At 45.2% G+C, this 227,366-nt stretch overlaps 12 protein-coding genes and 1 long non-coding RNA gene across 27 annotated transcripts in view; 6 read left to right on the forward strand and 7 right to left on the reverse strand.

The window, feature by feature from the left end:
• Window positions 1-1,351: 1,351 nt before the first annotated feature.
• mlphb (melanophilin b) lies at window positions 1,352-31,092 on the forward strand. The gene is made up of 16 exons (XM_037487671.2): window positions 1,352-1,423; window positions 3,305-3,474; window positions 7,480-7,701; window positions 8,944-9,083; window positions 12,115-12,156; window positions 15,551-15,603; window positions 16,907-16,999; window positions 17,510-17,621; window positions 18,127-18,356; window positions 23,801-23,881; window positions 25,121-25,420; window positions 27,300-27,449; window positions 27,546-27,614; window positions 28,209-28,257; window positions 28,703-28,797; window positions 29,950-31,092. Exons 3-16 carry the CDS (start codon window positions 7,694-7,696, stop codon window positions 29,974-29,976), a joined length of 1,449 nt encoding a protein of 482 aa, XP_037343568.2. The 5' UTR covers window positions 1,352-1,423; window positions 3,305-3,474; window positions 7,480-7,693; the 3' UTR covers window positions 29,977-31,092.
• A 5,879-nt stretch (window positions 31,093-36,971) lies between these two features.
• On the forward strand, window positions 36,972-70,548 carry lrrfip1a (leucine rich repeat (in FLII) interacting protein 1a). Of its 10 annotated transcripts, XM_037487702.2 has the most exons (28): window positions 36,972-37,841; window positions 50,671-50,757; window positions 54,861-54,878; window positions 55,025-55,096; window positions 55,929-55,970; window positions 56,202-56,252; window positions 56,427-56,462; window positions 57,147-57,194; window positions 57,272-57,313; window positions 57,402-57,458; window positions 57,714-57,773; window positions 58,184-58,249; window positions 58,673-58,735; window positions 59,148-59,225; window positions 59,589-59,687; window positions 60,043-60,069; window positions 60,305-60,430; window positions 60,928-60,999; window positions 61,794-61,964; window positions 62,157-62,249; window positions 62,475-62,567; window positions 62,751-62,843; window positions 63,053-63,197; window positions 67,745-67,794; window positions 69,263-69,383; window positions 69,486-69,565; window positions 69,646-69,750; window positions 69,852-70,548. In XM_037487702.2, the coding sequence occupies exons 1-28, from the start codon at window positions 37,752-37,754 to the stop codon at window positions 69,957-69,959; spliced, it is 2,193 nt and encodes a 730-aa protein (XP_037343599.1). In that variant the 5' UTR covers window positions 36,972-37,751; the 3' UTR covers window positions 69,960-70,548. The 10 variants fall into 10 exon arrangements, with proteins under 10 accessions (XP_037343599.1, XP_037343589.2, XP_037343593.2 ...); XM_037487692.2 differs by lacking the exons at window positions 67,745-67,794; window positions 69,263-69,383; window positions 69,486-69,565; window positions 69,646-69,750; window positions 69,852-70,548 and adding an exon at window positions 64,154-67,533 and having other exon boundaries at window positions 36,976-37,841; XM_037487693.2 differs by lacking the exons at window positions 60,928-60,999; window positions 67,745-67,794; window positions 69,263-69,383; ... (1 more) ...; window positions 69,646-69,750; window positions 69,852-70,548 and adding an exon at window positions 64,154-67,532 and having other exon boundaries at window positions 36,977-37,841.
• A 1,180-nt stretch (window positions 70,549-71,728) lies between these two features.
• LOC119228329 (cytochrome P450 2J2-like) lies at window positions 71,729-77,085 on the reverse strand. The gene is made up of 9 exons (XM_037487703.2): window positions 76,778-77,085; window positions 75,665-75,827; window positions 75,341-75,490; window positions 75,095-75,255; window positions 74,833-75,009; window positions 73,954-74,095; window positions 73,686-73,873; window positions 73,447-73,588; window positions 71,729-73,113 (listed from the first exon to the last, which is right to left on the reverse strand). The coding sequence occupies exons 1-9, from the start codon at window positions 76,958-76,960 to the stop codon at window positions 72,938-72,940; spliced, it is 1,482 nt and encodes a 493-aa protein (XP_037343600.2). The 5' UTR covers window positions 76,961-77,085; the 3' UTR covers window positions 71,729-72,937.
• Window positions 77,086-82,707: 5,622 nt separating this feature from the next.
• Window positions 82,708-86,362, reverse strand: tyw5 (tRNA-yW synthesizing protein 5). Its single transcript, XM_037489225.2, has 8 exons — window positions 86,189-86,362; window positions 85,590-85,744; window positions 85,438-85,507; window positions 85,067-85,111; window positions 84,778-84,915; window positions 84,408-84,495; window positions 84,119-84,235; window positions 82,708-83,967 (listed from the first exon to the last, which is right to left on the reverse strand). Exons 1-8 carry the CDS (start codon window positions 86,267-86,269, stop codon window positions 83,612-83,614), a joined length of 1,050 nt encoding a protein of 349 aa, XP_037345122.1. The 5' UTR covers window positions 86,270-86,362; the 3' UTR covers window positions 82,708-83,611.
• A 162-nt stretch (window positions 86,363-86,524) lies between these two features.
• Window positions 86,525-90,221, forward strand: maip1 (matrix AAA peptidase interacting protein 1). Its single transcript, XM_037489228.2, has 5 exons — window positions 86,525-86,878; window positions 87,025-87,096; window positions 89,060-89,186; window positions 89,487-89,637; window positions 89,736-90,221. The coding sequence occupies exons 1-5, from the start codon at window positions 86,564-86,566 to the stop codon at window positions 89,812-89,814; spliced, it is 744 nt and encodes a 247-aa protein (XP_037345125.2). The 5' UTR covers window positions 86,525-86,563; the 3' UTR covers window positions 89,815-90,221.
• A 490-nt stretch (window positions 90,222-90,711) lies between these two features.
• pgap1 (post-GPI attachment to proteins inositol deacylase 1) lies at window positions 90,712-107,281 on the forward strand. The gene is made up of 26 exons (XM_037488754.2): window positions 90,712-91,020; window positions 92,076-92,229; window positions 95,343-95,518; window positions 95,773-95,944; window positions 96,455-96,615; window positions 96,760-96,812; window positions 96,909-96,975; window positions 97,112-97,211; window positions 97,406-97,464; window positions 97,559-97,642; window positions 98,076-98,125; window positions 98,258-98,309; window positions 98,388-98,465; window positions 99,863-99,938; window positions 100,008-100,081; window positions 100,171-100,222; window positions 100,722-100,788; window positions 100,873-100,978; window positions 101,087-101,125; window positions 101,208-101,392; window positions 101,523-101,753; window positions 101,837-101,972; window positions 102,068-102,118; window positions 102,258-102,469; window positions 102,971-103,075; window positions 103,163-107,281. Exons 1-26 carry the CDS (start codon window positions 90,889-90,891, stop codon window positions 103,299-103,301), a joined length of 2,811 nt encoding a protein of 936 aa, XP_037344651.2. The 5' UTR covers window positions 90,712-90,888; the 3' UTR covers window positions 103,302-107,281.
• Window positions 107,282-107,923: 642 nt separating this feature from the next.
• On the forward strand, window positions 107,924-134,053 carry hecw2a (HECT, C2 and WW domain containing E3 ubiquitin protein ligase 2a). Of its 3 annotated transcripts, XM_037489354.2 has the most exons (32): window positions 107,924-108,120; window positions 108,616-109,357; window positions 114,011-114,075; window positions 114,159-114,699; window positions 117,254-117,361; window positions 117,477-117,571; window positions 117,963-118,029; window positions 118,908-119,077; window positions 119,258-119,397; window positions 119,495-119,595; window positions 119,682-120,529; window positions 120,909-121,203; window positions 121,346-121,438; window positions 122,237-122,387; window positions 123,146-123,252; window positions 123,490-123,614; window positions 123,944-124,129; window positions 124,285-124,419; window positions 125,440-125,560; window positions 125,662-125,758; window positions 125,990-126,073; window positions 126,207-126,289; window positions 127,278-127,398; window positions 128,070-128,183; window positions 128,652-128,804; window positions 129,370-129,468; window positions 130,126-130,255; window positions 130,337-130,483; window positions 131,588-131,702; window positions 132,363-132,448; window positions 132,795-132,907; window positions 133,705-134,053. In XM_037489354.2, the coding sequence occupies exons 4-32, from the start codon at window positions 114,321-114,323 to the stop codon at window positions 133,814-133,816; spliced, it is 4,575 nt and encodes a 1,524-aa protein (XP_037345251.2). In that variant the 5' UTR covers window positions 107,924-108,120; window positions 108,616-109,357; window positions 114,011-114,075; window positions 114,159-114,320; the 3' UTR covers window positions 133,817-134,053. The 3 variants fall into 3 exon arrangements, with proteins under 3 accessions (XP_037345251.2, XP_062421089.1, XP_062421088.1); XM_062565105.1 differs by having other exon boundaries at window positions 114,011-114,699; window positions 125,440-125,533; XM_062565104.1 differs by having other exon boundaries at window positions 107,925-108,120; window positions 114,011-114,699; window positions 125,458-125,560.
• Window positions 134,054-137,388: 3,335 nt separating this feature from the next.
• On the forward strand, window positions 137,389-145,528 carry stk17b (serine/threonine kinase 17b (apoptosis-inducing)). Its single transcript, XM_037489359.2, has 7 exons — window positions 137,389-138,013; window positions 139,891-140,103; window positions 140,641-140,779; window positions 141,332-141,458; window positions 141,747-141,795; window positions 142,060-142,239; window positions 142,834-145,528. Exons 1-7 carry the CDS (start codon window positions 137,892-137,894, stop codon window positions 143,066-143,068), a joined length of 1,065 nt encoding a protein of 354 aa, XP_037345256.2. The 5' UTR covers window positions 137,389-137,891; the 3' UTR covers window positions 143,069-145,528.
• A 612-nt stretch (window positions 145,529-146,140) lies between these two features.
• On the reverse strand, window positions 146,141-150,845 carry c10h2orf69 (chromosome 10 C2orf69 homolog). Its single transcript, XM_037489360.2, has 3 exons — window positions 149,688-150,845; window positions 147,869-148,107; window positions 146,141-146,932 (listed from the first exon to the last, which is right to left on the reverse strand). The coding sequence occupies exons 1-3, from the start codon at window positions 149,889-149,891 to the stop codon at window positions 146,473-146,475; spliced, it is 903 nt and encodes a 300-aa protein (XP_037345257.2). The 5' UTR covers window positions 149,892-150,845; the 3' UTR covers window positions 146,141-146,472.
• Window positions 150,846-154,025: 3,180 nt separating this feature from the next.
• LOC134132813 (uncharacterized) lies at window positions 154,026-156,713 on the reverse strand. The gene is made up of 3 exons (XR_009956992.1): window positions 156,555-156,713; window positions 155,180-155,269; window positions 154,026-154,652 (listed from the first exon to the last, which is right to left on the reverse strand). It is a non-coding gene; the product is annotated as an uncharacterized LOC134132813 (long non-coding RNA).
• Window positions 156,714-157,381: 668 nt separating this feature from the next.
• On the reverse strand, window positions 157,382-162,362 carry atp6ap2 (ATPase H+ transporting accessory protein 2). The gene is made up of 9 exons (XM_037488746.2): window positions 162,217-162,362; window positions 160,403-160,533; window positions 160,069-160,197; window positions 159,862-159,957; window positions 159,632-159,769; window positions 159,258-159,311; window positions 159,017-159,166; window positions 158,793-158,912; window positions 157,382-158,247 (listed from the first exon to the last, which is right to left on the reverse strand). Exons 1-9 carry the CDS (start codon window positions 162,290-162,292, stop codon window positions 158,053-158,055), a joined length of 1,089 nt encoding a protein of 362 aa, XP_037344643.1. The 5' UTR covers window positions 162,293-162,362; the 3' UTR covers window positions 157,382-158,052.
• Window positions 162,363-171,720: 9,358 nt separating this feature from the next.
• On the reverse strand, window positions 171,721-202,757 carry bcor (BCL6 corepressor). 2 transcript variants are annotated; one of them, XM_037488073.2, is made up of 14 exons: window positions 201,808-202,757; window positions 192,512-192,593; window positions 189,130-192,303; window positions 187,654-187,710; window positions 186,967-187,126; window positions 185,581-185,898; window positions 184,215-184,511; window positions 182,577-182,884; window positions 181,022-181,315; window positions 175,806-175,972; window positions 175,291-175,436; window positions 173,234-173,311; window positions 172,951-173,104; window positions 171,721-172,856 (listed from the first exon to the last, which is right to left on the reverse strand). In XM_037488073.2, the coding sequence occupies exons 2-14, from the start codon at window positions 192,512-192,514 to the stop codon at window positions 172,526-172,528; spliced, it is 5,487 nt and encodes a 1,828-aa protein (XP_037343970.2). In that variant the 5' UTR covers window positions 192,515-192,593; window positions 201,808-202,757; the 3' UTR covers window positions 171,721-172,525. The 2 variants fall into 2 exon arrangements, with proteins under 2 accessions (XP_037343970.2, XP_037343971.2); XM_037488074.2 differs by lacking the exon at window positions 187,654-187,710 and having other exon boundaries at window positions 201,808-202,756.
• A 7,445-nt stretch (window positions 202,758-210,202) lies between these two features.
• si:dkey-100n23.5 overlaps window positions 210,203-227,366 on the reverse strand; it is a 43,051-nt gene continuing 25,887 nt past the window's right edge. For 2 of the 3 annotated variants that reach the window (XM_037488750.2, XM_037488749.2), the window contains 2 exons: window positions 218,884-219,031; window positions 210,562-210,728 (listed from right to left, as the gene is read on the reverse strand). In XM_037488750.2, the coding sequence (XP_037344647.2) occupies window positions 210,703-210,728; window positions 218,884-219,031 (174 nt within the window). In that variant the 3' untranslated portion in view covers window positions 210,562-210,702. Of the gene's footprint in view, window positions 210,729-218,883; window positions 219,032-227,366 lie in introns of all 3 variants that reach the window. The other variant, XM_037488748.2, reaches the window with a different exon arrangement.

Raw genomic sequence — 227,366 nt, forward strand, 5'->3', positions numbered from 1 at the left:
AAATGAAATTATGTTCAAGCAAGACACTGCCGTGAATAATAGCTCAGCCCGTTGTGGCTAAATAAAAATAACCACTATATAGATTCACTCACCAAAATGTAATTAACTTATAAAAAAAAGTGTGAAAAAGCTTGGTGTGACTAATCTGTTTCCACAGACTTTGTTCCTGTATGTGTAGACTGCTCCACAAGGCGATATGGCCTGGTGGTTGAGCAAACAAGAAAACTAGACTGTTGAACGGGTCACATGGCTCATATTAAAAGGAGGAAATGGGACTATGTGTTTATGGAGAGGAGAATGAGATCATTGAATGAAATGAAAACAGGTATCATATGAGTTCTTAAAAAGTCAGTAAGTAAAAAGTTTCCTTCTATGAGGACCATCCTTACTAACTCCGATTTCACTTAAGATCACAGTAATTATAATGATCTTGACACATATGAAGAATTGTAATAGAGTTGTAATATCATGTGTGAATGTTTGAACCTGATTCCCTGTCAGAGGGAAGGTTGACCCACCCACTCTGCAAATAGCAATCTCACGTACAATGTACCTGTCTTAAACCAACATTGCAGCAATTATTAACAAAAACGCATTCCTAAGCTGCTGCTGTATGATAACACATTATAGGACCTCCCAATGGTTTTCCTAAAATACAGGCATGTTGCTATTAATAAAGAAGGGTCACTTGTTGGTTAAATGCTCTGATGTTTGTGTCACGGTTTGGTCTCTCTTCCTGTTTTAGTTTGAAGTTTCATGTTCCTTGTGGTCCTGGGTTAACTTCACTTCCTGCCTTGTCCTGTGATTGCCTGAGTGTTTCCACCTGTGTCCAATCACCTGCACCTCCCTTGTGTATTTAAGCCCTGTGTGCCTATTGTCCCTTGTCGCGTCATTGTCTATGTTACTCGTCGGTGGTGCACGTCCTTTGACTTCTGTTCCGAATAAAGAGCACCTTTGGAAGAATCCTGCATCTGAGTCCTGCCTTCCGCCTGCACCTCCACCCATTGTGACAGTTTGCCTCTCCCCCATGTCATAGTGTAGGATCCATGACATGTGACTTGGGACCTGAGCCCAACTGGCCTTTACATAATCTCCTTATTACTGCTCTGTGAAATCCCAGAAATGATAAACTGATTTATTTTCCTTTTAAAATAGTTTCCTAATATTAATACAAATCAAGAATAGCAGTCACAATACATTTGACACCGCTAATTTGCGGGGCCAAGGGAGGGAGGGGGGGGCAAAGCACACAGCCAGACCTTTTGAAGTGAAGTTGAGTAAGGCGGCGAGGAGACAGCTTTCTTCCTCCTGGTTAACTAGACATGTGATCAGCATTGCTGTCCGCTATTTAGTTTGCCCTGTAGTCACTCTGATCCGCCCTCCGGAGCAAATACTACCCGCAGGCTGCGCTGTCAACACCAAGGTAGGACATATTCATATACATTGATCTTCAAATGATGTTAATATCTCACAGACATTATTGATATTAATCCGGTTGGTGGTTCTTTAGTGAGATTTAGGCTATTTATGCTGTCACTGTAGAGCAGTGGGCTCATTGCATCTCGGACCAAACTCAAGTCCAAACAGGTTCCAACGAGTAGTAATTTATGTAATTATAGTTTTGAAGAAATACAACTTTTAGAATTTAGTTAGCTTGAAAAAACTCTTACATTTAAAAAAAACAAGTGGTTTGGAGTGGAATAAAGGAAGATGAATGTGTTTGGTCCGCTTGCTGATGGAACTGTCTCAGGTTTGTGTGTCTCTGCACCTCTGAAAACCTTCCTTTTTCCAAACACAACGAGTCCTTCAAAAAAGAAACTGCTTGAGTTGTGGGACATCCACTGGTAATTTAATGCAGGGACAATTATTATTATTATCATAAGACAAAACACTTTACAAATGATTGAGGGATGAAATACTGCAACAATATTTCAAGGTAAAACCAAAGTGACACAAGTGCATATTTGCATTGGTCCTTGATTCAACAGATTAAGATACATGGTTGCTCACACCCGCTTAGCAAATACACGGACAGTGATCTCACTGTGGGAAAGTTATAAGCACTGTTCTATTTATGTGAAATGGTACAATGTTCCACTATTAGACTGGTTTTTGTGTTACATTTACTTGCTTGTTTTTAACAATAGTGCCCAATTGCATGAGCATAAATTACATTAGATTCTTGAGTCATCTAAAATGTTCTGATACGGCTGCTTATGATAGCTATGTAAACAAGCGCATTATGTGATGCTCCTCAGCAGTCTTTTTCCGATTACATGTGATGTTATTCAATGCAATTTGGTGGTACAGCTTGTGTGTGTGTGTGTGTGTGTGTGTGTGTGATTGGATGTGTGGTTTCACCAAGCTTGAGTTCTTGGTGGAACCAAAACCTTATGAAACTGGACCAAGTGAAATATTTTAAGCTGCTCCATTTAAGAGATTTGATTCCAATTCCTTTAGCAATGTCACGGTTGAACTGTGTCAAACCTTCCCAAAATCTCCAGACAGACTCCTGTGGCAGAGAGTTTAAGCTCCTCTTAATCTGAACCTGCACTCCACACTGGCAGTTCCCTTGGCACATGACTGAATGATTTGCAAACACCAGAAAAGATCTCATACAGACAAGTATCCTAAGACCAAACCACGACCAAAAAAGCTTTTTTAAGTGCGTAAAATGACTTAATATTTAAGTTGTTTTGCTGAAGCGACCACCTGCAATTGTTCAATAATTAGTTTTTTTATAAGAATATGGATTTTTTCCCACAGTTTAGTCACATCAGGAAATAATTTCTTCCAGTTGAGACATGACACGTAATTCTCAACCTATCCATTGAAGGTGCAATGCTACAGACAAGAAAGGGGCAGTATACCCATGTACACTTTCACAGTTCATTTTTTGGATTCAATTTATGTGGTAGTAACTAGAACTAGAACAACTCTTTTGTTGATTCATGATTTTCCTGTTTCTGCCACTTTAGATTGAATCCATGTCCAAACATGTTGGACTAAGGACTGACTGGGGCCCTTTTTGAGTGTGAATGTGTGATTTGATCATTTGTCACAGATTTGTATTGTGAACGGTACAAACCTGACAACCTGCATACCACTAGTTTGGCTAGTTTGAACTTCAGCAACAAATGTCGCATTAAATGTTGGCTGGTGCAGTTGATGAGTTCAAAAAAGAGAATGTAAATTACACTAATTTAAGTCACCTGGTGTTTTCACCGCACTTCATCTTAAATATTACCGTTGAAATCTTCACCTTGTAGCTCACAATTCTTTGCATTTTCCTTTTATTTCCCAGCATAAGACAGCTTGCCAGCTCCCAGGCATCAGCGTCGCTGCGATGCTCCTTACTACGACAAAAGGCAGGAAGTTGGATCTCTCCAAACTCACGGATGAGGAGGCCAAGCATGTTTGGGAAGTTGTGCAGAGAGATTTTGACTTGAGGAAGAAGGAGGAGAACCGACTTGGGTATGTTAAAAAAGAGATCATGTGTACTTGTTTTTTTTCTATTCAATGCACATCTGTTTCATAATCAACCAACAAAAGTCCTGCTTTTGATGCTGGTGGCTTTCAGAATTCGTGTTACTGTGGATTTGCTTTTATGATTCAATGTCATGCCGCATACAAGCATTATCTTTGGGGCATGCATTATATAAGACAAGATACTATTGATACATTACTTAGAATTCTAAATATCCTAAGTTTGAATTAAGTTTTACTTTTATGCTGCCCATATTATGCAAAATATGTTTACTGTATAAAATTGTACTTAATGCTGATCTAAAAATGTTATAGTTTTACGTCATATATTTCAGCTGGGACACATGTGGGCAGCGTTTAATATGTGGTTCTAGTGGCGCTGGGTTTAACAAAGTAGGCAACCTTTTGGTTCTTTGGCTGTTCACCTTGTGGCCATTTAATGATTCAGAAAGTCCAACACAGTAGCCATTGGTGAGCTCAGGCGGATATTGTCTCCACTGTCTGCGCAACGATGGCAGCCAGTATTACCCAATCAGAGGAAAATACAGGAAAAAACCCCATCCCATATTGATTCAAAGCGAGACGCACTATTTTATTCTCAAATACAGGACGATTCCGTATTGTAAGGGACAGGTGGCAACCCTAGCCTACTAGTCTCTTTTGTTTGCTACTGAGATAGTTTTGTTAAGATGGTGAGGCAAACAAAAGGGAGACATGAGCGGAGGGAAATACAGTTGGCTGCAATCTACACTGCAGGATTCCACCAAATCCTACACACTAACTCTTAAAGCTTTTTCAGAAGAATTTGACTGAACTTTTGTACCATGCAGATATATTCATTACTTACTTTTATAACACGTGTAGATGAAATCCAGCGTTCTGATTGGTTGAGAGTGAGTCACGAGGGGTACATTATTGAACGATAATGTACAGTTGCTGTTCACATTGACCCGAGCGTTCCCCATCACTGCGCACTCAAAGTAACAGGTTAGATTTTGCGCGACCGTTAGCTTACATTTTAGCTTTTAGCTTGGTGGCCGTTAAAAATAACAGAATCCCCGCACGTGATGGTTTCGAGGTAATGTGAGCTTTCGCAACCGGACAATTAAGGTGGACGTCATGAGCGATGTGAATGAATGAGATGGTGCAGTTTACCTGCACGTATAGGGACTATTTTTCCTCTCGACTGATGAATAGCGATACAAAACGTTTGGTGGCTGCTACTATTTTGTGGTGAAAGGCAACTATTTACCTACCATTTATAATTTCGCTGGTAACTGTGTTATAAAAGCAATAAGGTACTTAAGGCAGTACCATATCTTCAATAATGTGACAGCTCGAACTGTTACATTATTGGATGATAAATGAGCCTCTTGTACCTTATTGCTTTATTAAACTCCTCATTCCTAAAACACATTCTTAAAATATTCATGTGAGAAAATTCCAAGAGGTTCTTCTACAAGATGAAGTGTTGCTTTAAATGAAAACTAATTAAAGGGTGGAATATTTTTTTCTTTCCAATTGGAATATAATTACTCTGTTGTTTCTGAAATGAGTAGAAATGTCAATGTAAAGTGTAGCACTAAATAACTCCTTACAGCCCATAATCAGTGAGAACTCAACCACTCTGTTAACCAAAAGAAAACAACCCCAGCTCTTTTCTCTTTTTTACACCGATTGAAGCAAGGCGATCTGTTTAGTAGTTTTGTGTATAATATGAGGCTTCAACAAAACCAGTACTCATTTAGGTTGAGGCCACTTAACCTGAGACCCTTGAGCAAACAAAGGTTTTGACTGGACCACGTCACCAGTTGATGGTCTTACATGCTGCTTCCTGACAGACAGGGAGTCTGTGATCCAATTGCAGGTGAAGTCCTGCTGCAGAGAGGGGATGATGGTGTTGAATGCAGAGCTGAAGTCCACAAGGAGAATGAAATGATGGGCCATGTTGACTGCGTCATCCACAGACTTGTTGTCTCTGCTTTCCGGGGGGATCTTCAATTTAAATATCTTATTGACGTCCGTCTCTAGAATAGAGAGAGACGTTGGTGTGATGGAGGATGTGGGGGGTCGTTGGGAGCTCTCTCTATGCCGTGTGTTTTTGTGCTGAGAGAGAGCAACTGTGGGCTGTGAGGGCTGTGGATTGATTCAGGGATGCTCCTTGGATTTTCAAAGGGACATTAGAAGGTGGGCTTTGGGCTTGGAGCTGGTGATCTGTCTGAGGCCTCTCTAAACCGAGTCGTTAGCAGAGAAATGCTGTTGGAGCCTCTCTGAGTACAGTCGTCTGACGTCCCTGACTACTGGTAGCAGTCTGGAAAGTAGTCCGGTGCATACAGTCCAGGCACGCCCTGGAGATTCTAGCCTTAGCCTTACTGGTCCACTTCTTTGATTTCCTGACGACAGGCTTACAGAGTTTTCATTTCAGTCTGTAATCAGATGGACTAAAGCATAGTCGGGGTGTCCCAGTGCAGCATGAGGATCGGCGTGATAGGTCCAGCTTATATCTCTGCACGGCTAAATTCTTAGAGTTAGTTTTATTCTTTTGCTTCCTTTCTTCCTTTTATTAGGCAAAAGTGTTGAAGTGCAGAGTTGAAATCACACAGCAAAAAGTTGCTTCAACTCTTATAGAGTCAATTGTACGAAAGAGCCCCTGAGCAATACACCAAACCCTGAATTGCTCCCTGTTCTAAAATGTAAACTCCATGTGTTAAAAATGCAACATATTGATACTGTGGAGTGTGGATCCCATGGGACATTTTAAAAAGTACTAAAATTCACTCCAATAGTGTTAATTTGAGTCGTTCCATTTTACTGTGTGGTGGGGTATTCAACCAACTGCTTGTTTTTGGGGAGTTCATGGCTGAGTTTTTGTTGTTAAAGTCCCCAAGGACAACAACTAACAGTGTGTTGGTATATTCCTCACGCAGCATCTGGTTGATGAGCGTCCACTGTGCGTCCTGCACGTTTGCATGCCGAGGAATGTAAACACTAATCAGTGTGAATGAAGCAAACTCACGGGGGGAGTTGAAGGGTTCACAGTTCATAATAAAGCATTCCAGAGGAGATCACTGACACGTTCTTGCACCACCTGGTGTTGATTTAATAAAACTGAAAAAAGATTCCTCCACCTGGAGGAAACATGAAATCTTCTTGTAACAGCACGCTATCCTGTGCAACTTCTGTGGGGTTCAGAAATGGCCTCGTGCTCCCAGTATTGATAATGACTCTAGCCAAAGCCAACACTAGTGGAAAACCAGTTGGACAGATCAAGAAGGAGAAACTTCAATTGTCCTCCACGTGCAAAACTAGTCTAGCTTTGAGGGTTGTCCCCTTGCTGCCCTTCTAGTGCACCTGTTTATTCCATCAACACTGAAAGTGCAGCTGAAAGTGATTAACAACCCCCTCTGCTACTTAACTGACCAGATTCTTATCAGAGAAGCATTGTTGAATTCATGCCATAAAACATTGTTTTATCAGAGTATGGCAGAAGAATTGTGCGCACACACTATCAGGACACATTGTTTCCTTTCTGCTTTGTCTTTGTTGAAGCCTCTCTCTGTCTAGCTCGGCCATTTCTGCTCATCGCTTCTGCTCATCTCTTCTATTGAGCAGAGGAGGGGGGGGGGGGGCAAACTTTAATGCTGTGTGTTTAGCAACAAAAATGCAACGTATTTAAGACCATGGCGTGTTTCCTAAACCCAAGTGGTTTCGTTGCCTGAACCTTATTATGAGACGTGGAATGTCTATAAAAAGATGTGTCGGATTGTAACTTGGCAAAATGGAGCCATGCAAGCGCAAGAAGTCCTAATCCAAAGAAAAGACACTTTGTGAGGCTGTGTGGAGCCCTGAAGCAAAATGGTGCGTTCTCTTGCATGCAGAATTCTGTAATATGGACTACAATGAATTAAACTGTAGCTCAAGAATGCATTTGTCATTTTACTTCGAGAAACATTTCATTGTAAGTCAGTGACAGCTTGGGCTTTGTCTTTTTAGGGATTTAAAGACTCAAATTTAAAAAGAAGACACCAAGAGGGAGTTGCTGGGCAACCAGAATAGTCTGGTTGAGTCCCACTGTATTCGATGTCTCCAGCCCTTCAAGTTCCTGGTCAACAGTAAGCGCCAATGTCTTGACTGCAAGCTCTTCGTCTGCAAGTCCTGCAGTCTGTTCAACAAAAAGGAGCTTGGCTGGGTGTGTGATCCCTGTCGCATGGCCAGGTAGGAAATAATAACAAATAATCATTGATTAAAAGATTGATTTCCAAATCAACAAATACAATTTCCATTGATTATATTGGTTTCTGGATCGCTTATCTAGGTTTTTAAAGGTTTGCACAAATGTTTTCTTAATCATTAACAATATACTTGATTGGGTACATACATTTTATTAATTGTAATCATAAGCTATTACAATGCAGTCTGCAGAATGCAGAATTTCCTTAAAGCTACTCAAATGTTGATCAAGCTGTTGTGAACAGTCAAGTTCATTGAAAACTGGAGAATCCTTTTTCTCAAAAAAGTACATTTTTCCAGTGAAAGGCCAGTACATTCAATATGAAACATATACAATATATATATATATATATATATATATAGATCCTATCCTAATGTATCCTAATATAAATAGACTAGGCATATATGAATATAAATACATATGAATAATTATTGTTCTATATTCCAGTTGTTTTACTATAAAAATGCATTGTCTCATATTAGGATTTTAATCTATTTCATTGGCCTATCCACTTATATATTTATGGATGGGTTGAAAGATTGATTGATTTAAATGGATTTCGACAGAAACATGCAGAACTTGTGTTTTAGTCTGTGGCGCTGTAGTTCTACCTATTGAGCTGCTGCCTTGTCCATGTCTTTAGAACTGGTTATTTCCCCTGACATGACATTAACCATACATGAATTTTTTTAGGCTTTGAGTCAAATGAAAATTACAATACCCCTTTACCCTTTACATCATGCTGTTTGTTATTATACATCTGGGGGTCTGACACAAAGCTGCTGATGAGTCAGCTATGAAGCGTGTTGAGAGCAAAAAACAGACCGGATTGAGCAGTTACTGGTACTCTATACTTTAAAGTTCTACTGTAGTGGTTTTTAAATGGAAACACAAGAAGAACTTCATCAATAAGCTTTTCAGCAGCTAGTGGACAAAAACCTTGGTCGGGCATGGCAGCTCTTCTGAGATCTAAATCTTTGTAGTTATGGTTAATGTGGCTTGAGTTATACTGGTATTTTGGAGCCCTCTTCAGCTCCATATGTAGCCATTATGCTCTTATTTGCACAAAAGGCGGGAACTGGCTACTCTTCCTCCGAGGTCTGGAAAAGATCATGTTATACATACATATGAACATACGGTATACTGTACATACATTAATGCAATCTTAAAGTAAGGAAATAGTATCAATTTTGCTTTACCAAGTTACCAAGTGCTTTTTTTAACAGGGTTCTCAAGATTGGCACCCTGGATTGGTACCACGAAAACGTCCGTGCCCGCTTTAAGCGATTCGGCAGTGCCAAGGTGATGCGTTCACTCTTCAAGAGGCTGAGCGGGGAACACAGCTGGTCACAGAATGATCTAGAAGGTGAGTCTTTCATGCTGAGATAGATTTGCGACTAGTTTTCCATACAGGAAGTATACAAAGTGTTAACCAATATGCTTGGGAAAGGTTTTCAGGTGTGGAACGTTCTAATTGATGATTGACTTGTGAAAATCAATATGTAGTGAGTGAGTCACACAACCCTTCACTTTACAAACACTGTCACTCTCGACTCTGTTGAGATTGAAGCTGTTCAGGGGTCAACAGTCACAACTATAGGTATTCCGTGCTAGTGAGAATTTCTGCCGGAATGTCAAGCAGTGCAAATCAAAGGTGGTAAAATGTCAGGTCTCAAGTTAAAATGACCTTCAAGAGGCGACCTAAACCAATTCCATCCGTTCCACTAATTTCTCTACAGGCCCTACGGGTGAATTGCAGGCCCAATCTACCCCCTTATGCACTTACGGACTTGGAGGCGCGCTGCCGTTAACTCCCCTGCAGAGTGTGTGAGGCTCTTTGACAGACATTATGATCCTTTTTGTAAGCCAGCATTGGATGTTGACTTTGCGTTGTCTCAATTTTATATACCGTATTTTCTGCACTATAAGGCGCACTTAAAAGCCTTTAATTTTCTCCAACAACTACAGTGCGCCTTATAATCCCAAGCGCCTTATATACAATTGGTTTATTGGTTGATCCCTACTGGTTAACGAGGATCCATTGGAGGGCAAGTCTGGTGCCAGCAGCCGCGGTAATTCCAGCTCTAATAGTGTACCGTGTTTTCGCGACTATAAGGCGCGCTTAAAATCCTTTTTTTTCCTCAAAAGACGACAGTACGCCTTATAATCCGGAGCTCCTTATATATGGATCAATTGGTTGATCCATACTGGTTAACGAGGATCCATCGGAGGGAAAGTCTGGTGCCAGCAGCCGCGGTAATTCCAGCTCCAATAGCGTATATTAAAGCTGCTGTACTTAAAAAGCTCGTAGTTGGATGTCGGGATCGGGCTGACGGTCCGCCGCGAGGCGCCACCGTCTGTTCCAGCGCGGCCTCTTGGCGCAAGATGCACGAAACCATTTGCCAAGAATGTTTTCATTAATCAAGAACGAAAGTTGGAGGTTCAGAGATATTGTTAGTATCCACATTAACGTTTGAACAACGTTACCATGGGAGTGAAGAGTTTTCAGAACGCTTAAGAACGTTTGATTTAGCACAGCCCGATCTAGTGGGTGCATAACGCAGCCCCAGTCAAACGTTTTACTGCAGTATCTTCTATTCAATGCGCCTTATAATCCGGTGCGCTCTATATATGAAAATAGTTCTAAAATAGGCGATTCATTGAAGGTGCGCCTTATAATCCAGTGCGCCTAATCGCAAAAATACAGTATATTTTAAGTAAAGTGCTGTGCTATCCATATTCCACCCTTTCAAACCCTTAAAGTCTCTCAATCTCAATCACTTACAAATTCAGGCCCAGAGGGTTCAGGGCATAGGTAATAAACTCCGAATCAAAGGTTTCAATGAGATTAAACAGCTGCATTCTGCCCTGTAGGCCTACTTCAAGTCGTTTTCTAAGTGAAACTCCCATTATCACTCCGAACAACAAATAGCAGGCTCTTAAGGGTTAATGCCAGAAGAAACTATTGGACTAAATGCCGTAACCTCTGTAGTAAATCAGAATCAGATTAGAAAATTAGACAGTGCTCCTAAACATCACAAAGAAAACTGAACTATGGAATGTCTTCTTATAGCCATCATCCTAAGACAGCACCCGGCTGCCAAGACCCTTCATTTTTGCCACATTGAGTCACAAGAATAAATTTCCTTTGTTTCCACACATTAAGCCGTCATCAACAGGCTGCCAAATGTGCAGTCTTAATCTTGTCCATCATCCCTGTTTTCCCTGACTCTTCACAGCTGTGCCGAGCACTGTTACAGACTTGTCTTAACCGACCGGATGCTCAGGACATCTACATTCCCTGCTGTACCTCTGGAGAGAACGGTTCAGTTCCTGCAGCTGGCTGTTGAAATTATTTTTATTCAAGCTTTTAGTGGTTATTTTGAATCTCCTTTTGAAGCTATACCCACACTGCATCTTAGGCCCAGGGCATAAGATGGAGTGAAACGCAAAACGCATACAACTTGGTTTTTCACAATCAGTGGTGCTGAAAATCCAATTGCACAGGGAAAAGAAATCCATTTAGTTATAAAATAAGTGCCCTTAAAGCAGACCGTATATCAGTTTTATGCATTATAAAAGGTCTCCAAGTGAGATCACAGCATCGAGAAATCAATGAATCATGAGGATACTGCAAGGACTCCTGGTACCGATTACGCTGAGTCACCCTGGAGGATTTGGGGGCGGTTACAGAACGAGCTGGTTTGCTGGCTTCGCCCAGCAGGCATCGTGATCATCCAGTCACGTGTCTCCCATCTGGCGCCTGGAACGAAGCAACCGGCAGAGAGAGGGACAGAGAGAGGGGAGAGGGAGGGAGACTATAACTTTGGTTTGTCATATCTTAGTACAGTGAATCCAGTTGTGCGTTGCAGTTATGAAATGCAGCCATAAATATGCATGTTAAATAATGCATTGTGCTCAAAATAACTAGCCGCTTGTCACATGCAGACATTTATGTGACCACCTGGATTCAATTCAGCATGCATGACTGTACTCCAGAACACACACAGACATTAGTTTCCTTTCTCTTGACTGTATGTGCTGCTGGGGTCCATTGGGCTCCCCAAGCTCGGAGGGTGTCATCGTGCAAGTACGGTATCATTGTGCAAATATTCAACACTGGTGCTCACAACAGAGTCTTGTTCAGATTTGTTAAGAAAAAGAGCATAACTCAATTATTTGGTTGACTGGAGCTCCTCAGTTTAAATGGTGCTACCGCTGCTTCTGATTACCATTTTATGTGGAAAGTAGGCTAAGAACAACCTGAATTATCCCCATTTGCTGAGCTATTTATTCTAGTGACTTAATTGCAAAATTGCAAACCTCACCTCGTTCATTTCAGTTGTAATTAAACCAACTGAATAAGGATGCCTTCTTTTGTATTGTCTGTTTTCCAGAGCATCATGAATATGATACATACAGCATACCGGATGTCCACAGTAAGTAGACAACATCTAAATAATATAAAACAGTCAAATATTGTTAAGACATTTATCTTGGATTTTGCAGATATTGCCAATGCCACAGCTTTAGAAAGGTCAGAACAATTGGTTTGGAAGGGCCATCATGATGCATCTGAACTAATGATATTAAACTAGATAAAACGTTAATGCCCCGACAGTGGCCAATAGCTTTGGTTTTACACTTAATTTCATTGTATTTATTTTTAAAATAAATTAAATACATTTAGAGTTTAGATTTATATTGATTCGATTCGCAGAAATTCCAAATTGGAATTATTTCCCTAATTGCACTAAAATAACGTAACATAATAATGTAACATAATAATGTAACCTAGAATAATATGTTTACTAGCGTCACTAGATCCAACCACCATTAGTTAACTTTCTTAGAAAATTGATCAATGTGACATAACAATGTGGATACTGTCAATAAATAACACTACTTACTTTGGGTCAGTAATTCCAAATTTACCTTTCAGCTTCACACAGGACTCCTGTATTAAAGTCACTTACTGTGCCTGGATGACATTTAGATATTCAATGTATTTGCGATTTGCAGACACATACACGATTGGCCTGTACATCCAGTGGTTATGGACCAAAGTGGTAGATCATCGGACTGGGCTGAATAAGCCGTCCCTCGAGATATTGGAACCAAGACATTTGCACGAGGGAGACCTGTTCCCACCCCGGTATTAGTCAAACCCAAGTCAGGCGTTTTCAGTCACACACAGTACTATTCACATAATCTGTTAGTTGGTCTGTTGAAATGTGGTTAGTTGCAGGTTTGTTTAAGGTGGCTCCTTTCTCTTTTATAAATTGATGTTTTACAAAATGACCACCAACAGGTCAAACATTTATTTTCTTTCCCTCCGGCCCCCGCAGGGGCTTAATCCAGCTAAGTCTTTAAATCCTCTCTAGAATCATGTGACTGTTTGATATTTAATAGTCTGGTTTCAAAAGGTTTGTTCTGAACATACATAATAGTCATTCAGGATTATTTTAATTAAAACAGTCCAAAATATCTTTCATCTTGCATGTTTGATGTGTGGGACCAAGCAAAACAGGTCTTTCCTCTAAGGTGTTGGGGCACTGCACATTTTAGAGAGAGACCCGCAGCACAATGAGGCGGAAGCGCCTGACTGCACAGGAGGCTTGTGAGCTAAATCGGATCTATGTTGCGAAAAATAATGACCAGGAGGACAATGATGAACATGAGGAGAAGTAAAAATGAACTGCTGAGAACCACATGCTACTCTTCCTCTGAAGAAACCCCACCATCACCTGCTGTAAAATGGAAGAAGGGTCAGAAGTGAAGGAAAATGGTGAACATGATGATGAGGTAGAATCTAAACTGAAATGAGTCAGAAGTGGAAGACCACCCTTATTGATGATGAGGAAAAAATCAACTGATAAAGAACCTCAGGAAGAAGAACCAGCTGCGATAGAAGAATATTTCATTGATCCAGACTTCCATCCCTCCTCATGACGGGTGACACATGTTGACACAAGAAAGAGACAAGCCACCGTTTTAATGACACAAAGTCCACTTTCAAGCTGTTCCTTCCGAAGCCTGTTGTAGAGGTGGTGCAGAACATGACCGACAAGGATGACATATGTATGGTGGACAAGAGAACAAGTGGACACATAAGAAGACCAACTTGCTGCCATTTGAGACATGTGGGAGTCTCTCCTTCCGTGATGTGTGATCCAGGCACTGACGTGACTGTGCATCCGCAGCCTGGTCCCCAACGAGGCCGCTGGAAGGGTAGTATGGGATGAAAATATGGGCATACCCTGGCAAACCAGTCAATATTGACCCCCAAGGAGTGATCATGTGCTGCCATGCAAAAAATGTGATGTTACTGATGTTACTAAACCTTCCCACACACCACCCTGTGATAAGTCAAATAGTCCAAATAATAGGATGTCCAAAAACATAAAGGAAAAAAATGGTTTTAGTCAGGGAGAAGTAACACTGTTTGGATGTAACTTTTAATGGAACCTATTATTTAACCTAATCGTTGTAGGCATTGCTGCTCTCAGCAGTTGTATAAAGGTACTTGCAGCCGTCTCACAGAGGCCCTCAAGAACCTACATTTGTAAATGTAGTGTTTTCAGTGCCAGGCCGAACCTGCAGCTCATCAGGTTATCGGCGCCTCTCTCCGCCCACAGTACCGCACATTGCGACCATTTAAACGTGCATGTGAATGGACGTCCTTCTCTCTTTCTATGAAGGATCAGTAAAAACTCAAATTCAGTGACAACAAAGTTGATGTGTTATTTTGGCAAAAATGGTGGGGGAAATGTATGTATTGACTAGTGTGCCGTAGCAAAGCGTGAAGTTCTTGCTATGATGGAATGGAATGTGAACGATGAGTCGGAGATGCGATGTCATCTTACATTTCGTCCAGTAACTGTAAAATTGCATGACTGCTTTATCTGTAACGTGTATTGATTTTGTGAACTCAACTGAAAAAGTGTGATCCAAAAACATGTGAGCAAAAAACATTTCAGCTTATCTCCTCGACCTATGCTGCCGTCTGGCTCGAATTACTGCTGCTATTTAACCAGAAAGCCATATGCCTCTTTTTAGCTTCAGCGACAGGCGGTCTGCGCTTTCACCCCAGTGCAGCATGTTTGTAGGTACCAACCTGCTTTTAAGCACACGTTACCAAACTAATACGCCTAAAAGCACAAAAGGCCCAAAGACTCTTTCAGCCAGGTAATGGTGAACAAAAGGGTTCATTTAAATATTTTGTCAGCATAAAATACAAACCGCTGACCACCGTTAACCTTCTTCCTGGGCGCACTTGGTCCACAGCCCGCCAAATTCGTCCTTCTCCTGTCCCCGTCCCCTTCTCTCCCTCTGGCTCCAGACTACTACTGCTTTAAGGGCTCAAGCATCCATTAATCAAGTTCCAACTTGAATGTTCTTCTGGGCTTTCATCCTGAATAATGGCCCAATAATTAACTTTCAAACGGATTCCCGTGGCGAAAGTCTCTCTCTTTTCTCTTTCTTGCGTCCGAGAGGAAACTATTATGTAGAAATGCAACTCAGTCATGAATGATCTGGTAAAGAGGTGAAAAACACACTTTTCTTACCTCAGTCGGCCTCTTTTTGTAGTACTTGCTGAGCAAATTTAAAAGGAAAATGCATTTGCTTTGCTGCACAATGAACCGTTTGCATATTACTGTAAAGACAAGTTCATTGGGTTAGGATTAGCGGCTACAAAAATAGCCGATTGTTATTTTTGCACACCATCTTTTCATGAATCCTCCCCTGCAATGTTTATTATTCCTTGTCTATCAGTCATTCTAAAAAGCTTTTGCTTAACACTAACGTGTCTGACTTCTTCTTTATCAACAGACGAAGACAAGGAGCACAGTATAGAAGCAACGGATTCACAAAACTACAAGGGGGTACGGATACTCTTTTTTTTTAAATATGTTTAGGACAACGTGTGATTCTCTTCCATGTGCTTCCATGAAGATTTGTTTGCTTTTCGAAAACATTGAATTAATAGGCATCTTGGAGCTATTTTGGAAGTACTTGGGTTTTAGTGTCTGTGGCCAGCAGAGAGCATTCCAGTGGCATGCGTCATGAAACAAGAAGCAGATATGTGTTGTCAGTACAGCAGAACATGGGCTGTTCGGGTGCTTCTCTCTGCTACTTTACGTTGAGGCGTGGAGGGACACAAACCTCTGCATGTTGGGAATGACTCTTCTTACTTGTTTAAGATAAACAAAAAGCTCAACGGAAAACCCCCAATTTGTTGCTGATGACTCCTTCCTCCGCTGGGAAGCAGGGGGATTTTCTGCACGACTTATCTAGGCCGGGCCTTGTTAACAGCCGGGACGCCTCGACAGCTTGTGTCAACTAAGGTTCGCCATGGTCCAACTGGCACTGGCAGCGGTGTATTGTGGGTAAATACCAGGCTGTTGTACATAATTGTGTACATAAAAGAGTCGGGGCAGGGTTGGAAGAGCCTCTGGATCGAGTCCACAGGTTGTAAAAAAAGGAATTCACATTAAAACCAAGTTGACTATTGTTTATACAACAGTCTCTGTGTAATGAGGCAGCTGCGATTTGTATATGTTGAATCTCTACAGCAACTGCTGGGAAGAAAAAGCAACAAAATGTTCACTGCAACAAGGCGATGTGGCTCTTGAGAGTACTGTAAAAATAGCAACTCAGGTTGTTTAACAACAGTCGCTGTTCGGAAGGACTCATTTGTCCTATTTGGACAACCTTCACCGTAATCCGAACTAGAAAAGCCTTCAATGGTTCATCTGCATGTTTCATTTGTTGTGTACTTTGTAATATCCCATTGGTGCTGCCAGGATTAGAAAATGCAAGTAGACAGATGTGTTGCGGATTTTTTTTTCATTGTGACATAGACTTTTATTCATCTAGGTAATAAGAGGAATTAATTAGGACTTTTTTATCTTCCTATGGAGTCTTTTTCCTTTTTTAAATAGCCATTCATGTTTTTTTCAATGTAAAGAAATGGGGTCGGAATGGAATGGAATGTTTGTCATGTATCTAATCAAATTTTTATATGACCATGTGACTATATGACTAAAATATGGTAACTAGTTTAGAATAAGAACATCTTCAATTGTTCCTCCCCTTGGATCTACACCTTTTCCTCTTGATCACCTTTCTTCCCTCTCTGCTATCTTCTCTCTGTTGGTGCTGGGTTTCCCTTTCTGCTCTCCTTAGAGGAAAAAGACCAAAAGGCGGTTAACCGTGGACCCGTTTGACTTTGAAATGGGCTGCCACTACTTGGTCAAATCGCGAGGACAGACAAAGCAGGTAGAAGCTGGACGGCCACCAACAGCTCCCCGAAACTAAACTGTCATTGTCTGTTTCTTCTTTAGCTTGTTTCTGTTGTTTTTTTTTCTCCAGTTCTATAGTCAGCAAATTAACAGAATGCTCTGAGCTCTATGAGGGATTTTGACGGCGCCTCTGCACAAAAAGCAGCGGCCCAAGATTCCTCATAGAAAACATCTCTTTCTGCAGCAGCAGGGTTCAGAGCGTTTGCACCTGGAACTCCATAGGAACTTTAATTTGCCTGCAGAATATGAATGAGAGCATGTGCCACTATTAACCATTTGAATGGGAACCAAATTCCCCAACATTGGGGATTCTCTTATAATAATATAGCTTGCAATAACAACACATTTTCTTGAATTTCCCCCATTCTTTTTGCCATCGACAACCCTTATACCTTTTTCCACCTTCTTCCTCTTGTAATAAGTTTCTAACTGATCCGGAAACAGCAACATTAGCTGATCTTTGACCGTTCTCTGTCTTCATTCAAAGGCACCCGTTTCCCAAGGCATCCTGTACATGGATGTAGGTGAAAGGGAGTCAACGCTCACTGAGGCCAATGTGCCGTCTGTTTTCCATCGGATTCTCAAGGAGCAACGTAAAGGTCTGGATCTGGGAGTGGCTGCACAAAAAGGACAGGACAAAACACATCTTGGGTCACCACATCCCACACCATAGTGTTAGGGACAATGTTTTAAATGGATTTTAAATGGAAATACCAGGTGCTAACTGTCTTCTTATAGAGCTCTGTAGAGCTACTTACTTCTCTAAACATGAAATTTGGCCTTGTTTCCTCGGTTTATGTTATCTGTGTATTTCATGTTAGCCCCATTCCTCCCATTTTTTACAGATCAAATCATTTTAAGCAAGCTGCTTTCAAACTAACTAACAAAAGTATTGTATTTAACTGAAGTGGCATCATCAGCAGGGACCAGTTGATGACAGTACTGTTACAACACTCATGGTGACCAATCAAAATGTGTGGCCTCTTTTGAGCTTCATATATTGTGTGGCCTCAATTAAATATTAATAATTTACTACAATAAAGTTCATTTTGAGGCCATCAGATTGTTGACTTGCTGCTCCTTTTGTTTCCTGATTTCTTCCAGACAACCTTGACAGCCAAACTATTCCATCTCGCTCCACGTCCCGGCTCAGCTGCTCCTCCTGTGGCAGTGGGAGTGCCTGGTGTCCCGAGGGAGGCAGCAGCTACCTGCCCGGCCCGGACGACTCGGAGGAGGACGACCACTGCCAGGTCTACCCTCCCTACCAGTCTCACCTGAGGCAGCGCAGCCATACCTCCCAGGAGAGCCTGACTTCAGCCAACCCCGTACCACAGGTCTTTACTAGCAGTCACATTAATATCCCACACTAAATTCCTCAACGTTTATACATTCGTAAATCCAGTTTCCTAAAAGCAGCCTATCAATGATGCATTCAGTCATGAAACATTTCGCCTCCAAACATAATAGGAAACATTAGCTGCAATAAACCATAACAATAAGATGCAATAGTGGGGATTCTGGCCCAACCAATTCTTTGCCCACCCTACCTGGGCACGTATTGACACACACACAAACACTGGACACAGACTAGACAGGTGATGTGACCAAGTTTTTATTGCATTGGGAGTTATCAAAGGAAAAGGTGGATGTCTAAGGGTGGGCAGCAAGACAGACAAGCAGTAGAACTGGCAGGCAGGTGAGGAGCCGGGAGCACAACGAGAACAACATTAGAGATGGGAAACCGGGAGGAAGCAAAATGACTACGGTAAGGGTTTAAGTTTAGCCTGAAATGCGAGTGAACAAGGGAACAAGGAAAACTTCCTAAAAAATCATAGTTCACAATGTCTGACCTCCTTACATAATCTATTGCCATCACTGCACAGATATTCTCTTTGATATCAATTGACTTAACCAATGTACAGTATATGCAATCCAAATTGCTTTGATTCATTACAAAAGCTCAGCATGACTTATTTTATTCTCTTTGGCACGTTGGTCTAAAGGTTATTTCAGACCAAAAAAACCTTTTTTGTAACAAGTTGGTAAAAAACATCTGTATCGTCATCCTGAGGAATGTTTAAATAGTACCACCGCAGTATATGCAACTGAAAGGTAGACAGTGGATGAGCTGACTGGACTTTTAGATACTATAAGATTTGGCCAAAAACGTGTGTACAATCTGTACAATAGAGGAAATTCGAGCGCGACTCTCGTGTTGCTTTCATAGACACACACAGACGAGTTGATCGGGCTGACATGTTGAGTTGAGAAAGGCAGAGGACTGCTAGATCAGAGGGAGGTTAAATGCGTTACAGCGGTGTCTGTGATGTACGACTCTGTCACTGGAAAGGCTCACGATAACTTGCTGTTCTGAGTAGATCACAAACAGACTTTGTTCCCCATTAGTTAGGCTGACTTTAAAGTCAGACATCACTTATTCTGCATGTTTCCTTGTGTGTCCTACATTGTCCTTGATTTACACCAACTGTAGAACTTTAAGGGGAAATTTGACACCTTCTATGTGGATGTTCAATCAGTTCCCGCTGTGTGCTGTGTTGGCCCAGATAGCTGAAGTGTCCTGCTAGTGACGCCATGCCTACTGGGCCTACATGAACCAGAATGCAATGCATGGGAGTGACAACCTCCCAATGTTACTAAAGTTATTTTTCCACCTAAACACAAATAAACAGCCAGGCACGTTCTGAATTGTTTTGTTTCTCTCTTTCCATTTCTCCAACTATCAGCTACTCCGGTTGAGATGGAAATCCATAATTCACAGAGTATGGTGGAAGAAGTCAGCGCTGTTTTCCCCTTGTGTCTCACTGGCTCACTGAGAGGCCAGCTGGTTTTGGTTGTCTGTTCCACTTCCAGTTTCCAGCACATCTTGATCTCAATGGTCATGGATAGGAACCAGTGTTGATTTTGGCAGCTATTTTTTTTATTACGTCTGCATGTTAGTTTTAGTCACATTTAATTCATTTTAGTCTAGTTTTAGTCGACAAAAACTAATTACATTTTAGTCTAGTTTTAGTCACATTTAATAGCCATATTAAACTCCTTTTCGTCCCTTCTCAGGCCCAGACCCCCTGTGTTGTGTCTACAACTGCATAATAGTCTAGCTTGCAGTACTTAGGTTGTCCATGAGATATCCCTTCTAGGATCGGTCCATAGCAGGGGTGGGCAAACTCGCGGGCCACAATGGGTTCTAAAATTTAACAGAGGGGCCGGGCCAACAACAAATGGATGAAGTGTTTGTGTGAGCTAATATGAATGACATGTGAAAAATCATTACATGAAAGGCTTTGGCTTTTATCAAGTAGCAAAGCATTTATTTGCATGGATATTTAACAAATTTACAAGGGTGTAAAACTCTGCCGACTTCATGAGAACCAGGGACCTAAAGGCAACACTTTGTTGTCCTTTGTCTGTTTACTCGCAATGATTTTGACATGGCCAACGGAAACGGCATGGTCCTTTATTGTTTCCACTGTGAAATTGCTTGTCCCAATAAAAGAGACCCCCTAACGTCCAACAATTGGTGCAATACATTTATTTTTTGGGCTGGATCATGAACCAGCGATTCTCAACTGGACACCCACTTTTTAATGAACAGTTTCTTTCTCTTTCTTTTCTCATTATTTTTTGGTTTCTTATATCTGTCCTCCGGGTTTTCCTCTACCTGCTCTGTGCCGCCACATCCCTCACCTGCACCGAGCAGTTCCATCAAAAGCCTCCACCTGTCACGTGTGCTCGCGCGTTCATTGTTGCTTACGGACGTACCCAGTGAGCATAAGACGTAATTTCAACGTTGAAATATGGTTGAAATCGGGTTGAAATGAGGTCTGAACGTCTAAGACCTCATTTCAACGTCTTTTCAACCGACCGAAACCGGCGTGTGAACTGGTTGAAGTGCGCGTGTCTCTAAGCGCTGACTTCCGTCACCAGAAAACGGAGCAGCCAGGTCCGCAAGAACATCTCTGCTGGCTGACCAGGTCCGAGCTGTTAAACGGGTCTTCATCTCCACGCACCTCGGTCTCTGGAGTCCCGCGGCTTTAGCACGCTAACAGTTAGCTAAACTGAGACAAAACCAGCTAAACCAGGCAAACAGAGTTCACTGTCTCCATTTGTTGTCAACTAAAAGGTGCTCACACTAGATTCTTCATTACAGGTAGCCGGTGTTTGCTCTCAGCAGTTGAGATTCAAGAGGGTCACATCCTCCTCGCATCAGCCTTCAATTCAATTCATTTTATTTTGTATAGCCCAAAATCGCAAATTACAAATTTGCCTCAGAGGGCTTTACAGTCTTTACACATGCAACATCCTCTGTCCCGAAACCCTCACATCGGCACAGGAAAAACTCCCCAAAATATGAAAAAACCCTTCAATGGGGAAAAAAGGGAAGAAACCTTAGGGAGAACGTCAGAGGAGGGATCCCTCTCCCGGGATGAACAGACTGCAATGGATGTCATGTGTACAGAATCAACAATTTAAAAGATGTACAATACATTCAATTTCTCTAACAGAAATGATACGAGTAATTACAAGTAGCAGAACAGGTGTACGGCAGGACCACCGTAGGGACAACCACCATCAGATAGAACCACCATCCACAGAGGCTTCTGTGGGGAGGGAGAGCAGAAAGATGTTGGTTTATGATGACAGTAATATGAATCATATTTAAAGTAATGATGGCAGCAGCAGGTGTCAGCAGAGCCATGCCACGAGTCAGAACCGGGGTCCGCATGAAACTATGATCCACGGAGACCTGCTAGGCGAGAAAGCACAAAAAACTCCCGGAAAGAAGCTTAATTAGTGATGTATATTAATAAAACATGGATGATTGTGGAAGGAGAGAGTGAGAGTGAGAGAGGGAGAGAGGGGCTCGGTGTGTCCTAAGAAGTCCCCCGGCAGTCTAAGCCTAGAGCAGCTTAACTAAGGGCTGGTCCAGGCTAACCTGAGCCAGCCCTAACTATAAGCAATATCAAAGAGGAACGTTTTAAGCTTTATCTTAAATGAACTGACCGAGTCTGCCCCCCGGACTGAAAGTGGAAGCTGGTTCCACAAAAGAGGAGCTTGATAACTGAAGGCTCTGGCCCCCATCCTACTTTTTAAAACTCTAGGAACTACAAGTAGCCCAGCATCTACAGAGCGTAGATGCCTTGTAGGGCAATACAGTGTAACAAGCTCAGACGGTGCCTCACCAGCATGTGCCTTGTAGGTAAGGAGAAGTACCTTAAATTCTATTCTTGATTTAACAGGAAGCCAGTGCAGAGAAGTTAATACAGGAGTTATATGATCCCATTTCTTAGTTCCTGTTAATACACGTGCTGCAGCATTCTGAATCAGCTGGAGAGGTTTAAGCGATTTACAAGAGCAGCCTGATAACAAAGAATTACAGTAATCCAGTCTAGAAGTAACAAATGCATGAACTAGTTTTTCTGCATCACTTTGAGACAGGAAGTTCCTGATTTTCGATATATTACGTAGATGAAAAAAGGCAATCTTTGAAGTCTTCTTTATATGAGAGTTGAAGGACATATCCTGGTCGAAGAGAACTCCAAGATTTCTGACGGTGCTGTTGGATACCAGAGCAATTCCATCCATAGAGACTGTATCACGTGACAGCTGACTTCGAAGGCGCTCTGGGCCTTCAGCTGAATACAACCAAAACACTGTGAAATTGACAGTAATCCGTGTCCTCAACATCAACAAACCGGATACTGCCAATAATAGACAACTGAAACATGTCCCTGCCAGACATGAAAAGCAGCCATGGTATTTCACATTGGCTTTAGACCAGTGTACATAAGACACCAGAGACCTGCCATGCATACAAAGGCCACTTCCTGTTTGTTGGATCCTCTTTTAGAGCGATGAAATTCAAGTGAGGTTTCTAACTTGAATATGTTTGTGGGACAAAACAGTGGAATTACTCACCTCAGTACCAGGCCGACATAGAAAATTGATGAGCGTTCAAGTTTAAAGTCAGAAATCTGGGAATTTATTTAGAAGTATGACTTCAGAATTCTTAGAATGAATTCAAAATCAAATCAAATTAAAAAAAGAAATATTATCTTAAAGTCAGAATTCTGAGAATAAAAGCAAAGTTCTGTTCAGAGGCCTTTCAAAATAAAAGCATTTTTCAGCCATCTGTCTCACACGTGCCTGGAGGAACACACAGGGTTTCCCCAGCGCAGTCTGAATGCACCGCTAGGATCCGGTGGTTACGTTCATAATAATCAGGGGATTACACATTGACTTCAAAAACCCAGGGTCTCCTGGCTGTCTGCCTAACTTCCTGATTTGAATGTGATGTTTCTGAACCCAGGAACCTCATTGGGGAAAAATAGGTATTATGAATAGTGAACCAATATCTGAAGGAAATCCACTTATGTCAACATTTACTCTATCTCTCTACCTCTGGACTGCTGTGGCTTTGTCCAAGTCATTTTAGAGCTGACCCTCTCAATTACAGTGAGATCAGATTTGGGGAGGCTCAGACCTCAGACTTTGATGATGCTTGATTTGTTCAGTTTGGGTAAAATTGATACCATATGGCACATTGTTTCTCAGAGCGTGGTTTCAACAGCATCTTGTAAACTGTTACGTTGTTTTACAGAGACTATAAATTCATGTGTGTTGAATTTTCTCACGTTCGCCGATGATTTTCTCCGCAGCAATCGTTCCTCTACGCCTTTGAAGTTGTGCTGCTGACGTTCTATTTGTGTTTTGTACTCATCTGTGCGTAGCCTCCATGACTCTCCTTGTCTTTCACCAGATCACCGACCTGAACAGACGCATGTCGGCCATCGAGACCCTTTTGAACCACCTGGAACTGAACACCTCAACATACCAAGAGGTAAATCCATTAGAATAGCTCATCACATTCTCCCAATCACCATCACAATCATCATCAAACCTCAGCCCCGCTGGGTTGCAGTAGTGGCCTTCTTGAATTAGACGAGGAAGAGAATCAGATTTTTAAAGCTGAAAAGGAACATTAGCAGAGCAACATAGTCTGTGACTGGTCCTCCACTGGTCTCATTACATCACAAGCACAAGTACAAGGTAACACACCAACAGTAGAGTGAGTGGCAAACATTCAGTTGTATTAAATACACATGAAATATGAACCCTCAAGAAACTTCATGTGGATTTGGTGTCTGCATTTAATTGGGCCGAGCTGTGAAGTCCACACGGATATACTAATCACATAGTGATCATATCTATATCTATATACTATATAGATAGTGACATCTTGGCTGCCAATTAGTGGCTATCCTGCTCCAAATGAAAGCAATATTTGAGAGATTCATGCTTCTCTCATGTGGCACACACAGCTTAGATCAATCAGCATTCCGCACATTGTTTGCGGAATGGTTTTGTCAAAGCAGACTAGCACACAACGTGTCTGAGTTAATGTCGAGCCGATGAATGTAGGAACAGAATAGTTTCATGCATCCATGTACTCATACATTCATCTTCTAGGCCTGCGAGATCCAGTTTGAGACCACAGGTCTGTCAGTGGAATGGTGGGGCGGCCTTGGCCAACATGCATTGTTTAGAAAGCAGGGCAACAGTTTAAATTAAGAACTCCAGGATTCAAGTCAGAAATCTTAGACTAATGTTAGCCTGAATTCTATTTGATCCATTTATCTGTCTTCAACACCCACTAGTGCCTTTTTAAGATTCCACAGTGTCATGATGGGAGGGGAGACCCTTGGTCTATATGCATTGTGCACAAAGTCAACCGTTTATCACACGTGCAGATTACCGTAGATCTGCGAATATGGCCAGGAATCTCATTCTGTTAGTATGAATGTACGTGTTTTTCTCTGTCTGGAGAGCCATCCATCAGATCTACATCACACTTGGAAGGTTGTTATGCTGGGGAACGAACCAATAATATGAATGATCTTTTTACAATTAGCAAGCTGGGGCGGACTGTCAGGGCTCTCAGGGGAGTCGAGCGTGTCCTTCGCAGCCGGCCAGTGTACCTTTTGCTTCTCGGTGGATATACTGACGTTCTAAACTGTTCTTTCTCAACCAAGCACACATTCTAAATCAAACAAAGCCACACATGTCTCTGCTCCTACAGACCAGCCAGGCTCCGACTCCAAACAGCAGCTCTCCTCCACCTCAGTGTGAGGAGGTGGACTTAGAGGAGCAGCAACTGAGACAGAGGTTGCACGAGATGACGGACAACATCAGTGACCACGGCCTAAGCTCTGACGAAGACGAGCCGGGTGGGCAACCCTCCTCCCAGGAGATCCAAGCATGGGGGAGCCAAGAGGGGCACGCCACGCCCAGCAAAATACCGACTAGGCCCACATCCAGAACAAGCATTGTTCCCGGCAGACTTAAGGAGGAGCAGCCTCAGCTGACCGAGTCTCAGAAGGTACAGACAGCTGTGGTGGATTCATGAGCAGAGCGAAATAATAGTTTGTTTTCACAACACGGGCGTTTGATCGTTCATCAGAACCAATCACACTGCACATCTGGATTGTTGTACATTCCGTTCCCAGAGAAAAGGATCCCCAGCTCATAAAACGCCATCTCTGCAGGAATCCATTTGATACACACACTAGTCATGAATCAAGTAACTGAGCTTCCTCCATCTTCTTTGAAACTCTGCTGTAGAAACATGACTCCTACTTAGCTGCTGTGCTAAGCTTCCCGAATGGTTTTCTCGCCCATTTATTTATTTTAAAAGCTAAAGGTGCCTCCGGTGCGTAATGATTACTGCAGGTCTGTTCAAACTGCATGCACCCTCTCATAAGAATTGAAGCAGGAGAACACTCAGTTATGACCTGATGAACTTGAGCATGGTTTTTGCTGTTTAGCTTCCAGTTTGACTGAAGGTCAACCTGTGACCTCACAGTGTCGGGGGGGCGGTACACAGGAAAGGCAGACTCAATGATTAACAAACTGATAAAGACGACAAGGGACACACATGGATTGAATACACTGATTGGACACTGCAGGAAACAATCAGGGACACGGCAGACAATCACAGAGAAATTACACCAGGGCAGGAAGTGTAGTGAACTAGGGACAGAAGAGGCAGGGAAGTACAAAATAAAACAGGAAACAAACCCGCACCATAACACACAGTAGCCCTTGTGTTGTGTTTATCATCCAACAAAGCTTTGCTGCTTATATAGCAAATAAGAACATTATCATCAAGTAGGATTCCATAGTGGTGATGCTCTACGCTTGTTAACCTCACAGTGGGTGTTCACCACTGGGATTGAGGAGTTCAGTTCCAACCTTACATAGCTGCCATTTGAGGAGTTACATTCTAGTAACTACAGGACACACTGCTTCTAAGAGAAGCTATTTAAATAGCAAATACCAATAGCATTATCTGATACACCTGATTTTGAAGTTTTTCTGTTATGATTTTATATATATATATAGTGAGGTCTCGAGAGGTTGGGATCCTGAGGGGAGGCGTGGGTGCCCGAAAATAAAGACGACAACCAATGATTCATAAACTTAAAGACTTCTGATATAAACACGTAAACGGAAATCCGACAACAAATCGTTGCCACCAAAAATCAACATCAATATCTTTTGTCACAATTCTCGTTCCCCCTCCCCCCAACTTCCCGTCAGCCTCTCCTTTTCTGCTCTTCAAGAACCCAGAGCTTTCGTCGGGGCAGTCAGCTTCATTCCCCTCAGCTGGGCGGCCGCCTTGGACCAGGCTGCCTTGCTGCCTCTGGGACCATTGGAACCATTGGGTGGGAATGTACCTCCCATTAAGGACCCGTTCCTCTCAGGACATCACAAAATATATACAGAAAGCACAAATTCAAAAAGGCAATGGTTAATAGAGAGTTGTTCCCCATAAACTGACATGAATTCTAATAATACCCACAATAATCTAACTGATATCTATATATGTATATGCCCCAATGAATTTTAGCACAAAAGCTAAAAAAAAATATCTTTCACACTGTGTTCAATTTTTCCAGCTGTCAAAGGACATTCTAAAATTTGACTTGAAAATGTGTGGTCTAAATCAATGGCTTGAATTCAATTACTGAACGTTCAAAAAGAGTTTGTTCAGGGGTTCGCTGCTGGCCAAACACATATTAGTACCGACCTGGAGTCAGACGGGACCCTTTGTTGCACGTCATTCTGTTCCCTTGATAATGTTAATATTTAAAAAGCATAAAATTGCCCAAATCCCCCCAAAGAAATTCCTGATTATGATTATTAGTAATGTGAAAAATGAATTTGTATTTTATTTTTTCCTCACATTTGTCTTGTAGACAAACCATTCCTCGGACAGCCTGGAGAGGAAGTGCCCCCCCCTGGAGGACGGGTCAAAGGCAGGCTTCAAAGGCTCTACGGCCTTACTGGTCGAGCTGGAGGACAAGGTAGCTCAGGCAGCTGCCAGCGTGCAGAGCGCTCAGAGTGAGGTAAGCTGGAAGCAGACGCTGGTTTAACTGCATGAGATCTGCTTCTGCAGGACGGACAGATGTGTCAGGGTCACTCGTACTCTTTTTGCTCCACAGGTCTCCTACATAGAGAACAGGATTGCTGCCCTGAACGCTGCTGGCATGCCTGTGGATAAGAAAAGAAAGGTGATGACGTCACATTTCCTTTGAGTGCATGGCAGAGTTTTAGAGTCAAAGCGGGTTAATATGAACAAAATACTTTTGATACTTTTCTAAAGGCAGCTTTAATCCAACTGGTTGACTTTATATCGGGTGGTTTGAGATGAGCCACAGTACAAATGCTTCATGGGAAATGACTTGCTAGAGAATTGAGCTGACTCAAGGGAGCTGCACTCTGCAATCATGATGGAGTGTAACCTATGCATTTATCTAGTAGGCCTGCATATCTTACATTAACATGTTAACACATTTGTGCATTCTCCATCAAGGCAAGCTGAGCAACTGAGAGTACTGATTTGTCTTCAAAGGGGCACATTCATTTGTAGTGTTTTGCCATCACCGCTGCATTGTCTGCACTTGATCTTTATCTAATTCTTATAGTTATTGTATCTTTGAACCTCTATCTAGAGCCCTTGTTGAATATTTCCTTGAGAATTTGTGTGTGCTGTAAATTAAATATAAAAGTTATCAGTCACGAAACGGCACGATAACGTTTTACCGATAGTAGCACAGACCTAACGGCCTTGAGTTTTTCCCATATATTCTTTTTATTTCCTTCAGTCTGCAATACCGATCCAAGCGAGAAGACTCTCCTACAACTTTCCCACAAGTAAGAATTAACACTTCTGCCCTGGGACGTCATCCCCCGAGCCTTCAGCCTGACTCACAACATCCTAACCTTGTTAAACTCAGAACACTGTGTCCTACTGCACTACAGATCTTATTTTCCCAGCTACTTGACCGATACTGGACTTCTCTGCAGGCATGGTTCCCACAGGCTTATGGAGCTATAAATGGGACGTTTCTGGCAAAATAGTGGTTATGCAATGTTTGTTAAGCTCACAGTAGATGTTTGTCACCGGGAACATCTGAAAAGGAGAATTTTGGACTCAAGACTTGCGGTTAAGAGATAACAGACGGTTTCTAATTCACTTTCCCAATAAGGTCGTAGCTAGTACCATCGGTCATTTTATTTTTTAACAAAATTAAAAATCTCAAAGCACAATCTGATGTTTTTAAACAAGATGTGCAATGCAGCTGCTCTGTGTTTGCAGGCCAGGTGGACAGGTTTGTGAGAAACTCCTTCTACAGGGGCTCCCTGACACAGAGGAACCCAGTGGCTAAGGCCCAGACCAAGGCCCCCTGTGCGGTACGACCCCACGATCAGGCGCTGGGTGCATCGAAGAGTTCACTTCCAACATCACATAGCTACCATTGGAGAAAAACCTCTCTATGGTATATCTCTATTAAATATATATATCTATATTTTCTGCCCGACATTTTGGGCAAAACACTATTTCTGAGAAAGAGAGAAGATTGCACTCATCTGTCAGTGTTTTCGCTACCATTCAAAAGCCCCATCAAACTGTTGTTTTTGTACTTAGTGCGCTTTAGAGGTCATTTGCTCAATTTGGACCTAGCTAGACTAACTGTGCTATGCTAAGATAACTGACAAAGTTACTTGATTTTCTGGTTTTCCTCCAAATGGATCTATTGTTGGAAAGGAACTCTTCACTGGGCGGTGACCTTTCTCCTGGTGGATCATCTACTGGTTGATTTCCAGTCAAGTTTTGTGGTGGTTTTAAATAATTGAATTTAGTTTCAATTTTTCTTTTCTGTTTCAATCAAACAAAGTTTGAGCATTTGTGATTATTGCGTTATTGAGAATGTATGATTAAAGTCCCAACTAACTATATTCTGATTCTGAATCCATCTACTATTACATTGTATCATTTCCTTGATTCTTCATATTAGATAAAGACTGTACACCCGTCTTGTTTGACACAAATTATAATAGATCCCGTAAAAAGAACTGAGTTTATTAAATTAGGGAGAGAGAAACACACATGTCTGTTGTCTGTGATCCATTAGAAGCATTATAAGTTACTGCTTCGACTGCTAATCTGAAAGGCGCTTCAAGTTAACTACCAATATAATACTTCTCAGGTGTATCTTGTTATAAAGAGAATTATAAATTATATATATAATTCATCTTTAACTATGTACCGGACATGTTTAACAATGCATTGACCTTTATTAATGTGCATGCAATATGCAAAGATAAACCCAAGCAGGGCTCCAATCAGCAGCAGTCTTGGGCCGCTATGGATGACAGTAGCTGGAGCTTTCATTTCCCACCATCTGTTTGGACCTACTTGTGCTATTGTACTTTTGTTTCTGTCTCCGTTGCTATGAGTGATTTCAACACCAATGAATCAGTTAACCCAATCATGGTATGACATGATTGTGTACTCTCTAATTAGAGCTCATCATTTGTTTCTGTGTGTCCCTCTGATTGCAGAAACCAGTAATGATGCAGGACTCATGAGGAGGAGGCTGAGCATCATGTGACCGCGTTTGTTGTTTTAACAGTTCATCATGGACTGTAATCAATAGAAATTCCTCTTCAAACATCAGACATTTATATTCAAAACTGTTTAATTGTGATATTGTTTTACTGTTCATGCTATATTTAATGGAAATACACATGACACACGCCAATGTTGCAAGACCTGCGACGTTAGGTGTACTTGATGATTTGTCTCCATTAATATGCACGTTAATGCATTCACCCTACTTTGCAAAAGTCTTCACATTTTCCTGTTTTAATATGAAATCTTAGTTATTAGACTAGAAATGAAAACATTTCTAGATTAATGACATTTAAAATAATGCTACTTGTAGTAAAACCTTTGCAATAACAAATTAAAATCAGTTTGAAATGTATTTTTTATGTTTTGTTTCATCACAGTTGCTCGGCTACTATCACTAGAAGAAAGATAAATATTTTAATATAATAGGTCTGTATCATGTGTTTATTTAAATAGCAATTTATATGAATATAATAAATATAAACATGGATGCACGGTCCTTGTGTGTATTGTCGCACAATATCAAAATGATATTTATGGTAAATCTGAGAAGTCTATGATCTTTTCAATCTATTTTTTTATGCCAATGAAAGCTTTGAAGATGTTTTTCTACCCAGTCAGTCATTTATATTGAGAGAATGGTTTGGATTATTTCGAGGTGCTTTGTATAGTCAGCAGATGCTACACTATGGAGTAGTGGAGCGTGAAGCGAGCAAGTGCTGCCTGCTGTAGAGGGGCAATAAGGCAATAAGGTTAGACCACTTTACTTCTCTGGGAGACCCACACAAACTGAAGCCACTCTCTGTGCCCTGTTCAAAGCCATCTGGCTACTCACAAAAACCACCACGTCCACTCTCAGAACTCAGGGATTCTGGCCTACCGCTGCCTTGATCAGTTGCTTAGTTAATGGTACTGTGTGGCGAAGCCCATCAGACCCTTTAAAACACTAAAGTCACACAATAATAAACTAAGCAATACATGCGGCCGTAGACCAGAATCTCCTACCTAAAAGTACTACTTTTGTCAATGGAAACTTGTGGAGAGAACATCGATATTGGATTCAGTGCCCATCATAACACGTCAATTTGAAAATGATTTTATAATTAATTAAAATATTTACAAAAGTAAACTGACACTGTCATCTGATCCTTTTCTTTCTGTGAACGTAGAATGTGATCACGTGACATCAACCAGCGCTATCTGCAGCTGGACTTGGTCCATTGCTTTTAAGATAAGATCGTTTATTGCCTTGGCAATAGTTCTGCACACCGCTACAATCCAAAACATACAGCAAGGAAGATGTTGTTCATGCCCTGAGAGATATTAAAATAAGCATTATAAAGGAGCATACTTTAGGCAGTGATGGTTGTTCCTCAACTTAACAGCCCTGATGGTTCCCTGAATCCACACATGGGTGTGCACTCCTAATACTTTCAAGGTCCTTGCTCTTTCCATTCCAGAGAGGCTATTTTACACCAAGATATTCACAACCACACCATGGCTTTAATTACTTTGCTCCTCTTAACATCCTGTTTTGCTGTTTGAAGTCCTTGAGAACACAGGGAGTGAATTGCAAAACGTCGCAGCAACGGTTGGGTGTTGGTAGTAGACAGAAAAACGTGTTTCTTAGCATGAACAACGCTGGGCCTCTTACTGAGCAAAGAACAGAGCGCCATCTACTGCCCAGAAGGGTGAACTGCTTTGACAGAATAAGGTTGTATCGGTACTACAGTCAGAGTTTGACTAACGGATGAGAATTTCAGTAAATGGATCAGTATCTAACACCCACATTACATGTCATTTAGCTGACTCTTTCATCCAAAGCAATTACATTGCATTTTTAACCCATGATTATAACACAAATTACTGCTTTAAAATAAATGACAGCATCCAAAGCTCCATTGAATCCAAAATACCCTCCCGGTTCAGTTACTAGTGCAAAATAGTGCATGTTATAGTTTTTGAGAGACGAAACATTTGTTTAAAAGTTTTGCTGTGGATATTCATGCCATTCAATAAATCCACAATACTTAAAGGAATTCACGCCACAAAACGTCATTCCTCAAATATTTTGAATCAAGAATGCATTCGTTTTTTTGCATCCTTCAAACTTCTCTCTCTCTTTTCAAGTCAGTCTTTCCTCAGATTTGTTGTGCTAAACTGAGAACAATGAATCAATTGCTTGCTGTAACACCAACTATAGTGGTTTGCAGAACATCTGAAAAATCTGAAACAGCAGTACAAGGTTTTCATTCACAAGATGTATGCACGCACGATGGCCAAATGATGTCGCATTTCATGGACTCAGCAGGAGATGTTTCTTTGTTTCTGTAATAATTCGATCCAAACACCAAGTCTTCAGGGAGCTTGGTTTCAATCAGCACAATAGAGCTTTTTTTCATTGACGATTATCCCTTAAGTTGTTAGCACCATTACAAATAACTTAACAGTAAAAGGTCCACATTTGGAGCCGCCTTGCAGGGAAAAACGCTGTGTGTGTGTGTGAAGGAAACCTGAAAGAAGTTTGTTTAAAGTTTATCAACATACTGCCGAGGGGAGAATTCACTTTGTATGGAAGCTTCAACAGTCCAAATGTAAACAGAAATACCATTTTATCTTGTGTTGTTCAGAATATCTATAAAAGGTATTATTGTGGCATGAACAGTAGGAGGTTGCTTGAATTGATCATCAAAACATCTTTACAATACATTCCTCATTAAATTGAAGGTTAAAATGTTGGCTTGTATAGCTCCCATTTACCAACGTAGTGAAACAAAGACGTAATTTACTATCAAAGACACTGACACATTGCGACAAACAAAGCCCTCATGGGGATGGTTGTAACACACTGTGGGGTTGATTGTCACAATGTTATTTCAAAGAAGGGAGAACTACAGTTGAAAGTTGAATTGATAAGTTGACAAATACATCATTTAATACTTCTTAACACAAAATGATTGTGGTGGTAGGTTCCTCCGGTGGTCGGTGGTAGGTGATAGGATCCTTTATCAGAACGGTACAAGCCGATCTCAGTTGGGTATTTAGCGGCATGCAAAGTCTATGTAACGTTAAATGAGTATCTTCATGACCATGGGTTTGCCCTAAATGTTTTTTTCTTTATTGATGACCTGGCACAACACAGCAACTTGCAAGTAGCGCATCGTCTTAAATAAAGTGATATATGTCTTGATACGAGGCTTTAGAAATTAACACAAAGGGATTCTGTATTTGCTCATAATGTCTGAAACGACCGAAGTTAACCTGAGTTAACCGACTGAAGGCAGCGGACAGAGAGCACCAGCGGACCAACTACCCCCCCAGCCTCCAATTGGGCCGCGAGCACCATCTAGAGCTGCAAAATAATGTCAGTTTGTAGCTACAAATGAAATAGATCAGAGATATTAAAGTTGGGCCCTGAGGTCAAAAAGGTTACGAACCCCTGCTTTAGAGAAGACTGTGTACGCAAGCTCTTATTGCCAATTCCAGACAATTCCATCCCAACATTTGAGAAAAGGGCGCCCTCTAGTGGTGAGATATAATGTGACAACCAACCCCATTCTCCAACCATGCCAACCTCCTCTCTATGACCTGATTCACTAAAAGTCAATGTGAGGAACTTATAAAACAGACTGTTTAATAGTGGTAGTTCTAAATCACCATGTGCAAACAAACCCCCCAGAAAGATGACTTTCTAATTCCTAAATGGCATATAAGTATCAAAAGTTCAAATGAAATGAAATCATGCTAGTTCATTAGAAACCCGTTCCGACTCTGGGGGGCCTCCAGCAGTGATTAGCCCATCGCTGCTCCTTCTGTGACAACACGCTGCTGGGGACACAGGCCATATTAGAGAGAAGGGGGGCCCTGAAGAACCAGAAAGGACCGAAAAATATGGGTTATGCGAGGATACTGTATCCCACAGGAAGTCCTTTTTTAACATGTCACGTCAACAACAAAGAAAGGGACACAGTAATAGTGGAAAGCTCCCTTAACCCCATTCTTTTCAACTTTTTTTGCCAACGAGAAGCCAGATGTGGTAGGAATTTTAATTAGGGGGACTGTTTCATAGAGTGCATGACAGCGTGTGCCCTCTTGGTTTTGTTCATCCATCCATCTTCAAACCATTGAAGTGAAACCTATCCTTCACACAGATCCGTGGGGGCCAGAGTGTATCCCAGCTAACAGACAGGTAAACCCTGTCAATCGCAGGGCTACCATTCACACTCACATCCACACAACTAAAGGCAATTTAGAATAACCAATCAACTTAGTCAGCAGAGCATATGTGTAGACTGTGGGAGGAAGCCAGAATACCCGGAGAGAACCCACACAGAGTTGGGCAGAGTTGAACCTAGGATCTTCTTGCTGTGAGGCGACCACACCACCCTGTTGTTCATACCCGGAGAAAACATTTCAGAGACATTTTTCATATTTTGAATCTGATACGTCAAAAACATTTCGTTTTTTGTTTTTCCTTTGTCAGTTTTGATCGATGCATGGCTTGTTTAAGTGGGGAATGTCTTTTTCATAAATGACCATTAAAGAAATGTTCAATACGAATCTGAAAACATATGAAGGAATTGTGTGTAAATAATTGTTGTGTGTGTCATTGTGCTTGTAATGGACTTAATAAATGCCTGAACTTTTTTTTTAAATTTGTGTTTTTAGTCGAGGTATAGTCTGATGAGGTGTGTCTTTAGTTTGAAGTAGGGCCGGGACTCGATTAAAAATATTAATCTAATTAATTAGAGGCTTTGTAATTAATTAATCGAAATTAATCACATTTTAATTGCATAAATATTTGACCTGAGAACAGTGAGAAGTAATTTTTTTCACATGGATTTTTATTTTTGTTGAACCAATTCCAGCAGACAAGTGTAGCAATAGCATATTTAGAAATATAGTACTTTCAGAAATTCAGGTAGCCTATAGGTAAGTAGACTTTCTGTAAAATATGTTTTTTTAAGTAGACCAATGCATTCAAGTACATTCAGAACATTGGTTATTTTTTCAGACGTGGACTTAGTAAACCAGTCATCTGGTGCAGTGTGGGTTGGGTGTGGGTCCTTGTACTCGGGTCGGGCTAACGTCCACGCTAGCTGCTAATTGTTTTGCGTTGAGGTGATACTTGAGGCTCGATGCGAATTCCTTGTTGCATAGCTTGCACACAACCATGCTCTTATCGACGCTTCCATCCGTGTGTTTATTATAATAAGATTTCCCATTCACGGGGCCACCCGACATGGTCTCGTCAGGTTCATGTTCACTGTGGTTTGTTGTTGTCTGAAGTCATGAGCGCTAGTTGGTGCTCCAGTATAATCGGTCCTCCGAAACTCATTTTTTGTCTAATTAATTAATCTTAATTCACATTGTAATTAATTAATCGTAATTAACGCGCTAAAGTCCTGGCCCTAGTTTGAAGATGTAAAGGCTCCCTGCGGTCCTGATGTCATCAGGGAGCTCATTCCACCATTTAGGAGCAAGGACAGCAAAGAGTCGTGATCATGCCGAGTGTGGGTTGGGAGTGTCCTGGATGTAGACTTTACATTACATTTTTTCAGAAGTTGAGATGTTTTTAAGGTAGGATGTGTTTTAAGTGAGGAAAATGTTGGTATTTCTCCAATTTGCTGTTGTTTTCACTTCCTTTCTCCTCAGCTATTTCACGCAGCTGCAACATATCAGAAACAAACACAAGCTATGCTATACATACAGCTCAAACTTTTAATGAAGAATATCCCTCAAATCACTGCAAATATCATGCTTTTGATATACATTTTCTCTTACAACATTACTAAGTTCGGTATGATGAAGTTACTATTGTATGTCCAAATGCCCCCTTCACATGTGTTCACGTAGGCCACACAGTTTCTGCAGACTGCAGTGATGCTCTCTTTGCAGTACACCGTATCAGCACAAGAGGGTGTTATTGCGACACCACAGACCAGTGGTAATAACAAAGGTCCAGTCTCACAGCCTATTAAACTGTCCATGTTAATATATGCAAGAAAATTATTTATGACTATCACGCCCATTTTTTAGGCTGGGGGATTGGCAAGTAAAAAATATATGCATTTAAATACGTTTTTTGTGCGGAAAGATATCCAACCCAATTAGCAATTCGAAAATGGTATAATACAAACTATTCAATTTCATAATCCATCGGGCAGGTTTACATTGTTCTATCAATAGAAATATGAAAAAACATAATCTAAGTTATAAATATAAGTTATACTTAAATACGAGGAAAGTTTTGATGAGTATCAAAATATGCATTGGAAATGTTATAGAACTTCCAAATGACCGTGATTTATTTTTAACTTTAAATTCCTTCTTATCCTTTATTTTTAAATTGTTCATTCTATATTGCCCTAGCCCAGAGCCTTCTATTTTATACCTTATCAAATTATAAATTGAACAAGCCATTTTCGCGTTGTCTTTATCTGTCTTGTTGTCCATTGTCTTACTGTCTGATGTTATGCACCAACCACAAAGTCAAATTCCTTGTATGTTAACATATTTTGGTAATAAATGTTTCCTGATTCCTGACAAAGATACTGTATATTAAATATCAACTGAACATCTACTCTTCCAGACTCACTCCACTGAACCATTACATCCAGAGTATGAAATGTGGTCTGAGCCCTTTCAAACTGATGCTTTTATCTCTTTAAGAAACGCCAACGTTTTAAGAGCTCGCTGGTCATCATCAAAAATAGCACCGGGGGTGTGAGAGAGTGCGATCGCCCATGTAGGAGCTGAGGTTTCTGGCTGAAACTCAAGCCGAGAAAACGTTTGGAGTCGCCGTCCAGAGGTTGATGCTGCGTTCACGTGCTCTTCGTAAACGCGGAATATGCTATAATTAGGGTTTAAAAGAGTGTGATCAACGGTTTTATTTGGAAAATAATGCTGAGATTTTTGGCTGCGCTAACAATTTTTTCAATCAAAAATTAAAAACAGAGCAACAGAATGTGCATTAGCAATTATTTACTCGGCAGAATATGCCGAGGGTCCCGGAATCGTGCAAGAAAATAGATCTGGTTAAGTGGGAAAATGTATTTAAGTTTATTAAAGAATGCAACTACCTGTTTAGCGTATAATCAATGCAGGTCATTGAGGTAGCTACCATCGAATGTTGCTTTACTAAATGACCAGCGTTGGCAACGCGAGTCTTAATATCCGACATCACGTAAAGGCATCTTGACTGAGCATAGTCTTTGAAGTTGGACAGTGTGACAGTTCCAGTGTCTCGCCGTCAATTCGTCTGGAAGAACGTTTAAAAGCCTTACACGTGGTATTAGTTAGTTAAGCCACGGGTCATGTTTTACTCCCCCCCTCCGTCGGTGAGGGACGTATGTGAGGCCGCAGTGTGACGGACAGGGCGAGGGGGACCGGAGACGCGTCACTAGTAGACGCTCAGGAGGCGCACGTGGGCCAGATGCCGTCACAGTTTGAAGGCGACCTCCGCGCCGCGCCAGGAACACAGGAAGAAGAAGAAGAAGAAGAAGCGAGCGCTACTACGCGGATGTAAGACGATGTTCCGCGCTGTGCGCCACCACACGCGCCCCGCTTATTATCTCTCCTCCTCCGCTTTGATGTTTTAGCGACACGCGAGAGCCGCCAGCCAAGCCCCGTTCGCCCACCGCTCTCCGCGGACTATTCGGTGCGCGTTTTTGAGCCACGAGTTAAGACTTTTTTTTTAGGGGACAGTGAGCGAAGGAGTGTTTGAGGAAACATGGGGACTCAGGGAACAGGACGGAAAAGGTCCACCAAGAAGGAGAAGTCGACGGCCGAGGACGATGCCCTCAATCTCATAGCGAGAGAGGTGAGTGGAATGAGTCTTTTCGGAAGACTAAAGAACCGAGGCCGAAACTTTCAGGCTCACCGAAGAGTTATTACAGTTAGTGGCGGGTTTTTTTTAGCTGTTGGTTACTTACTTTTTATTCAGACTTGACCCCACCGGATGAAAAAAGTAGAGCTCAGAGCTCAGAGCGCACGGTCTCCAGTGACCAAAATAGTTTCCAACGGTCTGTTAAAATCGAACTATCTATAGCCTCAGCTTTCAACGTTAAATCGCTATTTCATCCCATACAGTGTGACACATGAACTTACATTTTCCCGGTGACATGGTTACCACCACTTTACTGCTTGAATGGAAAAGGGAATAAACCCCACGAGCTGAAGATGATTGGTGGGACAATGACACAATTTACACCAGCTCATTAAAAATGTTTTATATTTTAAACCTGGAACGTTCACATGTTTCAGAATGAGGATCCACCACAACAATTCAATTTAACAAATGGGATGGGTCATTTAACCAAACGAGTGTATGGGTCATTTAACCAAACGAGTGTATTCTTCACTGTGCTGTAAGAAATGAGCCCTTCATATGCCAACCCACAGCAAGTGGTGGTGCTGGCCCTCACTAATGGAGCACCCAACGTCTGCCGCAGTCATGTTGTGACACGTTTACTCTGTTCTGTGTCTCTAATCTCTACTGCTACGCTCCAGCGTCGGATGAATGAATGTTGTGGGGTTAGTCTAATAATCTTGTGTCGTCGGGATGTAAGCCACCCTCCTTTTGAAGTTGGACACGCTCCACGCTTTCGTCTGGGCCCTAGGTGTGTGAAACACTGGCGGCAAATCAATATTTGGGTTTTTAATGTTGTGCACAGAGAGCAAAGCCAAGTCCCACAGGTGACACATTTCCCCGTCATTCATCACAGAGGTGTGGGACAATATGTGTGTTGTCCTGGACAGACCATTTAAACACTCACCTATATACAAGAAGCTGAGTATACATGATGTTAAATTGGTCCGCACGTTTTGTTCACATGCTAAAGTAGACATCCTGGCCAGCCTGTTTGTCGTCATTTTTTTCTAATGCTCGAATATGTAAGTTAAAGCAATAGACCACATATTTTTAATCAGAATCCCACATTAGAGGACCGAATTGTTGAATGCAGCGATCCATGTCATCGCCGCAAAAGTGCTGGTGAATGACCTCCAGAGAAGAATGGGAAGCCTGCTGTCATGGTGCATTTTTGTTTGAGGCCGTTCTATCTGTGAGATGCTGATGGATGAACAGGTCTCCCATTTCTGCCCTTCATCATGCATTTACATGTTAATCAACATGGCCACCCGGCTAGATTACAGCGAGGGGACGAACGCAGCCGTCAGGCGTCAGGGTGGCTTCCTTCTGTTTTTAAGAGGAAGTTGGCTCTGTGCTAACCCAAACCGGATGTTTCAGCAAATTGACATGCCGCTCTTAACTGACACACACACACACACACACACACACACTGTTGTAGTCACTTCTCAGCCCTCATGACTGTGCTCAAATCCTACCGAGGTTTAGCGGTTTTAAATGTTATCTTTTCTTGACTGCTAAGCCGGCTGTTTACACAGCAGCACTAGAGTTTCTGAGGTTTTCACATTCCTGGAACTGGCCATCGTTCCTCGTTGTAGTCTATTTGCAGTCGAAGTAGGCTGAAGTTTAAGGAGAAGAGTTTGACAGAGCTCATGCACAGTTGGTCAGTCTGCAGATGAACAATATCCAAACAGGAGATTATTGTCTCCCTTGCCTGCATTGGGTCCCGTCTGACAATTAAATCTCCCGATTGTGGCCAGGGTTGTGTCACAGCCGCACAGCAAACAGAAAGTCAGTGCCTTTTAGTAGCAGAGGGGTCAAGTCCCTCACTGGCAGTCCTCTGACAAGAGGGTATGTTGGCCCTGATGAGCTGGCCCGTTTAAGAGTTTTAAAAATAGACTCTCCTGAAAGACCAGCTGTTACTGCACCCTAGTTTTAGATATGGTTCAGTGGGTGGGGGTTGGGTATGAAAAAAAAAGGGGGGGGGGGGGTCGTGGCTCACCAACTGGTTGTCCCAGCAGTACGGAAACAGCACGTCGCAGGAGAGCAGAAGGTTGGGCAGTTGGTAGTTTCGAAGCTGCTGTTCCAGATTGTGGATGTGATCCATGACCATCACTTTCTGCAACATTTACCTACTCTTACTTCCATCAGCATCACATGGATCAGACATTCTGTCAATACTGTAAAGTGGACCGAGACCACACAGTAGGAGAGAATGTGCACAGACTGTCAAAGCTTGAGGGATTCTGCTCTTTAGGGGAGTTGTTTCCCTGCCCGTGTCGAACAGTTGTAAACATGAATTAGTTGTATGAAGTTATCATACTGCAGCTGACCTTTACTGCTCTGAATTATTACAGGGCTTTGTTGGATCCTCTGTTCTGGCCCCTGTCTGTTATTTCTTTACTGCACAGCGCTGCTATAAATATCAGACCCCTGTTGTGGACGTAGTTCTGATAGCATGGAGACTTTTTTTTCTTTGCAGAAGCATATGTTGTCAATTTCAATCTGACAAATTAGGTCCATGCGCGAGCACAAATCAAACCGTTGAAAGCAAAAGTGCAAATAATTATTTTAATTTGCTCTCTCGTCAAACTTGAACCTGATCTCCTACAAGTCTGTTAACTGCTCACTCACGAGTCATTTATCTTTTTGACATTAAGTGGGGGGACCCAGTCACCATCGTATGTTTAAATCTAATTGGACTAAACTTCCTAGAAGGCAGGATAAAGCTGTTTTTGCGATCGGCCGATAATTACAGAAAACCCGCAATAGTGCAGAGATCGAAAAGTGGCAGGTTCATTTTTCGGTCGCCCCCCCCTGATGTATTAATAGGGGAAATATTGGTTACAAATGTAGTAACCTCAACGGCACTTTGTAAAGTGAATCTTTCCAGTTCATGTTCAGTTGAGTTTTATTCTTTAAAAAATGTAATTTATAGAGATTCATCAATGGTAATTTTCTTTAAAAAAAAATGAAAAAACGTGAATTTGGAGTGGGAATTCATGGTCCTGAAAATAGACTATTTTTAGACTATTGATAGAGTGTAAAAATGAACAATGCAAAGTTGATTTACCAAATGTTCAGTTCATCTCTGTAAGCTGTCACAACACTAATGAGAGAGCAATAACCTGACCAAACTGGTGTGGGAGTTTTATTTACAGGAGGACCACCCTGTCACTGGAAATGATTGTTTCCAGGCAGCAAGTTGACATCAATTTAAAGGGTTTATAGGGTTAATACAGGGTTTATTATGATTGGGTACTCTGAAAATAGGAATAAATGAAAAACAACCTTTTTATAAGTTGTAGTTGACTTGAACATCACAGTCCTGTAATTGACGTGAGACAACCTGAGTTTCAAAGATTTGTGTATCGTTGTGTGAACCTGGCTGAGTTTGTTAGCATGGTTGGCTCTTTAATGCTGTTTAATTTAACTCGACAGAATCCTTGATGAATATTGACCTTTGGTTTAAGAGTTGTCTTTTGAAATGTGGCCCTTATTATGTTGGAAAGTGAATACACGTGTTAACATAGCTTCAGATTGTATACAGTGAGATCATATTTCATTCATCTCGTAAACCCAACGTGGTCCACGTGTGGTTTATCACTACACAGCCATGTAGGAGGGCCAAGCCTCCCTAAGACACGGAACTTTATTTTACATGGCTTCCAACACATAACAGAACATGGCCGTCTGAAGATGTCTGCGAGGGTCACTGGAACGCAAGCTCATATTTCTATTGCACAAGTGTAAAGGGCTAGGTGCATGTACTGCGTGGGCATCTACAAGTGCACCTGCTGTTTTGGTTCGTATATGTGCATCAATGCAAAAGAGCTGAGTGAAGTGTAATCTAGATCGTGTGGTGATCAGTCACATTGGTAGTACCACTTTGCTCCTCTGAATGGCCCTCCACCCGTGCTCTGTAACATTACAAGAAGATGCCATTGGTGAAATACATTGGATGCAATGGGGCTGCCAACAGTCGTACTGAATATGATGTCTGTTATAATCCGCAAAAGAAAATAATTGACATCACCTTCATACACTGTGAAAATGTTTAATCTATCGCTAGTGCAATGTTAATTTCTCTGAATTACAATCCCAAGTGAATGTCTATTCTAAATGCTTTGTCCTTGGTTAACATTAAAAAAAGAAGAAAGCCACCTGAATTCTTCTGGTGACATACAAAGTACATACTATATAATACTTGTCCAGATATTTCAGTTGGTATGGGGCTGATATCTGTATCGGTGCATCTGTTAGCTGATCTTCCTAGACCTTACTGGGTCTGGTGTGATGGTCAGGTTACAGTGACAGACACACACACCTCTCTGAAATGTAGAGGCTCGTAGGGGTGTGACATGGAAGACCTTTCCAAATGTTTTATCTTTTAATGTGGACCCGTTTGACAATGATATTACCAACTGGGTTTGACCCTTCTCACAGATACAGAGAATTAGTCAGTTTGCTTCATAGGTATTAAAAGAACAAGTGGGTGGCATTTAATTACTGTATAGCAGAAGTAAACAAATGGACTGACCATAGTGGTACATTTAAATAATTTGAAAATGTCATCATAACCTCCCTAGAAACTACATTAAGTGTGTAATGTACAAATACATCCTTGAGCTGCAGACTGTCTGGGGTTTTGAAAAATCAATTGCATATGACTCGCTGACCATCAGCTGAATAATGATCCTAACGGATCTTTCATGTTTCTGTTGATGGTCTTTTTTGTTTTGTTTTGTTTAATCGGTCTGCCCACACGGGGGATGAAGTCGGCAGGTTGAGTTTTTAGCGTGGATTATTCTGGGGCTTGGAGCCAAGGAAGGGGAAGCCCACCACACAATCCTTTTCTCCTCTCCCAGTCATTCACGTTGCCACAGATAAGTTCATCTTTATTGCTTGAGACGAGCACACATCTACTGTGTTCAGATGTTTTATATGTGCTTCACCATTAAACTTTAAGTTCCTTCCATTTGCACTTATCCAGTTAACCATTATGCCATGCCATTCAAGTACTTGAATAGTAATGGTCCCAAAAAATGACACGTATATTTCCAGATATGGGTATTTACACACAAACCGTCGGTTTCATTTGGGCTTGGCTCATCTGACTAACGACTCCTTTAAAGGAAGTACAGTCTCTGCACTGTGGCTTCCTCTTGATGACATCACCACATGCACAGCCTGTTCAGATTGTTATCACAAATTCTTTCCTGTTTATTCATCCAGGGAGATTTTTTTCTTCTACAGTTTAGGGAAAAGTGGGGGGAGGGGGATTAAGTGCAGGTATTACAATTGATCCAATCAGGTACACTAAGGGTGGGGTGCCCTCATGAGGTTTGATAATGATGGGGCGGCACCACTCCTGCAAGGGGATGTTAATAAGACAGATGATCGAACCATTTAAAAGATAAGTTATAATTTAATTCATAAGGAAATACATAAACAGCCTCTTGGAACATTTAACTACATTTGCATTCCATGGGAGACACAACTTTAATAGGGGGGACCAGGCTAGCTCTTGGTTTCTCAAACAGAATATATGGTTGTGATATTTAGTATGAGATTATTGTATTTTGGGATGCATGTTTACAAGTTTTGCGGTTTGCAAAGGCTTATTATATCTGCTCACTGGTCCCAATGGATTTCTGACTAAATGCCAAAAATAAGGTCTTTGATTAACAGACGTGAGATATTTTAACATTTTCTTTACTATAAAAACTAACATGCTCACGCTTATGCAAACTTGGTATAGTTTGTCCAGGATAGTTTTACGTCGGCTTCTTCTTTGTTCAGAGGGCAGATGTCTGTGAGAAATGAGATGGGAAGTGCTAGCACCGGGTGTCCGCTGTAGGAAACCGAAGAGGCGTGGTGTGAGAAAAGCTGAAGTAGTCGCTGCAGTACTCGACGAGCGCCCAGCACACCCTCCCTTTGCTCAACCTCGTCAGTTTGCCTGTGAGCAAGACATGTGAATATTGCTTAGAGGCAAGGAAGTAAAAGCATAATTCATTTTTAAGTTTGGGACCCCATGTATGTAGGACTAACAAATAAATGATCCGTTCCCACAGAAATGTCTTCCTGCAACTCCTGTTGTTCACTGCGCTCACAAAGCTGCATTGTGTCACTTCCTGTGCGGTATTGCAGTCTGCCATTAACTGTTTTCAGGCTACACCAAGGGTCCTGTCTCTCCTACAAAGAAAATGAGGGCCCCCACAGTGTGCTACCAATTTGAATCATGCAAGTGGCATCAACCATAATCTCTGAAAAGAAGACCCTCTGGCAGCTTACGTCACAGGTACAGCACAGTGTTGGCAAGAGGAGACACAAAGGACCGACTTGAACCAAAAAAAGTGGGCCTAAGTTGGACATCCAACATGTCTTTATGCCGTTATGTTTTGTTGTATGCAATATGAAATCTGGCACCCATCTAAAACTGTTTCCGATGAAGATAAATTGATGCTCATAGTTGAGCTTAGCCTTCTGCTAACCTCTACTTCAGCATGCTTACATAGAAGGCTAAGCTATTTGTAGCTAATAGGCTACACAATTGGAGACAGCTCAATGTGGGGCTTATGTTCTACATCCCGTGCAGCATAAACACTGAGGAGTATTTGACTTCAGACAATTATTCTGCCTGCACCCACACAAATATCATGTTTACTAAAACAGTAGTCTACACAGTGCACTACAGTCACAATGCATTTTCTACTTTTCTATAATGCATGGCCTTGATTAGGAATAATATTCAGACTCCACAAAACAACAAACTACTGTTTCCCCGACACTGTAATGTGGTTTTTATGGGTCCATTGCACTTCACCTTTAAACCCTTTCTGGCGTTCTATTTTTAGAGATCCCCAAAGCCCACTGTTTGTTTTATTCCTGCTTGATTCCACCCTCACAGGAGCGAACTAGTTTGTTGGCAGTGCTCAGAGCCCTACAGCTGTTCCACATGTTTGTAGAGTAGCTGAAGTCTGCTGCTGGCTGTGTGAGATGAGAAGAGTTGCCAAGCAGCAGAACATTTCCAGTACATTTCTGGAAAGTTTCCATGGGAAGTTAAGCTCAACCTTCTTTTTTTCAACAAAAGCAAACAACAGGTTACTGAAATGTAGTTGAGAAAAAGACTATGCCAGCCTAGCTCAGCTGGACCCTGGGTGCAGCTGGTTGGGAACATCGTCTGCCAGAGACGGATACACGAGACGTTGTTTGGCATAACCGAGCAGATTGATTACTTGGTAAACTGAAGCCATTTTCATTTTAATACCAAGTTTATATGTGTACAGTAAGCCTCCAATCGGCACCGCCCCTCAAAGAGATTTTATTTGTATTGGCTATGTTTGCATGTCTGAATTAAGCTCGTCACATATGACGAGCTAAATTTGGTTAAATGTATTCCTGTTAATTCTGTATATTCCCATGGAAAGTTTCCAACTTTAAATATTCCTGTAAATTTGCAACCGTAGAGCTGAGGCAAACAGGAGTTTCTCCTTGGGTGGCGAGTAAGGGACGGAGGGTTTCATGAGCATGCAGGGCTGCAGGACGAGTATTTTTTTGAGGGCATTTAAAAAAAATCAGATTCAGCTTTATTTGTCATGTACTCATATTATTTGACTCATTTGTATGTTCTTTCAATTGTACATACACAGTACATGTTAATATGATTTTGACGCACACTCATCCCTTGGAAAGGATCATTATCATATATCAGATCTAAAACTATATAAAGCCTCCTAAATGGATAGCCACACAGTAGGCCATTTTACTGTTATCCACAGAATGCCGTAGTTAGACAGAAAACATCAAAGTCCATTGTGATTCATTACTATGTTCGTAGCAGGAGCCTTTTGCTTTTCAGTGAGAAGCCAGTTGTAGCCCATTCCTCACAATCAGGAGTGTCTGGAATGTTCCTGACACGCAGCATATGAGCTACTCTAGAAGGTTGTCATCAGATGCCTTCTGTATCGTTGTAGTACATGCATTCTTGTTTTCATACACAATATAATACATGGCAAATGTTACTGAATTTGGCCTACAAGCCAATTGAATGATTTGACAAAATGATCCCATCTAAATGCTACTAGTTTCATTTTTTGGAGCTTTCAACAATCTTCATCATTGGATGAGTTTGCTGTAAAACAAATACTTTCATTTCATCAATTCAGAACCTCTTGACATTATTTCCTTTTAGAGAAAGTGGCCCGCACTGCCCGTGTGTGTACGGTTTCTAAAAAGGAGGGAAGACTAAATGTGGATCAGTTTCTCCTCCTCTTCCACATTCCACTGGTTCTCTTTCCAGAGTCTTTTCCTTACCCGCTCGATGCTTCCTGTCTGCTGCTGGAAAGCGAGCACACAGTTCACATAGTTAAACTTCTCCATTTGCATGAGTTAAGTAGATTTTCAGCGCTGGTGTACTTTTCTCTCTTCAAGGGTTTGGAAACAAAGGCCTAATTTGAATGAGACGCTGTTTAGTTGACTCATGTCTGTGGCTGAGCCACCCTTTTAAGCAACATTGGGGTGGTTTATACGGTTTTGCAAAGTGTAAACAATCTATTTTCCCCCCAGTTAGACATCACAACCTTTAAGGGGATAACTGGCCGACTTGTTGCATCCACTTAGTAGTCCTTTGTACTCGGTGAAACTGCGTCCTGTGTGGTGCCTGTCAGCGCTGCCTGTCCTTTCAAATACCCGTCCATTTTGGTTGCTGTAGGCTGCCGCTCGGGGCGTGGGAAGACGTTAGTGGCACCAGTCTGGCAGTTAGTTCTGGAGGGATGCCGTCACAAGTAATGAGTATACACAAGGGTTCAGGTTGACATATGCCAGGCCAATAGGTGTGTCTTATGTGGTCACACACCGTATATGTAGGGCTGAAAAACACTATGTGGTATGTGTTGAATCAATCCGTCATTTTGACTTGATAAAATAGCTGTTGCTTGATAAGTTAGCCAGACCAGGCTACAAGTAAGGAGGAGATGCAGGGTGTTGCAAAGCGCACCTAAATTAGCCTTCTCCTCCAGTCGTCACTTTTCGTTTATTGTCAGCCTTTAACATTTCAAAGGCAATGCCCCAGTATTGGGAGAGGATCAGTTTTGGTACTGAACTAGCTCATTTGCTCTCAGGAGGGCTGTCCCCCCTGCTATATTAGAGCACATTTGACAGAAACAAAGAGCATATAGGTCATTATAAATAGCTGCCGAGGAGGAAGGCTGATGTGGGATCTATCTTTTGGCCCATCTAGATGCACCTACAGTACACACTCTGAGGAACATGTGTGGACTTCTCGCATCATCCAGGATTCTACTCTACTTCTAGTGGCTCAAATAGTGTTGTGTTATTATATCTGCAAGAATACAAACCGCCAGCCACTAGTTTATGGAGCATGATGTTTGCCCAGTAATTCTGCTTAGTTGGTTTTGAGGTGTGTAGTAAACCCGGTGGGTGGAGCCAGCTCGCCTGGCGTCTGGTAAGTGAGGAACGCAGTCATGCACAGGTGATCATGACTTATTTCTTGCTCAGCAAACCCGCTTCAATGTAAAACGGATTGTCCATCCCAAAATCTAATCTAATGTGTGGTGACTGGTGATTAGAGGCGTCCGTTTCAGTTACTTCCTTTTGATAGTCAAACAGCCTTTAACCAGTAACTCCCAGGTTAATTTGAAGGCCCGTTCCATTGACATATCAAAAACTTCATCCACATGTTTAGGTTTGGTCGTGTAAATGTTATCCCTTTTAATCTGTATTTTCTGTTCGCTCTGCTGGAATATATTGTCACATTTTGATCAGGTCATGCGTGGCTCCTGTAAACAGCCGGTGTCCTCTGATATTGGTTCTAAATGTTTTTGTTGGTGGTCAATGTAAAGGCTGATCAGAGGATTCAATCAGATGCAAAAAGAAACCTGTTCAATGCTGAATGCTCTCTTTGGGTCGCCCTGAGAGCGATATTTGACATAACTTGACCTAGTTCAAATAGGTTTAACTGCTGTTAAAAACCTACATTGTATCCCGTAGCATTATTATAAGTAATGTCACAGCTTCAACAGAGGCTTCATATATACGACTTAAGTGTGCTAAATTAGTAATAAACTTAGTTATTTGTTCCAATGCGCTTGCTTTTAATCTGTATTGCGGTTAGGCCGGTCTCACTGCATCCGCACATTTTCAGTGTCAAGGAAGTTGTCATTAACAGGAAAGTCTAACTTGGTGTGATATGATTGTCTGCATGCACCAGCATTGTGTTGTTTTGTATGTGGTAGTGCAGCACCCACCCATGTTGCCTACATTTAGAACAGCTTTTGACATATCAGCCAGATATTTTCAGCCCAAACTGATGAAATCGGGTAACCATGTCTTTCTTTTCTTTTTTCTCTTATCGAAATGAAATTAACAGAAGGTCTTGTACAAGTTTAATCATTTAATGACATTTGGTGGTTAAGGTTGTTGACCCCATGCTAGATAGCTGGAGTAAAGCTGTAGAATCAATGCTCCGTCCTGCTGAGAGCAAAGGTGTGTGTGTGTGTGTGTGTGTGTGTGTGTGTGTGTGTGTGTGTGTGTGTGTGTGTGTGTGTGTGTGTGTGTGTGTGTGTGTGTGTGTGTGTGTGTGTGTGTGTGTGTGTGTGTGTGTGTGTGTGTGTGTGTGTGTGTGCACAGAGCAATTTGGGACAAATCTTAATTAGATGAAGTCAGTTTTTACCGGGGCAGCATTCTGTTTCAAATGGATATCTTGGTACCCGTTCAGGAGGAGCTTGGCGCCCAAGCTGTCTGTACTGATGCTACTACTTGACCTGGATGTAGGGGGTGGGGCATCACAGGTGACAGCTTAATTACCTTGTTCAAATGTGCTATGCAAAAAAACTTTCTTTGCTGTAGTTCCACTTATTAAACCAAAAGGAAAAATTACTACTTGACAAATGCATTGGATGTCTTTTGGGGAGTCTTGGCAACAGTCTCCCAACCAGCTAAGTGGTGAAGGTGATTACAATCTCTTGCTAGGTTCTGGGCAAATGTATCTGGCACAGGGTGTTTTGAATCTGTGCAGGGTACATGAAATCTCAAGACTATCAAGATTATCTGGATGAAATGTGCTGCCCAGTGAACTTCCAAAACACACACACAAAAGAAGGGCTGAGAGCAAATCATGCGCCCTTCCAACCTGAGACCGCTGGAGCAGTTTGCTCACAAGAGCCACAGGTGCAGAAGTCTCATTGAGTTACCGAAAACGCCAGACAAATATATATTTTTACTATTCTGTTAAACCAAAATTAAAAAGCAATTTCTTGATTTTCACTAGTTCTCAGTTCCAAGTTCTTTCAGTGACCATTGTGCCTTTTTGTCCATGTGTGTACGTATTCATGTGGTCGCCTCCTTGAGATCGCTTTAGTTACTGGAACCCCAAATTGTTTTACTGTATTTTTTTTTTGCCCAGTGAGACTAGGATGATACACAGTCTGTGTAGCACACACTTACCGTAACACCTTCAGCTATTAAAACCGTTCAGATATTAAAATGTTCAGCTCCTTTCAGACATTCCTGCTATGTCTTTTCAGCTTTTAAGCTCTTATGATTGAATTTATATAAATCATAAACTTTTTTTAACATGGTTTCCAATGGAGTTAACTTTTTCTGCTTTGCCAATCATTCAGCTAGAAACACCATTTAAACTTTAAAATGTTGACAAACGTCTAACCCATTTTATTAAAAATACAGCTTGTTGATATCATGATACTTTTTTCATAATCACTTATGTTTCATTAGTTTTTGGGTCCCTTTCTGATTTTTTTTTGAGTCTTTCAAATAGTACTACAATGACTACTAATATTGCTAGTACTTCTAGTATTTCAAATGGCATTAATACTAAAATGACTTTTACTACTACTACTAATATCACTAGTACTTCTAGTAATGCTACTAGTATTTCAACCCCCAATGGAGGACATTCTTACTGTAATGTTTGATGAGGCCCATCAATTAATAACTTCTTAGTTTTCTTAGCTTAGGGCGACTGTGGGTGATGGGGGGGGAGCGCGGCCGTCTTCCAATCAGAGGGTTGGCAGTTTGATCCTAGGCCCGACTAACCTGCATGTCCATGTGCCCTTGAGAAAGACACTTAACCCCAGCATTGCTCCTCTAGCTTTGACTACAGTGTGTGAATGTTAGTCACTGATGGGCAGGTGCCACTGTGTATGGTAGGTCCTGTCATTAGTGTATGAATGCGTGTAAATAAATGTATTTCCGGTGATTTTAAAAAACTTTCTGTGTATCATCCTTTTGTGTAAATATCGCATGTTTCTAAATTTAGGTGGTGCGGCTTATATTCAGGTGCGCTTTATAGTCCGAAAATTACGGTACACAGCATACGCACTCTCTGAGAGGTCCTTTTTAAGGAGAAGGCTTCGCTGTTAAAGGGAGCAGAGGGAATGCCTTGAAATAAGGAAATGTGAATTCACACTAACATTTCCACATTGTCATGAGTGCATGTCTGCATGGCTCTCTTAGATTCCCACCAGGCTGTATACTTCTAAATACAGTCAAAGGACACTGTATACTCTACATACTGGTAGTCCAGTCCCCTGTCACATACTGCAGTCTTTTTTTAAAGTATTCTTTTTCCCTGCCGTTACCCACACATTATTAGGAACTCTGTCGAGGGACTGGGCCTCCACTCATATGCGTGTTCATCATTTATGAATGTGTACCACTTTAGTCCAGCTGAATTGGCTGCCATCTCACTTGTCTTTTTTTTCTTTACTCTCTCCTATTTTTTCCTCTTTCTGCTGCTCAGGCCGAGGCCAGGCTTGCAGCCAAGAGGGCAGCCAGGGCAGAGGCCAGAGAGATCCGCATGAAGGAGCTGGAGCGACAGCAGAAGGAGGTACGAGTCCACACACGCTCTCATGTTTCAAATTGTACCTACAAAGGTGGTCCTACATGTGTCCCTTCTATAAAGCTCAGCATTGGTGGCAGGTCAGCTATTCATCTCCCACTTATACGTTGATGTTTGTCTCACCAGGTGCTGCGGTCCCATAGCTTTATTCTCCGTGACCCCACAATACTAAAAGGATTCTTGCAGTCCTGTTGCTTGTTTGTTGTTTCCAGTTCAGACCTAAAGCGTTTCCTGCCAGCAATGCTTTATGCTTAAATCCCAGAAGGGGTGAGGGAGGTTAGGGGACAGAGGTGTAAACAGACTGCTGTAACTGTTGCACTGAGGAGAACTGCCAGGGATTTTCTAAGTTAATAAGCAACAAAATGGAGAGGAACACATTATGTGCACATTGCCTTAGAGAATTTGCAGCCCATTGGCCCAGGGATTTATTCTTTGAGGCCATCTGAACATGTGACATTACTGGCATGCTGGTGATAGTTTGTTACTAGTGCAGCGTGTCGTTCCAAACCTGTGTTCTTGTTTTCAGCCACTCAACAACACATTCAACATTCCTATGTCGTGCTCCATTGCTGAGCAAATATTAAACTGGTAAAGAGCTACTTTCTTTATCGTGTAGTTTCCCACTGTAACGTTAATCACGGTCAGCCAGAGCAATGTGATGAATGTCCACAAAGCGGCTCACTAATTCCTCTCTCAGAAGGGTTTAAACCGTTTGCATCTCAAGCCAAATCTGTAGAAAACTACTTTCATGGAAACTTCTGGAGGTTGTGGAGATGAAAAACCAAAAGCAGAATGTCACTCCTTAATGTGGTTTAACCATAATGTGTCAATAAACACAGAACAATTATTCACATTATCTGTAAACCACACAAACATCTGGTAGAAAAGTTTGAAACTTAGACAAAACTATGGTTAAATCCCCTCCACTCAAATAATCAGCGCTCACCTGTCACCAGTCAGCTAAAAACAAAGAATGCAAATCCAGTCATGAAGACGTCCTACAAATGAGATGATCAACTATCTCCAGAACAATTTTACAAAAGAGTTGTTGCTTCTGATTATAGCGAACCCTTTTCCCAATGAGGCCCACTGAGATAATCGGCATTTCCGAGCAATTATTCCGCAGTAGAAACACTGATGTGAAGCAACAACGGTAACAATCTGTGTGCGCACACAGAAACACACAGGCCATTCGCATTGTTAAGCTGAGCGTGTTTGTGTGTCCCTTAAACCCCTTAGCCGAGTTCTAAAGTAGCTTAGCGTGAGAGTGTTCCTCCGTCCAGCCCGGTGGAGCGGCTGTTGTCGCCTTGGTGCTGACATGAGCGATGGGCCACCGCTCTCATAGCCACCTCAGGGACGTTTTTCTAGCCTATTGAAGACGGGACTTGACGTGGGATAATTGGCCCCCGTAGCAGCAAACAAGACGCTGTTGTTAGCCTCCTCTGGTCCGAGCTCAGATCTGTGCATTCGGTCCGTTGTAATCCCTCCTATATGACCGGCCACGGTGTTCCCTGCTGACTGCCGGAGGATGCAACCTTTCCTGGCTCCCTGAGGGCAGCAGGACGGCCGGACGTCGGCTTGCGGGGAGGGGGCTGAGGGCCGCCCTCATCGGGCGCCCGAGAACCCCCCCGATTAGGAAGGGGAACTCGGTGAGTTGAGCAGAACTGGTGCAAATGTGCAACCGATTGTGTAACTTGCGGCTCGCGCTAATTGGTTGTCCAGACTCGTAATTGGAGATAAGTAAACAAGATCCCGCTGGTCCGTTGCTGATCTGCTCTGCACTATACATAGATCTTTATTTTCTTATCTTGCTTTTCTGGCATCTTTTTGTATGCAAAAGGTCAAAACAGAGAGTGAGATATTCAGAGCTCATGTAGCACAGGATGTTGTAATGTATTCCTCTATGTCAAATAATAAGGCCCATGGTGTGTTTATTCTTCTCTCTAATGATGAGGGGAAAATGAACAGGGATGTTTTGTGCAGAAATAATGGGAAATTGGAGCATTACTTTATTCATGCACATGTGACACATACCCGTAAGACAAGTAGCTCAGACTGCTGCTATGCACAGATTTGACGGTGTGTGAAAAATTCATACTGGATGGAAATGTTATACTGGTTGAAACGGAATATTGCATAGTCCTAGTGAGACCCTTCAGCCTGACCTCTATGCTCCATGTCCCCTGCTTATAAGGGGGGGGTGACTTTGTTTCCATGACTGGACCACGGTGGCCCGTTCTTTGAGTCTGCTGCCGCGCTGGCTGTGAAGTGTCATCTCGACCAATGCTGTGCATTCAGACTCCCATTGATCTGCTGGGACTGCTCAGGTTGCTGATGTGATGCCATGCATGCAGAGGTCAGCCGAGAGTCACATGCTGGGCACGCATACAAGGGAGACCGTGGTATAAAAGTGGATGGGGAAAAAAAGATCTATTTCACATGGGGAAAAAAGGAACTGTGCATATTTTATGACACACTGTTATTTAATGTAATTTACCTAACCTGGACCCGTTCTATGACTTGAATCTGGTGACCCAGTGATGACCTGGCCTTCCTGCCCTGGTTCCTCAGACATATCTGTTAACAGTAATATCAGAGGATACACAAGTACCGATGAGGGAAACTATGCGGGTGGTGAGTTCGGAATAAGATACATGAACCATCAACCTGATGCCTCGTGAAAAGATACAGGGTTTGGCTCTGATCGTGAGAAGCTCTACTTTTATTAACCACTCAACAGTGTTCAAGAACTCTATGGCTGAAGGATTATCAGGACCGCAGAAGTGTTCCCACAATCAGAACTTCATCATGGCCCTGCACGGTATGGCCAAAAATCCATATCACGGTATTAAGAAACATTCTGACGGTATCCCGGTATATCACGGTATTGCTTTTTCAAGTAAAAACATTAATTCATTGACCCCGAAAACTGTTCGCTGCTCGCTGGCCAACTTGCTCGCAACTGGCCGGCGAGTTAGCGTGTTATGGCTGCAAACGGCCTACCCGAACAGCTGTTCACGCTGGGCAACTTGCTGGCGAGTTAGCTTGTTTTGGCTGCTAGTGTTGCCACCAGAGGCTCGACAGTCTTTGCAATAAATCATTTTCTGATCTAACGTAACTTGGACTGATCTAACGGACTCGGATTTATCAAAACAAAAGACCCTCCAAACAGACACAGCTCTTCTCTTGGGCATACATTGTGTTGTTCCTCCTCTATCGCTCTTTTCCGTGTTTTCATGTAACAACAGTTGTTATTTCTTGTTGTGAGCTGTACCCAGCATGCAGTTCGGTGGGGACATTTTTTATAAATGTACAATTATTAGTATTACAAAATGTTTGTGTCACAAGCTGTTGTGTCGTGGTGTTTTACCCCGTTAAAGAGAGTTTGTTGTGGGTTATTCATTGTTGTTATAACCATGACTCACTCTCAACACACGTAAGACAACTAGCTCAGACCGCCAGGGCGCTCTGTGATGACGTGCAAAAATAAAATCTGCCGCATGCCAAAAAGCAACTTCAGTTGTTATGGCGTAACACCGGTATGAACGGTATGGGAGAAATCATACCGTAAGTAGATCTTATACCGGTACACCTCAAGGCCGTGCTGCACTTTATGGTTTAATACAGTGAGAAGTAACGCTATTCCATTGATTGTCAGAAACTCACAGCACAGCGTGGTCACGTGATTCCTTCAGGATCCATAAACAGAAATCTAGTGGCAAAGGTGTATGTTGATTGTTGTTCCATGTTAATTCCGCAGCTGATCTTCATGTCTTCTGTACCTGCGTGTAGATGCCATTGTCACAAGACTTGTTTATTTCATGATCGTGGGAACATATTTTGGCCCACTGACGCTGACCTAAAAGAACCATGGTAATACTCTGCAAGGGAGCCTCACAGGTCTTCCACTGTGAGCAGAGGCAGGTACCTCCCATTCATGAGACCTGCCTCTGTACATTCTCTCTGTCTCTGATCTGTCCCAAGGCCCATTCTGACATGTCTGTCTGTCTCATTCCTGATCCTGGTTTCTCTCCTTTTTCCTGTTCTCATGATCCCCTCCCATCTTCCTCTTCCACCTCTCATCGGCGTAGATCTTTCAGGTGCAGAAGGTAGGCCTCCGGCTGCTGGTTTCCACCTCTGACATCATTTGATTTCTGCATGGTCATGCTAGTACATCCCTGCTTTGAAATTTGCCAAAGAAAGTAATAGAAGTTCGTTTACCTCTGTTTTCTCTTTTTCACCTCCTGTCCCATAGAAATATTATGGCTTGGACACCAAATTAGACGACCGCACAGACAGCAAATGGGGAGATATTGAACAGTGGATGGTACAGTGTCTGTGCTCTGATGACGGCACTAGAAACACTAAACCCTGTGCATGTGTTTCTGTGGTACTCATTCTCCCTCTGTGGAGGCTTTTGCACTGTGCAGTCTGCGTTTGAATTCCACATAATTCCTGTTGAGCCTTTTTAGAAAATAACAGATTATAAGGAATCAAAGCTTGGCCATTAACGATAATCCACTTATTGTAAGGAGAGGGGTGGGCCATGGCTTTGAATCAGCCTGGCCATCTGCCCTTTTGGTGTGGCACTGCATGGGATTTACTGTGTTGAATTCCCCACTTAGGTCACTTTTTTTGGACTTGTCCCAGACCGGCTGGATACGAGTGTACTCATATGTACGTAGTGTGTGTGGCTTTTCATTGGACTAACTGCAGTGTTTTAAGTAATTCCTTTAATGCTCGTCCATCTGTTTCTGGGTGTCTGCTAGATTACTAGCTCTGAGTGGTGTTTTAAAGAACCTGCATGTCTGGATGAAAGTGATCTGGATTTGTTTATTGCAGGAATTGTACAAATGTATTTAAATTAAGCCAAAGGTCAGTCCTATAACCTGGTTTCCAGACGTCGTATCATCTGATGATGATGAGTTTCCCAGAATGATTTCTGAAAACTAATGAAATATCATGATCCTAATATGAAACAAACTAATCGTTTATGACTAAGTTTATGAATCTTATTGGCGGGAATGGAAACATGTCATGTTGCTGAGATCCGTGAAAAGACTGACCGTAAAGGTCATTCAGGCCTCTAGCGCCCTCATCCATCCATCTCATTGATCTCTCTCTCTCTCCTCCTCCTCCCCCTCCCCACCGTCATCCAGGAGGACAGTGAGAGGTACTCACGTTCTTCGCGGATACAAACGGTTTGTAGCCCTCAGTCTGCCTGCATCTCCTCTGTAGCCTGGTCCTCCCACGCCGGGAAAATGTCAAATGAATGTTTGTACTGTAGTGTTCCGGTCAATAGATATATTAATCATAATGACCATTCATAACAAGCAGAAGAAACGGACTACGGTTTATTTTCCACGTCATGTCGCTCACACACAGTGTTTCATAAACCCCTAACCATCCGTTTCAATCTGTCTCTCCCACAGCTCTCAGACGACGATGAGCGGGTGTCTGTGGGAAGCCGGGGCAGCGTCAGGGTCAGTATCACTCAAACAGCACATTCCCTCAATGGCTATCGCACACCTTTTTGCTTCATGAATATCAAAGACCGACCTTGTGGCTGTGTTTGATAGCTTGACAAAGTGCTATCAGTTTGGGTGGCACGTGATGATGATGATGATGATGATGATGATGATTCTCCTCTTGCACAGTCTGATCTCGATGCAGTTGGGGCTTATGGTGGAGGGGTAAGAGTTGAAAACTTGCTGTGACTAACAGTTTTTTTTGAGAAAACATGGAGTAAATCTGCCTGTCTTTGTTTCTCTTTGTAACACAAAGCATGCAAGAAGGAAATTTGAGTTTGATATTCTCTCCATTGGCTGTCAATTTTTTTATGGATTCTATATTCTTCTATAATTTGAAATTGTAGACATCCAATTTAGTGAGCTGATGCAATGAGGAATATGCCGGAATGGGCTGTGATTGTTGACTAACTCCCTACGTTGGTAATCCCATCAAGGGATTATGTTCGCTCATGTGCACTCGGGAGCCTTGACTACCTTGGAGTCAGTTACATTTGGTTTTGACAAGAAGAACACTGTGTGCCATAGAGCCGCCATGCTCCAACCAAAACACAGCACGCTTTATTTTTGGATGTTCACTGCTTTTTTTGTGCTGTGCAATGTGAAAAAATAGCTCATATTAATCATTCTAATCAGGGTAGGACATCCAGGATGTTTGGCTCAGACCGTTTAATCGTTGAATCAGTTTATTTGATTTTATAGCTTGATGGGGGAGTGGGGCGGTATGAGGGACGCCTCCTAACACAAACTGCCCCTTTGCATTGGCTGTGTGATGTGTTCCTACTGACGCTAACTCATGAAAACGTGGTTACTGTGTATGTACCGTCAGTGTTCTTTCTCTCACACAAGGACTCAATAAAGAAGTCAAAGAAAAAGAAGAAACATAAGCACAAAGATGTATGTAATACTTCCTCCTGTGATACACAAGTGTCCTGAAGCGAGGTGTGTTTGTGACCGCTGTTCTTTGTTCTCAGAGGAGCGGCTGTGATGACGACTACAGCGTCGTCTCCAGCAGGGTCAGTAGCTGTGTGTTGCATGCGGCCTGTTGTAGCGCGTTTCTGGGCCCACTGTCACTCATCAGCCTCCTCTCTCTCATGCTCTCAGAGCTCGAGACTCAGTGATGAAAGCAGAGCGTCTCGCTCCTCCAGGCTCGATCTCACGGTGCGTGTTGCCCCCCACAGAGTAGCTGACCCTTGGATACCTGGCACCTTTGATGCTGTTGGTTGTTGTGTGTGGCATCATTTACATGTGGAAGGAAAGCTGCTGAACAGAAGACATGGCATATAATTGTCCCAAAACATACGTTTTCAAACCACTACCAGCCTGCCAAGTGTGAATCCGTTGAATCCAGGTGGCGTTGAAACCATGTGCCGTCAGAGTGGTGTTTGATATTATCACCTGTGCCCCCCACCCCAGAGCTCCAGACTGAGTGATGACACCCGGGTGTCTCGTGCCTCCAGACTAGACCTGCAGCCGGTGGGTGGCATTGCACCGCAGACTATCGTCAACTATATCATAAGAGATAAAACGCTTGAATCATGTTCCTTTAGGGCTTTCAACCAGTGATGGTGTTAAAATATAACATTGATAGAGGCATGTGGTGTGTTCTTAACAGTTCCTAAACACGCTCTTCTGTGTTTCTCTCAAGGAGACATGGACGTGCATGTATGTATTTTATAGCTCTATGATGTCTGGTACTACTGATCCCAGTACTGTAATATTTCTTTTAAACATTACATTTTAATCTTTAGCCTTTTGCCGAGCATGCTGATTTCTGTCTGTATACAAAAGAAGCTGCACTCATGACCTCCAGAGGTGAATGTCAGGTGCAAGTTGGGCGTCCTTCTCTTTGCTCCTTACTTGTGTTTCCTCTTTCCTCGTTTCAGGCCTCTTATGCTTCCTCAGACTTGTACAGCTTCAATGGTCTATCCTCTTCCAGAAATGGCTACCAGGTCTGTACACAGCCAAAGACCAGAGACTATAAACACTGTTGCTGCTAGTTGACCTTTGACCTCTCTGTGAACAGGAACACAAGGACAAATGATTACACAGTGTGAAATGATCCTTCAATGTCAGGTTTCCCAAGTTAATCTAAGCTAAAGCAGCTCCTTACTCCAGACTCCCTCCTCTGCTCTCAGCCCTGCAGGTCACTCAGTCAGCTCTATCGCAGGGTTGGTTCCATTCATTTCCCCCTCAGCTTCCACCCACCCTAACTTCCACGTCTTCTCAAGCTACACCACTTGTAGATCTACCTTTCTAACTTCACTCAGCATTCACGTCTCAGTAGGCCTTGTTTGTGAATGAAACCAAAGACCGATGAGGAGAAAAGTTGTGTGTGTCCGTGTGCTGATGCACTGTTTGTGTGACCTGTGCAGAGCTCCTTATATGAAGACGGCCTCGGCGGCGGGTCACAACGAGTCTCTGGCTCCAGCTCTCGTGTAAGACTCTCCTGGAGTTGTTGGTTTGATGCATGTAAAGTCAGTGAGTGGAAATAAGCACACGGGTCCTTTGCAATGTTTGCTTTAAATTTTCATTTGAGTGTCTTTTGCATGGAATTTGCTTTGGACTTAAATGTAATTGATTTAAATCTGTCATTGTGTGCGTCGTCTACAAGGACATTTCAGCAGGTTGTGATCGGGGCATCGGTCGCCTCCAGCATGCTTTTGCTGCTGTTGGTGTAAGAATGAGGATGGTACTGAAGCATTTTATTCTGGAAGCATTTTAAACCCAAAGGGATTGCACCAAGCAGATCAAATGGAAGGATACATTTTGAAAAAGTTGCATGGACGTGCTTGTTTGCGTGTTGCCTCCAGCTGCAGCCAGAACCGTGACGGTGTGTTTCCTCTGCAGACTTTACAGTACTCTAGTTATCGCAGCTCTGGCTCCAGAGCCTCGTCAAGGGCCGGTTCGGCCCGCACCAGCCCAGTGGTGAGCTCACCCACCCAGACACCCTGCTAGCAACCCTGGGGTTTAGAGGGAGATAAGGCTTTGTAACCATATGTGTGAACCCAGTGTACAACATTTTGTGTGTGCGTGTCAAAAGGATGATTACATGATGATTTCTTGGCATGGTTTGTAGAATTGGATGTGGAAAAAACTTGTGTATAAAACACAGTATTTTGTGTGTAACCCTTTTTTTCAGTTTTGAAAACAGCACTATAGTGTGTGTCGACAGAGATGAGTTATATAATTCATTCTCTAATGATCTCTGATGGGAAAGAACATGAGAAACAAGCTTAGATGTTTTTTGTTTCTCTGTTGCTCTGCATCGCCCCCTGGTGGTTGGCGCAGGAACACAGCGGCTCCGTTGCCAGTTTTCTGAGGAGCTCGGCCGGTAGCGGCGGTCTCCCCCAGGACCTGGACGATGTTACTATTCCTGACTTTCCCCATGTGAGTGGCTTTGCCGCCGCAGGAGGTCACTTCCTGTTTGGTTACCTGTTGCCTTCCTTTCTGTGCACTTGACCCTGCAGGAAGGGCTGATCGTACCCTGTGTTTGTGTCAGAGGTCAACTCCTGGGTGTGTGGTTACAAGCTGTAGATGTGTCTGTTTTTAACACATGATCGGTTTGATGGTGCGCTTTTTGTTTTGGGGATATTTGACTCTTTGCCTACGGTTTATTTGCATTATGTTGTTTATTCTAACACCTTTGTGCCCGTTGTGAGGATTTTGGGATTTCCCTTCCTCCCTCAGCTCGTCTCCTCGGTCACCATCTGTTTGCTCTAACTTATTTTCTTTGTCTTAACAGGTGGAGGACAGAGATTATCTTGAGAAGGTGAGTGGATCACATCACTGCATGCTGTGTATGTAAAGGGACATCATATAGATTCTGATCAATACATATTTATTCCTTCATCACTTCTTAATGCGAGAACATTTTTTTTGTATTTTTTTCCTTGTGAAAAAATAGTTTTGGCCGTTGATATCATTTGTTTGTGAATGTTGTTCAGCTGTTTTTCACCAACAGCAGAATGCAAAAAGCCATTTGTGTAATGAATTCTCTTCTTCAGGGGTCGCGAGCAGCTTCTGCCTTGACTGCAGCGACCCTCACCTCGGTAGGCGGGACATCCTCGCGGAGAGGAAGTGGCGAGACGGCCATTACTATAGATGCAGAGACTTCTATACGGGAAATCAAGGTAATAGTTAAAATACTGTATGTGTAAGATCTGGTTGTATCTAAAGTAAGGTAAAGAGTTTGCTTTGTCTCATCTGGGCGACCGTAGAAACAGTGTCCTCTGAAGGGCTCATTATACCTAAGACACAGCCATTCCTACTTTAAGAGTATTCATAATATGCCATTCATAATAGATCCCCACAAAAGCTACACACTGGGCTCTTTATCAAATTGAAGTATTTACACATTAAAACAATCCTAAGAACAGTAGAAAAGCAGTCACTTCTCCACAGAGCTTCCTTTTCCCACGACACATGAGGGTCACTGGATGTCCCTCTAGTCCTCTTAAGGCTCACAAGAGGAAAGGAGTGGATGTAGCAGAAGGACTGAAATGCTGTTGTGCTAATTTTCATTCCTTCTACAAACGCTGAGTGGCTTTTCTCCTCGCTGTCTAATCTGTGAATCATCACCTCTTCTGATGGCGTCACTGTTTGCTTACTGCCGCTGACTCTTCACCAGGAGATTCACGAACTGAAGGATCAGATTCAAGATGTGGAATCCAAGTACACACAGAACCTAAAAGAAGTCAAGGTATATAAGCGCAAAAGACCAGAGTCACTGTTCACTAATAGGTTTGCTGTCCCTAACTTCCTCCTCTGATGATTCAACCCTTGTTGTGGTTCAGATATGCAGTGAAATATCAAGGCAAATTGTTATTCGGGCAATAAACCAACAGACACAATAGAGAGAGCTGACACTCTCCATTAACTATTTTAGAACCAGGAATGCTGCTCCAGAAGAGGTACAAATCCAAAACACATTGACGCTAATATAACCGCAGTAAGGCAGCTCGATCAGTGGTTATGAATCCACTCAGCCCGAAACCCCTGGAGGCCAACAAGAAAAGACGCTGATGGTCTGTTATTTATATGATAAAGGATGTGGTATGCGTATTCCACATGTTTGGTGTGTCTAAAAAGACGAGCGAGCGAGACGAATGCGTACACCAAGCAGAGGAGCAGAACAGCTGGTTGACCTCTGCCGAGGAATTGCCCTCAGGGATCAGACCCCCTTATGGAAGGAGATTTAACTTGATTCCTTTTTTGAGGCTCAAATGCTGGGCTGCTGTCAGGCATTCTCACTTTTTTGAATTTTTCTGGGCTTAAGTTTTCTAACTTGGCAAACTGTTAAAGACGAGTCTGCATGTTGCATTGTGTGTGGGTGTGGGGGTGGGGGTGTGAGAGAGCCTACACTTAACATATAGACTTAACATGGTACACAGCTGTGCAGGTAGATGATTGCATGGTCTGGAATTGTCTGCCAGCTGCACCCACCTGTTACACCAAAGCTGATGTTCTTCTGTTGTCTTTGTGCCATGACATCAGGATGCTTTAGGAGAAGTTGAGGAGAAGTACCGTAAGGCCATGGTGTCCAATGCCCAGCTGGATAACGAGAAGAACAACCTGATGTACCAGGTGGACACGCTGAAGGACTCGCTCATGGAGCTGGAGGAGCTGCTGTGTGAGTCCCGCCGAGGGTACGAGGACAAAGTCAAGGTACAACAAACCACGTGTGGCTCAGTTCTGTCCTTGTAGGTTTATTATTCAGGCCTGCTTCATATTTAGTTAGGGTTACATAATGTTTCAATGAGGACAGCGTCCTCGGTAGCATCGCTGTGATGTTTGGGAATGGGGTGTGTAATGAGTTGGCTGTTTCTATTGAATATAAATAATTGTTGTTCCTCACAGGAATACGAGCGAGAGAAACACAGCCACGCTTTGCTTCAGTTCCAGTTCACTGAAATGAAAGAGACGCTAAAACAAAGTGAAGAGCTGCTAAATGTGAGTATTTGTCCCTTAGTGTGAAGGTACAGAAATGGCGCTTCCCATTGGCTCAGAAGGCCGATGTGATTAAAAGTAAAAGGCCTTCTTTTGACTGCGTCAGTCACCTAGAAAGGCCGCGTTGCTCTGCTTTCTTTTTGCTCACACTCTGTACATGCATGCACTGCTTTTCTCTTTCCTACTCTTTCTACATCTCAACCTTGCTTTCCTTCTGCTGCTGTTTAGGACATCCGTCAGCTGCGTATCAAGCAGGAAGGTTTTGTTAGAGAAATCTCTGACCTGCAGGAGACGGTGGAGTGGAAGGATAAGAAGATTGGGGTACGGCCTCTGAGCCCTAGGCTGCCAGTTTTGTGCTTTTGGTTGATCTTCAGCATTCACTTTTAACCACGTGGAATCAGAACTTCCTTTGCACGAAACTGAATGCCAGCTTTTTTTCTTCCCCTTCTTCTCTCTGGTCCATTTTCCTCTTCCGTCTGTTTGGCACCACGCTGCTCTGCTCAGGCCTTAGAGCGACAGAAAGAATATACGGACGCTATTCGCATTGAGCGAGATGAGCTCAGGGAAGAGACGGTGAAGCTGAAAGACATTCTGAAGGTACTCAGTCAGGGTCCTGTGTGTGTACTTTTGGGTGGTAAAGTTTTGAATATTGTCACGGTAACTAAAGCTATAAAGAGAACCATATTGTGCATTATTGGAAATATATATGCAAATATATTTGGTATGTGTCTGCTTTATTTACATACAGTGTTTCCATTGTGGCTTATGGTGACGGTGTGTGTTTGTCTCTTACCTGCTCTTTCTAGAAACATGGAATAGTACTGGGTCCTGATCTCAACATCAATGGAGAGCTGGGGGAGGCAGAGGTGGCGGAGTCCCCCGGTGTAGACCCTGTCACCCAACCGGCTGCAGACTCTCAGAGCACCCCGACGGAGGGCCACAGCATGCTCGGTAAACCTTAAACTGTCTCAAGGCCTTCAGTCCAAAATGCTTTACAGTAATGATGGAACAGAAATATTATGCAATCCACATATAAAGCCAGTAGATATTCTCTGACAATGGATATCTGATCCAAGTGGTTGATTTAAAATTTCTGAATTAACTCTTCAGTTCCCACTGTTGTGCTCGTGGATGTCAAGTCTCTAACTGTCACATTTCTATTTCTGTCTGAAAGGATAAGTCTGGTGATGTTCTGCATTTGTCTGAAGAATGAAAGTTTATTCCTGAGTTTGAGCCAAAAATCTTGTGCTGCCGACCAGACGAGAGCCACAGACTAGTTACAACGGAAAAGAGCTTTCGTTTGAAATTTGTCAAAAATAAAATCTAGAGAGACGCCAGCCTTATCCTTTCAGAAAGCATCTATCTAACCTCTTAATTTACTTTTGAGACTTACATGCTCTGCATGCTTCTGAACCCCTGGGGGCTTCCTTCTCACCTCCTTCACCCTTGTTATCATTATCAATGTTTTGGCTTTTGATTTGGTTCTCTTGCACCTTTTCATCATTTAAGCTAACTCGTACCTCACACCAACAGGGTTTATGTTATAAAGCATTTGATAATGATTTAGATGCAAATACTATATGTAAGGAATGTCTCCTATACATAGAATACCATAATGTATACATCTCTAAAGCAGCTGGATTCTTCTTGTGTTGATCGATGTGCTGGGAATCAAGAACGTACATTTGGCGTTCTTCCTGCCTTTCTTCTTCTTCTTCTTCTTCTTGTGCCTCTCCTGGTCATCTTGGCTCTGTGCTTCTCTTCCTGACAACTGCAGCAATCAGGTGTTCTGCCTTACCTTGACTTCTGCTGATGCACTTCCTCGTGAAGATTACAGTTTTGAAAATCATTTCTTGAGTCATCACCTTTTGTCCCTCCATCACTGAGTACTCTTCATGATCTCTCAGGCAACACAGAGGAGACTCCGTTGAGAAGTAGCAGAGAGGAAGAGGCGGCTCCAGAGCAGCATCGACTAATGTTTGACGAAGTAAAACTGCATCACGTGAGCTGTGATGCACTCTGTACTGCTGCTGGTGTGTCCACTCTGGAAACATCTGGAGAAGAACCAGCAACATGCTTCGAGGAGATACAGGACACAGATACAGGAGAACAAAATGTTGCCAAAGGTGCCCTCGTCGAGGACTTGAATGTTATTGATCGATCAATCACAGAAGCCAAAGATAGAATCATTTGCAGCCCTCAGCTTCAAGAGATTGTAAAAAGTTCTGAGGGAAATGTTCCAATAACCAAAATACCCAAAGGGGGAGATGTAAGGGAGATGGAACCCGAAGTCCAAAGTGTTAACTCAAATTGTGATGACCTCAGAGAGTCCTGTGAAAACCTTATTAAGGAACAACACAACAAACCGGAAGATGGAGGCAGCGACCTGCAAAGTACAAAATCATGTCCTCAGCAAATAGTTGATGTTTTGACAGAAAGTTTACGCGATGAGGGCAACCAGACCGTGTCAAACACTGAACACCAGCAAGAGCCCGAGGAGGCAGAAGAGGCAGAGAACGACGAGGCGGAGGAGATGCCGGGTAAATGTCAGCCTCAGGGCGCCGCTGCTTCAGGGAAGAAGAAGAAAAGGAAGCGGCGAGGTAAAAAGAAAGGAACTCACGAGGATAAGAACCAAGCGAATGAAGGATCTGATCCAGAAAAGGGCAAAAAAGAAATTCACAACAAATTGGGTGCAAAGAATAATGGGCCACCAGCAGAACCCGGACTCCACGGCTCTGCTAGTGGATCCCTCGGTGAGCCAAGGGTGGATAAAGAACCCAGGGACCCCAATTTTACCAATGAATCGCTGACGGAAGCAGCAGTCGAACCTGTTACAGATGAGCAAGACCACCAGCACGAGGTGGAAACGAAACCTCCAGCAACTCCCGAAGAAGAAATGATGGATAATGTTACAGACAAACACAGCTGGGGACTAAATCTGGAAACTGAAACTGTAAAAGACGTAGAGGCAGTGGCTCTCGCTAAACCTATTTCTCCCAATAAAACTCTCAATGACTGCAGAAAGGATGAGCGAGATGAGGAACAAACTGTGGAACCTGACAAAGTAGAGGAGCTGGGAGCTAGATCTGTAAGTCCGGTTCCAGAGACCAACCTCAGCACTTCTGATCTCACTGTCACCGCTAAAGGCGCTGAGAGCACAGATGGCTCGTCCACTGTCATCCACGGTGAGTCTCATGTTGTTCAAAGTGTAGAGGATCAAGTTGGTTCTGTCGATGCGATGCAATCTGATTGTGCCACTAAAAACCCAAAGAACGCCTTTGAAACCAGCTGTAAGGACAACGAAGAATTGCATGTCCTAAGCAATGAGGACATTGCTGCGGATCCATCTGAACCCACAAGGCACCCTGAGAGTAAGGAGAAGGCGTCCCAGTCCCAGTCCTCCCCTGATGTCTCCGCCGACAACTCGTCTGGCTCAACGCCGCCGGCAGCACAGAACTCGTGCAACGCTGACGCTTTGGTCCAGGTTTCTTGTGGCGGTCCGGAGGAGGCTCCTAATGGGGGAGATTCAGAGCTAAAAGCAGACAGAACCAAAGAGGAGGAGCTGGACAGACGCTTGATCCCTGAAGATTTAGTCGAGCCAGACCACTCGCCTACTGAAAGTGGGGACTGTTGTGACAGCGCATCATTAACAGAAAACCCTGATGGCTTGGACTCTGTGAAGAGTCTGGTAGAGACAGTTGGAGCAGTGCAGGCTGAACTGGGTCACGGAAGCCAGGACGAGTCCGCTGCCAAAGTATCCTCTGAGACCGAAAAGATCAATACCACAGACGCATTGCAAACGTCCGACTCTCCCAGAGGAGCCACGGAGATCTGTTTGTCATCGGAGCAGGACCACCAAGCTGATCCAGAATGTGGAAACCAAATGAGCTCAAATGATCCGCACAGCGAGAGTCCGCAATCACATGAACCCAGCAAAGACGAGCCCGAGGATGAAGATGTCTCTCAACCCACCCTGCGGGATACCGATGAAGAGGATGAAGGCCATTCTTTTGATTTCGACGACATGGACTCTGCCGTAGCAACAAGTCTCCTGGGAAACCCCAGTCTGGAAGAAGTGGAAGAGGGAGTTGAAGTCATGCCGGACGAAGGCAACGATGGTAGTTCGACAGGTGCGGATGGCGCAGACGAGCCAGCGGAAGGCCCGCGCGATGGGGGCCACCGGGGAGACACCGGACCTTCAGACAACCCAAACTCCCGTGAGGACGCCTCGTCTCAGCAGGCGGAACGCATGGAACTCGTGTCTGAAAAGCAGACTGAGATTTTAGAGGAAGCAGATGAGCACATTCCAGAGGAAGGAGAGGTGTGTGTTGTTGCAGAGGACATCGACCAAGTGGCGTCTCTGCCCGTAGAGGAAGGACTAGATGCCGCTAAGCATGAAGATCTCCCTCAGAGAGCACAAGGGGACAGCAGTAAGGAGCCCCAGCAGGCAGGGAAAGAGATGAAGAGGACCAGCAAGAGAGGCAAGGGCAAGGGCAAAGAGGACTGTAAGATGTCTTAGTGTAGAGAGGGTATGTAGTAGGGATATAGATCACTTCATCAGTCTTCGCTTGGTCCTGTAATATACCCCTTTCAAAATAAATATATGTTTGTCAATCATTTTGAATTGAGTGTGTGTGAGCCGTCTAAAGGACAGATGTCAGAACCGCTACCAGAGCATAACCTGCACGGTGATGGTGGATCTCACTACTGGACAATATCCTGCTATGTCATGTGACATGGGTTGTTATTATTGCACATTCATCACGCTGCTGCTGCTGGTGATGAGTCTTGGAGGGACAGCATCGCATTACTTTTCCTCTCGCTACAATCTACGACTTGTTCATTCCACAGGTGTATAATTAAAACAACGTTTATGTTAATTATTCATTTGTTGGTTAGCAACTAGCTTTTACATGTTGCACCTGTAATTCTGATGATTAAAATGTAATTAAAAAGTGCTTGGAGGCCCTGATCTGTTCTCAGGAGTGATACCGTGTTTGAATGCTATTTCCATGGACAATAATGGGATGTGATACGTGCATTTTAATTTTAATTTTGTTGCAAAAATGCCAATAAATGCCCTGCTGTTAACACCTTGAAAAGTTGATCTAAATGCATTTTTTGTTGGAATGAACAGTGCATAATGTCTCCATGTAGGTCTCATGTGTTGTTGTACCTCAGAGTGGTCGCGTAGTGGAAATGTGCTCTTGCATTGACACTCTACTCCACAATTTGTGCATGCTAACAACCCCTAACCCCCCCCCACCCCTCCCCCCTCCTCCACACACACACTCCACTCCATCCCTCCCCCATGGAAGCCTGCGCTGTTGCATGCATCAACCTCCCCCGAGCACTCCCATCATCTCCTTGGTTCCTCCCACCCCTGGTATGTGAACTACTTTATACTCAAAGACGGATGGCAGCAGCGGTGATCATTTTCTAGAATGTTTTTGTGATCCACGACGTTCCATTTCTCTAACGTGTGTTTTATCTCTCAGAGATTCGGCTGAGGAAGCTGGTGGACGAGCGGGAAAAAATGATCGAGCAGGTGTGTTCTTGATTTTTCATTTTTAAATCGTAACTTGTGTAAATAGCGACTTCTCGCAATGTGATATCTTTCCACTTGTGTATATGGGTTTGTCCCGTTACTATAAACATAAAGGAGCCTACGAGTCACCTCAGTGCAGGGGCTGGAGGCGGTGGTTATAAAGGAGAGGAATTCTACATATAGGTGTATATTTATGTTATAAGTGAACAAATGGAGACAATCAGGGAAAGTGAGAAAAAGAACATTAGTCATGAGAACGTCTGCTGAATAACTATCGACAAATGGGAGCTTTCCTTTTTCACTTCTGTCTATTTCAAACAGAACATACTGTGTTTAGCGCACTAGGAGCAACTCCTATGAGTATCAAGACACTAAAGTCTTTAGGAAGACACCACACAAGGGTTGACCACCTGGTCTAAATGCATTTAATGCACAAAAATGCTTTAGCAGTAGTGACCAAGAAAACCAAATGATAACATTTGTTTAGGAACAGAGGGAATGCCAATGTCAATCTTCTTCTGTGCTATTGAGTCCTGTTCCTTGACCAGCATGGACATGAGTAGGGTTGGGTATCGTTTGAATTTGAACGATTCCGATTCCTGGTTTTGATTCCGGTTCCCAGGGATTCTCGATTCAGATTCTTTTAAGAGGCAGGGTCAAAAAAGTTTAAGTTTAAGATATTTTAAATGAGCTAGCTGAAGGAAATAGTCTGACCTTCTCCATCAATGTTAATTCTATGAACTTTTATTAACTTTACTATGAATTTCTAACAGGGCTGTTTTCAAACTATTATTAATATATTTTAACAGGGGTACACTTTCCTCAAGAGAGCTTTATTTTTGAAACCTCACAAAAACATTTACACACTAACGCTTGGAGCCAGAGGAAGAGGCAGCGGACTCTCCCAAACCCAAATCAGGGACACTTTCGCTGACGGGGGGGTGCTAACGGTCGACAGGGGGGTGCTAGCACAATCTTTTTTTTCTTTGCAGCGCCAGCCTCACTGCTCATTTGAACAGATAGGACAGATCCGCTCGGGCCACCCGGCACCCGCGCGCACACTAGTCTGATGCGTCACAAATTCACAACAAGCGGGACGCTATCCATGTTCGATCGCGCTGTTACGCCAACACTTCCGGTGGACGCTTCTTCGTTGGTGTTCAGCGGTTTCTACTTCCGGTCGGCGCCGGCCGACTGAGAATCGAAACTAGGAATCGAATTTAAAACTTTTGAACGATACCGGGTAAATCGCAAAGCTAGTCCCGATTCTCGATACCCAACCCTAGACATGAGCACACCGTAGTTCATTTAGAATTACAACCTAAATACTCACTGGAGCAGCCGCTGTGTATCAATCCAACACTGCAAATAGTCAGGTTCCTAAGTTCTTCCTTTTGATTGCTGTTTGCTGAAGACCTGCATCAGCAGCATGGTATTGGTCATTTTATTGAGCCGATGTGTCCTGCAGGTGAAGAAGCTGAAGTCCCAGCTGGATCTGAAGACGCAGAGGAACGGCACAGACAACACTCTGAGCCCGGACAGAGAGGTCCTTGAGAATGGCAACGATCCCAACTTGATAGAACTGCAAAGTGAGTGAACAGATGCATGAGAACTATTACATATAAACACTATACTGTATGTATATAGCTCGTTGCAATTACATTTGATTTGCTTTTGCTAAAACGTTCCAGGAGACTCGAGCAGGCAAATAAGTGACTTTAAGTTCAAGCTTGTGAAGACGGAGCAGGAAGTGACCGCTTTGGAACAAAATGTAAGCTGAGAACCATCCTGATTCATAGTAGCTTTTCTCACCTAAGGAGTGGTTTTTGATGTATTTTTGGGGGTTTCCAGGTGACCCGACTCGAGGGTCAGGTGTCGCGCTACAAGTCTGCAGCAGAGAATGCGGAGAAGGTGGAGGACGAGCTGAAGGCGGAGAAACGGAAATTACAGAGAGAGGTAGAGTTTACTTCCGCCGTAACGACAGAAAGACGAGCCGGACCTTTGAGAAGGCTCTGTTCTAATTTACCTCCCCCCCCCTCTCTTGTGTGATCCAACAGCTGCGATCAGCACTGGACAAGGTCGATGAACTCGAGTCAAACAACAGTCACCTCTCTAAAAGACTGGAGAAGATTAAGTCTAGTCGCGGCATGGCACAGACACCATAGAGATGTCACCTCACTTCCTGGAAAAGACTTGTGCTGCGTTTCTGGCTCCTCTTCCTTCTGCCTCATAGCCAACCCTATGAAAAAGAACAAAAAAATATCCCAAATCCTATTTACATGTAGAATAGAGAACAACAACAAGCAATGTGCCATTTCTGTCTGTCTTTGTAGCGTTGAAGCGCCCACCTCCGTACATGGAGTTGGGGGGGGTCGCTTTGTGGGTTCAACCCCGGCACTGCTCCGCTGGAAGGGGGACCCTGGACTTCCATCAAGAGTCAACATATCCACCTGTCTAGCTCACATGGAGGACAGTGAGACTGAAAGGCGGATCCCGGTGGGGGGGGCACTACCGAGCCGCGTCCACGACCCAAGAACTGTAATCAATGCTTTGTGTTGGTCCTGAGGGTTCAAGGCCAAACGTTTTTTCTAATGGGTTTCAAAATCATTGAACCCAGCCCCCCCCCCCCCCCCCCCCCCAACAGGGACTCTGAGCTGCTTCGCTGTTTACAAAGCTTTGATATGTTTGTAACAACTTCAACTGTCATCTTTTGTGCAATAAAAGCTCCAGCCATATTGGTATGCGCGAACACATGCTGCTTAAATGTTTCCTTTTGAACATGGTTCCCTGAGCTCGATCCTCCTGACGTGTTGCCGCTGGGGGCGGAGCCTGGCGGTTCGTTCTCCAGCTTTTAGAACTTTGGTAGCTTTGAACACTTAAGACCACAGCTTCTGATTTCTTTATTCAGTCCATAATGGGGAAGAACCTACGTCTGAAATCAGTTTAAAAATAATCCTTTGAATGAAACTGCTCATTTTGGATATACTCTACACTAGTATGACCTTCTCATCTCAGTATTAGAACAATATGTTCACTGTCCACACTGAAAAAATTCTGCTAACGGTCCTTGAGGATCATTTGTAGGTTTCCCGTTTTTGAGCAAGTCTAGATTTATTTGTCATCATAATAATCAAATAACCGTTTGAGGTCCAAACCCAGCAGGAAATGGAGAAGTCCCGTAGCTAAAGAGTGTTGAACCAGCTCGGCAAACAAGACTTTAGTCATTGAATAAATAACGGAACTGATTGATTATCTAGTAATATTACGTCAAGTAATATGACGGCAATTACTCGTGAACAACAACCCTCTGGGCTCAGACTTGTGATAACGTGACTGCAAAGCCTCCGCTGTGTTTCAGGAACTCTTCCCCCAGAGAGCAACGTCCCAGAGTGCAGTGCAGCTTGTGACCTTTTGTTTTATTACATATAACATGTAGTTTAGAGGTGGAGAAGTGTCATTGATTCATTTATTTGAAAGGTTACTACATTTATTGATTTAAGAACAAAACCTCCATAATACAAACTTTCTCAAAAGTTATTATTTGCATAAACCAAGTTAATTACAAAGTGAAAGTTTCCTGGATTAAAGAATCCAAACAAATGTTATCTAGATGCTTAAGAGGAAGATACAGACATTCAACAGAAAAGGGTTTTTTATTTACTTGTAGCTAATTGAATGAGGCTGAACTTAAATGGGTTAGTCATAAACTGTAGAAATAATTGGATCTTCACTAATAGATGCTGGAATCTATTGAACGTTTCTTGGGAGGTGTGATGGAAATCATGCCTAACTCATGTGGAGCTAATACATAAACCATTATTGTCTAATGGGTAATCCTGATGAATGACTTACACACTATCAGCTCGGTTGGTTCAACAGTTTACTAATGCCATACGCTAATGACATTTAGAGCAAAGTTTCATCAACACTGGAGCAGTTTAAGAATGTTCTAGAACATCCATCTTTTCTTTTATTGATTCAATGAGAACATCTAAATTCTAAGTGAGATGTTGACTAGTACAGCAAACCTTTCTGTAGCATACCCCTCCCGACAGATGGTCTGACGCTTTACTGATTGATTGTACAAGCTTTTACCCTTTCGGGCGGGTACTAATACCTTCAAAATAAAAGCATCCAACTCCAAACATGCACAAAATCAAACAAAGAGGTAACAAAGGAAGTACACACAAAATGGGTTGGTTACACTTTCAATGTATAGGTTAACTGTCATTAGTAGCCCGCTGTATTTATTTTCGGACTGTCTATATTTGGACAGATAATGAGACCATGAATCCGACATGCCAAAAGCCCCTTTCCCCCCCATGTGAGAAGGACTCTGACTGTGTAGTTTAGTCTCTTTCTAGTCTTTTTTGGTCTGATGCTGGTTGTTTCTCTTCATAGTCGTTTTGTGTTGTGATGTTGAGTATGTTGCTGGTTGCTATGCAACTCTTTGATGTTTTGTAGGAGTCCAGTAGGCCTGTAGAGTAATTGATCCACTGGGCTTGAAAAAAGGATTAAGTCCAGTTGTCTTTGACTTTAAACTTGCAGATATTCTACGACTGAATTTCCAGTGACATGGTGACACTATAATTTGGGATAATCTGATAAAATCTAGTTTCAATGTGAGGCAGATATGTGATCATTGATTGTCTTGTGTGTGGTCTAACAACATATCAAATGCTCGGCTCCCTTTTTCCCTTCGCCTTGCCGGAGGTGAAAAGTCCAAAGAATCTACTGGCTCGAGTTTAAAATCCATTATTACAGGGTGAAATACGGTCTAAAAAGTATAGTATTTTACAATATAGTGAATTGCCTTTCCCACAGTGGATTCTGACCTCAAAGCATAGGTCTCCAGAGATTCTGTCTGTCCCCAATTTCCCTGTGCGTGTCAATCATTTTAAAGCCGTATGTGATTGGCTGCATGTTCAAACGTAACTCCTCCCCCCGATTATAAATGTGTTTAATTCATATTGCATACTAATATAATTACTAACTAATATCTAATAACGCACAAATCACAATTATAACACTAGTCATGATCACATGTGTTATCATTTCTTCTGCTTACATTCAACAAAAGCCTTGTCTCAGAGAGAACGTGGCGATGTGTGACACTGCGGGCAGAAGTAACGGTGGGAGCGATTTAGCGAGGCAGAGCCAGGATCCGGAACTTTTCAGGGGAATAGGTGAAGCCCATCACTCCCTCCAGGCTGGGCATTTCTCCAGGAACAGGAGAGAAGGTGAAGCGTTGGAGGAGAGCCGTAAAGAAAAGGAACAGCTCCATCCTGGCCAGATGTTCTCCTACACACGCACGTTTACCTAAAAGGAACCATCTTCAGGTTAAACCGCTTAAACTTCAAACCGCTGAGTGTCGGCAGCGGTAGTAAATTCCATCAAAGTCTTAAATGAAGCAAAATCAGTTTGCCCCATGCTTTATATTCGCATTAACAGTGCATTTTCTTTACAGCCTGACTTAACTTTTAACTTCTGTCGATATCATTCTTGCTTTCAAAATCCTGTGTGTGTGTTTTTTTATTTCTGAAGATCATTTTGCTGAACGTATTATAACTGTTTGCGTTGCCACACAGCTTATTTTCACCCATTATCCGCAAAAGCCAATGGAAAAATTCCACTGGCTTTTAGTGTGCAAACCTGCAGAAAACGGTAGAAAGGCCTCTCTTCTGCGGAACCGGCCCTCTGAATCCAAGAAATGCTCAGGATTGAAGGTGCCAGGAGTCGCCCACTCGTTCTTATCAAAGAGCACGGATCCGAGAGCTGTCGTCACACTTGTGCCCTGGAAAGAAAGAAAAAAAGCTTGAGAAGTTCCTGTCGGTCATGTGTAAATAAGTGGTCATTTATAGCTGGGTGAGTCTGGTAAATAAATCTTTTACTTTGGGTATTAAATATCCTCCCAATGTAGCGTCTTTAGTGGCCATTTTGGGGAATCCCATAGGAACAATGTTCCCCATCCTTTGAATCTCGTGGATGACGGCGTCTGTAAAGGGCATGTTGGGTCGGTCGGCCGCGCTGGGCTGACGAGACTCTCCGATCACTCTGTCGATCTCTGCCTGGACTTTCTCTGCGTAAGGAAGCATAGCCACGGACATTATGCAAGCAAGACTAGTGTTGATGAGAATACTCTGTGATTAAGTATCTGACCTTGTATCTCTGGGTAGTGCATCATGTAGACGAGGGCCCAGCGTAAAGTGGTGGCACTTGATTCGGTCCCAGCCTCAATCAGGTCGAGAGTGCAAACCAGCAGGGTTTCGATGTTAAAGCCCGCCTGGGGATCCTGCTTTTTCTGGAAAAGTCAGATCATGTACTGTGCTGTCAAATGCTCTGCCAAAATGTTAAAAGAAACTAATCTCTGAGAGGACTTTGGTCTTTTACAACTCAAAGAAACGATAAAAATGGGGCAAAAATAGGCTATAAATGCAGATATTCATTAATTGACTGCAGCACCCCCTAGTCTTCAAAAAATATAGAAAGATTTGGGTAGGTTTAGGGGTGCAATTCATACATATAACATACATTTGTGAGGGCAGGTCAAGTCATTTGGAAGATATGTGTCTTGCCATATTAGTTCATTGGTCCATATCTTCTCAAAACAGTGAGATATCAACAAGATTGTTATGATTCGGGGGGGGGGGGATATTAAACCAATAATGAACCACACAAGATTTTGTGAGAATCTGACAGCGTTTAGTATAAATGGGCAAAAATGTGTTTTTGACAAAATTCAAAATTGAATTAGTTTAATTTAAATACCATGATTGATTTTTGTAGAGCATGTTCAAGAACAAATCAATCGGGCTTATTGGCTTATTGAACTAAGAAAAATAGCTGCTGAGTCAGGCAGAATCTTGGGTTTTGTTCCTTCAACATGTTCCAATTGTGAGACTGGAGACAACCACAGCGTCACTAGATCTAACCGGTGCAGCTGCATGTATAGTTTCATATCACCACCTGGTGATTATTAACCATCTGCCAGGATACCAGGTAGCTTAAAAAAAAGACTCATAGAAATCAGTCTCTCACCTTTTCCATCTCTGCCAGGTATACGTCGATGAAATCCCGGGGGTCTTCGGGGTTCCACTCTTCCCGGTGCTTGTCTACTTGCTTTTCCAGAAAAGCCATGATCTCCTTGTAGTTTCTGTGGAGAGTCTGGTGAGGTCCCGGCAGGTGCTCCAGCAAGCCGGGGAACACATCATACAGCTGTGGATGGGGCGAACTTTCACGTCAATTTAACAGTCTCCTTTGTGATCCACAACAGGATAGTCGAGACAGATCAGGGAGCTACCTGAGCTAGAGGAGAGCCGGCGAGCAGGACGGCCTCGTTGTCCAGCTCCAGAACCTTACGGAAGCTCTGATCGCTGTATTCAAAGCGCTGTCCGAAGAGCACCGAGGAGATGATGTTGCCCACTGCGGTCGTTATGGTGTATTGGGGGTTGAACGGTGCTTCTGGGAATGCGACGAATGACACTCAGGGGATGACGAACATTGTCTGATCTAAAGCATGTGTACTAATAGATGAATCATTACTTGCTTTGTTCCTCTTTAAAAGCTTCACACAAGAAGCTGCTTTCAACCTGAATGTATTTTTCCAGCGACCTCTGACCCTCTCCGAAGTAACGCAGGTGAGTGTTGGCAAACCTCCTCTGCTGCTTCCAGAGGTAACCATTGCTCATAGCTATACCTGTGGGAACATTATCTCAAACCATAGTAAAGGCAAGCACTGAACAGGTTGTTGAAGTCAATCGTAAGCTTAAACAATCAAAGTCAACTTTTGAGCTATGATATTTCTTGTTGTTGTTTTACCCCAGAACGACATGCTCTGTCCCACACAGTCACTCGTTTTGTGTTTACTCACCAATCCCCTTGAAGGTTTTGTGGAAGAGAGGAATAACAGGTCGATCAACGAAGCTGTCCATCTTGTTGACGAGAGCCTCTTTGACCATCTTGTGGCCAGAGACGAACACCATCCTCGCGCTGCCTTTCCTCAAGCTGAACACTGGACCGTACTGCTGAGCAAGCTGCATCCAAAGGGACGGATCACTTTTCAAGACTTTTCAACGTTTCACAAAGACATGGGTCTTCTTGCAATTTGCGAACAGATCATTGGATAGAAGTCCTTGAGGAGATGAGATGATTGCATAAACACTAAGGGGGCATGACACTGAGACCACTGATGGGAAATGAGTCCCTCACCTCTTGATGCTCATCGCACTGCTGTCTCATGATGTTTTACAACTGATAAATCAGCACCAATTTTCAATGTACTGGCCCCCAGTTTTCCTCAAATGTTTTGATTGGTGATCCAAAGAGTTGTTGCATAGTCTTTAAATTAGTAACAGACAGAAAGCACTTTGAAGATGCAACCATTTCTTAGTGTTGTGTATTTATTGTGATCCTTTTTGCCCCTCAGATATTAACTGTTAGGGGGAAATGGTTTTCGTGCACACTGCGTGTTCTCTTGGTTTCTCTGTGACCTCTTCAGTTCACGATGGCTCAGTGTTACCACAGCTGGAAGCACTGTTTATCTGTCTGTTAAACACTCACTGCTCACCGTCACACTGAGAGGGAGGCGGGGGAGTCCAAGTCTGAATTCCTATAACATGCTTTTTGCTCATCTTTCCCTGGACGGTGTTGTCCCTCGGTCTGGGCAATGTGGAGCTCTGATGTGTATTAACAGCTTCTCTTTACACTACGAAGCTTGTCAGATCTTCCTGCTACTCTGAGGGGCCGAAGGAAGACTGTCCCTTTCAGCTGAATTGAGTCATTGAACTGTGGCTATAGCTTGTGTTTGATGATTTTGTGTAACTATTATTTTTCTATATGCTCGTCTGTAATAAATACTTAATCACTTCGGATACCTTGGTTTCTCACAAGGGAATTACCCACTAATTTCCACCACGATAATATTGGACCCTTTCTTACTCCACTCTGGAAGAACAAATTGCATGTATTTACATGTGCACCTCACCTTCTCTATTGTTTTGAAGTCAACTCCTGTGAAGATGTTTCCTAGAAAAGGCAGCGCCCACGGTCCTGGTGGAAAGCTGTGTGGTCTCCAGTTTCTGACGACATCCGTCACAAGTAACGTGGCTAAAGTCAACAGCAACCAGCTGGTAAAGTCCATACAATCAAAAAGCGCTTGAAAAATCATGATAACGGTTTGAAAAGTCCTCCTTCTAAAATCCTGTTTGCTTCCACGAGTGAGCGGGTGGTAAGTCTTATGTGTTCTGAGAGAGGAAGGGAGGATCTAAGTGAAAGAGGCCTAAAAGGGGCATGTTACATAATGCTCTCACACACCCTCTGAGAGGAAAACAAGGCCAAAGGTTCTATACACGTGCACTGTGGGATAAGTATCGTATTCCGCCCTTTTACTTTCCGGGCGTAAAGAAATTACATTATAGAATGTAGACATTGTAGATGAGTCTCGATTTCTGCTGCGACATTCGGATGGTAGGGTCAGAATTTGGCGTCTACAACATGAAAGCATGGATCCATCCTGCCTTGTATCAACGGTTCAGGCTGGTGGTGGTGGTGTCATGGTGTGGGGAATATTTTCTTGGCACTCTTTGGGCCCCTTGGTACCAATTGAGCATCGTTGCAACGCCACAGCCTACCTGAGTATTGTTGCTGACCATGTCCATCCCTTTATGACCACAATGTACCCAACTTCTGATGGCTACTTTCAGCAGGATAATGCGCCATGTCATAAAGCTGGAATCATCTCAGACTGGTTTCTTGAACATGACAATGAGTTCGCTGTACTCAAATGGCCTCCACAATCACCAGATCTCATTCCAATAGAGCATCATTGGGATGTGGTGGAACGGGAGATTCGCATCATGGATGTGCAGCCGACAAATCTGCGGCAACTGTGTGATGCCATCATGTCAATATGGACCAAACTCCCTGAGGAATGCATCCAGCACCTTGTTGAATCTATGCCACGAAGAATTGAGGCAGTTCTGAAGGCAAAAGGGGGTCCAACCCGGTACTAGCACCTAATAAAGTGGCCGGTGAGTGTATAGAATGTTACACTATAGAATGTTTCAGTGTAGAATGTTAGTGTATAATGTTGAATTTAATGTTACGTCATAGAATGTTACAGTGTAGACCTAACGTCGGCCAGACCGGTCGATGGTGGAGGGGGGTGTGGCGGCACTCACGGTCCGACTGGCGAATGGTACGGAGGGGGGGTGGGGTGGAGGTGGCGGAGGGTGGGGGGGGCGCAGGGCTGACGCTACGCAAAAGGGGGGAGTGGCCACTGACTTCCGAGCCAATGTAGCTCGGATTTCGAAGGCCTCTCAGTCAATATCAGTTGGCGGTGCTATCAAGTATTACATTTCGGTTGATTACCGGTACATGTCATTCAATACAATGAGAGCTGTGTCATAGCTTGTATTATTCTAGTGATTATAGTTTCAAAATTAGTGGTTTTACAATAAACTCCTTACTTTATTGAATACATATTTCCAGAATCATGGTTGTATTCTGGTGTACACTAAACGCATTTCGATTATAGATAATTTATGAACCTGGTCATCAATTTATTTCTAATATCCTACAAATGTCACAGTATATAATGTTACAGTGCAGAATATTAGTGTATATTCTTACATATTTTACATTTTAAAATGTCAGTGTATAGAATGTAACTAATAGTGTGTAGAATGTTAGGTTTTAGAATTTTACATTGTATGTTGATAGTTTATAGAAGTTTACAGTATGTTACAGTGCAGATTTTTAGTGTATATCATAGTGTATATGATGTTACAAAAAGAATGTTAGTGTAGATTGTTACACTGTAGAATGATTCTACAGTGTAACAATCCACTCTACATTCTATACACTAACATTCTACTAGAATGTTAGTGTATAGAATGTAGAGTGTATAAGATGTTACAGTGTAGAATGTTAGTGTATAGAATGAAGAGTGTATAAGATGTTACAGTGTAGAATGTTAGTGTATAGAATGTAGAGTGTATAAGATGTTACAGTGTAGAATGTTAGTGTATAGAATGTAGAGTGTATAAGATGTTACAGTGTAGAATGTTAGTGCATAGAATAAAGAGTGTATGAGATGTTACAGTGTAGAATGTTAGTGTATAGAATGTAGAGTGTATAAGATGTTACAGTGTAGAATGTTAGTGTATAGAATGAAGAGTGTATAAGATGTTACAGTGTAGAATGTTAGTGTATAGAATGTAGAGTGTATAAGATGTTACAGTGTAGAATGTTAGTGTATAGAATGTAGAGTGTATAAGATGTTACAGTGTAGAATGTTAGTGTATAGAATGTAGAGTGTATAAGATGTTACAGTGTAGAATGTTAGTGTATAGAATCTAGAGTGTATAAGATGTTACAGTGTAGAATGTTAGTGCATAGAATAAAGAGTGTATAAGATGTTACAGTGTAGAATGTTAGTGTATAGAATGTAGAGTGTATAAGATGTTATAGTGTAGAATGTTAGTGTATAGAATGTAGAGTGTATAAGATGTTACAGTGTAGAATGTTAGTGTATAGAATGTAGAGTGTATAAGATGTTATAGTGTAGAATGTTAGTGTATAGAATGTAGAGTGTATAAGATGTTACAGTGTAGAATGTTAGTGTATAGAATGTAGAGTGTATAAGATGTTACAGTGTAGAATGTTAGTGTATAGAATGTAGAGTGTATAAGATGTTACAGTGTAGAATGTTAGTGTATAGAATGTAGAGTGTATAAGATGTTACAGTGTAGAATGTTAGTGTATAGAATGTAGAGTGTATAAGATGTTACAGTGTAGAATGTTAGTGTATAGAATGTAGAGTGTATAAGATGTTACAGTGTAGAATGTTAGTGTATAGAATGTAGAGTGTATAAGATGTTATAGTGTAGAATGTTAGTGTATAGAATGTAGAGTGTATAAGATGTTACAGTGTAGAATGTTAGTCTATAGAATGTAGAGTGTATAAGATGTTACAGTGTAGAATGTTAGTGTATAGAATGTAGAGTGTATAAGATGTTACAGTGTAGAATGTTAGTGTATAGAATGTAGAGTGTATAAGATGTTACAGTGTAGAATGTTAGTGTATAGAATGTAGAGTGTATAAGATGTTACAGTGTAGAATGTTAGTGCATAGAATAAAGAGTGTATAAGATGTTACAGTGTAGAATGTTAGTGTATAGAATGTAGAGTGTATAAGATGTTACAGTGTAGAATGTTAGTGTATAGAATGTAGAGTGTATAAGATGTTACAGTGTAGAATGTTAGTGTATAGAATGTAGAGTGTATAAGATGTTACAGTGTAGAATGTTAGTGTACAGTATAGAATGTAGAGTGCATAAGATGTTACAGTGTAGAATGTTAGTGTATAGAATGTAGAGTGTATAGGATGTTACAGTGTAAAATGTTAGTATATAGAATGTAGAGTGTATAAGATGTTACAGTGTAGAATGTTAGTGTACAGTATAGAATGTAGAGTGCATAAGATGTTACAGTGTAGAATGTTAGTGTATATAATGTAGAGTGTATAAGATGTTACAGTGTAGAATGTTAGTGTATAGAATGTAGAGTGTATATGATGTTACAGTGTAGAATGTTAGTGTATAGAATGAAGAGTGTATAAGATGTTACAGTATAGAATGTTAGTGTATAGAATGTAGAGTGTATAAGATGTTACAGTGTAGAATGTACAGTGTATAATATGTTACAGTGTAGAATGTTAGTGTATAGAATGTAGAGTGTATAAGATGTTACAGTGTAGAATGTTAGTGTATAGAATGTAGAGTGTATAAGATGTTACAGTGTAGAATGTTAGTGTATAGAATGTAGAGTGTATAAGATGTTATAGTGTAGAATGTTAGTGTATAGAATGTAGAGTGTATAAGATGTTACAGTGTAGAATGTTAGTGTATAGAATGTAGAGTGTATAAGATGTTACAGTGTAGAATGTTAGTGTACAGTATAGAATGTAGAGTGCATAAGATGTTACAGTGTAGAATGTTAGTGTATAGAATGTAGAGTGTATAAGATGTTACAGTGTAGAATGTTAGTGTATAGAATGTAGAGTGTATAAGATGTTACAGTGTAGAATGTTAGTGTATAGAATGTAGAGTGTATAAGATGTTATAGTGTAGAATGTTAGTGTATAGAATGTAGAGTGTATAATATGTTACAGTGTAGAATGTTAGTGTATAGAATGTAGAGTGTATAAGATGTTACAGTGTAGAATGTTAGTGTATAGAATGTAGAGTGTATAAGATGTTACAGTGTAGAATGTTAGTGTATAGAATGTAGAGTGTATAAGATGTTACAGTGTAGAATGTTAGTGTATAGAATGTAGAGTGTATAAGATGTTACAGTGTAGAATGTTAGTGCATAGAATAAAGAGTGTATAAGATGTTACAGTGTAGAATGTTAGTGTATAGAATGTAGAGTGTATAAGATGTTACAGTGTAGAATGTTAGTATATAGAATGTAGAGTGTATAAGATGTTACAGTGTAGAATGTTAGTGTATAGAATGTAGAGTGTATATGATGTTACAGTGTAGAATGTTAGTGTATAGAATGTAGAGTGTATAAGATGTTACAGTGTAGAATGTTAGTGTATATAATGTAGAGTGTATAAGATGTTACAGTGTAGAATGTTAGTGTATAGAATGTAGAGTGTATAAGATGTTACAGTGTAGAATGTTAGTGTATAGAATGTAGAGTGTATAAGATGTTACAGTGTAGAATGTTAGTGTACAGTATAGAATGTAGAGTGCATAAGATGTTACAGTGTAGAATGTTAGTGTATAGAATGTAGAGTGTATAGGATGTTACAGTGTAAAATGTTAGTATATAGAATGTAGAGTGTATAAGATGTTACAGTGTAGAATGTTAGTGTACAGTATAGAATGTAGAGTGCATAAGATGTTACAGTGTAGAATGTTAGTGTATATAATGTAGAGTGTATAAGATGTTACAGTGTAGAATGTTAGTGTATAGAATGTAGAGTGTATATGATGTTACAGTGTAGAATGTTAGTGTATAGAATGAAGAGTGTATAAGATGTTACAGTATAGAATGTTAGTGTATAGAATGTAGAGTGTATAAGATGTTACAGTGTAGAATGTACAGTGTATAATATGTTACAGTGTAGAATGTTAGTGTATAGAATGTAGAGTGTATAAGATGTTACAGTGTAGAATGTTAGTATATAGAATGTAGAGTGTATAAGATGTTACAGTGTAGAATGTTAGTGTATAGAATGTAGAGTGTATATGATGTTACAGTGTAGAATGTTAGTGTATAGAATGTAGAGTGTATAAGATGTTACAGTGTAGAATGTTAGTGTATATAATGTAGAGTGTATAAGATGTTACAGTGTAGAATGTTAGTGTATAGAATGTAGAGTGTATAAGATGTTACAGTGTAGAATGTTAGTGTATAGAATGTAGAGTGTATAAGATGTTAGTGTAGAATGTTAGTGTATAGAATGAAGAGTGTATATGATGTTACAGTGTAGAATGTTAGTGAATAGAATGTAGAGTGTATAAGATGTTACAGTGTAGAATGTTGGTGTATAGAATGTAGACTGTATAGGATGTTACAGTCGGCTGGCTGATGGGGAAGGGGAGGCGTGTGACCGGCCAGTAAGTAGTAGCGGTGACCGACAATAGCGCTGCCATCAGCGCAAGATGAGTCTCATCTGTCAGAAGGAGGAAAACGTCACAAGCATCCCGCACATTCTTGGTCTTTACTGGAGTCAACATGGGTTGCTTTGGAATGAAATTGAATGTGGTCCGTTAGTAAGCATGGATCGCTAATTAACATAACATAATTAGCATAACCTATTGGACACCCCTGGTATATAATGTTACAGTATTGATATCACTTGGCTCAGATGGGGCAACAAAAAGGGAGGCCACAAACAAACATTTTCCAGATTCTGTTTTATTGTTGGTCTGGGTGAGCCTGGTGCAGCAGGCCCTGCTGAGATAAACACTCCCGAAGCGCTGTGTCCCGATCCGAGTGATTGGTGTTTGAGCTTCACCCACAGGTAAACCCCTGGCAGAGCAGGAACACAGCCAGCTGAGTAGGAGGGTCGCCACAGTATAGTAGAGTCATTTATTCTATATTATCGTACAGTATTTAAACAGGAGCTGCTCTCTCAGCGAGAATACAGAGGAAGGAACCACAGAGCATCTTCACACCTAAAAGAGCTTCATCCTATCTTAGTGTTGTCAATCAGCAAATGTAACATTCTCCTGGCTTTTGAGCATCTAGAACATCTCTCCCAATGAATCGTCTCTGGAGCAGCACGAAAGACCTCATAATATTTTGTCAGGGACAAAACAGGGATAGGGGTAGGAATAATGTATAGATTTTCTCTTTCCTGGAAGTTGTCCCCATTCAGGAGCCAACTTTTGGTTCTGACTGGTGGCAGTGTTTCTCCCACTATTAATTTAGCGGCACCCTGCCCCCCCTGAGAATTTCTCAAGAGTGGAGGTAATTTAAAGATATCTTTCCTATAGAACATGTTTCAGAACCTGTCCTTATATTAAACAAACTCCTCCCTTTGCAGAGAGAAGTCTAGTTCTATAGAAGTAGAGAAGGACATTTTTTATTTATTCCCTCAGTAAGCATTGTAAACATGACTTTATGGTCTCAATCTCTAGTTTCATGTCTATACAGCATGATTTTCATTCATTAAATGACGGTCCATCTAGAGTCAGACAGACCATAAAGTATTTTTATTAAAGCATTACTTCTTATAAAGCCTATGACCTCTTATTGATGTCTTTTGTCATCCAAACATCCACTTGCTCCAGAAGTCAAACTAAGCATGACATGAGTGCCACGCTGATGTTTTATTGGTTGATTTCTCTATAACCTCATCTGGGTTTGGCGAATTGGCTGCAGAGTCCTGTGTAATCGTGCTGGACGGACCGTCACAGTACGTCCGCTTTTGGACGCGTTGGACCATCCGGCGTCCGTAAAAGTCCCGATAATCTTCTGGCAGCTGGTCCAGAGTGTGCAGCGCCTTCTCTAGCGCCTGAAGGGCCCGAGTCGCGGCGACGGGATCTTTGTTACCGTACGGGTCCTTTCGGTCGTAGCTGTCGGCAGGAAGGTGGCGCCAGAACACATTGACGCCAACTCCAAACTGCAGGGCCAGCGTGTTGTGGAACCACAGCGCTGAGGAGAGGGGAAACCAAGTTAGGGAGGTGTTCACAGTGTTTCGGACATTAGGCCTCCACCAGGATTTGTGAGCCACATTTCCCATGATAAGAATGACTGGGTGACAGAATCTACTGTACATGGTAGGTGGAACGGCAGCTTTATTTACCAGGTATGAAGAGCAGATCCCCGGGTTCCAGCACACAGTCATATCTTTTTGCTTTCACAAACTCAGGAAACTGATTCAGGTCTGGGCATTCGATGTCCAGTACCTCAGATTTATCCCCTGATGGGTGGAATTAAAATAAAAAGCTGCACTTTTGAGTGGTTAATATTTTATAAACCATGACACACACAAAAAGACATTCCTCCAGTTGAATGACATTAATATTAGAGGTGAATTTGAAAGAGGAATAGTGGATTGAAACAACAGATTTTGAGCAATCAAACCAACTTGCCTGACAGGTAGAGGTGCAATGCATCTTGGGGGCTATAAAGAGCCACTCTCTTCCTCCCTGTCACCTGAGCCAGCAGGTTGTCCATCACCTGAAGAAACAAGCAACAAATACTAGAAGAGGAAGAGCTTACTGACAGCTTCGACTATACCTCTTTTCAGAGGGAGGTTAAAGTACCACATCAGCAATTATATCCATACTGTATTATATCTACATATAGATATACATATAAACGTGTGTATATATTTATAATCTATAAAATATATCTTTTCAACCCAGTATGGTTAGCGACTTGCCAAATGATACAGACAGGCAACAAATGCGAAGGCGCCAGAAGGAAGACGAGCAGAGGGACTACTTGCGGGACACTCACGTCATAGTGCGTCCACAGCTGCAGACCACACGAGCTGATGCGGAAGACACTGGAGAAGAACTGATGGGGTTCAAAGTACTGTGGGATGTGAAAATCTTGCGCCAAGTCCGGGAACTGTTTGCTCAGATCAGCCGGCTCCTGTGAGAGACATTTATTTTTTTGGTAAATATCTTTTGAAGAGTCAGACTGAAGACCTTTTGTTTCTATGCAATATAAATAAAAAACAAATGTCTAAACTTTGAGGGAACAAAACTTAATGCTGCATGTCAAATTTCAGAAGTCTTCATACCTTTCGAACGTCCTCTCCCAGGGATCGAAGGTAATAGCTCTCATCCTTATATAAGATCAAAGAAAGTAATTAAAAGACACAACATACTGTTGAAAAAATATTTTAAAAATGTGTGTGTCAGCCATTCACCGGGCAAATACATTGATATTAACTAAATACTTGCATAGGCAGGTAAATAAATAAACACGCATAAACTGCGGCCCTAATACTGTGGGGCGCCGTTTGTAAAATGTCGCACGTTCTAAAATCCTGCGCAGTTTTGGTACATTTAGCAATATCATATGAAAAAAAGCATGACATTATTCATGTCACTTTTTCAAACATTTAGAGAGAAATTCATGTAAATGCACACATTTTTTAATGATATTTACCTCACACAAGAAGAAGTCAGAGTGCTTCCTTTCAGATGCCCTTTTCACAAACTCTTTGAATGGCAGAGTCCTGTAAATGAAGAGCTGGAGCTGAGCATCATGGGTAGAGAGAGAGAGAGAAAGAAAAAGAGAGAGAAAGAGAGAGAGCTCACTTGTATGCAAAGTTTTTGTGGAGGAAGTCCATCTGTGGTTGAGTGGACACGTGGATCTTCACCTCCTTGTCTCCACCTCTCTCTCCCAGATACTCCACCGTCCACTTCTCCAGACATGGTCCCAGACACAAGCCTCTCAGGACGGCTGGTCTGCGCTGGGAACAACATTCACTATTATTCATAACTATATTATGTCAAACAACCTTGTGTTACTGTTAAACATTATCCTTGGAAAAGTTAATGCATGTATTTACATGAATTTCTCTCTAAATGTTTGAAAAAGTGACATGAATATTGTCATGCTTTTTTTCATATGATATTGCTAAATGTACCAAAACTGTGGAGGATTTTAGAACGTGCGACATTTTACAAACGGCGCCCCATAGTATTAGGGCCGCAGTTTATGCGTGTTTATTTATTTACCTGCCTATGCAAGTATTTAGTTAATATCAATGTATTTGCTCGGTGAATGGCTGCAACGATTACACAAATAATAGGTGACAGCATCACCGTGAGACATGCTCCGAGGCGTTGCCTGGTGACCACCGCTCAGACAAGAGTCTGACTAAACGTTTAAGTCCCGTGTTCCTGCATCTTACCTCCGGGTAGATATCTCGCAGAAACACGTCCTTATCTACTTCTGTAAATATCCGAACAGGTATTTTCTCCTGAAGCTCCATTCCACATGATATACGTTAGAATATCACGAGCTGCTGAAAGTAAACAGCTCGTAAGTTGACGGGTGTTTCATTGGTAATATTCCGTGTAGAAACAAGATATCACTAAATAAAAGTCGGCTATACAAAAAAGAGAACGGAACGTTAGTTAAAGAATAATGTCCATGATTTCTGGATACACCAATTAATCATATTCTCATAATGGTGTTAGATTTATATCTGTATTTTTTATGTTTTCTGTTTGTTCCTCGCCGGAAGTTACAAGCACAAGGACCAGGAAGCTTTGGAGGGGCGAAAATGGCGCTGCCCATGTTAAGAGGTTGTCACAGATTTCCATCAACGTTAAGCTTTACTCGTCTGTGTTTGAATGACAGTGTCATCCTGAACCGGACCGGTAAACGACCGCTACCTTCTCCGTGCCTGGCCGCTGTGGTAGAAGCGGTCCGCCCGTACAGCTCCAACCGCGGCGGACAGAACCAAAACCAGAAGGTGGTGGTCCTGGGCATCCCCAATCCGTTTATCTGGTTCCGCACCAGAATCTACTACTTTCTGATTCGGGCTTACTTTGATAACGAGTTCAACGTTGAAGAGTTCGCGGTTGGAGCGAAGCAGGTGAATACGGACCGGGGGACGAATGGTGGTAAAGTTTTGTGCGCTGCGTACACCTTCTCTGACACTTCTAGCATTCAGTAAACGGGATTTAGTGGCCATTACGACTTCAACACACAACTGTAACGTGCCTGTGTTGACCCCTGCAGGCCTTCACCCATGTCTCCGGACTGCTGTCTCAGTGTCACTTTGAAGCTTTGGAAGGGCTGGTGGCTACGGACGTAAGTACGGGAAGCCAGCAAGTGCACCCTTTTATTTAAATATAATATACCAACAAACCAATACACTGTTTAGTATTTAGAAGAAACATTGCATATGACAAAATGGATATTAGGTGTGACCAGTGATGCCAGTGTTGTCGGCTGCTGCTGAATGTAACGTATAAAGTAACTTGTAATCTAATTTATTTGATAGTAAAGAGTAACAAAACGCAAAAGCTATTTGAATATTACAATTGGTTCAAAGGGATTGTGAGGAAGTGTTTTGCTCTGTAAATGTATTACGTCATCAAGACTACAATCCCTGGCCTCACGTTGCCTCACATTGAAACAAGTCCAATGAGTTCCATCCAGGGATTTTTAGACTGTACTCATCGCTCCTTGTGAACTACTGGAGTGCTTTTAATTAGAGTCCTCGCTTTGACTAGTCGTATATATCAAAATGGTGCTGATAACTAATCTGGCAGATTTTTAACTTCCAAATGACTTGGCCTGCCCTCACCAAAATTATAGCATGTGTGAAGCCCTAAACACACACTAATAGTTTCATAATTTTTGACGAATAGGGGGCGCTGTAATTAATGGTTGAAAATCTGCCTTTTTGGTCTGTTTTTGGCCTTTTCTCATGATTTCTTACAGTTGTAAAAGACCAAACTCCTCCCAGGGATTAAATCCGATTCTTCTCAAATCCACGCAGTGTGCTCTTCAGACCTTGGGCTCTAAAAGTTGCATTTTGCCGGAAGAAATATTAAACTGTGCATAGGAGGCAATTAAAAAAAACCACCTTTTAAAAGATTTCGAAGGAAGTTGGGTCATGTATGGCTTTTATTTTGGGATGGAACATCAGAATGTCCTGGTTATCCATAAGTGTCACCTTGGGCATGTCTACTATTAACCTGAACTGGAATGGTCATGAAAGTATTGATATAGTGTATAGTGTATTCTTTTAAACCTAATCTGAAAATGACCAAATGTAGTCTGGTGATTGAGATATTGAAGGAAAATGGCTATTGTATGGTATTTTGAGAGGCTTTAATTTTGGACTGGTAATTCAGAATGTCTTGGTTATCACCAAGTCACACCCTGGGGATGTGTACTCTCTACCTGAAATGGAATTACTGTGTAACTAGTTACGGCCGCAGACCCACCTACTGGTAACGAAAAGCCACATTTTCTAGTTATTTTCATCTCTTTCATTGAATAGGTCCCATATAAAAAGTGAAATGGTACCAACACCTCAATAGTTCCATGTTGGGATCATATGCTCAATGGGGTTCTCAAGATGATGGGCAGTTTTGGGTTCAGGGTCCATTTTGGTCACATCTAACCATAGCACCTTCTTCCACATGGTTGCAGTGTCTCCCACATGACTGGTGTTAAAACTCCAAACTGTATTTCTTATGCAGCTCATTCAGAGTTACATTGGCCTCCTGGTTGCTGCTCTATTAAAGACATCACAATCTACTCAGAAAGAATGTCACCTTTGACGATGTTCATGACTAAATGAAAACTTAAATCATGGCAAAGAAGAAAAGAGAACCAATGGAAGAGTGGTTTCAACTCGAGACATACTTCATCTAAACTGCTCCATATTTCTCACTTCTCATGACATCCTTACCTTCTATACATCCATATTATAATCCAAGTCTGGTGGAAATGTGAACTAACACCACTGACTTGCGAACGCCGCAGGCGTCCTCGACCGCATTTCTAACCATCTGGCCAGTGCCCCAACGTGCAAGGAGTAGCGAGGACCCGTCCAATCTTAATTTAATATTCTAGTTAACAGATGGATCTGGTCATGATGGCTTGCAAGTAGTAATAACAGTAACCAACTTAATTATATATTTCCACCAAACATAACCCTAAAAAACCTGTGACAAAGGACAGTGTTCTAAGATTCTGGTATATAACTGGTGTAACCCCTATGCTCAAGTTGAACTTTACCACGTTTCCGTCTATGCAGTTGATTATAAAGCTGAAGGAAAAATGCAACGCGCTGCCATCGAGCCACAAGAAAGCTCTCTCTGCAGACGCCGATGACATCATGTACACAACCCCTGGAGACGTGGGGATCTACTATGATGATGATGGTCAGCATGCCATCTTAACCTCCCAGATTGTGTGTGTGTGTGTGTGTGTGTGTTTGAAATAACCTTTGTTGTTGTTTATTGTCGCCCAGCCATTTAAGTAAATCGCTGAGTCTTGCCGTAGAAACCAATGGCCAGCTTCCAGACATACATAAATAAAGCCACTTTACTGTGGACAAAATGAAGAAACCTTGTGAAGGCCTAAAGATCTGTTTTGCAGGACTGAACAGCCAGATATTGTGTGTTTGAAATGAACCCATTGCTGGTCCAGTGTTATTAAGTGTCAGTACTTTTCTTTTCCAGGGAGAAAATTTGTCAGCATTCTGATGCGTTTCTGGTATCTGACAAACGCACGTCTTCCTGAAGACACCCTGGAGGGAACTCGCGTCTTTCAGGTGGCCATAAGTGGAGAGGGAGAGGCAGACACAAAGAGACTCCTCAGTGCAAACTATGAGTGAGCATATCATTTCTGTCTGGAGGGCTTTTTAAATATAACTATGCTGCTGTGTGAATTAGGGTATTCGTATTGATCGGTCTTTTCTTCTCTGACAGATTCCAAAGGGAGTTCACTAAGGGGGTGCCTCCAGAATGGACCATTACAAAGATTGAGCACTCCAAGCTTTTGGATTGAGTTGGTTTTGATTAGTGGCAGTTGTGCAACTGGAAATGAATCAAAGACATGAAATCGTCCTCGCCCTGCCTATTTGCTTTTATTAAATTGAGTTTCACTAAAGCAGCTCAAGATAATCCACGGGGGGAAATGTGATGCGTCGCCTTACTGGGAAGTCAGAAGAAATCCAGAGGAAAACACCTGGATTCACACAAGAAAAGACTTGAGGCAACCCATTGATAGCATAAAGACCACAGACATCAGTGATTCTTAGGATATTCTTCTAAATCCCTGGTACCCCCTCAAAGGAAATGTGATCAGTACTAGACTACAGCAGGTTGTGACCTCTAGAACTTCTTATTTTAACTACCATGTAACTTCACATGGGCGTGCCCAGCACCCCTTCTATGAAACACTCATCTTGCTTTTTATTTTTTTAAAGACCCAACTATTGTCTGGTATTTTATTTTCAAGTAAAGAAAAAAACACAGAATCTATTGTTTCTGTGTAGGCCTGTGTGGTATAAGAGGTTACAATGTTTCACACAAATAAATAATTTGTCACTTTTTTTTATCTCACTCAACCTGCTCCAGTAATCTCTCTCTGAAAGACATGCTATATATGTACTGTGTTTGCATACATATGTTTGCAAGGATTAAGGCAGCTGCAGCAGACCCTGTTTTATTAAAGATATGCAAAAATTGCAGTTTTTCGATTCATCACTCTTCTTTTATAAGTGAAATCAAGAAATGTGTCTAAAGACATAGACGCGTGAATTATTACCCTATAGCCATTTGAAAATAAAAACAAGCTTAAAATCCAATTTTAAAAAGTCAATGAAAGAAAAAGAAAAAAGCATGAAAGAAAACCAAATTAGCCGTCTTACGTGTGACACTATCTGCTCTCCCATTGGCCGAATACTGTGCCAATCACCATCCATGCGTGTGCGCTCTGTGGTTCCTGTTGTGACGGTTCAGCCGGTGAGGATGACAGCCCGTGAGGTGTCGTACCGGGGCCAGGAGTTCGAAGAATGACAACGGACGAATGGAGAACGAACACCTGTGATATCTAAAGGCCCAGAGTCCCGACTGAACCATGAAACTCGCCGCTGTGGCCTTTTACGGATTCGCTCTGGGGCTTCTAGCGGTTGGCCTGCGAGAGTTGCTGACTGGCTTCGAGGAGAACCGATGCAGTATGACCTACATGTTCGAGTACCCGGAGTACCGGGTGAGTAACCGGGCAAAGGGCGTCAATCACTTCATGTCAACCACGAATTAAAGCTAACACCAACTGCCAACGCTGCCATATTTACAGCGTATGTGCAGAATACAGAAATACAGCACGGTTGGTTGTCTCGTTCACTTTAACAACGCTAAGAGAAATAGTGTCTCCAACTGAACCGACATTATAACGTTATACTGCCATATGTTATGCTAACCAACGCTAGTTATTTAATGCTGCTAACGTTAGCTAACAGCTGGTACTTGTTGGCGTGGGAGTGTTGCTGCCTCTCAGCCGGGCTCATGTATTTCTTCGATGGCTTCAACACAGGCGCCAATTGAGTGTGCGCGCGCGCGCGCTCTCGATACTAAGATCAGCCTTAATTAGCAGCTGCTGATCTTCGAAGCCTCTAATCCGACGAGCAGTTTTTACAGCAGTTACGGAAGCATACGCCACAATACAGGTGGAGGTAGCTGAAGGTACACCTTCCATTAGTAATGTCTGTAAGCTCACACGTGATCATCTGACCGGAAGTGGAGGACAGCTGGGGCAATATAGGCATCAACCTCACTTTTACGTTTGGTTAGGAAGAATAAAGAGATCACCATGTGTCTATCTTTGTTTATGTAGTTAATTTACATAGTGTCTTCGGTCAGGGCATTGTTAGTCTGATGTTAAAGCCACAGTTGTGATGGTACTGATATAACAGTGACAAAACAGATTTTAAATCAGTTATTTTGGTCCATTACACTGTCAAGTACCGTAAGTTGCATCCAACACTTCCAAAACACTAACACTAAAACACACATTTTCAAATTGAGTATGGTAATGTATTGTCAATTTCGCAATAACATATTTGAAATGGCTTTGAGAATGAAAACGCACACTTTCTCCTGGTCAACTACCGATCAGTGAGGGAGGGGGGTGTTTCCTCCCAGCTGGAGAGTAAGATGTACGCTGAGACAGTTTCTTGATGTCTTCACTGCTGTGATAAAAAGGTGAATGAGCTTTCACCGAATGGGACTTCCCCTCCTGATCTTATGTCTGTGTTTGCCTCACAGCGCGTTGCTCTGCCTCGTCGGGTGGCCAGGCTGTACCCAGCATACGGCCTCTACCTGTACGGGGAGGGTCTGTATGCCCAGGAGACCCGCGCCCTCAAACTCACCGGTGCCCCTGTGCTCTTCCTGCCTGGAAACGCAGGCAGCCACAAACAAGGTAAGTGCACGCTACGAACGGAGGGTTAAGCAACCGGACTCTCGCTGACCTGCATGCAGGCTGGATTGTCCTCCGCAATTTAAAATGCAATCTTGACTGCACAAAGATGTCTGGTTTTGTAGAAGCTTATGAGAAAGGCATGACTTCCTACTTGATTTATTTCCACAGTAAACATACGTTTAAGGTTTCAATCCTCTTCATTACAGCACGATGTTCATTTAGTAAACTATGGTCCAGCTAGAATCAAAAGACCATTAAGCAGGGTATTTGTAAGGGCGGGCCTACCTTGTTATTGTCAGGACTCTTCTGCTACCAAAGCCATATATGGCCTTAGTGCAACATTTTTCCGCAGTTCTAATGTGATCACCTTTGTTCACTGGCTGCAAAAAGATGTTTACGGCTAAACCAAAGACCCAGAGGCTTTACAACAACAAAGTCTCTGTTAAAAGCACATCAGTGAGCCTCACTGTTTATCCCATTGACGAGTTCTTTCATTTGCGCGTACACATACACATACCAAATATATATATATATAATTTGGGAAGAAAGGAGATTTAAGTGACTTTGAAAGTGGCATGGTTGTTGGTGCAAGACGGGCTGGTCGGAGTACGTCACAATTACTGGTCTGATGAGCTTTAAGTGAATCCCAAATGCACCATTTTGCGGCTGTAAATACTCACCAAAGTATGGAGCCAAATCTATACCAAAGCTTTGATCATTTGAAAAGGAGTTTGAGTTGTGATCTTTAACATTCTACGGGGTAGAAAAAAATAAGTGAAGTAAAAGTATTTTGTGGTTGAATATCATTTTGATTCAGTTCTTAAATTGTTTTGAACAAAAAATGTTTTTTCATTCTTCACTTATATTCCTTCCTCACCCTACATATTTTTTTCATTTCGATGAGTTTATGTATTTTATATGTATTATTTATATATATATATATATATATATATATACATAAACGCGTTAATCTATGCAATTAATGTGGCCGTGATTAATGCAACAAAATATTTTAACGTAGTTAACAAACATTTGTTTACTTCCGGACTGGAAGTTGACTGCGGAAACGAAACGGCCGCTGGCTGCAGTCAGTTACATCAAGATGGAGAAAGCTTTTCAGAGGCGCAACATACACCAGAGAACTGTGCAGAGGAATTACTCCCCGTGTCAAACATAAGGGGTTAAGTGGCAAACGGACCACTTAAAACACTAGGCTAAGCTAGCTGTTAGGCTACTTCTATCTCACCATCTAACATTACCCTGTGCAGCACAGCAGGAATGCTCACTAGTTCTCGCTGTCCCACCCGTTGGAATTCTGCCGCCAAGATTATCAAATGTGTATAGTTTTGTACACAACAACTAAAATACACGCTTTTAAAGTGATTACTCATAACTTTTCAGTTTTAGTCTAGTAGAAAAACAAACTCATTAAAAACAACATTGTAACAACAACAACAACAACATTGATCAATCAAGATTAGTGAATTTCAAAATGTGCGATTGATTAGTTTTTCCTTCACAGCCCTAATCTTTTTTTACAGCGGGCGTGGCATCAACATAAAAGACTGTGTTATTACACCTGGAAGTACAAATGTATGTGTGTCTGTCCCGGCTTTTCTACATTCTTTGTGTGCTTGAATGAGGAGTCCTGAGGTCTTATCTACGAAGGGCCTATCTGCACGTATTCTCCTGGCCCAAAGTCATTGAGCCCTGACCACAACAAGCTTTTACTGCAATGAATGAGCATCCACACAACTCAACAACTCTGTTTGAAAGGTTGTGTTTCATCTGGACTGATAATACGAAAGCAGTTGGAGGTTGATACAACTGAAGTGAATATGTTGTATAGAAAGTGTTGATTCATAGTTCTCACAGTGCCTACGTTTCCTGAAGGCATCGTGGTTGAAGGAAAGTTTTCAGCCTTTGTTAAGTTGTCACTCATGATTACTCACCCATAAAGACTGCAGCTGAAAAATAAAAGACATCAAATATAAAAAATATGTAAGTGAAGAATGAAAATTAATATTTTGTTCAAGACAATTTAAGAACTAAATCAAAATTATAACTGACTGAAGCACTGAAGTACTTTTCATTCACTATTTTAAATACATTGTATGTTAATGACCAAAACTCAACTTTTGAAATAATCAAAACCTGTGGCCTCGATTTGGCTCCATGCCAAAGCACCACATTTTTGTTAATCCTCCGCAGTAAATAGTCCATCTGACTCTGATGTAATGTTTGCTAAAAACGTGTCAGCTATTTCAAAAATGACCACAGCTGTAAAAAAAAATTAAGTTTACATTTGTTATCCCATATCCCCTAAGTAGCACTGTGTGCCTCCAACCACTATATTTATTATTACATTACATTGCATGTCATTTAGCTGACAATTTTATCCAAAGCGACTATTTAAAAATATACACTTTTGTAAATACTTGGTATCAAACCTTCACCCTTTTAGGTGGTATTATATCATCTCTAAATCATAACTGCAGTAAAGCTCTAAATGATACAAATCTTCAAGGATGAATCCTGCCTCCCTGTTCTTGCTATCAGTGTGTAGGAGGAGAACACCTGCGCCTTTCTTTGTGTGAATACGAACACATTGTGCTGTTACACTCAGGCTCTCTGTTCTTCTTCTTCTACCCTTCTTTTTGTTGGCTCACGTTTGCACTCCTCCATCCGGTGTATTTTTAACAGCTGATGTTCGACAGGCTTCCTTAACTTTACCGCTTTCAAACGGCTCGATGAGGTACCACTGAGTCAGATCTGGTTGTTGCTGACATGTCTCACAGGAAAATGGGACACACTGTCAATTGAAAGATTTCTATTTTTGCCTTAAGTTTTGTATTTTTTAGGTGATGCAAAGCTCAACACGTGATGATCAAAAATTGATAATAGTTTTTAAATTGTTTGCATTAACGAGAATTGCATTGGTCATTAGCACTATGTCAGTTAGCAGAGTAGCATCAATGCTAAGCATATACAGTGGTGATTAGTGTAGGAGCAATGCCTAACATCTGTATGATTTTACATCTGGTTCTTAATGCAGTCTGTAGAAAGCCCGCAGCCTAAACACACTGTCAAAATGTCTTCCTCTCTTCATAAAGCTCGCTCCCTGGGCTCGGTGGCTTTGAGGAAGGCTGAAAACGTTGAGGACGGTCTCCACTTCAACGTGTTCACTGTGGACTTCAACGAGGAGCTGGTGGCCCTCTATGGCGGCAGTCTGCTCAGGCAGACCCACTTCCTGCATGAGAGCATTAAGGCCATCCTGAGGCTCTACAAGGTCAGACCTTAGATATCAGCTACATTTAAACTTTAAGGCATATCATCAATCCCTCTTCTTCTTCTTGCATCAGTAAAGAAGCGGACCTGGCAGCCATAGCTAATTATAGCTAATTTTGCCAATGTTGCCAATAGCGATTGAAATGTAGTCCGTAGAAAATATCCATGTTTCTAAAACTCTTCTTTCCAGCGATTCCATAACCCCCAGTGTTGGGTTCCTTGCTAATCTCTCTTCTCATTCCCCCTGCTGCCCAGCACCTGAAGTCCCCCCCTCAGAGTGTGGTGCTGGTTGGTCACTCCATGGGCGGAGTGCTGGCCCGGGCGCTCTTCACTTTGCCCCGCTTCAACACCAATCTGGTCGGCCTCATTGTTACCCAGGCCTCCCCCCACCTGGCTCCGGTGCTGGCCCTGGACCCGTACCTGCTGGGTAAGGAGAGCTCCCGTGGTGTTATCTCAAATAGTACATCATCACTCTATCACTCATCATCACTGTGAATTCCGATTACTTAATCTAAAGTTATAATAGCTAACTTTTCTGCATCAAGATGTCTGAAACCTATGTTATGAATGAATAATGAAGTTGAGTACTTTCATTCTTTCTGTTTCCAACAAACCAGTGTCTTAAAAAGGACTGTTTTTAAGCCACATTTTAAGGTCTTAGTTGTTTTTAACTATATATTTCAACCAGACGATGGTTGTCACGTCATCGTGGAAACAAGATTTATACGTGAAACTGCTCACTGTTAGTCACAGCTTGTATTTGTGTGTGAGTGGAGGAGATCTTTACAGGTAGTGTTAGGGTGTTATTGGGGCGAAGATAAACACTCCCATGATCCCTCTTCAGTTAATCTTTTATTGATTTTCTGATTAAGGGACTTCCACCAGCAGAAAGTGCCACATTGTGTGTTTAACTTATCTTTGTCCCTGCTCCATGTAGATTTCTACTCTGCAGTCAGACAGAAGTGGGTGAACCAGGCAAAAAAGCTCAGGAACGTCACAGTTCTGTCTGTTGGGGGCGGTTACCGTGACTACCAAGTCCGCTCCGGCCTGACATCCCTGCCTTGTACCCCAGGAGACCCCAATAAGCTGTCCCTAGTGGTAATTATTGTTTATAATTATTGAAATGATGAGCTTCACCTACATTTCAATAAATGTAAAGTTTATTTTTACATTATTCCTGAAACTCCTACGTGCAAGCAGGGCCAGTGTTTGATCATGCACTGTCTTATTGTTTTTGTCAAGGCAACTGCTGTTCCCAGGACTTGGGTGTCCACTGACCATCTGTCCATCGTTTGGTAAAAGACACGGCATTATGTTCTGGCACACAGTTTTTCTTCAGAACTACTTATAGGTTACAGATTATCAATGCAGTGTACGTGACTGTTTTCCAGGTGCAAAGAGCTTGTTCTCGCTACTGTTCGGGCCTTCTTTGACCTCATCGATCCTGAAACCAGACAGGTCAGAAAAACAAACGTTGATACGTATAACGTCTCCAGTGTTTCCGCTACCACTAAATAGCCTGAGGGAAACTTATGGAAAACACTGCACCTATGATAAGCTCAAGCAGCTTCCATGTTAACCGTTGTCTTATTAGTTCACAGTTAACCCGGAGAAGAAAATGGCTGTACTAAAACATCACTTCGTCAGACACCCTGTCCGGATGCTGGGAGAAACTGAAGACATCTCCATCTCAGGTCAGAGAGAAATACTGGAATAAACAGACATCATACTAGTGTCTTTCATTTCTCTTCCTGTCCATGTGCTTTGGAAGCCATATCTTCACATTTGTGTTAATTGTATTGCATTATATTTTAATGACTATAAAGCGAATGAATGCCGTTTTGATCAAGTGACACTTTGTCCTTTTTTAATATTCTTTTTTTTTCAGATTTTCCTGATGAATGGAGTGAAGTTAACACACTGCGCCTGGCTTACAGCACACCGAAGGTGCGTCTCAATATATCAAATGGGTCATTTCTATATTTAAGAAGGCAAAGCCCTGAAATAGACAGTTGTCTTCAGTGTAGCGCTTTGTCTACAGGAAGGACAGGTCAAGTACTTTCGGTTTGCCCTGTCGAGTCGCAGGAAAGCCTACAGCCATTTCTACTGCCGGAGCAACAACATGGTGAGATCCCTCTCATTTTGAAGGGAAAGTTGGGCACTTTTTGTACGTCTCTGTCTAGCTCTGTAGAGCTATTGATCAAACGTGGTTTTGGTGTGAGTGGCTTAGTGTTGGAGATATCGGCTGTAGAGATGTTTGTCTTCTCCAGTCTAATGGGTCTGGATGGCACATCGCTGGTAAAGTGCATTTTCCACATGTTAAGTCATAAATGCCTGAGTAAACTATTTAGATCATTAGAAATGCATCACTAGTATTCGTCTTTTGTTGTTTGCCTTGAAGCTTCTGTAGTTCAGATTTTTGTTCAGATGTGATGCATGATTGAAGTAAAATGAAGCACCAATTTGTGATTGAAGTGCAAAAGTGTTTAGTAAAGCATGAAACCAAAGTCATCTTTACTCTCGTCAAAGTTCCATCCTGATTTGTCGATCCTCTCCAGGAGATGACAAGCTGGGTGTACGGCTGCGTGCACAAGAACAGCTCTTCATGGTAAGAATATGATGAAAGTGAACCTCTTTACCCGCCACCTATCTGCTCTAGCCACATCTCCACACTTGCTGTATGCATTTTGTTGTTGTATTACAGTAGTGACAAATGTATTTCTATTGCCCTGCTTTCCAGTGTGCATGCAGAGGATCTGTCTACGGAAACTGAGCTTCTGCCCCCCTACAAGGTATCGGTTCTCTGAAGCCGCGTCCTGTCCAGTCTGAGCTGCTGTCAGTTGCTCATAAGTGTCTTTGATTCTCCTCAGATCCTGATTCTGAGTCTGAGTGATTTGGCTTCATTTACTCATCTCGTTGTTTCTGCCTCCAACCTCAACGGCAAGCAGGTACATACAGAGATGCAAAGATAATACCTGTTTGTCCTTTGTCTGTCCATCTCACTTTTAAAGGAAGGAAGTAAGTTACGGAACAAACACACACACCTGTCCAATAGGCTAAATGCTAACAACAGCATGCCAACACACAGTGTTGGTGACATGTTTCATTACACACAAGTGATCGGTCTTGCACAAAGAGTTTGCGGAGCTAAGCCAGGAGAAACGCTTTTACTTAATTGTAGTCAAACTATTTCAAGGTAAATATAGCCAAAAAAAACTACAAACACTAAAACTTCAAAAACAAGTGAAAGTAGGATCCTGAAATCTAATGAAAGTGTAAGTGGAGGGCAATGCATAAGTGCCTCATCACTCAACACTTGTATTTCTTTAAATGTGCCTGCTAGCAGTTGGCTTCATGGAATTCATCATCCAACGAGATCTTGCTGGCAACAATAATTCTCAACTCATTCAGAAAAAGTAGATAAAAACAAGCCCAAAGAGTATCTAATTGATACGAATGAATAGTTATTAGGATATTTGTACTGTATGTGCTTGTGTATCATACGTATGTGTATATATGTATTTGTAGATGACCATATAGAACTAGGAGTTGTAATCTCTGTGTGTGTGTGTGGATCTGTATGTATTATTTATAATCAGAAATTCGATCAATGGAAGGAGTAAAACGATTTTAGATCCAGAAGTTTATAAACTGTAATACACAAACCGTACGGCATGTAAAGCTTTCCAGATGTTTTCTGCATCGCAACACTGTACAAACATGAACAGTCAGCGAGATAGTGTGAGAAAGTGCTCAGTTGCAGCGTGTGGTTTTCATCATGTACGGCTCAAGAAGGTCTTCTTTTACATTACATTATTACATTACATGACATTTAGCTGACTCTTTTATCCAAAGTGACTTCCAATATGTGCATTTTAACCATAACGATACAAAATCAAAGAACTAAGTGCAGTTTAAAATGAATTATTCCTTGTCGGCAGCATCAATAGCGCTCGTGCAGGAAGTAATTATGATGGATGACGGATCGTTTGTGATCTGAAAGAACTTGCAGGGAACCGAAGGGTTGGTGGTTCGAACCCTGCCTGCTCCAAGTCAGATGTCGAAGTGTCCTTGAGCAAGACACCTAACCCTCAACCGCTCTCCGGGCGGGCTCATTTTACCCATCCCATACAGTGGGATGGGTAAAATGCTGATTGAAAATGCAGAAATGGTGATTTTGCCAAAACTTGCTTTGCCAAAACTTGCTTTGTGGAACCGAAAAACCTGATCCATGTCATGTTATCCTGAAAATGATCCGGCTAACTCAGTCATGTTTAAGAAACAAGGCCCAGACGAGGATATTTTAATGTATACAATGACATTACAACCTTTGTCCTGTCCACAGTTCACGGTGGAATGCGAGTGGCAGAGACAAGAGTCTCAGACTCTGTCCGTCCCAGTGCCACATGTCCTGTCCTTCGGTGAGTAGTGTGTTGATGTGGGTTCACTTATGAAGAGATGTACCTTTTCAGTGACTGTTGATTTTCCAGGTTTCACCGTCAGCGACGTTTCTCTCAACTCGTCTGGACTTCTTCACACCATCAAGCTGCAGCACTTTCATCAGGTAGCTTTCATGATTTCGTTTGCGCATGCTCGATAAAGTGTCTCTGTCCCTACAGGGTCACTAAACTTTGAACACATCTGTTTCTTCAGGTCTATCAGGCTTTCCGAATTACTGTTGCAAGCCAGTGCAAAGTAAATAAAGGTATGTTTACATGTTACACAAGGGCAGGCTGCTGAAGGAGAGAAAAGGGCAAATCCGATCTAAAATGTTTTGTGTGCTGTATCTATAAAGCAGGGCAAAAGCCTTTGTTTTCATCAGTAAAAACAAGTTTAAATAGTTAAAAAAAGTTAAAAATATAGACTGTTTAGTTTGTTGTTAAAATGCTAATTTTGACCACCAGAGGCTGAACAGCTCCACCTACGTTCTAGGTAGCACTAACAGTAGTATTTTTTTTCTATGAGTTTACATGCACTCTAAACCTGAGGTTTATGTAAAGTGTATGGTGCAAAGTTGTATCAATAAAATTCACCTAAGAGAAAACATGCATGTTTTTAGTCATTTAAGCTCCCAAAATGTGATTAAATGAAAAAGCCTTACAAAACCGTAGTTTCACTTGTGAGACGTCAGACACAGGAGAGCTCTTCCACAGAAGACGTGCACACATGAAAAGTGACAGTGATACTCGTGTTTCTGTCTGCAGATCGACTGCCCAATGTGTACAGAATCCACGTGCCGTGGTTTGGAGAGGACTCTTTAACCACAGTCAGGTCAGTTGTGTCTCTGTCTGTTCTGAGAGATTTGCATGTCATCTTCATGCTTTCTGTCATGCCTCCATGTGATCTCTCTGCCAGTGTGCCATCAGTGACCGAATTCTCAGGGATGCTCCACACAAGTCGTCCGGACAACTCCTCAGGTGTCCTCCTTCAGCTCCACACTGCTCCCAACTGCCAGTATAAGGTACAGCTATGAAGTGCTGGACTGAGCCCCAGCCTACAGACAATTCGCCATGCCATCAATTAGAAGTTAGAAGTATGACACTAATCTAACAAGCTGTGTTCACCTTAGGTGTCAGTGAGGACTTCACTACCCCGGGTGCTGGGACAGGTACAGATTTCTTGTCTAATTCTGTTTTGTGTGGGATTGAAAATGGTGTATTGTTTTTCTGATCGGCTCTCTAATCCAACAGATACTTCGGTTCTGTGGTCCCATGGTGCCGGTGTACACAGCTGTAACTCTGCTCCAGGCCTGTGGGGGGCAGCTGTCCTCCATCCTGAATAGGAGGCGAGCTGCAGACATGAGCCTGGTGGTCGCCAAAGGCCTGCAGCCGCACAAAGTCAATCTGCCTGTCTATCTTGTGCACATCTTACTTGGGTAGGCTTTGTAAGATTGATGTTTTAATTAATGAGAACAGTCAATCTTGACTTTGGAGACAAGTAATATGAGCAAAAGAAAACAAGGTCCTATGTTTTATAAATAATAATAAATTCCTTTCTCCCCTCAGCTGCAGCTGGTTTCAAGAGGTCTGGTCATTTCTTTACTTCCCCCCTATGGATGCCCTCCCTCCAACCCAGCCTGATGTTGGATCTCCTGAAGGCGTGCCTCCAGTGGAAGAATGGCCCTTCCTTCTGTCCCCCTTACTTTACATCTTGGGAGCAACCGTGGCATACTGGGGCAGCACACTCCTCCGTTTCATCATGCGCCTGATATCAGTAATATTAGCTCCACTGCACAGGTATGGTTGAACATGTGTGTTGATACATGTGAGTGTGTAATACAGACAGTGTGATGTCACTGTAAACCTCCTTCTCGATGCAGGCCATCTGTCACTAGAGACTGTGGCACCCTGCAACTCCGGACCCAGCTCCTCGTCACTCTGTGTCTGATAGTTATGGGAGGGGTGTCCTGTGGGGCGCTGGCTATCTTTGCTGCCTTTCTGCTCCACTTTTACCGGGTGAGTGTTGGCACATGGGTCATAGAGATGAAGCCTGTTTCAATGTCTCACAGAGTGACATTGACCAAAGACATCTGTTCTGTTTGCTGTTTCAGTTACTGCGGCTGCAGATGACTGAAAGGTCCTTGAGTCACATGCTGAATCTGGTAAGATATACACATTGACCCAAATACACCAGCCAGCAATAGGTGGATATTGTGGTTGCTTGTGATTTGAATGCAGAGCCTGGGTATCCGAATCCTATACAATTTGGGAAGTAAATCAGTTTTTCCTCCATGTTTCCAGGCCCCCGAGAAGCACAAGATAGCTGAGAACGGCACAGTCGATTCAGAATCTCTGCGCAAGTCTAAAGAATGCAATGGTGCCCCCCTGCTGTCTGAGTGTGCTCTGCAGGAGGTCAGGGACGATTTGCAGCTCCATCTCTGCCTGTCGGCGCTATCCACACTCCCAGTGATGCTCATCGCACCCTCACTCATCCACTGGATCCGCAACCTGAGGTACAATATGAAATGGCTTTGTGTAACACTTAAGGGGGGGCATCATTGGTAATTACGCATTTCTCTTCACAAGGATTTCTTTAACTCATTGAAAGTTGAAAATAGTTATGTATATGTTTTACATGGACGTTTTTGTCTCCTAGGATCAATGTTTTTAAAGTGAGATACAAGGTTTTGGAGGGTTATACCTATGGTTTCTAACACTCCACCCTTATTGTTCTGTTTACTGACATATCCATGGCGCTGTCCCTGGTGCTAATGTAGCAGATTGCTTTGTGATTGGCCCTTTGCTACGCTTCACCCCTCATACACCGACTGGCTGATCGTAGCGTAGCATCTACTTAGCTCCCAGACGTGCTGACACCATTCAGCTCTGCTCTAGAGTCTTGTACAAATGTTTTTGGTGTCTTTTATTTAGGCTGCTGTATTGCATTTAGAATGAATGACATTGTTGATAACAAACAATAACAAAAAGATGGTGTTCATTGGGATCCTCTGCAGGTATTCCACCCAGCTAGATCCTGACCCTTGCTGGCCAAGCAGTGTGCCTCTGATCATTGTGTACATCCTGCTGATAAACTGCAACACCTTAAAAATCAGCAACAGGTAGGAGCCCTTCTTGGTCAGCTGCACTGTTCGTTTGTTGAGGTGAATTCTGCCGCAGCATGCAAACCTTCTTACCAACTCTTTCAGCAAACTCCTGCCTCTGATGTCCTGCCTCCCCCTCCCCTTGTCCATCGCCATGGTGACCTTCTCTCCGCTGCACCTCTACAGAGTCACCCACTTCCTATTGGCGGCACTCGTCCCTGTAGCCTTGTGCTGCATGCTCTGACGGTATCTGTCCCATTCCAGTCTGCCCCTCTACCATAACAAGCCTTTCTCTAAATTACAGCCTGATGCGCTGAACCGGCTCGAGAGAGCTTTGTTCGAGGAGGACGTGCTCTATCCTGCTGCCATGGAGTAGAGCCATAAACATACATAGCTTGGGGAACTGTGTGCTCAATGTTGGCACTAAAAGCTCCTCGGCAATTACACTACGTTTTCAAATGAGAGGATGTAACGGCCTTGGAACGTTTGGTGTGAATATGGCTCTGAAGGATTGACCTGAAACCAAGTTTGCCTTTCTCTGTATATTTATAGCTCTGCCTTCAAGGAGCAACAACTCCACAACCAATGAAGCTACTGATACTATAGATTCTTACCAGTGTGTTGAAATGTGCTCTTTTTCTTGTGGTTCCAATTGTCTCCGGTTGCATTGTTCACTGCGGTCACTTTGCTGTTAACCCTTCACTCCCTACTGCTTAGACGGGACAAGATAACACACTTTATCTTTACTTTTTGACTGTTAAAGCACACAAAACAGTGGCTTCGGTGCATGTGAAGGATCTAATCCGTTACGCATCTTTCACAAGAACAAAGTTAGGATCTACTCCATGTTCTCTAAGATACTGTTGTGTAGCTAAACACAGTTTCTGTAGGGGTGGTCAGGCTGCACGATGTATTCATTTCAGGGTGGCAGATAAATCTGTCTTGTTGCTTTTTTTTTTTTTCAGTCTCATTGACTGAAGAAAATTGAATAGTTGACATGCCATACACAACGTTCACATTTGAATCTATATCAACATTCAAATGCTTTCTTTTTTTAGCATGTCAATCTACTCTGTTTACACAAGGTATGTCTGCACAGTTCCAGTTATAGATTTATTTCAGTTGTACAATCCAAACTTTTCCAACAATGACAAATATAGATCGTTTCCAGAAAAAACACTGCCGTGATCTAATGAAATCTTTTTCAAAAAAGCTATTTCACTGCCGTCAAATCTGCTGCAAACAAAAGCACCTGTATTATAAACCTTCGGCCTATTTGCTCTTTCGTTCCCTGACTCAGCGAAAGGCTTCTCTAAAATAAGCGCCTAATAGTTTTCTGGTCAGAAATAAGAGTGATTGGGGTTTTTTCCACGTTTGTAAGAAATGAGCCAAGAAATGAAAGCAAATATGAGATAATTAGGAAATTTTGCGGTTTTTGCATTGGCAAAAGGCTCGTCAAAAAACTCTTAATGGCTCTAAATATAAACATTTTGATCCAACAGAAGCATTTTAAACGGCATGAAGAAGCTCTGGGGTGTCCTTCCACACTCTGAGAGGTCTGAGAGGCGCTTTAGGCCCCAGCGTTATACCAGTGACACCTGTCATGAAGATTTTTATAGGTTTAAAATGGCCTATTAGTTCTGCCTTCTTTCTGGCTGGTCTTATTCCTTTTTTTATTGTGGCACCCCACCCATTTGCTGGGTAAAATTAATTTATACGTCTCATGGGGATGTATGTGTTCATTATATGTACATATCTATAAACCCTTTTTTTTAATAGATCATGGTTTACAGCATATTATTTAACTAAGGATATTAAAGTAGAATGGACATGACACATTTAGAATTCTTTCTGTATTGATTTCAATTTTTGTGTTGCGTATGTGTTGTTCCCCAGCCAATTAATCACTTGTGCTCAAGTAACCTATTTGTACATCGTATTGCTAGATGGTCTAATTGCTAAATGATTAATTGTGGTTCAATCCCCCCCCCTCCCCCACATGACCGTGGCCAAAGTGGAGGAATGCACAAGTGTTGACTGGTAAAAAGGCAATGAGGTGATTGGGCTCGCAAGGTTCAAAAAGCAGATTACGTATTTTCTCTGGGCCTGGGATTTATGGTCAGTGAGGATTATGGGATGTCTGTAGTGCTGCAGCACATCCAAACTTCGATTTGAGATTTAAACAGCCGCTTCAAGCTCCATATTGGGACTGGAGTTGCTGCTTTGTCGGTTAATAAGTATCCTGTATGTAATGGTTCCTGGTCCTAATGGCAGGTGTACAGGTGAGTACTGTAATGGATACCAACACCTTACTCTTTGTAAGTTTTTGAGTTTTTCATCACACATCACAGAACTACTGGGCTGGGTGTCATTTTGAAAGTTTTGAAATAAGAAAAAATACTTGAATGCTTTTTTTAAGCTTGTCCCACTATAATGTGGGACAAGCTTAAAAAAAGCATTCAAGTATTTTTTCAAGACCTTCAAGAATAAATTAGAGGACCAGTTTGGAGCTGTTCCTTATTTCTCATGTCAACAAAAGCCAACAGTACACAAAGCCTTTTGCTTCCGACTGATGATGTTGCAAAAAAAATGAATGCCCACAAATGTATTATGTCTTTGTTCAGTAATGCCCTGAAACAGCTGGCCACTGTAGTGTTTATTGAATGTTACTTGAATGGGAGTTAATAGTGGATAATCAATGGTTGGTTTAGGTCTTATGGGATTTGTTGACAGGAAAATATCAGACCAGAGGACAGGTGTTCTATGGGGAGGAGGAGGTCTCATTCGGTATATTTTTGCTTCAGGCCGGCGTAACGATTGCTGTGCGTCTGCGTGTGTGGTTTCAGCATGTAAGCCTAACCGTTTCTTTCTGCCGATGACTCGAGAAGCCGGTTAACTCTTGCGGGTGCTCTCACTGCTTAGTTGTGGACTTTCATAACGTTCCATTTACATTTTTTACAAAACATGCAAGTTAAAAAGAAACTACAAGTGGCAGATGAGAGATTGATGTATCACAACTGAACCTCAGCTTTGTTTCTCCTCGACGCCATGTGCTTTAATAACTGCCTCTCGTCCTCCTGCTGTTGCTCACACCCCCTCATGGCAGTGAAGCAGCTGCTGTGCCTTTCTGCTTCCTTGTGCTTATGCAGCAGTGCGTCTCACACCCGCCCTTCAGTCCTCAGCACCAGTCTCTCTGCCCGTATGTCTGGCTCTGTCCCAGCGATGTCACACCAGTGCAAACACTGAAGAAGAGTTGATAAAGGAAGCGTGCAGCGAACAGCTGCTGCTCCCTGAATGTACTGGCATTGCATGTGTTCACGTGCGTTTCACTAGTCGCTTGTGATGTAAGTGATCAGCTTCGCTGTGCACGTGTCCGTTTGGTGCCGTTGTAGTGTTTGAGGTGCACATCGGGCCTTGTGAAGTGGTGGTACGTGTGACTTTGTTGAAGAAAGGTTTTCAAATTTTTTGTATGAATTGAAATGGTTTTATCGGTGTTCACTGTGATCATGTCCTAGTTGCAGAACGACACATGAGGTTGTGTTTTTTTGTCTCACATTTAAGTAATGAGGCCTTTAGATTCAATCAGAATGAAGATAAATCTTTAACGATTCAGGATTCTTTAGGAATCAAAGTCTAAGCACTCCATATTAAATACTGCCATTTTTTTACAGCGCCATGTTGAAGTGCAGCTGTGAGAAATGTGTCCATACATTAACTATTAATTTGTGTTCCATTGTAAATTATGGATGCTAACCAAAACTGAAGTCTCTGAAACTATAAAATGATTTTTTTTCATTGTCTCTGTGGTGATATGGAAGTAAACATTTTTTTAAATGTTCCTACTCTTTATAAGTGCTTTACAGTCTGGTAACCCCATCAGCTTTTCTTTATTCTGCTTTTGCCTCGAGTGACTTTAAAAACCTGTAACCTCCACCTGGCTGCTCCTTGTGCTGAAATAAATAGCCTTCCGACCTTTGTGAAGATACTACAACAAGCTGCCAGGTGATCGAATAAAAAATGCACCATACCCGAGGGGTTGTTTTTCTATTTTCTTGTGGGGCTTTGGTGTGGAAGAGTATTTTATCCTCAGGTTCAGGCATTATTGTGTCAAAATTGATTGCTTTGATGTTTTTATATTTCTCACATTTTTATCTGTCATTGTAAATGTGATACCTGTGCACTTTTGGCACTATTGTTGTTGCAATAAAAAGAGAAATGACGAGTTGTCTATTTTTTTTTTACACACGCAAACAACTGTTGAATTGCATCAAGGCGCAGTTGCAGACTCCAAAAAGCTGTCAGAAGTGGGATTCGAACCCACGCCTCCAGGGGAGACTGCGACCTGAACGCAGCGCCTTAGACCGCTCGGCCATCCTGACTTCCGGTGGGTGTTTGTACAAGCCACTAATAACGCTGATACAGTTTGATCAATTAATTGTATTAAACTACACACAGCTGGAAGTAACCTTCTGATCATTTATAGTCACCTAGTGTCAGCCCGTAACACTTTATTAGCGCTAGTCAAGTACTATTAATTTACCGTTTCTCCGTCCTTCTGCTCCCTGGTGGTCAAAACATGCTCACTGCAGCTGTAAGCCACTTAAATATGGCCGTAGTATTTCAGGCCATAGGAATTTAACTTTAATTGATATTGGATCACCATAGCACTTATGCTAACCTCTCTACACAGCAGAGCCCTTGTCCTCTTTAAAGCACCACTTTACTGCTCTTCATCTTCACCCAGTGAGCTTCCTCTCCTTCATTTGTGTCAATGCCTCGTGGCGTACTTCCTGCACCTCTGCAAACCGGCCACCGGGGGACGCAGTGCTCCAGGAACACGGGTATACAGCTTACAATAGCCGTAGGAGGGTAGTAGCAAACGGGGCTGAATGGAAATAGTCTCTTTATTTTGTTTATTCAGAAGCCTCGTTTCACTACGTAGAAACGCACAGACTCCCTGGGCTCCTACTGCGCGACAAATGGGAGACAGGCTAATAGAAGGTATCGTTCACCTGCGTAGCTCTACTGGGAAATTAAGGGGCGGCATATCTGCGGTGGAAGAGGTAAGCCCACTCTGATCCTTCAAAGTAAAAGCCGTTATACCACAAAGTACAAATACTTAAAGCCGTGCTTCCCACGTGTTGCCCCGAGCAAACCATCGTCTGCAGTCATTATGCAAGAGGGATACATCCCCAAATCCTTGCACACCTATGAATGACGCAGTAATGCAGAAGCATTTTCATTTTGGGGATTGTGGATGTGATAATTTTTAAGCACTCAGTGTAGCCTAATGTTAAGTATTTCTAACAATGCCTCATATTGAATATACTTCGATCATCGATATGTTGCTAAACTCATGTTTTTTAGCTCACAATTTAGTACAATAAGAATATACTATTTACATAAATTGTTCTACAAGTTGACAGCCCTCTCTTTTTTTGTCTGTCTCTTATTTTCTCTCTCTACCTCTGTCTCTTTCTCTCCATCTGTTTCTCTCCTCTCTCTCTCTCTCTCTCTCTCTCTCTCTCTCTCTCTCTCTCTCTCTCTCTCTCTATCAGGAACTAGAGTAACCTCCCACTCCGAAATTTCCCACATTAATATGCAGCGCGTGTGTGTCCACATGCACGTTATCAACAGGGGAAATAACTACTCCAGCACGACAATCCTCTGAACAAATCCCTCCGCGCCCCCCTCGCAACATTACGCCGTCCCCCGGTAGCTATACGTCTGTTTCTCCTTCATTTGCGACTGCCAGCGGTTACATGCGCTGCACCGTCACATTTGTTGTGTGCGTGTGTGCGCGCGTGTGCGCGTTAATGTGCTGGTGGGCACAGGCGGTGGGAGGACGTCGGCACTGACTGCAGCGCATTGCGATGCGGAGAGGGCGAGTAAGGATGCGGTGCCTGCATGAGCTGCACGCCTGAAGCCCGCTGCAGCTGTGCGCGCGGCCACCTCCTGTGCGGCCACAGTGCGGGGAGGTGCCGCTGGAGTTCATGCGCACACCTCCGGACGGAGAGGGCCGAGGTGTTTCTGCAGCGACGCAGCTTTTTCAGAGGGATACCGTCTCGATACGTGACTCCGAGCCCACAGCCTCTCCCTGGCTCGGGATCTTAGAGAGAGGGGGAAGGAGGAGGGGTTGGTGGGGAGGGGGGGGGTCTAACGCGGCACCCCGCCCGTCCCGCCTCATTTGGACTGCAGGGATAACGACCTAAACGGTGATATCTCCGCGCAGGACCCGCTGAGCAGGTGTTGGTGGCGCGGCGCTGGTTTCTCCTCGCATCCCGCACCTCTGCGCCAAAGGTAAGCCTCTGCCGCCCAGTGCGCCGGCCGTGGATGCAGGGACCGTGTAGGTGTGCATGGCTGCCAGGAGCGATGGTGATAATGATGATGATGATGAAGCCCAGAGCAGCTGAACCTGTCATTTAAAAACCGCAGCGCCCTATAATCATTAGCGTGTTTTGCACCAAGAAGGGATCATTTGTGGGGAGAGGTGTGTGTGTGTGTGTGGGGGGGGGGGGGTGTATCATTCATGATTCTTGGGAAAGCGATACATGAAAAGAGAATGACGTAGGGAATTCCCACAGTAATCCAACAGCGCGCGATGACACCTGCACATTCCGACATGGCCCGCTCAGGCGTGTGCGCAAAGCCGCCGCGCGCGGCCTCGGCGGCGCAGCACGGATCGGGACGATTAAAGTTGGGAACGAGTTGTTGTGTAACGTGGTTTTGCTGACGTGCGGCGGGGGGGGGTACCTTCACGTCTCTTGGAGCCCTGAGATGTTGATGGCCCGGTGCGGCCTGTGTTTACACATGAACGGGTGGCGTGTAAGCCCCGCTGGCTTCATCCGTGATGGAATATGTCATCATTCAGATTGGCTGCTATAATCCGCCATATGGGCCTGCAGTGTTTTAGATGAATTCCACTTAGAGACCTTGCAGTGCACACATTTGGTTATTGCAGCAAATCTGTAATCTGAGACAAACTGGAACCACCATGATCATCACAAAAAAAAAACATTTCCACAGAATTTGACATGGGAGCAACCTGTGAATGGTTCTGACTAGGGCAGAACGTGTAACCTGTCAGCTGCAGACACATCTGTAAACTGATGAGTAGATATGTGAGGTTTCTGAATCATGGTATCAGGAGCGAAAAAAGGGACCCTGTTTACCGGTATGTGTACAGGGTCTGTAATTCTCTTCTCTTTACCTCTAAACGAACGTGTTGAACACTTAAAATGAATTCAAACAGGCAGAAAAGGAGCAGAGAATTTCCGTCAGAGCGGCTTCACACCTTCTAACGGTTATCTTCAGCATATCATTCCACCGTACCCATGCTGAAGTGATCAAATATTCAAGGGGTGGTGAAGGTTCACTGCGAGAATCCACCATAAACCAAACCAAACTTTAGAAGAAGAGACCTTTGATGTTTTTGGCTGCTGAGAAGATAAGGTGTTGGACTTTAATACCTCATGCATTGCCTCTGCAGAAGCAATTAGTTAAAAGTTAAGAGTTGTTTTTAAAAAGGAAGGAATTACATTTAATGGGGCATTTAAATGGACTCTCTATGGTTGTAGAGAGTTGTACTTGTGCTTTGTGGAAAGGTTTAGCGCAGTGAGAAACATGTCCTCAATGAGTCAGGTGAAGCACAGAGGCCCTAAATGAACATGATTCAAACATTCCCTTTAAGATCCTTATCCTTCCCTCTTCTAAATGTGAATGATACGTCCAGTTTTTTTATTGGGTTAAAAAGGGTAAATCATTTAAAACAATACCTGAATTAAAATGAAAACATTTACAGCATTTTACAGTATCAATTTAAGGATTTCAGATTTGGAATATACAGTTCTCTTTAGGTAAACGTTATTCTGTATGAATGCAATTATCAATTATTATTTTGTGGGGGGGGGGTTCTTTTTGATTTCTAAGACACACAGGTAACACGTGTTCTTAACAGGAAATGGGGAGAGGGTTCTGCTTTCTATATTTCTATATATTTGCCCTTTCTGCACAACCTGGAGATGTAATGACTGATCCCACAGTCATTGCTCTAGATGAGCTTCGAACATATGGGTTGAAGAAAAGAGAGAGTTCAGCAGTTCAAACTCCTCCATCACATCCTCTTGTATACTTCTGTGTACAGTTGTTATGTCGGTCACAAATCCATACGCAACCCACTTTTCTATTTATAGAAAGGTCAACTTTCTGAGCTCGGAGAGGATGATATCAATCAGTCTTGAGGCGTGAATGCCATTTTCGACTGTCATGGAGGAATACCTCCCAGAGAGTGACTCATCCCAGACGGGCCCTTCCAGGGCGGTGTGTTTAGATAAATCAACCTCGTGGTGCGTATTGTCTCACAAGGACTAACCCAGTCCTCGCCTCCATCAGGCTCATCCACCATACGTCCAGAGAGGACGTAGTTGTGAAGAGAATGTTTTTTCAGATATAATGTTTACGAACTGTGTGTGTGTGTGTGTGTGTGTGTGTGAGAGAGTGAGAGAGTGAGCCAGCTCCCCAAGGTGCCCGTTCTGTAAAGCTGTAAAGTGCAGCAGTCACCTCCACAGGAACACAAGAGGGGTCCCTCTCTGCTGACACCAACACACACACACACACACAGGAAGATATTGAGATGCATAGGAATCCCATCAGCGACTGCACAGGGGTTGAAACAAATTAAATTGGCTGGTCTACATGTGAGGGGCGGGAATTACCAAAGGGTCAAGGGTGTTCATAATGAGGCAGGAACATGTCACCCAAAGCAACACCATGGCTCACTAATGTATTTTAATAGCTTTCCTTTAAAAGGAATATTTATTGTCTTCTTCTATTATTTAGTTAGTTAAGAGTTGAATGACAGATTAACTAATTGTTAAAAGACATATAGAAACCATCAACTCGGAGGAGTGATTGTGGCGATTCAGCACGTCTTCGCTGTGAGGTGTGTGACGGAAGGTGGGCTGCCATTTCGTCATGATGGCACCTGTCAGTCATGGCTGTCACACGGGAGGCAAGGATGGCTAAACAGTTCAGACTTGTTCAACTTCTGCTTTTAAAAAAACCCAGAGCTGTCACAAAGCATGGCATTATTGTAAATTCCCAATAGCTAGAAAACCCTCTTTGACGAGACGTAAAGAATAAACACTAAACCATCACCGCCTGCCGGGCTCACGTCCTCCGAAACAGATGTTTCTTTTCTGCATGCCCTGTAGCCTGCAGCGGTGCAGAGTCAGAGAACAGCATACAATTCAGCATGTTGCCAGAGAACGGTTAGAATAAGGAATCTCTTTTTGGGGGGCCCTCACAGTCAACGTCTCGCTCCCCGAGGATCAGTCGGCACTCCTGCAGCGGGTCGGAGCTGTGCACGGCGGTTGGGAGCAGGATTATACCGGCAGCACCTTTAGAAGTAAAAGCACTGCAGCTAGTCCAGATTGTTCCGTGTCCCCTTCCAGAGGTCATGTTTTGGTGTGTGCTGACAGACTCCTTACTCCCCCCCCGCATTGAGTTGGGCGGGTGGCGTCTCCGACTCCACATCAGGGTTAGACAATGCGCTTGGAAACGCAGGAACACTTACATAACAGCTCAGCAGTTACATATACACTTATTTTAGTTTCCTTTTCTCAGCAGAGTAAGCCTCTCCTTGTTTGTGGACGCGGCCCCCACCCTGCTGCTAGAGGCACACGTGAGCAGGATTTACGTATTCCTGCATCTGCAATGAAGGTTTTATTTTGTCGTAAATCCCTGTGTGTGTGTGTGTGTGTGTGTGTGTGTGTGTGCGTGTGTGTGATGGAGCTCTGGTAATCTTGTCGAGTAAGGGACGTCCGTGCAACAGATCTAATTTCAATTTAAGGTCTGTGTTGTCACGGAAACACAGCCAATCCACATACATCACAGCGGAGGCCAGTTCATAATTTCCGTCGAGTCCGGTCAAAATGCAAAGTACATTGATTGAGATACGTACAGTGTATTAGACAATTTGACATGCAAGCTGAGGCATACGATTGAAACTTGGATTTCCACAGTCGGCTCTCTACATGTGACTTAAATGATCGGTCGAACTGAAGAGTAAGGAAGAGCAAATGGATTATATCCGACAAATGTGACAAAGTGAAGAGCAGAATTTGCCGGTCAGTGATGAGTCTGAGTAAGTAACTAAGGAGTGGAATGTGTTTCTGATTCAAGCAATGTTTGGTGACAAAGTTATTTAAATCATCAAGGCAAAGTGAATAAAGTCACATGACCATCGATTGTATTCATTGTCAGTTCTGTTCAGTCATTTGGATTTGAGTGTCTTAAAGTTTGTGTTTTCAGTATTCATATTTGATGGCTGATAACCTGTTTTTATTAAATGCAGTGGTGCCTACACGCCAAATAGTGAGGCGTTCAGAGGAGGCAGTGGATAAAAGGGATCACTTAAAAAGGGCGCACTTAAAAAGCCACATTTCTCAGGGCTTAGCTGCTAAAGCCCGTATGGGTTTTCCAGTGACTGCACCAGGAACATATTAGCAAAATATTAGCAAACCTATCTTCTGTCTGGGTAGAGACACTGCTCCTCGGCCCGTCTTAGGATAGCTGCCTTTGGTTCCATCCCATCCTTGCTTTTAAAACCAAATGGCTCCTGCTGTGTCTGGTCTCCCTAACATGCAGATACGGCTGCTTTAGATCATTTCATTCTACTCCTCTCCACAGTGGGAAGATCTGCTCCTACCACCAAGAACATCATAGACCATGTAAATGGATAGGGCTCATTGTTTGGACCTTACCAGTCGTTAGAACCCACCTGCTCCACCCTTTGCTGTTGTGTGTACTGTAAGGCATGCAGGGTTGTTTGTGTTGGTTCTCTAAGAGCCAACAAACACCCTCGGTGACTAATGAGTTCTTCACGCATTTTGCGACTGCAACTCACTGCATGGAGCTCACTGTTTTTTCTCCGTCTCTTTCCTTCTTCTTCAGGCGTCCGTAGTCTTTGGCTACCACGAAATCAGAGTCATCTTCTACTTCAACAGCTCAGTTGAGATGTAAGGACCAGAAGGGCCGACAACAGGAGCCTCTGGCGAGAGAGGATCAGACCATCATTTCTAAAGCTCTCATATGTTTCCAGATTGCCTCTTCTAACCCGCACTCACTGTGTGGACTTGAGGGTTGAGTCAACAGGAACGAATCTCCACTTTGAGGACCAGCCAAATCGATAAGAAGCTCCTACCCGTCCTTTTCCAGCAACGTTTTCCAAGTCTCCTGGTGGCCTCCGTAACAAACGTGCAACATGCGTCCTTCCCTCGCCACGGCGGTGCTCCCGCCCAGGACCCGTTCCCACAATCCGCCCAACCTGGCAGTGGGGGGCCGGGAACACCTGTCAGCTCCACGAAGGCGCAGCCCCCACCTTCGGCACACCCTCAGCCCAGATAACCTGCGGACCCTGGCGGAGCGGGGCGGAGCCTCCGTCGATACCGTCTCCGTTATCAGCGGCCCCATCGGGCTCCCGCGGGCCAACAGTGACACCGACCTGGTGACCTCCCACAGCCGGTCCTCGCTGACTGCGTCCACTCTGGAGTACACGCTGAACCGCGGCCACAACCTCGTCATATCCTGGGACATCAAGGAGGAAGTGGACGCCACCGACTGGATTGGGCTCTACCACATTGGTGAGATGATGGTTTTAAGCTTGTAGGTTTTATTAGAGGTACCGCGTCAGGTCAAGGACAATTCTGATCCTCATTCAAGACTAGTCCGACAACAAGGTTCAGATCCTTGGGGACAGTTTTGGGTCAGCGCTCAAGTCTTCAGAAGTAAATTTCCAGTCAAGATGGAAATCTTTAGGCCTGGATGCTGATCTTAAAAATGATACTGTTTTTTCTCAAAGCTGTCTTAATTGTGTTTTTTCTTAACTGAAACCCACGCCTGGTGCTTTTAATAATAACGTGCAGAGTATGCAGCTGGACATGGCCTTCATGTTATTGTGGTTCTGATGAAATCCTAAAAACGTTTTATGTCAAATTAAAAAATTGGCTCGTCAGATCACGTGACAAAGGCTAAATGATTGGTGGGGTTATGAATATGCAAATAGACTGATTTGTCAAAACTGTCCCTAAATTGGTTATCACTCAACAGCATTTGTCTTTCACCCTTATGACATAAAAGCAGGCCGTGGCCCTGTCACCCTGCGGTTGTGTGGAGCTGGGCTTTGTTTGCAGGTGCTTCTTAGCATCGGCGTATAGAATTGCCTTTTAGAAACATTATAAATGAAGAATAACATGAATTGCAGACTTACACATTGCGTCACAACAAATAAGAAACCAGAGTGCTGTCTACACGCCTGAGCTGACCTGTCCGGGTGTGTTTTATCATGGGGAGCTGAGAATAGAAAGGGAGAGTCTGTGCAGGAGCTGATGAGACTTTACACGGGACTGGAGGCTGAGTCGACATGTAACAGTTCTGCCTCGGTGTACGATAACATCTGCACCATCACAAAGCTCGCGTCTCTCCCGGCCAAACAAGGGTGGTCTCCGATGGTGCATCCTGCTTAGCGACTGGAATGAGGAAGTGCTGAGGAAGGCTATCGGGCTCATCTGTCCATCCGTTGGGAAAAGCAATACAGCGGCACCGGTGTGCAATCAGCACATTTGTTATTGAGAAGCGGTGTCTCACGCGCTCTGCTCACATAGTAAGGAGCTGAAGTCAGGCCGTCACCTGTGGAAGAAACGCCCGTCCACGAGCTTCCGTGAGTCAGTCATCACGCAGTTCTTTCTGAAAAAAAGGACTTCTGTGGCGGAGTCTACATATCGTAGACATGTTGGGGACGAGTGCAGACGCTGCGAATGGGATTTAAAATCTGTTAAAACGCTGTAGTTCAGGGTCAAACCAAAGTAAGCTATTAATGGCATCATGGGAACCATCCAGTTTTTTAAAAAAAAGAATAAAATCAGAATGAAAATCAGGATGTCTCCAACTAAGTTGCCTTGATTTTAGCCAATCATTTTTTTAAATGAAAATCTTTACTTTACAGAAGTACAATGACTGTAATTGCTCTTTAAATATTGTACACAGTTCTTGAAATCCTACCAGGTTGTATGTGTTAAACATACAGAAAACGGATGTTCCGGTTCTACTGTTCTTAAGTTCTTTATTTTTATTAAGAAATTGCTTCCACTTGCTTAAAAATATATATTGAAAAGTCTTGGAAACACTGCTGCGCCGACATATATGATTCATCATTTTCTCTTATCCTGATTTCTGAGAAGCAGCGTTGTTTGAGTCTGATGTTGGGATCACTTGCCTTAACCTTGTCATGATGGTACATAACTTTTACAGTACAATGAAACGTGACGCTATGAGAAGTGGTCTGTTTACACCAGATAAATACTGACTTAATACAGCGCGTCGGGAGCCTGGTGAGCTGTTCAACATGAGGTACTGTGTTCATGATGGATGATGGCTCTCCTAAAGCAGTCGGTGTCTTTGACGTCCGGGAGGTCAGACAAACCTGCAGTAGATTATTCTGCATCTGACAAAGAAGCTGTTGGTGATCGCTTCATCTGGTCTTCTGAACCATCCCTTTCTGATGACCTCCAGGGCCGGATTAGCTGATCCCATTTTTTCCAAACGCTTCCCTCACAGGGCAGAATGCATCATGGGAGAAAGAGATAGTGGTAAGAGCCTGGCAGGGCATCGGGTCACTTGCTATCGATCACGAGGGCTGCCAGGACTTCATTACCTGCTCCAGGGTCCTATACCCAGGAGGGGCGGCCGCTTTCCTCGACTAAGCAGACATTCAATGATAAGCGAGTCGCACTCCTCCTCCTCCTCCTCCCCTTCAAACATGCACCACTCCTCTCACGACTCTCTCCACCCGGTAGTTTGGTGCTGCATTCGTCTGTGTGAGAAAGTGCTACGTACAGCGGAATTCCCCCTCCCAGTTTTGAACTCGGAGGAAGTTTGCTGTTTTGTCCTTCTGGGTAGAGCTATTTTGAGAGTGGTTTTAACTGATTAAAGGCATACTTGGGGTTTTTGGAAGACAATAATCAGCAGACTACACTCTCAGACGGAGCGGATTTTTATTTAGCAACAGCAGGATCTGTCGTCGTTCTGTTTTACATTCTCTGGTTTTAATCTAAAGGGAACATTCTAACAGAAAGAGCTGAGCTTGTCAAGGTCCAGAATTAAAACATACATCTCAATAACACTCCCCCTGTTCCACAGATGAAAGCAATCCGTCCAACGTGTGGGACTGTAAGAACAGAGGGGTGAACGGCACCCAGAAGGGTCAGATTGTCTGGAGGCTGGAGCCCGGGCCCTACTTTATGGAGCGTAAGTTACCACAGAGAGACCCCCAGGAATAGACTCAAAGCCCAGATCACCAAAGTACAACTTTGTTTTAGCAGATAACGTTTTCACATTGCTTAACTCATTGCTGCCTCTGCAGCGGAGACTAAGATCTGCTTTAAGTACTACCATGGAGTGAGCGGAGCCCTGAGAGCCACGACGCCCTGCATCACAGTGAAGAACCCTGCAGTCCTGGTATGTGTGTGTATGTGTGTGTGTGTGTGTGTGTCTGTGTGAATTAATGAGTCTGCATGCCTACATTTTGGGTCACCTGGGTCCCAGGCTTTTGGTATATTGGTTAAAATGAGGCATTAACGATGAAGATTACACCAAATAATTATATTCAAGTTATCAAATTCCCAAGACATAATGGAGGTGGTTGAGGCAGACACAACAGTGTTTTATTGGATGTTGAGCCACGTGTGTACCAAAGATCAGTGCATCCTCCTCTCAGTAAAGACAGTTTCCTCCACCTGCCTTCTTCTCTTCTATATTAGCATTTAGTTTCCTGTGAATATTGTAGGACGGACACACACATTTGAGTTAGCATGTGTGCAGATTGTGACTTTGTCGGCTCCCCTCTCAGGCGGAGGGCCTGGCGGAGCAGGTGGGCATCGAACACCCACGGACACTGATCAGCTTTACTTTGACGGGTGAGTTGAGAGTTCACGATTACATTTATTGTGTAATCATTCTCAATAACAAATCAAAGGAAATCTGGTTGATAGACCATTGTACAGAAGCCTTCCCACAGTTACACTTTGTGTCTTTTAGCTGAATGATCTCTTCCTCGTGTTTGTCTCACAGTCCATCGAGGGAAACTTACAAAGCTGTCTTCAGGAAACACTAGTAATATTATGAGGTGCTTTCCCGGCAGAGAGAGTTCTCAGTTTGTCATAACCCGATCGGTATCGCCATCTTTTAAAAATATGTAAACAGGAAAACCGCAGCAAACACATGTTCACTACAGCTCGCTTCAATTATATGTTGCATCACACGCAGCTTTTAGCTGTTTCCTTCAGCTGGCAGTCCGTCTGTACATACCATTCTTCCAGATGAAGACATTAATAAACCAGCAGATAGATATATGCCCCAGTGTTCTGATGCAATAATGAGGTAGTCTATGGACTCTGACAGAATGGGGTTAGAGGAAGGACCTATAGCAACAGAAATATTCTGGGATTCAGGGATAATTTGTTGTCTCATTGGTTGGTGCACCAAACATTATTGATGTAAACAGGGTCCACCTCGAACCGTCCACCCGTCTCTCCTGTGGCCCGCCTGCCAAGTGCTGCTTTAACACAACGGAGGGATGTCTTTCTAATAATAATAGGAGCAGAATATGGTCGGATGGCCATTACTTGTACATTTCCTCACACATTGGTCAGCCAATGTTAGCTTGCTAACAAACCAAAGATGCTTAACAAACCAAAACAACAAAACAACATATCAACATGTTGACATCGGTAATAGAATCGAACCTCCTTCTCTTCACAAGCTTGCTGTCTCTAATGCTTTTTGCTGTTTGCAGATCTGCGTGCCACCGGCCTGAAGAAGGGAATGTTTTTCAATCCGGACCCGTACCTGAAGATGTCCATCCACCCAGGGAAAAGGAGTGTCTTCCCCATATTCAGCCACCACGGACAGGAGAGGCGATCGGCCATCATCGCCAACACCACCAACCCTGTGTGGCATGGCGAGGTGACGTTTTTATTGGACTTCAAACGCACACTGAGCATGCCCGCCCTTGCGCACAGAGAGGATGTGTTCATCCACTGGCTCACACACATGCTACAGCACACACATGCTAGCAACACACACATGCTAGCAACACACAACTAAGAAAGTGTTCAGTCTATGAGCTTATCTGCTTCTCTGCAGAAATACACGTTTGTGGCGCTGATGACGGACATCCTGTACATCGAGGTGAAGGACAAGTTTGCGAAAAGTCGGCCGATCATCAAACGCTTCCTCGGTCAGCTCACGATCCCTGTGCAGCGGCTCATCGAGAGGATACCCGGGTGGGTGAACCATAGGTCCCCGCGCGCCCATAGGACATATGGCTTGAGTTCAGTGAGGAGGACAATGTCTCTTATGTGATGGTGTTTCTCTGTCCAGAGTCCAACCTGTGAGCTTTCCGCTGTGTCGACGTCTGCCTACGGAACATGTAAGCGGCCATTTGCAGTTCAGAGTGGAACTCACCTCGACTGGGCCTGATGGTAAATTAATCAGTCTTTGAATTGAGAGTGTTTTCTTGGAATATTTGTCTTTTCCAACATTGGAACAACCTGTTTTGCTGCTACAGGTGCCTCTCCTGAGTCCATCATTGGCCTCTCTCCTCTGAATGGAGCTCCAGGGACTCCGTCCGATGATGAGGACCTGCCCCACCATCTTCCAGGACTGGTCTCTTCAGGCCCTTCTCCCACCGGCTCACAGGGCTCCCACGGCATGTGGGAAGGCGGGGCCACGGCCTACCCTGCGAAGGACCTGCCTCTTGTTGGAGCGCAGGCGAGATTTATGGAACACGATAGCCTGTCTCGCCACGAAATGCTCCAGAGGTCGCTGATTGAGGGCCTGGACGCTATCGAGGCCCCTAAAGGCCCAGGAGAGAGGCCCCTGGGTGCGGCCTCGCCCAAACTGCGCTCCAGCTTCCCCACTCACACAAGGCTCAGCGCCATGTTGCACATTGATTCCGACGAGGACGACGAGCGGTCTGGAGCGAACGACATCATTCCTGTGCCGATGTCACCGCTACTGATGAACGGAGAACCTCCAGACGTCGGTGGCCCCGATGACGAGGATCCGTTTCCCGAGTTCCAGCCGGGGCTGGAGCCCACAACGCTGGGGGAGGAGCCCGAGGGCGGGGCTGGGGCGACAGAAGATGAGCCCTCGGAGGCGGAGGTGGCCCTGGAAATGGGGGCAGGTCTGGACTTGGATGATGTTTTAGAGGCGGACGTCTTCTCCGAAGTGGATGAGGCTCCTTTCATAGAGGCTGTGTCCCATAATGCCGTGCAGGAGGGGGAAGTGTACGAGGAAGGTAGGGGGCACAGCGAGGACCCCTCCTCAGATATTGACACCTGCTCCATGGCAACAGCCCCGCAGACGGTCTTCTCATCGTCAGAGAGCGGCCCAATCCCTGTGACGACTGCTGTGGCGAGTTCATTTTCCTCATATGGTCACGGCCCGTGTGTCTTTTGTCGAATGTCATAATACCATTTCTTAATCTTCTTTATCCCTGAGGGAATGTGAAGCCCCGATGCACTCAGTGTCATTACTGTGCCCACAGTTCACACAATCTATAGAGCAGCAGCCTCTACTTGGTCCTAGACCCGCAGTGTCACTCAGCTTTCTTTTTGTTGCCTTGGAAACTGCCTCTTGTATGCTGCTATTTGATATTTTGTAGCAGTAGGCGTGAATGCCCTGTCTACCAGTGTATATGAGATTCACCTATCAGCATGAAACCCTCTCTATAATCTGTAAAAAATGATCATTTTTTCTAAGGTTTCTACATTCTCTTATTTATATCCTGTAGAAAGCAGTGGAGGGAGCTGAGGCAGCCATAGATCCGGGGGGAGACGTCGTTTCTGGAACCCCACCAACCAATAACGCTGTAGACGACGAAGGCGGTGGGAAGGTCGCCATCGCCGAGGCCGGAGCAGAAGCTCCGCCGCCCAGCGAGCCAGTGGTGGCCGGAGTGGAGGTCGGCGTGAGGAGGCTGAGCCTGCAGGCCGCGGGGGGCGTGGCTGAAAGACGGGCAGGGGAAGAGGCGAAGCCGATGGAGGAGGCGGTGGAGGAGCAGGCCACCACAGACACGGATGGAGAGGAAGGTACTCAACCAAGGATGGACTCGGTGCTCTTTGAATTTCCATGGAGGGCATTTCTTTCACTGAACATTTACAGAGTGCCATTAATACAACATTTTTTCGTCATATATAGACAAAATTGTCTTTTCCGTGTTCCCGTGTTCAGGCGCTCACGTTAACGGCCATCCTGTTCGTTCGCTGCCTTCTGTGCGTCACGACATCCACCGATACCAACGCGTGGACGAGCCTCTTCCTCCCAGTGAGTGTGTGTGTGTGTGTCTGCACGCACGCATTGTTAGTCCCCTGCAGCCGTCTGTGTGACCTCCTCCGTGCAGCAGCGTGTCTTTGTGTTTATGCCTCAGTGCTCGTCTGTGTGTGTGTCTCTGACCTTCTGAATGACCATGACTAAAAACAACCACAAACTAATTCCAATTTCCCTAAAGAATGACTATTAATACAGCCGTTTGTGATCCGTGATGAGAAGTGTTGGATAGAGGACGTGATTATAATGATGTGAGGTTTTGCATCTATTTTTAACCACGCTAGCTGGATGACAATGTCTGTCAATCGATATATTTATAAATATCTTGATAATTACCAACAATGTTTAACAGAGGTTCATGAAGCCCAGAGAATAATGATGAATTGTTGTAACTCTGGTTTCTGACATTTCCTCTAGCGCACAGGTCAAAATTTCCAGTGTTTATGACATCATAACTTAATATCAGATGAAATACTGATATTACCATCTCTACCACCAGGCTCAGCTGCATTCAGTGTTTGAACGATTAGTAAGCCTGTTGGCACCATGTTCACGTTAGCATGTAAGTTCATGTTAGCATTTAGCCATTGCGCCACGCTTGTCTCTAGCCTTTAAGTTTTGTTAATGCTAATTTTGCACAGAATAGAATAGAATTATATTACTTATATAGGGGTTGTATACGTTTTAAATCAAGCTGTTGATGCTATCATCTGCTAGCTTTTATTTCTACAGTTATACCCCCCCACTTTGAGACACTAAACACCTACTGTCTATCAATTATTCATTTGCTTTCAGACTGGGAGGCTCGGATCGACAGCCATGGGAGGATCTTCTTTGTGGACCATGTGAACAGAACCACCACGTGGCAGCGTCCCACTGGTCCTCCTGCCCCGCAGGGCCTGACCCGCTCCAACTCCATTCAGCAGATGGAGCAACTCAACCGCAGGTGGGCTTTGTGAAGAAAACTGTAACGCAATAACCATCGCGCTTCTCTTGGTGGTAAAACACTTTATTTAGCAGCATGGCCACAGATTCAGGAATCAGGAATCAGGAAACGTTTATTGCCATAATATGTTGGACATACATGGAAATTGTCTTGGCGGTTGGTGCATGACAGAAGACAATAATGACGACATAGTGCAAATAAGATAAAAATAACATAAAAGTATAATAAAATATATGCTATGGGTTAGTACGCTAAAAACTAAAGCTATGGGTTAGTAAGTTAGAGGAGGTAAGATAAAATAAGGAATAAAAATAAAGATAAAGTGCACCAGCTAAACAAAGTGACGAGTGACAAGTGAAAGTGACAAAGTGAATGAATGAACATGGGAGTCAGAGTCAGTCAGGGGGGGCCCCGGGCTCTGTTGATGAGCCCGACTGCCGAAGGGAAGAAACTGTTCGTGTGGCGGGAGGTCTTAGTCCTGATGGACCTCAACCTCCTGCCGGATGGGAGGGGCACAAACAGTTCATGTCCGGGGTGGGAGGGGTCGGCTACAATCTTTCTGGCCCGCTTCAAGGTCCTGGAAGCAAACAAGTCCTGGAGGGACGGAAGATTGCAGCCAATCACCCAAAATTGGGTCGCTCAAACTCCCAAGTTTCTCCCTTTATGTCTTCGATTTGACTTCTAATGACATTTGTTTTGTTGTAATTGTATTCTGGAATAGTGTCAGGCAATAACTTTAGGTTTACTCGCGACCACAGATACCAGAGCATCAGGAGGACCATAACCAACAGCAATCGCTCAGAGGAGACCCCTGTTGATGTGGTTCCAGAACCAGAGAGTGATCTGATGCCTCACTCCATCTCTGGTTGGTTTCAGTGAACATGTTACAGAAAAAGAGTGCTGTACATTCAAACCAAAAACCATGTTTCATTCTTTGAAAATACTGAAGTCAGAAAAATGATGCACACAATCATCCCAAAATTGCTGTAGTCCGTGTATCCCTTTCCTCGTATATCCCTCACAGATAATGCTGGATATTAAATACGTAAGACAGCGTGTCCCCTTCTCAGGGTTTGACCAGTATGTGTTCATCTTGTTGCAGAATACCGGCGAGAAAGCGCAGTCGCTCACTCCAGCGGTCGCTCGCGTCTCTCACTGCTGCTGCAGTCACCCAGCGCCAAGTTCCTGTGCAGCCCCGACTTCTTCACCGTGCTGCATTCTAACCCCGTCAGTCCCACGCGCCTCTCCTCCTCCGTCACCTTGCAGCTTGTAGTTCTTTTACATAGATCTGCACACAAACAGACACATGATGAGCAGAGCTCCATGAGAGCTGCACAACAAAGGAGCTTATCAACTATTCTAACCATGCTGCATGCAGTATTAACCCTAGATTAATCAAGTTATAGTGTAGTATGTCTAGCATTTATTTCAAATGACTCGAAATGGTAGGGAATATAAAAATAAAAACTGGCATTAGAACAAATCCTGTCCTTCCATCTTGATTGACGTGAGCTGTCCCTCTCTGATGACCTCACCTCTCTGCCCCCTCTGCACAGAGTGCCTACCGCATGTTTACGAGCAACACCTGCCTGAAGCACATGATCAGCAAGGTGCGTCGGGACGCCCATTACTTTGAACGCTACCAGCACAACCGCGACCTCGTCACCTTCCTCAACATGTTCTCCAACAAGCAGCTGGAGCTTCCCCGCGGCTGGGAGATGAAGCACGACCACACCGGGAAGGTGTGTTGACTTTTGACCTGGACCCCCCCCCAAACCGTGACGGTCATGTGCATGTACTGATCGATCTGTGCCCAGTGGTCTTTACTGCTCCGCTTTCTTTACAACCCTCCCTGTGAGTGTGCTGCATGTGAAGAGGTGTGTGTCTTAATCCTCAGCCCTTCTTTGTGGATCACAACTGTCGCTCCACGACCTTCATCGACCCGCGGCTTCCCCTCCAGAGCTCTCGCTCCACCGGGCTGCTGGCCCACCGCCAGCACCTGAGCCGCCAGCGCAGTCACAGCGCCGGGGAGGTGAGACACTAGCCGCCACTGCGCCACTTGTCACCTGGAGCCAACTTAAGGCTGGGAGAGACACTGCGATGTAAGGCCAGTTTCAAGGAGTAGAGCGCTGTGTGTGCGACTGCATTGTGGGGCACAAGCAGGGAAGTCGTGCTGCTAGGACATCAGCACCGCTGTCAGATAGAAAGAAGTGAAACATCACCTCATTCTAAAAGTTCCCCGGAATGACTGAAAGTCTTCATGAGAATAATTCATATGTTGACTGGTTGCTCCTATCTTGCTGCCAAAGCTCTATGTACAGTACCAGTCAAACGTTTGGACACATTTTCTCATTTGGCTTATGACACAGCTGGGAATGCTTAAAATAATTCAAATCGGGGGCTTTGTATGATTTAAAAAACGTGACTCAAAAGAAAGATTTGGTCCTATTCAAAACGTGGGGTAGTGATGCCCTTCAGCCTCCTGTGGCAGGAATGAATATAACGATGAAAAACACATCGGAATGATCCTGACATAAACAATCAGCACTTGTACTTGGTTCAACTAAGTCGATCAAATGTCCCATTAGCCAGCTTAAACTAACCCGATGATTGATGTCAGGCTATCTCGGATCCTCAAAGGCTGATCCGCTCTCAAACAGTCTTGTTAATTCTGACAGGATAATCACGCGTCGCAGTCGTCCTTCAAAAGGGGGAAGAGTCGAAACCATAATTCTCACACTACCACGGAAAATTAAGAGCCTCTTATTTTCTCCGCTAATGAGCAGGAGATGCATATAAAGAGTTCAAGACCCTAATATGTATATATTTGAATAATTTAATATATATATATACATATTTAATATATAACCACAATGGTATTTTTCTTTTCCTTTGACTATCATACCATGTTTTATGCAAGTCAATTTGTATCTCCTAACACTGTAATCCATGTGGTGTGCTATAGAAAATGTTTGGCAGAAACACCAGAGAAACAGGACTTTATCCTGGCTGGCGGGTCGATCTCAGAACTGGGATGCGACCTGAACTGTAGTGCTTCCTTTTGTCACAGGTGGTGGACGACTCTCGCCAAGCCAACCCGCCCGTCATGCCCCGCCCATCCAGCACCTTCAGCGGCTCCAGTCGAAGTCAGTACCACGATGTGGTGCCTGTGGGTAGGTCAGGCGGAATCACATGCGCACATGCAATGGATGCTAGTGTTAACCGGAACACAAGCAGACGCAGATATAAATACACATTCCTCATTTCTCTCCAGCCTACAATGACAAGATAGTGGCGTTTCTACGGCAACCCAACATAGTCGAGATCCTGCAGGAAAGGCAACCCGAGCTCGCCAGGAATCACTCGCTCAAGTACGTCCCTCACTCTCTCTGTTTTCCTCTTACTTTCCTCCCCCTACCTTGGTCTCAATGTCTCTCTCTCTTTCTTTCTCTCTCTCTCTCTCGTGCTCTTGAGCCTTGCTCAAATCCGACACCTCCATCATCATCATCATCGGTCAAGCTGAACACACAGTTAACCTTTAATCCTAATGGATTGGGTCCGTTTACCAGGTGACGTGTGTGTGTGTGTGTGTGTGTGTTCAGGGAGAAGGTGCAGTTTATTCGCAGCGAAGGAGTCACAGGGCTGGCTCGTCTTTCTAGCGATGCTGACCTCGTCATGCTGCTTAGGTGGGTGGTGTTATGTGTTTTTGTGTGTCTGGAGGGCGGACAGATTAATGGGTCTAATTTGATCTGTGCTGATACTATGCTGTTCTAGGTTGTATGATTTCTACATATATGACCCTCTCTCACTGTGTTCCAGCTTATTTGAGGAGGAGGTGATGTCATATGTGCCGCCATTGCTCCACCCAAATTACTGCCTCTCGTCTCCTCAGAGCTCCCCTGGTAAATGTCTGTCTCACTCCGTGTCTGCAGCCACTCTTTCCCGTCTTTATTAAGTTCTGTCTCTTTATTAAAGGTCACTCCTTCTGCTTTGAGGTTTGGGTTACATTGTATACTAAATAAAAGAAGCAATTTCATAGTTCCTTCCTATATAACACAAGTTGATGTCAGGCCAATATAAAACCTGAATACACAAAAGACCTGCTCACATTCCCTTGTAACCCTCAACATACATGCACATGCATGCTTAGTTTTTTTGTCCTTTATTCCTCTCATGTCCTCAAAAGGTACTTAATTCCGAGCTGATGTCTGGTTGAGGGAGAGGCCCTTTCCACAGCAGCCGTTGTGGACACATGGCTTCGGCTGAGCTGGCGGTTAGCAGCCGACGATGCTAATAGCGCAAACCGTGCAAACGGCAGCACCGCTGCTGACAGAGCTAACAGCGTTTACCGCACTGCGGAGTAGTTATGAGCTGTACAGTAGAGCCCATCGAGTGGGACTAGCATGCACCAAAGCATACACAGCAACAAAAACCATGCTTCACATGGCCATCTGCTTTGTGTTACAGATAAAGGAATTTCAATAACAATCTGAAAGTACACAGCAAAGTCATTAATAAGCATAGATCAGGGTAGAACTTTCTCACTTCTTTATGCTTATTTCTCAAATTATGAGTGTGAACGGTTAGCGGCATTAACTTCAGTCAGAGTATCCAGGTTAAGAAATGAAGCAGAGTGGGGCCATGTGAGCATGACAACTCAGCTTTCTGGGTCAGTGTGGCACTTCTCTGTGTATTTTTGTATCCCTCCACTCAATGACAGCTACAACAGTCTCACATAAAATAATAATCCAGGATTAACCTGTATACAAACTTCAATTCTCAGATTCAGATTTCTGCTTTGGATCGTTCAAATTTCATTTTCATCTCAATCTGTCTGTTTTAATCCATCTCTCTCTCTTTCTCTTATATATATATATATATATATCTCAGGCACCCAGCGAGCCAATGCCCGCGCTCCTGCTCCCTACAAGCGTGATTTTGAGGCTAAACTGAGGAACTTCTATCGAAAGCTGGAGACCAAAGGTTATGGACAGGGGCCAGGAAAAGTCAAGTAGGTTTAAACCTCACAATTGAAAAGAGATTCAGGTTTTGCAGATTCATCTGGGTCCAGTCAAAATACATCTCTTGTTTACAGTGACACTCCCACAGCTCATCTCTGGGCGTTATAGTCTGGTAACATTTTTCCATCGTCCTTCTAATTGCTTTTAGGTTTATCTAGATTGAATCTTTGCTAAGCCCCGTCCCCCGCTGCTACTCCGTCAAGCTGTCAAAGTCACCATGGAGCCCATTCTGTCAATGACCCTTTCATGAAGGAATGTCATCTAATTTTGGGGGAAATATATATAAGACAGACAGAAGGCTCTATAATATGCATTTGAAGGCTAGATCTAGGATGTCAAACTGGTTGAGCAGTGAAATTGGGGTTATAAAAATAAAGATTGAACCAAAGCCAAATCACACAGATCACAGTGTAAAGGCATAGCAATTCTGTGGAGTTGACCTGGATTGCTGTCAAACCCCGGTCAGAGCTGGCTCATGCTACGCTAACATGCGTCCGATGGGCAGACTGTGGAAATCCCAAAATGAACTTTGAATTTGCTATTTGGTTGGTGAATTTTATCGGCCTAATTCAGATTCAGATTAGTAGTCTTTTCGGTTAATCATGAACATTGAGTAATACTAAAGGATGTGTGTTTTTCGTGTGTGTGTGTGTTCTCCCAGGCTCATCATACGCAGGGACCACCTCCTGGAGGACGCCTTCAACCAAATCATGTGTTACTCCCGTAAAGACCTGCAGCGGAGCAAACTTTACGTCAGCTTTGTGGGCGAGGACGGGTGAGGAAGATGCATGTCCTTCCTTCTGTGGTTTCACCATGTACAATTACACACACACACAAAATCCACAGTCTAATGGTTCCACAGCCTGGTTAAAAGGAAGCTAGAAATGTACGACATGGAATTCTAAAACAAGGGCCACTGTTTGTTCCACCCATACATCCGTGTCCCAACCTGGTGTGATTGTGCACTTGGGGCTGGAGAAAGCATGAAGTCTAAGGGAAATGACTGTACTCTTCTTGTTTTGTTCCCTTGTAAACATGATCTTAATCGCCAGTTTTAAGTCTTCTTCAATACAGCGCGATCTTCATTTAGTAAATGATGGAACCAATGGTCCACATCTTATATACAGGCTCTGGTCTGATCAAGCTGCCATATCTGACAAATTGGAATGAGAACAGGTTGGAAATTGACTGATTTGATTTTCCTACTGACATGCATGTGTATTTGATTGTGTGACGGCTGCAGGCTGGACTACAGCGGGCCCTCCAGAGAGTTTTTCTTCCTGGTGTCCAGAGAACTGTTCAACCCGTACTACGGCCTGTTTGAATACTCAGCCAACGATACGTACACTGTCCAGATCAGCCCCATGTCGGCCTTCGTAGACAACCACCACGAATGGTGAGGCCTCCACATATTTATGTGTACCCACATGTTGTATCAGTTGGTCTGATGGGTGTTTGTCGATGTTGGTCTTCTGCTGTGCTGCCCGTAAAGTGGCCGTCTCGTCCTGCTCTGACTGCCGTGGGCTCATTCTAAAATAGAACCACCTGCCGGGTGCTGTGTGGACGTTTGGATCAGCAATTTGTGGCCCACTACACAATTTTGCCTCAGTGACAGTGACGGATGGATGTTGGAAGGACGGGCGGATGGATGGATGATCAGACTGATGAACTGATGGGCACACAGCTAGACGGGAATATAATAATATTGTAGGCTGGATGAAGATGGAAGCTTACCTAAGTCTTCAGGGGTTTGTTTGTCACACGGGACAAACCTAAGAGCACTTATCAAATAGAAGAGTGTCAAGTCAACACTTCTGTTCGAGTAGAGACAGTGTGACTGACGTTAGAGGAGTCCTCGAGACAGACGGGATCAGGTGAAGGAGTAAATTCCCTCCATCTTGTGCTTCTGCCGGTGGGAAGAAGACTGTGTTGATGACTTATTTTCTGTGTGTTGCGTCTAGGTTCCGCTTCAGTGGGCGCATCCTGGGCCTGGCCCTGGTCCATCAGTACCTGCTGGACGCCTTCTTCACCCGACCCTTCTACAAGGGGCTTCTTCGCATGTAAGTCCCTGTGCCCGCTCCCCTCCGCTTGCTAATTCCACCCCGGGCCTGCAGGGCACCGACGCTTCCCATCAGATCCCCCTCACTAACTCTGTAAGACGGCGCTGAGAATCTAAGTGCTCCAGTCACATCCTCTCAGCCAGCAGCTGGCAGGAGGAGCAGCATCCTTATTAATAGCTTTGTCCAAACAACCTCAAACCCTGCCAAACGTCTACACTGAGGACAGATGTTTACGTAATAAAAAGGTTTCTTAACCTCTCCTCTGACATCAATCCTTTTCTGGCTCCGCGTTACTATACAGACCAGCCTTTATTAAAATAAAAATGGATTTCATATTCCAATACAAGTCACATACACTTGTTTATAATGATTCTATATGATACTATATTCTGCATGAGAGGAGAATGTGCAGAAAGTCTTTTCCTGCACATTCAAGATCCAAGATATTTATTGTCATGTGTACAGTTTAACAGGTTACTCTGTACATCCGACATAAGATGTTTCAACTCCAGGGGTTTATCCTCAGTCCATTTGAGCCATGCATCCCTGCCATGCATCAGGCTGTCACTCATCTTTGACAACAGCTGTCTTGAGCTATTTTGCTTCGGCTATTTAACCTTCAACCTCCCGGCTTCTGCCCTGCCTGTGCTCATCCAGCCCATGTGACCTGAGTGACCTGGAGTTCTTGGACGAGGAGTTCCACCAGAGTCTGCAGTGGATGAAGGACAACGACATCGAAGACATGCTGGACCTCACCTTCACCGTGAACGAGGAGGTCTTTGGCCAGGTGTGTGTGTGTGTGTGTGTGTGTGGTTGAACAGGAAGAGTCGTTCCTCCACTCGGTGTGTGACCCCATGTGATTGTGCAGATCACAGAGAGAGAGCTAAAGCCAGGCGGGGCCGGCATCCCTGTGTCCGAGAAGAACAAGAAGGAGTACATCGAGCGCATGGTCAAGTGGCGGATAGAGCGAGGTGTGGCCCAGCAGACGGAGAGCCTGGTCCGAGGCTTCTATGAGGTACAGCACTTCATTTATGAGGCTGTTAGTGTAAAAGGGCGATAAGTAAGATACTTCTTATTAAAAGCACGTAATGCATATAATACGATCTTTAGGTCGGGGTAATGTAGGATTTTATTACGGTTCCGGATGAGTTCATCGTTGTGACTCTCCATTTTAGCTAGCAATCATGACAGAGAAGGAGAAATTCTGACCATAATATTATTAAATACAGGAATTGTTACTTACGAGGCTAACACATTTGTTTAAAAATGCATCATTTATTTATGAACCTGGAACTTTTGGTTTATGATCACCTTATATAAATCTTTGTCTTTGACTTAAAAGATTTTGACTCTGATGTAACATTTTGTTCTTTAGCTAACTGTAAGGAAAAGTGATTTTTTTCCGGAAGATTCTCGGATTTATATTGCGAATCACAATTATGTCGGCCTGTTTTACAGCAACAGGACTGATCAATACCAATGACACAGTGTGATGACGCCATTTGCTGCTATTTCTGTCCAGAACCAACCATCAGCATCCCTACACCCACATGCACAGCGTTATCTGTGAACTACAGAGAAGTTGAGGGTTTGTGTGCACTGCTCAGCTTGGACGTTGCTGCACAGCTCGCCTGTTCCGACTCCTAGCGACCACTGACAGCCGTGCGTGTGCACAGTAGAAAGGAAGTATTGCGGTATACGATGGATGTTGACGCGTGACAGCTCCCAGTCCGACATTCTGCTTCTTCCTCGGGTGTTTTCATAACTGCTCCACACCCAGCCCCCGCTTACGTCCGTTGCCAGGCAGGACGACAGATTACCGGGGGTTTGTGGGGAGGCGTGTGAGTTCACAGGCCTCGGTTTGATCGACAAATCAAATCCCACGTTTAGCGTAAGCAAAACGGAGAGAGAAAGTTTTCTCACAATGTTCATCCTGCTGTCATGTGTGGATCTCTACACAGTGTGCGAGGTGATGCATATAGGACGGCTTTGATACATCAGAGGCAGCAGCAGTATCTTATACTGTGTGTGTGTGTGTGTGTGTGTGTGTGTGTGTGTGTGTGTGTGTGTGTGTGTGTGTGTGTGTGTGTGTGTGTGTGTGTGTGTGTGTGTGTGTTAGGTGGTGGATGTGCGACTGGTGTCAGTGTTTGACGCCAGGGAGCTGGAGCTGGTGATCGCAGGCACGGCAGAGATCGACCTGGCAGACTGGAGGAACAACACTGAGTACAGAGGAGGTATGGGGAGAAGAGGGGGGGGGGAGGGGCTGTGGTTGACAACAACGTGAGAAATGGTCGTCCCCAACCAACATCTAATGTACACCCCTTAACTGAGGTGGCTGAGTTGCTCCTGTGATTTCCTTTAAAAGGGTTGCTAAACTCTTTTAGAAATATTGATTTCAAACTCAAGTTTAAATCTATGGCCTGTGTATTTGAAAAGGTCAAATATTGTAGAAATTGTTGCTTTAATGTTAACCACTCACTTTATAATCAATAAGGGTTTTTGAGTTTGAGAAATATTTCCGTTACCTATTCATCAACTGTGGTTCTTGATATTAACTGTAATGTACTGTATAATCAGCTGTGGAGTTATTGCTCTTTCATTATTGTCATTCACATTGTGTACAGAACAAGCATGTGAGCGCCAGTGTCCAAACCATTTGCAAGAGATCACATTAAAAGGCTTTTTAAGGGTCTGGCCAAAGCAGTTGAGAAGCCGCCAGCAGCAGAGAGACAAGAGATTTCAAACCGACAGCCGGACGTGACTCAGTGTGATGCTCCTTTAATAGAGGAATCGACTGAGGCGCTCCGGCATTAACCGATAAAAGGAGTCTTATTTGTTATTCATCTGACTTGCACTTTCATTGTCTAACCCCACTACCCCCCCCCCCTCCCTAGGTTACCACGACAACCACATAGTGATTCGGTGGTTCTGGGCAGCTGTGGAAAGGTTCAACAATGAGCAGAGGCTGAGACTGCTGCAGGTACCACACACAGTGACCGCATGCACCCAGGCTGCCCTCTTGTGGAGGCCGGGGGCGCTGCAGGCTCTGCAGAGTCCTGAGGACCACACAACAGATGTACCCGTGCTTGATGGGGGTTTAGCTTTGAGCTGGATAATGTACTTATGGCTGTATCTAGTTTGGATGAAGCCGGATTATACAATGTGCAGTTTTCTGTTTTTGTTGCAGCCTCGGTTTAAAACTCAGATAAATGTGTAGAAATAAAAATACAAATTACCTCCATTTTGAATCATGCACGTATAGGTAAAGTCATACTTAAATAATAATTCATACTTTGTGTGACCAGTGCTGTCCTCTTCCTCCCCAGTTTGTGACAGGCACCTCCAGCATTCCCTACGAGGGATTCGCCTCCCTCCGGGGAAGTAATGGACCCCGCAGATTCTGTGTGGAGAAGTGGGGGAAAATCACCTCCTTACCCAGGTGGGATGTTTTTAATAGTGTGACTGTGTAGCCTCTACACTGCCCTGTAAAGGACTCACTTTGCAAAAGCTGCACAGTGCTGACATTTTTTTCTCAAAGGAGTTTGGGCTTTTTTTCTTTTTCCTCATCGTCCTTCCCCTCCTAGATGAAATAGTGATTATTAAACAGGATTAACCAGCGGCCTTGTTGCAAAATAGGATGCTAAGTTGCGCACAACAATTCTTCTCTCGCTTTCCATTAAATCAACTCACTCGTGGGGTAGGACGGCTGGGCACAGCCTTAGAGACGGGGTGAGGAGCTCAGACCTCCAGCGGGAGCTGTGAGAGGAGCTGCAGCTCCTGTGCTTCAAACGGGGTCAGATGTTGATGAAGGCACATTCGACTATATACACATGGGAAAAAAGATGAAAAGCCCAACCTTACTTCAGGAAAAACAGATAACGCAAACGTAGCACAGACTTAGCCCCCTCCTCATGGCATTATTTGGATTGTCCCTCATCAAACCTGGCCCTGCTAGCTTAAAGGTAAACGTGATCCATTTTCATTTTTACAGTATAGCTTTTTAAGTTCATTCTCATTTTAACAGCAAAAAAAAGATTAATAGGTTTCCAATGTTGTACAACTAACGCTATGGATTCAGGTTCCTATCTAGCTAGTTAGATTTTGTATGAACCCATTCATTCAAAAGAGAGATTACAGGAGGTTTAAATGTTGTTCAGTTCACTACATAAACACTATTTCAACTACTATTTCTGGAGTTCAAAGTATTGCTAATGTTTTACACATTTGTCTCCATAGAGCTCACACCTGCTTTAATCGCCTGGACCTCCCACCGTATCCCTCCTTCTCCATGCTCTATGAGAAGCTGGTCACGGCTGTGGAGGAGACCAGCACGTTCGGTCTGGAGTGACCTCCAATCAGCTCACGCGCAGGTTTAACTCGGGAGAGAGAACCATCTAGAAATCCTTCATTCTTACTGAGAAGAGAACTAATACCCTCAAATGGCAACTAACCCCCCCCCCTGTCTACGCTGGCTGTCGGTCCCTCCGTTTCCATTCTCACGCATCTCACAGAAGTCAGTCAGGTGAACTACTTTCAGAGGAGAGTCAGTCGGACGGAGATGGTTTGAAAAGCTGTACGTTACCATTTCTTCTTTTTATGGTAACCTTTGTTCATTGAACCACACCTGTGCTTTATCTCTTCATTTAATGGCCTTGTTGACTGGATTTCTAGCACCTCCCTCCTGCTCCTCTTCCAACCTTCCCCTCCACTCAAAGACAGACACTAAGCTCCCCTCTCCCTCTTCGGACCTCAAAACTGTGTGCTCTCTGCACCAACGCTGCAACGTTATGAACTTTAACACACACTTATCACCTTTGCACAAAGCATACACAGCATAAGACACTTTGTTTGATTTGATGTTGCGAACCAGTGTTTCCCCCCCACGATGTTTTTTTATGAGCATAGAAAGATGGGACATTTTAGCACCGGATGTTGGCTGGTCCTCCTCGCCTGCCTGAGAGCTGGGGAGACACTGGAGTGCACAAGGACGCGCACACACAGAGATAAACATGCAAAAGCTGTTTGTAGACTGACAATCCCCTTGCTTTTCCCCCCCTTTTGGTCGCCGAATAAGCTGAATAATGTGTCACAAATGATTAGTGACGCATTATCATCGGGGCTCTGACACACCTGAGTCGGGCAGCCCCGTGTCTGCATACACACACACACACCCATGAATAAGTGCGTACAGTGTTGCAGCTTTAGCCGCGACGCTGCGGGGGGGGGGGGGGGGGGGGCACTTACAGCGGGACACAGCCCCACATTTACTGACCCACTCGAGTCAGACCAAAACTGGTCCACACAGTTGCCATGAGCAACAGATGCACTTTCTCTCACGGACGGCGCGTAAGTATGACAAGGTCCTTCGCACTGATGCGATTGCCCCCCCCTCTCCTACCTACCCACCAACCTATGAAAGGGATGAATGTACCAAATAAGAGACCAGATGTATGAATCTCGAGCAAGTCTCTTCGGCCCCTGAGGAGGATTTCACGAGACATTAAGTGGGAAGAAAGGAATGTGGAGGAGACGCCGTTGCTCGAGGAAGGAGAACACAACCCTCTGATGTACCGGATTAGGCCTTCTAAGCTGAAAGACATTAGCTTGGTGTCACCCCAGGAAACTGGTCAGGATGCAGTGGTGGGACCTTTTTAGTGCCTACTGGATTTTCCTGACCATCAAGTGAAATTTCATAAGGAAAGCAATTTGATTTTCCTTTCAAAGAAAAGAAGAAGACCAGATCGATGTGTTTCACAAATCAAAGATAGTTGAGGGGTTGTGGTTTCACTATTTCCCTTCATAGAAGCCCAGTAGCTCCCTCCTTTCTGAGTGACCGGTCCGCGTGTGACGACCATGTCGATGGGGTACAAGCAACAGCCTTCGAGGCTGTCTGAGTATTTTAGACTTCAGAACTTTTGGCATTCAAGTCCATGCCAGGCAATAGTTTTGTCTTATAAGCATGTGATTAAATGTCTCTAACCCTCAAGTGCACGTCCCAAATCCCCCACACGAGGACCCATTTCGCTCAGTCTCACACACACTTTCTTACATGCACACAAATACACACAAACACTACTTTCTATGGGGTGCATGCAAGATTACACATACTGTACAGAGTCCTGTTGGAGCCAAACTACAGGGAGGGTTGGGGACTGGAACAGAGCCAGAGGGCAGAGAGAGGTATAGCCCAGGCCCCCCAACCTCCCCCAACCCCTCGTACCCAGTCCAATACTGCATGCGGGATCTCCCCGGTCAGCTCTGTGAGCCGTGCCGAGCCGGAGGCCCCTAGATGGCGTTGTGTTATAGCTCGATATTGCATGCTGAAATAGTGCAACACACCGTCCTTACTAGCTTTCTTTGCATGAGGATATCGCTATCCATTCAGAAAAGGGGGGCGAGGGCGCTGGTTATGTTGCGTCTGTCTCGAGGCATGCAGACTCACGCTTACCTGGCACCGTCACACCCCGGAGCCTCGTGCTCGTGGGAACAAGGCGAAGGAAATGTAGGTGCTTTAGTCACTTCATTTTAGCTCCGGGAAAGACGTGCGAATGCAATAGTTTGTTTTTTCTCTGTGACGGTGGAACGGCGAGTGTCTCGGCAGCATGTCTCAAAGGAAGTGTTGTTACTTTCACATGTGCGTGTCTGCCTATCTTAGTAACAGGTGGGTGGTCATGGTTCATCGCTGGTGAATCGGCGATGGATCAATAGGGCTGTTTTGATTTTGTGGAACGTGAGAGCACATGTTTGTGTACCATGTGTGCGGTCCTGTTTGTCTCTTTGTATATAAATGTATATGTATGTCCGTCCTGTTGTGTGTATAAATATATATTTTGCACCGAATGTACCAAAGGTTTGGGGCTTGCAACCATTAGGCCTGCTCTCTATCTCTGTCTAACAAAACACATCACACTTCTGGCTCCTGCCAAATCCTTTCAGACCATCAGCTCATCCTATTTGTGGCATGGGCGACCACGCCTCACGCGATAGGATGCACATTCACAGTCCGTTTGACATTTTCCATATTGAGGCTTTTCTGCTGCGGGAGCCTGGTAAGACTGATCACTTGCTTCACATGCAAATGAAGGCGGATGCACCTTCATTTCTCCTAGTACATTTCTGACAGGACACGTCTCCGGTTTTCAGAATTCCACTCTATGCAAAGCTCCTGTGTGTGTGTATGTGTGTGTGTGTGTGTCTCCATTTCACCCCAATGATTGTAATAAAAGAGAACAAATGGCAAATTTTGATAATGATACATGACTCATTTATTATACAATCGTTTTGTAGCAATGTAATGACTAAAATACCTTTGTATGTATGTAGGGTTCAAGCTAAATTATAAAGTTACCTAAACCTAAACATTTAAAGACAATATGTGGACAGATACGTACATTTAAAAAATATCCATTCATCAAACATTTATCTGAATACATACTGAAATTAGTGTTGTGGGTTAGATATGAGGCTTCCAGTGCCCTGCAGATGTTTTGTCAAGTAATAAAATAATATACATGTCATTGACAGATTTATGTGGAAACTCATTTTTGACATTTTTTAAAAATGCACTAAGTACGTTTGAATAAATAATATGAATAACACATGTTAAACACTAACTTTTAATTTGGCTGGTCTCATATTTTTTTATTTTGAATTTATGTGGATTTGGTATTTTAAAAAGTAAAACACTACATCATAGTTTGGAGATTTTGAAAAGTCTAAAATGATACATTTCAATTTATTTTGTCAAAGATTTGACCTAGTTCACATTTGAACCGTATAGTATATCGATATGGTTATAGCTGTTCTTCTAGTGGTGAGCTGCATATTCATCCTCCCTTCCGTGAGGGAGTAAATGATTCCGGTCTAAACACAGCGGCCGTTCTCTCCTTTCAAATAACTTCACCTCCCTTTTTTTCAAACACAACAGTACCGCGCATGCGCCGAGCCGTGACGTGTCGACAAAGTGTCAAACAGAAGGATGTAAAAAAGAAAAAGACCGAAAACTCTCTAGATAAACTTCGCAAGCTGTCCAATAGCCGTCCGCTGCTGTAGTTTAGATAACCGTTCCCCTGGACGCCGCTGTGGAACTAACCGCTCCTCTTCGGTTGGAATTTAGGGGAAATCGGTTTAACTCACTTCCGAACGGCGACATTGACCATCGAGCTAACTTAGTTAGCGACAGTTAAGCTAACCGCAGTCGGTAACGTCAACGCAGTCCAAACTCATCCGTAGCATGGCGAGCGGCTTAGCTAGCACTAACATGTAGGCTAACCGACGCGGAGCTGGCAGTGTACACGTCGGACAAACACTCGGGCTCGTTTCCTCGTTCGTCTCTCTTTTCCTCGGCGTTCAGCGCAGTCGTTTCCAGCCGGGTAGCTGGCAGCGGGACTGGGACCAGTAAAGTCACCCAGGCCACAGGGGACATGTCTCGGAGGCGGCTGGACAGTCGCAGCGGGCTCGCTGCGGGGCTGCTCGGGGAAATACACACCCCCATCAGCACGGAGCCGATGGAAAGTGTGTACGACATCATCGGAGAGCTGGGGAGGTGAGTCCCGCTGATACGACGGATGTCCCGGGACAGCAGAGAGAGAGAGCCGGGGGGGGGGGGGGGTATGCCCTGTTGTACTGGCATTAAGTTACATAGAAGTGGGATGTAGCCATTGTACAATATAGTGTTCCATTACAAAATTGGCAGTTATGGTGGTTCATGACCATGCTAGAGTCACAAGGTACAAATGTACAACACGTTAAAGTTAAGCAATTATTGACTGATAGAGGAAGCTGTACCAGTGCAATAGCAAGAAGAGCCCCACACTCGGTCATACATGTAGATTAACATCATATTCAACTCCGAGGTCACCTTCATCAATAACTTCTTAATGTATCCATAATTGTGCCAGTACCACACGTTGTATCGTTTCATAGTTGAGTGTTGACACTAAACTTCGGTCAGCTGTTGTTACATTGTCACCACAGATTTAGAAAAGGCCAAACGTCACCTCTGGTTAACACATCCAGTTAACAAAGGACTGATCTTCTTCTTCTTCTTAGGGCAAACACTAACCTTTATCTAACCAATACGCATAGTTTCATTTCTGTATTTGCAAACATGAATAGCACATATGGTTAGGGGCACTTGGACTCTGTACTGTGAGCCATCACCACTGTAAAGTGTGTGTGTGTGTGTGTGTGTGTGTGTGTGTGTGTGTGTGTGTGGCCATGGCAACGGCTGACAGTCCATGATCATACATCCGTAGCTCTCTGAGGTGTGTTTGAAGTAATGTGTCACGCACATACCTATTATTATTCATATTTCAAAATAGGAGGAAGGAAACAAGCACATGTGCAAACCGGGCTTTTAGAAAGAAGAAATGGTTTGTGCTGCTTCTGTTCACACATGTTGGGTGTGATTGGCCGTAACAGGATGTTCGGTGTAATGTTTTGGAGAACAAGATGAGGGCAGTTTCTGCTTTTAATTTGGACTGCTTTCAGGCATTCGTTCAATATATTCAGTTTACTCTTATATTAAACCGGGACTTTTTACAGTGGAATATTGCTTGCTCAAAGTGTTCTTTATGTTTTTAAAATAACTTTCAGTTCTATCAACGTCATCAGCATTTTGTTGAATTCGTCACGAGAAAATGAAATGATTACATCATTAGAAGGGCCTAACTAGAGCAATGGAAAGGTGTTGGCATTTACTGGCTAAGGAGGATCTAATAAAGAACCACCGAGTTGCACAATGGGGCTTTTTGCTTGACTTAAAAAAAAAACTTAACTAATATATCATCCTCAGCTCCTTAGAATATATATATATATATATATATATATAATATACGTACACATAGATTATATGTCTTTCTCAGGTCCCACAATTTTGCTGTATATGTCATGCTCCTTTTAATATCTTTACAGTTAAAAGTGCTGTGTGGTTCAATCAGCTATGAAGGTGATGTGTATCAAACGCTAAAACTCCATGAAAATATATGACTCATAGCAGTTATTTTGTTGCGGTCATTACGGGGCGCTGTGTAGAAGTCCTTCCACCGATTGAACCCATCTGAAACACTCTTTTTTTGAGTACCTGCATCTTTATGGGTCAATCTGCTCTGATTGGTCAAAAAAGACTAGAAAAGTGTGGTGCATTCCAACGTAAAGGAATTCAATTTATTGTTAAGTGTAGTAAATGTTCAAGAAAAAGTTACCTCATTACGAAAGACTGGGTTTTTTTATGGCCAAAACATTTTTTTGATACATGTTAATTTGAGACTTTTTATCGAAGCTTCACAATACTAAAAATCCTAGTCTCGAGACTTAACCAATTGGATAATGTTATATATTTTTTGTGTGAGGAATGAATTTGAGTGTTTCATTCAAGATCCCAGAGTGGAGTTACCCACACGGCAACTCTCTGCTTCCTAGGGGGAAGTTTGCTGTGGTAAGGCGCTGCGTGGAGAAGGCCACGGGGAAAGTGTTCGCCGCCAAGTTCCTACGGAAGAGGAGGCGAGGCCGCGACTGCCGAGCAGAGGTCATCCACGAGATGGCCGTCCTGGAGACGGCCCGCAACAACACCCGCGTGGTCAACCTGCACTCGGCGTACGAGACGGATCACGACATCGTCTTACTGCTGGAGTAGTGAGTTCACAACGCAGCCAGTGGCATATGTTGAGACTTTATCTGTTGCACTCTAGCGAAATGATTCTACCTCAAAGAGCAGAGCGATCCTGTCAGGGCAAAGTCCTGTTTGTCCAACGTTAAGCAGCTGAGAGATGCTGACTTTTTTATTTTTGTGTAATGCTCATTGTTCAACAGGTTAATCAGGCTTGTAGGCCAAATGACTGTATGGGCTGGGCTGAATCTCCACATCCAGTTGACCCGCATGGACATGTTCTTATGTAGCATACAAAAAGAAACTCGATGTTTGAGCCAGAATGAACCACCAGGAGCAGAGTGTGAATGAATGAATGTAACTTCAACTTTGGCTGACACCCCCAGCTGCAGGTCTTTATAGCGAGTGAGCATGAAGGAGAGGCTGCTTTCTTGCTCAATAACACTTTGCTGGGACATGTAGGATCCAACTAGAGGCCCCCTGGCTGAGGGTTGGCCACTACCACCACCCTGCGAAGCACAAAGACACTACTTTATTCACTGTGTGTTTTTCTTTATGTACAGTGCTGCCGGGGGAGAGATATTTGACCACTGCGTTTCTGATGAGCTGCTGCCGGAGGCGCAGATCACCCGTCTGATCAGGCAGACGCTGGAGGGAGTCCACCATCTGCACCAGAGCAACCTGGTGCACTTGGACCTGAAGGTTTGCACACACACACACACACACAGAAAATGACACGCATGAGAGTGGCTGGAGATGAAGGAATCTATTTTTTGTGGGCACTAACCTTGCCACTAACTCGCCCCTCAAAGTGCTTGAATGCGCATTCCTTTTTTAGGGAAGTTGTGGATTGAAAACCCCAATGTCCTATTTTCATGACCCAGTACAGGAGGGTTAAGGCAGCGTGAGAAAGCACTGTAAGGAAACCAGTGTCTGAGAACTGAGAACTGACCAGTCATTTAAACACAGCTGATGCTGATACGTGTGTTTTTGGTGTAAGGAGAACAAGCACTTCCCTTATGTTCTCAACTTCTCTTGAGAATGAAGCAATAATGAAATAGTGTTTACACAGTGTCATATGGCCAGTAAACTTCCAGCACTTAAACCAATAATCATGCTGCAGAAAGGTAAACAACTCATTATTGATTAAGTGTTCAAAAGCCTTCAGTTCCGTAATAGGGTTGAAGTTTAAAGGCCAGAGTGTCTTATCTCTCCAGTACTCTGCCCAATGTTCACCCCACGTTTTCTTCTCAGCCCCAGAACATCCTGCTGACCAGCCTGTCTCCTCCGGGAGACATCAAGATCGTGGACTTCGGCTTGTCTCGCAGACTGGGTGCGGCCGGAGAGCTCAGAGAGATACTTGGCACTCCGGAGTATGTGGGTACGGTGATGTTCATAAAACACGCTTTGATGACTCAAGACATCGGGCTGGGCCTGCCGTCACCAGCATGGCCGCCAGTCAGGACAAACTACGTCTCTTTATGGATACTGACTAGTGGTTAGAGTTCTTTAGAGTGCAAAAGGTCACTTACTAAAAGTAACGTAGTAAACAGAGCCACAACAGAAGCATCAGTAGACGGGAAATTAAATGACAACAACATACCTGAACAACTGAATATTTTTTATATATATATATATAAAATATTGTGTTTTTTATGTCCTCATTCAGCTCCTGAGATCCTGAATTATGAGCCAATCACGACAGCGACAGACCTATGGTGAGTCGTGTCATTTGATGTTTTCACTCTAAACCAAAGTGGTTATTAAGTGAAAAGGAGCCATTGTAGCGGAGAGCCACAAACCACAAAGCAGCTCAGCAAATGCTAACAGCTGTTGCATCATTTGAGTGTTTGTTCTCATTTTTGTGGTGGCCACCATTATGAAGTTTACGTGTCATTATGTCTTTATCAGTCCCCCGTGTGCCCTCAGAAGCCCCTGGGTTTTGACTGTTCCCCATGCATGCGTGTTTGTGTGTTCTTCAGGAGTGTGGGTGTCATCGCCTACATGCTGGTGACGGGCGAGTCTCCGTTCGCCGGGGACGACAAGCAGGAGACGTACCTCAACGTGTCCCAGGTCAACGTGGACTACAGCAGGGAGGCCTTCTCCAGGGTGTCTGAGCTGGCTGTGGACTTTGTCCGCAAGCTGCTGGTCAAAACGCCAGAGTAAGTGTGTGTGCGTGTGTGGGTGTGTGTGCGTGAGCGCAGATGTTTTTCCACTTAGGCTCAGACCATTAGATTACAACATAACGACCCTACAGAGACCCTGATCCATTTTCTTTACCTTTGGCTGGCCCCGCTCTGTTTGTTATTGTCATGTGACTGGTTGCCAAACGACAACGGTTTGGCTTGGAGAGAGGACAGAAGGCCTGGCGTAGCATTAGCTAAAGAAAAACGTTATGGGTGACATTAAGCTGATTTTCACATTGTGGATGTAACGTGTTTATCAAAACCCACAGTAATGAGAATAAAGAAGTAGAAATATTTTAATTTCTTCATAGGGTTCTTTGCATAATGTTCTGTATCAACAATCAGAGCCCGTCTGTGGAAAAAGAAGTCCGACAATGGAACACATTGCAGCCAGTCTGTTAATACGTGACACCACAGTTCTGAAGTCATGTTCCCAAGATACAAAAGCATGGACAACAATGGACCAGGTTCACTAATGACGATGTTTGAAAATGACGATTGTTAACTTCATGAAGTGCAGGGTTGGCCTGCAGGTGTTTAACACTGTGTCACCCCCCCCCCTTCCCCCAGGGACCGGCCCAGTGCTGCCGAGTGCATGAGTCACCCCTGGCTGTGGCAGCTCTGTCTGAGCCCCGAGCCAGCCCCCACCACCCGCACCCTGCGCGACAGGAGCTCCGGCACAAAGTGGGCTGCCCCACCCGAGGACCCCGAAGACAAGGAGAACTTCCTGGAGTCGCCCCACTCACACGCCAAAAAGTTCCGCTTCGACGAGGAAAGGCCCGCCGCGGGAGACGGCGACTTTTGAAGTAGAGAAGAGGCAAAAGGAACATTGGGGTGGATGGAAGTATGAGGTCGGGGAGCCCGCTTCTCCCCTGTCAGCTTTTAACTTATTTTTAAAAAAAAACTCCAGAAAACCAGCCTGCACCACTCAAAACCTGTAATATTTCACTAATTTACTAAATCTAAGATCAGCCACTCAGACCAAAGATAACCAGCAAAAATGTTCAGTTCATCGCTGTCTAGAAGACTGTTCCTTCCAGATGCGGTGTGTTTAACTTGAAGTATTTCATTCCTCTCATTGTGGAAGTCCCTGGTAGTTTAGTTTAGTTCCATTATGTGTTGTTCCCGAACTGATGAGAACTAATGTAGGACATTACTAGGGAACTCTATGCAATACCTCTCTTGTGCATTTTGAAATCGGTCTTTTTCACGTTGAAAAGCGCTCTGCCTTAAGGCCGGAAGTGGAGTGTTCAGCAGAAGTGTGTGACCGTGGGCAATGAGGAAGTGCGACATGTTAAAGATAACTGGGGACTGCTTACCCTTTTGAGTCCCACTTTGTGCTCTCACTATTCTGGTGAAGGTGCCGTCGGAGCTCGGTGCTCTTTCGCATCCAAGCTGACGTTAAAGACAAGTAGCACATTACTTATTGCTCTTAATGGATCCAACTCATTTGAGTAGGTCACACATGAGCATAGAGAGCCTCCCACTTTAACACCAGCAACAAATCATCTCGGCATCTTTCTATAGTGAGAAAGATAAACCCCGGTGAGTGACGCAGTCGCTCACGTGCCACGCCCGCACTTACCCAATGATTTCCTCAGCGAGCTGCAGCTTCCTCTTTGTCAGCTGGAAGAAGAGAAGCTGCTCTCTAGCACTTACTCCATAAGCAGAAGATGAAGTTCTGTATGTGTGTGTGTCCTTCTTAGAGGTTCTTTGCCCTAAAGCCATTCAGTGTCCTTTCAGTCACAAGTAACACTGTTGTGTTGATCTCAGGGCATGCTGCTTGCTCTCTGCTCACTTTGTGTTCCATTCTTAACGTTATTCTTACTGGCTTTTTGTTGTTATTATTATTTATGTGCTGGACTTCTACTTTATTTGTGTGTAAATAATCGTATGAGTAAGTGTTGATTGTGGTTGGAGAGGCTGATTACGGTGTTATTTAAAACAAGCTGTGGTCACAGTGTGATGAATAATAAATTGAAATGTTGGACTTCAGTGGAATGAGAAGATGGAAGAAGGATGAGCTAGTTGTGGTAGTGGGAAGTAAAGTCAGGAGGAAGAGGATTAAGGACAGGAGATTTGTCCTGGAGGAAGGGATTGAAGGAAACGTTAGTGTTTATGTGGGCATGAGGGACCAGGAAGTGGGAATGATGGATTCAGCGTTGTTTTAGAGTCGGATGTGATGGGACCACTGCATAATGTGAAAATACAAGGTGCTATCGATTGACAGGATCTACCAACCTTTGTTCACTTGAATGACAGAAAAAAATGGATTGCTCTTAACTTCCAGTGAAACATTCCTCTTTTTGTTCTGAGGTGTCGAGTACAGTCACACCACTTAGTGTTTTTGTGTCCTCAGCGGGTACAATGGCCTCTGTGTGGCAGCAGGGCGCCTCCAGCCACGGCCATGCTCTCATCTCTATGCTTCACCCTCAATCTGGAGCAACACACTGTAAAAGATCTATTCATCTCAGCAGGTCATTTAATATCACAGAGTTCTATTAGAAGCCACTCCAGCTTGAATTTGGTTGGTCCGAGCAGCTGGAAAGAACATCTGTGTGAGAATCAGGTGATTGTGATGGCAACATCTCTCTCTTGCTGCTGTATAAGGAAGTGAGTACTTTCACAACTACTTTGTGAAACATCAAACGGGTGTCTTGATTTAATCTCTTCATACAGGAAGTTTCTCTTGTCTAAATTTCATGAGCTCAGTTGTACAGAAACAAGTGTTGGTTCCTCTTTCCTGTTGTGTGTCCAAACAAGTTATGACGAGTGAGAGAATACTGGGGGGGGGGGGTCTGCCGTGCAGTGATGTCAGGGATCTCACTGCAGGGTGCCGGGAAGGCACAAAGCGCCTTATGTTTGCCCCCCCCCCATCTCGTCACTTGAACATGACCTATATGCTGTGGTGTTTGTACAGCTGTTGTACCATGTCCATTCCAGCTGTGTGTGTGTGTGTGTGCGCGCTCATTGGCTTGGGTCGGACCTTTCTGCTCGACGCGGAGCAGCAGTACCATCGTGCTCTGTGCGGAGACAAAGGATACCGAGGGTTCGGAGCAGCCACAAGCAAAGAAGTCTCAGATGTATGTTTATTTTGTGTTTTATATTATTTCCTTTATTTTATTTGTCAGCATTCTGATTGCATTTGAAATGACTAAAACAATACATAAATAAAATACATAATCCTAACTGTATTCTGATCAAGTGCAGGCTAATATGTAGGCATCATCAGACTGAAAACCCTCATTAAAGGTTGTAGAAAATATCTGGAGTAGTTCATGTGTTTGTTTTTATGCGGTCTTAGTCAATAGCCTACTTTTTCCCCATTCTGTTGCCACCCAAGCTGGAACTATATATCTGGAGAAAATTGGGAGCACCTTTCAACCCAGACCCCTTTAACAAAAACAGCCATTTAACCTCAACTCCAGAGTCCCTGCTCCACAGCTGCCTCCACTAGTGTTCTTCTCCAGCATTGGCTACCCCTCTAGGAAGCACTTAAACCATAACAGTTCTCATGGGTGTGCACTTGCAATTCACCTCCTTACACGTCCTGGTGCAAGATTTAAACATGGAATGATTTGAAGTTACATTCATTAAGATGAGTTCCAGACATCATGAGCGTGGTGCACAGACGCTGCGTGAGCTTCCTGACATCACGGTGACATAGGAACAAGTAGAAAAGAGTCACACATTACAATACAAGGTGTGCGATTGTGTTGCATTTCTGCATTATTAGTTACAAACTAGTTCAAATATCTTTTCAACTCAAGATATATGAACAGTCAATACAGAGTGCGGCTGAATGACATTTTGAACAAAAAGGTCCTAAATGACTGGACAATTTAGTATTGGGCTCTAACTAAAAGAAATGACAATGGAATGTTTTCTTTTTTATTTAAGACCATTAAACAAATCAAGTTGGGCAACTGCTGTGGAATGGAAGCCCAATCAGAGCGGTTGGGTTCCCCTTTTAAAGATGTTTATGACAATCTGTAGAGTGGTTGAACCTAAAATTCTGGTCTTATCTTATTGCACCTTTTAAGGTTCCATATCAAACCATAAAAGAAATGTCTAAACATAAGTCACATAAGTATACACCCTCATGTTTCTACATGACCCCCAATCATTCCAAGGTTAAAGGAAGAACACACAAGTCACATGCTCAGCAGGAAGGACACTCAAACGGCCTGTAAGTGCTCTCGGACGAGCTCAAAACTCCTGGATGATCCTGAAGTGGTTCTCGATGGAGGCGGGCTCATCCTCAAAGTGCAGCTTCTTATTCAGCCTGGCCCCGAACTCCTCCAGGCACTTGATAAAGTGTCCGTGCTCGCGGCCCACCCAGGGCCGCATCGGGTCGCTCACCTCGTAAGGGGTCACGTGGGCGTGGACCGACACCCCGCTGGAGGCCAGCTCCTTCAGCAGCTGCTTGTCGGTCACCCAGGTCTCGCTGCCTCCCGGGTGCCCGCCGTCCAGCCAGTACATGTCTGACACGGCCTCCACGAAGAGCGACATCTGCAGGTCTGCTCGGGCCCCGGCCAGCTCATGCACCATCTGGTTCAGCACCACACAGCCTTTGCTGAAGCCCACCAGCGTCAGGCTGTGGGCGCCTCCCTGCGGTTGGGGAGGGTCGGGGACGTTGGCTCGCTCCATGCCGTGGCTCAGCAGGGCCCTGCCATCAGAAACGCTTACACTCAAAGCATAGTCAGCATGCGGACAAAACTAGGAGGTGAAGATTCTACTCGGTGGTCCTTTTAGAAGAAACCTTCTGGTCTTATGATTCAAGTAGCCACTACTGTAGCTCAAGGGCAGATGCAGCCGAGTCGTATTGTAAGCTGTCTCACTATGAGCAATGTTATAACTAACTGGCTTATGATTAATTAAATCATAACTGAAAAGGTGTATGAAAACATGATCATAAACATAAACACATTATCATATCAAATCTAAACTTAAACTATAAAACCGTAGAACTGAATCATGAATTAAATCTCAACTCAGTCGTAGTCCATTAAATAACATGTTGAAGTATGGAGAAGCAGCTTACACTTTATCTGTTCAAATCTGTGTCATTCTAATTTTGATATAATGATTTAGTACTAATTATCCACTTTGATAACGATGTTTAAATTGTTATATTGTGCATAAAAGGACTGGAAAACCTTAAAACTTAAACTAAGAAGAGGAACATTTATCAGCTAAATATGCAGACATTAGCACCAGGAGATGGTGAAGACCTGGGGACTACTGCACAAAAGTAGAATAAAGATATCGAGGCTAAGTGAAAAAGCGCAGCTTGACTTAGTGTGACTCGCTCGTCGTGGCGTAATCGGTTGCACGTTTGCCGAGCCGGGATGAGAAGGAGAAGCCAAGTCGATTGGATAGAGGGAATATTAGAATAACATTCATCAGGTGGACAGAAGCATATCTTCTGAATAATGGAAAATGTTCCCTTGTGTCTACTGGTGTGTAAATAAACATTTTAAAATGTGTCGTTTGCTGCCCCCAAGTGGCTAAACAAGTGCTTAACAACGCAGACCAATCGGACCACGAGCAAATATTCGAGCAGTTGTTGAAGCTGTAACCTGTGAGCAGTAGAGATACAGACCTGAGGTGGAGAAACGCACCGGAGTCAGCGGAGTACGGCGAGTGCTCCGGGGCCCCGAACATGTTGCTCTCCACAAAGTTGTGGTAGCTGCTGAACTTGTGGAGATACATGCGAGAGGCTCGCACCACCCAAATGTGCCGGTCCGGGTAACGCCGGCCGAGGGAGAGGGCGACCTGCTCCAGGCTCCAGGAGAGCCACTGGGCTCCTTCGGGCTGCAGCGCCATCTCCTCCTCGAAGTTCTGAAACAGACACGCAGAGAGAGGCGTTATTCAAAGATGCAACAATGTGAAATATGTGATGCAAATATCAATTAACACTGTGCGTTTGATGGAGTATGCACTCACAAACAATGTACCATATAATAAACAATATACACAATTGAGTATGCATACTCAATCCCTTATCAACTTATCCAACCTGTTCGGTCTGCGATCTACAACTCTCATGAGGATCAGCACCTCCAAAGCGGAGGCCATGGTTCCCAGCAGGAAACCGATGGATTGCCTGGTAGGGAATGTGTCCTTACCCCAAGTGAAGGAGTTCAAGTACCTCGGGGTTCACGAGTGAGGGGAAGATGGAGTGTGAGCTTGACCAGAGAATCGGAGCAGCGGGGGCCGTATAGCACTCGCTTTACCGCACCGTTGTGATGAAAAGAGAGCTGAGCCGGAATGCAAAGCTCCTGAAGCTCTCGGGCTGGTGTCTCCCTTAGAGATCCGAGTAGAGCCGCTGCCCCTTGTGTGGAAAACAGCCAGTTGAGGTGGTTTGGGCATCTGGTATCAAGGGGCATTGGTTCCTGTTGTGGCAGCCACCTGAGAATCCAGTGCTGGACACCAGGGGTGAGAGAAGCCATCAAGCTTTTGGGGGATGGTTGGCTCAGGGGTCTCTCGTAGCAGCTGAGAGGTAACGGCCTGGGAGGAGTTCAGGGAGGCCATGGAGAAGGACTTTCGTTTGACCTCCAAGAGGTTCTGGCAAACCATCCGATGGCACAGGAAGCAGGGCTCACTCCAAGATGTTCTCAGCACGGGGTGGGGGACGGGAAGCTGTGCTCAAACTATCAGAGTATCACACTACTCGGAGAAAGCTCATGCCAGGGAGCCTTAAAGGAGTGTAGCTTCCCCCTTCCAAGACAACTAGGGCTGTCAACAAATATTCTCTATTCGAATATATTCTATATTATTCTATATTCGAATATAGAAGATAGAATATATTCGAATTCGAATGAGAAAAAACAGCGTCGGGAGAAGCTGCGCTACTGAACTGACTTCTAGTGCAAAGAGTTTGTTCAACGCATCGGCGTAACCACGCTTCCATTGGGGGGGGGGTCGTGTCATCAACTGCAAACCCTTCTACTCCCTCAGTTTATAACAGTTTATTGAATGCCCAACCAGAGAGGAGAACACCCTGGATCACGGTTACACCACGCCTGCCCACACCAGCCCAATACCCGCTTTAAAATGACGGTAAACGGTATTCATTTGGACCCCCCAATGTCTAAACCATGGTTACACCATTGGTTCAACGGTTAAAGCGCGTAATATTGTAGTTAACACCTTACCATAACGCCCCCTTTTAATACATTGGCTTTCAGATGGAGTTGCGGGGAAGTACCATGCATCTTTTAATTCCAACAGGCCATTATCCCCCAGGGTCGTAGTTACCGGTCCGTGCTGATTGTGGATGTCAGTAAATTTAACTATTTTAATTAAACTCTAACAATGGCACCTTCCAGTCACTGAAACCCATCATTCAAGATGGTCTTAATCCTTCCGTCACCGCCCTGGAGCCCCATCCCGGTGTTCATTCTCTCCATCTCACTCACCTGGATGTCCCCGTGGAAAAACACAACATGCCTGTATCCGCTGTCCTCGGCGTGGCCGTGCGCGTCGGGCCGGAGGAGCAGCAGGTCGTTCACTCGGCTCGGCTCGTGTCCCGGTACAGCGAGCAGCTTCTGGAGCCTCTGCCGCGGGCTTCGGGTGCTCGGGCCTGGCGCTTCAGGAGACGTCGTCGTTTCCACAGACGTCATTGCTTTAGCCGCCGCTCTCACATGCACTCTCGGCTTGCTCGCATTTGTAAATAAGAAAACAAACCAGAGTTTCGTTCCTAACGCAGTCCCTCAATGTTGTTGCTGCTAACAGTTAGCTAGCCGTCGCTATTACCAACGCAACGTCACATTATTTGCGGCTAACGTCGAAACAATTCGCCTGGATGTGGCTGTAGCCAAAATGCTTAACGTTATCCCGGCGCAGTGTGCTTCGTTCGTCCTCTGTTACTTGTTGTGTAAATTGAAGGGCGACCTCATTGCGTTTAACAGCTATTTCATTCTGACAGTGGAGAAAAAGTGACCACGAGCGAGGGGCGTAACTTGAAGCTGGAGCCGCAGATGGCTAACCAGCTAGCTAGCTGCTTCCAACGTTAGTGCAGATTACAGAAAACGAGCCGGACAAAATCACTCCTCAGCTGGCTATAGCATTGTGTTTCCCTTAACAATATGAGGGGTTGGAACAGTCAGTTGATGAAGCCCGATTTTGACGACTTGTTAGTTAACGTTAAGTACTTGCATGTATGCCCTTATAATCCCACCATGTCTAACGTTACTTCTGTCTTTTACCAGCATATAGGAACATTACCGCCCCCTCCTGGACTGGAGAGGAGAGCAGTAGCAAAAACAAGCTTCATACCATTATTTACTTCTATTAAGTTGTAGAGAGCATTTATTATAACAGTTAGCCCTGGTATTATAATTGTTTTGCTCACTAGGCCAAACTACTTTTGAGCATGTTTGGGTGAAACATTAATATAGAGTAATATATGATTTGATGAATTACCCTGACTGCACATAAACGAGAGAAAAACTTTGATATAAAGGCAATGATTTGATGAATTATCAGCACCCCACCACATAACTAGTTTACTGGTATCATTATAAAAACAAAAATACCCCCTCTGCACATGAAAAGCATTATAACAATAATAATACTTTACATTTTTTATAGAGCTTTTCTGGACACCCAAAGATGCTTTACAATGTAAATCAAAGTAAGAGAAACGTACAGGTAAGAGAAATTCGACAGAAACACCAAAAAATAATATAATAGAACTGGAGAATATCTTATGTTGGGGTTAGCATTTGAAAGCGAGTTTGAAGAGGTGGGTTTTGAGGGCTTGTTTGAATGATAATACGGTGGGAGCATGGCGGATTTGGAGGGCGAGGGCGTTCCAGAGGGGAGCCTCTACTCTGACTGACTGAAGGTCAGCAGCTCAGCACAACACTGCCTTGGATCACTGTAGACAGCGGAGGTCTCAGTTTGTGCAGCTGACCTCCTGGAGGAGCGGACATCCCGGTACACCCTTGATGTCTTCCCTGATGTCTTCCCCGATGTCACTTAACCTTTCAGAACCGGAACTAGGCTTTGGTTCTGGTAATGTCACCATCTTAATGTTACCTCTCCATGAGCCGGCAGGTATATGCATGCATGTGGTCTCCCTGGAGACAATTGTCTCATTAAAGGATAGGGAGCACTGCAGGATGTCACTTTTGATGCACTTTGTCCACTGTGGAAACAGACTAGATTTCTGAAGGCTTTTAAAGATTACGGTGTTAACTATGATGAACATCTTGATAAGGACTATTGATCTATTTGGCCAGTATTATGCACTGCTATCCGTGATGTCATTTTGTACATTCACACCCGGACCCAGCTATTTGTTGGATAGTTATGGAAATGATGGTGACTGAAGTCCTTTTTCAGCACATCGCTTCGAGGTTCTTCCCAGAGATTGGCTGCGACCTCGCACCGCTCCGCCTTGTTGTCCTCATTAACTCTTTGTTCTCAGTCAGGTACTCACCCAAGGTGCAGAAGTCGTATCTCAAGATTTGGCTCAGTTCTGCCAGTCGACCTGCTACACAATTCACTTTCTAAAGTTAGTATAGTATAGTACAGAGGAAGATATAAAGACATCCATGGAAAGGGCAAACTCACACAGGTGGCCTCTCTTGGTATCTCATATAGAAACATCCCATGATTCAATGCTAAAAAATTAAAGGATCAAAAACGTATTACTATTTGAAGTTAAATATTTAAAATGTATTCCATCTTTATGAGCATTTCAGTGTAACAAATATTACTTGAATCCCACTCTGTTCTTAGTGTTGACAACTGTGATGGATTGTGTAGTTTGACTCATACATTTGGGTGCTCCGTAAACTGTAATTTCTTGAAAGTAAACTAATTTGAAGAGTGAAGGTATCTTTTGTATATTACTACTATTGTTATAATAGTAATAATATACTGTTCTAAATATGGATCACAATGATCTTGGTGCGGTAGAAAGGCACGTTGTGTTAATTAATTGATAATATAATGAATAATTTACTCACAACACTGTGGGGCGCTTGTGGGTTATATGGCGATGTCTTCTTGAACCCTGAACTGCCCCAGATGTTGAAGAACGAACTTACATGTGTAACTAGATAACTAGACTAATGAGACAATTTTTCACTTCACGATGGAAAGTGGTGGTACAGTGATGTCATTGTATAATGTGATATTCTAATGAGTGATGTCATAGATCTATATAATCTACAACATACTATTATGTCAAATCATCATTGTGATTCATGACCATTCTTTGGGATTAGCATGGACGCTACATTTGTGCGTTATACATTTTATTGATCATTTATTTTAGAAAATGTAAATGTAAGACATGTTACCGTATAGAGAAGTTAATTTATTTATCCTGCAAGAGGAAATTATTTCACTGCAGCAGCATTTATATACACAAAATATTGTCTAACTCAAAGCATTCACCATTTTATATACAGCGGGTGAAATAAGTATTGAACACGTCAACATTTTTCTCTGGAAATATATTTCCATATATTTCAGTCTTCAAATCTTGAAGGTTCAGTGGACCTCTATGAATCTTGATCTTCAGGTCTTTCCATAGAGTTTCAATGGGATTTAAGTCAGGTGATTGGCTGGGCCATTCTAGCAGCTTTATTTTCTTTTTTTGAAACCAGTTGAGAGTTTCCTTGGCTATGGGGTCATTGTTTTGCTGAAATGTCCACCCTCATTTTATCCTTATCATCTTGGTGGATGGCAGCAGATTTCTGTTAGGAATGTCTCTGTCAATTTGCCCTTTCATCCTTCCATCAATTATGTGAAGTTTGCCAGTACCATTTGCTGAAAAGCAGCCCCCACACCATGATGTTCTCCAAACTTCACTGCGGGTATGGTGTTTTTAGGGTGATGTGCAGTGCCATTTCTCCTCCAAACAGAGCGTGTATTATGGCATCCAAACAGTTCAATTTTGCTCTCATCTGACCACACTACATTCTCCCAGTATCTCACTGGCTTTTCCAGACGTTGGGCCGCAAACTTTAAACAACCATTAACATGCTTTTTTTTCAGCAGTTGAGTCTTGCGTGGTGAGCGTGCATACAGGCCATGGCGGTGGAGTGCATTAGTTACGGTTTTCTTTGAGACAACAGTACCTGATAATTGCAGTTCTTTTTGAAGCTCTCCACAAGTGGTCCTTGTGCCTATAACCAATGCCATCATTGTGTTTTGTGGACGTGTCTTGTGTGACACGTTGGCAATGAGACCTTTTTGTAGGCCATCAGTTGGGACTGAACCAGCTGATATTAATTTGCACTGACAAGGGTCTGGATTGTTTTTTAATTACTGATTACTTTTTGCACCTCCCTTTCTTCATGTGTTCAATACTTTTTCCCTGTGTCATTTCACATTATTACACATAACTTTCTTTCTGAACTTCTTTGTTTTGGTTTCTTTGTATGTATGTATTACTTGGGTTGTTACCAACATCTGGTGAAAATTTCATGTCAATAGCTCCTTTGGAAAAATATGGTGACATGTTCAATACTTATTTCACCTGCTTTAAATAGATGTTTTTCTTTTTCGTGTTTAATAAGTAGACTTTTCGTGAAGGACAACATTCAACATATCATAGCAGGAAATAGTACAGGTGTTATTAGTATGATTAATGGTGGCTGAACCCGATTAGCTGTTCCCTGCTGTTGCCATCAATAATATTCCTTTTTCAAACCTGAATTTCCTACTTTGGCAAATCAAAGTTTCTTTGAGATTACACTCAACCTAAAAAAATTATGACTCAGACATGTGAACAAAGACATCAGCCATGTAGCAACGCTCTTATATTATTATGTATTTATTGATACAGCAACAGAAACATCAGGCGAGCTCGGCCCCCAGAAGGAGGTTGGTGAGCCTGCCTTCAAACACTGCAGTACCACATACATTTAATAACACGGATGTGTCCATTACATTCAGGTGCCGTGTGGCCCATCAAAGGCAAACGAGTCAACAATAGTGTTATTCGTCTTTTTCTTCCGGAAAGTGAAAGCTGGGCGTGAATATGTGTCGGTAAGAGCTAGACGTTGTCCCCTGGGAGCAGCATGGACACAGGAAAACAGTGACATTAGGGTCTTGATGAGTTTGTTTGGAAGATTTTAGTTTGAACAACTTAAAGTTGACCGTTGCATCTAAATGATTCTGTGTGTACTGAGAATTTTCTGCGTCATTCAAAGTAAATACTGTATACAAAGATGAGGAATTCTATTTTCCTATTGCAGTGACCGTCTCCAGTGTCCAGGGTCTTTAACGTCAGGAGCCACAATTCTGCCCAGCTGTCTTTGAGGGGCCCCTCGAGCCCTGCGCCCCGCTGACATCTTTCGGAGCTGGAATCAGAGCCACAAACGGGGCGCCTCCGCCCAACCCATCCTCCGCTTTCATTTCAGCTAAGTAGAATAGAGAAAGCCATGTTATTCAGAGACATGTCCAGAATAACATTTTTAATTCACCTAAGCTCATGGCTCAGAATAGAACTTCTTTATTTGCATTGTACATAATGCAACAAAATGAGAAGCTCAACTGCTGATCAGTGAGATAAAAAAATGATGAGGAAAACATCACAGAATAACTCCAAAGCTACTTCAGCGATCCAACATCCACAGCCAACAACACAGGTGCTAAAATAAAAAGTCAAGTTAATAACTACAAGGTAATTTTGCAGAAAAAGCAGAAATATGCGCTAGTGAGGGACATTATTGCACTAGCATGAATGTATTTATGGCATTCGAGTAATTGTGATTGCCAAGATCCAGCAGGATTGCAGTGGAAAAGACAGTGATCATATCTTCATCCCTTCAGGAGATAATGGTTAGATAACTTTAAAACCAAGAGTGAATTAATGATGATATACAGTTATCTGTAAATTCATTACACAAAAGGTTTATTCCTCTCTTAAACTTTGCAGAAGTCTTACCACTAGCTCTACGTGGTGTGATTTTGGGCTTCTCCAGCTGCTCTCCAGCAGCGATGGAAGCCCTTATCTTCCGGACCACATAGGAGCTAGCTGGGATGGGAAGCAAAACCAGTTATAAAAATATACACTTTAGATAATCGTAATGGTAGCATACAAGTCTTACAGAATCATCAGGAATACCTCCTTTAAATAAACTTCACATAAACATATATTTATTCTTGAAAGAAGTACTTACACTTAAATAAAATAACCCATTCTGCATTGTTATGTTCTAAATGAAGAAACTCCGGACGAACAGAGGATATCTTTGATCGAAAGAGTTAAAATAAAATTCAATAAAGAATACGATAAAATATTCAACCGCAAATAATTCATTCAAAATGGGTTGAGTTAGAGCAATAGAATATCAGTATAGAAACATACCAACTGGCCAACTTTTATTACTAATTACTACCTATTACTAATCATTTAGAATGGTAGTTGCCTTACTGTCTCAACTGGTAAAGGGGGTGACTAAGCAAGATCATATCCTAACTTTATATACTTAATCGATAATTAATTTATTGTTCATGTTTTGTTGGATTAAATATAAGTATCATGAAATACTTTGAATACTGAATGTAAGGGGGAGAGTTCGGTAAAGTTAGCAAAGTATTCACAGATTCAGACTTCACTATTTAATAGCTCGTCAGCGAAACGACGTTAAAACACGAACGACACCTCCCTCCGAACACTGCGGTCATGTGGACCGGATATCAAAAAGATAGCCATACGTCACGTAGATAGCCATACGTCACGTAGATAGCCATACGTCATGTAGAGAGCCATACGTCATGTAGAGAGCCATACGTCATGTAGAGAGCCATACGTCATGTAGAGAGCCATACGTCACGCCCAGGGTCAGGTAGAGTGAGCAAGTATCCGTAGAACGTTTACAGCGCATATCTTAAGTCATAATTTCGACTTTCTAACCCTTCCTTTTTTGTGGCAAAAGTATGCTTCTATAGTAGAGCGTTACAGATCGATAGATCACAATCAGTTATCTTTATTAGATCAGAATCAGCTTTATTCTTCATGTCTACGCATACGTTTTGGTCTCAACAGTATATTTAATAAACTGGAATATATAAGAAATGAAACAAGGACAACACAACATAGATATAGAACAACTAACGTTACATATGTTATATATATAATTATATATATGAACATGTAACAGATCAATCGATTGATAGATAAAGATAACGTTACATAACTAGTAACTTAATGTCACAGATAACCCTTATATATATCATATCAACAGCAGCCTTTCTCTTCGGTGTGGGCTTTATCAACTAACGTTTAATAAGTAAAAGCACAACAGTAGAGTACCTACCTTTTATTATCAATCAGACCATGGTTCTTCGTCCTTATTTTAATTCTTTGGTGAGAAATTCTCCTGCGTCGAGTTTCGATGGTCCTCAGCGTTATTTCCGGTAATACCAAAGTTGTGTTACAAAAGCTTCACTGTGAAAGGGGCGGGACGTGGAGCTCTCAACTCTACTGTGATTGGCTGAGCTGTTAACATAGATTGGAAACTTCCCCGATACAAAATACATTTTAAAAGTCAATAGAATAGTTAGAAACACTTTATTTTACACGTCGATGTTAAAGTTAGTGTACATTAGATATGCATGTTGTGCCTTTTTCTCTGTGTGCATTGCTAACCTAATCTAAGTTAAATTACGGGGAAAATAATCGTGACTGATTAGGCATTGGTATATTTCATTGTGGCAGGTTGAGCTTTTTACAACTGCCATGATTTAATTGAACTACTTTTATTTTTAGTTATTTTGCATAGGCCTAAATCTAGTCTAATATAGTTTGGTAGTTTAGTCGAATGGTTCCCGGTCCTAAAATTGAGCTTCAAAAAAGGCGGGTCACAATCAAATCTGAGGAGACGTAAAATGAAAAATGGGTCCAAAAAGAAATAGGAGGGAATCTTGGCTTACCATTAGTTTTTTTTAGATGAAACCATTTAAGTTTACAGGACAACATCTTTGGTGTAACTGCAGACAAGTTATGCACTAAAACATGATATTAAACTACACTACACAAGCCAAAAAGGGAAGAGGAAATTATTAATTTCCAAGTTAATGTAAAACATTACAACTTTGATTCATTCTTTAATTAATGAAATAAAATACACTGCTACCATTAAAATAGGGTGATACATGTAATAATTTATTGCAATTTACAGAGCTTGTCCAATCGTTACAACATAATGATCAATTATTCATGTAATCTATTAAGCATTTAGCATTTGGAATGGCAGCAGGGTGGAAACCTACCAGAACTAAATACTGCCCACATCTTTTTCACAATAAGAGTGCAGCAGTTTCTCATACAGTTGCATTTGTATATTCCATATATACACACACACAAATTTAAATTAGCATGAAACATTTCACACAGCAAGACAAGCACAACAATTTCGCAGAGGAACCACTTTTTTTTATACATTACCATTTTTTAACAATAAAAATACAGTTGCAATCACCAGGTAAACAAATGAAACATAGTGAGGGATTCGAGTCTTAAAGAAGGAGGTGAGCAGAGGTTGAAGGGAGGAAGTGTGAATGGGTTCAGTGCATGTATCAGTAGCGAAGGATATCAATCCACTTAATGTAAGTAACAGTTAACGGCCGTTACTGTAATGTTGATATTCTTTTGTCCGTTATCCTGCACTCCCATTTTAAACAAAGTGAACAAATTACGCTCCTTCCTCCCATCAAGCGGTCACACTTTGTATTTCACTAAACGAGACCTCACACCAAAAACAAACATTCACTGCAGGGACCGTAGGGAACAACCGGAGTGCTGGCAGTCAGGACTCAGTCCATCCTGATCTTCTGGTTGGTCATCCTGTAGATGATGCTGTCGTACCCTGGGTCCATGTTCCAAAGGTTGTAGGCGACGACGATGACGGCGAGGGCCAGAGCGATCATCAGCCACAGCACAATGTTGAAGACCACGGCATACTGGAAGTTGTACTTGTAGGCCAGGTTGTAGGGGCTGCCAGGGTTACTCTGCAAACGTAAACACCAAAGTTAAAGAACCTTTGCTATGCCAGACGTCCACACAGCATATATGGAGTTCCCTTTTCACTAGAAAGGACGATCAAGGCGTTCATTGGTTCCACAACCATGGAGTAAAAACAGAAAAAAAAGCAAATAAGAAAGAAATAAACTTTATTAACAAATGCCTATTTCCAGTTGCCCACGTGCAATAGCAGGGCCGTGAGAACAGCTCTCCTAAATGATGTACTGCCGTTCTTGATGCTGACATTTACATCTGTGCTTTGATGCTGACATTTACATCTGTGCTTTGACTGCTATGACATGATGCTAAAATGTGTGATCGGATTCTTAAAGAACCGCCCTGAAATATTCATTACCTTAACAGATAACTGTTATAATGTTCAGGTTTTCTGATCGATTTTACAAAGGTGTTGATTCAACTTTATTCTGCAGGCGAAAATGTAGAGCACTATAAATATTTTGCTAACCATTTCATGATGCTATACAAATCTTCATTAATGCCTGGAGTCATTAAACTTTAGTTTTGCACTCACAATCTGTTTGGATTCCAGGATCGAGCGGGACTTCCTGGTCAAAGGAGCCTGAAAGGACTTGACTGTAACAACTTCCACCACAGCGCTGTTGCCATAGAGACTGTACACATCCTCCCCAAACTACAGTGAAAAAAAAAAAAAAAAAAGTATTGTTATGTAGAGAGATTAAGTTGGAAACTAAAAAAAATGTTGGTAAATGAGGCCTATTGAGACCGTCTCCTTACCTTCTGCAGGACAGAGGCCAGAATGGCAGAGGCATCGCGGTACTGGGGAGAGTCCTTGCCGTAGAGCTTGCTGAGCTCCTCCAGACCAGACAACTCCAAAGAGTACAAGTCTGGTGAGTGGTCCTTGGCCAAATGTCTGTGTCTCTGCAGCTACAACAGTGGAGGTGGCAGAGACACCTGAGCCGCTATGCAAGAACTATCCTCATTTTCAAACTGATTTTGGCCGATCCCGATCACTTACCAGAGCTGTGATGTCGTGCAGCACCTGGACCTCAGACAGGAAGAGCAAATCAGCCTAGAATGCACAAACCGTTCAAAGGGTAAGAGGCAGAACAGAGTTTCAGTGGACCTCTTGATCCATTTCAAGGACTTAACAATCTCAATCAGATAAATCTGTTCAATTTGCAGAAATACCCACAAACAAAAAAAAACAAACAGAAAAGGTATGATGACATTTTATTTCGTGTGTCAACGGTGAATACTGTGTATACTGCGTCTGCCTGAGAATATGGATTCGACACCATCTTCTGGAGGTAGAGTGACGGTGGCCTTCATGCAGGCTGTCACACGTTTGTCTGTAAAATGCACATGTAAAAGAATGTTTGACCAACAGACCTCTGCATTCCTGCTGAGGGAGTTGAGCGGCAGGGAGGCCAAAACAGAGCCATCCTGGGACAAACGGGCACGGATCTGCTGCAGGGTAACGGGTAGGTCCTCAAACACAGCATTGGCCTTTCCCAGCATATACAACCTCTGAGAGAAACAACATAAGTATTAATCCTCTTTTAAAAGTCATGGCACAGATGTCGCCTATGCTTCTTTTGGTCTCAATGTATTGGCATTACCTCCTCACTGGGGGCCAACTGCAGCACCACAGGCGTGTCCTCAGCAAACAGAGAGTGTACCGTCTCCGCGACACTATCCAAAGTGAAGGGTACCGGCTGCAGGCGAGAAGAAGACCCATTGACTTACTGAGGCAAATTCCATTGCATACTTTGGTCATATTTGACGCACAAAACACAATCAAGCTGCCACAGTCCTTATTGGCTCACATTCTCCAAGGGATAGGAGGCCACCCTCTGAGGTAGGGCCAGATTATCCGTGCCTCTCACCACCACCAGGACGTTGGCGCGAGGACGCTGGAACAACGGGCCAGCCTTGAGGCCCGGCCACGTCAGGTCCTGTGCAAATGAACACACATCGGAACCTATGGTGAGCTTTGACATAGTTGCTTATTTATGTTTTTGGAAAAAAACAATATTATTCATTAGAAGTGGGGTTTCTGGACAAATATGAGTACCATTAAGTCTCGCTTAGCTAAATCTTTACTTATCGGAGTATAAAAGACAACTCAAATGGTGGAGCATTGAACCAATCACAACACACCTCTTGAACAGAGAAGCCCATGGTTAAAGCCACCAGGTCAGGGATCTTTTCTCCGGAGACGGGCCAATCTCCATTCTGGAAGGACACAAAATCTGGAGACTGCAGGATCGTAAAACTGTCTCCATGTACACCTGTGAGAAAAAAAATAGAGGAATGTGAGTCCAGTACAACACCTGGCATATTAAGACTTGTAGCAGTACATATACTTCCAAAGGTTCAGCATTCAACCATACCACCATAATCCCACAACAACTCATCTGTGAACTTGACCAGCTGGGGCTCAACACCTGGCTGCTGGACCTCAGTGAGAGGAAGCAGTATGTGTCGGCAAAAACACCTTGTGCAGCTTCCCACTGAGCACAGGAGCCCCTCAAGGCTGTGTGCTCAGCCCACTGCTCTTCACCTTGCTGACCCACAAATGCACAACAGCACCCATCACACGGTCGAGTTGGCAGACGACACAACTCTGGTGGGTCTCATCACCAAAGATGATGAGACCCATTATAGGAAGGAGGTCAGCCTTCTGTCCACATGGATAGAGGCAATAACCTCCTTCTTGAACAACAGCAAGAACAAGGAGATTGTTGTTGACTTCCGGAGAGGCCGCACTCAACACCCACCACTGACCAACAATGGTGATGATATAGAGAGTGAGCAAATTCCTAGCGGTGGACATCAGTGAGGACCTCTGGTGGACAGTCAACACAATATCACTGTTAAAGACAGCCCAGACGCACCTCTACTTCCTCCGCAAACTAAAGAAGGCAACCCCCCCCCCCCCAATCTATCATGTGCATAATGATGTACATACATATTTCTGCTTCTTCATATTACACCATAACCTTTGCTGATGTTAACACTGTGCTTTTTCTCACATTTGGAATGATATGTGGCATTTGTTTTTGAATATCCTTGAAACACAATTTTAGCCGTTTTTATGGTCTTTCTGTTCGTTTGCGTCAAATCTTTTGCCAACTGACATTCTGGGAGTTTGGATGCTCAAAAAATATACATACAGACATGGAAAAAACTGAGATGTAATCAAACAAATTACATTTTCTAGCATAAAGTGCCTTAAGTCATGAATTGATTTAAACATTTTAGGTAGCGGACAAAAAACAATGCAGACCATGTTACAGACCACTGACTGGCCATGACGTCCCATGCCGCATATAAGTGACCTTATATAAATTAACAAAGAGCAGCACAGCCTGACTGGACCTCAAGGGTCACAGTGGAGACGAACCAGTGACGTCACCGCGTCCCGGGTGTAGGCCGACTCGTGACAGAACTGACGAGTGTTAAAGAGGAACTGGCAGGCTAGAGCCGGTCACGTGATAGAAGTCTTGTGTGGGTTAGTAACCAGCAACAAGGAAGCAGACAAAAGGACGTTTCCTTCCATGTTTAAGACCACCAATAATGTGTCATAGGCAATAAACATTCTACCACGCGCGTCTCGCGTTTACATTTTACAAATACGTTAAGTGTTAGCATCGAGCTAAAATGATGATGCTCTATCATTTATCTCCCCCGACGGTTAGAAGCTCGAGGCGATCAAATGACCCGACACTACAAGCACAGTACTATTTACACATTCCTAGTGATTGACGCGAAACAGCCGCATGACGTCACGTCACCTGAAATAAGGATTAACAGTTGTCAGCAAGCTAATGTCAGACGACGATGTTACGAATGTTCCAACAGAGGTTGTCCTTCGCAAACACTGAATACGTGACGCTTCGATGTTATATTTTTCAAAGGGAAAAATTCCATTAAAACACGTGATCAGTTTTCCATCGTTCCACATTTCTTACCGGTAGAGGCAAGTAAGCAGAGGGAAAACGCGGCGGATAATACAGCCACCATCCTTCGCCAGTCTGTCAGCGACATCTTTCTTCTTGGTGCAGCAGTGATCAGGTGACCTGACGTCAAGATACCGCAAAGCACGATGGGATTATATCCGTCTCAAAATACTACAAAATAAATACAATGTAAGAGTCGGTTGGTCTTCTTTGTTCCAAGTACAATCCCAACATTCAACGAAATAAAAAGTAGTGCGTGTGAAAATAAAGTAGGGGACTAAACTTTAAATCACGCTCTTAGGCATTTTTATTTTTAAATATTGAATGACTTTTTCTCCGAGCATGGGGGTCCCTGATACCACATCAATCATAAAATGTATTTCCCCCCAGCTACATTTTGGTTTGAAGCCTCAGGGCACTAAAACACCAAAGTTTTCTTTTGCAAATATAATCTGTGGAATAAGTAAAATAAGCAATGTATGATTTTAGAAAGAGTTCATTTTGACAACTTTAACCAGAGATGGATCCAAACAATGACAATTAGAAAATATCAAATGGCTAAAACCGTATGTACTAAATCTACAAAGGAAACATGTACATTAATTTAAATAAACACTCAATCAACCCAAAAATCTGTGTGTGTGTGTGTGTGTGTGTGTGTGTGTGTCTGTAATTGTGTTTAGTGTGTTTGAGTTTGTGTGGGTTAGGGTTTAAATAGTGACAAAGAACACATTTCTTATTTTGTTATTCTGTCTGTGTGTATTATATTTTTATTTTATTTAAGCAGGTTAGATGTGTTAGTGGCACTCACCCATGCAGCTTCGCAGCCTGAAAAGAAAACGTCACCCCAGGAGAAAGGATCACACCCACTTTGGGCCCTCATTTGATTGCACACGGCCATATCTGGTGAAAACATCATTTTTATGAGTAGGATGCTAAAAGGAAGTTTATTGCCTGAGGACAACATTATGCCGTGGACTAGGGTTAATGTTGCTGCTAAAGTGAGGCTAATTTGTATTGCTTTAATTGCTACCACACACTTGCTAGCCTTGTGCAACATTCACATTACCATGTAATATAGTCCTGGTGATTTAAAGAAGATGTTATCATTTCAACAATGTCCATTTATAAATGGTTCTTATAGGTCCAATGACATGCTGCTGTGCAGCAGAGAGGGGTCTTGAGGTTGAAATTGGCCATCGTGCTCCTCCTGCCTCAGGGTACGACTCTCTGACTTCAGTGTTTGACCTGAGGTCTGCCAGGCTGAGTTCTTAATGCTTCCAACATAAAGGTAGATGTTAAGATTGTCCCGCAGCCTGATGATGATTTCGGTCTGCTTTCTCCAGAGTGTTCTCCAGGGGGCTATTCATGGCCCGAGGGGCAGGATTGCCCATGTCCCTCTTTAAAGCTCTATTGTCAGTTGGTGGATCAACCAAGGATTTTTTGGCCCGACTCTTGGCCGCCTGCCAGACATCTCTTAACACCCCCACTCTGCAGATAGAGGGCACCTGGGAATTCAGCTTGGATTGTATCTGCTTTGTGTTGTTCCCCTCAGGTTTTTTAAGCTCAACCAGATCTGTGTGTGTGTGTGTGTGTGTGTGTGTGTGTGTGTGTGTGTGTGTGTGTGTGTGTGTGTGTGTGTGTGTGTGAGTGTGAGTGTGTACACACTTAACCGCTAATTTAGAGCCATCTGCAGACCTCCCCCCCCCTCCAGATCTTCAGTGCCTGATTTAGACATGTTAGTGTAAGAAAAGATTAAACGCTGATCTATTCACTGAAGGCATGTTCAGGATGTGATGCAGACCATCGTCGGATTGGTCTACTGAGGGGCTTTGGGCTCCCACTTTGCATGTTACTCCTACTGTCTTTACTTAGTCAATGTACCTAGTCAACTGGAGTTATTTGGATGCATCAGGTGAGATCAGGGTCTGGACAAATGAAATTTAATCACCAAATGACCATGCATTCCGTGGAGACTATTGTGTATTGAGAGGATTCAGCTGTAATAATGTGTGATGATGCTTTTATACTAGATTTGATTTTTTAAAACTTTACAAAGTGCATTTGGGATTAACTTTTGGGGTTAACTAAACATTATATGTTATTTTAATAAAGCTTTCCATGTTTGAATGTGACCTGAATGTTAGTCTTTCTGATCTTATTTGAACTCCCTATCAGGGAACTCGAGCTGCGTGGAAACGCTGTTGGAACGCCCTGCGTGACCACGTCATGAAGCACGTGTGAAATCTAACAAATGGCAAGCTGGTACGTCATAGGCGGGCGACGCCAGGACCGGGAAGCTATAAAGGTACCCGAAGCACAAGCCCATTCATCTCTGTGCCTTCATCAAGTGCGTGTGATTTCAACGATGGCTCAGTTGCAACATTTCGTGCAGTGTGCTCCCCCTTGCACCCGTTTTATTACGGGCAAGGACTCGCACACTTTGTGTGTGGTCTGCTTGGGCTTAGAGCACGCTCAGCTAGCCCTTGAGGGGGCTGTAGGGACTGCGAGCGCCTTTCTTAGCGCACGCGTCTCTCCCGTCAAGCGCTCTTTGATGCGGACGGCTCCATGAAGCGCTCCATGAATCCTTCCTCCTCGACGCCCCTCTCTCCCTATCATCCCTCTTCGGGGGCGCTATTAATGCGGTGGTGGACAGGTTCCACATTGAGAGGCGGCAGGCTGCGGCGCTCGACAGGTTCCTCCCCCGCCGACGCCACGCCCCCGGGTGTCGGGGTTTCACCGCACTCCCCGGTGCTCCCATTCTCCCGGTACTCTCCAGGAGTCAGGCTGCACGGCCGGCCCCATCAAGCGCGAGCCCGAGGGCCATTCGCTCCCTCCAAGGAGGGTTCCGGATCTACTAGACCAGCGCTTCCCTGCAAGTGCGCTATTACAGGGCGCTGTGTCTGCAGGCTGGTACCCCTGAGAGAGAGTCTGGGAGAGTGGCGAGCCCTCCCCAATGTATCTCAATGGGTCCTGCGTACAATCGACAGGGGCTACGCCATCCAGTTCAAGAGGCAGCCGCCTCGATTCACAGTGGTGAACCCCCAGCAGGTTCTGTTAATGGAGCAGGAGGTGCAGGCGCTGCTGCAGAAGGGAGCTATAGAATGAGTTCTACCTCCATGCAGGGAGTCGGGCTATTACAGCCGCTACTTCATTGTTCCAAAGAAGGATGGGGGTTTGCGTCCGATCCACGCCGGTTGAACCGCGCAGTCGCGAAGTTGAGCTTCAAAATGCTCACACTAAAAACAGATCGCGTCACAGATCAGGTCCGAGGACTGGTTTATTACGATAGATCTCAAGGACGCCTACTTCCATGTACCCATCCTCCCACAACACAGGAAGTTCCTTAGGTCTGCTTTTGGGGACAAAGCTTACCAGTACCGGGTTCTTCCGTTCGGCCTAGCCCTCTCACCCCGTACGTTTACCAAGTGCGTGAACGCAGCTCTGGCACCATTGCGTCTCCAGGGCATCCGCATTTTGAACTACATCAACGACTGGTTTATTTTAGCGCCATCCGAGCGACTGGCTGCCCAACATCGAGATGTTGTGCTCGCCCACATCAACCGTCGGGGGCTGAGACTCAACGCCAGGAAGAGTGTACTGTCCCCACTGCAAAGGACCACCTTCCTGGGCGTGATTTGGGATTCAACCATGATGCGGGCACGTCTGTGACACGTCTGACACACTGTCCTCTGTGGTTCTCCCTGACGGATCTGATGGTGCAGGCGTGGCCGAGGTCACCCCCGCCCGAAGCTATGGAAACTATGGCCGTGGCCCCTGAGGGGGCCCGCTTCTTAGAATCCGGTCTCTCGACCAAGGTCGTGGAGACCATCCTCCACTTCAGAGCCCCCGCTACAAGGAGGGGGGGGGGGGTGGCGTTTACTCTGCGATCTCCTTAAACTGTCTCTGCTCTGCTCACTGAAGTAAAACATTACGTGGACAATAAATATCAGAGCCAAGAGCAGCGAGTGTAGTCAACTACTGCTGCTAACACATCCCGTCAGACCAGGATTATTTATTTATATTCGTTAATGAACTTTTCTCCTCTTGCTACTTACTGTGAAGATCTACGTACTTCCGGTTACGGTTCGTATTTTCATTTTATGGTAAAAACCATTAAAAAAATTAACGGAGTAAAAAGTTGTTGGTATGGTTTTTTACGGTAAAAGGGACGATGATAAAGTACACAACCAAAGTTGACACAAGCGGTATGTAATACAGACTGTGAGGCGAGCTTTCGCAGGCCTGCGAATGCACGACAACACACGGAGAGTGCATTGTGGGATTTGTAGTATTATGATGATGCGTGCGATATACCGGTGGGCCAGCTCTAATAGTAAATATATTTGATCATGCGGGCCAACGATAATTCATTCACGGGCCAGATATGGCCCGCGGGCCATGAGTTTGACACATGTGGCCTAGAGGCAGAGTTCACCTTGCGACTGGTCGTCGGTCCCATTTACACACCCGTGGGCGATCATTTAACCTATACTGCATGTCTTTGGACTGGGTGGGAGAGACCCCACACAGGCACAGGGAGGACATGCAGATTCCACCTTCTTGCCGAGATGCATCAGTTGTAACGACCACACCCCTGTGCAGCCGATACCACTGAGTCATTCCACGCAGAATGGCCGATCCATTATTTTCCTTCACAGTGTTCTACATTGTGTTTTGCCCTTTTAAGCTGCTCTTTCGTCTTCCTTTGATACGTCAAATTTTTTAAACTCACTAAATCACCTTTTTTCCTCTTTTTTGGTTGTGGGTAATGTCAGTATGGGGTCCAACGTGTGCATTGTATTGGTAGAAAAAATCTTTGACAGTTTCTTTTAACAGAATGAATGACCTCACCAATTGAACCTCACACTGCTATTATTTTGACCATGCCACTTTCAATTTCAGCAGCATGCATGTCAAGGCACAAGGAAACATGTTTTCTTACTGCAGAAGGGTTTATTTTTCCAAACGATTCTCAATGAAGAACATTCACTAAAACAATGAATGGACGACTAGAGCACCAATTTAAAGACAACATAACGGTTCTATAGCCTATGGTCTAGCACTGCAAAGACTCCCCCTCAATTGTCCTCCCACCCAACACATAGCCCAAATTTGCATGTTACTCCTACTGTCTTTACTTAGTCAATGTACCCAGTCACCTGGAGTTATTTGGATGCCCCAAACGGTCTAGAATAACATTGGAGACATGCAGTTTGCAATGAATCTACAGAAATTATTCAAGATAAGAGATGCACATTCGTTCAAACGAGATCATAAGATAGCTGTTATTTTTCAAATAATATAATTTGTCCTTTTTGATAGAGCATCTTCAATAACAAATACATTTGGAATGGATAAACCAGCTGTAATATAATATCTGCTTCCATGGGTTTTTGTTTGAATCCCTTCCATCCCTAATGTTTTTGTCTAAATACAACTTGTTGGGCTTTGTTAACCAGCTAATATGTATTGGGTTTACACATGAATATGTCTTCTGTTATTCTCTTTGTTGTTACAACACTGCATGGTGTTTATTTGGTTTGTATTCAATTATTTATTTATTTTCTTTCTTTTATGCTTATTTTTAAATAAGCATTAAAGAAATCGATCATCAACACAACACAATATTGGGCCATGAAATGTAAACAGAAACAGATGACGTATTAAATATTTGTCTCCATCTGGTGGCAGAGGTTTGTCTGAGTCGCGCATGGACCCGACCATCTGCTTATAACAGCAGAATTACTCAAAAGAAGAAAAGGTGAAGAGGAAAAGGGAGAATGTGGAAATGACTCGTTTGAGTAATTACAGAAAGAGGTAATGAATCCAAAGAGGGCTGACTTAAATCTCTATCTTTTAAAATATAATTAACTGACACTATAACCAAATGAACACCATAATGCAAATTAAACATATACTTATTTATTATAGTATGGTGACTCGTGCTGATGAGGCCAGCAGACCGTGGTCACTATTTGGACCCCTTCAATTATAACAAACAAGTTCACCTGCAACAAACTGATGGATACAAAGCTGAACTCTGAAGATCTGAGCCCTGAAAGCATCTGGGAAAGGAACGAGAACCTGTTTGGAGAACTAATGAAAAATGATGCACATGATCAAAGGCGGTGTACCGCTTTATCTATAGTACATGTCTGTTAATGCTAATTCATAGCACATCTTCACCCAGCTATGATCTACGCATGTCATGTATTCATACGGTTTTACAGAAGAGCTTCCAAAGCCAAAGGTTTCTTTACACAAGGGAGACAAAATGACTAAAACTGCCCTAAAGTAAAACTGGTAATGCTCCAATTAAAAAAGACATTGATTCAAACTCAATTTGAATGATTCAATTATTAAAAAGTGTGAAATGTAAGGGTTTTCATTCATCTTTATACCAATGTTCGTGTTTCTATTTGTTTCACTGTGACTGTGTCACTAAAAGGACACGTACTGACAAGTAGAGAAATAGCACTTCAACGTGACTTCAATATTTACAGCTCTGATGGAAAATGATCATTTCAGATAAGCAGAAGTATAGAATTCACCACTGTTACTGATTAGTTCTATGTGTGTAAGAAGTTATTATAAATTGTTTAACATTTTGTTTGTCTGTGGCGTTCTGCACAGCAAAGTTCAAAGTCAGGACACAAATATAATTTCAAATCTTAATCTCGCCCCACACACATCCTTCTGAATGCTTTGCAGAGTCAGCTCAGCTCCTCAGGAGTGGGATCTATTAACAGCAAATAATACATAACCTTTTAATTAAAGACACACTCCGATCTGCATCTGCCAAGCTGCTTGTTCCTCCCTCTCTGAGAGAAAAGCACTCGGAGAGATGGTGACTCTTTGCTGTCCTGGCTCCCACACCTTTTTAGACTCTACCTTGACTAAAACACTAGCAAACCATAGCACTTAAATTGTACTTATAATGGCACCTTTCTATAACATGTTTTGAAACGGGTTATTTGATGAAAAATGTACTTTCTTGTTACTTGTTCTTCTGAGTTTGTATGTGGAAATGCACTTATTGTACGTCGCTTTGGATAAAAGCGTCAGGTAAATGACATGTGGTGGAAGGATGGAAAGTGGTAGCACAGTGATGTCATTGTAATGTAATGTAATGTTAGAGGAGCGTGTTTTGGCGAACAGAGGCTGTCTGAGGCGACCACCGGTGGTCTCCTTACGGTGACGTAAGGAGACCACCGGTGGAAGCCATGGATCAAAGGAGAGATCTGTCCACTGGCTCCCAGGTTGTGTAGAACCCATGCCCTATTCCTGCTTTTAAACTTTACACTGTTTAACATTGTGTTTTCTCTCATTATTGGCCCTGTGGCCGTATTGTTTTCCCCTTTATGTTGAATTCTTGCCTTGTGAAGCACTTTGTGATCTTGGTCTGTGAAAGGCGCCGTATAAATAAAATGTACTAACATACTACATCCTACTGCTGATGTTGAAGGCTCTAAAAGAATGATCATTTCATGATTATAAAACTAAAATATAAATGTATAGAATCTGAATTTGTGATATACCTATTTTTAAGCCTTTGTAGGTTTACAGAACTTACATTCATTATAATATAATGCATTGCAGTAGTCTATGCATTGTGGGGAAAAGTAAATGTCTCGACTAAACCCAGACGTATTCCTGTGCAGGTGATGGCTGTTTTATTGTAAATTTAATGATTTATAGCTTCTCCAGAAACACAGGTTAACTTTTGTAGACAACAGTCTACAAAGGACTGTTTTATTAATATGCTTTTATAATGCATTGTCAGGCCATGTTGCATCCATGACACAATATTAAAAACATGCATCAACGTTAAATAAGATGTAAAAAATTTATCTCCAAAATGAGTAGGAAATGTACCGGTCAAAGGAGCGTAGTGAAGTAAAATGTAGATTATTGTGATGTGGCACAGTTGAAATATAAAAGAAAACATAATTGTGCTTTACAGTGGGAACTTTCCCTGAAGACACATTGTGATTTTATCATTCAGTCAGAAATGGACTATTATTGAGTGTGTTTACTTCAGCTTATATTTCTAATTCTGCTATTATCATTTCATCATTATTATTAGTGGTCAAGAGTCTCTCTCTGTCAGCTGTTTTGGTCCATTTACTGTCAAACACACAGCTTTAACCGTCCCAGTAAAGTGTCTCAAAGTCTGCTTCCTATCAGTGTGTCTCCTTCAGATCAGTCATCAGTCTGTGCATGAAGAACGCACACACGCTTTCCATCGTGGATCAGGTGTCCTCCAGAATGTGACCGGTGACCCGACACCCCCTCCTATGTCATTCTATTGTCCCTGTAGCAGCCTTAGGACAACAAGACAGGAAATGGTTTTAATACTTTGTAACCCAACGTGATGTTCAAAAGGTTGTTGAACAGTAACGTGTAAGACTCTGCTGATCAATAAGCTTAATAGCTGCCAATTAGTCATAATTCAGAAGAAATAATCCAATAGTGTTGAGTGTAGTGAAGCTGCTCAGTGAAGATGGAACGATGCGGGAAATCTCCCACTTTGTTTTAAAGGCTCATTTACATGCCATTTGTAAAAAAAAATGTAGTAATTATTACTTAAGTATTCTAGGAAATTAGATCTGATTTTCTAAATTGCAAACTTTAAAAATTATTTTCAACATCTTAAAAACACAAACTCAACTTATGGCATGAAAGAATGGAACTGTCAATGATGGCCAAATCGTCCCTGAATGAGCAGACACTCTGTGGACCCCAAAAAATATCCAACAGCTTTCATCACCCGATGGGCCAGAGTATTATTACCAACTGTGAAAAACATGTGACGATCAGTCAGGAAGTTGAAAGTGAAGAATGGCCACAGTGAGTAAGATGGACATATCTGCTTTCTAACTATGTAAAAAGCTGCTTTCCTATACCGCCCCAACTGATCAATTCCTTCAGTGGCATCGGTCGACACAAAGAAAAGCTGACTAGACATATCCAGTAAAACTTAAATTGATGTTGTGATGGTTCAGATAAATACCAAGGCTAATTTATAGTTTATTATATTATCAGATTTGAGACTCACTTTTCCCCATCAAGCCTTGATGTAAAAGAAAACATGGCAGGTCATATTTATTAATAATAATATAGGTGTCAAGTTATTTCAGTGATCAAGCTATCAAGAAATGAGTTTCTTGAGATACGAGTTTATTTTTTCAACCCATCACTGGGGGCCCATTCCCCCCCCCCCCCTCCCCCCCTTGTAGTAACAGTAGCCGTCCACCCGAGGGCGCTGCAGGCCGCGCGCTCCTCAGCACGCTGATGGCAGTGGGCCAGACGTTCCGTCGTGGCTGCGGAAAGAAAAGTGTGGACAAGCAGCAACAGAACCCACGGAGTCCAAGAGATGGCGGTGCAGGACGGAAGGACGGAGACGTCCACGGCTCCGTGACAGCGCGAGCTGCGTTCAGTAATTAGCAGATTACTGCTAATTGACAGCGCGCTTATAATTCAACTAAGACAAAAGAGGCACAGGAACATGTGTCATCTTGCAGTTTGTATATTTATTTTAAAGCAACTTCTTTTGTAAAATATAAATACAAATTATGAGATATTTAATTACAAAGTTGAAACAAAAAATGAACACAAAAAAAAAGAATACTTTACTGCAGTAGCCTCCCTGTTATATACAAGCTCTGTGCCAAAGGGTAAATATCAACATTATCTTAAAACTTTATTATACAAACAGTAGAGTAGTTTTGCATGTTAAATTACAGACTTAACAGGAAGCAAAACTGGAACCTAAAGAAGATACAACAGAACAGCCCCTGAGGCTCAAGCCAGCGCTGAAGTCTAAGGGGGGAAAAGAAAAAACAGGACATCATGTGCTTTCTATAAACACAAATACCACATTCAATAGCACAGTCCCAGTACTATCCTGTACAGATGCACGCATGCACGATGTGCTGCACGCTCACACTCGCCGACAACACGGCTGCACTCTGTTGCTGTACAAAATCTTTCAGAGAAGTCGTGAGCAACATCCGAAAGAACAGCTTGATATTTTATATCTATATATATTTATATTTATTTATTTATTATTTATACATATATTAATTTAGAAAAATACGACCATTATCAGGTCTGTTGAGTCACTAATGTGTCGATCCTCCGTTAACAGAGAGCCGCGTTTCCGCAGCCCGATGGGCCAGCAGGTCGGTCCATCTGTACAGCGCTGGTCCAGAGCGGGCCGCAGCCTCAACTAGGGCGCGTCATCCGAGCCCCCGGTTGGTTCTACAGCAGACTGCAGCCGGTGCGGATCAAGGGTCCCGTTCGCCGGCGCCGGGGGTCAGGACGAGCCCACCTTGTGGATGGCCTTGATTTTGTCCTTCAGCCTGTCCCCATGGCGGTCCCAGCGGTCGTCCAGACACTCCAGCGTGGAGCCCAGCAGGGCGGCCAGCTCGCCGCTGTCCTCCACCAGGTCCAGCAGGTCCTTGCTGTCCGCGTGGAAGCCCTCCAGCTCCTCCGGGCAGGAGAAGAGCTGCGACAGGGAGGCCTGTCGGTAGAACTCTGCCTCGGCCACCGTCACCACCTCCATGTGGGGGAAGGCCGTTCGGAAGCCGCGACCCGACATCCGCATTCGCCGCAGGACGTCGGACAGAAGCAGCCAGTTCCTTGGCCTGAAGAGGGGAGGGGGGGTAAAATGAGGTTTAGGAATAATGTCCAACTTTTCTATTCGTTCCTTTATAATAAACTCTTGGGATAAAATCTCACCCCTGAGAGAGGGACACCTGGATGTTGTAGCACGGCAGCAGAGGTCGGTCAGAGAACTCAAACTCAAACACCTCCCTTTTGTCGTCCTCGTCCTCGTCCTCCGGGCCCGGGGGATCGGCCAGGATGTCATAGACACCGCCCTCCTCGTTCAACTCTGACACGCACAAAGATAAAAAGAGCCACACGTGAATAATTATCCGGGAGCATCTCCGTTATCATCAAGGACGACGGCATTGGAGGGTGTCTGGTGTCAAATCCGAAACCAACACGCAGCAGTACTCACCACACACGGCGCTGCCATAGAACTCCCAATAAAGGCCCGGATCGTCATCGGCGCGCCCCTGAAGGTCGGAAAAATAATCTATGGAGAGCAGAGAGGAGCGGAGCCTATTATTCAAGAGCCGGAGCCTTGGGGACACGCAAAGAGGCTGACGCGCCTGCCCTTTAAGACTACAGCGGAAAAAGGGATGAGGAGCGCAGTAAAATGGAAGAGGACGGGGAGGGGGAGGGTGTCGAGAGGGAGGAAGAAAAACAAACAGAGCAAATGTGTTGGGAGGGAGGAAGGGGGAGGGGGAGGGGGATGGGGGGGGGCAGTGGTCAGGGGCCAGCGGCTGTACCACCAGGGAGGAGAACGACCGTCTCCGCTGGGTTAGCGCTGGCTCGGTTCAGAGCGGGGCTGCCAGGAATCAAACAAGAACCGCACACAGTCGCTGAGTCCACACACACACACACACACACACACACACACACACACCAAGAGCAAAATGTGTATTTTTTTGCACGCGCAGACACACACAGAGTGAGAGCTGGGCTTTGTGCCAGCACTGAGGCGTGGGGCGTCTGGCGTGTGTTTGGAGGGATTAACAGCCTCCAGATGAGTGGGACCAGGTGGAGGGAGGGCGGCAATCGCTTGCGCGGTTGTTGTTTTTTTCCCCCTCTTTTGCCTTGCCGCGTCCCCCCCCCGCCGCCACCGCCAATCCAGCAGCCATCGATCCATCCAACCATCTACGCTCTTTTCAAAATTCAGCACTTCCCCAGCTGGGCCGTTTAAAATCGCCCGTGCGTCCTTTCCTGCGAGCGGGGACTCACGCCCGCGCCTGTCCCCCAAGCTGCGTCTCACATAAGCGGGTTTAACTGGATGTTGGTGTCGTATTAAGCGGAGGGAGCGCCTGTGCATGCGCTTTCATTTCCTCCTCCCGTGCCTCCCCCACCCCCGTCCCCAAATACAGAGCGCGTCAGACTGGAGCGTGGCGGCCTTGGAAAAGGCACACGCACACACGCGAACGCACGCGCAGGCATACAAAAGCAGAGTCTCCAGCCAGAGCGAAGCCCATTTCCGCACATACACTGAGCAAACACAGTTGGCGTTGCTAAGTAACCAGATAGAGGAGCTCAGAGGCGGCAGCAGCACGCAACCCGGCGGGCTGAGGCTCCCTGTCTAACAGGTGGTCGAGGGAGGGGGCTGGGGGGGGGGGGGGGGGGTTACGGCGTGACAGAGACAGACATGTCTTGTAGCGAAGGTTGGGAGGTGGGGGATTTGCAGGGAGGGGGACTCGTAGCTGCTACAGGTCGCACAGAGGTCAGAGCGTTGGAGGACCGGTGAATGAGCAAAGACTGGAGCACTGGGGAGGAGGTCGTAGGGAACAGTTTAGCCCCGCCCCCATATCGACTGCTTCGTCTGCCGTCTGAAATCCATTAATCGTTTTTTATTTCACCTTATTTGTGGGCAATGCACAATAAAAAACCTAATTTCATTGCATTCCAATTTGTCTTCAGGAGGGAGGAAGCTTCCAGTCACTTCGCTCACTGGAAAATATCTTTAAACTATTAGTGTGTTTTAGATTCACTCAATAAAACCAGATTCAATCAGATTCTTTATTTATATAAATCTTTTTATTGATTTTACTCAGATTCTTATCCTCTGTATTTTATCCAGGATTTTTTTTTTTTGGTGACCTTTTTAATTTGTAACTTGTGGCCTTATCTATTAAATACGCATGTGCGCTTTGTGCAGTTGCTGAAATCCTGGATGATTATGACTTTATTTCCCACTTAAACGTGAGTCCTCCAATCCAGGCCTATGCTTCGTAGCCGGGAAATGATATTTGATCCGGTAAAATCAGTGAAATCCAAGTGCAGAATCTGAAGGTGCCCAAAATAGCTATGCGTGCTCTCAAATGGCACAGATTCAGACTCCCGTCTCGGAGTTTCCATTGCGGGGGGGGGGGGGGAGAGATGGGGGAAGGGGGATGGGGGAAGCGGGAAGGGGAGGTCAGGCTGCAGTTAATGACATCACTAAGCCCCCGGCTGAAGCCGCCTGGGACTGGATGTGGAACTCACCGGAGAGGAAGCGCTCCATGCCGTCGCTGTGGGTCATCTTCAGCAGGCCCCGCCCAGAGTATGTGGCCAGGGTGGGGTCGGCGCCGTAGGACAGCAGGACGCGCACAACGTCCAGGTGGTCGTTCTCCACGGCGTCGTGAATCGGCCTAGACGCACACAGATGTGCACGTTAACGACAAGCAGGCGCAACACTGGCAACATTTGTACGACGCTTTGTGCGGCATTACGCCTCGTTAGGACCCGCTTCCTGGAACAGACCCCCCCCCCCCCCCCCCCCCGCTGTGCGTTTTAATAACACAGCGATCAAAGCGCAAGCCTTTCCCGTTAGCGACCGCAGCTAATCTCGCAAATCACCACTCCTGCCATGCAAGCCCCGAAGTGTCTTTGCTACGAGCAGTCTCCAGTGACGCTCGCCCTGTCAGAACACGCCGTGTTTGCCCTGTACACACGAGCCGCGTCGATGCCGGCGGGCGCTTTGTTGTGCGGGTATTTGTGAGCGGAGGAGCCGGTTTTACCTGGTGCCGTCCTGCGCACTGCAGTTGATGTCGGCCCCGTAGTCCAGCAGGTGCTGGACGATGCTGAGCCAGCCGCGGGCGCACGCCTCGTGGAGCGCGCAGTACCCGGCGTAGTCCCGGTGATTCACCTCGCATACTCGGTTCTCCAGACAGTACAGCACCACCTCCTGAAGACAGGCAGCCAACACAGAGGGGGAGAGAGAGGGGTTCAGCGAGTGTGGGGCCGTGTGCACGCATGGAGCGACAAGCCAAGCGATACGACACCAAACGTGCAGCCCCCAGCGGGGACGGACGCACGCGCTAGCGGGCCTTCCCCTTTACGGGTTCCTGCGGGAGAGAAATTAGGGCAAAGGAGGAAGTGACACACACAAAGCTGGCACCGAAACACATCGAGGAGACTAAGTGTGACTCAACTGCCTTTAGCCTGCCAGAATTGGTGTGCGAGTGAGTGTGCATAAGGGTGTGCGCTCTGGTTGTGCCGGGACGCCGCCGCGGGCAGCCGGTTACGACGAACAAAGAGATGGGACGGAGGCGCTCGAGAGCTGGAAGGTTTCTTCTGGTCAAGGGCTGTGACAGTCCAGCACCGAGTAGTCTGACTGGTTCCTATTGGACTGGAGCGCTTCTCTCTCGCACCCCCCCCCCCCCCCTCCACCGCTCTCTCTCTCTCTCTCTCTCGTGCCGCAGGGGAGGGAAGCTGCTCATCTGAACCTGGGGAATGACTCCAAACTTCCATTTCTATGCTAATTCTAGCCTGCCGTCTAGTCCAAGTATTTATCTCACTCGCTCTCTTTCGGCACAGGGCGGACAGGGAGGGGGGATAGGGGGGGGGGGGGGGGGGAGACAGGCAACAGCGGGCGAGAGCAAACGGCCTGACGACGGAGGGATGAGAGGAGGGAGGAAGAACGGGAGAAAGTGAGAGGCAACACCCCCGACAGATGACACATTAATGAATCTGTGGACGGAATCTGGCGGGCCGTCCTCTGGGCTGCAGCTGATAGTAACATGAGATGAAGGGGTGGGGTGCAGGGGGTTGGAAGTTGAAGTGCGTTTGCGGGGGGAGGGGGGGGGGGGGTGTTTAGTAGTGATAGGACTGAGCTGAGGACGGCCAAGCTGGGACAATGGGGATGAGGAGTGGGGGTGGGCAGAAGTGGGAAGCGGGATCAAGAGAAAACAAAGTGAGCAAGGAAAAAGTGCGAGAGAAAAAGAGGTGTGGGGGGGGGGGCAGCGCTCCAACTGGTTCCCGCTCCCCGCCAACACTGTGTTTGCCTGCTGGAGAGCGATTTAGTAGCGCTGTGCCGAAGCTCCCCTCTGGGGGATTCCACTCGCTCCGTGTGTGCGCGTGTGCGTGCGCGCGTGTGCACGAGAGGGAGGGAATGAGAGCAAGTGTTGCAGGGACTGACGATCCGCAGCGCTGGTGTGCGTGTGGCGGTGGAGGAGGCGCAGCGCTAAACCTCCGAAGCCGTGTTTAATATCGCTGGGAGAGAGCGAGGAGCTTAGCACGAGAGCCCCAGCTTCCACACACGCATGCACACGCAGTAAAATGAGACACCACCCCCACCCCCACCCCCGCTCCCCCTCGCTCTTTCCCTACGCCCTCTAATCTCCCTCTCTAGAATGCTTCCCTGCGCTCGCCTGCAATCAATGCATCACTCAGACATTTAACCCCTTCCAGCGCTGCCACGATCCAGAAATACAACCGGTGTGTGTGTGTGTGTGTGTGTGTGTGATGTGCAGGTGATGCGCGAGTGGCTTTCCCTGCGCGCTGAAGAGCCAAAAGCTTGAGCGGTGAAGTTGCTGCGTGCCCAGACAAGTGCGGCGTGTGGGTGTTTTACTCGGAGTGGGAGGGGCTGCTGGGGCAGCAGAGGAATGTGGCCCTGTGGGGATGTCGCATCGAGTTAATCAATCGCACACTGACACACGCATGAGCGGTTAACTAACTGAAGGACAATCACCTGTTTTCATATATCATTCATTCATTCATGCTCAATGAACACCTGCGGCCTCAACCAATAACCTGCTCTACGTATTCACGCTCATCAGGGGGCAACTCTAGTTGCATAGAAGTCTATGGGAACATGATTCGGTCCCTCAGTAAACATGAATGTGTGGACTCAATCTCTAGTTTCAAGTCTTCTTTGATGCAGCACGATGGTCCGTTTACAGTGAAACGGCCCAGAAAGAGTCTGCTTTAGGGCGGGGCTTACTGGGATTGACAGGTCTCTGTCGCTACCAGGCGTCATATTTCAAACCAATGGGTGATGTCACAGGGACGGAGTCCCTAAAGCCAAAAGTGCTCGCTAAGTGGCGTGCCACAAGATGCTAAGTTAAAAATCCTTTCTATATAAATGAAACTTGGTTACAGCTGATTTGCTTCATTCCTCTAATTTCCGTTCCCCTACAGGGGGGAAAGGGGCACTGTCAGGACTGTGGTCAAAAGTTCAAATTGCATGTCAACAAAGTGGAACTTCAAAAGTCAGTAGGAAATTACTTAGCAGTCCACTATTTACCACTTTTTGATCAAAATCTTGCGTGGGTAGAATCTGGTCGTACTGGGCACTTCAAAACGCAATCAAGTTTTTTTCTCTTTGCTCCGATCACACACGGATTTAAGGAGGAAAATCAGTAGCATTCATTTGAGGAGAATAAATGACAGATTGCACCTTTATCCGGGCTTTCAATGGGCAGAGCAGAGAGGGGCCCGGCACGAGGGGGAGAGGGATGAAGACATCCGCAGAATCTCTCCTCATTACCATTTCAAATGCTCAGAGAGCGAGGCAGACGTGAGGGGGGGGGGGAGTGGAGGGAGGGAGGGAGAGAGTGAGAGAGAGAGAGAGAGAATAAAAGGGAAGTGAGGGAGGAGGAAGAAAGAGAGTGGGCTTTCATGTGCAGAGGCACGGATCGCGAAACTAAACGAACATGAAATATGCACGGTGTCGGCCGGGAACAGTGCAGGATAGTGCACGTTGAATCACGTGCGTGCGCAAGGCAGTCCGCTGTTTGCAGGTCTATGCACTAAAACACGGACGCCATGTGCTTAGGCTTACATGGTACGAACCGCTGAAAGTGTGTGCGCGGCGGGCACGTGAGCCTTGTGTGTACGCTTGTGCGTGTGCACGTGCGGGTCTGTCTCTGTGGGCGACAGCAGCGCGCGGTGTGCAGCATATGGAGGAGAACACGTCAGGATGCCTGCGCTTATTGGGTCATAACGGGTGTTTCTCTGTGCGTATCTCTCCCTGTGTGTGTGTGTGTGTGTGTGTGTACACTTTTAATCAGCATCTGAGTTGTGTGTGTGTGTGTGTGAGTGCGCCTCTGTCTCTCAGGCACTCATATCTCTCTGCCTGTGTGTGATAAGCCCGGAGCTCGCGGCGCTAAAACACCGGCGTGAGACGAGCGCTCTGTGCGTCTACAGGCTCGTGTGCAAGTGTGTGTGTATGTGTGAGGGGGATGAGGGGGGGTGCGTATGCATAAATTGGTATGCCTCTCTGCGCACGCCCTTGTGTGTGTGTGTGTGTGTGTGTGTGTGTGTGTGTGTGTGTGTGTGAGCCCCGGGGGTCTGCCCCGGGCTTATCACACACAGGCAGTGAGAGACGAGCTTCCTGAGAGGGAGAGTGGGGGGTTGGGGGAGGTGGGGGTGGGGTGGGGGGGGGGGGGTGTTTGCGCAGCGGTCAGCGCCTTGTTTGTGTAGTCTCAGGTTTTCTCCTCCCTCCTCCCCTCGGCACACGCGGAGCGCAGAAAGGGAAAAATGCGAAGGGGGTAGGAAAAAAAATAAAGAGGGAGGGGAAAAAAACGTTCGAGGGAGACGCATAAATCAGAGAGACGAGCCAGCTTCCTCCAGCACGGCTGACTGAACCCTGCTGCTGCGCTGCACCCCGTGCGTGTGCGCGCGCGCGCGCATGTGTGTGTGTGTGTCTGTGTGAGTGTGAGCGAGGGAAAAAAACAGCCGCCGCCACTGCTAACCACAGTCACCACGGCACATTAGAGGGCCATTAGAACGCGATTATACTCCCAGTGCTTACCTCTCATTCTCTCTCTCTCTCTCTCCCTCTCTCTCTCTGACTTGCACACATTCGCACGTAATCATGGACACAGGCGCGCACACACACACCTCATCACCATAAATGTGTACGACAAACACACACGGCCATAAAGCAAGCGGTTAATGAGCGACAAAAAGATACCCACACCTATTTACAGTTCGGTGAGGAAACCTCTGTTGGTTGGTGACACACACACACACACACACACACACACGTGAGCGAATGGTTGGACACAAGGCACAATCTGCAGCTCAAGTGGCATGAAAACCACTTGGATCAATAAATCAATTTGTAAAATCTGTCAACAGGGGGAGGGGGGGGGGCGCTTAGGCTCACGAACACCAGGGGATGAGGGAGATCGAGGCGGCGGGCCATCCAACTTTAATTAAAAGCCTTTAGAGCAAAGGGAGTTGAGAGATTCAGTAGAATACACGCCGCCTCGTTCTCGCCGTGTATGTGCCGAGAGTGAGAAAATCCGGTTTAGGAGCGAGCGGCAGCTACACACAAAGAAAAAAGAAAAAACTCCCGATGCTAGAGAGAGGCAGCGAGCATCAGTCTCCGTATAATGATCCCACCAATCCCTCATGCTGTCTGTGCACGTGTGTGCGTGTGTGTGTGTGTGTGTGTGTGTCACACTTCCCCTCACGGAAAATTAATGAGATGTGAGAGCGGAGCAAGGCGAGAGGAGGGGAGGCGAGGGGAGTGTGCGCTAGCGGGGAGGAGGAGGAGGAGGAGGAGGAGGAGGAGGGGTGCCAACGACAATCTGAGTCACAAAGAGAGGAAGAGAAAGAGAGTGCTGAGAGCAAAGGGGGAGGGGGGGAGCGGAAACCTGAGAGAGAGAGAGAGAGAGAGACACAGAGAGAGAGAGAGAGAGAGAGAGAGCGAAGTAAGAAAAAAGAAAAAAGATGGAGTATAGCAGGAAGAAAGTGCGAGTACGGGTGAGATGGAAGGAAATGATGCAAAAAGCAAAAGACTGATCTCGAAAGAGTAAGAATGGGACAGATGCAAGAGAAGAATGAGATGGAGAAAGACAATTTTGAGAGAAAAAGAGAGCCCGCCAGAGCCACAGGCAGGAACAAAGTGGGGGGAGAAAATGAGCTCAATTTAAGAAGAAGAGAGCGCGTGGATTTGTGTAAGTGTGAATGAGGCGGGAGGACGTCTCGGAGCGAGGCCCATTACCTCGTAGCCGAGCCGCGCGGCCCTCTGGAGCAGAGTCTCGCCGGCGTTCTTGTTCACGATCAGCCGCCGGGCCTCCGGAGGGATGGGGCGCACCGAGGGGGACTCTGCAGGGGGGGCCCTGTGCAGGCCCGCCCCAACCGGCTCTTCCAGCGGGACGCCGCACAGCTTGCCGTTGGCCTGGGGCAGCAGGGTCGGAGGGCAGAGCGCGGCGGGCGAGCAGGGCTTGGCCGGGGAGCAGGGGTAATGATCAGGGGAGGCGGCCCCCTTCCTCGAGGCAACGCGCTGCTTGCTCAGCTGTGGAGAGAGAGAGAGAGAGAGAGAGAGAGAGTTACAGCCACATGGCAGGCTGGACACATTCTCTCTCTCACACACACACACACACACACACACACACACTCTCAAGGGCATGTGGATGAGATCTCTCTCAAAGACACACACACACACACACAAGCAGCTGTGTGAATCTGCATGCTCGCTCAAAGATATTTTTTTTTGGACAAAATAATGAAAAGTGGTGAAAGTGCGTCACTAGAAGGTCAAAATCCATCCTATTTTTAATGAAGCTTAAAAAGCTATTACTTCTCCCGTTTATATACCACCCTCATAAAGCCCAACATAAAGATGGATTTTTCATTGACGACACAAGGGTTTATGTGTGACTCTTGTGTGTGTGTGTGTGTGTGTGTGTGTGTGTGTGTGGGAGACGCACCGTGCGTCACTGACAGCGCGTCCACAGACAGCTCCCGCCCCAAACACTGCAGGTTGGCACGCCGCTTTTCTTTGACCGCTAAAACAACAGAGCTCTCGGAGCGCAACACGACGCGAGAGTGTGTGTGCGTGCGTGTGTGTGCGCGCGCGCGAGTGCGCGCACCCTCTCAGTGGAATTCCATGTCGAAGCAGCTGTCAGGCTGAGGAGGAGCAGGGGAGGAGAGCGGCGCGGGTGGAAAACAACTCGCCTTTTTTCTTCCTTCTTTTTTTTTTTTTTTTTTTTTTTTTTTTTTTTTCCCCTCAAATTTTCCCCATGCTCATTTTTTTTCCCCCTCTCGTTTGAACTCTGCCGCTTCAAGCGCTCCTCCGCGGCTGCCACAGTCCTCGCTGTGTGTTTGTGTGTCTGAGCGAGGGAGCCTGCGTGTGTGTGTGCGTGCGCGTGTGTGTGTGTGTGTGCGCGTGTGTGTGTGTGCGCTCGGCGCTGAGTGCAAAGTATAATTGCTCCGGGGTTTTGTTGTTATGTCAGGAATGCCCACAAACACGCAGACACTCACGGCCTTCGGCACGCACACTCGCTGAAAAAAACCTGGCGTCAATGACACACGTTCCGACAATTACGGGCCAGAGACAAAACGCACGTGCGTGCAGGCGCTCCGCAGGGAGTCGATAAGGGCACCAGGAGGTCAAAGCTCCAGCAGCCCTCTAAACATTGTAAACATACTTCCTTCCTCCCTCCCTCCCTCCCTCTCCCAGCTGCATAATCAGAGGCGCCGAGAGGCATACTGAGGCAGACTTTGCTGCTGCAAACGTCCAGATGTACCAGAGGCGCCCCCCAATGAGCGCTCACCTTGTCATCCTCGGCTGCTCCCGGATCAGCCGCGCAGCGCTGGCCCGGGCTGCTGGGCGTGGCCTCCTTCCTCCTCTCGCGCTCTCGCTCCCTCTGACTGGTGTGCTTGGTCTTGCACGGCCGCTTGCCCTTGGGTTTGTCCGTGTCACTATGGCGACGGGGCTTGACACAAGGGGGGCCTCCTGCGCACGGCTCCGGAGAGGGGGGGGCCCTCCTGGGCTCTTTGAGGCCGCGGTCACCCAAGAAGGGGCCCGGCGGGTGCGCTCTGTCCTTCAGTTGGCTCGGGGGGAGGGGAGAAGCAGCTACTCCTGGAGCAGAGAGGGGGGGAGGGAGGGGGGGGGGGGGGGTGCGCAGAGTGAGAGGCTGATAGTGGGAGAGCTCAGAGGAAGGGGAGGATGGGAAGGTATTGCAAGGCCATCTCTCACCCTCTGTTGGTTTATTAATGAGCGCACAGAGCTGTCTGGGAGCGCAGCATGCCTGCTCGCTCCGGGAAAAAATAAAATTGCTAAAAAAAAAGAAAAAAAAGAAAAAGCCCCCAGGTTCATATAAACACCCCCCCCCTTCCCCCCCAACCTAAGTAACGCACACGGAATTTCAATGCAGCAAAGACACTGCTATGAGTAATCTCCTTAAACAAATGTGGCACCGTGTAGTTCCTGCTTCTAATAACACATATTTACACGAAAAATAAACACCTGCCCTTGAGACCACAATGTCAAAATGCTGTTTAATAGCGCAACGGGAAATCGAGTCGCAGGATCACCGCAAAGCATTTCCAACCACTCGGAAACGTGGTCCACGGCTGAGCGGCGCTGCAACAGGACCGTTAGAATAAACCGGGGGTGAAATCAGAACCAATGAGGAGGAAAGTGGAATTATACATCTGTAGCGAACATGTAATAGAAACCTTTTAGAATGCAAGATGATTAACAGTCATGAGCAGTTCCATCTGATTCGTGCAGTCCTGAAAAAAAAAAAAAAAAAAAAAAAAAAAAAAAAAAAAACGCCCTAACCACAATCATTGTAAAAACATGGCTGTTGCCAGGGTGATGTTATCTAAAAAGGTGAGAGTGGGGAAAAAATAAATCAGCAGCCAATCAAGGCCTGTGGTTTCTGCAGGAAACATAAGACCCAAATCTCCTGTGCTTTATTCACTTCCTTTAATCTCGCTCCTGCTCTTTTAGTCTCTCTTTGCCTTCCTCGGTCTCATTTTTTGCACTTGAACAAGGGAAAGCCCCGGTTTTAGTGCGTTAACACACGCAAGTATCCCCCCCCACCCCCCTTTTCTCTGTCACAGCTCTCGGGGGAAAAAAAAAGAAAAGAGATCATTGATCACACATTAGTCACACCTGCCCTCGCATATCTCCACCACCCACTTCCTCGTGCGGAGCCCGCTGAAGACAAAGAAAAAAAAAAAAAAAAAAAAAAGCTCAGAAAGTGCCGCGGTCCGGTTTGTGTTTCCCCAGCCTTTCCTCTGGCAGAGGAAGTATTCTCTACCTCACTTCCTCTCCCCTTCCCCCAGAAGGCTCATGGGAAATCCCCCCCCCCAAAGTCAGACCGCTCAACAAGAAAGTGAAATGCGAGCCAAGGATAGATTTCCGTTACCCGAGATGAACTCTGCTGACGGCTCATTCTTACCATTAAGCAGCTTCTCGCAGCCCCATTTCCTGTTGATCTCAGCTCTGTTCGCCGCGGCCCTGTCGTCCGGCTCGCCGGGCCGGATCTTGCGATCCCGCTGGCTCTGGAACGGGGCCGCCAGCCGTGGCAGGGCCCACGCCCTCTCCTGTTTGATCAGGGGCCCTTCGGGAGAGGCGGCGCCGGCGGCGGGCTTGCTGAGCCGCAGTCCCTTCAGCTCGATGCAGACTTTGAGCTTCCGGACCTCGTCGTCGTCGTCGTCGTCGTCGTCTCCTTCAGGGCTGCCCTGCTCGCGCTCATCTGCAAATAACAGACACAGATTAGTGTTTACCAGCCCTCGTATCAAAGATGAAAAAGATCATCCATCACTCACAAAAAGGTCACAAAAAACCCAATCAGCAATGCATTGTGGGCGAGCTTTAACCCCCTACAGTTTTCTCTCGTGTCGAGTGAGTATTTTTTTTCGCTCCTTCAGACGCTACTCTCACCTTCACACAGAACTATTTCATATACACACCAAGCGACCAGAGACAAGGCAGCACAAAGGCCATTAATCACTGCGCTCATACGGCCTGCGAAGGCCTGACGTGTACCGCGAACGCACGCCGGCGAGACGGAGGCAGACAGATTGCGCAGCGAAAAAGGGGAAGAGAAGTCAGGAACCGGGCGGAGACACAAAGCAGTAACGACCAAAGAAGCAGAGGGAGTCCTCCCCCCCTTGAAATCCACGGGGGACGTGGATCTGACTGGCCTGCCAGGGCCGGGGAGAGCTAACGCAATACAGCATGCCAGAGAAAAAAAAAAAGAGAAAAAAAAAGGAAACCCAAACAGATGAGGGAAAAAAAGAAAGGAGATGAAAAGAGCAGCTTTGAAGGGGGGCGGCGGGAGGGGAGGGGAGGGAAGGGGGGGCGGTGGGGGAGGAATAAGCGCAGCGGCGCCGAGAGAGAGAGAGAGAGAGAGAGAGAGAGAGAGAATGGCTGCCCCTCTTCCTCACTCCTCTCTCGCACTCCGCTCAAAGGCAGGATTAAACACTTCTCTGAGCTGGCTGCCACACAGAGCGAAAGATGGGAAAGGGGGCAGTAAGAGCTGGGAGGAGGCGGAAGTGGGGGGTGATGGGGGGGGGGTGATGGAGCAGGTTGAAGGTGGAATTGATTGGAAAAAAGGAAGCGATAAACGAAATAGTGCTTTAAAAAAAAAAAAAAAAAAAAAAAAAAGAACGAGGGATGAGCCAGTGATCACCATAACACAGGACGAAGGCGAAACACCCGGCCGAATTGAAGAGATGCACCGACAGCAGAAAGGAGGGCGGGGGGGAGGGGGGGGGGCGGAGTGGCATGTGGGTGATGATGCGTGTTCAAGATATTCCTACCCGTAGAAAGCTTGGCCCTTTTCTCCGGGTGGGACACCCTGTCTCCTTCCTCCCACTCGGCGTCCTCCTGTTCGGCCTTGAAGCCGAGCTGCCGCTTCCTGTTGGCTCCAAACACGGGGCTGTCCCTCCCCTCGGCGTATCCCCTCGCCGGTGTCAAAGTGGGGGGGAAACAGTTGCCTCCGTCTGGCTCCCTCTTCACCTGCCTGGCTCCGTCAGTCAGCCCTGCTTGGCCAGCCCCGTGCCCCGGGGACATGGGCTCGCTCGGGCCCCCGCATCTCTGGAGGACCGGCACTCTGTTGCCGTACACTGGCCGGACACCTGAACGGAGCGCAGACAGAGGGAGGGGGGTGAGGGGGAGGGGGGGGGGTGCAACGAGGGGGCAGGCATGAAATAGGGAGGAGGATGAAAGGGAGACAGATCGACCACAAACCAGACAGACAGGGAGCAGGGAAACAGGGGGGGGGGGGGATTGAAGGAAGGAGAATGCCAGTTAAACAGCAGCCAGCTTTTATTCTGCTTTAAAGACAGGCAATAAAACTTTGATGGGGTAAAGACTTTTTAATCTGATGTGAGCCGAGCCAACGGGCGGACGGCTCAGTGAGGGGACGTCCTGCTGCACACGGCGACTCCAACCCCCCCCCACAGCCCCCTGTTCCCCCTGTCCTCCCCCACGGCATGACCGCACCACGCCCTTCTCACACTGAGCGCGACTCCCCCCCCCCCCCCGTCTCTCTCCATGCCATAATTAGGCTCACACGTCAGCCGCGGCCTCGCTCCAACACACAGCTGGGCTCCGCGCCAACGCAACTCTCCCTCATCCCCTTCCTCCCACCCCCCCTCTCCTCCTCCACCTCCTCCTCTCGCTCTCTCCCATCCGCTTCCACCCCCCGCGCCGCCCCCCCCCCCCCTTCACTCCCTCCCTCCCTCTCTCACGCAATCTCTGCCCCTCCTTCCTCCCCAGATAAGCACAAAAGACTTCTTGAAAATAAAACTCCCCCTCTCCGTCTCTCGTGCCGGCTCCCTCACTCCCTAGCTTGTGTAAGAGTGCACGCATTTCTGTGTGTGTGTGTGTGTGTGTGTGTGTGTGTGTGTGCGTTTAGACTCTTTGTGTGGAAGCGTTCGTCTTTTTTTAGAGTGACCCGGTCGTGCCTCAGCGTTTGCTGCAAGTGCACGCGGGTGTGTACGTGCGCCTATTGTTTGTGTGTTCCTCTCCGAGCGTTCATTTGCAGAGTGGCTGCTCGCTGTGTGTGTGTGTGTGTGTGTGTGTGTGTGTGTGTGTGTGTGTGTGTGTGTGCCGCGTGCATCATGAATGTGTGTGTGTGCCCCGCGTGCATCATGAATGTGTGTGTGTGTGTGTGTGTGTGTGTGCGGTGCCGGGTTACTCACCCTCCCTCTCTCCCGGCCTGGTGGTGTGTTGGCAGTGTTCCAGCCCTCGCTCTCTCCGCTGGCCGTCTGCCAGCTCCCGTCCTGCTGCCGAGGCAGACACGCACACACCGCCGCCCTCCTTCTCCTTCAGCTCCAGCTCCGAGAACCGCATCATTGCCCGCTGTGCGCGCACATACACACACACACACAAAAATGCAGAGGAAAAACCCATGAAACCCACTCATCGTCTGCCCACGCCGCACACAGACACACATACGCACACACCTCACTGAGCCTCAATCTGGCCTCAACAGCTACAGAAGCAAACAAAATTGCGTCAGAAATCACATCGTCTTAAAATCAAAGAAAATGCCAAGGAAATTAAACCCACACACACACAAAACGCACACAGGACAAAAAGGTAGACAGATAAATCACAGGCATGGCATAAAGACACAGATTAGACTACTGCAGCCACTGTGAGTCCATGCGCTCTGGGGCTTAAATCCTGGCATCTCCCTTCCTGAAACATAAACATAGCTAGGAAACATACATCTAAGCCCTGAGGCAGAGAGAGGAGAGGAAAAAGAGGAAAGAAGGGAGTGTGGGGGGGTGGGGGGGGGAGAAGAAGGAATGTGCAGCGATACAGAGTACAAAGGAGACAGAGCCCGTCAGAGGCAGATGTGATAAGAAATGTAAAGAACTGACCTCCCAGTTAGCTGCAGGTTGACTTATATTACTCCCCTCTCGTGATATGACTTCCATCTAAGCAATTAGAATGGGGGGGCTCAATATATCTGTCCATCATTTCAGCTTTTTTTTTAATGACTTTGTTTCCCCACATGTTTCTTTTAACACACAATAGGCAGCCACAATCCCACAAAATGACAAACAAATTAAAGTGACTCAACAGGTCGATTAACGCTGCATCAAAACTTTCAAATGATTTCTGAACTGCATACGTGACAAATTTGGAAAAAGGCAATCGAAACAGTATGGTTATTTGGAGCGTGATTGATAACGCCGATTCGGTTTGGTTTTTTAAATCCCAATAGATTTCACAGTCTTATTTTGTGCATGTTCAGAAATAGAGCATTTGATAACTTTGCGTTGCAGCTGTGCATTGACAAGCATGACACAGACAAAACCACAGTTTGCTAGCGCGCACGCTCACAACATAGACAGACATATGCAAGCTATTAAGATATCCGCCTTGGAGCCTGTGGACAATATAGGGTCGGGTTTGTCTGGGATTCTAACCTGAACGTTGAGCACGTGAGGAACCAGAGGTAATGATTTAGAATGAATAGCTCAATGAGTATCGGGATGGTGGTGGGCGATGGCAGAGTGAAGGGGACGTTTCTGTAGCGGAGCGTTTATAGATGTAACGTGATGTGTGTCAGGAGAGCCACGGGGGGGTGGGGGGGGGGGGGGGGGGGGGACTATGTCCTTGGACAGCAACCAAGCAGGGCAGCGTAGGCCACTGTGGGGGAGGGGGGAGACATGCAGAAAGCCTAAGAGGGACCCCAAAGAGGGCAGCTGCTGTTTTTTAAGCACACTACACGCCCTCTGCTGCCCCTCACCTCAGGGTTAAGCATAGCCGAAGGCAGCGTGAACCGTGGGGCTGCCACGGGCACGCTCTGAAACTACAGTAACTGGCTCCATAGCTCGTCAGCACAAACATACTTTGGCCCTGAGGCAGTGACGCAAGGACGGGCACGTACGGACACACACACACACACAAAAAAAAATTGTGGAAATAACACAGAGACGCCCTGGTTACCATCTGAACTGCCTTCCCCGATAGACCAGCTCACTATGACAATGACAATGAAAGTGAGGGAAGGTCAAGTCTATGGCCAGGGCCGCAGCATTTAGATTCTTCTGCACTGTTGTTAACGCGGCCCGTACCAGTTTCATGCAGGGTTTGTTCCACAGGCAGGATTTTGTACTGAAGGAAGGGAATAAAGATATAGACCCTTTTGCATGTGTGTGTGGGGGGGGTGGGGGAGGGCAATTCTTGATTAGATGTCATAACTGATAGTATGTATGGAGAGTATGCACAACACTGATCAATATGACCTCTTTCAAGCCCACTATTCCCTGTAGTGTAAACATATACACACACACACACACACACACGCACGCACACGCACACATACAGATAAGTGTTAATGGCCTTACTTGCAGGGCTCTCTGTTCACGGCTCAGCTTGCTGGAGTCAGCATACAGCTCAGTAGTAACACATTTAAAGCGGTCTCCAACGTAGCCTGAGGAGTTAGCAATCCTCTTGGCCAGGCTGGATCTACGAGAGCCTTTAGGGGACGCCAGGCCATCTTCTTCGTAGTAGTCGTCATCATCATCGTCGTCGTCATCGTCCCCTTCTCCTTGAGACTCCCCTAGGTCAACAATACTGTCTTCCTTTTCGGCCTCCCCCTCACACGTTCCCTCCTCATTCACCACATCTGTGCAATGCTGAGACAAGCGAGGAGCTCGGCTGTCTCTTTCCCGTTTGTCCTTACCAGAGCTGCGCTCCCCAGATGTGCGGGCACAGCGCAAAGTGCTCTGGTCTTGGTCGTCTGGGTCTGGGCTGGGACTCCGCACCTCTGGGCTATTCTCGGCTTGGGCGAAAGTCCCTGGAGAGGTCTGAAATGTGCTGGGCTTCACCCCGGGACCACCCATGTCCTGCAAAGTCTTTGGTTTCCCAAAGGGAGTATCTGGCTGTCTTTCGGTGTGATTGGACTTCAGGGTTGGGCTGTGTCCAGAGTGGATCGGATAAGGATGGGAAAGGCGGTGTTGGTGTTTTGGCTCGTACTCAGACTTTGTCAAATTTTGGTTACTATGACAACATTCATTTTGGTTAACCTTGCTGATGTTTTCAGCAAAAGGCTGTTTGTTGACTGTTGGGGAAGACTCAATATCTGTGTCTGAGTGTACAAGGTCAATGCAGACAATCTTTTCTCTGGATGTTCCAGAAGAAGAGGGGTGTTTGCTTTGATTGCCACCATGTCCTTGTGCTCCTGCTTCCCTATCAGACTTAATTTGGCTTCCTTTGCCATTCTCTTTTCCAATGCTGTGATCTTTGTGTCCCACGCCTTCTTCAACAATCCCCCGGGATTTCTCCTGTCCCCGGGGCTTCAAGGTTGCATCTCCCCTTTCTGCCAGCTTGTCTGAGTGTGTTTGCATCAGGGGATGGGCCATCTCCTGTGAGTTATAAGTGAGGTATTCCCCTCCTGCACCAGTTGGGAGGTTGTGGTAGGGTAAAGGGTGTTTTGCCGCCAAGTGGGTTGGGTAAAGGCTGTTGCTGCCCAGCAATACTGGGTGAGGATAGACTGGGCCTTTCCCTGCAATTGGCAAGGAGTGTAGTGCCATGCCATCAGGGATGGGGTAGTGCAAGTATCTATTGGCATAGGCCAAACTGTGGTTCAGGTAAGCATCACTTTGAGGAAGGTAAAGGTGGCCAGGGGTGTGACCATTCTCTAAACATGGCCTCTTGTACGATGACAGTTCTGGAGTTGTTTCACCTCTCTTAGTGGACTGGGAGGACTTTTCTGTTCCCTCTCTGTGGTGGCCTTGGTGTTCTGACTGGCCAGGGCTGTGTTTGACCCACTCGCTGTTGGGCTTGGGAGAAAGAGCCCTGCAACTAACTAGAGAGGAGTGTTGAGTGGAGGACACATTTAGGTTAGACTCCCCTGTCCTTGGACAGGATGAGCTACGTTGCTGAGGGAGTACTCTCTCAAGACCTTTGTGTTTAATGACAGAGGGGGAGGAGCCTTTGGCTTGAGAAAGGCCCAGGTCTGTGTTAGGCCTTGGGGAGGGGGGCAAGCCTGGTGTGTGCTGTGTACGGGATGGAGAGGGGCTAGGTACAACCCAAGAAGAGTGTAAAGTGCTTATCATTTCTGGCCTTTCTGGGACCTTAGTAGAAGTGCTGCTGACCACAGAGTGTGGGTGGGAGGAAGGAGAGAGGGATAGTTTTTTGTCCTTTAGGAGCTCTCGGCTAGGGGGGATTCCATAACGTGGGCCGGATCCTAAAGTGTCCATCTTGACTGGATATCCATTGGGAGACAACCCAAACTCCAGCATTCTTCCAGACAAATCCAAGGGCTTCTCTGCAGAGTCTTTGGTTGCTTGAGGTTGGTGAGCTGGCCTCTCAAAATTGGATTTGGAGGGTGACCTGCTGGGTCTCCTCTCAGCCCCTGCATTTCTGTGCTCAGGTGCTCCATCTCTTGGCCTAGACTTATGGGAGCTGGACCGGGCGGGAGAGGGCTGCTCTGATGCCATGCTGCTTACAGAAAATGGATGAGGAATGGACTGTGTGGATGAGGACGAGACAGATATTGAAGAGGTGGAGGAGGTGGGTGGGTGTCCTATTCTAGCAACTGGGCGCTGTACATCCAGTGAGTTGTCAATAAGGGCAGGAGGGGGAGGCTGAGGAAGGCGAGAAGATGCATGAGGAGAAGAATCGGACGGCTGACTATTATTATTATTCCCACTATTGGTGCCAGTAGTGTTACTGTTGTTGCTAGAGCCCTTCCTTGAGGGAGGTCTGCTTGGTCTGCTGCTTCTGCTAGGTGACCGGTCTCTGTCCATGGCAGCCTGATGATGCTGTGGATGAGGGGAAGGCTGGTGAAGCTGCTGTGCAAACTGAGACGCAACACCAAGCCCTTTGTCCTGACAGTGAACCATGGATGTGGGAGCCACTGTCACAGCAGGAATCCTCATAGGGGGCGCCACCAAGGGAGAAGAGATGGGGGAAGGAGGATAGGGGGGCATATAGTAGAGCCTCTCAGCAGCGGAAACAGCAGCAGCAGGGTTAACGTTGCCTCCCTGGGATGCACACAGAGATGGGTATGCCAGGTGCTGGGCAAGATAGGGGTTAGGTTGGCCAAGCAAGGAGGCTTTGTACATGTTTAGAGCGTACTTGGATGTGTCCATGAAGGGATACATGCTGGCTTCAGGATAGGGGCTGAGCCAAGGCAGGCGCAGGTAGCTGCCACCAGCGCCTGCTAACCCCAGTTCAGAGGCCTTTTCTCCCGGCCCTAATCTGCGTTCTAAGCCAAGACCTTCAGATCCATGAAGCAGCAAAGGTTTGTGGAGACCTGGAGGAGTGCCCTTGTACAGGCCCAGGTATCCATTAGTGGGTTTACGACTGTCCAAGGGGCCGTCAGGTTTATAGATGAGCTCTGGGAGACCATCCCTGTTATAAGTGAGGGTGTGGGCGGGCGTCTCTCGACTCTTCTCCGCTGGCAGTGCTCTGATGCCTGGGTATATAACCCCACCATGGAGACGGAGACCGTCGTGGATCAGACTCCCTCGGTCCAACCCCATCGCTGACAGAGGCGTCAACCTTGCATCCACCTGTGCCATAAAAATGGATGGCAGAGAAGTAAATGTGATTCAGATCCTTCAGAAATAACATTTAGAAAATCTCACAGTGAAAGCACAAACGAAAATATTTACCACTAAACAAAGTAATTAAAAAAAAGGTTGCTAAATGCTTTAGGTTTGTCGCATGTGTGTGCATGAATCATAACTAACACGACAATTGAGTGTAAACAGAACTTGCCATGTTGTGTGTGACGTGGTTCCCTTGTCTTAGTTCCAAGTTGGTTTGTGTCTCTGCATCGACATCACGAACAGATGTTGCCCTGTGGAGATGAGCAAACAGTTAGCAGTCAGTGTCTTGGCTCTGACGCGCGTACAAACAGACCATTTTTGGGGGGCTTTTTTTTCAGAGCTTAAAACTTTGTAAAATCTCAGCAATAGAAATTAGACTAAAAATGTATTGCAAAGTCTTTGATTCATAGGTCAACATTTAGATCACGGGAGGAGGGCAAATTTACAAAGAAACGAAAGGTAGCTTTGTCACACACGAAACACACACACACACACACGAGATGAAAGAGTGTGGGCTCCGCTCCCCTCCCAACCGTCAACGCCCCCCAGCCACCACCACCCCCCTTTCCTCCCCTCCCCATCCTGCCCACCCTGTGGGCTCAACGTGCATTGTGGGGCTGCGTCTATTCAGTCACGTTCCCCACACACTGGTTTCTCCGTGCCCTCTCTGACCCGCTCTGTCGGCTGCCTCGGCTAGCGGAGCGAGGGAAGATTATACATCAGAGACCACTTCGGTGGGAGACCATTTGCCGCCCTCCAACGCAGAGCCACGGATCAACAAACTCTCACACCAAAGAATCCGTACCAAAAAAAAAAGTACGCTAGAGGGAAAGAAAAAAACTATAATTTACAATAAACCAGAAATTCAGTTTAAAAAAAGGAATAGCGTATGTTGAAGTATAAAGAATTTCACCACTGAGGTGGTTTTTTTCATTTTTAAACGCAAGAGAAACGACAATAAACAAAAAACAAAGATGACTTTGCATGAGAAATGTCCTTCATCTGTAAATGTTTTGTACACATTATAGTTTCTTTTATCATTTCAGAGCAGCCATTACATGTTAAGAGATACTTAAGAAGTGACAAGAAGATTGTTTTCATTTATTCATTAGTGCAACATTTCAGGAAATCTAATAATTGGTCTTTGACATTGAACCTTTGCTTTTATCCAGGGTTCCTTATTGGGGTTTGATTTTATAACTTTAATTTAATTAAAATGATGTTCTCTAATCTTAACGCACCTTTTTTTAACAGCAAATTTACAGTACTTTGTGTAAGTTGTATCTGTTTAATAGATATAAAAATGTGTGATTATTTTTCTATTACTTGTAATACTGAAGAATATACTGCCAAACCAAACATTTTTTTTTTTTTTATAAAAACATTGTACATATGACAATACAGTGCTCAAAACACCTTCGAGCCTTGACAAGGGGAATCTTGATAGCAACAAAGTGGTCTGGTGAAATTCAAGAGGCCGCTTCAAAAAAAAAACTGAAAAACTGGCAATAACAACAACAGGGAAAGATGAAATGACTGCTCCCTCTAGGGCAGATTATATCTAAAAGGAGAATATCTAAGTTTTCATTGATGACTCAGGGTGGACATTACTGCACAGGAACGCAGTGTGTGGAGGATGGGGGGGGGGGGGGGGGGGGAGAAGTGCCTTTAAATAGTACAAGTGAATCGTCGGCGGTGCCGAGAGCTGCAGGGAAACTTGGCTCCTCGATCATCCCAGAGAAACGCCCCTGAGCCTGGCTGCCGCGCCGCTGGCACGCCACTTTTATTGCCGTGACCCGGGGCCCATTAATCAGCCTGTTGCGGGGCCCCTCGGCGCGGCTCCTCCCCGCCCCAGTGCTCCCATCCCCCAACCGCTCCCCCGAGGCCACAGTCCTGCTCCCTCAACATCCGCAACTGACGGAACTGAAAACGGTGTGCGTGCTTGAGTAAAAAAAAAAAAACGGCCACAGAGTAGAAACGAATGTGCGTGCAGCCACGTGAAGCCCGGATTTGTGTTACACAGACGACCGTTGAGAGATCACACCAGTCCCGTTGCTCGTATTTCCTGGCGCTTCACATGCACCCCTGCTCGCACGCGCACGCGCGCACACACTGCTTCTCCTCTTGCATGGAACAATTCTGCCATCCACGAGACCAAATGTGATAATGAAAAAATAATCCTCTTAAACAAACGCAGATAGTCAATGACACGCTGCCTTTCTGGACATTTCCGTTTTAGCCTAACCTTCACCGATTTAATGAAATATCTGTCCGTGACATAAGGCCCGGTCTGGGTTGCTTTACCAGAAGGGAAAACGAGAACAACGGAGGGGGAGGGAGAGGGAGAAAATGGTCTGTTCATTCAGGTCGTAAAATAAAAAGAGTCGGCTGTCTTAAAGGCCTGTCATTACTTCACGACGCGCACACGGTGCCGATGACCGAGTAGTTTGCGCGGCCACGGCGCCGCCTGTCATTTCCATGAAATGAATAGCAGCCCCGCCGAGAGAAGATGAGAGGCTGAGCCGGGCCTCAAGGTCAGGATCAAGCACTTGGCGGCTCACTGCACGCACTGCTGGGAGTGGCCTCTGTAGGACACAGGCTCTCTGATGCATGCACGTAGGTTACAAACTTAACATTTAAAAAAGACTGAAATTAAAATCTAGGGCTGGGCGGTATGGCCAAAAATGTATATCACGGTATTTCTTAAGATTTCAGCGGTTATATCAGTGAACAGCTGTTGGTGCGGCTTGTTTACCGGTCCTCTTCTTTCCTTTCCCCCCCCCCCCCCCCCCCCCAACTACATTCCCCAGGGTCCTAAGTCCCTCGACCTGAGACAAATAGCTCCGACCTGTGAACAATATATTCTGCTGACCGCCGAAGAGCACAACAGTTGTAATGGCTATAACCCCATATGACGGTATTTTTAGAAATTCATACCGAATGGAAAATTGAAACCGGTATACCACCCAGAGCTTTTTAAAACCTTTAAAATGTATGGAAAAGGATGGGACATATTAATGTTATTTTCTTCTTTGATGTCCATAATTGTGGTACAGCAAAATACATTCGCAACGCCGCCACACATTTGCATAGACTTTCATGTGTTACAACTGTGTCATGAGCACCATATTAGTCATCGGCCTGAAGTCGTTAGTCTGAGTCCGGTCCAAAACACCATGCAGTCATTCAAACAAAAGCATGGGCTTTTCTTTTATAATACAGCACACCCACCCTTCGGGAGCTTTTGGCTTCCTTTGTAGAATCTCCGTAGGCAGTATGGGCCTCACGTCCAAAGGCACATCGATCCGAAGTAAATAATTTAAAAATGCTATTTGATATAACTATTTTAATAACTCATTATGTTCATTTTTACCGGACCGTTTGGGGAGGTGCAGGGAATGCGCATTGACACGGTGTTGGTGTAAAAGTCAAGGAACCATGAAGTCAAACAGCGGATTTACGCCTGTATTCCAATTATGATGTTTATAATTTCACCGCGGTTTGAAAAAGAAAAAAAAAAACAGTTGTTGCGTGAGAATATTTTGGGAGGGATTCTTCCAAAATGTCACGTATGGGCGGAGGGAGGGAGATAGGAGAGGAGGAAAAGACAGTGTTGACGCTCATCCCCGCTGCTAAGAATAGTTTGCGCAACAAACAACTCCCGACGGCCGCCCAATCCATCACAGTGGTCGGCAGCAGCGGGCGGGCGGGAGGGAGGGACGCAGGGGGGCGAGGGAGGGGGGGCGAGGGGGGGGCGCACAGCGGTCGACGCTGCGTTTATAAACCAGACCGCTGGAGCGAAGCCGCGACTCGCACCATTAACCAGAAAACCGCCGGGCGTTTTTGGCGGAACCTATAGCTCTGCATTCCGGTATAGTGCGGATTTATTTTTTTGTAGTAAAAGAAAAAACAAGGGCAGACGGAAAGACTGAGGGGGAGGGAGAGAAAACAACCCCTCTCTCCCCCCTTTCCCGTGTTTCCTGTTTCTGACGACAATTACTTGAACTCTACGTGACCCGCAGCGCATGCACGCAGCGGCACCGCTCATCATTTCCTCCAAGACTGAGAGGCCTCTATTCCCGATGCAGCGCGGCGGATGCGTGTGCACCGCTGATCTGTGTGCGTGTGCGTGTGGGGGGTGTTTGACGACGGGGCTGGGAAGGTGGTCGAACCAGCAGCTCCCTCTCTTCTGCATGTCCGTAACCCACCAGAAACGCACATCCACATTAGAACAACCCATTGGGCCATCAATTATTCATAAACCCCTCGTGTGTTTGCTAATCTGTTCGGGTAGTCGAACGGGGAACCGGGGACGTGCGTCTCGCTGCGTGACGGCGCCCCTCGCGCTCTTTGTCCCTGGAGCTTTGCCAAACTCTCTGAAGCGCAGAGCCCCGTTCGGCTAAAAAAAAATGCAGTGTGACGCAGGATAATCTCCGCAGCGACGGGGGTGGGGTGGGCATAAACAGGGATTAAAAGTGGGCGCGCACAAGCACACACTCGCAACTGCGAGGCTGCCACGTATGTGCCTAAGGAATTCTGTGCACAAAACAAAATAGAAATCAACGGGAATAAACGGGGGGGGGGGACCTGAACTACAACGTGACTACAAAAGACGCGGCCCCCGGGGCCTCACTCTGCGGCGTTACAGAGACGGTAAAAGGGAAAGAGTGAGAAAACGCGTGGCCACTTTGAATTGTTATTGGTCATCGGGCTGGCGTGTGCCAAATGGCCACATTGATCATCTGCGCGTGGACTCGGGGTCCAGATGCGGGAAGCCCACGCACTGCCTCGCGGTGTCGTTTTTGACACAACAGGAGCGTGCAGACTGAACGGAGGCAGCGGGATCAACGCTGTAGGGCGCCGCGGGGAGCGCGCTGCTGGTGGAGCGTAGAGCTGGAGGGAGCCGGCGGCGTCTCTTCAGCTGTCACATTATTAGCAGCCGAGCTGTAAACAAGCCCCCCCCCCCCCCCTCGGTCCTCCTCGGGCCGCTGCACAGCCCCATGCAAGTCGGTGCACGGTTCAATCCGTCCCCCCTCACCGCCCTCGGGACCACGGCCGTCAACAACGTCGACATTGTGAGCCCCCCCCCCCCCGTGTTGTCAGTAGGGCCCGGCCGGCGGCCGCTAAACTGGCTCTATTCATCCCGGGCCAAATGGGGACTAAATGGCCCTTTATTCCTCCAAAGGACCGGATTGTAATGGGGACGCGCGGCCCCGCGTTTACCGGAGGCTTCTTGACTTTCCTTTGACATTCGGGCGCTGCTTTCATGTGTTGGATGTAAGCGCACTACGATAAAGGACCGACCCCCCATCCGCCATATAGGACGAATAAGCTGCAAAAAAAAGAGGAGGCCTAATTTTTGGCGTTGCGGAAAGACGCACATTGCGCTAAAAGAGCGTCAGTAGAAACAGGTGCCGACTCAGCGTGAAGTAAAAACAATGCGTCCACACCTCCAACATGGCCTAGATTGCGGGCCTCTAAAAAGGGCACGTGCATTGTGGGTGACACGAGGAAATGAGGCTACGTGTGAGGCCCAGATCCCAGAAGTTAGAAGAAAAAAAAGAAATATACAAACTGAGCCGGGACCGTATCCGGTGTGACTTGCATGTGGTAAACTGCTAACGCCCTCACATCGCCGTGCGCCAGACAGACGGACGTAGAAAAAACACCGAGAGGGCCCGATCACGATCGATCCCGCACCTACTCGAGAGGAGGGAGGTGATGTGTCGGCCCTACTGCGCTGCTAAATCAATCTCCTGACCCACCAGTGGGGCCTCACTCGGCAGAACACACTCCGGGAGATTTACATTTTTAACTTGGGTTCCTGAAAAATAAATAAATCCTACATTTCGCTCCCGAAGACCAAATTGACAAAAAAAAACACTTGCCATCGGGCTTAAACTGCCATCAGAAATATTTGTGTTAAAATGCCAGTGTTACGAGTAGAGAAAAAACTGGGGGTGTTTTTTCTCCGGGGCCCGTAGTGACAGCATCTGTGACGGCAAAACAGAACGGGGAGGGGGGGGGGCGACATCTCTGCGGGGAAGTGATCCAGACCTCATCGAAACAAAAAGCTGAGAGAGAGAGAGAGAGAGAGAGAGAGAGGAGGGGGGATGCGGGGGGGCAAGATATCTCGTTTCATCGCGAGGTCCCGGGAGGCCGGCACGGAGCGTAGCTTCAATCAAACCGTGACGTCTCCTCCGGGAGCAACGCAGCGCCTGGAAAACCGATCTCTCCTCGGCTCTCTGCGGTGCCTCCGCTTTTTGTTCACACGCACCTCGCCTCAGCAGCGAGCGCAGCGCCGAGACTGTTGTTTTAAATCCAGGCGAGGGAGCGCGCACGAGAGAGAGAGAGAGAGAGAGAGAGAGAGCGAGGGAGCGAGAGAGAAAAAAACAAGCGCGAACACAATAAGACTCCGGCTGGATACCGCCGACCCGTTACAGCACGCTTTGATATGTTAAAGTGTTCCCGGGGTTTTATTGACGCGCTTTCTATCGTCTCTCTGAGACCGTGTGGCCCCGTTTGATTGTGGCAAAGCGGACAAACACCAGGTTAATGGGTTTAAAAATGGAGGTTGCGTGGTTGGCCCTTTTAGCCCCCACAGCATGACAATACGGCCCCAGCAGGCCCGGTGTTTGGTGATCTCTCCAGGGACCCCGACCCACACTTTGAATGTGTGACTTGATGGCCGAGATGAATGAAGCCATTTCTACATTGGACTATGAAGTCATTTCTTATTAAAAAAACAACAACAAATAAACACGAACTTTCGGAGACCATTCTCTCTTTCGGACAAAGAGTGAAAGTCCTCCCGCAAGGAAAGGAGGGCGAGAGATTCCATAAGAATAAGAAGAATAACAACAACAACAGCGCAACATTCCCGCCCCGAGCAGGTGGTGAAAGAGGCCCCACAACAGCAAGCAGCCGTCGCCGTGTTCAACACCTGGGAGAGCGATCAGGGCCGCGCCGACGGCTCCGCGCGGTGGAAAAATGATGCGCGAAAACGGTCCGACGCGCGTCGGCCACGGCGCTATAAATAAACTCGGCCCACACAAAACGTGAAATATTTGCTTTTCGCTTTCCGCAGCATGCATCACTCGGGGGATACGGGCTCCATTAAAAGGTTGTGTTATTAAGAGAGAGAGAGACAGAGAGAGCGCGCGAGAGAGAGAGAGAGAAAGACAGCGAACGAGGGGGAGAGGGGGGGGGGTGATGAAAGGAGATTATTCTGAAGAATTCTGTGAAGAGTCTTCGTTCAAATCTGCGTCCCGATGACTAATTTGTTACTCGGAGACATTAAAAATAAAAATAAATAAATACATATTATATAAATCTCGTGTCCACCCAAATCTGCCCCCCCCCCCTCCTTGGACCAAGCAGCGCAGTGGGCTTCATGTGGGCAATTTGGTAGGTAATTAGCCATATGCTTTTTTGGGTCACTTCATAATCCCTCAAAGTAGAAATCCTGATTCTCTCCACTCATTTTGTATTCTTTTAAAACCTCCAGATCTAATTTAACTTGAGGCCCTGGCTAGAGTCATTCCGCCTATATTTCCTCGAACCAACGGGTACAATACATTGAAATACAATCGAGCATTATTTCCGCTTGAAATCCCCCCTGAAGTGTAGTCTCCACCCCCCCCCCCCCTACCCCCAACACTTAATCCCTCCAGCTCCGCTCCCTGGAAAAAGCTGCGGAGCACGAGGTCCCGCTGCGCAGCCCGCTCCGGTCGCTCGAACCGATCCTCTACGCTGTAGATCGGCTGCCGGAGCCGAGGCGGCTTTTATAGCCGCTGCATCCCCCGCTAAACTCGTCGATGAGAGGCACATCGATCCTTGAGAGCGTCCCCTAATGTGTGCCCGTGTGGCTGTAGGACATGCAGCTGCGCGGGGAAGAATAAAAACAACAACAACAACAACAACAAAAGAACTCCCGCGATGTGAGCCGTTCTCTGGAGTTCGGTCCCGGCTGAGTCTTGGTAGAGACAAACGTCCCGGTTAAATGCCGCTTTGTGGGCTGGAGACACGCTAGGGAAAAGACGGTTCAGTTTGGGACACGTCCTGCGCGCCTTGCGGCACTTATTTCAATTAAACGTTCCCTTCATAGGACGTGGTTGGTCGCTGCCGCACGGAGGAGGAGGAGGAGGATGGGGGGAGGGGGGGTTACTAAAGTTATTTATGGAATAGGGAGAAGTAGTTGGATTACAGGCCAACAGCAAATTTTAAATTAGTAAAAAAAAACACTAAGAAATGAAGGTGACCGTAATGAGGCACTTGAATTTAATTTTGCTTTATTTACCCTAATAAAAACAATCTCTCCAGCAGCACGTATCATAGCTGGGCGCCGAGACAAGGGCGGGGGGGGGGGGGGGGGGGGTTCTATAAAAGGACGCCACGGCTCCTCCGTGCGCAAAGGACATTCCCCCGGAATGAAAAACTGCACGCAAGAGTGGAAGACAACATACCGCAGCGCAAAGTCATAGCAGAGAACACCTGCAAGACACAAAGCGTGTGTGTGTGTGTGCGTGCGTGTGTGCGCGCGGTGGCAGGATGCCAAAGCGTTTTCCATCAACTAAACAGGAAGGTGAGCGGTGAAGCCCCCCCCCATTCCCCTCCCCAACACCACCTCTGGGACTGATGAGACAACTGATCAACGTCCACCGTGGCCTCCCACCCCACGAACACGTTCACACGCGCACGCACCGCGGGGATGCCCTCCAACTGAACTGAACCGTGTATAAACGAGCGCAGCACCGCTCGCTTCCCGTTGGCAGGGCGAGGCTGGATTCCGTAACCTTGTTTAGCGCAGAACCTCACGCACGCACAGGCACCCACACACTCGCACCGTCGCCCCACAGGCGCTCTCACGCACTTCGGCAATAAAACGGAGTGCGAAAAGCCGGAATTTTCGGCATCGAGGACGCCGCCACTTCCAAGTCCGATAATCCCCGGGACGTCTTTCTCACCTCCCTCCGGCTGACAGGGCAGTTGTGGAAAAAAAACAAAAAAACTAAAAGAAACTAAAAGAGGCCAAGCTCACGGTCGGCTCATTACGCGCGCGCGTATGTGCGTGTGTGTGTGTGTGTAGGGGGGGCGCGTGTGTGTGTGTGTGTTATTTATCAACCACATGCCACTGCCCCGCCGAAACGCACAAAGACCACCCTATGCGCTATTCTTAGAAGTGGCCGATCCTCTCCGTCTCTCCGCACACCACCGGGCTGTCGCGCACACATTCAGCCAACCACGGAGACCGTCTTTCACCGAAAACACACTTTATACATGTATATCTTTTTATATATATATTAAATGGCACATTCGCTGTTGTGGTAGCGTAGAGTTTTAAACATTTAGAGCCAGGTGTGTGTGTGTGTGTGTGTGTGTGTGTTTCCCGTCCTCATTGGGGAGGTCCTCGCGTCACCACACGCGAAAAGAAAACCCATTCGGGTTCGTCATTGATTGCCTCACCTGGTTAATTGGTTGTTAATTCCAGCCGTGGTCCCTGCGCACCAACCCGCGCCTTCCCCCCCCTTAAGTGAACTGGGAGGACAGCGATCCGTGCGTGTACGGAGAAAGCAGCCCGGTCACGGTCCCGTCTGCCGGAGACACGCGATCCCGGCCAAAAAAAAAAAGTGTCTAACAGGTTATCCACTTGTCACGAAACAAAACAAGTATTACAAATAAAAGCTCTCGGTCCTTATTCTATTGTCTACAGGCAACTCATCCGTCACCCGATATTTCAAGCGGACTTTTCTTCTGCAGCAAATGTCACTTGCGGTGCCATAAAGCGACAAAAAAGGAGATCCTGCGCGGAGAGGAAAACAAACGTCAGAGTGCAGCGAAATCCTCTAATGATCCGTTAAGGTCCGGCAGAGCCAGCGCGCCGTGCGGCCCGGGCTCCCCACGGGATACAGGTGGCGAGGTCGGCGGACTCGCGGAGAAATTAAATCAGCTCGGCCGTGCCTCGCAGCAGCGCCATGTTGGGTTTCAGCGGAGCACACCGTCCTCGGAAAAAGCCCCCTTTCTCCCGCTCTCCGTCACTCCATGTCCTCTCCGATAATCGGAATCTCCGGAGTTTCACAAGGTTTTCTGAAGGTTATTCCGCGTGGTCCCGCGTTTCGCTCGAGAAGCGTGGAGAGAAACACCAGCAGGGTTCGAGACCAAGGACGCGCGAAGCCGTACGGGGAGTGCCGCACAGAATGGATGAACGCTGCCGAGACCGAGCGACTCGCTCCACTCCCACTCGCGCAGACTCTACCCAGAAGGCCAGTCGGGAGACCGCAATTACCATAAGCCTCCAGCGCACGGCACTGGCTGCGTGCGCACGCACACACAGCGAGCGAGACACACATACACGGCAAAATACGCACACACACAAAGAGCTCCGCTGAAACTCCAAAACAGGAACAGGCGAGGTTTTAACACTAGAAATAAGGCAGAAAACCTAGTGGAATGTAACATACAACCAAATATATCGTAATACTATTAATAATGATGATAATATTTAGATTTTTTATTATTGTAACACATATTAAATATATAAAGGGAAAGTAAACAAATGCAAAAAATATTGTTTGACACACATATATATTCAAGATCAACAACAAATACGGGACGCAGGGTGTCCACCAATGAACGGGGTGTCGCTCCAACTGACAGTGTTTTCATCGTGGCATTTTCATACCGAGATTCTTTTTTAAATAAACGTAAATGTCACTTCCTCCGCCCCCCCCCTCCCCCCCTCACTAACAGATAAGGTGAATCTGCGAAGCACGAGGCAATGGGGGGGGGGGGAGGAGGAGGGGAGGGGGCAGCAGCTCAAGGCTGGGGCACATCTGTTAAGGCTCCCATGTCAAGTGAAGGAGGAGGAGGAGGGAGGCTATGAATATCAAGCCTGAGGTGTGTGTGCGCATCATGTGCCTGCTTGTGTATGTGCGTCCGCATGTGTGCGCGCGCGCGCGTGTGTGTGTGTAGGTGTGTGTGCGTGTGTGTCGGAGAGAAGCCGGCAGACAGACACACAGAAGCAGAGTAGGAGTAGGAAAAGAGAGGGGGAACTTTGAAATGGAAGGTCTGGCTGCGCTGGCCACAGCTGCTGAAAGTAGGAGTTCTACCAGACGAAGTCCGGTGTCTGTGAGATGAGAAGAAAGGTGGATGTTTTGATGCATAGAACAGTTCCTCTCCTGTCCCCCCCCCCCCCCTCTCTGGACAAAGGTGCAGAACTGTGATTTTTTTTTTAATAGCCTTCCTTCAAACTTTAATTAATAAGGGTGCGTTGGCTACTGTGTGGCCTCTATTGTCAATCTCATTATTGTGTATGTGCATTAGACCCTGGAAGAGGTTAAAGATGTTACTTGGAGAAGTTTAGCTTCAAGGGGTCGTTCTTTCGGAAGCTGGTTTATTTTCTTCACCCCAATGGCGGCATGAGGCGAGACACTTTTATTCCGGCTCTCTAGAAATGTTCAGTTTGTAGAGAGAGATTTAGATTTGTGGACATAATGAGATCCAGCGTCACCAAGTCAGCCAGTGGACGATCTTCCGGGGCGGGGGGGGGGGGGTTGGACGCGCATTTTGGACAGATGCACCGATGAGCCCAGCCTTTTGGAAGCCGACCACAGGATGAGAAGTAATCAGCGAGGACATGAACAGAGAGAAGGAAAACCCATTTTCATTCTTTAAGTGGTCACGCATGGAGGGCCCCCAGCACGAGAAGAGCTGCAGTCATTAAGCCGCCTTAGCTGCATCCTGCGCAGTCCAGACATGCAGCGTGTTGGTTCCGGAGGGACCCCCCCCCCCCCCGAAGGAAGAACGCCACCTCTTTGGCCTTGGCAATGTGAAGTGGCGTGCTCTCTGTGGGCTGTATCAAGCCACGTCCCACCACATGTCCCATTCACTCCCTTTACTGGGGGGGGGGGGGGATCCGTCCTGGCGATGAATGGGTTTGATGCGCAGCATTCGGGTGTCCAGAGGTAACATCACTGTCTCCAACCGACGATTTAATACACGTGTCACCAAGCAGGCACACACGGTTATTTATCTTATTCATTTAGAAAAACTACTAAAAACGATAAATGTTATAGTGCCAAGCAGTTACTCTTGCTTACGCACCCCTTGCCCCCCCCCCTCCCCCCCAACACACACGCGCGAGCGCGCGTGCACATACCCCGCCAGTAGTCACGTTGAAAGGTCAGACGTGTTTTGGGAAGACAAGGCGACGTCCCAGCACCAGACCCCCCCCCCCCCTCCCCTCCTCCCCTATGACTCAGAGGCTCTCTCCATCGCTCACTGGAAACCAGATTAGGATGAATATTGTTCCGAGGACCCGCAGGGCAAAAAAAGAAGAAAGCACTTGCAGGTAACAGGAACACAAATTCCGAAGGTCTGAGGGAGACTCTCGGAAACTGGTCCGGGGAGAGCGCGCAGGGCTCTTTACGGCTGGCACTTTTACGACAGTGTGTGAACTTTGTGCTTTGGAAACAGCCAGCCCCCAGAACTGCGTGTGCCTTTGAACCCGCTCATGTTGGGTAATGGCGAGGAAAAGAACCAACACGGTGGCGTCCTCTAACTGTCACTCTACGTCATCCACGGGTGTGTGTGCGTGCGTGTCTTGCACAAACCCACAAAAAAGCGTCAGTGCACACACGCGTGCACCCTGGCTCAGAGGGAGGCACACTCTGGGAGGTCACAGTGATCCAGCCATCTGCTGTTGCAATCAGACACTGAAGCGGTGGCCTGACAAACGCGCGCGCGCACGTGTATATATACACACACACACACACACCTTCGAGACACGGGCTGTCCTCAAAACAGACCCATATATTTTCTGAAAGGGCTGACCGCCAACGCACAAGCAAGCACAGGCGCTGGATTCACACACGCGAACGCGCGCACACTCACTCTCACATCCACGTGCGCGAGCACACGCGCACACAGTCGGCCGGCTCAGATTGCAGGAAGCTCTTTGCACGCAGCTCAGTCCGCAGCAGCCGGTACTAATCAGCACAATCCACCTGCAGATCGTTATGGATCGCTTACTGCAACTCACAGTCACAAATACACACACACACACGCGCGCGCGCGCGCACGCACGCACGTACGCAACCGCAAAACTTGCCCGAAAGCTGACTAACACGCTCAGGCCGGGGGCCGTGCACATGTACCATCAATAGGTATATGAGCGCCGAGCTAAAAACGCGCACGTTGCTGATTATGTCTGAAAATCTTCCCGTTCCCGTAAAATGTTTACGGCAACTCGTTTGGTGTTTACCGCATAAGATGGTGACTTCATAGTGAGCGTGTACATTTAAATCTTTGTTTTTCTAATCTAAAATGTATATCTTTTTAAGGTTCATGCGTGGACTTGAAAATGCCTCGATACGCGCAGCTGAAATGGCAACACGGCAGCGCCTCTCTCTCCTTGTCAAACGAGCACGAAACCGCGCGCACGCGCGCGCGCACGTTCATGCCCCCCCTCCCGCATCCGTGTTGTAGGGCTAACCGGTTCCCCACAGGCGCGCCACGCTGCGTTAGCGCGGCCTCACCGGGGATAATTACAGCCTGGCGCGGCAGGGCGAGCGTGGCTCCGAGCCAAACACTGCTGCTGCTCGCGAGAGAGGGAGAGAAGGGGGGGGGAGAGAAGGGGGGAGGAAGAGAGATTATCGGAGCAGTGAGAGACATAGACCTATAGATTAAACCCTAATCAATAAACTGCTAAATTCGTCGATGAAATCAATCGATAGGCCCCTGCCATAAAATAACAATCGCGATCAATCTCACTTCTTCCTCCGACCTTGGGGATCATGCGCCCCCCCCCCCCCCCCGAAAAGCGCGGACTAAAGCCGCGTCTTTTTTTTCTTAAAGAGAATAAAGATTAAAACCTTCAAACGAACCTTATCTGAGGGGAAGGAGAAACGGTGGCGGCTCTCAGCGCGGAGCACAAGAAAGACCCTCCCCCCCCTCTTTCTCTCCCCCCCCCCGCGCCGCCGCCGCCGCCTCTCTCTCGTCTGTCGGCCTCTGTTGAGTTCCGCTCATAACCTCGCCACCCACCCTCCCAGATCCCCGCCTCTCCCTGCTTTCCGCTGCTGGCGGGGAGCACACACACACACCGCGCACACAAGCGAGGGAGACACACACACAGACACAAGCGCACACACCGCGCACACAAGCGAGGGAGACACACACACAGACACAAGCGCACACACCGCGCACACAAGCGAGGGACACACACACAGACACAAGCGCACACACCGCGCACACAAGCGAGGGAGACACACACACACACACACACACAGACACAAGCGCACACACCGCGCACACAAGCGAGGGAGACACACACACACAAGCGCACACACCGCGCACACAAGCGAGGGAGACACACACACACACACACAGACACAAGCGCACACACCGCGCACACAAGCGAGGGAGACACACACACACAAGCGCACACAAGCGAGGGAGACACACAGACACACAAGCGCACATACTTTACACACAAACGAGGGAGGCACACACACACACACCTCTTTATAGCTCTCTCGCTCTGACACGAACCCACAAGCATGCACAGCCTTTGACGTACGTACACGCACGCACACACACACACATTCGCGCACACGCACACACATACAGAGGCAGGCAGCGTCAATAAAAAGCCCAGCGCCGTGAGAGGCCGCCGGCACTCAACTCCCCCCCCCCCACAGCCAGCCCCCCCTCCTGCCACTGCGATTAGCGGAGGCTGGCTGGCTGGGGAGAGGCGCCCCTCTGTTATCTGGGGCGGTGGCAGCCTGTGTGTGTTGAGAGAGAGAGAGAGAAAGAGAGAGAGAGAGAGAAAGAGAGAGAGAGCGAGCGAGGAGCGAGCGAGGACAGGGAGAGATTAATTTAACTCTTTCGCGGCCGGATCGCGGCGCTTAAAGCTCCGCTCGCTTCTCTGCGCGCAGGCAGCCGCGGCGCGGCCGAGCTGTTACGAGACGGGGGCGGGGGGGGAATTATTGCAGCCGTCAAATAATTGATTTAAAAAATAATGACTGTTAATTACTGCCTTAATTCAGACCATAATATCGAAATATTGGAATTTTTTTAAATACCCGTAAAATTGCAGTTGGGTGCTTTTGGTGGTGGTGGTGGGGGGGGGGGGGGGCTGGGGGAATATCTGCCCTAAATGTAAGGCAATGGCTGCATTTACCAAATAAGTATTAAAAATAAGTAGCAATCTGTACAGCGGCCTGTATTTCGTAAAAAGGAGCCAAGGGACATTTAGAACCAATTGTTGATGTAAATTGGTCCGAGATTGAAGATCAGTTTCTAGCAATCCAGGGAAGCACCATGTTTTCATTACATGCACACGGCGATGGTCCTGTGGTGTGTGGACTGCTGAATCACGCGTGGAATACATTGCAGCTATACCTCTCACTGTATTGTGTTTGTATTCATCCGCTTATTTATTGGCTGAAATATTTTATTGAGAGCTGCTGATTTTATTGGAATCAAACAATGTATAAAGAATACATCACCGATTTTCTAGACCCCAACATTTAAAAAAAACAACTGAAGCGCAGTTCCTTCTTCACAATGGACCATGGTTTATTTGGAGTACGCCATCCACATCCTGCTGCCATGGACCTCAACAGGGCGCCAAATGTGGGTTCATCCACATCTGAAAATAGTCCCAGACAAATGCGACACTTATCTGTGTCGCAGTTGTTGTTTACATTACTGTGCGTTTATAGGAAAAACATTTCTTTTAGAGATACACATTGATTAGAAGAAAGTGCCACAGTTGAAAGAACCTTAAAAATGCACGTTGGTTCGAGTCTTCCAAGGGATACGCGATTCATGTCCTACTGGTCCTCACAGTGTGGCAGACCTGGACGTCTCCGTCTACAGCAGCCTGGGTTGTAAATGGCTGTTTAAAGCATGTGATGCATAAAAGGCCTTAACGCACAACTTCCAGTAAATTATTTATACTTTTCGGGCGGCAGTCATTAACCTTCTCCAGCCTTATATGTATAGCGCACGCGGCGGTTGAGCAGCGGGCGGTACCGCCCCCCCCTGAAACCCCCCCCCCCCCCCCCGCCTGTAAACACTGCTCTGGGGGCTCTCACCGACAGCAGCCGAGGCTCCCCCAGGGAGCGACAAGCACCAATCGGGGCCCGCCTCACATCGCTCCGAGGCGACCAAAGCTCCGGCTGTTTTTTCAGTGTCTGGGCTGTGCCCCCCCTCCTCTCTCCTCCTCCTCCTCCTCCTCTCTGTGCGTCACAGCTAGGTCATGGCCGGACTCCAACAATGGCTCCGGTTTCTCGAGCCACATGCACGTGTGCAAACACCCGCACACACTCACACGCGCGCAGCGGCACACGAACACTGATCTGACAAACGATAGGGAGGCGAGGCGACATGCCCGTGGGCCGCGGGGTGTTAAATTGTATCCAATTACGGCGCATGCGACGATATGAGGGGGGTGTAATAATTCTTCTAGCGTGACAGCGAGATTCGCTTATTTTCACGGGCTCTTTATGTGGAGGCGGGCGCGAGGCTCGGGCTTCCGCGGAAGAGCCGCGTGGAGGGGAAAAGTCTGGCTTTTCTGGAGGACATGGAGGCATGTGTTTCATTAATCAAAATCCAGTTAACCAGATTTGGAGACACGGCAAGGGGGAGGGGGAGGGGGGGCAGGGTCCGACCAATAATTAATATCCATTATTAAGCCGTCCGGGGCTAAGAGACGATTTAACACACACACACACACACACACACACACACACACACACACACACACACACACACACACACACACACACACACACACACTTTTCACAGGGGGCAGGCGAGGGTTCGCGTGAATGTGAAAATGAAATAAACACGCGAATCTCAGCTTTGTTATGAAACGTCTCTGCTGCTCATTTATTTGATGGGGGAGCACAGTCGTTCACAACCAGCCACGGCGCTGGAGGGGTAGGGGCACGGCGCGGGCGTGCGTGTGCGCGTGTGCGCGCGCAAACGAAAGTTTCACTCTGTTCCCTGACGCCCGGCAGAGGAGCTCAAGGGTAAAAAGGGGGTCAAGTGTCGGTTCATTAGTTCAACTTGTCAGAGAAGCAGCCCGACAGTGACGGAACCACCTCGACGTGTGTGTGGGGGGGTGGGAGGGTGGGGGGGGCGAGATTGCGGGCGGAGGTGGAATAAAGCGACTCTTATTATCCCGCCAATCACCGCCGAGCGCCACGGACAAGGTCCACGAGGAGATGAACCACACGTCATCGTCTCGTGAGAGTTTTTTCTTGCTCACACAGCTCACGTGTGTTAAATCCTCCTTCCTCGACTTTCTCCACGAGCAGCAGGTTTCGCGCCAAACGTCCAATTCCGGTCCAAGGCACATACAAAAATAGGTTACATTAAAAAAAAAATCTATATATATACACACATATACATACAAACAGTTAGTTGATAAATACAGCAACAAACAAATGTATTCTGTAAAAAAAATACAAAGTAATACTTGTGCAAAAAGTTGGAACAGTAATGTCTTATTTAAAGTTCAAAAAAGGGAACACAGATATTAAAGGAAGGAGAGACTGCTTTGGGACTAATTTACCAAAGCATTCCTACCCACCCAGCACCCATCCGGAAGGAAATTGTTCAAAACCAGGATCAATCTAAACGTAGATGCTTTCAACTTCTGACACGCGCGTGCATTTAAACGCCTCCCCACCCATGGTGAAAAGAAAGATATTTGCTGCTAAACAAACACCATCTTATGGTTTCTTTTTAGCTCTCTCTCTTTCCCTTTCCCTCTCTCTCCCTCACACACACACACACACCTTTTCATTTCCGTGGTATGCCAAAAACGCTGCAGAATGGGTGGGGGGGGGGGGGGGGGGGGGGGTAGGTAATTGTGGGTAGACCTCTGGCTGAGAAGCCAACGCCTTTAACGTGAAGAAGATCTGAAGAGCCGCTCCTTTCTCGTTGTAGTGTGGCAGGGAGCTCAGCACATGTGTGTGTGTGTGTGTGTGTGTCTTTAGGATATTAAATAGTAAAGGATGGGGATTAATAATGGAACCTGACAGCTCATCTCCGCCTTTTACCTGCCCGACTGTCCCCCCAATCTTTTCCTTTCCATTCCCTCCCAACCTCTTGTTTCTCCCTCTCAGTTTCTAATCCAATGCGTGTCGCTCTCTGGCTCTGACCCTCTTTGCGCCAGCACCCTCCCCTCCTCCCCCCCCCCCTCCCTCTCAGGGCCCTCTGTCTTTCAGGGTCATGTCAGGGGAGTAGAAGAGCACGTTGGTGTCATCGTCGTCGTCATCGCTGAGGTCGACCAGGTCGGCCTGTGTGTAGCGCACCGCTCCGGGGTGGTACTCTCCGATCCGAGTCCTGTCACACAGCCGCGACTGCAGAGCCAGCTGGAACACAGAGGCACACAAGCAGAGTTTGTCATGAACACACGCCGTCTGTGCTGCTCGTACAACAACAGCTAAACCACCCCCCCCCCCCTTCAATCCGGCCATCCTCTCGCACAAAGCTGCCCTTTGACACACTCAAAGGCGTTCTCCGGGGCCCGGACGCGTGAAGACGCCGGCGGCTGCCCACTTGCCGATTAAGACGCAGAGAGCGCTGTGTTGACCCAGAGAAGTCAAGAAAAGGGTTCCACTTTATGCTAATATCCCCTGACATGCTTGTTTTTGACTCCCTCTCACTGAAGCACCGTTGTTTTCGTTTTCTACTCCACTCGACGACATGAAAGTACCGTACTTCAAACAAAATGGAGGAAGAGCGTGCCGTCACGGTCAATGGCACTCAATGTGATGCAACTTCATGGAACTGTCGAGACTTGAAAAGGAGAAAACCTGCAATGTGAGCGGCTTTGTCGTGCGGCCAATCGGAGCTCTGCTAATGATGTCATTCACACACAGATGAAGCCTCAGGTTCATGACAGGAAGAGAGCTTGCTGCGTCCAGTCCGTTGAGGGCCCAGTATGCTCCGTCAGAACATCCCCTCCCCCCACCACCTTTCTGACGTCCTGCCAGAGGGAGGCTGTGTCCGACCATTTGGCCGACCTTCTGAAGCAGACCTCCACGGCCCACTTTACGACGTCGGGTGAGCAATGAGCCGGGTGTTCGACTCCTCTCTCGTGCGCTCTTTTCAATTTTTTTATTTTATCATCACCCATTTCCCTTCGGTCACCATGTGAACAACAAGTCCAGCCTTGTAGCGCTTTTTATAAGATTCTGCAACCCTTCCGTAAAGAAGAATCGCCATCACGTCAGCTTTGCTTTTTGACCCTGAAGCGGCATGATGCTCCCCGGGTGTCTGACATTGGGGGCCCGTCCCGGCGGACACAGCCCTAGAAACGGCCCGTCTGCAGAACACCGTTTCCCTCCCAGCACTTTAATGCTTCTGATGAAGACAGTCACGTATATTTAAAGTAGAAATAACTGATGATTAGCAGAATTAGTATCAGCCAATCGAGCATGCGATGATGATTCATGACTAACAGGTAGAGACAGGATTGCCCACAGATGACTGGTGTGAACATCAGTGAGCGCACGGACACGAGCTGGTGGCGTCGGTACAATAACGACTCTGGGCGGAAGACTGTGGGATCGGTGTCACACTCTTGGATTTAATGGGTAATGGAGTTAACGAAGTGACAAAGCACAGAGTCACACCAGCCCAGCAGTTTGAACTGCTTCTTCACGTGTTGATTTCCATTCATACGGTACATACATGACGGATCAATTGAAAGATGGCTTTCTGAGCAGATGTCACGCTCAGCAGATGGATTTATTTTACCGACCTTCCTCTTCAGGGGTCCCGGATCAGGTGTTCGATTGACAGTTAAAAAAAAAACGCACGAACCAAGCAAACAGATCAGAGTTTTGACCGAAATAAAGTGTGAATGCACCCTAAAAACTTTAGAACAAATTGCTATTTTTGAACTGGATGTTCACTTGGCAACGTGTTGATGTGCATAAATATGGCACATACATGGCCTCATATAGATCCTTATATATTCCTGAACAGACCACACAATCAACAGATGGGTTTATATTTTTAGCTTTTGGAGTCATGCTGAACTCACAGCCATGGACATTTCTGTGGTTTGATTGTTTTCACTCCACCAATAAACAACATTAAAGTTCACCTGGAAGTGGTCCAGGATTCACTTCTTTGGTCCACATCAGGGTTTGATTGACAGATTTCCCTTTTTAACTGAACCCAACCGGTCAAGGGGTGTGAAACAATGATGTAAGCCTGTCAAAATAGTCAAGTCAGCAATAAAGGTGGGATCAACCTGCTGGTAAACAGGGGACTTTAAACAGAAAACTATCTGCATGGGAATAACAATGTAGTGAATTGTTCTTCCAACACAGCAGGAGATCCAAGACAGCAACAGCAAGAGTAACCCGGCTACCGACTGCTTAACACCTACATACAAGTATGATATCTGATACCTCTGTACAGGAAACAACACTGTTAAGTTTAGGCAAAAATACTTCTTGGTTAAGTTTAGGAAAAGATCGTAGAACAAATCCCTGCGAGGGCTGCCTATTTTATGCCGTGGGGTAGAGCCCGGTGGCTGTGAAGCACAGTGGGAATGTGAAAGGACAACAGAGAAATCTTCTACACGGAAAAAAGAGACACACGCCGTTTATGCGCGCCATTAAAAAAAAGAAAAGAAAAACAGAGCTTGGTGGGGACGTGGTCTAAGACTGCAGCGACAGTAATACCAGCGTGGAATGGGAGCAGCTCTTTCCTGCACACGCGCACGCGCACACGCACACACACACACACACACACACACACACGCACACACACACACACACGCACACGCACACACAAAGGAAGAAGACGAAGAAGTGAGCTCATTGCAGAGCTACAGGCGGTTCGAGGTGCATGGCTTGGATGCAGATCAATACCAGGGAAGCAAACGAATGGAAGAAGGGGGGAAGGGAGAGGGGGGGGGGATGAGAGGATGAGGGGGGGTGGGGGGGGGGGGGGGGGGTTCACAGGTGGGATGCAGACGCAATACAAAGGAGAGCGGCAGGAATAATGTACGCAAGATAAATGCCAGAGATGCTGTAACAGGGCGAAGGGAACAGAAGAGGCATGGCAGCAGAAACACGTCCAGTACGCAGGGGGAGGGAGAGAGAGAGAGAGAGAGAGAGAGAGAGAGAGAGAGAGGGAGAGAGAGAGAGAGAGAGAGAGCACGAGAGCCAAACACTGCGAAGAGAAAACAACGAAGGACGAGAGAGCCAGAGACAGGAGGCACAGAGACCCCAGGAATCTGGTTTCGTGGGTGATTAGACGAGGTGAGCAATCAGAGGATGGTGAGTTTAGTGCCAGTTGTAGCTGCTGTTTTTAGGGCTTTTTAGCAAAGGAGGGGTGGGAGTCTCGATTTGATCAGTTAAACTCCCAATTCTCAATGCGGTCGCCGAAATTTTAAGTGGTTAACCAAACTGGTCTTAAGGAAGGTATCAGTTTTACAAACCCGAAAAAGCAGGCGTAATTAATTAATATTCTTTAATATTTCAATTTCGAAACATGTTCGATGACCTCAGCCTTAATGAGGATAAGATGAACACCAATGCAGCAGCGGTTGGTCGGTGTGCTTTTTCCGTGCTGATTTTTGACAGCGGAGAACATCCTGATTCCAAGCGATCATTCAGGATATTTCCAATCCAATGTCATTTCCCCTTTATAGATTTCAACGTAGAAAAAACGTGATATCGCTCATCCAGTAAGGATTTAAAAAGAACATGTACGAATACTCTGCCCCTAATAAGTCCTCATCGCCATGTTCTTGCTGTTTGAGGTGAATGAAGTCAGGCAGCTAACTCTGCTGTGCAGGAGGATGACGTTCTTCAAAGTTCTGGCTGGTTGACCGTCTTTGCAGCTCATCTCCGCCCAACCCGCTTCAGTCATTCGATACATCAGCGTAGCGGTTGGTTCAGGTGTCTCAAAAAAAGACTACAGGTGCAGGTCTTTAGAATCAAGTAAAATAAAAACAGAACAGAAATACATCAAATCTTAATCGACATAGACTGGACCAATAGTGTGACAATGGGATGTATCGGCACGGTCGCCGAACGCTACCAATCAGTGAGGCATCAACCAATCAGGTCGGAGCAGGCTTTGGTTGAAAGCAGGTAAACATCGGGGAGCAAACAAGGCAGACGGCATTAGGAGAAATGCAATCGGGGAACCCACCAGCTGTCAGCAGACCATTATTTAGCTGGTTAACTAAACAAAATATGGATGTACACATCGCCTCTTCACTCCAATCTTGCATCTGAGGTTGCTAATCGCACTGTAAAAAACAGGGAAGCCACAAAATATGTATTCAAAATAAAAAAATAAGTGGACAAAAAGTATTTTGGGGTTGAATATAGTTTTGAGTCAGCTCTATAATTTATTTAAATAAAAAAAAAATGTCATTCTTCACTACATATTTTACTTTTGGATCGTTTTTTTTTGCATTCAGACTTTTGACCCCGATGTGGTGTAGGGGGCGGGGCATCAATGACAGGGGCGTGTATTTGTGATGTTGTATTCTTAAACCTTCACAATTCACAATTGTTTTTCAAATGGTCAAAACCTTTGACCTAGACTTGGATCCATAGTGGAGCATCTTTTATGACGTTTATTTGGGATGAACATCAGATCACGGTCACGTCACAGTGGTTGGACAACTCGTTTCACCTCTAGCAGTAGCTTTGTCTCTACCTCCAGGCCTACCTTCCAACTCCTGGAAAGGATAGCCAATTTAAAGTTTTGCCATGTGTGCCGGTGTATTGGCTCGTAGTTTGTGGGCTTACTGCTAGAAGTCTGATTTTGCGCACAATGCATTCCCAAAATACTTCACCATCTTCTGGTAAAAAGTAGAAATTCAGCTATTAAATCCATAATACTTTAAAGTGTTGGTCGGTTTGGCTGTCACGATTACTACTTTTTGTTGTGCTATATATTTCACCAAAATGAATCACGATAAACAATATTATTATAATTTTCGAACCATTTTATGCCACTGATTATATAATGATAATAAAACTATTGTCTACTAAACTAAAAAATTAGTTATTAGTCAAATCAAAATTATGCTCTTTCAAGGAACAAAGAACGTTTTATTATTCAGAATATTTAGACATTAGAATATAAAATCAGAATAGAACTGTTTTTTTAAATAAATAAGTGCGTATTAACATAAATAAGTGCAAGGGGCGGGGCAAAGCAACGGGGTTGGTGCAATGCGTAGGGTTCGAGAAAGCGTGTTCACCGGAAAGCCACAGCGCGCCAGCCGGGGAGGTTCCCGCATGTCAGTGGTGTGTGTGTGTGTGTGTGTGTGTGTGGAGACGCTGCCTGAGCAGATAAGAGTGGCAGCGCGATCAACTAAAATGTTGGTGACATTCATTGTTATGTAAAAATGGATATAATATATATCGTAGCACCAAAAATGATCGTGCTCATTTCTATATATTGTGCGGTAAGTCAATATATTGATTATTGCGACAAGCCTACTGGTTGGCATTTTACAATGCCCTAAATTCAGTCTCCCCCTTTTCACTTATGCTAACAAAGTGGGGACAAATACACAATATTAGGTAAAAAAATAAGTAAAAATCGGAATTAGATCAGATTGGGGGGGGATCCCTTCATGGCAATTACTGTTTATTTTTTAACATACATTAGGCATATACGAGTACTGTATTAAGACTCAAGCCCTTAAAAGTCATGTAAATGCATCACAGGAAAACAGCAGGAGAGAAAGAACGAGGGACAGAGAGAAAGAATACAAAGGAGAGAGAAGGAACGAGGAAGAGAATCGGCATGGGTGAGAGAATGAAAGAGGGAGAGAGATCCAGGGAGGGTGAGAGAGAGAGAGAAAGAACGAGGGAGAGAGATCCAGGGAGGGCAAGAGAGAGAGAAAGAACGAGGGAGAGAGATCCAGGGAGGGCGAGAGAGAGAGAGAAAGAACGAGGGAGAGAGATCCAGGGAGGGCGAGAGAGGGGGAAAGAACGAGGGGGAGAGATCCAGGGAGGGAGAGAGAGACAGAACGAGGGAGAGAGATCCAGGGAGGGCGAGAGAGAGAGAGAGAGAGAAAGAGAAAGAACGAAGGAGGGAAAGAAAGGGAGAGCCAGCGAGGGAGGCTTAGGAGGGGTGGGTGGTATCTGGTACCAAAGTGCAGATTTTCTGCGTTGAGGGAGGAATGCTTTGACGCTGCACCCCCCCCCCCCCCTCCCACCCCCCACCCCCCACTCCACCTCCCCCTCGTCTCCTCCGCCAATCTCGCACCTGATGTGTGGGGGCTGTTGGGAGCCGCATGCCAAGATGAATAACAACCGGCTGTTAGTCACGATAGAGCACGAACACGCGCCTCTCTCTCTCTCTCTCTCTCTCTCTCTCTCTCGCTCTCTCTCTCTCTCGCTCTCTCTCTCTCTCTCTCCCAGCGTTTTCTCTGTGATTTACGAACACATTGAGATTCCACTTCACTCCTCTGTCTCTCCGTGTGTCTCGCTCTCCCCCGACTCGCCACAGTGCAACGTTGACATTTGGGTTGAAGGTCATCCCACACATTCCAGGCTTCCACATTGCGCTCGTGACCCATTATCAGCGCGGTTGGTGGCACTGAGTTGGTGACAATACGTGTGTGTGTGTTTCTACGCGTGAACTAAGACCACGGGGACTTCCTTTTCTCCATTGTGGTTCAATAACAGATGTGGCTCATATCTGCCTGTGTCCTCTGTGGAGAATTGTATTGATTGTAGTGTTTATTGAAATGCAACCATTAAGGGTTTATGGTTCATCCGCCTGGCCTCTTTTCCTTCAGTACATTTTCCTAAAAGCTTGATTCGCTCCATTGAAGATTTTTTTTTACTTTTTACAAAGTGATCATGAAATACAAATGGTTTAATCTACAGTCCAAAATAAAAAAAGTACAGTTCCGACCTTTTCGATCAAAGGAACACCATCTGTTAGGCATTTCTGCTCGATACGTTTCAACTACTTATTAAGTTCAGTGTCCCCTGTAGGTTTACGGCCGACGGTACTGGGGGAGCACTGGGGCCAACTGGGCTCTGTTTGTCCCCTGAGGAGAAAGCGGAGGTTTGTTGCCTATATTCACGTTTGGTGTCTTGGTTATATGTTCAATAACAGCCTGTAAGCGTAAAGCCTAGTTTATGGTTCTGCGTTTTTCAGAGAAACGCAAGGACACGCACATGCAGGAGCCCCTTGTGCGCCTTTTCACCCCCTCTTTTGCGTTCGAGCGTGCGTCGACCAATTAGCGTCAAAAGCTACGCAGGCCTCACGCGGCCCGCAAGGCTGTGATTGGTCTGCTAACTTCATCATTTCCGGAGTCTCACATTTCCGGTTTCATAGCATAATATCCAAGATTTTTTTTACGAGAGAATGGATCAGATTGAAGAGCTTTTGTAAGAAGAAAGCCGTAAATATGACCACTTACACAACCCGTCATCGGGAAAAATATGTCGAAAAGGTGATGAAAAGCAGCAGTGGTGATGCAGGGGGCAAAAAAGTCTCTGATAAATAAATAAATAAACAAACCAACCAACGACTTCCACACACAAAGACGTCATTCTTTAGGTCGCCTTTGACAAAAAACGTTCCTCCACCTGGTGTTCTGGTGGTGAATTGCTTTAAAATATAATCACCATCTTTCGAAAAAAATGGTTTCTCTTGGCCTTGTACTCACTTATAAATACCTAAAGTGGTTATTTCACGTAATTTAAAAGATAAGGAAATAGAAGTTAGGTGTTTGGCCGTTGCTAGCTGTCCTGCCCAAGTCAAGAGATTTGTTGTTCACAATTAAATGGGGGTTTTTTTGGGAGGGGGGCGGGCACGTACAAGTAGTTGGATGAAATTGAACGTGTCCTTAAGTAAGCATGGATCCCTAAGTATTAGTTTTAGCTCCCGTGGTCGACCACGCATGCCTGACATGACCTTTTTTTTTTTTTTTCAATGGAAGGCAATCGAACGGCACTGCATTGGCAATCAACCTATTGGGCCCCCCCGCCTTAGAGGAGGATCCCTCTCCCTAGATGGACAGACTGCGATGGATGTCATGTGTACAGAAGGAAGAGCGTAAAAGACGTCCAATATGTTCAATTCCTCTGCGTTCAGGATCTCCTGATCGTTCCTTTGAGCTTATTGGCCGCAAAAAAATCATGTTTTCGGTGATCAACTATTCCCCCTTTTGAAGAACGACGGCCACGCGCAATCATTCCGATTGATTCAAATGAACCAGATAGTTTGAACCGTTCAGACACCAAGATAACCTGATTTCAATGATGGGATTATTTTGAGCTGGCTAATAGGACATTTGATAAAGTTAGTTGAACGACGTACGAGGAACAGGGTCCAGAACAGTCAACCCTTTTTATTGTTGTCAAACAAAAAAAAAAAAAAGTGTTGTTACCAGGTCCGAAAAAAACGACTTGTTGTTGCAACGTGTTCAGACATCAATCGGTAAGTTAGATTCCACACATTCGCATAGTGGTGCGCATGTCTGAACGGGCCGGTGTGTGTGTGCAGCTGCTGTACCTGCATGCCAGTGGGGCTCAGAAGGCTCCACCCGTCCCGATCCAGGCCGAAGACAAACGCATTGGCCAAGCCATGGAGCGGTGCCGACAGGACGTGCAACAGGGTGAGCGGGAAAGACGGATCCTGTGGGTAGAAGGCATTGTGGAGCCTGTTGGAGAAACGGAAGCATTACGCTCCTGCTTTTTGCAAATGACGAGAACACTTGCACGAGAGTTTCAGAGATGAGGATAAAGCCATTGATGGAGAAGTCAGCCACTGCAGCAACAACAACAACAAAAAAGAAGGTAGAAAAGCGAGAAAAGGCGGCGAGCAAGATGTTGATCGACAGAGCGCCAGAAAAGTGGGAGGGAGAGAGGGAGAGAGGGAGAGGACAAGTGAGTGACAGACTGAGGGACAGGGTGAGAACAGGGAGGTAATGAGAGCGGGCGGCGGGGGTAAGAAAGGAGAGGAGGGCAAGAGACGGGGTGGGGGCGGCGAGGGGGGGGGGGGGGGGGGGGAAGGGCAAAGAGCGGGCGAGCTTTATATCAGCGTTTAAGAGCCCATTAGGCAGCGCGAGGCGGCCGGGCTGACACATTCTTGGCTGCCGCCTCGACAGCACGCAGCACTTTACAAGGACAGGAGAAGTGGAGCGCTCGGCTTCTCTCATCTCAGCTTCCTGCTTCTCCTGACCACAATTTTTTGTCGTTCCATCTTCTCTTTTCTCATTCCGTGCACGTCCCCCCAGACACAAAAACACACACACACACACGTTCTCCCTCCCTCCCTCCCCTTCTTTCTACGAGATCTCTCCCATTGCTTTGTATTCAGTTTCATCCGTCTGGCTATCTCATTTTCATCTCCACTCGCGAGGGCGATCCTCGATTCTTCTCTTTTCAATTCCTCTCCCAGCGTCCGTATCTCTCTCCGGGAGCCTGGGGCTTGACTGGAAGGAGAACCTGATATTGTGCGGAGGGGCGGCAGACTAATGGCTGCCTCCGAGGACGATGCCGCTCAGCCATTAACCCTGGATTAACCCTGTATTAGCGCTGCTCGTCGGGTTAGCCCGCCGCTAATGTCTTTTATTGATCTATTAGCCGGAGGATCCAAACCGCACGCAGCAGAGCATCTCTCCCTGCGCAGAGGGAATTGCGCAGCGGTTGACCTCAGGGGTCGGCAAAGTCATGCCCAAGCACCCAGCGGGGAACCCCCCCTCCCCCCTCCCCCCCAGCTGGGAAGGAAGGAAGGTACAAAAGACGACCATTTTAGGGAAAAGAACCAATGATGCATTTTTGTTAAAAAGAGCATTGCAAGACTCATCTCATGGAGTTCTCCAGTAATCTACAGCTGCGGGTGTTTTAAACTATTGTCCCAGTGAACGTCTTCACCTCCCTGCTCACACTGTGCACACATCCACAAAAATGTAGAACCGGACGCCAGCCAAGCTGCTACAAATAAGACAAAATCTGGGACTATAAGCGACCAAGTGTAACTGTGGAGATATCCACACGGAACAGATTTATTGACCGTGTTTCAAAGAACACAATGTGCGATTTATCTTTTAGAACTTTGATACTGTCTGTAGCATTTTTTTGTACAATGCATTGAATTATCAGCATGAACCTTCAGAATAAATCTTACTGCCATGTATGTAAATCCAAATAATCTCCCAAAGGATGTAACAATGTTGTGTTTGCAATGGCGAGTAGGTGAATATATGAAAAATGTGTTAATATGAAAAACAAAAGGTAACCGATCATTTTAGGCATGTTGTCAATCGTTTGGTGTAAGCCCATAAAGAGATCGCAGTTAATGTGGTATTACTATAAATGATTACTGGTCGATCCACATGACGGCAACATTTACACTGATAAATATAAATTAAATATATAGTCTGCGGCCACTTTATGAGTTCCTGTCGGGTGAAGGCAGAAGCCGGAAGGAGGACTCAAAGGCCGACAGGGACCAGGGACATCCACTCGATCAGAGACGCAAACAAGCACAACATGCAAAGACGCGACAAGGGGCACAAGACAAACAGGGCTTGAATACACAGGGGGGGTGCAGGTGAGTGGACACAGGTGGATACCATCATGGACACTGCAGACAATCACAGGGGAGGACAGGCCAGGGCAGGAAGTGTTACCCCAGGGAGACATGAGGCATGAAAACTACAAAGTAAAACAGGAAGTAAACCCAAACCGTGACGGTTACACCTTGCTAGGAAAAGGTTGACCCCTTTTGGCATCAGAACTACCTTAATTCTGTGTAGCATAGATTCAACAAGGAGTTGGAAACATTCCTCGCAAAATGTGGTCCTGTTTGACATAAAATGACACATTAGCTGTAGATTTATCAGCTACACATCCGGGACGTTCCTCCACATCCCAAAGGTGCTCAATTGGATTGAGATGTGGTGACTGGAGGCCATTAGAGTACAGTCAACTCATTGTGATGTTCAAGAAACCACTTGGAGATGATGTGAGCTTTGTGGCGTGGTGCATTACCCTGCTGGAAGTAGCCATCAGAAGATGGTGCACTGTGGTCATAAAGGGATGGACATGGTCAGCAACAGTACTTGTTTAAACCACGCTCAATTGGTACTGAGGGGCCCATGGTGTGGCATAAAATATTCCCCACACCATTACACCGCCACTTTCATGTTGGTCACGCCCCATTCTGACCCTTAAATGTGTTACTGTTGCTTTTCTATCTCCAACCACTCAACAAGGCAATTTGGTCCACACCACCGCCGCTTACTGGATATTTGATCTTTTTCGGACCATTCTTTCTAAACCTTAGAGATGGCTGTGCCACGGACAATCCTGGTGGAATTGGAAGTTTTTGAAAAACCAACATCAATGTTCAGTCACTCATTGTGATGCTCGCGTTGAACTCCAGCAGGTAATCATCACCACATGTAGATGCCTAAATGCACTGACTTGCTGCCATGTGATGATTAGCTATTTGTGTTAACAAGCGATTGAGCAGGTTTCACTAATAAAATGGCCAAGCATTATATTTTAGTAACTATGTGACATTCTTACAGGGAATGTCAAGTAAATCAAAATTAGTAGTGTCCTAATTTGAGGCAAATCTTTAGTATGTTATCTTTTTGTTTGATATTTACGCATGATATCACATGACATGCTTGTGCTTCATGTTTTTGGTGTGCCATGGAAATGTATTTCTCTGCACCAACGATTACAATCAAGTAACAATCAGCATTGGACCAACAGGTGCTCGAAGTTGATGACATCCTTCCAACAATTAACAAAATGACTCTCAGGCTGTTGCTCAGTCTTTGGTTTGTTGCCCAGCCCTCCATCCTGTGAACATCAAAAAGACGGCACCTTGAAATGACAGTTTGGAGGCACTTTTTTACTTTGTCAAACCAAACAAGCGCATCATTATGATCTTTTCGACTTCCCTTGAAAACCCTAGAGAGCTGCAGGTGAGCAGCACAGAAGATGATTATGGAGATCCGTCCGCAAATCTGCTTATAATCCTCTCTTATCCTCTTTTGCAGCACCAGGTTGTCGGTTTATTTGCTGCTAATCTGTCGTCATTTTACCTTCCGGCAAACCCTTTGAAAAGTTGTGACGGTGAAAGAAACCGCAAGTTGGGCTGGCCCAAGATGGAGACCCAACTTTTGCTTTCTGGATAATGGTGTAGACTAAATGCGGCTTAAAATAAAACCAACAGTGCAGCCAATGGAGCGTGGAGCGGCGTGTCCTGGCACTTGTCGGAGTGAGGAGCGTTTTTTCGGAACGTCGCCGCCTATTTTCTGGGTCGGCCTCCTGCTGCTGTATCTCCGAGGACCAGACCAGCTGCTGCTCACATTCATTTCACTTCCCATTAAAGGTGAAATAAATCAGCAGTCCCTGTGCAACGTCCTTAGAGACGAGGGAGAAACACACACAAACACACACACACACACACACACGACTGGCTGTGAGTGTGCTCATAGGTGTGTGCATGCAGTCTAACCCAGGTCATATGCATTGAGGATGTCAGATGGAGAGGAAATGCAGTGGATGTGTCTTTTGTGTATGCGCGTCTACCAGTGTGTGTGTGTGTGTGTGTGTGTGCGCGTGTGTGTCTCTCTGACAGCGCAGCGGTGAGAGTGAGTGGGTCTGTGTGAAGGGGGGCTATTTCTGGCGTCTCATTTTTTTTTTTTTTTCCTGCTGCCGCAAAGAAATGCGATCGGCGTCCGGGAAACGAGAGCTGGCAGCAAGCAATCATCTGCCTGCCACACACACACGCACACACACACACACGCACACACACACGCACACACCTCGCAGCGCCGAGCAACACGCGCCATGGCAACGGAACAGCCGCAATTAGAGGCGAAGAGCCTTTCCCCTCCATCGAGGGAGAGACGGAGAGCGAAATGAAAGGAAGAATGAAAGAGCAGGCGAGAGAGAGAGACAGGAAGAGGGGAGGGGTGGGGGGGGGGGGGGGGGGGGGGGGACGAATGTCAGAGAAACAGCACCGCTCAGGAAGGAGAGAGGGAGAGGAAAGGAGAACGCGATAAAGAGGTGAGAATGTGCAAGAGCGAGGCGGCGAAGGGGAAGGAGGGCCGAGAGCAATGGAGGAAGAGGGGGAGGAGGGGGGAGGAACAGGAGGGGGGAAGGAGGAGGAGGGAGCAGACTAAAGGGGTGACGCTGAATGGAAAAGACTAAAAAAGCAGAGGAGGCAGAGAGCGAGGAAGAAGGAGCACAATGAGGAGGAGGAGGAGGAGGAGATACCCTGATTGCGAGACAAACAAAAGAAGAGAAAACCAAGATAAGACGAGAGGACGGTTAGAGAGAGAGAGACGGAGGAGGTGGAGGGACGGGTGGAGGCCTACAGAGGAGGAGGAGGAGGGGGGCAGTTTCTCCTCTGTGAGCTGGGCTAATGAAAGATGAATGAGGCAGGCAGTGGTGGGAAGGAGAGTGTGGCTGCGGGCGATGCCTGGCTGAGCTGCTGAGTGTGTGTGTGTGTGTGTGTGTGTGTGTGTGTGTGTGTGTGTGTGCGGTCAGTTAAGCGAATCCCAGTCGGCTGACTGGTGTTGGACAACAGGGACAGCATTGTGTTTACTGTAGGACTGGGGAGCAAGCGGTCAACAACACTAAAACGCGCTCGCACGCACAGGGCTGACATGTTCCACTTCCAGGGGGGGGGGGGATCCCGCCGCCACCTGTGAGCGCCGAGCGGGTCGTTAGCACCGAAAGCCCCGCTCGCTGATTCAGACCTTCCCCCTATCGCGCTGCCAGTCACCCTTTGAGCCCGTCTCCCTCTCCTTTCATCCGCTGCCTCTACCTATCGATATCCCACCCTACCAGTCCATGCAACTCTCAGCCCCCCCCCCCCACCACCACCACCACCACCACCACGGCAGAGTCCACCTCTTTTCTTTTGGGTTGGTGTCTAATTGTTTGTCCTGAGCGCTGTGGGAGAAGCAGAACTGTAGCAGCGCCGATGAGAACTCCCCTTCCTGGAAAAGAGAGCGGCCAGACAGAGAAGTCACTCTGACCCCGATTGCCCTTCTTCCTCTCTCCGACCGACCCGGCTGCCTGCCTGACTCCCGATTCTCTCTTCTCCTCCCCTCCTCCTCCCCCCCCACTCCCTGCAGACACATCACATGCTTTCGCAGTTCCAAAACAAGGCCTTGGTGCTGCTGCTGACGGCCAATCTCAGACTAAAAGGGATTTCTGCCAAAACGGGCTTTATGCCGGGATTCTCTGTTACGGTCAGATTGCCGTTTGGCTGCCTCCAAGTATGACGCGGCGTGAGGAGAGGGAGTGTTATTAGCGTTTATTTATGCAACTGTGGTGCCCTAATGGGGGGGGTGTTATGTACTTGAATTTAAAAAAAAGTATGAAAACTGATTAATCTTAATGCCCCTGAAATGAAATCCAGGTCCAATTAGAGAAATGAAAATGTAACAGCAAAATGACAAAAGACAAACACTTCCCACAAACAGACATGAGGAAACATTAACTAGAAATTGCCACACTTCATTAAAGTCTAATTATGCTTCATGATACTTCTGGGCGTGATTGCCTTTTATTGAATTTGAATGGAGACAAATTCTTCAGAGAATGATCGGATGATCCCAAATTTTTAAATTCCAACAAAGTCATAAATAACAAAAAGAGAACGGTCGCTAAACAATCGGAAGAAGACCCGATCTGTGGTCACAGCGGATCAAAGGGTCCCAGGGTTGGTTAATCACTTGTCTGTTGCGCATGGGCGGCAGCCCTAAGGACAGCAAAGACAAGAGGGAAAGAGGACAAGAGGACAGGCCTCCCATTGTACGGAGACATCATGTGATCAGCCACTTCAATGTGTGTGGAGCTGGAATGCTTGGGAACTCTTTGCTTTGTGGATACGGACATGTGCATGATCTACTTTGATCATAAGGTCAACGTGGAGATTACCGTCACGGTTATGGGTTTGACTCACACATGCACGCACGCACACACACACGCACGCACGCACGCACGCACGCACGCACACACACTTCTTGTCATCTCTCCGTGCAAAACTAATTTTTCTGGAATCAGGCTGAGACACACAAACAGGCAGGCATGTCGTGCAAAAAACGAACCCCACACGGGCACACACTTAAAAATGTGAGCACATGCACACATGCGCGCACGCACACACACACACAGAGACAAAGAGGCACACACAGACCTTGGGGACCGAAGCGGCTAACGTTCACCGACAGAATAAAACCCAAACAAAGAGACATCCTGTTTCCTGGAACACAACACCACTCAACCCTCTGTGCAGGGAGCAGCTAGTAAGCGCGCACGCACGCACGCGCACACACACACACACATAAAACCAACTCATTGTCCACCACCGTGCATGTGTTTCCATGCGCCTGATTCATGTACCGGCGTGTGTTTGTGTGTCCTGTGATGCCACTGGCTGTGCCTTTGACTGTCGGTTGCACGTGAACTCATGCCTGTGAGTTGTTGTGGCCAGAAGTGTGCATGTGTGTGTGTGTGTGTGTGTGTGCGCGCGCGCACGCGCAAAAGAGAGAGAGCGCGGCAGGGAGAGCAGATGATAGAGTAGACTTTAGCGATTCCCTGGAGTGTGAGGCAGCGTTTACGGCACTCTCAGAGCAGCCAGAGTGATGAATATTTAAAGACGTGCCTGAAAGAGCAGAGGGGGCGGCGGGGGGGGGGGGGGTGGTGGTGGTTTGGGGGATGCGCTTGGATGTGTTCGTGTTTGCATGTGCATGTGAAAGCGCGTGCGAGGGAGGTTTATCTAGCATCTCCTTTAGCATTTGCACCAAATGCATGAATATGAATGTATATGCGTATAGACGTGTAGTTTGGGAGCCTATAGAAGACAACATGCTTCTATACAACTCGTATGTAGTAATATACGGACTTGTATAGCATTTATCTGCCTGTATATGTGGTACTCTTTGCATGTCTGTATCCTATGTGTTGAAAGAAGTATTTTACATCCGCACAGTAATTTACATGCATGCAAATGTGTATTCACATGTCCACTACGATATTAAATCTAGAGCCTGTGTGTGTGTGTGTGTGTGTGTGTTTGCACTTCACACAGCCCTGTAGGCCAGCTCTCTGTCTCGCTAAATGGGGATGAATAGCAGTGCGCCGGCGCTGCTGCTCAACGGGAGACGAATGGCTACGGGGCTCTCCGTCTCCGGTTACAAAGCGATCGCTGCCTGAGACGCAGCGGCACAAGTGCCCGCACACATGGGCACGCACACGCACAGGGTAGGCGTGATCAGACATCCACCCACATATTATCTAGGCCGCACGGACGCACGTGTCACACAGGCAATCAGAGGGTTCAGAGAGCGTGCGGCGTGGAGCTGCTGACATCTTTGACTTTGGGGGGGGGGGGGGTTTCGGGGTTTTTGGGGGAAATGTTCGAGACTAATCCGATTGTTCTACGTGCTTTTTAGTGAGATCAATTCTGCCGTGGGAGATTCAAATGTAATTCAGCTAATTTGGTGGCGAGCCGACCCCCTGGGGAGCATTAACGGGAACCTGGAGACTCCTTTCCGCACAGCTCAGAGATCAAAGCAACAAGGGGTCGGAACTAAAAAAAAAAGACTTCACATACCACCAAGTTATATAGAACTCAAAAAACTAATTTTTGTAAACACAAGAAAATAAAAGTAAGGCCACAGAGGAATTTTTAAAAGAAAACTGAAGGGTTGGAACAGTTTTTGGTACCTTTCAGTATCTTCAGGTAAACACAATAAAAGGGCTGCGCAGTGGCAAGTGTCACGACACAGTATATCGGGATATTTTGTTTTGTTCCCATACATTTCTTGATGACATTAAATACAGGTGTAGCACCTGGATCGCACCAAAACTACTTCAAAAGGTGTTTGCACATAGTTACTCAGAAGAGTACACCACAAACTGGGATTCGCTCGCCACAGAAAAGAAATAGCGGAGGGGCGGGGGCAGGTTTTGACTCGTTTCGTCACCTTTTTGTTAATCAGGAGCAATACATCG

This window comes from Pungitius pungitius, chromosome 10 (assembly GCF_949316345.1).
Source record: "Pungitius pungitius chromosome 10, fPunPun2.1, whole genome shotgun sequence".
In the NCBI taxonomy this organism is placed as follows: domain Eukaryota; kingdom Metazoa; phylum Chordata; class Actinopteri; order Perciformes; family Gasterosteidae; genus Pungitius; species Pungitius pungitius.

Excerpts from the sequence above, each read along its gene's own strand:
- maip1 (XM_037489228.2), top strand. The coding sequence starts at position 86,564 with ATGGCGCTGCCCATGTTAAGAGGTTGTCACAGATTTCCATCAACGTTA. Across the intron at positions 86,879-87,024 it reads TCGCGGTTGGAGCGAAGCAG|GCCTTCACCCATGTCTCCGG; the intron begins GTGAATACGGAC and ends TGACCCCTGCAG. Across the intron at positions 87,097-89,059 it reads AAGGGCTGGTGGCTACGGAC|TTGATTATAAAGCTGAAGGA; the intron begins GTAAGTACGGGA and ends CCGTCTATGCAG.
- hecw2a (XM_037489354.2), top strand. The coding sequence starts at position 114,321 with ATGCGTCCTTCCCTCGCCACGGCGGTGCTCCCGCCCAGGACCCGTTCC. Across the intron at positions 119,596-119,681 it reads CACCTCGACTGGGCCTGATG|GTGCCTCTCCTGAGTCCATC; the intron begins GTAAATTAATCA and ends TTGCTGCTACAG. Across the intron at positions 130,484-131,587 it reads TGGTCCGAGGCTTCTATGAG|GTGGTGGATGTGCGACTGGT; the intron begins GTACAGCACTTC and ends TGTGTGTGTTAG.
- c10h2orf69 (XM_037489360.2), bottom strand. The coding sequence starts at position 149,891 with ATGACGTCTGTGGAAACGACGACGTCTCCTGAAGCGCCAGGCCCGAGC. Across the intron at positions 148,108-149,687 it reads TTTTCCACGGGGACATCCAG|AACTTCGAGGAGGAGATGGC; the intron begins GTGAGTGAGATG and ends TGTCTGTTTCAG. Across the intron at positions 146,933-147,868 it reads GGTGCGTTTCTCCACCTCAG|GGCCCTGCTGAGCCACGGCA; the intron begins GTCTGTATCTCT and ends TTCTGATGGCAG.
- pgap1 (XM_037488754.2), top strand. The coding sequence starts at position 90,889 with ATGAAACTCGCCGCTGTGGCCTTTTACGGATTCGCTCTGGGGCTTCTA. Across the intron at positions 95,519-95,772 it reads CCATCCTGAGGCTCTACAAG|CACCTGAAGTCCCCCCCTCA; the intron begins GTCAGACCTTAG and ends CCTGCTGCCCAG. Across the intron at positions 98,126-98,257 it reads CACAAGAACAGCTCTTCATG|TGTGCATGCAGAGGATCTGT; the intron begins GTAAGAATATGA and ends CCTGCTTTCCAG.
- bcor (XM_037488073.2), bottom strand. Across the intron at positions 187,711-189,129 it reads GTGAACAGAGAGCCCTGCAA|ATGGAAGTCATATCACGAGA; the intron begins GTAAGGCCATTA and ends CTAATTGCTTAG. Across the intron at positions 182,885-184,214 it reads CTGCGAGAAGCTGCTTAATG|GAGTAGCTGCTTCTCCCCTC; the intron begins GTAAGAATGAGC and ends TCTCTGCTCCAG.
- lrrfip1a (XM_037487692.2), top strand. The coding sequence starts at position 37,752 with ATGGGGACTCAGGGAACAGGACGGAAAAGGTCCACCAAGAAGGAGAAG. Across the intron at positions 57,459-57,713 it reads CCTCCAGGCTCGATCTCACG|AGCTCCAGACTGAGTGATGA; the intron begins GTGCGTGTTGCC and ends CCCCCACCCCAG. Across the intron at positions 59,226-59,588 it reads CGGCCCGCACCAGCCCAGTG|GAACACAGCGGCTCCGTTGC; the intron begins GTGAGCTCACCC and ends TGGTTGGCGCAG.
- tyw5 (XM_037489225.2), bottom strand. The coding sequence starts at position 86,269 with ATGGAGCTTCAGGAGAAAATACCTGTTCGGATATTTACAGAAGTAGAT. Across the intron at positions 85,112-85,437 it reads CTGACTTCTTCTTGTGTGAG|GATGAGAGCTATTACCTTCG; the intron begins GTAAATATCATT and ends ATCTTATATAAG. Across the intron at positions 84,496-84,777 it reads AGCTGTGGACGCACTATGAC|GTGATGGACAACCTGCTGGC; the intron begins GTGAGTGTCCCG and ends TTGTTTCTTCAG.
- atp6ap2 (XM_037488746.2), bottom strand. The coding sequence starts at position 162,292 with ATGTCGCTGACAGACTGGCGAAGGATGGTGGCTGTATTATCCGCCGCG. Across the intron at positions 158,913-159,016 it reads TGGCCTCTGTCCTGCAGAAG|TTTGGGGAGGATGTGTACAG; the intron begins GTAAGGAGACGG and ends TTTTCACTGTAG. Across the intron at positions 158,248-158,792 it reads TCCTGGAATCCAAACAGATT|AGTAACCCTGGCAGCCCCTA; the intron begins GTGAGTGCAAAA and ends TTACGTTTGCAG.
- mlphb (XM_037487671.2), top strand. Across the intron at positions 15,604-16,906 it reads ATTCACAAAACTACAAGGGG|AGGAAAAAGACCAAAAGGCG; the intron begins GTACGGATACTC and ends TGCTCTCCTTAG. Across the intron at positions 28,798-29,949 it reads AGACCAAGGCCCCCTGTGCG|AAACCAGTAATGATGCAGGA; the intron begins GTACGACCCCAC and ends CTCTGATTGCAG.
- LOC119228329 (XM_037487703.2), bottom strand. The coding sequence starts at position 76,960 with ATGATTTTTCAAGCGCTTTTTGATTGTATGGACTTTACCAGCTGGTTG. Across the intron at positions 75,256-75,340 it reads AGCTTTTAAAGAGGAACAAA|AAGCACCGTTCAACCCCCAA; the intron begins GCAAGTAATGAT and ends TCGCATTCCCAG. Across the intron at positions 73,874-73,953 it reads GCACTACCCAGAGATACAAG|AGAAAGTCCAGGCAGAGATC; the intron begins GTCAGATACTTA and ends TTCCTTACGCAG.
- stk17b (XM_037489359.2), top strand. The coding sequence starts at position 137,892 with ATGTCTCGGAGGCGGCTGGACAGTCGCAGCGGGCTCGCTGCGGGGCTG. Across the intron at positions 140,780-141,331 it reads TGGTGCACTTGGACCTGAAG|CCCCAGAACATCCTGCTGAC; the intron begins GTTTGCACACAC and ends TTTTCTTCTCAG. Across the intron at positions 141,796-142,059 it reads ACGACAGCGACAGACCTATG|GAGTGTGGGTGTCATCGCCT; the intron begins GTGAGTCGTGTC and ends TGTGTTCTTCAG.